The sequence below is a fragment of the Schistocerca serialis genome, chromosome 1 (assembly GCF_023864345.2).
Source record: "Schistocerca serialis cubense isolate TAMUIC-IGC-003099 chromosome 1, iqSchSeri2.2, whole genome shotgun sequence".
Taxonomy (NCBI): Eukaryota; Metazoa; Arthropoda; class Insecta; order Orthoptera; family Acrididae; genus Schistocerca; species Schistocerca serialis.
The window spans coordinates 160,876,923-161,165,280 of NC_064638.1; positions in this window are offsets into that span (position 1 = coordinate 160,876,923).

The window sequence follows — 288,358 nt, forward strand, 5'->3', positions numbered from 1 at the left end:
AAAGGACCTGGAAGAGCAGTTGAACGGAATGGACAGTGTCTAGGTAGGAGAATATAAGATTAACATCAACAAAAGCAAAACGAGGATAATGGAATTTGTCAGTCAAGTCGGGTGATGTTGAGGGAATTAGATTAGGGAATGAGACATTTAAAGTAGTAGATGAGTTTTGCTATTTGGGTAGCAAAATAACTGATGATGGTTGAAGTAAAGAGGATGTAAAATGTAGACTGGCAATGATAAGGATAGCGTATGTGAAGAAAAGAAATTTGTTAACATCGAGTATAGATTTAAGTGCAAGTAAGTCGTTTCTGAAAGTATTTGTATGGAGTGTAGCCATGTATGGAAGTGAAACATGGGCGATAATTAGTTTGGACAAGAAGAGAATACAAGCTTTCGAAATGTAGTGCTACAGAAGAATGCTGAATATTAGATGGGAGATCATATAACCAGTGAGGAGGTATTGTATAGAATTTGGGAGAAGAGAAATTTGTGGCACAACTTGACTAGGAGAAGGGATCGGTTGGTAGGACATGGTCTGAGGTATCAAGGGATCACGAATTTAGTATTGGAGGGCAGCGTGGAGGGTAAAAATCGTAGAGGGAGACCAAGAGATGAATACACTAAGCAGATTCAGAAGGATGTAGGTTGCAGTAGGTACTGGGAGATGAAGAAGCTTGCACAGGATAGAGTAGCATGGAGAGCTACATCAAACCAGTCTCTGGACTGAATGACAACGAAATGTATTGGACTTGAACGAGGCAAGAATAATAGCTGGTACTGATCTATGGGACCATTGGGGGAAGAGACAAAGGAAACAGGTTTCGCGTCTAGTAGATGAAGTGGTGCGGATAAATTCATGCCCACGACGTGGAAAGGGCTTCTTCCAAAGTTGACAAATCTTCCATTTCTAAGGTTGTAGCAAGTAAGTGCAAATGTTTTCTGCAGGACCCGCTGCAATCGTTGTTGACGATTAAGATGCCAGATACCATACCACGTGGACTATATTTATCTAATAAAAAACATATGCATCCACCCAGTATCGACCATAGACCACTTACATGCTAACTCAGAACTGTATGCACTGCAGCAACCTTTTTTTTCCGATATTGTTCGTGGTCTCGCGGTAGCGTTCTCGATTCCCGGCGGGGTCAGGGATTTTTCCTGCCTCGTGATGACTCGGTGTTGTTGTGTCGTCTTCATCATGATCATTCATCTCCCTTACGGTCGGAAGAAGGCAATGGCAAACCACCTCCACTAGGACCTTGCCCAGTACAGCGGTGCGGCTCTCCTGTATCGTCCCCTGCGCTCCTCAGAGTATCGGACCTCATCATCATCATAGTTCGTTGCATTTGATCTTGGCGGACGTCATCAGACATCCGTGCATGTTGGTCGTCGATTCCTTGACTCATTTTATTTTATTACAGAGAGCACGCAGCCCTCTGACCGAACACGCTGAGTTACCGTGCCCGCTGTACAGCACGAGCAACGTGTGCTGACAGACGCAATTATCATACATGTGGTTACAGGCGTTGCCAGATTACCAGTCTTTAACGTCCATTTTCTGCCGGGTGTATTAGCCGAGCGAAATTTTGTGACACACATTTTTTTTACTGGTGGCATGTGATGAGTCGCGGTGCCAGGCCCGAGTGCGCGAATTTCGCTTCACCCTGTATAGTAGCAGATATTAACAATAAAATCTTCTTTGTATATTCTGTAAGGATTGTTTCAGAACCTGCGGATATCTAATTGAATATTTGTGCAGATCTATAAGGACCATCTAGCCAGAACACGGAAACAATTTAGAAGAAGCCGAGTTGTGTATTACAGCTGCACGTACTGTATACTGCATCAGTATTCAGACCCATATAGGAGGTACGTACTGACATACATTCAGGAGTCGAGCGTTCCGTATTCTGCGGAGTAGTACATGGGAATGTAGTCAGTTAATTGAGCTTTTGATCTTCCTCTGGCATTCTGAGATTAGCAGCACTGGGAGTTATATCTTCATGTTGACACTGTTGATGAACTCGTACAGTAGCTGGATGCTAACAAGCTTTGGAGGCTGCTTGGGAGCTGATGACCAAGAGTCTGAAGATTGCTTGCAAGTACGATTATGAGATAAGTATTCCGGGGACACTGTAGAAATATGCAGTTTGGATCTTCTTCTTCTCCGCAAACACGTAAATGTGTGGCGCTTACATTGAGCCAATAGAGGTGTTTGTCCAACTTACAATGATTAAATTTCACCCGTGTTATTATTTTTCTGAAGCCCCTTGATGCTTGTTTCTTATAATACCATGCTACTCTTTGAATCATGGGAATGGGGGCTTAGCTCCATTCAGAGATGTCTACTTTACTAGGGAATCTACTTGTTCATTTACAGGTAGCCAGAGTGGCCTTTCATCCACACACATGGTTGCGAGAGTTCCTCTGCACCCGAAACACAACGTCGTCAATTGCTGCAACTATAGGTTGGTACAGCTATTATGATAGTAGAGCCGACATACTATCAGAAATAATGACTGTTGTGTCTGCTGTGATAGTCTGTGCGAATAGTAGGGCTTCCAAATTGGCAATCATCTCGGCAGTCATAATAGTGGAGTGAGGATCCAGCTTGTATGGGCTCTATTGTTTGCTTCGGAATACCCGATAATCACTATCAGCGCCTTCATTAAACTTGGATCCATCTGTACACGCCACGCACGCGTCGTGATAGTGAGACAGAAATTCTACTGCCGTTGCGTTACTTGGGTTCTGGTTTTGACACGTTAAACTGGCCCTGGCGTCGTTCTGCGTAGTCGACGTTTCGTTTGGCCTCTTGTAGTACGGTAGAAGAGGATTTTTACATATCTGTTGTCTTAATGCCTGCACCTCATATACTCAACAGTGACGGGTGGAAAGTGTTCATTTATCCAATATCTCTCCCATATGCAGTAGGTCGTTATATCCCAGATTCTGTCGTCAAGAAGCTCATATCCGTCGAAGTAGAGACGCAGGAGGAATTTCTTGCAGAGGAATATTCGTCACAACTTTAACGGTGCGCTTCAACCAGCAGTGCGTTGGTTAGGGTTGACATGAACGCACCAGTAAGTATACGCAATGTTTTGTACTGCACTGCGTATAGTATTTGAAGTGTGTTGAACAGTGATCCGTATCATAGGTGTCCGCAACCAAAGTGTGTCCTTAGTAGGGACTGGTATAAAGACTTCGCTGTCCTCCGATTAGCCCAACATACTCCAGTCGTAGCAGACTTCTCAGCGACACCGTTCACGACGGCGTCTTGCTATAGGCATTTGCCACCATGCAGTAGTAGCAGATTAACTGTGCACTGCTTCTAACACAACACAGCACGACCCATGCATGTGCCAATGTTAACGCCATCGGCAACTACAACCGAAATGCGGACGTAACCATCGGCACCGAACGTTGGGGCAGTGGCAGGGCGTTGAATGTTCTGATGAGTGGCGACACATTCTTTATCAGGCCGATGGGAGGACGCGAATACGTCGGCGGCGGCTCCGTTATACTCTGGGGAACATTCAGCTTGCCGTCGATGGGCTCAGTAGAGCTCGTGAAGGGCACCATGACGGTCAAAGAGTGTCGTACACTGGTTGCAGACCACGTACACCCCTTCGTGATGATCATGTTTCCCGACGGCATTGACATTTTCCTACAAGATAATGCTCCATGTCAAAACGCCAGCAGTGTGATGGAGTGGTTCGACAAACACAGTGACGAGTTCTAATTGAAGCGTTGGCCCCCCGTCTCTCGACACATATGCGAAGTGATTTAATGTGGCGTCAGAGCTCATCGCCCCCATCCCCAAAATTTACATGAGTTTGGTGACTCGTGCGTTCACATGTGATGCCAACTCCCTCCAGCAACCTACCAACGCCTCACTGCGTCACCGCTGTTATCCGTGCCAAAGATGCACATAACGGCTTTTAGGTAGGTGGTCATAATGTTGCGGCTGACCAGTGTATATAAACTCTGCGTCGCGTTGTCATTGTGTAACATCAGCGAAAGGTACCCTTTCTTATTAGCGTTGAGGAATCCTACCACTTCTCCCCAGCCAAAAGTAACGTTGCTGACACCTTGTAACCTGTTAATATTTACCGTGCCCACAAAGTAGTCATTGTCGTTTACATTGTCTGGGACTGAAGGAGCTGTGGGAGACAGCTGAATGTGCTGGCGCCTCTGCCTCTCTGCCTACTTAACATATAGTTCCAGAATAATTATTTAAGTAACAAAACATTACACAGTTAGGTTTTTCTCATGCATGGAAATGGAAATGTGCGTTTGGCGTCATTGGCCGGGAGGCCCCTTGCGGAGCAGGTACGACCGCCTTGGTGCAGGTCTTATTACATTCGACGCCACATTGGGCGACCTGCGCGCCGTCTGGGGATGAAATGATGATGAAGACAACACAACACCCAGTCCCTGAGAGGAGAAAATCGCCGACCCAGCCGGGAATCGAACCCGGGCCCGTGGGACGGCAATCCGTCACGTTGACCACTTTTCTTTAAAATCTCGTTTTGATATATACTGTTCGTTGAATTTGTTCGGGGCGGACGTCCGATGACACTCGTTGAGGTTCGACATTGATCCATTCACTCAGTTTTTTGTTACAGAGGGTAGCTAACCCTCTGACCGAAGACGTTAGCTACGGTGCCGGCTACCACTCAGCTACCGGGGCGGACTTCTCATGCATAGCACGTAGATTTCAGGACTTTATCCCCATTTGCAAACACAGCCGTTTGCAGTCATATTGTATGCATGTGTTGTTCTGCATCTGCTGCTCTGCAATCCTATTTTTATGGCTTTAAGGTAGCGTGCTTTCTTCATTGCGTAGATATTCACAAGCACATGAAAACCATCACTCACATTGGTTTTTTTTTCGTGAAATTTCTGACGTGATGTGTGAGAACTAACATTATCACGACGAAGAATGAAACGATCTTTTGGTTGTTTTACTGTTTCCATTGACGACTTGTAGCCAAAATATGTGTAGTGTACCTGCTTATCGAGCCTCTACAGTAAAACAATGTTCGCAACACGTCCACTGCAACTAGACAAAGCAACGACCACTTTCTTGAGAGTCGTTCGAGAAGGAACCACTTTTGTCAATTTCCTTTCAAATTGTAACACAAAGATAGGTCATTGATGTTTACTGCTACTTTCCAGCTCGTGCGACTATATCCAAGTCACGATGTTGTGTTGCGGGTTTTGCATCTCCTTGACAGAATTTTTTTGAGCATGTTTATGAGCTTCGATGTGCGGTATCTATCGTGAACAGATCTTCCATTATACTTAGACGTTCACACAAAATCGAATGTTCTGCAACTTCGATATGCCTAAGTATGGATCAGCGCACGGTGCTTGCAGTGCAGACCATTTTCAGTCACGCCCACGGTGACGATGTTTTTAGAACAACAGATTCTTGTCGATATTCATGAAATACATCGCTAATGAAACGATTATCGCGAAAATATTAAGCAAACCAGTTTAAACAGTCTTTTTGTGGGTGAATAACTACGAAAAATTAACGAAGCGCTTAGATATGTTATTGGTTAGTTAGGGCCTTACAAAATCGTAAAACTTGGTACAACAGAAAACTTCACGTGAAGCTTCAGTTTGTTCACAACACTGTTGCTTTAAATGCTTACTGTCACTAAACTATTCGATCATTTCCTGAGCTCCCATTTTTTAACAACAGGGAATAACAAAACTTTAAAACAATAGTAACATTACGTAATAGGCGAACCTCGGATCTGATTTTGCTGACCCTCACGTATGAGTAATTTTCCACTCAAATTTCAAAAGTGTCTGGATTCGATTCATAAAGCTTCATCTCACCAACCACTAAGATATCAAACCACAATGGCTGAGCTATGTCGATCATCAACAGTTGCGTTATCTACGCCTGTTCTGACGTTAGACATTCGTTGGACTGACGCAAATTAACACGTAAATTCCTTTTCCTTGTAGGTATAACTCTACGGATCCGTTACTTTTACATTTATACTCTATAAAGTCGTACAGGGTGCGACTGTAAATTTTGGTGAACTGTCACAGAAATAAAAGAAAACTTGGTTTCTAAACAAATTATGTTTACTGAAGTTCAAAGTAATCACCATTACCTGCTATCTACGTCGGCAAACGCTTGTGGCGGAATCGTTGGAAGCAACTTGGTTAGGTGCAACGTATGCGAAGCCTAAGCCTTTCAGAGCTAATTTAAGGATAATTTAAGGAGGGGAAACAAAAGGAAGTTCGCCAGCGGCGAGTCTGGAGAATAAGAAGGATGTTGAAGAACAGTACCTTGCTTGAACGAAAATGTTATGCGCGCTGACCTTGCGGACATTCAAGAACGTGCGATCACGGTAGTTCGAACGATTCCACAAGAAGCAATCGCTGACAGTTTCCAAGAGCTTGACAACTGACGCCAGAAATGTATTTCAGCTAATGCTGACTGGAGGCCAATAAAGGTACTTTTGTTTCCTTTATTTCCTGAGACCATTCAGCAAACTTTTCAAACGCATCATATAAAGTTGATTTTTCCACCGTGTACAAACTCTAGGGATTGATCGATGAGCGGATACGGAACAAAAAAGGTCTAATGAACTTAACCACTTATTCAATCGCACCTTGTTACAGAGACTCCTGTCTAATACGCGCTGAACCATGCAGCCATAGTTCCAGTATATATGGTTTCCTCTTAGAGGGAGGCACCGTTCCTCATACGTCATGCTCTAGCGCCCTCTCCTGCCACAGTAATCGGTAACTTTTGTCTCATTCATTTCTCTTGCTGACTCACCTTGTAGTGGATGTGAGACAGCGTTGTGTACAATGGTATCGTATTCGAGTCGAGAGCTTCCCGACATGGTGTGTACTTATAGAAAAGGCAAATGACAACAGGCGGTGGGCATCAAGGTTGTACCAGGAGACCTATCACCGTCGATAACAACCACAGCATTCAATGTTTGCAACGGTGTTTCGCCGTTTGTCTGAGACAGGGTCCTTTCAGGAAGCAGGAAATCATGAAGGGCGTACCCGAAATGTTCGGGCATCAGACTTGGAGGAAAACGTGATTAACACTGTGAAAGGCGACCGTCGACGTCAGCACGAGGCATCTGGCCCGCCAGTACAGGGTAAGCTAGACGACCGTGTGGAATATTCTCCATGACAACTGTTACTATCCTTACCAATTACAACGTGTGCAGGGCTTACTAGCGACAGACTTTCCACATCGTGAGCAGTTTTGTCACTGGTTTCTTCACGAGGCAACCACGGTTCCGGAATTTGTGCCATCCATCATATTCACAGATGAGACCACCTTTACGTGGAGTGGAATCTTCGACTTTGATAACAGTCATCTGTGGGATAGTATGCAGAACCCCCACGGTACGGTGACAACGAATCATTAGCATTGATGCAGCCGGAATGTGTGGGCCGGGATAATTGGTGGCCTTATTTTGGGACCAGTCTTCCTTCCACGTCGCCTAACAGGTCGGAACTATCGGCGTTTCTTGAGGATGGATTTTCTTGCCATGCTTGAAGAAGTACCACTGATGATTCGAAGTGTTATGTGGCTGCTACATGATGGTGCTCCAGCCCACTTCGCCGTTAACGTCTGCATGCATCTCAATCGTGTCCTCCCTGGTCGATGGATCAAACGAGGGGACCAGTAGCATGTCCTGCTTGTTCACTTCGTGCGATTTCTGATTACGGAACTATCTCATAAGTATCACGCATGCAGAGCCCTTTCCAGATGTGGAGGCACTGGAGCAGCGTATTCATGCTGCCCTTGACACTGTTCGGTTGCAGCCTGGTCGATGTGAAAGTGCGTGACCGAAGATGCTACGGCGCGTACATGCATGCGCTGAGGCACATGGGAACCACCTTCAACATATACTGTAACTGTGGCTGCATGATACCGCGCCTATTAGACTGCAGCCCCTGTAATCAATGTGTGATTGAATAAATGGTCTCTAGCATGGGAACCATGCATTTCCGGAAAAAAAGTTCATTAGACCGTTTTTGCTCCGTATCCTCTCATTGATCAATCCCTAGAGTTTGTATACGGTGGAAATAATCACCCTGTATATCCGAAGAAGTCATAACGCAAATAGTTTGAAGAACGAGCTCAGTTTATTGTACAGTGTCGACACACGTTATGTGATCAAAAGTATCCGGACACATATTTGGGGTCAATAATATGGGGTGCGGTCACACTTCGTCTTTACGGTGTCTTTAGCTTCGCTGGAGATATTTTCGTTGAGGTGTCTGAATGTATGTGTGTTGCAATGGCAGCTAATTCTTCAAGAACCGAGACGAGAGGTCGTGATGTGGGCCGCTGCGTTCTGCAGGGAAGCCGTCGTTTTAACTCATCCCAAAGGTGCTCCGTTCATTTGACTCAGGAACTTTGAAGAGGCCAGTCCATTTCAGGAATATTACTGTTCACAAACTGTTGCCTCACGGATGTTGCTCTATGACAGGATGTATTTTCATGCCGACACAAACAATCATCGTCCCCGATGGGTCTCTAGTGTACACAGTGCTGTGAAATGGGTTCCTGACTTTCCACATTTAGTATTTTCTTAAGCGCAATAAAGCTACCAAACCCCAACAACACACCCAAAACCTAAACGAATTTCCTCCGTTCTTCCTCGTCGGTACTGTACGTGATGGCAAAATGAATCCCTTCCATCCGTTAGCTACGGGGACTTCGTGTTTCAGCATTTCATGACACTCTTCCAGTCATTCGCTGCCCAGTGGCGTGCCTCTTCACACCTCCTCAACTGCCGTTTGTACTGTCTACAGAAATGTGTGACTTAGGAGGAGCTGCCCGACAATTGTACGACATTCCTTTACCTTCCTGCTCACATATACTGTACTAGCTGGACTGCTGGTATCACTTTGAAACTCACGAGTGATTCCTTTCGCTGATTGGGCGCAATTTTTTACCCCCCCCCCCCTCCTTCCAACGCTCTACGGTCCCCGTCCGTCGAACATCAGGTATGCCTAATGATGTTGGTTGATCTGTGCTTCTTCCTTCGCGCTATACTCCCCGACAGCTTTTATACTGGCGGATGCGCCTGTTGGACATCTAGTGGTCAATTCCTGTTTCATAGTGGTGTTCGGATAGTGTAGGTACAGTACGAACAAGTAATGAAACTTGACTTGTAGACGAAATAGCATGTCAAAAGAAACTCAATAGAAATTCAGGAGAAAACTCCAGGAGATTGGCGTGTTCAACCATAGATACTACATCTGGTTTCATATCCACACGCTACTACCTCGTATACAGGGTGTTTACACCGACAGACTGCGCGGATGTTGAAGGTGTCTTGAGGAGAAAATTCAGGATAGGAACGCATGTCCGGAAACGTCATCCAACATTGCTACACAGCGTTGGAAGTTATAGGCGCCAGCGCCTGTCTTTGTATGTGCAGGTTGAAAATTAATAAAACCGCCAAGGGACGGATTCCTCACTGTAAATGGAGGAACGGTCCTGTGGACATGTGTTAGGAAATGGACGGTGTGCGCGCAACGACAACAATTCGCCTCGGAACACAGTAAAGAACTGCATCGCATCCATCTCACAACACACGTTCAAAGTGGCCTTAAAGCGATTCCAAGAAAGCGGTCAGTAGCGGTTGTTATGCAGGATACACATAGCCGTACTTTGGCTTACATCGTGTTCCGGACCACTTGCCGGGATCTTGTGCTAGGGTACATCTCAGTATCCTGTAGAACTTGGTCCTCGCAATCTGATGCATGCACAGCCCGCTCCTCCCTGTACGTTTGTTTGTCTGAAAGGATCCACGATTACGTAAACGTCCAAAAAGGGCTTGAAATGTTGTGTGATGTGGTTGGTGTCTGTGAGGATACTTGTTTTGGTATGGCCGTGCTGCCTCTCCACAGTTTCCATCTGCTTGGCCATACGCAAACACCTTCTCTGCGTGTTCCCGACATCAACACCGGACCGTTCTGCTGCTTACATACGCTGCGTCAATCAGGCAGCCCGCAACACACAAGGAACACGCGGCACGTGGTCAGAGGAACTGTCATTGTCAGCGCCATCTGCCGTGGCAACGATGCGTTTACAGACACATGCTCATGGACTTTTTTCTCCATTTCCAGTCATGCAGTTTGTCGGTTTCATTCCGTGGTGTTACAAACTTTCATGGATGATGGAGAAGAGTAAATGTATGAATTTGAGGTAAGGGATCCTTGTCCCGAAACTAACGAGTCGAAAATGAAAAGCGAAAATTGTTCTGGCACATCTGACGGTTGAATATATGTACCAGTACTGTTGTTGCTAAGATTCCGCTCTTCTTCCCCACCTCTTCCCCTCCCGCCTTTCTTCCAGTCTCCCTCATCTCCTAGCGCCTGGCAGATCCTCTGTTTTGATCATCGTCAGTGTGCCACATCAGTGTTGTGTTCAGTGCTGTTTCTCCTGTGCGTCAAGAGGTGTGATTTTAATTGTGTACTGCCTTGAGGTTCGCCGTCAGTGTTTGTTATGTGCTACGCCATTCGTCGATACCCTTTATGCTCCAGGCATACTGTGCCTTGTCTACTTTTAATTGTCGCAGTGTGTGGCTTTTTGTGTGTGCTACTTTTAAACAGTTTTTTATCTTAATTTTACAGTCACCCCGTTTTTTGTCTATTGCCTTCCATGATGTTCCCCCTTTTTCTATATCTATGTTCACCATATTCTCTCCTTTGTTATTTTTAAATGTCTTCTATTGTTTGTTCTACGTCTTTCGACTGAAGAGCAGCGCATATGCTGCTGCCAGCCCGCCCCGATGGGGAATTGAACTACAATAAAGAAAAAAAAATTGCTAATATTGTAGGGTAGGGAACTATCAGAGGTGGTAGTATGGACCAAAACAAGAAAAAAATGTCCAGTATGCATAAGCTTTAAAATGTATGATGATGATGATGAAGTCCCATACTCCTTGACAGAGCGTAGGGGAACGATGCGAGAGACTCGCACTGCCGTACAATGCAAGGTCTTACTGGAGGTGGTTTGCCATTGCCTTCCGCCGACAGTAATGGTTCAAATGGCTCTGAGCACTATGGGACTTAACTGCTGAGGTCATCAGTCCCCTAGAACTTAGAACTACTTAAACCTAACTAACCTAACGACATCACACACATCCATGCCCGAGGCAGGATTCGAACCTGCGACCGTAACGGTCGCGCGGTTCCAGACTGTAGAGCCTAGAACCGCTCGGCCACTCCGGCCGGCGCCGACAGTAATGGGGATGAATGATGATGATGAAGACGACACAACAATACCCACTCATCTCGAGGCAGGTGAAAATCCCTGTCCCCGCGCTTGGGTAGCGAGAACGCTACCGCGAGACCACGAGCTGCGGACGAGGAGCTAGGAGCACCTATTAAACTGAGTAGGTGCGTTTCACAGTAGTGAAGATGAACAAGTGGTCATAGCTCCTCAGGTATACGTTTTAGAGCCCATGTGTACGGGCCCGCATCTCGTGGTCGTGCGGTAGCGTTCTCGCTTCCCACGCCCTGCTTCCCGGGTTCGATTCCCGGCGGGGTCAGGAATTTTCCCTGCCTCGTGATGGCTGGGTGTTGTGTGATGTCCTTAGGTTAGTTAGGTTAAAGTAGTTCTAAGTTATAGGGGACTGATGACTATAGATGTTAAGTCCCATAGTGCTCAGAGACATTAATTAATCCATGTGTTCGGGGCATTGTTTCATGGTTTTGGTCCAGCTGCCTACATTACAATCTTACCAACAACAGCACCGGCATATATATGCTGAAGAGTCAAAGAAATTGTAGGGCCCCATGAGCATGCAGAAGATGACGTGGCATGGACTTGACTAATGTCTAAAGTAGTGCTGGATAAAAATGACACCGTGAATCCTGCAGGACTGTCCATAAATCCGTAAGAGTATAACGGTGTGGAGATCTCTTCTGAACGGCACGTTGCTAGGCATCCCAGGTATGTTCAATAATGTTCATGTCTGTGGAGTTTGGTGGCTTGTGGAAGTGTTTAAACTGAGAAGAGTGTTTATGGAGCCACTCTGTAGCAATTCTGGACGTGTGGGATGTAGCATTGTCTTCCTGGAAAAGTCCGTCGGAATGCACAACAGACACGAATGGATGCAGGTGATCAGAAAGGATGCATATGTATGTGTAACCGATCATGTGTCCCATATTACTCCAACTGCTCACGTCCCACACCAGCTTCAACAGTCGCAAATTGACATGCAGGCTCCATGGATTCATGAGGTTGTCTCCATACCCGTACACGTCCCTCTGGTCAATACAATTTGAAACGAGATTCGTCTGACCAGGCAACATATTTCGACAGTCCCATGTCAGTGTTGACGGTTCCAGACGAGGCGTAAAGCTTTGTGTAGTGCAATCATCGAGGTTACACAAGTGGGCCTTTCACTCCGAAAGCCCATATCGATGATGTTTCGGTGAATGGTTCGCACGCTGACATTTTATGATGGCGCAGCATTGAAATTTGTAGCAATTTGCGGAAGGGTTGCACTTCTGTCACGTTGAACGATTCTCTTCGGTCGTCATTGGTCCCGTTCTTACAGCATCTTCTTGCGGCCGCAGCGATGTCGGAGATTTGATGTTTTACCGGATTCCTGATACCCACGGTACACTCGTGAAATCTCGTGACATGGTCGTACTGGAAAATCCCCACATCGCTACCTCGGAGGCGCTGTGTCCAATCGCTCGTGCGCCGACTATAACACCAATTTCAAACTCACTTAAATCTTAATAACTTGCCATTTAGCAGTAGTAACCGATCTAACAACGGCGCCACACTTTTGTCTTATACAGGCGTTGCCGACCGCAGCGCCGTATTCTGCCTGTTTACATATCTCTGTATTTGAATACGCATGCCTGTATCAGTTTCTTTGGCGGAGAGAGAGAGACAGAGAGAGAGGGATGCCAGCATGTATAATTTTGACGTACTGTAGAGTCGTTGTATGACGTTTCCGGACACGAGTTCCTATCTTCATTTTGTTCCTCAAGAGACCTTCTGCATCCCCTTGAAGTTTGTCGCCACAATTTTCAAACACCCTGTGTACCTAAAACATTCTGTGTGTATTTTAGGGCTGCACGGAGTGACCGCACGGTCTAAAGCGCCATGTCAAGGATGGCGCGGCTCCTCCCGCCGGAAGTCCAAGTCCTCCATCGGGCGTGGGTGTATGTGTTGTTCTTAGCATAAGTTCATTAAAGTGGGTTTAAGCAGTGTGTAAGCCTTGGGACCGATGACCTCAGCAGCTTGGTCCCTTAGGAATTCACACATTTTGTATATATGAGGCTTATCATGACACATCACGAGTACTTGTTGGAAGGTGCACCTTCAGTTTTACAAGTTTCTGCAATAAGCAATTTTTCCGTGCTTCGAAAAGAATCACGGGTAAACAGAGAGTGGTTGGCACCTCCTTGTTCTTTCCCCTGACTGCCGTCGAAAGGTTTATCCTATCCGATGTAAGTTGGATGGAGCTGATCCGTGGTCGGTACGCATTCATAACAATGTATACACTTCTGATATCGTCAGCGTAGGTGCGATCTGAAGTATTATGAACGCTGAATAAATACTCAACTGCCAAGATTGCTAAAATGATTTATTGATATAGATGAGCGGTTTTGGAAATTCCGAAGATGGCAACAGAAAATTGCCGAAACCGGTCATCTACGTGAATAAATGATTTTAGCGATCTTGGCAGTTGAGAATTTACTCAGTGTCTGTAACAGCGCAGTTATCAGCTTCCTGCTCGCCTGAAGTTTCCAGAATCATGGCGAATCCGTTATCGTTTGACTCGGTGCCCCACTGCAGACTCCTAACTAAGGTACGAGCATATGGAATTGGTTTCCAAGTATGTGAGTGGGTCGAAGGCTTCTTAAGTGATAGAACCCAGTACGTTGTCCTCGATGGTGAGTGTTCATCGGAGGTGAGGGTATCATCTGGAGTGCCCCAGGGAAGTGTGGTAGGTCCGCTATCTACATAAATGATCTTTTGGATAGGGTGGATAGCAATGCGAGGCTGTTTGCTGACGATGCTGTGGTGTACGGGAAAGTGTCATCGTTGAGTCACTGTAGGAGGATACAAGATGACTTGGACAGGATTTGTGATTGGTGTAAAGAATGGCAGCTAACTCTAAATATAGATAAATGTAAATTAATGCAGATGGATAGGAAAAAGAATCCTGTAATGTTTGAATACTCCATTAGTAGTGTAGCGCTTGACACAGTCACGTCGATTAAATATTTGGGCGTAACATTGCAGAGCGATATGAAGTGGGACAAGCATGTAATGGCAGTTGTGGGGAAGGCGGATGGTCGTCTTCGGTTCATTGGTAGAATTTTGGGAAGATGTGGTTCATCTGTATAGGAGACCGCTTATAAAACACTAATACGACCTATTCTTGAGTACTGCTCGAGCGTTTGGGATCCCTGTCAGGTCAGATTGAGAGAGGACATAGAAGCAATTCAGAGGCGGGCTGCTAGATTTGTTACTGGTAGGTATGATCATCACGCGAGTGTTACGGAAATGCTTCAGGAACTCGGGTGGGAATCTCTAGAGGAAAGGAGGCGTTCTTTTCGTGAATCGCTACTGAGGAAATTTAGAGAACCAGCATCTGAGGCAGACTGCAGTATAATTTTACCGCCGCCAACTTACATTTCGCGGAAAGACCACAAAGATAAGATAGATTAGGGCTCGTACAGAGGCATATAGGCAGTCATTTTTCCCTCGTTCTGTTTGGGAGTGGAACAGGGAGAGAAAAAATGGTTCAAATGGCTCTGAGCACTATGGGACTCAACTGCTGAGGTCATTAGTCCCCTAGAACTTAGAACTAGTTAAACCTAACTAACCTAAAGACATCACAAACATCCATGCCCGAGGCAGGATTCGAACCTGCGACCGTAGCGGTCTTGCGGTTCCAGACTGCAGCGCCTTTAACCGCACGGCCACTTCGGCCGGCAACAGGGAGAGAAGATGCTAGTTGTGGTGCGAGGTACCCTCCGCCACGCACCGTATGGTGGATTGCGGAGTGTGTATGTAGATGTAGATGTAGATGTAGATGTAGATGTAGATGTAGATGCAGATGCAGATGAATGACACTTAGTGGTTCAAATGGCTCTGAGCACTATGGGACTCAACTGCTGATGTCATAAGTCCCCTAGAACTTAGAACTACTTAAACCTAACTACCTAAGGACAACAGACACATCCATGCCCGAGGCAGGATTCGAACCTGCGACCATAGCGGTCGCGCGGTTCCAGACTGTAGCGCCAGAACCGCTCGGCCACCAGCGGCCGGCAAAGACACTTATTGACGAGCAGCGCAAGGATTGAGGCAGATTCGGTGCCACACTTCGGAGAAATCGTCTCCCGAGGTGAGAACAGTTTGGAGAAGGGGTCGCCGGCGCACCCGGGCTGGACCCGCCGTACAAAATGCAGGCGGGCGGCCGGAGCACAGAAGCTGCGCTGCCGGAGCTCACAAGCGAACCTCCCCATCGCACCCTCCTCAGATTTAGTTATAAGTTGGCACAGTGGACAGGCCTTGAAAGACTGAACGCAGATCAAACGAGAAAACAGGAAGAAGTTGTGTGGAACTATGAAAAAATTAGCAAAATATACAAACTGAGTAGTCCATGTGCTAGATAGGCAACATTAAGGAGAACGTGAGCTCAGGAGCGCCGTGGTCTTGTGGTTAGCGTGAGCAGCTGCGGAACGAGAGGTGCGTGGTTCAAGTCTTCCCTCGCGTGAAAAGTTTAGTTTTTCATTTTCAGGCAATTATTATCTGTCCGTCCGCCCATCCGATGCGATCACTTTTTTGGGAGTGATTATCACATCCACAAGAAAACCTAAATCGGGCAAGATAGAAGAATATTTTTACCCATTCGCCAAGTGTACAAGTTAGGTGGGTCGACAACATATTCCTGTCATGTGACGCACATACCGTCATCAGTGTCGTCTAGAATGTATCAGACGTGTTTTCCTGTGGAGGAATCGGTTGACGTATGACCTTGCGATCAAATGTTTTCGGTTCCCGTTGGAGAGGCACGTCCTTCCGTCTACTAATCGCACAGTTTTGCGGTGCGGTCGCAAAACACAGACACTAAACTTATAACAGTGAACAGAGACGCCAATGAACGAACGGACAGATCACAACTTTGCAAAAATAAAGAAAGTAAACTGTTCACTCGAGGGAAGACTTGAACTAAGGACCTCTCGTTCCACAGCTGCTCACGCTAACCACGGGACCACGGGGGTCCTGAGCTCACATTATCCTTTATGTTGCCTATCTAGCACATGGACTACTCAGTTTGTATATTTTGCTTATTTTTTCATAGTTCCACACAACTTCTTCCTGTTTTCTCGATTGATCTGTGTTCAGTTTTTCAAGGCCTATACACTGTGCCAACTTATAACTAAATCTGAGGGGGGTGCGATGGGGAGGTTCCCTTGTCGGTAGCTGCAGCGGCCGCGGTGCCGGCGCTCCGGACACTGCAGCCGCTGTCTGTCGCCGGCCGTGCAATATTAACCGGCCGGCTTTCACGGGCGATCCCGCTGTGTCAACAAGTCCGCCGCTGGAAGAGGGGCCGTAGCGCGCGGCCCGCCCGGTACCTGCGCTGCTCTCCTCGGCCGCGTATCACACCTCACTGCCCCCACCCCCATCCCCTCCCCTCCCACTCCTCTCTTTTTTTAGTCTGCCGCTCACGGCCTCATAAACAGTGGATGCGGCTGAAACATGGATGGCGCGGTGCGACGCCCGCCCGCGCTCTCACTATTATTTAACGGCCGGCGCGATGTCGCCGCCGCCAGACACCTGCAATCTGGCCGGCGGCCGTCTTCTTCGCGCGTCACTGTGCGGGAAGTGTGGCCGTCTGGTGTGATGACCTCTCTGGGCAGCCTCTGCTCTCAGGCACTCATTAGGAAGGCTATTTTAGGTAGTATGCAATTCGTTTATTAGGTGAATTTCAGGAAGTTAATTAGATCGCTTATGAATTTTAGCATGTTACCTAGTTTGGGTCCGCAGCTCGTGGTCTCGCGGTAGCGTTCTCGCTTCCCGAGCATGGGGTCCCGGGTTCGATTCCCGGCGGGGTGAGGGATTTTCACCTGCCTCGAGATGACTGTGTGTTGTTGTGTCGTCTTCATCATCATCATTCATCCCCATTACGGTCAGAGGAAGGCAATGGCAAGCCACCTCCATTAGGACCTTGCCTAGTACGGCGGTGCGGGTCTCCCGCATCGTTCCCTATGCTCTGTCAAGGAGTATGGGACTTTATCATCATCTCCTAGTTTGGGAAACTCACGCTCGTTTATTATGTTTTTCAGTTGCTAACGATTCACTTGAACACAGCTTTTGCAATCAGTGAAAAATAATAGGGTTAGAAGCACCAGATGCTGGAATATAATTAAATTCATTATGTTACTTCTTATTCTGATATGACTGTGCTATTTTAAGCCACAGATAAACTGACTGTGCCAGCTGGGGTGGCCGGGCGGTTCTAGGCGCTACAGTATGGAACCGCGCGACCGCTACGGTCGCAGGTTCGAATCCTGCCTCAGGATGTATGTGTGTGATGTCCTTAGGTTAGTTAGGTTTAAGTAGTTCTAAGTTCTAGGGGACTGATGACCTCAGAAGTTAAGTCCCATAGTGCTCAGAGCCATTTGAACCATTTTTTGAAACTGACTGTAATCAACCTTTACAAGGTTAATTAATTACTTACTCTGAAACAATATAGGCCTATACGTTCAACGCCCCTATTAACATTAAAAGATAACATTAATAAGCATATTGTTATCAGTTATTACAAATTGATTATTCTGTCATTTTACATTCTTATTTAAGGACACAAAAATTATGTAACTAGATATATAGGCCTCTTAATCAGTCCACGCATCATTGTGACTTCAAATGCAGGTCACTGGGTCCACCCTGAAAACATTCGTAACAAACAGCACCCAGTCGTGGCCTATGCAGTTAGCACAGCACGCCTGTAGTTGCACATCGGATATAAATTATATGTTGTCGTGCTGGAAGTCAGATCTCGAAGTTGGAGAGATCTGTACAGATTGAATAACAGTCCCTAACCGTTCTTTCCACCAACCTGTCGTCTTCTAAAGTTGTGTCCCCAGCGCAGAATTTTATAACTTAATATCTAGGCCTCTTAACCAGTCCACACATCATGGTGACTTTAAATGCAGGTCACTGAGTCCACCCTGAAAACTTTCGTAATAAATACCGCCCAGTCATGTCCTGTGTAGTTAGCACGACACACCTGTAGTTGCACATCAGGTATAAATTATATTTTGTCGTGTTGGAAGTCGGATCTAGAAGCTGGAGAGATCTGTAGAGATTGGTCCCTAACCGTTCTTTATATCAATCTGTCGTCTTATAAAGTTGTTCCACCAGCGCAGAAGGCAACTCGTCGGTCGTGGGATCTTCTTCGGTTCAGGCCGCTGTGCTGTCACGTCAAACTTGAACCTGTGGGTGCCACTTCACCAGGTTACTCTCTGTATCTACAGACGGCAAGATCTGTAGGACTGACAATGATGGTAGGAGACACCTCTCATTAATGTATCCTGTTCGTTTATATTTAAATAATCACATCTTACAATGTCTTCTACAACAATAGACAGAGCCGGCCGCTGTGGACGACCGGTTCTAGGAGCTTCAGTCCGGAACCGCGCTGCTGCTACGGTCGCAGGTTCGAATCCTTCCTCGGCCATGGATGTGTGTGATGTCCTTAGGTTAGTTAGGTTTAAGTAGTTCTAAGTCTATGGGACTAATGACCTCAGATGTTAAGTCCCAAGGTGCTTAGACCCATTTGAAACATTTTAAACAATTGACATACATTTCTTAGTAGTAAGGTAACTTTTCTGACAACTTCCGATATAGAGTACGAGATGTCCGTCCGAAACAGAGATACATGTCCAGCTCTGAAAAACACCCGAAACATAGTTGCGTGACCGGACCTTCAGAACGCCCGAAACAGTCTGACTAGCGCAGCCGGAGTACTTCGTCTCCTTAGGCGCGCCAAAGCGATCCGAAGGTGTCCAAAGCACTTAGGTTGCAATATCGTTACTCTTACGTTTCTCAAAACTAGTGAAATTTAATCAACCAAAACGGTAGACTCGTAGGGTGACATGAGAGACTGTCATGCTGAAAAGTGAGTTAAATGAAAAATATACAAATAATTAATAAGAGAAGTTGGTCGTTTTGGCGCCTGACACCCGAATGCGCCGACCAATGAGAAGCAAGTTCACTACAATTGGCGGACTCTCCCACGGGAATGGTATATATTGTACCATCTGGTGCTTGTACCTTACCCCACTTTTGTACCATATGCTACTTCACGTGCATCAAGGTGCATCAAGGCGAACCTCTAGCAAGATAAAATACTGGCGGTCACAGCCAGGAATATCACACAAGGCATCCTTAAATCAGTCCGAAGGAACTTTGCATCGTAATACGGAATAACACAGGCACTGGAATAGTGTATTTATCCGCTTACACTAGGCAAACGACTTTCGAGTAAAATGTCACCCCTGTATGGCAATGTACATACTGGTTGTAGGATTACATGTGGCAGACACATGGTTGACGGCATAGGGAAGATTGGGTCTAGCCGTGAGTCGTGCTTGGATATCCAAATAGTATGGCGGTCCTTCGCGGTAAGCGGATAATGCGGGTTCGAGTCCCGGTCCGGCACAAATTTTCACTGTCGTCACTCCGTTATACATTTGATGGTTGTCCATATGTGGAACTGCTAATACATTTCGTGCATTTCATAACGGCTGTAGTCGCCACAGCGCCTGTTTCTTCGGACATGCATGCAGGTCTGAACGAACATTTCATCGTTATTCAGAAAAACACAGGCACTGCAATATCATACTGTCACATAGAAGAAGTTGTAATTAGATGAATGACGAACACTAACTTCGCTTAACGAAGGTTCATTCAGCACTTGCACCTACAAGAGCGCGGAGCGAACTGCCTCAGGCCAGAAAACATACGGTATATATACAGTTACAGAAAATTCCAGTACAATAATTTTGACATCTGTGGATACTTCTAGAATGTACACTGCCCGCATATAGAAGTTAAAATTTTACAGTTCAGGGATGTTCTGAACTCAACGACACTCCATGCTACATTCTTGTATCATAACTACTACACCACGGTGCTACTCAGCTTCTTCTGCGACATTGCTCCCTCCTTAAGAGAACAGCGTCTCGGTCTTAGGTCCTTCTAGTCCGGAAACGAGTCATCGGTCCTGCATACTCCGACTCCCGATGACTGATGTTCGCCCTGGCAGTGATCTTCTTAGAACTTCCTTTCCCGCTACGCTCTTCGTCACCTTTCCTCTTGTTTCCTGTCGCTGGACCTTCGAATTTACCCTGGGTTGCAGGCTCCTTATAGCGCTTCATTCGAAGGACGTGGACCGTATCTCTGACCTTTCGTCGTCTTGTGTCGGGATCGAAATCTTCAACTTCATAAGTAACATCAGACAACTGTCTTACAACCTCATAAAGTCCAAAGTAGCGCCTGAGGGCCTTCTCAGAGAGTCAAACCTTCCGAACAGGAGTGAAGATCCAGACGAGGTCACCGGGCTGGGAGACAACAGGGTGCTGGCGCGCGTCATACCTTCGTTGATCGTTTTCTTGAGTCTGCAGCGTGCGGAGTCGAGCTAACTGCCGAGCGTCCTCAGCTCTGGTTAACACCTGGCCGATGTGGTCGTCGTCCACGACATCAGGATGTAACGGAAACACAGTGTCCATCGTCGTAGTCGCCTCACGCCCATGCATCAGTTTGGCGGTCTTGTAGACAAACGTCACCCAGTCTCAGTTGCTCTGCTCAACATTGACGAACATTGCTAGCATGTCGGCCAAAGTCTTATTAAAGCCGTTCAGTAAGCCCGTTAGTTTGCGGATGGTAGGCAGTCGTCATGTGATGAGTAATGTTGCACCGACGGTTTATCTCTGTCACAAGATTCGATTGAAAAACTTCCCCTCGATGCGTAATTAACGACCTTGGGTTCAATGGCTCTGAGCACTATGGGACTTAACTTCTAAGGTCATCAGTCCCCTAGAACTCAGAACTACTTAAACCTAACCAATCTAAGGACATCACACACATCCATGCCCGAGGCAGGTTCCGAACCTGCGACCGTCTGGACTGTAGCGCCTAGAACCGCTCGGCCTCCGGAGGGCTAACGACCTTGGGGCAATGTGTTAACAATGTCTTCCACGATGAATTTGTCTACCTCGAATACTTCGGCTGTTTTCACGGCTTTTGTAATGGCATAGCGTCTCAGATAATCAGTACGAACTATAATCCATCTATTGCCACTAGCAGACGTTGGAACTCGTCCGAGGAGGTCAATCCCAACACGCTGGAAAGGTGTTTCGGATGATGGAATTGATATGAGTCGGCCAGGTGGTTACTGAGGAACTGCCTTTCTCCTTTGGCACTCTCGACAGTGCGACAGATGGTGACAGACATTCCTAAGTAAACCTGGCCAGAAAAATCTCCTGTGGATCCTATCCTATGTCTTAATAAATCCTAAATGTCCGGCCGCATGTGTGTCATGGAATTTCTGTAGACCATCTAAGTGCATGTGTTTAGGAATCACTGGTAGCCACCTCTTTCCAAACGGATCAAAGTTTTTCTTGCAAAGTAATCCTTTAACTACCTTAAATTGTCCTTCCACATCCCCCGACCGATTTAAGGCAAGCATAATTTGAGATATCTTGGCGTCCTTCTTCTGCTCAGCAGAGAGATCCTGGAGTGCAGTCAGACAATCACTATCTTCATCAAAGTTTTGATGGTCGTGCACAGGGTTTTTTGAGAAACAGTCGGCATCTTGGTGTTTTCTTCCACTTTTGTACACTATTGTAATGTCATACTCTTGAAGGCGTAGTGCCCACCTGGCGAGCCGTCCTGTTGGCTTCTTAAAACCTGTCAACCAACAAAGTGAATGATGGTCTGTAAAAACTGTGAATGGCCTTCCATAGAGATACTGTCGAAATCTGCACATGGCTCAGATCACAGCAAGACATTCTCTTTCTGTAGTTGAGTAGTTTCTCTCGGATTTTGTAAGTGTCCTATAAGCACAGGCTATAACCTTCTCTTTTCCATCCCTAATTTGCACCCGTACAGCACCAATCCCATACCCACTGGCATCTGTGTGTAGTTCTGTAGGTGCTCTCTCATTATACAGACCAAGTACAGGGTCAGTCGTCAGAGCTTTCGGCAGCTCATTGATAGAGTCTTGTTGAGCACCACCCCAGATAAATTTAGCATCGGCTTTTAGCAACGCTTGGTGTGGCCTGGCTTTGATACAAAAGTCTTTGATAAAATGACGGTAATAAGAACATAATCGGGGGAAACTTCTCAAATCTCTAATACTTTTAGGAATAGGAAATTCCGTTATAGACCTCACCTTTTCTGGGTCTGGCCGCACACCTTCGTTTGTCACAAGGTGTCCAAGTATTTTGATTTCTTTTGCTCCAAAGAGACACTTCTTGGATTAAGTTTCAGCCCGTCTTGTTGGAGACGCTTAAGAACAGCCCTCAGTCTCTTTATGTGTTCATCAAATGTCTCTGAGAACACTATAATGTCATCTAAATAACAAAGACACATCGTCCACTTCAGGTGACTTAGAAGATTATGCATCATCTGTTCAAAAGTTACTGGTGCATTACACAAACCAAACGGCATTACCTTAAACTCGCACAGGCCCCCAGGGGTGATGAATGCAGTTTTCTCACGATCAGCCTCATCTACTTCGATTTGCCAGTATCCCGAGTATATGTCCATGGTTGAGAAAAAGTTAGGACCCTTCAGACAATCTAATGTATCGTCAGTTAGTGGAAGAGGGTAAACATCCTTTTTAGTTATCTTATTAAGCTACCTGTAGTCAACACAAAAGCGCCAACTGCCATCCTTCTTCCTGACGAGGACCACTGGTGACGACCATGGGCTCTGCGAAGGCTGAATTATGTCATTCTTCATCATTTTCTCTACCTCGTCGTGAATTATTCGACGTTCCATTGCTCTCTGGCTTATTGGTTGATGGTCTCCAGTGCTAATCCAGTGCTTCACTGTCGATTTTTCTAATTTGCTCTTCACCTGTGGATTGAAGGAAGCATCCAGAGAACTCTTGAAGAATGGCAAGTAGCTTCTTCTGTTGTTCCTTAGTGAGAGCTGGTGATAGTCGAGCTAGAAGATCTTGTCTCGTAATGGTAGCGCTTGTGTCGCCCACAGATTCGCCATGGGATGTTTGTATGACGCTCAGCTGTTCTTCAATTAACGGAGCAGCATTTGATACGCACATGCGTCTTGGAAGGATCTGCGGTTCTCGACGAGAGTTAACTATCCACAATTCACAGAATCCGTTCTTAAACGAGAAGACAGAGGCTGGGATGACCAAGTTATTCTTCAGTGGTAGGCTTCTCTTACATTCCACTACAAGATCCATGGGTTGATGCTTGGCATGACACAATACCTTCCTAGCGCTGACTGCCGGAATGATCACTTCATCCAGCACACATAGTCTCCACACTCTCGGATGCGGATCTTCCTGTCCACAGTATCTCATCTCTTCTAGCATAATCTTCGAGCGACCACAATCTATAATTGCCTGAGATGCTTTCAAAAAGTTCCATCCGAGAATGACGTCATGACCACACTATTGTAAGACTATAAATTTTAAGGGCTGTATATGGTCACTAATACCCACACAAATGACACATCTTCCCGTAGGTTTTACATATTTCCTATTAGCCACCTTCAGCATAGATGTTTTGCTGTCGACGAATACGGTTTTCAAGAACTGGGGATGGTACTTCTCCGAAGTGACTGAATATGATGCTCCAGAGTCAACAAGAGCTTGGGCTGTCGTCCCTACATGAGGATATGGACTTAGTTTGCTATCATTTTTATAGCGATCGACGGCGGAGGATTTTTCTCTTCGACGGCCTCACCTTCAAGGCTATGCCAAGTCCCAATACCCAGCGCTTCCAGCAGAATAATGTCACGTAGAGGAAGGTGACTGACGAACACTAACTTCACTTAACGAAGGTTTATTCAGCTCTTGCACATACTAGAGCGCGGAGCAAACTGCCTCCGGCCAGAACACATACGGTGTATATACAGTTAGAGAACATTCCAGTACAATGATTCTTGACATTTGTGGATACTTCTAGAATGTACTCTAACCGAATATAGAAATTAAAACTGTACGCTCCAGGTGAGGTTTGAACTCACGACCCTCCATGAAACAACCTAGTATCACAAGCACTACGCCACTCGAATGTACTAATCAGCTTCTTCTGCGACAGTATTTACCACGTTATGTTGTCACGCATTTCAGCAACACTTCGTGCATGCGTTGTTATGCTAGCATTTATCGCTCAGTCAGACGTAGGGGATAGCAGAGAAGCATTATTATTTAATTACTTGTCACCACCACCAACAGTTTGGCCAATCTCTGCATACCTTTCGTCTTCTTCCAAGTCACTCTGATGTTTACAGCACTATGCGTAACATATATCAATATGGTACAATCACTCAGTTGTGTTGGTTCTTTTTGTGTACAGGAGTACCTAGCAAACAGCATGTTGTTCTTAGCAACATGGAAAATTTGCTCTGTATGTCCACGAGCCCAAGTGCTGGTGGACACCGATTTATCCTATGTTCCTTCTGATCCACTTCTATGTTGTCACCACAAGACCGAAATGTAGAATATCAGACCAGATTTGTAACAGTGGCGGCCCCAGTGCGGTGATCATAGAGGCTTTGGCCCTCAGCATCGGATGCCGCTCTGAACAATGGAACGTCAGACAAGTGTAAAATTAGAGTAGCCATGTATTTGGGGCACACTACCCACACCCTGGTGACAAACAACGGTTAAATGATTTGGCGCTGACCCGAGCTGACTCGTAGGTAAAGGCAAACCCCTCTAGCAATGCGTTGTGTGCTCTGCTACAGTTGGGTACCAGGACCTGTCAGCAGTTGGACAGTTGCTGTACAGAATGGAGGAGTGTGACACGGTGCAGCACAGCCTCTGGTTGTGGTGGTGGTGGTGGTGGTGGTGGTGGTGGTAATGGCAGCGGCGGCGGTGTCGATGGCCTCACCCTGGCTGTCTGTGGTGGTTGGGGGAGTGGTGGTGGTTGGACTTGGGGACGTGGAGCCTCCTCGTCCCACAGGGACTACAACCACTCTGCCCAGAACTGTCGCAGATGGAAACGGACCTACCTAGAGCGATATCTGCTTAAACAAAGATGCAAGTGCATACCTCTCCTATTCCTATACCTATAACAGAAAGTTTCAACAACAATATTAATGTTGTTACGATGAGGCGCACATACAGTCAATGTATACAGTGTCTATATGCATTTTACCACAAAGGACTGTGGTGAGACTCGAAGGGTGACTCTGAGTCAAATTTCAGTTGGTAATCACCAGGGGTTCTCAGAGATACAAAATGTGGTGTCAGCTCGAACTTACGTAGTCAAATATATTTAGGTTTTCTAGTTTATTTAAATAATTTTTCATTGAGATAGAAGGTACAAACATGTGCTTTGTAGAAGGTATTACACTCTTCTCCATCCACTAATGTGTTATATAAACAGACAACGTCCGCGCCAAGGTGGATACAGCGGTTCCCATTACAACACAAAAGTCAAGCGCTGTCGGGCATGGCCAGTACTTCGATGGGTGACCACCTGGGTGCGCCGCGTGTTGCTGGCCTATTTTCCCTTCGCCTTTACAGCAGATTGGACAGTAGGGGTGGTGGTTCAAATGGCTCTGAGCACTATGCGACTTAACTTCTGAGGTCATCAGTCGCCTAGAACTTAGAACTAATTAAACCTAACTAACCTAAGGACATCACACACATCCATGCCCGAGGCAGGATTCGAACCTGGGACCGTAGCGTTCACGCGGTTCCAGATTGAAGCGCCTTTAACCGCACGGCCACACCGGCCGGCTAGGGGTGGTGGCGTAAAGTCCCTGATCACCAGGCTTTGCGCCAATGTTCTGGATTACATTCCAAACCTCTCAGCAATGTCTCGTGAAGTGAGGGCAGCCGACATTTCCAGGCGCGGTGGACAGGAAAGACATTAGCTGTTAGGCGGCTGTACCTGCCCTTCATGGTTTCCCAGCCATTGATGCCGTACCCGTTCAATTATGGTTTTCTTTATTGTTGCGCTAATAGCTCTATTCACACAAGTACTTGAAACGTTACAAGGTTTCAGACAGATATTAAAGAAACTTACGGTTTTATTTTGCGAAAAGTTCTGTGAGCAGATACTACTGGCGCAGTAGTCTGAAGCGCTAAATGATGCTGGGTCTTTTCCCAACTCTTCTTTCTAATTGGACTGTTTTGACTAACACTGATACGCCAGTATTTCCCATAGGTTCTAATTTTTTGAAACTCTCCTCAAAAGTCATGCCGTAATCGAGAATCACACCACTGTTTGGACATTACGAATAGTCAGTCCTAAAGGGTGAAAACAGGTTGAAGAAATTTGTTTATCGTGTTAGTTTGTCCGTTTTCAATGGTTGGATCCGCGGCTCGTGGTCTCGCGGTCGCGTTCTCGCTTCCCGAGCACGGGGTCCCGGGTTCGATTCCAGGCGGGGTCAGGGATTTTCACCTGCCTCGAGATGACTGGGTGTTTGTGTTGTCCTCATCATTTCATCATCGTTCATGAAAGTGGCGAGATTGGGCTGAGTAAAGGTTGCGAATTTGTACGGGCGCTGATAACCGCGCAGTTGAGCGCCCCACAAACCAAACTTCATCATCATCTTCAATGGTTACAAGCAGAGAAAGACATGTTGTGTAGACACAGGCAGCAGATCGGCTACTTTGTATTTTTATCGCAAACTATGAGTGAAATGTCAAGTTTCAATTTTTCTCCCCATATGATGTCGCAAGTTTGTTGCAGCTCCTCCTGTTTTTAATCTCTTAAAGGAAATGGAGCATTGTACTTCAGTGATACCGAATTTGTAAAATATTTGTAGACTAGAAATGTGTCGTTCTGTAATACAACATATGTCCAATAACGACATCGGCATTCTACCATATGGAACAGCTGGGGCAAGTTTTGGACTACCATCTGATAGGTCACACCACGTGGTAACAGGTACTTTATAGCCTCAGCAACGACGTACCAATTCTTATGTCGTGCATTTGTTGACCGTTTCTGTCGGCATTTTTAATAAAATAGCACTGAACGGTTTTCCCACGTTCTATTACAACGCAATATTTCAAATGAATGGAAACTGCAAGAATAAAAATTACTCGTTTTTTCAAAAAGGTTTATTTAAAAACCAAAAACTGGTATTTTTTTACCAGTTGTAACTACGTTCTTCTGTAGTTAGGTTGTCCGATGAAAAATCATTCTGTAAATAGCCTGGTTCATTATTATTATTTAAATTGGGGTTTTATTACAGAAAATATCTCGGCTCGCCACAACTTAATTGCCCTGAACATTTGATTCGAAAGAAAGAAAAACTATTAGTCGATAGACCTCAGTTCAGGAAAAATTAATGAAATTTTGATATTCCCTGACAATTCTTGATTAATTCTGTAGGACAATCAGCTTGGGAAACGCCCAAAAATATACTAAAGGCATACATGTGCGAGCTAAACTGGTCAGAAAGAGGCTCGACAGGGAACTAGATAAATAGAGGGTGAGCTATTGAACATCAGGAATGCCTTTTACTGGATATTTATATCGTGATTAAATCTCTAAAAGGGAAGCACATGAACAAAGGTATGTTAAACAGAAAATCATAACCTACCGTGGTAAAAGGCTCTGGAAGGCATGCATAAACAATACGATCACTTGAAATTAGGATTGGCGTGGGAAGGATGGTTTACACACGTACACCTTCAGACTAACCATTCATCACAGAGAAAGAAATCGTTCAATAATTTAATAAGGGAAACAAACTGTAAATTTGGTTACAGAGAGAGACAAGTCTGGATGGTCGAATACTTAAACAGAAAATTATGCCCAAATTTATAAAAAAAGTTACGAGAAATTGCAATTAACGAAAATGAATACGAACTACGTCCTGCGAACAATTCTTCCAAAAGGTATGTGCCATCGAAAATCATTAATAATCACGTGGCTTCCCACTAAAAAGATAAACGGATAAGATATAACTAAAATTCACGACAAGAAAGATCACGAAATCAACAACGAAGCTCGATAATTTACTGAAGCAAGGAAAGTGGTTCACTTGCTAGCGAAGAATACTAAAGCACAGTCTCACGAACGAAACAAGTGGTGACGGCTACCAAACATGCGTAAAGAAAACTCACTCAAAACTGCATTAAACACAGTGGCCTTCATCTTAATATAATTACTGAATGTTAAAACCATACGCACTGCTAGTAATCAGTTACACGATTTATTCAGGAATCTAGTCACACCAATAGATCCGAGTGGCCTAATGCCCAATAATTCCAAAGTCATAGAGCAAGAATAAAAAGCTGCCATAAATTCCAAAAATCGCAAAATTATTCTCAATTCCTGCTGCGCAAGGTATCCTGAGTTGTTCTATAGCAGTTGAAACCAAGTAAAAAATGATTTAATGACTCTCTTAAGCTAAAACTTAGATATTCACAAAATTGCAAAATTAAGGGCTAAAACTAGAAGATACATGTTCGACGATTCCCAGTTTAGTGAGGCGGCTCTCTACTCAACTACAGTCCCTACCAAGGACCGGAATCCAACGCACAGGCAATATGCACTTTCTACGTGTGCCACCTTAACAAACATGATGGACCATCACTCACTGGTGTCTCTCCGACACAGAAGAATTTCCCTGTGCTATACACTAAAGTTAGCTAAGCTGTCCCTACATTAAGAGGAACTTAGCCCAAGTCTAAAGACATATAGGCACTCAGACAAAAAACGCTCTTCCAAGCAGACAACCGGATGGTTGGAACAAAGAAAACACAGGGTGACAATTCAGATATATGACGATTACTTTTCTGTTTCAAATTAAACTCTTAGAGTTCGCGCAGAATTCGGTGTCCGATGCGTCCAAAGCGGTGGGCGAATCATTCATTTGTTCGGAAGGGACAGCTAACATTATCTTCCACCTTTCGGTCGGTTGGAAATGACAGAATCGAGGCGCACGCGCTGCAGTATTTCTCAAACGATTTTACAGCAACTTTTCTATAAAAAAAATTCGTTTTTGCTTTACTTATAGTTTTATATGTCAGGTATATGATGATGTGCCCATTATTTCGTTAATGGTCACAGTTCTTATGATATTAACGTGAAAATAAGACACTGAATGAAATCCGGAAAAGTTTCCAATGCGAAACAGGGTTCGCTATTATTTTGCATTTGGTGCATATTACATAATATATTGCTGCGTATAAAATTTAGCTAACACATCGAAGTTTCTTTAGACTTGGGTAGAAGTGTCAATCTGTTAGCAATCTCGAGAAAATTGATGTGACGTAGCAAACTCATTTGCGATAGCGCCACGCCAGCGATAAACCAAAAATATCCACCACATTCCTCACATTTCATATACAGTTTGAGATACCGAAATGAGATTTTGGCAAATGACAGCATACAAAGAGAAGAGTATTTTGCCATCTTGTTATTATGCGAATCTTCATTAGCTACCGTGTTATTCCACTAACTACAGATTTTTTCGTTGAAAGAATGTGATTTTTAGGGGCCATCGATAGCTGGTGAAACAAGAACAATGTAAGTGAAGAGATTACAAGTCTTTTTGTACTGAGGATGTGCTTTGTCTGAAGCTATTTGCCTTGTTTTTCCTCGTTCCCGATTAATAGATTTAATAAGCCTCAGTTTCAGAATTCTCTAGCAGCTGTGTCTGCATTACACGTTAGTTAGGTGAGATTGTGTAAACTCACCTGTGTTTTGTCAAAAGAAGCGAATTTTAACATGGCAACCAGAGGAAGTGTATGTTTTCATCACTTGTGAGGCTTCTCTGAAAGCTACAAACGTTTAACAAGCAAGGCGAAAATAAATCGCTTCATTTCGGCGGAATTCTTTTCAGATACTAACCAAAGCAGAGGTGAAAGATGTTTTTGAATGGTCAAAATGCAAGTGTGGGCTTGGAGGGGCCTCACTTAATATTTACAAAAGATGTCAGTGTAAGCATCAGTTTAGAACGGCACTTCTTCTCCAGTGCTCTGCATTTCCCCTACTGCGCTCTGAGCGACCCCCCCACCACTATCGCTCTCCCCTTACGCGCCTGTCCTCTGCACATCTACCGGCCACGGCATTCTGCGCGCATTCTAATATGTATCTAACTAATGTGGAAAATGATTTAGATGTTGCTGTCGTTGTTGTGGTCTTCAGTCCTGAGAGTGGTTTGATGCAGCTCTCCATGCTACTCTATCCTGTGCAAGCTTCTTCATCTCCCAGTACCTACTGCAACCTACATCCTTCTGAATCTGCTTAGTGTATTCATCTCTTGGTCTCCCTCTACGATTTGTACCCTCTACGCTGCCCTCCAATACTAAATTGGTGATCCCTTGATGCCTCAGAACATGTCCTACCAACCGATCCCTTCTTCTTGTCAAGTTGTGCCACAAACTCCTCTTCTCCCCAGTTCTATTCAATACCTCCTCATAAGTTATGTCATATACCCACCTAATCTTCAGCATAATTCTGTAGCACCACATTTCGAAAGCTTCTATTCTCTTCTTGTCCAAACTGTTTATCGTCCATGTTTCACTTCCACACATGGCTACACTCCATACAAATACTTTCTGAAACGACTTCCTGACACAAAAATCTATACTCGATGTTAACAAATTTCTTTTCTTCAGAAACTTTCCTTGCCATTGCCAGTCTACATTTTATATCCTCTCTACTTCGACCATCATCAGTTATTTTGCTCCCCAAATAGCAAAACTTAATTTCTACTTTCCTAATCTAATTCCCTCAGCATCACCCGACTTAATTCGACTACATTCCATTATCCTCGTTTAGCTTTTGTTGATGTTCATCTTATATCCTCCTTTCAAGACAGTATCCATTCCGTTCAACTGGTCTTCCAAGTCCTTTGCTGTCTCTGACAGAATTACAATGTCATCGGCGAACCTCAAAGTTTTTTATTTCTTCTCCAAGGATTTTTATACCTACTCCGAATTTTTCTTTTGTTTTCTTTACTGCTTGTTCAATATATATTGAATAGCATCGGGGAGAGGCTACAACCCTGTCTCACTCCCTTCCCAACCACTGCTTCCCTTTCATGTCCCTCGACTCTTATAACTGCCATCTAGTTTCTGTACAAATTGTAAATAACCGTTCGCTCCCTGTATTTTACCCCTGCCACCTTCAGATATGAAATATAATTTAGATGCGGTAATTAAGTATTGAATTATCACCATGGCTGTTTGGCTGCCATATACAGCACCTAGCTGATCATCTTTCCCTCAGTTTGAATTTATAGAAGCACCGACACCGAAGTGATGCTGTTCAGAAATGTAAAAGTGGATATCAACCCTGAAGGTCAATCAAGAGAGTTATATGGAGAGGAAATAAAAATTATCCGTTATAACTGAGGCCACAGAACTGCCGAAAAATACCAGTTATTCAGAACTAAAATACCGGTATCGGTTTTAACCGGTCGCTTTTTACCGTCCCTAACAGCGGATGAAAACTGCAAATAATTGAGGATGATGGGTGCAAGTGCTAGCATGAGACGAAGAAGCTAGTGGGGTGCATCAAACCAATGAGAAGAAGACTGGTGCTCAAACAAAAAAAGAAAGAAAAGAAAAAGGCGGTGGCAGTACGGTACTTGGCTTTACACCTTTCGCGACATTAACATCGGTGTCGTCGTATTTTCACGCCGACAGCGAAAAGGGCGCAGGGTGAATTCGTTCTGCACAGTGGAAAGCATGTCACCTGCCAGCCTCTTTCACAGACACATACACATACACGTAGCAAAAGAACGAGATTTTAGAGAGAGAGAGAGAGTGAGAGAGAGATTGAGCACTGCGAATAAACGAGACGCATTACGACTCTGCAGAAAAGCCATCACAGCAAATGAGAGGGCGACACGACGCCCCGCCCCCGCCCGCGCTGACGCCCCCGCCCAGATCCAGAGGGCGGTAGGTAGGCAGGCAGGCAGGCAGGCAAGTGTTCGTCGACCAGAGCCGTGTCAAGGCCGCGTCCATTACCTCCGCCGCCCGCCCCGTGTCATCGCGACTAATTCGCCGGGACGCCGGCGGGAGGCGCGCCCCGTAATCCCTGGCCATGATTCATTCGGCCGAGCTGTGTAATTTATCCCGGCTAAGTCCCTTCAATATTTCAGCAGCGTCGGCCCGCGGCGTCGTGCCGGCATCGATCAGCGCAGTCGACTCGCAAACAATTACAATCACTTTGCCTGGCGCCGCGATGTGACGTAGACGGGCGACCTGCAGCGCCGCCGCCGCCGCCTACCGCTCAGCACTCGCCGCTCGCCGCTCGCCGGTCCGGCCCCGGTGCGATTGAAAAACCGAGTCGACTGTGCGCGAGTGCCTTCCCGCCGCTTTCCTCACAGTAGACTGCCGCTGCTTCTCCCGTTATTACTTTTCATTCCACTCTTTCGTTCACCGCGCTTTTATCTGCCTCTTATCCCAGTAGGTACAGTGCACACAAAATAACTCGGGCCGTAGCTCCGAAGGCAGGGTAGGGGAGGGAACGGCGGTAGTGGAGGTGACTCCGATACGAAAGGCCACAGCGCAGTATGGGAGGTGAATTTCGACAGCTGAAGCCCACACACAAATGTATCATATATCCAGCAACCTAGAGCAAACGATCGTAACAGACAACGTCACCACAGCAATAATTCGACAAAAATAAATACTTACAGTCCACAGCGGGTTCGAGAACATTTTCCGACGCAACTGACATATCATACTGCATACTCACATCCGCAATTCCTCGTATCAGACATTAGTTGCCATCCTTCGGCATTTACTCATTGGCCGGCTGGGGCGGCCGAGCGGTTCTGGAAGCTACAGTGTGGAACCGCGCGACCACTACGGTCGCGGGTTCGAATCCTGCCTCGGGCATGGATGTGTGTCATATCCTTAGGTTGGTTAGGTTTAAGTAGTTCTACGTTCTAGGGGACTGATGACCTTAAAAATTAAGTCCCATAGTGCTCAGAACCATTTACTCATCTTACTAACGTCATAAATACATTATAACACAAAATAACGACGTGCCAAGAAGCTATTATCTGATTAGGGCGAAAATCGGTAGATGTGATGAACATGTAGAGAAACAAATGAGTACAATTTCAGAAAAAAATTGATGATTTGTTTAAGAGAAGGAGCTACACAAATTGAGCAAGTAAATGACGCATTGGTCTACCTCTGGCCCTTATTCAAGCAGTCATTCGGCTTGGCATTGATTGATAGAGTTGTTGGGTGTCCTCGTGTGGGATATCGTACCAAATTTTGTCCAGTTGGCACATTAGACCGTCGAACTCCCGAGCTGGTTCGAGACCCTGCGTACAGTGCTCCAAACGGTGTCAACTGCGAAGTGACCTCCTGTTTGGGTAAGTTAGGGTTTGGCAGGCACTAAGGCAAGAAGTAGAGATTCTCGCCGTGTGTGAGAGTGCATTATCTTGCTCAAATGTAACCCCAGGATGATTTACCATGAAGGGCAGCGAAATGGGGAGTAAAATATCGTCTACGTGCCGTCGTGCTGTTCGGATGACAACCAAAGGGGTCCTGCTTGGGCCGGCACGAGATATAAGGGAGTGCCGACCTTGAGTAGGGGGGGGGGGGGGGGGGGAGACAACGCTTTGAGAACGGAACGCGGCGCTGGGCGAGTCGGCAGTCGGCGGGCGCTGTGCATTCTCCGGCAACCTCGTGAGCTGTGGATGTGCCCGCTTCCTTGGAGGGACACGCTGTTATGGTCTTGCGAAGTGATAGTCTGACATCTTCGCAAAATCACCCTAGCATCAAGACACCCAGTTACAGCAAGACGTGTGATGTTATGTTTCTTCGATTTCATTTTAGGCTAAGCGTGTGCTCTGCTACCTCATAATATTGATTTGCATATGTGTGTCATTAAGTTCTCGTGAGTGTCGGTTCTCGTGAGCCAGTTCATTTCCCACTCTTAGTATTTGTTTATCAAGTACTGTTACACTTTAAAAGGACTTGCGAGTGAAATTAATTGTTGTTTAGCCTTAATTTTATAGAGTTAATTTACTGGTCAATCTTAAATGTTAAAGTTAAGAGAAGTTTTTCTGCCTCCTGTTGTCGGGCGTGGTCTGTGTTTCAGTGAACTGAGGCAGTGGGCAACCGAAACACTGGGCTTCCATTTCGTTACAATTTCGGCTTACGGGCGGTGGACTTCGGCTGAGCTTGTGTGTTCCTCTTCGGTAGCGTTTGCTTGGTTCACGTTTTTGTGGCCTACTCGACGTGGTGTTGCAAACGGAGCAACGGCTTGGTTCGAAGTTAAGTACTACTTCCCACAGTCGGTTCCACTGTTCGTGGTTAAACGTCGACCTTACAAGCTTGGGCCTTGCTTCTGTTGTTACACATTTATGACTGTACAAAGTTGTAACTTTCTATGCCCAAAAAGTCCATCTTACAAGTAAATGGGCATTTGAATAATTTCGTGGTTCGCTCTGCAAGATTGCCCAAGTTATGTTTAATAAATATGTTTTAAGTATTCGTGTTAAAGTTGAGGCTGTGTCCCAACTGTTCTTTTACATGTAATATTAAAGTTTGGTATTGAAAGGATCTTAAATAATTTGTCTTAACTAGAGTTGTTTTGTTAAAGTCATGGTTAAATTCAGCCTTAGCGACTTCTGTCAACTTTGGTGGCAGATCGAAAGCTAATGCTTATTAACTTGTTTATGATTTTATGTAATGAGAGTTTCTTAAATATTTTGCCTGAGTGGTAGTTCTCAATGTTTATGGGAGATGATATATTAACTTGTTTATGATTTTATGTAATGAGAGTTTCTTAAATATTTTGCCTGAGTGGTAGTTCTCAGTGTTTATGGGAGATGATTTATTAACTTGCTTATGATTTTATGTAATTAGAGTTTCTTAAATATTTTGCCTGAGTGGTGGTTCTCAATGTTTATGGGAGATGATTGATTAACTTGCTTATGATTTTACGTAATGAATGTCCCTTAAATAATCTTGCCCGACTGGCACCTGTCAAGATTTATGTGATATTGTTTTGAGTAGTTAATAAACCTGAGAGGCACCCACATGCCTTGCTCATACTGTGGCATCAAGCTGTCAGGCCTGCAAGATGAGTGGTCTGCCAAGCGAGTGGATTCATTCTTATTTATCGAGTAACATGAACTCTCATACTTACAATTAAGTTACAAATTATCCTCCTATATGAATAATACGCAACGGAAACGCACATCTGACTATCAGTAATTTACAGAACTCTGATTGTTCACTACGCACTGGCAATACCACATTTTCTTTTTTTTATTTAACGGCTTTTATCAACACCTGGCCATCGCACTGAATATGAGTGGCGCACACATTATAAATTCTGTATATCATGACAACATACAATTCGAAGGAAAAGGCCACCAATCTTTTTCTTTTCACTATCTTATTTATTCCGATAAATTCTATAACCTAAACACACAAATTCTATAACCTACAACAATAACACATGAGAAATTCCGCCCAGTGGGCATGGCTTTACATTGGTGATTCTCTATCTTATGGTCTCGTAATTATTTAACGTTACAGTGCACTTTCTGGATAGGATGGTGGATCTTTTATTATATCTCACACTTCGACTCTCACAATCATCATCTCGAAACTTTCCTCCAGACCGAGCGGTACAAAAGGAATACGCATAACCCACTTACCTCTGAAACTACCTTGCTACTCTCCCATGCAAACCACACATACTTAAATTACATGACATACACCACACTACAACGTGAAACACAACACAGGGAATAGTCACAACATTATCACTTTCAGCTTTCCCACTTCAATTAATATTTATCGCAGTTTCACATGACACTGCCCCACTTCGTAATTCTACTTTCCTACTATGAACTCTGGAGATATACGCACGTCTTCCTGTGCAATGCAAGCCAAGTGGCGTTGCTGGATAGACGGCTGACTCACCTTGCTTCTCTCTCAGAGTATTATAGTTTGAATCAAGCGTCACACGGAAACACATCACGCAAAGTAATATCAAGAACATATTCATCACACACACGAGTCCTCAACTGATACCATGGACGAGTACTTCTCTTTATCTTTTGTCTCATACACAGATTGAGACTCACACAGTACTCACCACGTGGAAGTACTCGCCTCTAATTTCAAGTCCTGCACACGCTATTTCTTAAATATTTCAACTTATAGTACACACGCTAGTAATTCAGCTTAACTTAAGCACATTGAAGTATTTCAACTTATTGCTACACGTGGTTTCATTGTGACCGTTGGTCACTTCCGAAGATTACTACGATCCCATTAATATTACCTGCGTGACATTTAATTCTCCCCACAAAAGTTCCTGAAATAGAGAAATTATTATTTCAAACTACTCTTAAATATTCCACATGCATACCATGTCTCCACTCTTTTGTCTTTACGGAGCACAACTAAGACAGGTCTTAACAGCACAAGATCCAGCGGCAGAGTCCTGAAACATGGCCGTTCTTCAGGTCCTCTCGCACCTCTGTCGAAGTGGGGGAGCACCTTGCTACCGTATTGGTCAGCCACATTTCAGGCGCTGAAAGCTCAGGTAAATTTCATCTCTTTGGTCCCACCAAAGGTGGCCAAAGGATCGTCTCAAAGATGATCATATATTCACACTCACTATCTGCGGTTAGCAGATGACCATACATTCATTCATTTCACAGATCTCACCAAACTGGATGTAGGGATTTATTTTGAAGGAGTGCACATGTGATCAATTAAATAAATAAATTGTCATTCTTTCCCACACTGGTATCCGGCTTCGCTGTATTAATTGAAATTGAGTTATTTTACAAAAAAATGTGTTGTTCTGACAAAAATAATGAAGTATGTTGTACCTATTTTCAATGTCGGGCGGCACTGTACCCTTTCAAACCCACTCGAATTCAAATGTTCACTTTATCGGGTCAGCCCTTCCACCCATTTTAGATTTAAAGGTTAAACAAAACAGGCGTTAAGTGAAAGCGTTCCAACCATACTTGCACACATTACACAGCCACGCGATTTGAACTATATTCACAAAAACTGCACTGGGCGTGAAATGTTTTAAAGAGCATTTGCATAGTGGTGGTTGCACGAGCTGCGTGATTTAAATTTCTGGTCAACATACTGGAAACTGATCCATTACAACCTCTATTGCAGAGAGGAGCAGATCTTCGCCCCGCAGGCAAGAATTAATATTCTGTGCTACAACAAAACATTGTTCGGTGCATGTTGGGTGACAGTGGACATTTATCTGGATGACATTTCCTATTAGACTCAGAACATTCTTTTTCTAGAAAGTTCTGTATCGATCTGTATTGAGATTAGTGCACAGGAGTATGTTTTAAACGAAAGTAATATATTAGAAATTTAAGTACAAACATTAGAAGAGCAAACAAAACGTTACAATCTGAGTGATATGAAATTTATCTTTTATTTAACTATGGACGTTATAATAAAAAGTTTGCTATAACGTATACTGGATGGGTCACAGTTATGAGGGATAACTGACACGTGTGAAAGGATATGATAATAGAAGCTAAAACATTCCAACTGGCTTGCACAAAAGCCGCTTGAGAGACTATTTCGAATGTGTGGTTACAGACCGCCACTAAGTTAGCGTGCGGCTTTCGTAATATTACGGCACTTGCAGGAGATGGGAATGTGTGGCGGACGTAATATTACATTACGCCAATTATGATGGCTTTCCGCAGTGTCAGGTGTATAAACCAGTCAGAAGGCTGATGATAAAAAAAAAGAATGGTATATATTTAAGGCTTCTGCAAATGTCTGTCAGGTCAGCAAGCTTCGTAGTTTCTGCATGATAGCATTAGCTGTACCACTGCAAAAATTCGTCGTTTTCGAAACATTTGTTATCGTCTCCTGCTTCGTTGGCTTTAGTTCTCTCTATTTCGTGCCTTTTGTGTGACTTTGTGTTGGTTTTGTGTTCCAAATGTGCAGTGAAGAGAAGACATGTCTGGAGCAAATGATATGCAAAATCCTTGAGGAGTCTGCAGATGATGAAAAGAAAATATTTGATGACCATTCAGATTACACTTTGATCGTAGTATTTTCGCATATAGTGTTGTGATGATGGTTCTTCCTGCAGACAAATCAAGCAGTAAGTCCAAGCATATGATTCAAGTGAGTGTAATATCTCTCCATGATTCAATTTGTATCGCAATGTACTCCATATAAACGCTAAATTTTGCTTTGGTCTTCTGTGTGTTTCTTTAGACTTAAGTCGGTTGTAAAGTTCAAACAGAAAGATCACTTGAATAACGGGATATGTATTTGAGTACCACAACTCCTTTTAATTTTTTTCTGTATTAATTACTATTAAACTGAAGTTTTATTTGTGCATCTATATTTAACAATACCATTGCAAAAATAAGTACGTTTAAAGAAAAAATCCAATAAACTTAAAAAATTGAAACTGCAACTACATATTTATATAGACGATTTATAGCTTCTATGTAACCACATACATCAGCCCTTACGCAGGTAATAGCACATACGTAAAAGACCAGCACCGTAAGTGTTAAATACGAAGTACAAATGCATTTGAAACGAAAACTTTTCGATTACAACCCCATCTGCCATCCACATTGTACCATGCGTCACGCAACAGTGAGGAATGTGGTTCAAGATTGGTGGGGCACACAGGTACGATACAAGATGGACAAAGAGAGGAGGGACTGTAACTGAAGCCCCGAGGTCACCTGACCTCAGCCCGCTGGATGTTTTGTCTGGAGTCATCTCAAAAGTGAAGTGTACAGCAATCGCATTATTATAGTTCAGGAACTGTGGCAGAGACCTGTACTGCCTAGTCGAAATTTATTAGATGATCCGAGGGCGTTTGGAAGGTTTCGTATCTCACTGCAGAGACATGTGCAGGAATACATCCCTTTTCCAGAACGACTCATACAATGCCGGCCTTTACAGGTAAGATTCTACTGTAAATAAGAACATGTAACGTGCTGAAGCCCTATTGTATTTCTTGTTACGGAAACCTTTGCGTGAAATTTGAACCCAGTTACAAGGCGAAACAATCTCTAAGCTCACATTTAGAATACATTTATATTAACAGGGGAAATACTTCATAGTGAAGTCAGCGACGGCTCGTATTCACACATCCGCATTTATTTCTCAGTTGGCTCATTTGTAGAGTCATCTTTATTGTATCCTTTTTGCTTCAATTACCATATAATTCCTCCCATGACCGTTTTCGATACTTGGGCACATCTGGCACCGCTCTCAGCTTGGCATCCACAAGTGGTGGTTTGAGCCGCTTAGATCTTAAGTTGGCCCTGTCAAAGTCACTAGTTTCTCACTAGACTATCAAATGGTTCAAATTCCTCTGAGCACTATGGGACTTAACTTCTGAGGTCATCAGTTCCCTAGAACTTAGAACTACTTAAACCTAGCTAACCTAAGGACATCACACACATCCATGTCCGAGGCCGGATTCGAACACGCGACCGTAGTGGTCTCGCGGTTCCAGACTGTAGCGCCTAGAACCGCTCGGCCACTCCTGCCGGCACACTAGAGTATCGACAGTGGAATATCCATATAAACTATGGATCAACCGAAGCACAACGAGCACATTCTGCCAAAATGAAGTCTCATAGAACAAAAAAAAATTGGGTAAGAAACAAAACGTAACAGACAATACCACTTATCTCTACACCAACCATAAAGTCAAGTGAAAATTGTGTGCCAGTCACGGCAATATTACCTAAAAATAAACTTTTCTTGTCTTCATTTGCACCTTTCCTTGGGAAGTACTTGTGTCTAAGCCCCCTCCTTCTCAGACATAGTTTTTATAATTCTTTCGGTTCCTCATTTTCTTCTTTTAACAAAAATTTAATGCCATGGCGTATAATCACGTATTCGTCATTGCGAAGAAATGCATCAGTACTGCAGTCTGATGCTGTGTACCAAATAGATACGAGCGAGAATACTTGGCGTGTGCCAGTCGGAAGGCAACGATCGACTGAGGCGGCTATCCCCTGGAATGACAGAGAGAGTCGCCCAAGACGACATTTTCACGTTTTCTACATTTAGAGCTAGTTGCCACACTAACTAGGAATTTTTTCGAAGTCATCTTCCATCCTGCTACACTCACTCAAAACAACACCTCCCCGTACATCACAGTATTATCAGCAAACAGCCGCAGTTTGCTACCCACTGGGTGCGTCAGCTCATTCATGTATATAGAAATAACTTCCACGGGGGACTCGTGACGACACCCCTGTATCTGATCTACACTGGGCCCTGAGAACATACTGAGCTCTATACGTTAAGAAGTCTCCGATCCATTCACTATGAGGAGGCATTTCTGAGCCGCGGCCGCGTTCTTAGTGCGAGCTCAGCTTCAAAAGTTTCTAAATGTTTTCTTTTTCATTCAGCTCGCTCTTCGAATTCCCTTCACAACACTTCTGTTACCGAAAATCCACTGCATACCCTCCGTCCTCTCATCACCAGATTTCCAGATTACGAGGGTGTGCTGGAAAGTAATTTCTCCGAATTTTTAAAGTGAAAACACTTAAAATACTTTTAAATAAAGCACAATTTGTTAACATTCTACGTTTTTATGCTGTATGCCCAAACATTCTCAGGCCTCTGCCGCTAGAGGGCTTCAAATTGTAGCGCGTAGCATGGCGTTGTGTAATAAAACTATGTCAAAGCATGAGAAACAGCTTGCTGAAATGAAATGTCATATGGCTAGGGTCTCCCGTCCGGCAGACCAGTCGCCTGATGCAAGTTTTCTGAGTTGACACCACCTCGGCAACTTCCGTGTCGGAGGGAATGAGGTGATGATGATGACAACGGAACACACAGTCCCTGAGCGGAAAAAAAAATCTCCGACCCAACCGGGAACTGAAACCGCGGCCCTTGGCATTACAGTCCGTCGCGCTGAACACTTTTTTTAAATATGAACCAATAATGCTGCTTTAATATTTTGTGTTTTGACACTATTAGACACATAATCTGACTGTCACATAAGTTCCGTACATTAGCTTATAAAATTTCAAAACCTACTCTCTGAAGTAGAAAAAGCACACACCAAAAATACAGTAAAATTTTAAATAATATCCTTAAGGTAACTACAGCACTGTCAACACAGTCTTCTTTTTATTATTAACCAATGCTCATTTTTTTCAAATATAATTTTTAACATATTACCGAACTTTTTATTGTGATTCGAATACCTTCTAATTTTGTGGATTTCACACAGCATGTGTATCTTGAACTCTATCCAGATTTGTTAAGGACGTAATTACCCAAATTTCCAGCAACCAGTACACAGCGTTATTTTTTGCCTCTGGGAAATAGCGTGCTTCAGGCCTGTGTATCAATGACAGCGATATATACTCAGGGGAAGTCCTTGTAATCCACTTCCAACTATTCATGTGACCACTGCAAGTATATCTATGAATTATTATGTCGACTAGATGGAATTGTTGACAAAAATTTGTTTCACAGAGTCCGATTGCGTACAGTCTTTCATTGCTGCTAACTATGTTGTTAACTGTCTTGTTCAAAATGGCTTTGAGCGCTATGGGACTTAACTTCTAAGGTCATCAGTCCTCTAGAACTTAGAACTACTTAAACCTAACTAACCTAAGGACATCACACACATCCATACCCGAGGCAGGATTCGAACCTGCGACCGTAGCGGTCCCGCGGTTCCAGACTGTAGCGCCTAGAACCGCTCGCCACCCCGGCCGGCAACTGTCTTGTACCATGACGTTTTTATGTTAGGCTTGAGCACATTAGAACTAATGTTTTTTTTCCAAATCTTAGTCCACTCAATGTTTGGAAACTGTCGTTCTATTTTATACCTTCCTTCGCTTTTCTTTCGTTCCCGCATTATTGCTCTTGATGTTAAGTGTCGTGACTGCCTGAGTTCGACACTTACATAACTAAAATCAGCGTAGATAATCCTCACATGCTGTAAACGACTGTTGATACTCTGCACGTCAAGCTTCGAGGTTTAATGATCTCGAAAAGATGGCCGGTTATGCTTTCTCGCAAGTCTCTTATTAAATTAACTTGCCTTTTGATAAAAAGTGCAGAGGCTTTATCCGTTATATCAGTTAGTCCTAGTCCACCATTTTTAGGATCTAAGGTGACTACTTTAACAGGTATTCTGAACACTTCACCTCTCCACAAAAAGTTGGTAATTTTGGATATTATTCTCCTCGCTATCATTCTCGATATTGGAAACAGCTGGGCAGTATAATAAGCTTTAGCAAGGATGCATGAGTTGATATAATTTTTGTCTTTGAACTTGGTTCATATATCGAGTTAAATTCTCTGTAATGGCTCCTTGCACTTTATCTGCTGCAACTTTCCAATTTAAAACCGTCATTTTCATGGGGCATGCTGTCAGGGTTATCCCAAGTGTTTTATGTTGTCGGACTAATTTCGCCCACTCGACGTTGATATTATCAAAACCTCTGAGATTTAATATCTTACTTTTTTGTTTGCATTGGCGCCAGATGCTCTACAGTACGAATCAACCACGTTGCTAGCGTGGTTACCTCGTCATTATTCCTTATAATGACCCCTATATCGTCAGCATAGGCTCTTATAACAGTTTTATTTCCTGATAATGTTAAGCCTTTTAATCTAGCATGGACATGTCGGAGCAAAGGTTCCAGCGAAATGGTGAAGGACTTCCTTGAGGAACACCTCCTTGTATTTGCATCTGCCTGGATTGTTGACAGTTCACCGCTATTTTAACATTTATTCCAGTTGCTATGTTCTTAATTAACTGTATGACCTTATCGTTGAAACCAATTTTCTTCAATGTCTTTAGAAGATATTTATGATTTACTACATCGAAAGCTTTATAAAAATATAAAAAAATGAAGCACACTTCATGTCTGTTACAGAAGTTATTGAAATGATATCCCTGAATTCTGCTACATTTTGAAAAATAGTTCTGCCCTGCGCGCTGTTCTGATGTCGACTAATAATTTTATCTGTAAGGCATGAAATTCTCTTGTTTACTGTTCTAACTATTAACTTATAATCAGAATTCAGCAGTGAAACTGGACGAAAATTATTTAAATCTTTGTTTCCATTATATTTTGGCACCACAACAATTTTACTCTCCTTAAAGTAAGCCGGAATCATTTTACCCTGAATAACCTCATTTACAATGTCTTTGATTTTCGCATCTACTATTGGCCAGTAACGGATGTAAAACTCTGCTGGCAGACAATCCGGTCCTGGGGATTTTTTTGGTGGTCAGGCGCACAGAGTCTCACACACGTCCTCTTCACTGACAACCTCTAGAAAATTTTCGTTGTTATCTTCCGTCAGCTGTGGGGATAGGATGTCAAGAATTTCTTCCAAGGAAGCATCACTACTATGATGTACAGAACATAGCTCGCAATGATAGCGATAAATCTCGTCCATGATACCCTGCTGGGTTTAAACAATCGTATCGTGTTTTGTTCGAATTCGAACTACAAAAGTACTTCTCCCGTTTTTCGTATGCTTCCCTAAATGATACAGGAAAGTAGCTGCATCTTCTGTTGCCGAATTTGCCTTAGATTTTATTTTCAACTCTTCCGTTTGACTTCCCTTGATGTTAAGTAACTTGGCTTTGACTTTTTTGATGTCTGCTATCCGAAGTAAGGTACCTGCTGAGACTTGATCATATAGATCTCTCAAAACTGAATAGTAATATTCTATAGTGCATTTCATTTCTCTTGCGTTCTGGGCACTGTACTGAATAAGAACCTTACTCAACTTTGGCTTCGCCATTTTAACCCACCAGTCGATAGCAGTGGCATATCTACTACGAGCACGCAGGCATATTGCCCATGTTTCTTTAACCAGATCTACTAAATCATGATTTAGTAATAAAGAAGTGTTCAAATTCCACTGTTTCTTGAATCGGCGAACTGTATGTGTTGTTAGATTTATGCAAGCTAAGACACTTGAATGGTCTGAAAAGTACGTAGGAATGCTTTTTACTTTTGTTACGGAAGTTTCAAGATTTTTAGAAATATATAATCTATCAATCTTGCTACGTGATGTTGCAGTGACATAGGCGAACTCAACAATGGAACGGTATTTGATTTCCCATGTATATTTTAATTCTAAACCAGTAACTAGTTACTTTAGTTCACTTGAGAAATTAAAATTAGGTAACCGAACTATTCGATTTAAAACATAATTAAAATCACGTCCAAGTAATAACTGTCTTGGAGTTTTTCGTAACAAGTATATCAGATCATCTTCGAAGAAACGTGTCCTGTCAGTTCGGTGAGAACTTCCCGAAGGGGCATACAAGTTGATGATAGTCACATCATAGAAATTTAGTCCTATTCCCCTTCCGGATTCCAGTCGTTCCACCTCGTTTACTGTAATCCCTTCTCTCACCAAAGCAGCTGTTCCAACACTTGTTTCTGGAGACACTTTATGTAGCTGACAAAACCGGGAATTACTAAATCCCAACTTAGAACCTCTTTTGTAACACGGAAATAGTCGCAGATTCATACAAACAATCCTTAAGGGCCGATGATTTAAAACCGGACGTAATTTTATTTACGTTTATGGTGGTGACAGAATAAGATTGCGTCATTACACTGTCACTATGTAGTTGTTTCAACGAACTAATTTAATTTCCTGTGGTTCAGGGTTCATTTAAGCTATAACAGTTTTCTCGGAAGGCTGAACATGGAATAACACTTCAAATAGTTTATAGATACTGTCCCGTTTTCTTCTACTTCTGATGTGTTCTCTTGTACCGCAAGCAGACTGATTTCCAGGTAAACTTTCTGAATTTTCCTCCAGTGATTCGTATAGGACCGCTTCGGACCGAACATTCTTTGGGCTTGGGTCGCCCTTACCGGATTTTCCCTTCCCTTGGTTACGAGCTACATTCTTATTTGGTTGCGTCGGTATTTTACTTCGCGGCTTATCTGGAGCAGCAGCAGACGCTTTCGCAATTTCGGGTGCCGGCGCCTGCCCCGAGGTGTTGACCGTGATTTCAGTTTGGCCACCACTTCCTCGTTGTTTATTAATATTCCTTACTACCTGATGGAGGGAAACAAATGGAGACTGCAGTTTTGCAACCTCTCTCTGAATTTGTTTATTAACAGTTAGCTGCTGATCTTTGCAATCGGCTACTGCACCTGTTGTTTCTTGCAAATTAATACTGATTACACCCCCTTCATTTTCTGGTACTGTATGTGTATTATCTTTGTGTTCATAAGTTTCCATTCGCATTTTGCTTTCCAGTTCCTCTGCCTCCTCATCGCACTGTTTTTCTTGCGAAGTGATGGAGTTGGGCAGGACAGCGCGTCCTCTGAACAACTATCACTTGTCTCCAGTGGTCGTTTTTTCGGTTGCATTTCAGTTTCACGAGTAGTGGTAACAGAGTTTTCCTTTGTTGTTAACGGGGGAAATTGGCGGTTATCGCTCGCTTGAGTGGCCGTGCGGTTCTAGGCGCTACAGTCTGGAGCCGAGCGACCGCTCCGGTCGCAGGTTCGAATCCTGCCTCGGGAATGGATGTGTGTAGTGTCCTTAGGTTAGTTGGGGTTAATTAGTTCTAAGTTCTAGGCGACTGATGACCTCAGAAGTAAAGTCACATAGTGCTCAGAGCCATTTGAACCATATTTTTGACGGTTATCGTGAAAGGAGACATCAGCTTGGCCCGCTGCGTTAACATCCTCAACCAGTTGATCCGGGCTATTCTATGGTAACAGATCATTTAAGGTAAGTGTGGCGTGCGTACTGTAAGACCTTCGGTATACACACCATCAGATCATTTGACTTGTCGCTCTAGCGAAGTAGGCGAGTGTCAGCAATATGTCTCGTGGTCTTATCGTGGCATGTTTATCTTCTGCCGTTAGGTCAGACGATAGAAATGCCACTTGCACGCTTAGCGTAGCAGATTGACGGTGACCAACTTAAACAGAACTTGATTAATTTTCACACACATTTATTAAAATAATAAAAAGTATAAACCTTACTTAACTTGATTCTGGATGCTATTTACAATTGGCAATCTGAAGTTCCTTTGGTCTTGTTACGTTAATGTTATTCTCACATATCTCTGATACTTGACAAAGTGTTTATACATTTATCTTCATGGCTATGTACAGGAATATGATAATCTTATTAGGTGCAGACTGAAACTTGACTATAGACTGGTACAGACTAATGCAGACTGGTACAGACTGGTGCAGACAAATGCAGACTGACTAATCGGAGGTCTGTAGACTCGTTATAATACCTCGCACGTTCATGTATCACTGCGCGAGTGTGATCCGGGAGGAGAAAAGGTTCTACGTTAGCAGCAATCTCACTGGCTGCGTTACATATTAATACGCGGATCGGCGGAAGCAGTATTTGGTCCGTCTCGCAGTGCGGAGACGGACGAGCGCTGCGCCTGCGCTGTTGTGCTTAGCGGGGCGCGCTCTAGTGGGAAAGTTGTGTACGCGCTGACTACGCGGAACTATGTACACAACAGTAAGCTTCTGACGCTGTATCAAATTACTTTGAAGAACAACAGTTCGGCTCAGACATTCCTGTCTGAAGTGGCCGGTTTAGTTACATATATGACATGTAGCTTCCTGACCTGTATAAAAAAATTTTGTGCCTTATACCCACGAACAGTTATGTGAGACGGAATATTCGTCTTAACGTCCATCTCTACACAGCAGACCCCGTTGAAACACTGCAGTTTAAAGCGAGGAGACCATCTTTCATTTGAAATTGATTCAACGTCCCCGTAGTTTGAAAGAGCTTCCTTAATGTTATCATTTTCAATTTCAATGCGAAGACTCAAGAGACGAACGGTTTTCTAATGAATGTCCGCTCTATAGATGGAAACCTTACTTTTATAACTTTTTCTATGCACAAAATCTACTTCAGAGCCCCACTTTCGTAACACTTTATCAACAGTCGCAGCACTGATTAACTTGACAAAAACACATTATTTTTCCTGATCCAGTTGCCAGGTATGGACGGTTTCAGAGCTGAGACCAACTACCTGTGTACTCCAGTCATCTGTTTCCAGGGATTTCGGCTGAACAGGACGAGATTCCTTGTCAAAAGCAAATACCGGAGTATTCTTCCTGAGTTCTGTAGCCATGACGGTTAATCCAGCGACGCAATTTCGGGTAAACAACCGAAATTCCAATTAGCAGCAGCAAGCCTAGAAAGAGCGATCAGATCACAAGGAACAGGAACGAACACGGAAATTAACGGACGGACAGCACTCGGCGAAGCACAAGTAGAGCGATGTGAACACGGAAGTGCAGCGCAGCAGTCAACAGTGGCCACTCGCCAGCACGCCTGAAACGGGACCGCCACTTAGCTATCCGAGCGGACAATAGCGTGCTGTAATCGTGTTTCGAAATCGAAGAGTTCGGCAGCATACGCAGCGCCCTCTCCGACATCGCGACAATGCCGTAGCACACAAGAGCGCCGTGGCGTCTGCAACAATCCGACGCCTTGGGTTCGCTGCCATCAGTCATTCTCCATACAGTTCCGAATTGGCACCATCCGATTTTCGTCGACTTCCAAAATTTGAAGAACAATTTCAAGAACTTCACTTTGATAGTGACGAAGCAGTGCAAGCAGAGGTGCGGTTCTGGCTCCAACAACGAAAACATTCTACAGTGACGTTATCAACGAACTGGTCTGTCTTTGGCAGAAATGTGTTCGTCGCCAGGATGACTATGTTGAGAAGTAAATAGCCGGCCGGAGTGGCCGAGCGGTTAAAGGCGCTACAGTCTACAACCGCGCTACCGCTACGGTCGCAGGTTCGAATCCTGCCTCGGGCATGGATGTGTGTGATGTCCTTAGGTTAGTTATGTTTAAGTAGTTCTAAGTTCTAGGGGACTTATGACCACAGCAGTTGAGTCCCATAGTGCTCAGAGCCATTTGAACCATTTTTTTGAGAAGTAAATATGTAGGTAAAAGAGAACAAAGGTGTGGAAAATAGCGTTGAAGATGGAGAACAGCGAGAATAAATGACTCGCTATGTCTAACGTTGCTGGAGCTTTCCAGGTGGAGTTCAGAACACAGATGGTGTGCATGTGCTGCTTATAGACACCTTTCGGACTTTGAGAAAAAGGGAATAATTAGTATGAAGGACTATGGAGCATCGTGGCGACAAATCACACAAACTGTTGGCTGCAGTGCCATGGCTTTAGAACAAATGGTGACGAGATGGGTCGGGACAACGGTGGGCCAAGATCCTTCCAGAAGGACATCGTAGTGTTGTTCAACTGGCTATGACGAGTACATCAATTACAGCAGCTGAAATCCAGGCATAGTGCAGAGAGTGACCACTAACCGTAGGAAACAAGTTAGTGGAAGCTGGGCTGAGAAGTTGCATGGGAGCTTAATTAAAAAGAAAGGACAAATGCAATAATTTAGTAGCTGTGTGTACGGTTGCGAAGTCTCGTAACCGGTTGGCCCTGACTAGTGTTAGTACGCAATCTGACTGCATAAAATAAAAATAAACAATCACAAGAAATTTCCATTAACACAATTGATTAATTAAGTACCCTGCAACTATAAAAGCTACGAAACAACAAAGCACAAGTGTAACTGTTCTATGTGTGGTAGTGTGACTCAACGTACATGTATCTGGCTCGGTTCTTCCTCAATACGACAAGATATTTTAAACACCATTTACAATGAACTAAATGAAAAACCAGAAATACTATAACTGCACATAGAAACTAGAATTACAGGTCTAATACATGAACACGAGCCAGATGCTTTGTTGACTGTACCTGTGACCAAGAGGCATTGTCATTAAAGAAATCTGTAATACTTTTTTTTTACCTCAATACATATATTGACGAAAAATACACTGTGATAATTGCAACATCTTCCATCTATACATTACACCAACCGAACAGCATCTACTCTCTCGCCCAACAGAACAACAACTGCCCTCGACAACCTTGAACTACCACTGCACCAGTGGAGACGGCGGAATAATAATCTTTGGCGCAATCTCTGGCGCTTTGACTCAGTGTAGCCACCTTTCAAAGTCGAATTAGTATCTGTCCTTTGCCACTGATACCATGCTACAGACAAAAGAGCCTTGCATGGCGTGGAGCCACAGTCGCCTGGGAACATGTGTGACATCAGTGGGGAAAGGTCAAAGGATGCATTGTTTCTCGAGAGCCATACTTAGTCAACTCCTAGAATTATGGAGTGGGGAGCTATTGCATATGACTACAGGACTGATTCAGTTCACGGTGGTTGGAGGCCGAATGCTCGCCAATATGTAGCAAGGATGGAAAACTCTGTTGTCATTTCATTCGCAGCCAGTGTTCCAAATGACATATTCCAGCAGGATATGTAGGAACCAATATTACATTTCACACGACAAACGCTGTCGGCAGTGAACTTGTCCTTGAGTGGTCTATATATGTCACCCATACAGCATGTCTGAGATGCGATGGAAAGACGTATACTTTCATACCAGCCTGTAGCTAACATGTTCCATGGTTTGGCAAGAATGTGTTTTAGGCATGGCAAGAATTTCCTCCAGATGACATTTGGGCGCTGTTAGCTGCCATACCACGCGAAATTCGAGAGGTTATACCAGGTTGTGCTAGTTAAATCTCATGCCGATGTTGACTGATGAATATCATTTTCGAATGGAATAAGAGTGTAGTCATTTAATACTGATTATATGTTAAATATTTCCAGGAAAATCTGTAAATATGAAGCTGGCACTTCATGGTGTAACACTTTCCATTTCTGTCAACGTACATGGGCAGCGTATCTGCTGAGTAGAAGAAGGAGTTTCGCGACATATTTCATAATTAGAAACGATTCAGGTGATAACAGTGAAAGTGATAGCAAAGTTTGGATGCATATAATGATAAAATAGACAGTTACGTATGCAGACCATGCTGTCTCGGTGCCAGTACGCAAGATATCAACGACCAGGTACAACAGTTGTGGGCCAACTTGCGCTCGGAAGAGGGTACAGGGGCCTGATGAGACACTTTCCAATCGAATCAGTGCATGCATCCAGGCGTGTAACATCATACGGACCGGACGACTCATACTCCCAAGTTCTTTGTAAATTTCACTCGATATTGCAATCATTGCAGTAACATCACATGCCCTCTCAACTGGTGAAGTTGATTTCAGTTCCTATTCCCCTTCTAAAAACTTCGTTTTGTATGTCAGGCACCGTCCTTGTTGGGATTAATCGATATCCTCAGACGTCATCCAAACCAAAATAGCATTTACAGGTTTTCATCCGCCAGGGAATTTCAGTACAGTGCACACACCGCCACAGGGTGAAAAACTTGTTCTGGCTCCCGGAAGATATTGTTTTATAAAGGAAACGAATGTACATTGAATTACAAACATGTACCCTACCAGACAAATACCTCAACAGCATTCAGGTAACAGAAATGCGATTCATTAGAACTTGAACCACACAACTAGAAAGGATAAAATCAGGAATGAGGTGAATAGTAAAGTAGTTGGTACTGAGATTACCGTTACCAGTGTCATAAAAAAACTCAGGCTTCAGCGTTATGGGCACATAAAGTCAATGAACAGCGAAAGACCTGCCAAAAGGTATTGCGACTTAAACCTCGTAGGAAGAAGACCACAGGGAATACCTAGAAAACGCCGAATAGAGACTGTAAGATCAAATGTGGAGGAGAAAGGACACAAATGGGGAGCTGTCCCGGAACAGAAGATACATGACAGAAGGAGATGGCAAGCGCTTGTACACCACACCAGATAAACTGGGCATGGAAAACGATGATGATGATGTACACAGGAGTGGAAAAGAAAATTTGGTATCTCTTAGATCAGGGGTAGCCAACCTTTTAGCTTATCTGGGCCACACTGGAAGAAGACGAGTGGTTTACGGTCACATATAATACACTGAGAGCTAACGAAGTAACCACTGAGCAAGGGTCATATGACAAATGGTTGGACACCTCTGCCATAGATTATCATGAACTCGGCTTTAGAAAAGGTAAAGGTACCAGAGAGGCAGTTCTGACGCAGCACTTGAGAATGGAAGCAAGACGTAAGGGAAATGAACATCATAGTATTTCTCAACCAAAAAAAAAGTTCAGCAATATAAAATTGTGCAATAAGAGAGGACTAAGTTATACAGAAAGACTGCTGAAATAGGGTATAGATACCAAGAGGAAGGAATAAGTATCGAAGAATAAGAACGAAGTGCTCAAGTTAAGAGGGTATAAATCGGGGATGTAGTCTTTCGACCCCAGTGTTCAAGCTACACAGGGTGTTTGCTTTAACTTGAGACAACTAAATATCTCGAAAACGAGGCATTGTACGAAAAATAAGAAACGAAAAAATATTCTGGGTGAGAAGCTGATCTGTCTGTGCTACAAACGGCCACCTGCCAACCACCCGTCCTTCGTGGGTGCGGTCAACTTCGTATTTTCAAACGGGGTAACCCACCATTTTTATTGCATAGTCCGATTTTACGCCAAAAATACGTACGGTTCACTTAAACCATTGTTTCCCATTCGTGGCAGATGGAATAGCAATCGATAAATACCAAGAGTACCTGTTTTTCCAGTTAAGAATCTACGCATGTCGTTCTACATATATGATGCAAAAGTAAAAAACTTTTGTGTTCTTACGGTTGATTTTTATGTTAGAATTTACTTTCGTGTTGCAAATTTGATTGTACAGTACAATATTGTTATCGGTTTCAATGTGTGTTCGGAAACTACATTTAGCATGACCCAGAAACAACGAAGTTGATGTAATAGTTTTCTGTTCCTATCGGAATGCTTGATTTCGTTGAGTCTCCTTGCCTCTCACCACTGGGGTGCTCGATTTCGGTGAGTATCCAAGGCAGATGCGTCTGTCAGTATCACTTCATGGACATTTCATCTCATTACAACGGTTGTGATCTGCATCTCGCCGGTAGCCGCAGAGTGACCAGCGCGAGAGCTATGACGGCTGAAAACACACACCGAAATCAATCACTATGATGGTGGGGTTCGTGGGCGGCCGCCGAAATTAAGCATTGTGATGGTCTGAGGACTCAAGGCAATCAACCCCATAGGGAATAGAAAACTGTTACCATTCAAGTAGCTTGTTTGGCAGAAATATCAATGTCTAGCCATATTATTTATGCTGTACAATAATATTTGCAGCACTAAAGTAAATTTCTAACGTAAATATCGACTGTTAGAAACAAAGGTTTACATTTACATCGTAAATGAAGTGCATCGATTCTTAAATGCATAAACGAGTACACTTGATGTTTGTTGACTACAGCGCGTCTGCCACGAATGGGAAACAATGATTGTAGTAAATCTTACGTGTTGTTTGGCGTAGAGTCCGAATATGTCATAAAATGAGGATTTCCCATTTCAGAACACAAAGATAACCCCGCCCACACATGGCGGATTGATGGGAGGTGGTCGTTGTAGTATAGTCAGATGTTTCCTTTATAAATACTAACTTTTTACCTAGAATATTTTTTTCGTACGAGTTGTCGTTTTCGAGCTATTTAGTGGTCGTAAGAACAAACAGCCTATACAGGGTTGCCCATTGATTGTGACGGGGCCAATAATCTCACGAAACAAACATCACACGAAAAAACTACAAAGAACGGAACTCGTCTAGCTTGATGGGGGAAACCAGATGGCGCTATGGTTGGCCCGCTAGATGGCGGATATCAACTGTGTTTTTTTTAAATAGGAACCCCATTTTATTACATATTCGTGTCGTACGTAAAGAAACATGAATGTTTTAGTTGGACCACTTTTTTCACTTTGTAATAGATGGCGCTCTTAACAGTCACAAACGTATGAGTACGTGGTATCACGTAACATTCCGCCAGTGCGGACGATATTTGCTTCGTGATACATTACCCGTATTAAAGTGGACCGTTTACCAATTGCGAAAAAGGTCGATGTTGTGTTGATGTATGGCTATTGTGGTCAAAATGCCCAACGGGCGTGTGGTATGTATGCTGCTCGGTATCCTGGACGACGTCATCCAAGTGTCCGGACCGTTCCCCGGATAGTTACGTTATTTAAGGAAACAGGAAGTGTTCAGCCACATGTGAAACTTCAACCACGACCTGCAACAACTGATGATGCCCAAGTAGGTATTTTAGCTGCTGTCGCGGCTAATCCGCACATCAGTAGCAGACAAATTGCGTGAGAATCGGGAATCTCAAAAACATCGGTGTTCAGAATGCTACATCAATATCGACTGCACACGTACCATATTTCTCTGCACCAGGAATTGCATGGCGACGACTCTGAATGTCGTGTACAGTTCTGCCACTGGGCACAAGAGAAATTACGGGACGATGACAGATTTTTTGCACGCGTTCTGTTTGGCGACGAAGCGTCATTCACCAACAGGGGTAACGTAAAACCGGCATAATAAGCACTATTGGGCAACAGAAAATCCACAATGGCTGCGACAAGTGGAACAGTAACGACCTTAGCGGGTTAGTGTATGGTGCGGCATTATGGGAAGGAGGATAATTGGCCCCTGTTTTATCGATGGCAGTCTAAATGGTGCAATGTATGCTTTTAATATTTTTTGTGTGGGATAAAAAATTTGAAAACCTCTCTCACACCGGCCTGATTTGGCTTCACTGATAAGGATAATAAAAACATGTGTATGTTAAGGGAATTTTCATGCACAAAGCAGGCTTATCGCATTCACACAGTTCAATACTGTTCTATCCTGATTAAATTGAACTTAACTTAAATTCCATAAGGCAGTGAAGCAATTTCGAAGTCTCGGTGCGACGAAAATTGTCAGTCGATCTCCTGAAAACATTTGTAATAATTATTAACTTTCGGTGACCACATGGGGAAGACCGGAGACCTGCTGGTAAGACCGTGTTAGCCCATTTATTTGAAGTAACTGGAGATCTTGAGCATACAAAACGGCAGGTTCATGCAGTGTGAATCAGACGTTCCCCACTGATCCCGTGCAACACAGCGTAGTAAACAGACACTGTCAATAAATATCAGTTAAATAATACGCGAACACACTTACTTTAGTGTAGTTCATGTATTAAATTCCTTCTCATACAGAATCTCATCAAGATGGCGACTAGCTCAACAGTACATACATATACATCCTCCTTCTTTCACGGCTAATCGGCAAGCATTGCTTTCATTCTTTTCCTAAGAGAAAACATAGATAGCAGAGAAGCTATTCCATGGAGTAAATGGACGCTCCAAGGAATAATAGGGCTTGAAACTACTTTTCATTGATAATCATCGTATATTAAAGTTCGGGAATCGGTAAGATAAGAAGAGATATTTCGAGATATGTATTGAGTTATGTAATTTATAAAATTTCTGAAAATATCGCCGAGAGACCGCTGCAAGAGACATTACATGCTGATTTCCTACGTAATGTTCTACCGATGTTACTACAAGATGTTTCACTGCATGAGAGAATGACGATGTACTTCCAACATGATGGAAGTCCGCGTCGCGTGTCGTTGAAGCGGTATTGATTAGCATATTTCATGACAGGTGGATTGGTCGTCGAAGCATCATACCATAGCCCGCACATTCACCGATTCTGAAGACCCCGTATTTCTTTCTGTGGGAAAAGTTGAAGGATGTTTGCTATCGTGATCCTCCCACAACGCCTGACAACATGCGTCAGCGCATTGTCAATGCATGTGCGAACATTACGGAAGGCGAACTACTCCCTGTTGAGCAGAGCACATCTAATGCAAAAACAACCAACCGATTTGCTTTATTTGCCTAAGCTGGAGGAAGTGTGTAATATTCTAACCTTCACGCCGCGCTGGAGGATATTTACGGTAAGACGATCCTTCTGACGGGTACAAAAAAATGGTTCAAATGGCTCTGAGCACTATGGGACTTAACTTCTGAGGTCATCAGTTCCCCAGAACTTAGAACTACTTAAACCTAACTAACCTAAGGACATCACACTCATGCATGCCCGAGGCAGCATTCGAACCTGCGACCTTAGCGGTCGCGCGGTTCCAGACTGAAGCGCCTAGAGCCGCTCGGCCACCCCGGCCGGCCTGACGGGTACACAAATGGTCCATAGATCAAGGGCTATCTAAAACACTTGACCCTATCCTTCTATCACCATTGGAGCCCGAGGTGTGAGTCCCGAAAAAATCCTGTTTTGTTAAGAAGAAGGAGAAGAATTACAGGACATGTGTCGAGACATCAAAGAAGAACGTCCACGGAACTTGAGGGAACTGTAGAGGGAAAAAGCTGCAGGGGAGGACAGAGATCGGAGTATATTCGACAAAAAACTGGGACGTTGGGAACAAAAGCTATTTTGAGGTGTAGAGGTTGGCAAAGGAGGGGAATCCGTGATCCGTGGGAGGTAGTCGCGAACCAGTTAGAGGCCGATTAACTCAAAAAATTATAAGTCGTGCCACAACACAATTTCTCTAAGCGCGGCTTACGTCTTGTGGTAACATCGATGGTCTTGACTGCTGATAATGCCACATTTGAGCCGCAACGTTACGGAGCGGAAGCTTACGAGCCGAGTCTGGTCTCCCTCATGTAGGCGGCGGCGGCGGCGGCGCCTTCGAGAAGTGGGGCGGAAGCCTTTGCCACAAATCCCGGCGAGATGGGGCGGCTGGCCAGTAGCGAGCTGTGTAATTCCACGGCGGCGGCGCCCCAGTAGGCCGTATACCGTTTCTTACCGGCACCGCCCTGCCTGCAGCTAACGTGCCGCCCGCGGCTACAGGCCGGTAAAGGGGGCGAAATGTGATGTGGTGGCCTTTGCTGCCTTGCTGCTCGGCAGTTAAGGGCCAGGGCAAGGGCCTTTCTCGCGTGCCACTGACGCGACGTCTAAGCCACACAATTTTCACCCTCTTTTTAGAGAAACAGAATTTATTACAGGCCCGAAAACAAAACAAGTTTACAATTACTGCGGTTCAAAAAGAAAACGACTTTCTCACGCTTCGTATTAAGTTCTGTACATATAGGATGTTTCAGAATTGATGGTCAGTATTCAGTTATGAACACTTCATCATTAGAAGAGTTGTGTTTCGAAGTAGCGAAGATGAACAAGTGGTGATAGGTCTGAGGGTGTGCATTCTAGAGTACATGCTTACTGGACATATTTTTCTTGTTTTGGTCCATACTACCGCTTCCCAAAATATCGAAAGCAAAGAGCTTGCGGGAAAAGAGAGTTCTTTCACAGTATCGAAGATCAAGAATTGGTCTTAGCCTTAAGGTTGCGTTTTAGAGCCATGTTACTTGAGTTTTTCTTTCGAATAACCATTCCTGTCATTACCGTGAATATTGTACATGCTTTCTAAAACAGCCTATATATATATACAGGGTGCTCCATTGATAGCGACCGGGCCAAATATCTCACGAAATAAACATCAAACGAAAAAACTACAAAGAACGAAACTAGTCTAGCTTGAAGGGGGAAACCAGATGGCGCTATGGTTGGCCCGCATCCATAGGTCAAACGGATATCAACTGCGTTTTTTAAAATATGAACCCGCATTTTTTATTACATATTCGTGTAGTACGTAAATAAATATGAATGTTTTAGTTGCACCACTTTTTTCGCTTTGTGATAGATGGCGCTGTAATAGTCACAAACGTATAAGTACGTGATATCACGTAACATTCTGCCAGTGCGGACGGTATTTGCTTCGTGATACATACCCGTGTTAAAATGGACCGTTTACCAATTGCGGAAAAGATCGATATCGTGTTGATGTATGGCTATTGTGATCAAAATGCCCAACGGGCGTGTGTTGTGTATGCTGCTCGGTATCCTGGACGACATTATCCAAGTGCCCGGGCCGTTCGCCGGATAGTTACGTTATTTTCCGAAATAGGAAGTGTTCAGCCACATGTGAAACGTCAACCACGACCTCCAACAAATTATGATGCCCAACTAGATCTTTTAGGTGCTGTCGCGGCTAATCCGCACATCAGTAGCAGGCAAATTGCGCGAGAATCGGGAATTTCAAAAAATGCTACATCAACATCGATTGCAGCCGTACCATATTTTTGTGCACCAGGAATTGCATGGCTACGACTTTCAACGTTGTGTACAGTTCTGCCACTGGGCACAAGAGAAATTACGGGACGATGACAGATTTTTTGCACGCGTTTTATTTAGCGACGAAGCGTCACTCACCAATAGCGGTAACGTAAACCGGCATAATATGCACTATTGGGCAACCGAAAATACACGTGGCTGCGACAAGTGGAACATCAGCGACCATGGCGGGTTAATGTATGTTGCGTCATTATGGGAGGAAGAATAATTGGCCACCGTTTTATCGATGTCAACCTAATTGTGCAATGTATGCTGATTTCATACGTAATGTTCTACCGATGTCACTACAAGATGTTTCACTGCATGACAGAATGGCGATGCACTTCCACCATTATGGATGTCCGGCACATAGCTCGCGTGCGGTTGAAACGGTATTGAATAGCATATTTCATGACAGGTGGATTGGTCGTCGAAGCACCATACCATGGCCCGCACGTTCACCGGATCTGACGTCCCCGGATTTCCTTCTGCGGGGAAAGTTGAAGGATGTTTGCTATCGTGATCCTCCGACAACGCCTGACAACATGCGTCAGCGCATTGTCAATGCATGTGCGAACATTACGGAAGGCGAACTACTCGCTGTTGAGAGGAATGTCGTTACACGTATTGCCAGATGCACTGAGGTTGACGGATATCATTTTGAGCATTTATTGTATTAATGTGGTATTCACAGGTAATCACGCTGTAACAGCATGCGTTCTCAGAAATGATAAGTTCACAAAGGTACATGTATCACATTGGAACAACCGCAACAAAATGTTCAAACATACCTACGCTCTGTATTTTAATTTAAAAAACCTACTTGTTACCAAATGTTCGTCTAAAATTGTGAGCCACATGTTTGTGACTATTACAGCACCATCTATCAGAAAGCGAAAAAAGTGGTCCAACTAAAACATTCATATTTCTTTACGTACTACACGAATATGTAATAAAAATGGGGGTTCCTATTTAAAAAGACGCTGTTGATATCCGCTTGACCTATGGCAGCGCCATCTAGCGGGCCAACCATAGCGCCATCTGGTTTCCGTCTTGAAGCTAGACAAGTTTCGTTCTTTGTAGTTTTTTCGTTTGACGTTTATTTCGGTAAATATTTGGTCCGGTCACGATCAATGGACCACCTTGTATATGCGTTTCACCTTATTTAGTTAATTACAAGACATCTTCAGTGAGAAGAATTATGAACTTGGAGATACCACACGTTTCTTTCGTTTTTTCATTTGCACATACAGGGTGTTCTAGGTGCTTCAGTCCGGAACGGCGCTGCTGCTACGGTCGCAGGTTCGATCCTGCCTCGGACATGGATGTGTGTGGTGTCCTTACGTTAGTTAGGTTTAAGTAGTTCTAAGTTCTATGGGACTGATGACCTCAGATGTTAAGACCCATAGTCCTCAGTGCCATTTGAACCATTTGTTGCTGCTTCTTATTTTATTTTTTTCATTTTATTTTATTTACTTTTTTTTCAGGAATATGTACCTCAAAGGAAGCCCACCTGTGTCAATAACGACGAATATGAGGTCATGAGTCAAAACATTACATATGGCCGCTGTTAACCGTTCTACTGGATGACGCCTCGTGTCGTTGCGGACACCTCACACGATAAGGAACGTATATTAGCGGTGAGTTTTTTATGCTGAGACATCAAGATACCTCAAAACTACGCATCGTATTAAAAAACGGAAATATACGTGTTCAGTATTTTAAAAAATGCTATCCAGTGATACCAGTCTTGACCCCTTGTCCCACCCTAAGTGGGCAGGTTGGGTGGCGCCTTTGAAACATTAAGTAGGAGCATCCAAATTTTATTATACAATCGGATTCTATGGGAAAAAGTCCGTAACTTTTGTATGTGACAACTTTGCCATTTTGCGATAGATGACGCTGTAATCGACAAACAAAATAGCTGAATTCTAAAAACGGTATCATATCGAAAAAAAGACGCTGGATCGAAAAATAAAAGCAGACGTGTTCATCAAGTGTGAAAAAAGCTTGTTTGAGTTGTGTTCTCTTTTCTCCCACAACCGAGTGCTTGCTTGTAACAATTATTCACAGTAAGTGCTCAACTTCGGTGTACTTACTCATCCGCACATGGAATGATTCTATCCAACTGAGAAGTGTTTCCAGTGCTGACATGTATTGGTCATACGCTGAATCGTGTTCTCGCGCATTGCTGGCACTTCAGTATAAACTCCACCCTTCAACCAACCACACAAACAAAAGTCACACAAACTACGATCTGGCGTTCTTGCAGGCCAAGACACTGAAATATATCTGAGGCATCGACGTCTGTACAAGCGACCTAATACTTCCCGTGCTAATACAGAATAAGGTACTGGACAATCATTATGTTGAAACCACATTATTCGTCGCAGGTCCAAGGGAAGGTCTGCAAGCAAAACCAGAAGATCGTCCTCCAAGAACGTTCGATATTTATTACTTTGTAAGGTGCCATCGATAAAGATTGGATAAATGAGTTCGTCGCCAATTATTCCACACCTGACATCCACATTTGCTTATGTTCCACTTGTCGTGACCAATGTGAGTTTTCCACATTCTAACAACGCATTTGGGTCGATTAATCGTACTGTGCTTCGTGAAGGTTGACTCGTCAGAAAAAAATACTCGAGGAGAGAAACTGGTTGAGCCGTGCACGGCTCGTATTCATGTCGTGTATTGTTTGTCATCTTCTGTTACGGTACTGCCGCCTCGTTTTCTTATTCCATTTACTGGCGTCACTAACTTCCTGCCTTACTTGCCCGTGAGCGGCAGCAGCAGCGCGTATCGATAAGTGCGCAGTCGTACCACCTCTTGAGCGACAGATATTATTTCCAGGTCGTCGTGTGTCTGGCAGTCAGTTGGAGACCGACCAGCAGTGCAGTCGGGACGCAGCATCATCGAGGACAGCCAGTGCTGGCCGACCGCTGGCGACACACACGAACTGTCCGATGGAGAGAGATTGGAGCGGGACGACCGTTGGTTGGTCGTTCGGTTGGTCGTCTCATCGGCCGACGTGTATTTGGTCCTTTCATCATTTCCGGGCCTGACTGTCGGTCGACTGGCGTGGAGCAGCGAGGAATCCTTCGCGGGACGTAGTCTGGCCGGGGCCGCTGGCGGTCTCTACGCGGTGTCGGAGTGTATGGGGCTGATCCCATTGTTACGAGGTCTGTGGCTCACCGACACGGACACGATAGTTCAGTTTTGATTTAATCTATCAGCAAGTCAAGACTGTTCACATTTTGTCGTTTGGAGTTCGTTGTCGTCTGTTGGGATATTCCCGTGAACAACAACGTCGTTTTCAAGTTGGAAAATTCTAGCCACCCTCCGGTAGAGTTTCAGCGTATTTGATTATTTGAATTGCAGTGCACCAGCGGAATCTTCTGCCTTGTGGCCGTTAACATTCCGGTTACCTGCCCTGGCCTTTGACGTAAATTTCAGACAGTGTAGTTGCCTCATCGTGTTGTTGGTGTCAAGAACGGAGTGTAGTTTGACAGCTCCATGTATGATTCGTTGTTCAAATGCTTCAAATGGCTCTGAGCACTATGGGACTTAACATCTGAGATCATCAGTCCCCTAGAACTTAGAACTACTTAAACATAACTAACCTAAGGACATCACACACATCCATGCCCGAGGCAGGATTAGAACTTGCGACCGTAGCAGTCGCGCAGTTCCGAACTGAAGCGCCTAGAACCGCTCGGCCACCGTGGCCGGCATAATTGGTTGCGGGAGTCAATATGTTCTACATTGTTCCGTTGAACTCCCTGCTGTGCCGTGGTTGGGTGAAATGGAAGTTATTTTGTCGGTGGGTCCGTAGACTGTCGGTCGGTTGGGTTGTCGTCGGATCGTGAATGGTTGGCCCGACTGCCTGTATCACCTAAGCGAGCGTTAGTGTTTGAATTCCAGGCCGACCCTCAAACATCTGAGCCTTTTTTATTTGTTCTTGTTGTTTGTACTTCTAGCCGATTTTTTATTTAAATTAAGGTTGTTTTGTCCATGAGGCGTAACATTCTTTAGGCCTTCAGCCTAATTTAAAGAACTGTTTCACGTAAGGCCTTTAGAATTTTAAAAAAATTAATGTTATGGAGTTTTTAGTGTTAGGCCTTCAGTCGATTTGAATTTATCTTGTCTGCTCTTGAAGTGTCTGATTTTTTTGGGCCTTCAGCCTAAATAAGGAACTTTTGGAAGACAAGGCTTGCCTTTTAAATTTCTGATTATGGTTGCATTATAAGTTATGTTCAGCAAAGACTTTACGAACAATATTAGGTCAGGGTGGAAGAGTATTTCGCAAGTCTTTATCAAACCAATGGGCATTAAAATGTAATACTTTCCTTAACGCACAACATCGCCAACAAATCAAATAGTTATGGGGGAGCACAAGAAACATCATCACTTCAATGCTATTCAACCCACGTGGCCAAGTTTCGATAGCCAACAGAAATCCGGAAAAATACAAACACACAAGATTTTTCCTTCCCTATTGAACACTCGCCCACTATTGTATGATTATTCATAGAGTGCAATACATTTTCAGACCGAAACAACAATTTGTCAATGTGGTGGTTGCTCCAACCGACCACGTGGAGCGAAAGCAAGTTCAAAAAGAAAACATACGGAAAATAAATAAAAATCCCCCAAAATATTACTGTAAATGAAAGAACAGATTAAAATACATTGAACGAGCGAATTTCCGGTAAGTACAGCGCAATAATATGACCGTGAGCTTAAGGCCCATGGCGCGTGCCCTGACCAAGGCACAAACGCAAGTTCTACTGAAATTCGAATAAATTATGAAAATGAATTCCCTGATGGGGTTTAGTGGTAAACTCGCACCTGATTTCAACTTCTGGACCACATTACTGAGCAGATTTCAAACAATCTAATACCTTCGTTAACATTACCAAAACGAGAGCTGCGTCTCCATGTCTGTCCAGCGCCGCGACCCATTAACAAGTGTCCGACCAGACACCTCCCCTAACCGTTTTTCGTTCAAAAGGTGGTGGAGGGGATGGTTCACCAACCTAACAGAGCCACTACTCGGGCCTTCGCGATCTCTCTGATCTGACTTACTCACCATCTTTGCTAAACTTGTTCACGTTTATGGGGTTGGTACTGTCCTACCACAGAACGACTCTACACATGCAATGCTACGACCTCTGACCAGAGCTTTCAGCTGCATCACATACTATCTCACTCATACAGTCCACGCTCGCATACGGGAAAGGATACAAGGAAACGTGGCACACATGAAATACCAGGGTCACTTCAAAAGGATTGCACACTATTTTTGTAAAAATACAGTTTTCATTCTGCATGTGTGGATATTTCACAGTGTGTAGATACATCCTTCCCGCTTGTTTTCAAACTTAGTTCAACCCGTTCCCGTGAGTGGCGCCGTCACAGTATGTCTTCAAGATGGCTGCTACACTTGACGGTCGTCAGAAGCAACGTGCTGTCATAGAATTCCTGTGCTGTGAAAACGAGACAGTGGGAAGCACCCACAAGAGGTTGAAAAAGGTGTATGGAGATGCTGCTGTCGATCGCAGTACAGTTAGTCGCTGAGCAAGCAGGTTACGTGATGAAAGCGGGCACGCCAGTATTGAGGATTGTCCTCGCAGAGGCAGGCCTCGTACTGCACACACTCCAGACAATGTGCAGAGAGTTAACGAATTGGTGACTGCTGACAGACGCATCACAGTGAACGAATTGTCACGCTACGTTGGGATAGGGGAAGGAAGTGTTTGCAGAATACTGAAAGTGTTGGCGTTAAAAAAGGTTTGTGCCAGATGGGTTCCCAGGATGTTGACAGAGTCTCACAAAGAAACAAGAAAAACGGTATGCAGCGAACTTTTGGAACAGTACGAGAGTGGTGGAGATGAATTTCTTGGAAGAATTGTGACAGGTGATGAAAAATGGCTCCATCATTTTTCACCAGAGACGAAGAGGCAATAAATGGAGTTGCATCACGCAAATTCACCAAAGAAAAAAAAACTCAAAACCACACTTTCTGCTGGAAAAGTTATGGCTAAGGTGTATTTCGATTCTGAAGGACTCTTGCTTGTGGACATCATGCCAAGTGGAACCACCATAAATTCTGATACAGGTGTGACGACACTGAAGAAACTTCAAGCTCGACTGAGTCGTGTTCGACCACATCGTCAAAAGCAGGAGGTTTTGGTGTTGCACGACAATGCACGGCCATATGTCAGTCAAAAAACCATGGGAGCGATCACAAAACTCGGATGGACAACAATGGAACACCCACCTAAGAGTCGTGACCTGGCTCCATGTGACTATCATCTCTTTGGGAAACTGAAATACTGTCTTCGTGGAACAAGGTTTGAAGATGATGACTCCCTTGTGCACGCTGCCAAACAGTGGCTCCAACAGGTTGGTCCAGAATTTTACCGTGCGGGTATACAGGCGCTGGTTCCAAGATGGCGTAAGGCAGTTCAGAGGGATGGAAATTATGTGGAGAAACGAAAATATTGTTCCTAAAGGATGTATCTACACCCTGTAAAACTTTCAAACATGTAGAATAAAAGATGCATTTTTAAAAAAAATAGTGTGCATTTCTTTTGGAGTGACCCTCATAAAATGAATAAATAAACACCACTTGGTCCATTCTCTTCTGTTTGTTATACACGGAATTCACTTTTGCACAGTCAAAGACTCTGGCTGTACCGGAATATATTGGAAAAAAATATGGAACTGGACAACAACTTCCGTTTCAGTATCTGCATTCCACTGAAAATAGTACACAGCAAATTAAATGTCGCAGGTATGTGCTGTGTGTATTCTTTTGGAAGCGAACTTGTTCCACTGAGTTACGGTCCTTGCTGCTGAAAACAGTAACGCCAATTTCACTTGTCGCGCTCAGGCTTGCGTTCAATACTGACTGCTCCGCTCTGCCTCGAGTTTGTCAGGCAGCGTCACGTGTACGCTAACAGTGACTCACAGCGGCGTGGACGGGTTTATTGATGAACGGTAGCCGTGTACGGATTTACGAAATGTAATTCGAATGCGGCGCAACGGCGCCAGCCTGACCCGTTCCGTAGCGCCAACAAAACACACCGCAGCGTCTTTGCATCTGTTCGTAGGCTGGAAGTCTAATGTCATACTTCTAAACTCGTGTTTGTATTTATTGAAATTCGTGTTTATACGTCTCAATTTGACGTCCGAAGAAATTTGTGCAGACTTATTTTGCTATCGAAATACGTAATACGTATATCTCAGTGCAGGGCGACAGAACAGTGAAACTTTAATTCTGAACGGAAATACGCGAAACTCACGCTACACGATGCGAAATGCACACTAGCCAGTAAATCAAACAATTCGCCTGCGAGAAAACAAACAGTTCTCAATGAAATTTACACATGCTATCCAACTACGAGGGCTATCCTCAAAGTACATTACGTTTTGGAATTAAAAATTAATGAAGTATTGGAATTTTTTTATTATATGCAGATGAAAGCCACACTTAAATACTACTTTTCTACATAGTTGCCATTTAAATTAAGGCACTTATCGTAGCGATGGACGAGCTTGGAAATTCCTTCGTCGCAAAATTCGCCCGCCTGCGCCTTCAACCACGTGGTTACCTCTTCTTGAAGCTGTGCGTCGTTATCAAAACGCTGCATAGCCAACCACCTCTTCATTATTGGGAATAAGTGGAAGTCGCTCGGTGCCAGGTCGAGACTGTACGGCGGATGAGGAAACAACTCCCACTTAAAAAGATTCGAGAACTTCACGAGTGGCATTTGCCGTGTGGGCCCGGGCGTTGTCGTGAATCAGCAAGATCTTTGAGCCCAACTTTCCCCTGCGCTTGTTTTGTATTGCTCTTCTGAGGTTGTGCAGAGTTTGGCAATACCTTTGAGAGTTTATTGTAGTACCTCTTTCCAGGAAATCCACAAAAATCACACCTTTTCTGTCCCAAAAGACAGTCGCCATCACCTTCCTTGCCGACATTGTCTGCATGCATTTCTTGGGTTTTTGGGGGGAATTTGTGTGCCCCCACTGCATTCCTTTGTCTCGCAGTTCACTTGCTTAACCCATATTTCGTCACCAGTAACGATGCGATCGAGTAATGAGTCGCCATCTTTCTCGTAAGCGTCCAAAAACATTAACGCTGCAGCCATTCGCTGATTTTTGTGAATCTCTGTCAAGATTTTTGGTATCCATCTTGAACAAAACTTGTGGTAACCAAGCTTTTCGGTAATGATTTCGTGCAACAAACTTCGTGAAATTTGTGGAAAACTCATAGAGAGTTCCGTTATTGTGAAATTACGGTTTTCACGGACCGCGGCATCGAGTTTTACGACAAGTTCGGCAGTCACTATGCTGGGTCTTCCACTTCGCTCTTCGTCGTGAACGTTAGTTCGGCCATTTTTAAATTTTATGACCCATTGACGCACTCCACCTTCAGTGATTATGTTGTCCCCATACACTTTACTAAGCTGCCGATAGATTTCTATCGGTGTACAGTTTTTTGCAGTCAGAAACCTTATTACAGCACGCACTTCACGCTTCGCGGCATTTTCAATTAACGCTGACATTTCAAACTGTCACAGTAACTCAACGGAGTACAGTACGAACCTCTCACTAACACGGCAGGATGCCGACTGAGCGGCAGAATGCCATGACACCAAGACGGCCGCGCTAGCCCCGCCCCTCACGGACACGAACGAAAACGTAATGTACTTTGTGGATAGCCCTCGTATAAAACAAAATGATACACATTAAATTGTTGCCCCTAAATATAGCTAATCTTTATCCTAAGGTTTACGAGCAATCACTGTACCGGAACTGTTATTGTAATTACAGAACAAACGGACATATAAATCAACGCATCTGACTCTTTGATAAACTGCTTGAAAACTTACAAGGTAGCACTTCCCGGAAATATTTTACTGGTATTAAGTCTCTGAACTGATACTGATATTACTTTCACAAAAACACTATGACAATCACTGGGCCTTACAGTAAACATGAACCGTAATGCTAATTAAATTTATTGGCCTGTCTGTGCGCACGGAACGCTCGCCTGTTCTGCAACATGTTACTATCATGAATATTGATCTGACTGTCCAAAACCTAATTTCATTTGCCGTACTTGCAATGTGCAGTGCAATACGGTATCTTACCAATTTTCAGAAAATGTTACAGCAGCACTCAACTCGCGATGTGCAATGCGAGTATACATACTGTTGTTGTTGTGGTCTTCAGTCCTGAGACTGGTTTGATGCAGCTCTCCATGCTACTCTATCCTGTGCAAGCTTCTTCATCTCCCAGTACCTACTGCAACCTACATCCTTCTGAATCTGCTTAGTGTATTCATCTCTTGGTCTCCCCCTACGATTTTTACCCTCCACGCTGCCCTCCAATACTAAATTGGTGATCCCTTGATGCCTCAGAACATGTCCTACCAACCGATCCCTTCTTCTGGTCAAGTTGTGCCACAAACTCCTCTTCTCCCCAATCCTATTCAGTACCTCCTCATTAGTTATGTGATCTACCCACCTTATCTTCAGCATTCTTCTGTAGCACCACATTTCGAAAGCTTCTATTCTCTTCTTGTCCAAACTACTTACCGTCCATATTTCACTTCCATACATGGCTACACTCCATACAAACACTTTCAGAAATGACTTCCTGACACTTAAATCTATACTCGATGTTAACAAATTTCTCTTCTTCAGAAACGCTTTCCTTGCCATTGCCAGTCTACATTTTATATCCTCTCTACTTCGTCCATCATCAGTTATTTTGCTCCCCAAATAGCAAAACTCCTTTACTACTTTAAGTGTCTCATTTCCTAATCTAATACCCTCAGCATCACCCGACTTAACTCGACTACATTCCATTATCCTCGTTTTGCTTTTGTTGATGTTCATCTTATATCCTCCCTTCAAGACACCATCCATTCCGTTCAACTGCTCTTCCAAGTCCTTTGCTGTCTCTGACAGAATTACAATGTCATCGGCGAACCTCAAAGTTTTTATTTCTTCTCCATGGATTTTAATACCTACTCCAAATTTTTCTTTTGTTTCCTTTACTGCTCGCTAAATATACAGATTGAATAACATCGGGGAGAGGCTACAACCCTGTCTTACTCCCTTCCCAACCACTGCTTCCCTTTCATGTCCCTCGACTCTTATAACTGCCATCTGGTTTCTGTACAAATTGTAAATAGCCTTTCGCTCCCTGTATTTTACCCCTGCCACCTTTAGAATTTGAAAGAGAGTATTCCAGTCAACATTGTCAAAAGCTTTCTCTAAGTCTACAAATGCTAGAAACGTAGGTTTGCCTTTCCTTAATCTTTCTTCTAAGATAAGTCGTAAGGTCAGTATTGCCTCACGTGTTCCAGTATTTCTACGGAATCCAAACTGATCTTCCCCGACGTCGGCTTCTACTAGTTTTTCCATTCGTCTGTAAAGAATTCGTGTTAGTATTTTGCAGCTGTGGCTTATTAAACTGATTGATCGGTAATTCTCACATCTGTCAACCCCTGATTTCTTTGGGATTGGAATTATTATATTCTTCTTGAAGTCTGAGGGTATTTCGCCTGTCTCGTACATCTTGCTCACCAGATGGTAGAGCTTTGTCAGGACTGGCTCTCCCAAGGCCGTCAGTAGTTCCAATGGAATGTTGTCTACTCCGGGAGCCTTGTTTCGACTCAGGTCTTTCAGTGCTCTGTCAAACTCTTCACGCAGTATCGTATCTCCCATTTCATCTTCATCTACATCCTCTTCCATTTCCATAATATTGTCCTCCAGTACATCGCCCTTGTATAGACCCTCTATATACTCCTTCCACCTTTCTGCTTTCCCTTCTTTGCTTAGAACTGGGTTTCCATCTGAGCTCTTGATGTTCATACAAGTGGTTCTCTTATCTCCAAAGGTCTCTCTAATTTTCCTGTAGGCAGTATCTATCTTACCCCTAGTGAGATAAGCCTCTACATCCTTACATTTGTCCTCTAGCCATCCCTGCTTAGCAATTTTGCACTTCCTGTCGATCTCATTTTTGAGACGTTTGTATTCCTTTTTGCCTGCTTCATTTACTGCATTTTTATATTTTCTCCTTTCATCAATTAAATTCAATATTTCTTCTGTTACCCAAGGATTTCTACTAGCCCTCGTCTTTTTACCTACTTGATCCTCTGCTGCCTTCACTACTTCATCCCTCAAAGCTACCCATTCTTCTTCTACTGTATTTCTTTCCCCCATTCCTGTCAATCTTTCCCTTATGCTCTCCCTGAAACTCAGTACAACCTCTGGTTCTTTCAGGTTATCCAGGTCCCATATACGCATTCATAAAGGTAAAGAATGAAAAATGAGGAACTAAATTTAACGAGTCATAAATGAGAACAAAGACTCCATGTTTGCTTCACTAAGCCATGACAACAATATACATTTTCATTACGTTCACACACCTAGACACGGGAGGACGACGGTTCAATCCCGTCTCCAGCCATCCTGATTTAGGTTTTACGTGATTTCCCTAAATCGTTTCAGGCAAATGCCGGGATGGTTCCTTTGAAAGGGCACGGCCGATTTCCTTCCCAATCCTTCCCTAAGCCGAGCTTGCGCTCCAATGACCTCGTTGCCGACGGGACGTTAAACACTAACCACCACCACCACACACCTAGACAAGTTAGCCAAATATTTCGTAATAACTCTGCTGCGTGCAGTTGCCTTCCTTAACACTTGTTTAGACTATAAGGCATCATATGTTGTACTATAAAATTTTTACTCCAAACTTCGCAATGTCCTAACAATGAGAAACTATACAGTTACAAATATAAGAAAGCTGTATTACCTTAACACTTGAGTTTGTAATTCTTCCATTAATATACCTCAGTATCTTCAGTATTGTTACAAAATCTTTTTTAAATAATGCTGCCTGCACTACACTACAGGCCAGTTTCCATCCTTTTCAAAGCGAGTTCATTGCCAGACTGTCCGACACTCACCGACTGCTACTCTGACAAAGTAAAGAACTAACCTCTCTGACCAAGATCTGTCTCAGGAACAGACTTACCAAGAATATGATTATGTCGATACTACAAATGTTGAGTACATTTCTCAGATTCACAACTTTATTCACAATTATGCCCAAAACTTCTTGAAAATCGACATGGAAAGTAGGACAGTCCCCTTTCAAGGACTCCTATGTGCTTAGTAACGAACGTTTTGGTTATTACATATTATTATCGCACAATCAGCTTAACAGCTCATGCATCGAAGCTGCTTACAAGAATAATATACAGAAGAATGGAAAAGAAAATTGAGAATGCGCTAGGTGACGATCAGTTTGGCTTTAGCAAAAGTAAAGGGACGAGAGAGGCAATTCTGACGTTACGGCTAATAATTGAAGCAAGGTTAAAGAAAAATCAAGACACTTTCATAGGATTTGTCGACCTGGAAAAAGAGTTCGACAATATAAAATGGTGCAAGCTGTTCGAGATTCTGAAAAAAAGTAGGGGTAAGCTATAGGGAGAGACGGGTCATATACAATATGTACAACAACCAAGAGGGAATAATAAGAGTGGACGATCAAGAACGAAGTGCTCGTATTAAGGCTGTAGCCTTTCGCCCCTACTCTTCAATCTGTGCATCGAGGAAGCAGTAATGGAAATAAAAGAAAGGTTCAGGAGTGGAATTAAAATACAAGGTGAAAGGATATCAATGATACGATTCGCTGATGACATTGCTATCCTGAGTGAAAGTGAAGAAGAATTAAATGATCTGCTGAACGGAATGAACAGTCTAATGAGTACACAGTATGGTTTGAGAGTAAATCGGAGAAAGACGAAGGTAATGAGAAGTAGTAGAAATGAGAACAGCGAGAAACTTAACATCAGGATTGATGGTCACGAAGTCAATGAAGTTAAGGAATTCTGCTACCTAGGCACTAAAATAACCAATGACGGACGGAGCAAGGAGGACATCAAAAGCAGACTCGCTATGGCAAAAAAGGCATTTCTGGCCAAGAGGTCTACTAATATCAAATACCGGCCATAATTTGAGGAAGAAATTTCTGATGATGTACGTCTGGAGTACAGCATTGTATGGTAGTGAAACATGGACTGTGGGAAAACCGGAACAGAAGAGAACCGGAACAGAAGGAATATGTGGAAAACACTGATAAGGAGAAGGGACAGGATGATAGGACATCTGCTAAGACATGAGGGAATGACTTCCATGGTACTAGAGGGAGCTTTAGAGGGCAAAAACTGTAGAGGAAGACAGAGATTGGAATACGTCAAGCAAATAATTGAGGACGTAGGTTGCAAGTGCTACTCTGAGATGAAGAGGTTAGCACAGGAAAGGAATTCGTGGCGGGCCTCATCAAACCAGTCAGTAGACTGATACTGATGACAAAAAAAAAAAAAAAAAAAAAAGGCCTCTTCACTGTCGTGAAGGGGCATCTCCACAAGAATGGTAACAAAGCGAATACATCATAATTACATTATTACTCTGTAACGAATCACTGTAGTCCATTGGTATCTTACATCAAAATACTCAGAATGGATTTTACCAAGTTTTCCGTACTTGACTCCTTCACAGACGAGCTCCTGTTTCCTAGAATTCTCCCCGTAAACCGGAGTCGACCTCGTCCTCGTTTCACTTCGAGTTATCTCTGTAATGTTATGCGTAGATGTTTTATGGACGTTTCATTTCGAGTTATCTCTGTAATGTTATGCGTAGATGTTTTATGAATGTCACTGTGACCGGCAGTACACCAATAATACATTATTCGAACATAAGAGGATTCCGTTTCTTGTCATCTTCATTTATCACATTTTCCCATATTTAGAACAGGCTGCCATTCATCACACCAAACAGTATCCTGAAAGTAAATAAATTTAATTTATTGTGCATACATAGGAAAAAAATCCACCACTGTACAACTACACTACTGATGACAAACTGCTGCGAAGAGAATTTTTGCAGTGAATAGTATCTGCTGTACAATATCTAGGAGTTACTGTCCAGAATGACCTGACGTCGAACGACGACAAAAAGCAAATAGTAGGCAAAGCAGACTGAGATTGAAAAGAAGAATCCACGAAGGAACTGGCTTATAAGCCGCTTGTTCGATCGATTGTCGACTATTTTTCATCAATTTGGGAGTCTTAGCAGGTAGTACTGGTAGAAGCGACCGAGAAGATCCAACGAATATTTGCGCTTTTCGTCACGAGATTGTTTAGTCGACGCGAGAGCGTTACAGAGATACTCAACAAACTCTAGTGGCAGTCGCTACAGGAGAAACGTTATGCACTGCCGAGAGATTTGTATTGAAATTTGAAGAGAGCACTATCCGGGAAGAGTCGAACAACACATTACTTCCTCCCACATACATCTCGCGACATGACCACGACGAGAAAGTTGGTTCAAATGGCTCTGAGCACTATGGGACTTAACATCTATGGTCATCAGTCCCCTAGAACTTAGAACTACTTAAACCTAACTAACCTAAGGACATCACACAACACCCAGTCATCACGAGGCAGAGAAAATCCCTGACCCCGCCGGGAATCGAACCCGGGAACCCGGGCGTGGGAAGCGAGAACGCTACCGCACGACCACGAGCTGCGGACACGAGAAAGTTCCAGAAATTAGAGCTAATACAGAGGCTAACCGACAGCCATTCTTCCCACGCGTCATTCGCCAGTGGAACAGGGAAAGAGGAATCAGTTAGTGGTGTCAGAAATGTTTAAAGTTATTTGCTGTGACTCGACCTTTCGTTCGTTCATGCACATTAAAATGTTTGTGTTGTGACTTAGCAAGACAGCCAAGTCACAACGAGACGAAGCCGAAAGGCACGCGTTAAGCTCACGCAGATTGGCGTGAGGTCTGGAACAGTTAAAAGGAAATGAGAACTTAGAAAATGGACGCAGTTGCTGTAATACTTAGCTTTAATCCACATTTGTAGAACATCGCTCTTGATGATACATGCTTCACAATATTAATTATCAAAGCTATGGCGCCTTGCTAGGTCGTAGCCAATGACTTAGCTGAAGGCTATGCTAACTATCGTCTCGGCAAATGAGAGCGTATTTGTCAGTGAACCATTGCTATGAACGTCGGCTGTACAACTGGGGCGAGTGCCAGTACGTCTCTCTAGACCTGCCGTGTGGTGGCGCTCGGTCTGCATCACTGACAGTGGCGACACGCGGGTCCGACTTATACTAACGGACCGTGGCCGATTTAAAGGCTACCACCTAGCAAGTGTGGTGTCTGGCGGTGACACCACAGTTTGCCTGTTTTTTGTTTTTATTCCTCTAAGAACTGAATGTACTGTCTTCTATTACGAAAAGGTTGCACTGAAATTATTATTGCGAACAGCGTCTCAGTGCACACATTTAGATAAAGACAAAACGAACTGGCGTTACCTGTCCAGGGAATTAAATCAAAACTGTTATCCAAAAACTAATACCAAATTCAAACTGTGTACTGCCCAAAACATTGAAACACTGAAATTTTATAGCAAAATTATGAAAACACACTGTTCACTGGCCCATTAAAAATCGGAATTGCAAAGAAAATGCTTAGAATTTGCGAGCTGGAAACGTGAAACGAGAAACGAAAGAATCAACCAAATATGAAAAGAATCACCTGAAAAATTACAGCTTAATCAGCAGCAACAGTACAGCATGATAAAATCGCGCCAGCTAAAATATAGGGTGAGCACAAAGTCTTGCCCTGATTATAAAATTTTATAACAGAATAACTGTTTGACATAATAAGTTACATTTTATGTCGTTACATAGGTTACTGTTACTAGTTGTTGTGACCAACAGACGGCGATAGTGCTCCACAACACCGACGCGGCGTGTTAGGTCACGTTAGTTGCTGGCGAAATGGCGTCGAAGCAGGAGAAAGCGTAATGTGTACTTTCGTTTCACGAAACGAAATCGCCCATCAGTGTTCAGAGTAAATTTCGGGCTTCTCATGGACGCAGCCCTCCTGACGTTAAATCAATAAAGCGATGGTATGCAATGTTACCGAAACAGAACAGGCAGCGTTGAAGATCGTGGCAGGCCTCGTGTGAGTGATACAACTGTTGATCGTGTTCGGCAATCGTTTCAACGAAGTTCGTCTAAATCAACTCGTCAACATCAAGTGAACCTCAAATACCGCAAGAAGGTGTGGTGAAGACTCTTCATGAAAGGCTTAGGTTGTATGCTTACGAAGTGCAAATCGTGCAGGCCTTGCAACCGAATGATTTGCCGACACGTGCCGAATTTGCAACTGAGATTCTCAACAGGATTGATGGCGCTAACGATTACTTAAATCGCATATGCTTTACCGATGAGTCCACCTTCAATGTCAGTGGAATGGTAAATAAGCATAATGTCCGTATATGGGGTTAAGAGTCTCCACATGCTACTGTACAGATACAGCGAGACAGCGAAAAAGTGAATGTTTGGTGCGGCCTCATGCATAACAAGGTTTTTGGACCGTTTTTCTTCGCGGAAAAATCCATTACTGCTAACATTTGCTTAGACGTTTTGCAACAGTTCATTGCCCCACAGTTAGAAGAATATTAACTATGGATAATTTTCCAGCAAGATGGAGCATCCCCCCTTCCCTCTCCCCCTCCCCAAGCCGGCCAGAGTGGCCGTGCGGTTCTAGGCGCTACAGTCTGGAGTCGAGCGACCGCTACGGTCCCAGGTTCGAGTCCTGCCTCGGGCATGGATGTGTGTGATGTCCTTAGGTTAGTTAGGTTTAATTAGTTCTAAGTTCTAGGCGACTGATGACCTGAGAAGTTAAGTCGCATAGTACTCAGAGCCATTTGAACCATCTGAACCCCGTCCCCAACTGGGCTTTGATAGTGCATGATTTCCGGGATGAAACATTTCCAGATCGGTGGATTGGAAGGAACGGTCCAACACCCTGGCCACCCCGCTCTCCACACATTACGCCCCTTGACTTTTTTTTGGGGCTATACTCCTCGTCACATCAGTTGCTGACGTCGACGAACTGAAGGCTAGGATACAGGCTGCTGTGGCTACTGTGACAGAACACATGTTACGAAACACCTGGCGGGAACTAGAATACCGCCTCGACATTGTCTGAGCTAGCAAGGGAGCACACGTTGACGTTTACCAACGTAAGTGGTCATAAAAAAACTAGTAACACCAATCTATGAACGGCATCAAATGAAAATTATTATGTCAAACGGTTATTCTTCAATAACTTGTAGTAATCAGGGCAAGACTTTGTGCTCACCCTGTACTTTAAAGTAAAACTAAACTACTGGGAGAAAAACTGGGATGATTTTATCATACTATAACAACTTCTTACTTGAAATGAAGTTACTAATCCGTTAATTATAATGAAAAAGCTGTAAACAAAATTCTTAAAAGGTAATGGTTTTGTGATCATGTAAATTGAAATGAACTTAACTGAAATGACCTAAACTGAGGTGGGAAGGTGGACTCTTCTATTGGAAGAATCACTAGCATTGTCAGTACGTGCCAGCAAAAATTATTATCTTAAAACGTATCATAATGCAAATCCATTTCCTCTGTTCCTTAAATGCTGCACCTGTAAGTCCTTCCATCAGATTAATAGTTCCTAACAATTTTCTTCAGCAAAATCCTCCTCCAGTATGCACTACGGTAAAAGTTCTGCCAGCTTACACCATATACAACAAATATTCAAATGTGTGTGAATTCCTAAGGGACCAAACTGCTGAGGTCATTAGTCCCTAGCCTTACACACCACTTAAAATAAATTAAACTAACTTACGCTAAGGACAACACACACACCCATGCCTGAGGGAGGACTCGAACATCCCGCGGGAGGGGCCGTGCGATTCGTGACATGGCGCCTTTAACCGCGCGGCCACTCCGCGCGACCATGTCCAACACTCTACAACGCTCTACAAATGAGCCAAAGAAAAGCAAGTTCAAAGATGCTACTGTCACTGCCGTAAGTCGACTATTCCGCACATGTTACATTCGACTGCTTCACTCTCGTAACATGAAATTTCCACTCATTCTGAAACTACGCGGAAAAAAAGTCCAGCCTACTTATACAGGGTAGTCCAACGATCGTGACCGCGCCAAATACCTCACGAAATAGGAATCAAACGAAAAAACTACAAAGAACGAAACTTGTCTAGCTTGAAGGGGGTAACCAGATGGCGCTATGGTTGGCTCGCTAGATGGCGCTGCCTTAGGTCAAACGGATATCAACTGCATTTTCTTAAAAATAGGAACCCCTATTTTTTATTATATATTCATGTAGTACGTAAAGAAATATGAATGTTTTAGTTGGACCACTTTTTTCGCTTTGTGATAGGTGGCGCTGTAATAGTCACAAACGTATAAGTACGTGGTATCACGTAACGATCTGCCAGTGCGGACGGTGTTTGCTTCGTGATACATTACCTGTGTTAAAATGGACCGTTTACTAATTGCGGAGTAGGTCGATATCGTGTTGATGTAATGTTATTGTAATGTTATGTATAACATGTAATGTTATTGTAATCAAAATGCCCAAGGGGCGTGTGCTATGTATGCTGCTCGGTATCCTGGACGACATCATCCAAGTGTCCGGACCGTTCGCCGAATACCTACTTTATTTATGGAAACAGGAAGTGTTCAGCCACACGTGAAACGTCAACCACGACCTGCAACAAATGATGATGCCCAAGCAGGTATTTTAGCTGATCCGCACATCAGTAGCAGATAAATTGCGCGAGAATCGGGAATCTCAAAAACGTCTGTGTCGAGAATGCTACATCAACATCGATTGCACCCGTACCATATTTCTATGCACCAGGAATTGCATGGCGATGACTTTGATCGCCGTGTACAGTTCTGCCACTGGGCACAAGAGAAATTGCGGGACGATGACAGATTTCATAATATGCACTATTGGACAACTGAAAATCCACGATGGCTGCGACAAGTGGAACATCAGCGGCCTTGGCGGGTTAATGTATGATGCAGCATTATGGGAGGAAGGATAATTGGCCCCCATTTTATCGATGGCAATCTAAATGGTGCAATGTATGATGATTTCCTACGTAATGTTCTACTGATGTTACTATAAGATGTTTCGCTGCGTGACAGAATGGCGATGTACTACCAATATTATGGATGTCCGGCACATAGCTCGTGTGCGATTGAAGAGGTATTGAATAGCATATTTCATGACAGGTGCATTGGTCGTCGAAGCAGCATACTATGGCCCTCACGATCACCGGATCTGACGTCCCTGGTTTTGTCTCTGTGGTGAAAATTGAAGGATATTTGCTAAAAAATGGTTCAAATGGCTTTGAGCACTATGGGACTTAACTGCTGAGGTCATCAGTCCCCTAGAACTTAGAACTACTTAAACCTAACTAACCTAAGGACATCACACACATCCATGCCCGAGGCAGGATTCGAACCTGCGACCGTAACGGTCGCGCGGTTCCAGACTGTAGCGCCTAGGACCGCTGGGCCACCCCGGCCGGCGATGTTTGCCATCTTGATCCACCAACAACGTCTGACAACATGCGTCAGGGCATTGTCAATGCATGTGCGTACATTACGGAAGGCGAACTACTCGCTGTTGACAGGAATGTCGTTACACGTATTGCCAAATGGCATGAGGTTGCCGGCCGGAGTGGCCGAGCGGTTCTAGGCGCTCCAGTCTGGAACCGCGCGACCGCTACGGTCGCAGGTTCGAATCCTGCCTCGGGCATGGATGTGTGTGATGTCCTTAGGTTAGTTAGGTTTAAGTAGTTCTAAGTTCTAGGGGACTGATGACCTCAGCAGTTAAGTCCTATAGTGCTCAGAGCCATTTGAGCCAGCCAGCCATGAGGTTGACGGACATCATTTTGAGCATTTATTGCATTAATGTGGTATTTACAGGTAATCACGCTGTAACAGCATGCGTTCTCAGAAATGATAAGGTCACAAAGGTACATGTATCACATTTGAACAACCGAAATAAAATATTCAAACGTACCTACGTTCTGTATTTTAAATTAAAAAACCTACCTTTTATCAACTGTTCGTCTAAAATTGTGAGCCAAATGTTTGTGACTATTACAGCGCCATCTATCACAAAGCGAAAAACGTGGTCCAACTAAAACATTCATATTTCTTCGCGCACTACACGAATATGTAATAAGAAATGGGGGTTCCTATTTTAAAAAACGCAGTTGATATCCGTTTGACCTATGGCAGCGCCATTTGGCGGGTCAACCATACCGCCATCTGCTTTCCCCCTTCAAGTTAGACAAGTTTCGTTCTTTGTAATTTTTTCGTTTGACGGTTATTTCGTGAGATATTTGGCCCGGAAACTTTGAGGTTCGCCGATGACATTGTAATTCTGTCAGAGACAGCAAAGGACTTGGAAGAGCAGTTGAACGGAATGGACAGTGTCTTGAAAGGAGGATATAAGATGGACATCAACAAAAGCAAAACGAGGATAATGGAATGTAGTCAAATTAAATCGGGTGATGCTGAGGGAATTTGATTACGAAATGATACACTTAAAGTAGTAAAGGAGTTTTGCTATTTGGGGAGAAAAATAACTTATGATGGTCGAAGTAGAGAGGATTTAAAATGTAGACTGGCAATGGAAAGGAAAGCGTTTCTGAAGAAGAGAAATTTGTTAACATCCAGTATAGATTTAAGTGTCAGGAAGTCATGACTGAAAGTATTTGTATGGAGTGTAGCCATGTATGGAAGTGAAACATGGACGATAAATAGTTTGGACAAGAAGAGAATAGAAGCTTTCGAAATGTGGTGCTACAGAAGAATGCTGAAGATTAGATGGGTAGATCACATAACTAATGAGGAAGTATTGAATAGGATTGGGGAGAAGAGAAGCTTGTGGCACAACTTGACCAGAAGAAGGGATCGGTTGGTAGGACATGTTCTGAGGCATCAAGGGATCACCAATTTAGTATTGGAGGGCAGCGTGGAGAGTAAAAATCGTAGAGGGAGACCAAGAGATGAATACACTAAGCAGATTCAGAAGGATGTAGGTTGCAGTAGGTACTGGGAGATGAAGAGGCTTGCACAGGATAGAGTAGCATGGAGAGCTGCATCAAACCAGTCTCAGGACTGAAGACCACAACAACAACAACAACAACAACAACAACGATCAATGGACCACCCTGTATATGTCCACCTGTCAGTGCTCTCCGCCGCACACCGTTAGAGGTTAGCGTACTATGCTGTAGATTTAGACAGAAATGCAATGCGAATTATTCTGTACCCTCCTAGGGTCACTCACTAAACAATCGGAGACAGCATTTCACCCTGTATGTCAGATCGTTTGTGCGTATCGAGGAGAAGAGCGGTCCGATCACACTTCCCTGGCAATGACTCTTTCTCCGATGAACTCCAGCCTTCCAGGGCATCGCACTTATTTCTGCCAACATCACGCTACTGCGCCGGGCAGCGCGTCCACGTGGTGTGGCTGGCGGACGTAGCCAGGCCTGGGTGGGTTATCGGCCGCTGCCGTGACGGCGATCGCCCCTTTTTTTTTGCCCCGGCGGTGGCTTTTACTTCTTTTTTCGTAAATTACCTGTGATATAATGTAGGGGCCGTGAATAAATTACCCGCACGGCGAGAGGGCGCGGATTAGGCGGACGCAGATTACGGCTGCGTGCCGCCGCCGACGCTACTGTGCGTGGCGAGGCGAGGCTAGGCGAGGCCAACCACGGGGATATGGGGGGGCGGGCTGCCCCTGCCTAGCAAGACCAACAGCCGGCTGTGCGTGGGCAGAGCCGCAGCAGGTGCCTGAAATTTTTTGTAAATATTTTTTATGTGCTGAAGGCAACACAGTTGCTCAGTGTTTTATAAAATTTGTAGACTTTTAGGGTGTTACAGGGGAAATTTTCGCTTATAGGGTTCCATGCCTCAGTCAATAAAAACGGAATCCTTATAGCATCACTTTGTTGTCCGTCAGTCCACCTGCTAAGAGCCGATTATCTCAGGAACGAGTAAACGCATAAAGTTGAAATTTATGTCTAACACTAAAATCCACAGTCCATTACCGGTGTAAATAATGTAAGCTTCTAAGTCAATGCAAGCAAAAGATACAGCCGTTTATGTTACCTGTCAAAACATATAGGTTAACCTAGAATCACGAAATTTGGCAATAAGCAGGTTTCCACAGTGCAAATAAGAGGAATAGAAACGAAAATTATTGATTTGTAATTACACAGAAGCGCCAAAGAAATTTGCATAGCTGTGCATATTCAAATACAGAGAGATGTAAACAGGCAGAGGCTGGCCGCTGTGGCCGAGTGGTTGTAGGCGCTTCAGTCTGGAAATTCGCGACCACTACGGTCGCAGGTTCGAATCCTGCCTCGCGCATGGATGTGTGAGATGTCCTTACGTTAGTTAAGTTTAAGTAGTTCTAAGTTCTAGGGGATTGATGACTTCAGATGTTAAGTCCCATAGTGCTCAGAGCCATTTGAACCATTTTTTTTAAACAGGCAGAATACGGGGCTGCGGTCTGTAACACGCCTATATAGCTCAAAAAGTGCCTGGAGCAGTTGTTACATCGGTTAGTATGGCTAAAATGGCAGGGTATCAAAATTTAAGTGAGTTTCAACGTCTTGTTACAGTCGGCGCATGAACGGTGGGACGCAGCCACGAACTGGGGATTTTCCCGTACGATCATTTTACGAGTGTACTATGAATATTATGAATCCGGTAAAACGCCAGATCTCCGACATCGCTGCGGCCCGAAAAAGATCCTGCAAGAACGGGACCAACGACGACTGAAGAGTATCGTTCAACGTGACAGAAATGCAACCCTTCCGCAAAATGCTGCAGATTTCAATGCTGGGCCATCAACAAGTGTCAGCGTGCGAACCATTCAGCGAAATATCATCGATATGGGCTTTCGGAGTCGAAGGCCCACTCGTGTACCCTTGATGACGGCACGAAACAAAGTTTTAGGTATCGCCTGGGCCCGTCAACACCGATACTGGACTGTTGACGATGGAAACATGTTGCCTGGTCGGACGAGTCTCGTTCGGAATTGTATCGAGCGGATGGACGTGTACGGGTATGGAGGATGAATCCATGGACCCTGCTTGTCAGTAGCGGACTGTTCAAGCTGGTGGAGGATCTGTAATGGTGTGGGGCTTGTACAGTTGGAGTGATATGGGACCCCTGATACGTCTAGATACGACTCTGACAGGTGACACGTATATAAGCATCCTATCTTCATTATCTGCATCCATTCATCTCCATTGTGCATTCCGACGGACTTGGGCAATTCCAGCAGGACAATGCGACACCCCACACGACCGGAATTGCTACAGAGTGGCTCCAGGGACACTCTTCTGAGTTTAAACACTTCCGCGCTGGACACCACACTCCACAGACGTGAACATTATTGAGCATATCTGGGATGCTTGGCTACGTGCTGTTCAGCAGAGGACTCCACCCCGTCGTACCGTTACCGATTTATATATTGCCCTGCAGGATTCATAGTGTCAATTCCCTCCAGCACTATCAGGCATTAGTCGAATCCATGCCACGTCGTGTTGCGGCACTTCTGCGTGCTCGTTGGGGCCTTACACGATATTAGGCAGGTACACGAGTTTCTTTGCATTTTCAGTGTATCTTCTTTCTTCTTCTTTTAGTGTTCAACCCTAGATTGGTTTGCAGCAGAGCGCCATTCCTGTGTCTTCCTCTTCATTTCCACGTATGTCTTACATCCAACGTCATTCATGATCTGTTGCATGTATGATACCCTTGGTCGCCCCCGCCGATTCCTTCCCTCAATAGTTCGTACTGCTATTGTTCCGATGATGTTGTTGTGTCCTAGGATGTGCCCTACAAGTTTGTCTCTTCTTGTTTGGATGTGCCTCCACAGAGATCTGGTTTCCTGTACTCTTCTAAGCACCTCTTCATTTGTTACTTTGTCTCTCCAGCTGATCTTCATCATCCTTCTATAGCACCACATCTCCAGGGCCTCTAGCCGTCTTCTCTCTTCCAACCGTCCAAGTTTCACATCCGTATAGGGCCACACTCCAAACGAAACCTTTCATGATACATTTTCTTGTTTTCAGACTGATGTTGCTGGTGAGTAAGTTCCTTCCCCGATTAAATGCAATTTTGGCCTTTTGTGTTCTGGTCGCAATTTCTTTCCGGCTTCTACCATCTCTTGTGATTTTGCTTTCAGTGTATATCACACGAAAACAACATTTCTTTTGTCATTTGTAACCCGACACCAAATTTGAAATCAAGGCAGTCAGATGCTCTGGATTCATGTTGACTGTGTTGCTTTGATAAACGTCAAAAATCAGACAAGGAATGACCTTATCGCCCAAATGATGTATTCCCGAAATTATCCATTATCAGATAGCCAGGAGCGATTATTGCACACATAGTAGAAAAATATTACTGCAAGCAAACATAAATTGTTAGACTGCAGTCACAGTAAGTAACGGCCAGAATGGTATCCCACCGTAGTCCGAAGCGCTGCAAGACACGTCCTCGCAGATCATCGGGGCTCAGTTCGAAGCGGGACTCTTCATTGGAGACAGTTCTACTCCAGACAATGGGATTCCAGGCCGAACTGGAACCGTCTCCTGCCATACGGCCCGACACCCACGAGTGATTCTCCGGAGTGCAATTTGTTTTCATAGTACGAGGTGCAATCAAGTTCTAAGGCCTCCGATTTTTTTCTCCGGACTGGAAAGAGATAGAAACATGCGCATTGTTTTAAAATGCGGCCACGTTCATTGTCAATACGTCCCAGAGATGGCAGCACCGTACGGCAGATGGAATTTTACCGCCAGCGGCGAGAATGAGAACTGTTTTAAATACTGAAAATGGCGACGTTTTCCTTACTTGAACAGCGTGCAATCATTCGTTTTCTGAATTTGCGTGGTGTGAAAACAATTGAAATTCATCGACAGTTGAAGGAGACATGTGGTGATGGAGTTATGGATGTGTCGAAAGTGCGTTCGTGGGTGCGACAGTTTAATGAAGGCAGAACATCGTGTGACAACAAACTGAAACAACCTCGGGCTCGCACAAGCCGGTCTGACGAAATGATCGAGAAAGTGGAGAGAATTGTTTTGGGGGATCGCCGAATGACTGTTGAACAGATCGCCTCCAGAGTTGGCATTTCTGTGGGTTCTGTGGACACAATCCTGCATGACGACCTGAAAATGCGAAAAGTGTCATCCAGGTGCCACGAATGCTTACGGACGACCACATGGTCGCATGTTGCCAAGCAATGTTGACGCGCAATGACAGCATGAATGGGACTTTCTTTTCGTCGGTTGTGACAATGGATGAGACGTGGATGCCATTTTCCAATCCAGAAACAAAGCGCCAATCAGCTCAATGGAAGCACACAGATTCACCGCCACCAAAAAAATTTCGGGTAACCGCCAGTGCTGAAAAATGATGGTGTCCATGTTCTGGGACAGCGAGGGCGTAATCCTTACCCATTGCGTTCCAAAGGGCACTATGGTAACAGGTGCATCCTACGAAAATGTTTTGAAGAACAAATTCCTTCCAGCACTGCAACAAAAACGGGTGAGTAGTTAATTAGAAAAAATATCGGAGGCCTTAGAACTTGAATGCACGTCGTAGGACGCCTTTGGTTGTCATCTGCGGCACCCCTACAGCACAACGGTGTGATTTCCGCGCCACCATTTGTTACCCTTCAGGGCATGCCGTCCTGGGCTTACATTTCAGCAAGATAATGCACGCGACGACTGTTGCTACTCCTCGTCAACCCCTGTCTTGGTGAGTAAAGTCGCCGGATCTCTCCCCAACTGAGGTTGGCACGGGCCTCCAACCATCTCGGAATTTTGGCGATCCATCGCGCCAATGCGCAGAATCCGGCACGATACCCTTAGGAGGGTGTTCAACAACTCTGACAATCAATGCCAATCCGAATAATTGTTTACAAAAGGGCCAGAAGGGGCGCTTTATTAACAGGCTCAATTTATGAAGCTCTTTGTGTTGAATAAGGCATCCAATTGTTTTGAAATCGTAATCATTTGTTTCTATGGGCATGTGCATCACATCTGTCGATTTCCGTTCCATTCGGACAATTTCTTCGTGGTGCGTTAGTTTTTTTTTTTTTTTTTTTTTTTTTTTTTTTTTTTTTTTTTTTTGTCGTAGACTATAAATTGAAGTCCCCTGCTCGCTCTGGGATAGTCTCAGGAACTACTATAGAGATTTTGATACGATCCTGGAATTCCCGTGGCATGACTGATGTGGGCTACGTGAGCACTATTGTGGACCAACTGCATCCTACTCCACATGCCACAGTACGATGCTTGGCGGAGGGTGCCCTGTACCGCTACTAGTCATTTCCCTTCCTGTCCCACTCGCAAATAGAGCGAGAGCAAAACAACTATCTATATGCCTTCGTGTGAACTCTGATTTCTCGAATATTATCTTCATGATCCTTAGGCGCAACGTATCTTGGCAGCAGTCGAAGCGTTCGGCAGTCAGCTTCAAATGTCGGTTCTTTAAATTATCTCACCAGTGTTTCTAGAAAAGAACGTCGCCTTCCCTTCAGGGATTCCGCTTTGAGTTCCCGAAGCACCTCCCTAACACTTACGTGGAGTTCGAATCTAGCATTTTAGTTCTAAAGTGCCTCGACTTCTTCTTTCATTCCGACCTGGTGCAGATCCCAAACACTCGGACAGTACTCAAGAATAGATCGCACAAGCATCCTACATACGGTCTCCTTTACAGGGGAACCACTCTTTCCTAAAATTGTCCCAGTAAACCGAAGCCGACCGTTCGCCATCCCTACCACAGTTCCCACATACTCGTTCCACTTCATACCGCTTTGCATCGTTACGCCCAGATGTTGAAATGAGTTGACTTTGTCAAGCAGGATATTAGTAATACTGTAACCGAGCATTGCAGGTTTGTTTTTCTTACCCATCAGCATTAACTTACACTTTCATTCCATACAAATTTTTTCAAGTCGTCTCGTATCCTTCTCGTATCCTCCTTCTGTCACTCAGCTTCAGCACCTTACCGTACACCACAGCACCATCAGCAAACAACCACAGATTGCTGCCCACCCTTTCCGCCAAATCATTTATGTATGCAGAGAACAACAGCGGTCCTATTCAATTCCCTGGGGCACCCCTGACGATACCCTTGTCTCTGATGAACACTCGCCGTCGAGGACAACATTCTGGGCTCTTTTAGTTGAGAAGTCCTCGAGCCACTCACATATCTGTCAATTTATTCCATATACTCATACCATCGTTAACTGACTGCAATGGGGTACCGTGTCAAGTGCTTTCCGGAAATCTAAAAATATGGAATCTACCTATTACCCTTCATCCATGGTTCGCAGTCTATCATGTGAGAAAAGGGCGAACTGAGTTTCGCGCGAGCGATGCTTTCTAAAACCATGCTGATTCGTGGACGTAAGGTTCTCAGTTGTAAGAATGTTTATTACATTCGAGTGGAGAATATGTTCAAGGATTCTGCAGCAAACCAAAGACGGAGATATTGGTCTGTAATTTTGTAGGTCCGTTCTTTCATCCTTCTTATATACTGGAGTCTACTGCGCTTTTTTCCACTCTCTTGAACTTTACGCTGGGTGAGAAATTCACGATAAATACAAGCTCTTCAAAAGCGTTTTGAATCTTCAATAGCCTGAAGAACATGATAGCGAACACACGTTGATGTCTGCCTTTAAATTCGTCTTATCTAAACGGATAGGAAACTTCTATAAACCACTGGGCGACAACTCCCCGCCCACACATCACCGATGCATAGTTTACGGGAATTGCCTGACCTTTTGGTAGACATCTGGTGCCCATACCTCTGGGAACATGCCAAAGGTTTCTCGGATCCATGCCAGAATCTTTCGCGTATTGCTTTCCAGAGCTGAACCTGCAATTAAGCGCGGTCAAAATGTTTTGTTCATCAATGCATATTACGACAATCTTCACGGTTTAGCAAGTTAATTTTCAATTTGTCCTACGAATAAAAAAGTACATTTAGCGTGTTGTTCCGAAGTTAAAACACATCTTCTGTAAATTAAAAAAAATTCGCAGATCAGGTAGTTTCACACAAATTACTGACATACCACTTTAATGTCATTACAGTATTTCCATAACCGTTGTTCTACTGTGTTCTTATTTACGTAGAACTGCGAGATGATTTTAGTTCTTTATTCGAAGCTCGTTTCTATTAATTCCCTCACGTTTCGAGGGCAGGGGCAAAGATGTATTTCCCGCTTAAATGGGGTGAGCTGAAGTGCTCGTATAACAGGAGCACTATAATAAAATTCGAGACGCGACTGTTTTTCTGGTTCGCTTTATGGCGCCAGTAAGGAGAAACTCACAAAAATGCCATCACTAGTTGATGGAGATAGGTTCAACCATAAACTGTACGCTGTTCGTGGAACGGTGGACCTAAATGTGCCGCGAAACGAATTCTTTGGGATGAAGTTGGGTGTCGTAAAGAATTCCGAACTCTGTTGTCTTCATTGCATTCCGAATGAAAATGACCGCATTTCCTCTGTACTGCCCGTTTCGAAGATATCAGTTCCGTCGCGAATATGTCGATCATTTTCTCTCGGATGACTGGTAGGTCCCCAGATCCGGTGAATGAAGCTGTTGCTGTTTAAGAAAGATGTTGAGTACTGAGTCTTCGAGGAAGATCTGCGATACGAGGTGCGGCTATAAAATAACGGAACTATTGCTATAAAGAATTTTATTTCGAAAACATACATATTTAATTATGGTCACCTTCAACGTACTCTCCTCCTCTATCCCTAGAATGCTCCCTGCGAATTTTGCTTTAATGGAAACAGTGTTGAAGTATTCCTCAGTTAGCTCCTTGATCACGAGTGCCGATTTTCCTTTCATTGCTTCGGCGGACAGTAATTTTTTTCCTTTCAATTCAGATTTGACTTTGGGGTAGTGATAAGTCACATTGTGCTTTATCAGCCGAATAAGTGGGTGGTCTAACACAGGGTTGTTGTATTTCGCTAGAAACCTTTTAACAAACAGTGCAGTACAAACTGGTGCGTTGCCTTGATGGAAAAGCCATAACTTGCTCTTCCACAATTCGGGCCGATTTTTTTTTCTTACTTTCTCACGGCGTGAAGCAAGAACCTCAAGCTAGTAATGTCGATTAATAGTCTGACCTTCAAGAACCCACTGAAGATTCAAAATTCCATGAATATCTAAGTCCGCAGCTCGTGGTCGTGCGGTAGCGTTCTCGCTTCCCACGCCCGTGTTCCCGGGTTCGATTCCCGGCGGGGTCAGGGATTTTCTCTGCCTCGTGATGACTGGGTGTTGTGTGATGTCCTTAGGTTAGTTAGGTTTAAGTATTTTTAAGTTCTAGGGTACTGATGACCATAGATGTTAAGTCCCATAGTGCTCAGAGCCATGAATATCTAAAAAATTGTCATCATTTTGAATCTCTATTTACTAAGTCGAGCTCTTCCTCTCTCAGTGAAGTCGGGCCCTTCCAGTGCATGGAGTGCCGCTTAATTTTTAGAACGTAGGTGGAAGACCAAGATTTTTCTCATGTTACCACTTCCAAGATATTACGATCATTTCAGAGTGTCGTTACAAACGTCTTCACGAGCTTCTTTTTGTTCAATGGTGTGGTGAGAATTTTCCGTGACCAGTTGTAAAATTTGCAGTGACCGAGCGGTTCTAGGCGCTTCAGTCAGGAACCGCGCGACTGCTACGTTCGCGGTTTCGAATCCTGCCCCGAGCATGGATGTGTGTGATGTCCTTAGGTTGGTTAGGTTTAAGTAGTTCTGAGTTATAGGGGACTGATGACCTCCGATGTTAAGTCCCATAGTGCTCAAAGCCATTTGCACATTTTTTTTTTTTTTTTTGTAAAATCTGCTTACGCATTCTTTGTCAATTCCTACAGCAATCAATGAAATACTGAACCGATGGTCAGATCGAATCAGATTACCTATTTTTTCGATATTTTCAATGTTGAAACGCGTCCCGAGCGTGTGTCTTCTTCAACGATTTCTCGGCCATAATTCAAAGACTTGAACAACTCAAAACCTCACATATTTGATAAACAGTCTTCATCATGCAAGTCTTTTAGAAAAAGATAAGTTTCAGTGGTGATTTATCCAAGTTTCAAGTGAAACTTCACGACAATTCGTTGCTCTATTATAAAACTTACAACTCCTATGAAAGAAAAAAAAAAATAGAAGCCCTTAAACAAACGAAGACAGCGGCCGCACTGATTAGTCCACAGGCAGACGGAGAAGGCTTCACGCATCACAGCTATTGGTCGTTCATCTTTGGCGTTTGCGTACTTTTTCTGTGACAGCATCAGTACCGTTATTTTATAGCGACATCTCGCATATATGACCTAATAAGTTCTCTGTGTGGATGCTGAAGACTGTAGTGCCCAGGATGGCGGAAGCATCACGTACGTTTGCTTCCGTTGAGTTTTTCTTGCTGGAAGCAACTTTAGAATCGCGTGTGCGGTGCCAGGACGCCACTTCCCCGACCGAATCACGCGATTGCAAATCAGTTCCCACTCCTTAGGTAGGATCGTCTTACTCCAGGTATCACGAAGTCCAATTACGTTTAACGAACCGATCTTCTACCAATCGCGGACACAGTATCTCGATTCCCAGGCTGACCTACAGGTGCTTTCAACAGAGAAGGAAGACTTGGTTCTAGAATAGAACTCGGACATTTGACTCTCTCCATTATCTCCTGATGTAAAATGTCTCGGGAAAAAAGGATTCTTTCGAATCTCCTTGTCTTCTGTTATCTGAACAATTTTATCTTCATAGTCTCTAACATAGTGATACGTACTTGCTTTAAGAATATTCGTGGACCTCACCCTCAATATAGCTTTCTAGTATTCTCCGTGGGATTTTTTGAAATATTAGACGACTTTCTTTCAACATATCCAGTTAAACTCTTTCACTATATACGAGGTCTATTCAGAAAGTAGAGAACGTTTTGGCATTAAAAAAAACTAAGTACAAGAAATACATTTTATTATACAGGGTGTTACAAAAAGGTACGGCCAAACTTTCAGGAAACATTCCTCACACACAAAGAAAGAAAATATGTTATGTGGACATGTGTCCGGAAACGCTTACTTTCGATGTTAGAGCTCATTATCACTTCTCTTCAAATCACATTAATCATGGAATGTAAACACACAGCAACAGAACGTACCAGCGTGACTTCAAACACTTTGTTACAGGAAATGTTCAAAATGTTCTCCGTTAGCGAGGATCCATGCATCCACCCTCCGTCGTATGGAATCCCTGATGCGCTGATGCAGCCCTGGAGAATGGCGTATTGTATCACAGCCGTCCACAATACGAGCACGAAGAGTCTCTACATTTGGTACCGGGGTTGCGTAGACAAGAGCTTTCAAATGCCCCCATAAGTGAAAGTCAAGAGTGTTGAGGTCAGGAGAGCGTGGAGGCCATGGAATTGGTCCGCCTCTACCAATCCATCGGTCACCGAATCTGTTGTTGAGAAGCGTACGAACACTTCGACTGAAATGTGCAGGAGCTCCATCGTGCATGAACCACATGTTGTGTCGTACTTGTAAAGGCACATGTTCTAGCAGCACAGGTGGAGCAGGTAGAGTATCCCGTATGAAATCATGATAACGTGCTCCATTGAGCGTAGGTGGACGAAACTAAAATGAGCTCTAACATGGAAATTAAGCGTTTCCGGACACATGTCCTCATAACATTTTTTCTTTATTTGTGTGTGAGGAATGTTTCCTGAAAGTTTGGCCGTCCCTTTTTGTAACACCTTGTATACATCTGAGAGAGCTACAGACATACCACTTTTCCACATAGTTACCAAAAGCATTGAGGCACTTACCATAGCGGTGGACAAGCTCTGAAAGATCTTCGTCGTAAAATCCTGCCGCCTGAGACTTCAGGCAGTGAGTCACGCCCGCCTGGAGTTCCGCGTCGACATCAAAGCCCTGCGTTGAAAGTCGTTTCTTCATCTTGGGAAACAAGTGGAAGTCGCTTGGTGCAAGATCGGTGCTGTAGGGCGGACGAGGGAAAATTTCCCATTTGAATGAATTAAGGAGTTCTTTAGTGCGGTTTGCCGTGTGAGGTAGGGCCTTGTCGTGCAAAAACAAAATTTTGGACGTCAGCTTTCCTCGGCATTTGTTTTGAACTGCTCTTCTAAGACTGTGCAAAGTTTTACAGTACTGGGCAGAATTTATGGTTGCCTCGCATTCGAAAAATCAATAAGAAGCACGCCTTGCCTATCCCAAAACACTATCGCCATCAACTTCCTTGCAGACAAGGTCAGGAAACATGTTCTTGCTTTTTGGGGAGACCTTGCGTGCCCCCACTCCATGGACTGTAACTTTGTCTCGCAATTGACGTCTTTCACCGTTTACGATTCGATCCAGTAATGAATCACCATGTTTGTGGCAAGCCTCCAGAAATGTCAACGTTGCCCCCATTCGCTGTTCTGTAAGTATTTTGGGCAACCATCGTGCACATAATTTGTTGTAGCCTAGCCTTTGAGTGACAATTTCAAACAACAAAGTCTGTGAAACTTGTGGAAAAGAAAGCGACAGCTCCGTTATTGTGAAGCGACGGTTTTCACGAATCGTTTCATCAACTTTAGCGACAAGATCATCAGTCGCAATGCTCGGGCGACCACTCTTCTCTTCATCATGAAAGTTGGTTCGGCCATTTTTAAACCGAATGCACCATTTCCGGACGGAACATTCACTCATTACGTTGTTTCCGTACACTTCGCACAGTTCACGATAAATTTCTATACGTTTTTCTGCCAACGAAAACCGTATCATAGACCGCACCTCACAATTGGCGGGATTTTCGCTTGCGGCGCACATTTCAAATCCGAATATCGAAAAAACCAGACGCGCAGAGACGTTCCCGCTGGCACGGATGGATGCCGACTGAGCTGCCGAGCACGCACATACCAAAATATACGCGATCGGCGGGCGCCCAGCGGCGTCAGACGGAAACGTTCCCTACTTTCTGAATAGCCTTCGTATGTTAAACTGCCGCCAAATATTTCCTGTAAGTAGTGCTACACTACTTCAGTGATTTAAAGAATGGCATCACCAAAGCACGAAAAACTGTTGTAACGTGTATTTATTTACCTACAATACTTTTCAGCGTTGCTTACGAATTAGGATAATCGACCGTAGCTTCATCAGAGATGAATGGCTTACTATATCTATGGCCCTGGTTTTGGAGTATGAATAACACCAATACAACACATGGACTGACAAATCTAACCAGTGCATGCTAAAAGCTTAGAACAGACTTTACTAGACTAAACTTTTGTAATTCTTGCTTGTAATCAATGTCAGTGCAATCGCTGATAACAAAAATTAACTGAAGAACTATATCAATAATTAACTGGTCCAGTCGTCAGATTATGATATGAATTTGGTGAGACAGTATGGCGAATCGGGCAAAGGATTATCAATTTGGGCACTTTGTGATTTACAGAAAACTGCATAAGACAACGAAGACATGTACACGAGCCGAACAAAAGTATCTGGACACCCCTATGTGAAGCCGATTGATCACTATAAATCACAAGACGTAGACTCGCCACTATAAAAGCAGATGGGGAGTAGTGCATAGTCAGTTGAGAAGCAGTAACAGCACAATGAGTAGGTCCAAACATCTCAGCTGGTCAGAACATGGACTAGTCTGTGGTTTCACCTGAGTAAGAAATCGATCAGAGACATCTCAGCGCTTGTGAAACTGCCCAACTCGATTGCTGCTTATGGAATTGTGAAGTGGAAATTCGAAGGAACGGGCACAGTTGAACCAAGACAATGCAGACATCATGTAATGAAGAACAGAAGCGTCGAGCATTCCAGAGGGTCGTAGTAAAAGAAAATCGCGTCACATCAGAGGAATGAATCACTCGTGAGTACCAAAGCGCGACCAGCACTCCATCTAGTGTCACTACTGTGAGTAGGGTGTTCAAAAGAATGGAGAACAGCGCTGAAGCAGATCCTAAAAAGCTAGTGTAAAGAACAATGCCACTGGAGAGTGAATGATTGGAAGCGAGTCATGAATCACGCTATATCCACTCATGCTCATAAATTAAGGATAATTGCAGAATGTGGTGCCACACAACGTGGCACTACACAACACTGGCGCTGATAGCACAGGCACGTAGGGAACACACACGACACAGATCTGTAACTCCACTGTATTGGGGATAAGTTACGAAAACCGTCCCGAAGCACGTGTTCTACATAACGCCACACTTTCCCACGCATATACCCCGACATCAGTATTGGATATGATCACCATGCACACGTACACAGGCCGAAAAACGGATTGGCATACTCTGGATCAGGTGGTCGAGCAGCTGCTGGGGTATAGCCTCTCATTCTTGCACCAGTGCCTGTCGGACCTCGTGAAGTGTCCTGGGAGTTTGAAGACGTTCAGCGATAAGTCGACCGACAGTGTCCCAGACGTGCTCGATGGGGTTTAGGTCTGGAGAACACTTAGGCCACTCCATTCGCCTGATATCTTCTGTTTCAAGGTACTCCTCCACGATGGCAGCTCGGTGGGGCCGTGTGTTATCATCCATCAGGAGGAAGGTGGGACCCACTGCACCCCTGAAACGGCGGACATACTGGTGCAAAATGACATCCCGATACATCTGACCTGTTACAGTTCCTGTGTCAAAGACATGCAGGGGTGTACGTGCACCAATCATGATCCACCCCACACCATCAAAACCACGACCTCCATACAGGTCCCTTTCAGGGACATTAAGGGACTGGTATCTGGTTCCTGGTTCACGCCAGATGAAAACCCGGCGAGAATCACTGTTCAGACTATACCTGGACTCGTCCGTGAACATAACCTGGGACAACTGTTCCAATGACCATGTACTGTGTTCTTGACACCAGTCTTTACGAACCCTCCTGTGGCCAGGGGTCAGTGGAATGCACCTTTCAGGTCTCTGGGCCAATAAACCATGTCTGTTGAGTCGTCTGTAGATTGTGTGTCTGGACACAACTGTTCCAGTGGCTGCGGTAAGGTCCCGAGCAAGGCTACCTGCAGCACTTCGTGGCCATCTGTGGGCACTGATGGTGAGACATCGGTCTTCTTGTGGTGTTGTACACTGTGGACGTCCCGGACTGTAACGCCTGGACACGTTTCCTGTCTGCTGGAACCGTTGTCATAATCGTGAGATCACAATTTGTGGCACACGGAGGGCCTGTGCTACTACCTGCTGTGTTTGACCAACCTCCAGTCGCCCGAGTATTCTACCCCTCATAACGTCATCAGTATGTGTTTTAACACACACTCGCCATTAGCACGTCCGAAAACGTCTGCACGCTTACTACATTTACTCACTGCACTGTACTCTGACATGCATCAACACACCTCTGCGTATGTGGACTGCTGCCAGCGCCACCGTGCGACGACCGCAGGTCAAATGCACCGCATGGTCATACCCCGAGGTGATTTAAACCCGCAAACCGCCCACGAGAGCGTTGTTCCACCATGTATCAGCATTATCCGTAATTTATAGGCATGAGTGTCCCTTGGCAGTCCGATGGAAGCGTATGGGTTTGGCGAATGCCTGAAAAACGCTTCCTGCCATCATGTTTAGTTCCAAAACTGCAGTACGTAGGAGGTAGTGACACGGTATAGGGGCGTTTTTCGTGGTTAATGTGTGGTCCCTTATTGGTCTTAAGAAACTGCTGAATGTGGAAGGATATTGATACATGGTACTTACTGGAATTAAGGAAAATGTATAAATGAGGACCCACCAATATAACTTTCTTTTCACACTACCTGTTTATTTAACAAAATATAAACAGTGTTTCACAGGTAATAGACGCATTTAACCATAAAATTTTCCTTAACAAAATGACCAAATTTGCAAAATTCTTTTGACCTTAAGCTCAAGTTGAATAAGCTTTTAATCTCTGCAAAAGAAATCTGAAGTGCTGTAGTGTAAAACAGCAAACAAAGTGGCAATGATTACAAGACGGCCAGACCTGCAGCTCGCCCGTTATCGGGTGGAACAGCGGTGTTTACTACCGCGCTGGACACAGTCTGTCTTATTAAATGCCCTTCTGTGACACATGTAAGTGATGACTGGGTGTTGTGTGATGTCCTTAGGTTAGTTAGGTTTAAGTAGTTCTAAGTCCTAGGGGACTAATGACCGTAGATGTTAAGTCCCATAGTGCTCAGAGCCATTTGAACCATTTTTGACACATGAAAACTATTTAAGCACTATTGATGACAAGACTGATTCAATTACTCAAAACAGAGGACTTAACCTTTAATTTGAAAGCTGCATGTCGAAAGATTCGGGGTTAAGATGCGCACCTGTGCTTAAAGGTTAAACAGATTAGCAAACAATATGACAACGATAAGGCTTACTTCAAAGCAACCATCCTCTTAATTTCAATCGGCAACCGAGGCGCGACTGGATCCCAAGCCGTCCCTTCTGACACTTTATTTTGACTGAAGCCCTGGTGACAGTTGCCTGTTAATATTTTCAAAGTTAAACTGATTGTCAGTTATTAAGATCGCTCTGAAGGAACGTCTTAAAACATTACATGTGAACACTTATTACAAGAGAACTCACTCGGAGAAACCACAAGATCCAGCTGAAATACACCAATAATGGCCTGGTCTTTCAAACCACAGAAACGAACAGCTTAGTACAACAGGTTGTTCAGATAAAAACTAATTACTGAGAAATGCAATGAGAATAGAACTGAACCGGTTAACAGCTAAATCTAACCAACAAGGTCCCGCTTTTGTTTAACGGCAATCTGTCCCTTAATACAATTGTTCCGGCTGTATTTACAACCAAGAGCTAATTAATTACAACATCAATGATCGGGTACATACATGTTAGCGGACAAATTTTCAAACGACAACTAGTGCCTTAGTACAATACTATTGCCTGTATTTACGACCGAAGAGCCGACCGAGTGAAAAACTCTGAGTGTCAGGTACAAACCACAAAATAATAAGGAGAGCAAGTAGACAATGAAACAAATCACCACGAGGATTACAGAATGTAACTCACCTTCATCAGTAATCAGTTCCACAGGGTACCAGGGTGCGTCGCATAGGTTACTGAGTGGTGACGATGATAGCCAGGAAGAAGAGGAAGCCAGGTTACGAGCGGATGTTCGACACGAATGTCGCCAACCGACCGACGGGATGTCGCCCTGCTGCTTGTAGTCGACGCTGCCCCCGGTGAAGTGCTCCGGTATCTTCGCTCTGCGCAGGTCCTCCTTGCGCAGCTCGTGGCTCCGGTCGCTCGGACCTCGTGACCACCTCTTGTCGCGACGCTACTCCAAATCCCCAAACTTCTTGCCTCCCTCTCGGGCCAGCGAACCCTGGATATAGATCGGTAAGCAAAGACCTTCTAAGGACACAACCCACAGATACCAACTCTTCCTCGTAGATACTGGCAATGGGGCCGCAAGAGGGATAGTCGACACTCCAGCTGAGCCAGTGGCGCCAGACGGAACAGTCTACTAACTCAGTGGCGCCACGGCTCAGACTTGAATATGTTTTACAGCATTGTGTGCTGTGTACAGCAGAAGAACAGTTCGGAGTCGATGACTTTTCGTATCAGTTCGACAACGCATACTACGATGAGTGGGATAATGGTTTGTGGACAATAACATTTCTGAAATGGACTGCTCTGCCTGGAGTCCAGGGCTGAATCCAATGGAACACCTTTGGAATGAGTCACAATTTCTGCTTCGCTCCAGACCCCAGGGTACAACATCAACACTTTCTCTGGTTTCGGCTCTTCATTAACAATGGGCTGTCATCTATCCACAGACATTCAAAGTATCTTCAATAGAATTCAAAGGCGGGGAGCGGAATCAGCCCATGTTAATGTCCACGAATAGGTGTCTGGATGGTTTTGGTCAGTTAGTATACGAATGACAGGTAGTCATGTCAGATTCGTGTGTATCTATAACGTGTATGCATAAGTATACTGTATGTAAGTATTTACATATATTATATTTTTACCCACTTGATTTACACGACAAAAGTAACTTACTTGACGTCAAAGAAACTTGCTTTTACTACGCGTAAAGGTATCCGCGAGTATCTACTATACTCCATAGTTCACTTTAACTAATTTAATACATACTAGCCGGCCGGAGTGGCCAAGCGGTTCTGGGCGGTATAGTCTGGAACCGCGCGACCGCTACGATCGCAGGTTCGAATCCTGCCTCGGGCATGCCCCATGAGACATTGCGCGAAGTTTGCAATTCAGTCGATAACAATGGCGCAAACACTGCCGTTCAGTAACCTTACGCCACCGACTTTCTCCCCCTTGTCTTGTCGGCTAAATACCGGAACCAAAGATTTTCCACCACAAAGATTCGAACTGGCGTATCACCGAATCGAGCGGACAAGTGTACGTTAGCGACCTCCGTTTCTAAGGCGAGTAAATTAGGTATTCGTAACCTGTAAACTGACACTAAAACTAATTACATTAAAATAGGTTATCTGAAAATCTGTGTGATTTAAATTCAGACTACAGTGTGTCACACTTATTTTGATGCACAGTAGCCTTTACTACACTACTTTTGAATATGAACATAACTGTGTAAATTACTTTTGATATATGTGGTGTCAATTACCCTAAAGTGAATGTGACGACCAGAAATGAAATTGAACACAGGCATACGTTCAGTCAGGTGCTGGAAGGTTTCATGGGGAATGGCAGCCCAATCTTCACGGAGTGCTTCACTGAGGAGAGGTATCGCTGATGGTCGGTGAGGCCTGGCACGAAGTCGGCGAACCAAAACATTCCAAAGGTCATAGGATTCAGGTCAGGACTCTGTGCGGGCCAGTCAATTACAGGGATGTTACTGTCGTGTGACCACTCCACCCACCACAGGCCGCGCACTATGAACAGGTGCTCGATCGTGTTGAAAGACGCAGTTGCCATCCCCGAATTGCTCTTCAACAGTGGGATTCAAGAAGGTGCTTAGAACATCAATGTAGGCCTCTGCTGTGATAGTGCCACGCATAACAACAAGGGGTGCAAGCCCCCTCCATGAAACCACGACCACACCATAATACCAAAGACTCTGAATTTTGCTGTTGGCACTACACACGCTGGCAGATGACGTTCACCAGGAATTCGCCATACCCACACCCTGCCATCGGATCGCCAAATAGTGCACCGTGATTCGTCACTTCACACAATGTATTTCAACTGTTCAGTAGTCCAGTGTTTACGCTCCTTACACCAAGCGAGGCGTCGTTTGGCATTTGCCAGCGTGATGTGTGCCTTATGAGCAGCCGCTCCACCATGAAACCCAAGTTTTCTCACTTCCCGCCTAGTTATCATTGTACTTGCAGTGCATCCTGATGCAGTTTGGAACTCCTGTGTGATGGTCTGGATAGATGTCTGCCTATTACACGTTACGACCCTCTTCAACTGTCGTTGGTGTCAGTCAACAGGCGAGGTTAGCCTGTACGCTTTTGTGCTGTACGTGTCTCTTCACGTTTCTACTTCACTATCACATCGGAAACAGTGGACCTGGCGATGTTTAGGAGTATGGAAATCTCGCGTACAGACGTGTGACACAAGTGACACCTAATTACCTGACCACGTTCGAAGTCAGTGAGTTCCGCGGAGCGCCCCATTCTGCTCTCACACGATGTCTAATGACTACTGAGGTCGCTGATATGGAGTACCTGACAGCAAGTGGCAGCACAATGCACCTAATATGAAAAACGTATGTTTTTGGGAGTGTCCGGATACTTTTGATCACATAGTGTAGCTACGTTACTGACCACCACGTTAAATGCTAAATTCAGAGCCCTCTAGCAGCACAGGGTTGCAACTGAGGTCAACGGAACGAAGAAGTCGATCAGTTAGTATGCATGACATGTAATACCTCAACCTGTATTGAGAACAAAATAAAAAATTCGGAGGCAGTACTTCTCAGCAGGTCCACGTTATTGGTGGCTTATGGAAAGCATGACTTCAAGTGTAAAAAACAGATCAAGACGTTTCAAGACAGACTATCGGATTTAGTGGTCAAGAAAAGATAGATGCTCAATGTCGCAGATTCGTGCACTAATATTTCATTTTGCAGCCAGATTAAATCGCACAAAATTAAAACTGTTGCGTACAAACTAAAAGTAAAGATTACATTTGCCGAATCATCAACATTAATAGACAGCTCTTATACAACAAAATAAATATTCAAAAGTGATGCAGATGATCACATGACATTATTGGCCGCTCCTTGCTCCTCTTTATGATGAAGATGTGATGAAATAATGGGAACAACACAAACACACAATTCCTGAGCAATGAAAATCTCCGTCTCAGCCAGGAATGAAGCCTGAGACCTTGCGTTCTAGACGCAGCGACTCTACTCACCAGATCAGGAGCTGGGGCTGTAATATAATCAATAAATTGTACACGAATTGCAATAACAAGACACATAACTGCCGACGTTCTATAATATTCCTGTAACGAAAGCTCTGTCTATGATTCTACGAAGGTGAACTGAAAAGTAATGTCTCCACCTTCGTAACTCTTAAACAGTTGCCAGCATTGGTATGCAGCAGGCAATGGCTTGTTCCGTAGCCTCTTCTCTGCAGCTCCAGTTGGCGAGAAACCTTAGCATTGAACGGCTGTGTTGTTACAGTGTCAAGTATGGAACCCTGCGCAGAGGGTCGGTCAATGCGATTTAAGCAACGTGCAGTCACTGAATTCTTGACAGCAGAAGGTGTCACCCCAAAGGAGATTCATCAGAGAATGAAAGCAGTTTATGGCGATTGTGTTGATGTGAGTACTGTCGTTGGGCGAGTAAATTTAAAGATGTTGAGGCGGGAACATCTGACGTGCGAGATAAACAAAGAGTTGAACGACCTGTGACAGCAACCACCGAGTTTCACAAGCAAAATGTTGACAGACTGATTCAGGACGATAGTCGTATCACTCAGAGAGAAATTTCAAGCACAGTCGGCATTTCACAAGAACTGTGGGTCACATTATTGCTTTGCTTGGCTATTGGAACACATGTGGACAATGGGTACCGCGGATGCTAACTCCTGAAATGAAAGCGCATAGACTTGAAATTTGCCAGAAACTCCTCTCGCGTTACGAGGAAGAAGGTGACGCCTTTTTCCATTGAATTGTGACAGGAAAGTAAACGTGGGTACACAATTACGACCCGGAGACGAAACGCGAGGCTTTGCAATATCGACACAAAGACTCGCCCCAGAAAAAGAAATTCAAGACGCAGCCTTCAGCTGGAAAAATCTTGGCCACAGTGTTCTGAGACGCAGATGGTGTTATCCATGGTGATTTCGTTCAAATGGCTGTGAGCACTATGGGACTTAACTCCTGAGGTCATCAGTCCCCTAGAACTTAGAACTACTTAAACCTAGCCGGCCGAAGTGGCCGTGCGGTTAAAGGCGCTGCAGTCTGGAACCGCAAGACCGCTACGGTCGCAGGTTCGAATCCTGCCTCGGGCATGGATGTTTGTGATGTCCTTAGGTTCGTTAGGTTTAACTAGTTCTAAGTTCTAGGGGACTAATGACCTCAGCAGTTGAGTCCCATAGTGCTCAGAGCCATTTGAACCATTTGAACTTAAACCTAACTAACCTAAGGACATCACACACACCCATGCCCGAGGCAGGATTCGAACCTGCGACCGTAGCGGTCGCGCGGTTCCAGACTGTACCGCCTAGAACCGCTCAGCCACTCCGGCCGGCCATGTTGATTTCCTTGATCGTGGAACAACAATAAATTCAGAGCGTTACATCACAACGCTGCGAATTCTGAAACGACGGCTACCAAGGGTCCGAAAGGAAAAGGGAAATGTTTTCCTGCAGCATGACAGTGCCAAACCACACACTTCACCTGCCACCACACCAGAACTTCAGAGACTGAATCTCACCACCGTGCGGCGTCCTCCATAAAGTCCAGATTTGAACTGTCTGACTCCATCTGTTACCGATAATGCTTCTGATGAAGACGTTGGGAGAACTGGCTGTGGTAACAGAGTGCCGACTTCTATTGTGACGGCTTCAGAAAACTTGTTCATCGTTGGCAGAAATGTATTCAATTGACTGGCGATTATGTGGAAAAGTGAATATTGGTAATTAAAGATCACATTCTAAGGATTATTTCTGCGTTTGATTTATTAAAATATTCCCATCCAAACACAATTAACGATGGTGGAGGCATTACTCTTCATTCAACCCTCGTATGTTTCTATTTCCTCATGTCCATTTGACCTCTGAACTACAGGCTATACTGTCAAGCCCCAGTCTTACCGCACTTAGGATATCTGTACTAAATTTGCGGTGAACGCACAGAGATGACTGACAACGTATTGATTATCTGTAGGGTAGAGTGGTATCACAGTACTAAACTTATGAAATAGCATTATTTTCCAGGTGGTTATTTTAAAAAAAGATAGGAAAGTATCCTTATATTTCTCCAGATTTAAATCTCTAACTGGAATATGGTGAGAAACCACGGGTCTGTGCTTTTACTATTTATGACTAATGTGTGTGCACCCTCGTTTTCTACGAGGAAAGTAAATGATGACTACTGACTGGAACTGAGGGAGCATGAACAGTAGGGACGGGCAGTGCAACATTAGGTCAGTGATTCAGCATATTTTACGCTGGTGTATCAGTCTGACAGAGGTATCTGGGGCTCTTCGACACATTCTAAGGTAGGAAACCTACGAAAACTTAATTCCTCTCCAAAGCGATTTGGGAAGATTGTTTGTTACTGAAGCGTAGATCTTTATTGTTACCCATTGCTGTCATTTTCAGAGTTTCTTCATCATGCCATGTCGGGAAAGAGTCTTCAAAAAACTGAGTCGTCTTCAACGTGGAGAACGTATAGACTTATTCTAAGGGAACTGCATGTGTCTCACGGATGCGATGGGTTTGTTTGCTATGCCTGCAGAACTCCTGCGGAGTGGTAAAGAGCTCACAAGAGCGATTGTGAGAGAAGAACTCAAAAGTAACTATAGTACGATGAACAACTGAAATAAATATGCTCTAGAGTAAGACAGCGAATGAGTGAAACTGAAGAAACATTCGTATTTGGCGAGCAGAGGCAGCACGTTTGCGGGCAAAACGTTTCTGATCGCGAGGCTCTCCGCCTGTGCCATACTTAAAATCCAAATCTGCTATGTGGTTTGCAGGATTCCCCCCCTCACACCCACCCCAATCCATGGTATATTTGTAGGATATTACTTTTCGTAAATTTAATTTACGCTACGCCAGGTGGATCATACCGATGAGCTGCCTGTTTCGTCCCCTAACCCCAAACCGTCCAATTTTATATACTCTCTACTTCGGGAATAGTTAAGTTACTTTGCTTTTGTAATCACTAGTTTCCAATATTTTTCTGGGCATTAAGTAGCTATTTAACGCCTGTTAGTGCTTTGTATATGGGTTAGTTTTCGAGAGCAGGGGAACGAGAGTTTCTTGCGGGAGGGTGAGTCGGATATAAAATGTCGAAAGTAAAAATCAGATTTCAGCGTCGTTTGTAGCGAACTGTTTTTAAACTAGAAAGTAATCCAAAGCCGTAAATGTGTTTCACAGCAGACTGCTGATGATGTATTACATCAATAAAACGAAACGCGCGATTACGCATTTTAGATATCGTTAATAATTGTAAAGCAACGGTGGACACGCTAATGAAGAAAGAAATAGTGAAAAGCTTTCTCTGCATCAGTGGTTTCCAGCCTTGCGGTAATTACCCCTTCAGGGATAAATGAAGTTTCCTGATGAGAAAAAAACCAAATTCCTTTTGAAAGATGGTTATTATTATCAGTATTTCATAAGACTGTAATACTGGTTACATACGTTAGTAATAATTACTTTTGTTCAAATGCAGTACTAGCCCTAATGCGTGACATGATGGCTGTTGTACAGGAGCCGGCCGGTGTGGCCGTGCGGTTCTAGGCACTTCAGTCTGCAACCGCGTGACCGCTACGGTCGCAGGTTCGAATCCTGCCTCGGGCATGGATGTGTGTGATGTCCTTAGGTTAGTTAGGTTTAAGTAGTTCTAAGTTCTAGGGGACTGATGACCACAGATGTTAAGTCCCATAGTGCTCAGAGCCATTTGAACCATTGTTTGTTGTACAGGAGAATGAATGTTCAGTAACACTTTTGCAGATAATCCTTCCATTACACAAATTTTGTACCGTACATTTAAGGCTGCAAGAGTGCCAGATATGCTTAACATCTGACGAAAACGCCTTCTCCAGATTCTAGGCAGTTCCCACAATGGACCAGAATGGTTTTGATTATTCACTTTGCAGCAAATAAACAAGCTATTTGATAGCAGAACTCAATAGTAGCTACCAAACTACATTGCTGTAGAGCCTAAAAATATTATTGTTATTATTATTACTGCGAGTGGTTAGGCACAATGTGTAGGCTACCTGGAGTCTTGCAATTTCTGCCAGTTCAGAAATAAGGAATCCTTCAATGAAGCAATTTACAAACCAGACACACGGAAAAAAATCGCAACACCAAAAAATAATTAATATAGAGAATGAAGTTGCGAGAATATATTTGTCTAGGTAACACATTTGGGAGATAAACATTGCAAAATCACAGGTTAATGTAAGCACGAGATAAGTCATTGCAAATGTGAAATGCTGCCACATTAATAACCAGTGTAACGTCCAGAATATTGAATGCAAGCATGGAAACGTACATGTATTGTGTTGTACGGGTGCCGGAAGTCGGTCTGTGGGATGGAGTTCCACGCCTATTGCACTTGACCGGTCAGTACAGGGACGGTTAATGCTGTTCCTGGATGCCCCTGGAGTTGTCATCCGCTGATATCCTATATGTGCTCGATGGGCGACAGATTTGATGATCGATAAGGCCAAGGCAAGATATCGATACTTTGAGAGTATGTTTGGTTACTACAGTGGTATGTTATCGAGCGTTACGAACCACCAGATTGATGTACAAATCTGCAGTCAGGGTGTGTAGAGTGACAACGAGAAGACTCCTGCTGTCATACGAAATCGCACAGCGCCACAACGCCCGGTGTTGGTCCAGTGTGTCTAGCATGTAGACAGGTTGTTTGCAGGCCCTCAGCTGGCCTCCTTCTGGCCAACAAGCGGCCTTCACTAGCACCAGTTTACACCAGAAAACGCAGAAGACCTCCACTGTGCCCTCCAATGAGCTCTCGATAGACACCAGTGAATCGCAAATGGCGGTGATTTGTGCTCAGTGGAATGCAAGCCACAGGGCATGCGGCTCAGAGCTGTCATTGAAGTAATCATTTTGTAACAGTTAGTTGTGTCACTGTGGTGCCAATTGCTGCTCAGATTGCTACTAAAGATGCAGTACGATGCGTCAGAGCCATGCGCCCAACACGATGGTCTTCCGAGACGAAAGTGCCACGTGACCGTTCGGAGACCGGTCTTCCTGCGACCGTGCATTCTCGTGACAACCGCTGCCAGCAGTCATGAAAAGTGGCTAGATTCCTGCCAAGTCTTTCTGCAGTATCGCAGAAGGAACATCAAGCTTCTGTTACCCCTGCTATACGACCCTGTTCAAACTCAGTGAGGTTTCGATAACGGCGTCTTTGTCGCCTTAGAGATATTCTTAATTAACAGCAACTCACCACGTCCGGTCTCAAAAGTAACTATTACTCACAAAAGTCACAGCGTGTATTTAAAGCAAATCTGATTTGTATCCTCTTAGTGGAGCTACTAATGCCACTCCTATGCGATTGGAGCGAAATTACATATCAAATTCAGATGCAGAAACACCCCTGCCAACTTTCGTTTATGTTCCACAACGCCTTCGTGGAGTTGCGATTTTTTTTCCGTTAGCGAGTCAGTATAGTGCAGACATTTTTATTTGGTTTATTTGAAATAGGGGTACAGGGTGTGGGCGAAACAAGTGCTGCAGTGGGTGGAGAGGAACCATGTTTTGTGGCAAGTGTCTATCCACCGGGTTTTGGTTAGCTTTCTTTTCTGACAAAGAGCTGTAGGTGACACTCGTGATGCACCAGGAATTATTTCATTATTGTATAATAAAGGTTGTTAAAAGAAGCAGTACCAGTTGTACTATATACGTGCGGTATCTGTTCTGTTGGACATGTCCAACAGAACAGACACCACTCTTTTTGATACGGCAATGGTAAGTATCAATACTTCGCGAGAGATACCGACGTCAGCCGCAACTAGGAATCGAAATAATTAATTTGCGAACGCAGAGAATTGGTGGCCGTATCGGGACTCGGTCCCGGCTATCCCACCGTACCTCAGAGGTCACCTCAACCAAAATCTCAAGTTATCGCACGCTACTAAGTAGCGTCCTTGTCCATATTCCTCATGTCAGACAGAACAAAAAAGAGCTCTGAGCACTATGGGACTTAACATCTGAGGTCATCAGTCCCCTAGACTTAGAAGTACTTAAACCTGACTAACCTATGGACATCATACAGATACATGTCCGAGGCAGGATTCGAACCTGCGACCGTAGCAGCAGCGCGGTTCCGGGCTGAAGCGCCTAGAACCGCTCGGCCACAGCGGCCGGCCCGAAAGAACAAGCACCACGCATCTATAGTTCATCTGTAAGCGTGACTAATATGATGTCCCCATTGCGGATGCACAACAGAGTGCGAACTTATTACTGGTATACAGGAAATGCTGTAATCAAAGAAGTAAGCGAACAGGGACTCTACTTAATAGTGTTACGATTTTAACTTGAAATTTGGTTCAGACCGAAAGCGGGCTCCGATGGCCAAAGCAGTTAAGTTGAGTGCTCGCTTGAAATACGGGTTCGAGTGCCGGTTTGGCACAAATTTTCAACTTTGGGCACTGAATTATTTCAATAACCAATTGCGGCTGACGTCGGCACCTCTCTCAAAATATTAGTAACAACTGTCTCATTGACTCATCAGTTCGTGATTTAATGACGCACCTACAAATACTAAATATCACATATCTTTCGCTATTTTAAAAACAAAAGTTTTGGAAAAAAATGTTATTCGTTCGTAATTTTAGTTAGGCGTTACTGTTTCTTGAAGGTGCGAGTGGGGGAGAAATGGGTACTAGATAATATCTAACTGCAGTCGAGTGTAATGGTCTCAGAAAGGTTGCGAACCACTGGTCTGAAGTTCTCTGAAATGATATAAACATATGTTTTACCTTTGTTCAGTTAATCTAAGATAGCTGGATAGTCAGGACCGTCACCTAAACTAAGCTACTCTGAGGTAGACTTCCACTAGTTATTCGAGTCTTCCATTTTCAGAAAGACTGTAATCACCTTACAGCCAGGGCACGGCCTCTTCCCGTTTAGTAGGAACAGAGTGCCATTTGCCGGGGCGTTCCGTTGACTGCACGGAATCTGTCTGCGATTTCAGTCACTACTAGAAGTCGCCAATTTCAGTCACTACTAGAAGTCGCAAATAGCATTTAAGTTAACATTCAACGCCGAATGCCGACTGTTGGTCGAAGTTAGTGCTTCTTTTTTATAACCTTCTGTCATGCTATTGAGTCTGGCTGTGATTTAAGTGACAAGTCTCAAGTAGAAGTTGCAAATAACAGCGGAGAGTACCATTTAACATTCAACACCAAGTGCCACCTGTTCACCGATGTTTGTGCTTCATCCCAAGAAGCTTGTGTCATCCTAAGGAAGTACAATCAACTTGTGATCGAGGAAATAAACCAAGAAGCTAATTAGCGCTCAGAAAAACTTTACATTTAATGTTTTATCTGGCAACAGCATTGATATTTTTGGTTAGAGTGTGACACTGGACACCTCTCCCTCCCTTCCCCTACCCATCCCAGGTCTACAAGGAGGTTGCATTGAAAGGAGATGATTCTGTTGACAGCTGCTGAAGCCAACGAATGTGAACGCCAAATAAAGGTTGTGCTAACAGCAATATCTATACCGTAGCGTAATGTTTACACTCGTGCCACATTTAAAAACTAAAACTGCGACGAGTCATGGACTGTGCGGCTGATCCCGGCGGAGGTTCGAGTCCCCCCTCGGGCATGGGTGTGTGTGTTTGTCCATAGGATAATTTAGGTTAAGTAGTGTGTAAGCTTAGGGACTGATGACCTTAGCAGTTAAGTCCCATAAGATTTACCATACATTTGAACATTTAAAACTGCGACGTATTTTCAGAAAATATATTTTAGACAATGGACAAGACTCCAACGAATATTTCGGCGCATATTATACACATACACCGAAAAGCCAATGAAACGGCCTAATATCGTGTAGGGCCCCCGCGAGCACGCAGAAGTGCCGCAACACGACTGGCTTTGACTCGACTAACGTCTGAGGTAGTGGTGGAGGGAACTGACACAATGAATCCTGCAGGGCTGTCCATAAATCAGTGAGAGTACGAGGAGGTAAAGATCTCTTCTGAACAGCACGTTGCAAGGCATGCTCAATAATGTCCATGTCTGGTTAGTTTGGTGGCCACCAGAAGTGTTTAAACCCATAAGAGCGTTACTGGGCCACTTTGTAGATTTCTGGACGTGTGTAGTGTCGAATTGTCCTGCTGGATTTGCCCAAGACAGTCGGAATGCACAATGAACGTGAATGGATGCAGGGGACCAGACAGGTTGCTTATGTACGTGTCACCTGTCAGAGTCGCATCTAGACGTATCAGGGGTCGCATATCACGCCAACTGCACACATGACTCACAATTACAGAGCCTCCACCAGCTTGAACAGTCCCCTGCTGACATGTAGGCTCCATTGATTCATGAGGTTGTCTCCATACACGTATACGTCCATCCGCTCGATACAATTTGAATCGAGATTCGTCCGACCAGGCAACATGTTTTCAGTCATCAACAGTCCAATGTCGGTGTTGACGGGCCCAGACGAGGCCTAAAACTTTGTGTCGTGCAGTCATCGAGGGTACACGAGTGGGCCTTCGGCTCCGAAAGCCTACACCGATGATATTTCGTTGAATGGTTCGCTCGCTGACACTTGTTGATGGCCCAGCATTGAAATCTGCAGCAGTTTGCGGAAGGGTTGCACTTCAGTCATGCTGAACGATTCTCTTCAGTCGTCGTTGGTCCTGTTCTTGCAGGATCTTTTTACGACCGCAGTGATGTCGGATATTTGATGCTTTACCGATTTCCTGACATTCACGGTACACTCGTGAAATGGTCGTACAGGAAAATCCCCACTTCACCTCATAGATGCGGTGTCCCATTACTCGTGAGCCGACTATAACACCAATTTTAAACTCACTTAAATGTTGATAACCTGCCATTTTAACAGTAGTAACCGATCTAACAACTGCACCAGACGCTTCTTGTCTTATATAGGAGTTTCTGACTGCAGCGCCGTATTCTGCCTGTTTACATATCATTGTACGTGAATATGCATGCCTATAGAAGTATCTTTGGCCCTTTAGCGTATATATTACATAAACCAATAAAAGTGCAAGGAGGCATCCACTATGTTACTTTTACCGAAGGTTTAGCAACAGTGTTTTCACAAGACAGGTAGTTTTTTTTCGACACTACAACAAGCAGATAAACTTTCATGTATATTTTCAATTAGTGCAGCTAACTTCAAACTGAAAGATCAATACTATCCACTTTTTTCACTTCCATCCCTAAAACACTCAGCTTTCCAACCTGATTTAGGCTTTGGGCTACCCTACAGGTCAGAGTGTCACCATTACAAAGATTTAATCTTCTATCACACTCTAGTCACTATTTATAATCACACGGGAGAAAATTTTGAGGTATGGGACTGTTTAAAAAAGGGGAGAAGAGAATTTCCATTATTGACTCTCAGTGTATTCGAGATTTATTTACCATCACTTTCAAATCTTATTAGACTTCAATCACATACTCCTCCAATACTCATTTTGCACACTTATATTGCCAATTGTGGCTCCTTTAAGTTGCGAGTTATTCAGTATTTGCTTTCAATCTTCACAAGATGTGGGTGGATGTGTAGAGCAACTAGTAACCGAAATAGGAACTGCGCCTAGAAAATCACGAGGATTATTAAACTTTTCTCCTGTCACTAGCTGCTAGCAATATAATTCATAGTCTATAGCTACGAGGGGCGTAACGAAACACATACTTTCGTTGAAAAAAATGCGAAATGTGTTGTGGGACACCGTGAAATATTCGCTCTTCAGGCCCTATAGTTTCATGAAGTTCCGATAGATGGGGGCGGTATACATAGTCTTCAAAATAGCGTCTGTTACGGAAGTCCGTTCCATGTTGAGAACTGTCACTGAGTTTCTTTTGGCGGAAAACCAAAGCATCGCAGATATTCATAGGTGTTTGCAGAATGTCTATGGAAACCTAGCAGTGAACAAAAGCACGGTGAGTCGTTGGATAAGGTGTCTGTCATCATCGCAACGAGTAGCATAAACCTGAGCGATCTAGAGCGTGCCGGCCGGCCTCACGCAGCTCGTGGGCTAGTGGTTAGCGTTGCTGCCTCTGGATCACGGGGTCCCGGGTTCGATTCCCGGCCGGGTTAGGGATTTTCGCTGCCCGGGGTTCAAATGGTTCAAATGACTCTGAGCACTATGGGACTTAACTTCTAAGGTCATCAGTCCCCTAGAACTTAGAACTACTTAAACCTAACTAACCTAAGGACATCACACACATCCATGCCCGCGGCAGGATTCGAACCTGCGACCGGAGCGGTCGCGCGGTTCTAGGCTGTAGCGCCTATAACCGCTCGGCCACCCTGGCCGCACTGCCCGGGGACTTGTATTAGTGTTGTTCTCATCATTTCATCATCATCATCATCATCATCATCATTATTCGTGACAGTGGATTGTGTAAAAAGTGGGACAGTGTAAAAATTGGGCAATGGTACGATTGCTGATGGCCGCGCAGTTGAGCGCCCCACAATCCACTCATCACCATCACTCTCGAGCAAAACTATCGCCTCTGGGAGTAGCTGTATATAAGAAGCACCCATCTGTTCTTTCCCAGAAGAACGTATCAGGAAGCTCTCATAGCAGCAGTCTGCCACGGTCGCCGCTGTGATGGCCTTAAAACGGTGCGCACTCTTGCGCCGTTTACTGGCTGTGCTTCGTGCTGCCGAGGTGACCCTGAGCTCTTTATAGGCGATAACTCACGGCCGTGGAAGCACCGCCGCCTTTATGCCGATGGCTTGGGTCGCGATCTGACGGTTCCAGACGCGGCCGCTTCCGGGGGTCGTTAACCGCCGGACCTCCCATCTCCTACTCAGGAGAAATTAAAAGCCACTGCTGGCACCCTCCCCCCTTCTCTCCCCTCTCTACACCACACCCTCCCCCACCCCGGTTGTTAGTAGAACGTCGCAGCCACAGTGGGAAGCCGGAGGCGTTGTTGTACAGCTGCCTGGTGGCTAGACAGAAGGTAGGGTTGGGCTAAACTGCGACTTTCCGATATCAGTGAACAGCTGCGTGTCTGGTGTTGGCCACATACATATTTACTCTGTTCATCTCTTCCTTACCCCTCTCTCCTTCTGTCTCCTTCTCTCCCCCACATTATCCATCTCCTTCTCTTCTCTCTCTGTCTCTGTATGCTAACCACATGCCCCTCCACATACGCATCCAGTGACGCATCCAGTGATTCTCTGCGTATTCTTCCTCTGTCCATCTCCTCCTCCATCCCCCTATATATCATTATCGTCCTCGTCCTCTATCTCCTTATCATCCATTCTATCTCCTCCTCCTCACTTTGTCCATCTCCTGTTCCTCATCTCTTTGCCCATCTGCTCCTTCCCACTCTCTCTATCCATCTCGTCCTCCTCTCCCTCTCCATCTCCCCTTTTTCTGTTCACTACCTTCTCTCCCCCCTCCCCCCCTTGCCTATCTTCTCAACTTTCTTGCTGTGTACTTCTGCTCCCCCCTCTTTCAATCCACTCCTTTCTTCTCTTTTCACTTACTCCTCCCCCCCTACATCTATCTCCTCCTTCCCCTCTCACTATCCCTTCCTCCTCCCTGCCTATCTCCTCCTCTTCCCCTTCCATCCATTTCCCCCTCCCACTCTGTCTGTTAATCCCCTCCTCTCCTCTATCTGTGTCCACCACCACCTCCACCCTCTGTCTCTCCATCTTCTCCTACCCATTCTCTCCCCAAGTTATCACTCCAACCCAAAAGTAAGTTGTTCTTTCCCACACAGTATTTCTTTCCAGACAGTAAGTAGTATGTGCACCAAGTTTAGTTGAAACCGATCCATCATTTCCGCAGAAGCTTTTTATGTGTGGCTTTGCTCGTGTGCGCAGACGTTACGTATATTTAACATATTTCACACGTATTTGTACACATAGTTCACCTGTACTGTAACGAATTTCACTCTGCGGTTTCGCTTTCGCGCAGCTCATTGTTTATTGCATCGTTTCTTCTCAACTATGTACTGCACAGTGATATAATTTTGCAGTGGTATGTGTGAACACTGTCTGAAAAACGTGTCGCGAACATACTTAATAGTAAACAAGTTATAAATTACACGTCATGCCTGATGCGGCACTTTTGCTGCATGAACAGCTAAAATATAGTAAGCGATAAACTTTTTACTTTTCATCAATTTGTGTGGGTTGTCAGTGAGAAAAAGTTTCGTAAAGCTTTAAACATATGTCTAAAGCTACTAAGAGCTCTCATTCTCAAATAGCGGATAAATGAAGTCTGAGTTGTCCAGCGTCGTAGGCTAAACTTCTTTTTCACCCCCACTGCTTTGATACGCAGGTGCTTCTTACCCCCACAGCGATTCTTTCCACTTAGTAAGTGATACGTATATCAAATTTGGTTAAAGTCGCCACAAATATGGGTACTCATATTTCATATCATGTATGGATTTCTGTGAAGGCTATTTTTCGGTAACTGCGATTTTTAGTTCTCAATTTTTTGCAGTTTAAAACCACAGCTTGTACCCCACTGCACTTAACTAATGCTAATTCTGCCACTTCTGCTGTTTCTGTCACTGTAGAGTAGTCGTAAGTAACAACTAAGAAGCACCAGGAATTACAGTAGTGATAACTGTTATCTCTGGCCAGATCAACTGTGCCAATGTAATCAAGTGGTACGTTTTCACCTGCAAAGACCATTACTCGTCTTGACCGAAGGTTAGAGTTTTCAGTAATCCATCTGGCAAAATGTTACGTGAGATCGTGAGATAGTATTGTTGGTAATTGCCAGTGTTATTTCTTAGTTATTACGTGTTAAACGAAAGTTCCGTTTGTGCACATACAGTTAACATTTCTTCTTCTTCTTCTTCCTATGGCTTTAATATAGTATTAATAGAACAAGTGTGAAAATATTAATAGTGCGATTTTGAGAATCAGAACATGAATTGTCACACAGTAAAGCAAGAGTTCATCTTTAGAATACGGATTCTAACCGTTTTGTTACTGTCAGTTGCCGTCAACATACAAACTTTATTTATCAACACACAATATTACAACAAGGATGCAAAACATTCAAAACCTTAATCTACCTCTTTTGATTAACTTTAGATCGGCTGAAGGCCACACTCAAAATCCAAGACACAAGGCCTAAGCAAGAAATTGAAATACACGGTTCTTCTGGAGGTTTCACCCAAAAATATTTTCTAAATCTTCAATCTAAGCAGGCTGAAGGCCTTAGCAATTTAATTTTAATGGAACTTTGCTGGTGGTCGCATATTAAGCAATAAGAAGAGTTTCAATATAAAAGCAGAAGGCCTTATCTTAAAACATTTCGTGCAAAATTCGGCTGAAGGCCCTGTACAAAAGCATAACAATCTTATGCCTTAAGGGCAAGATAAGAACATTAATTTAAGAGATATTGATACTTGGCTGAAGGCCACACATCAACAAAATAACTAAAACCTAAACAGGAAAATTACTTTAACACGCAAGGAACAGCGCTCAGATGTTTCTAAGAGTCGGCCTGGGGTTGTAACACTAACAACCGTTTACGTGAGACAGCCTGTCCAACGACCTCTTAATCTGGAGACAACCCAACCGACAGACCGCCGACCGACCAATCAACAAAATCAGTTCCGCTCCACGCAACCAGTAAAACGACCACAAGATTTCAATACAACGACACACAGAATTTGGTCGCCCACAACGACCAACAACACCTCAGCTGTCGAACTACACACCATGCTGGACAGCAACAACACGACGAGGAAAATACATTGCCGAAAATTACGTCAACGATCAGGGCAGGTAACCGGAACGTAAATGGCCACAAGGCAGAAGATACCGCTGGTCAACTTCAGTAACAGGGAACAAATTAAGTTAAACTCCCCAGGAAGACGGCTGGATTCCTAGCAGACTTGAATACACACACGTTGTCGCTCGCGGGAATGTCCCAAAAGCGACAACCAGGATCAAAAGAAGAATTGTAAACAGTTGAGACTCGATAGTAGGTTAAATGAGGACTCAACTTTCATGTCCAAGATCAGTGGGCGACGAACTTCGTAGCACGCACACTCCTACCGTGCGTGCACACTGCCAGCGGCCCCAGCCAGAGGATGCTTGACGGAGACTTCCTCGCTGTTCCACGTCAACCGACCGACTGCCCAGGCCCAGAAACGGTGAAAGGACCAAATATACGTCCGCCGATGAGACGACGAACCGAACGACCAACTAATGGTCGTCCCGCTCCAATCTCCTTCAGTCAGACAGTTCATGTGCGTCGCCAGTGGTCGGCGAGCACTGGCTGTCCGCGCCTCACCGGCGCTCCGTCCCCCGACTTCACTGCTGCTGCGTCCCGGCTGCACTGCTGGCTCGTCTCCAACTGGCTGCCAGACACACGACGACCCGGAAATACTATCGGTCGCTCCAGAGATGATACGACAGTGCACTTGTCGATACGCGCTGCTGCTGCCGCTTACGGGCAAGTCAGGCAGGAAGTTAGTGACGCCAGTAAGTGGAATAAGAAAACGAGGCGGCAGTACCATAATAGAAAATAACAAACAATAAATGGTATGAACAAGAGCCGTGCACAGCTCACGTACATTGTCAGTTGCACAATATAGTGATGATCCAAAATATTGACAGCAGAGCTGAAGAACTTGCCACACCGGCTTTAGGTCGCCTTCGTCAGAAGAAAGGTTAGTTTCTAAGATTGTAAATGAACTCAGTGAGATGGCTTACAACCAAGTGTGAAACCTCATCTATTCACTTGATTTCATTGCGAAAATATATGAGTGGCGTTCAATAAGTAATGCAATACATTTTTTTTTTCTAAAAGCAGGCTGGTTTTATTCAGGATTCCACTACACTATATTATTTTTCACTTTTTTTGGTAAAAAACCCTATATTTTAACATACTCTTCATTCAACGCGACGGGCTTACGCGACTGTCCTGGGAGGGGCCGTGTGCTGCATGGTATCACTCAAAAGGTCGACGTCGAAGCCAACATCTTGCTGCATCAATAACTTCTCCGTCATCCACGCTGGAAGTGCGAAATCGATGCTGTAGGGTGGATGAGGAAGAACAGTCAAATTAACTTTTTCGATCTCCTTCCGGGTGGGCAGACTTGCATGACGGTTGCGTTGTTCAAATGGTTGAAATGGCTCTGAGCACTATGGGACTTAACATCTGAGGTCATCAGTCCCCTAGAACTTAGAACTACTTAAACCTAACTAACCTAAGGACATCACACAGATCCATGCCCGAGGCAGGGTTCGAACCTGCTGGGACTGGGTTTTGCGATTAATGTATTGGATCCCAAGTTGCTCTGAGCAGAGAAGAAGACCCGAAAAGTGGATAAGACGATATAGGAGATGAGTTGCGGAAGGTAGGCGTCTGTGGAAGACGAAGCAGATTGCGTTGTCAAGGAGAAATTAGTTTGCACTATTACTATTATTATTATTACTATTATACAAATTTGGCCGTTAAAGACCGTGAAAACAGCTATTTCTTGCGCTTCTGGGAAGTCTTCTTTCTCTCAGTGCACACTTCTTTCATTCTTGCGCTGAAGGCGGCTTTTCTCTCTTCAGACCATTTAGTTCCACAAGTCTTCTTAATTTTCACACCGAAACCCGTGAACGAATTCAGTTTTTTTCTAAAAAGGTTTCTGTTAAATATTGTTTCCTAATCTATGTCCATTTCTTTTAGATCTCTTTCTGTGTTGATAAACCATAAATTTTTATTTTTTAGATTTGCGATGTACGAAAATATTTGTTTTGTAAGCCTATTCGGGTTCATCCTCATGATGTGAGCATAAAAGGAGCATCTTCTTTTTCTAATTTCGTGTGTAATTTTGCTGCATTTCGTATACACTTCTTTGTTGCTTTTTAGTCTGTATACAGGCTTGCCTTGATCATCTGTTATTTTCCTGTGTCCAAGAATTGTCCTCACAATTCTTCTTTCACGATTTTCTATCTGTTCTGCGTATGTAAAATTTGCCAGTGTTTCTGATGCATATAGTATCTGCTGTCTAATGACAGTCTGGTAGTGTCTGAGTTTAATGTTTTTGGATATACATTTTTTTGAATACATTTGTCTGCAGTAGTGAGTTGCTGTCTCTAGTTTTTGTATTCTAGCCCTGCAGGCTGGATGACCTTTTGCCACAGGCTGAATTAGTTCACCAAGATATTTAAAATGTTTAGATACCTGTATTTTCCCGTATTTCGTAGTTATTTTCTTTGGTGGATTTTTGATATTTGTAATGATTTCTGTCTTTTCAAATGATATTTGCAAGCCTGCTTTTTCAGCAGTTTCTTTAAGTAATTCTATTTGTTTTATTGTGTCTTTTTGTGTGTAAGTTAAACAGGCGAGATCGTCAGCGAAGGCAAAACAGTTGGTTTCAATGGCTTTGTAGCACTTCCCTCCAATTTGGACTTTCTCAACTCCGTGTTTTTGCGTGAGTTTTCTCCATTCTGCTATGACTTTATCCAGAACACAGTTGAAGAGTACCGAGGACAGCGCATCTCCTTGTCTGACGCCGGTTTTGACCTCGAAAGGCAGTGAAATTTCTCCTTGGAATTTTACTTTTGATGTTGTATTTGTTAATGTTTCTTTGATTATGGTGATTGTTGTTTCATCTATTTCATATTCTCGAAGTGTTTTGATGAGTGTGTCCCTATCGATTAAGTCATAAGCTTTTTTGAAATCAATGAATGTTATGAAATATTTCTTGCTCCTTGTAGATAAATAGTTCATTGTTGTTTTGAGGTTAAAAATTTGTTCGGCGCAGGATCTTCCTGGTCTGAAGCCAGCTTGATATTCTCCAAGTTTTCCCTCTATAATTGGTGATACACGATTGAGCAGGGCTTTTGATAGAATTTTGTATGGGACTGGGAGAAGCGATATTCCACGATAGTTGTTAACATCCCTTTTGTCACCTTTTATAAACAAAGGGTGAATTAGGGCAATTTTCCAGTGACTTGAGATTTTCTTGGTTTCCCATACTTGTTCAAGTTCTTTGTGTAGTGCTTCTACTGATGTTTCTCCCCCAAGCTTGAGCATTTCTGCTGTAATTGTGTCTTCTCCACAGGCTTTCCTGTTTTTGAGATTTTTGATTATGTTTGTGATTTCCTCTCGTGTCGGAGGTGTTGAATGTGTTGGTAATGTTTCTGGTTGCGTAAAACTGAGAGTCTGGATGGGTGTTTGGCAGTTTAGGAGTGTCTCAAAATATTCAGCCAGGATTTCACAGTTTTCAGTATTGTTGGTGGCGAGAGTCCTATTATTTCTCATAAGGTTTAGGCAAGGGGACTGGTATCCTCGGAGTTTCTGGTTGAATGTTTTGTACCAAACTGCCGTGTTGCATTTCTTGAAATTCTCTTCGATTGAGTCCAGTTGTTGTTTTTCATATTGTCTCTTGGTGTTGCGAATAGTTTTCGAGGCATTCTTTCTGGCTTGCTTAAATTCATCAAAGTTGTTTTCAGTTTTATGTGAGTTCCACTTTTTCCAGGCTTTAAGTCTTTCATGCAGAACTTCATTACAGTTGCTGTCCCACCACGGGTGTCTCGGTTTGCTCTTTCTTGGAAAGGTTGTTTCTGTTGCCTCAATAAAGTTGTTCTGAAATTCTTGGAGGTTTTGTGAAGGGGAGAATGTCTTTAGTTTTTTCGGAAAATCCTTGAGGTTAGAGTTGGACTTAAGGTTGTAATTTCTCAGGGTTGTAAGATCAAAATTTATTTTATTTCTGTTTTTATATTCACCGTTTCTGCTTTTCTGTTTGTTTTGTGCGATCAGTTTAGTTTTTATTTTCGTGAGATAGTGATCAGAGTCGAGGTTTAGAGATTTTCGGACACGTGTGTTCAATATTTCTTTTTCACATTTGGAGGAGATGGCAACGTGATCTATCTGAAATTCTCCGATACTCTTTATCGGAGATACCCAGGTTTTTTGTTTTCTGGGAAGATGTTTAAAACGTGTTGACATTAGCCTGAGTTTAAACTGCTTACAGAGCATAATTAACCTTTCTCCATTTTTGTTGGTTCGTTTGTGTGCGGGAAAGTTGCCGACAATATCGCGGAATTTCTTTTCTTTTCCAATCTGAGCGTTAAAATCTCCTAGAAGTATTTTTGCATTGTTTTCTGGGATTTCCGATATATGATCCTTAAGGATTTCCCAGAATTCATCTGTTTCTTCCCTATTTTTAGCATTATTTTTGTCATTTGTGGGAGCGTGAACATTGATTAATGTGTATTTTTTATTTGCACATCGAAAAGTGAGGAAAGATGTTCTCGTTGATGTTGACCAAAAATGTTCGACAGAGTTCAGAATTTTTGCGTTTACAGCAAAAGCTGTGCCAAGCTGAGGGCATTTCTTCATTACAATTTTTCCAGGTTTTCCTTTAAATATTCTGAATTTGTTTGATTCAAATGTGTTTTCATCAGTGAAGCGAGTTCCTTGTAGCGCCACAATTTGTATGTCTTCCGTGTGTAACTGGTCTGTAAGGTGCTTAAGTTTTCCCACTTTGAGAAGGGAGTTTATGTTGAGAGTTGCTATGTTGAAGATTTTTCTGGGTTTAATCTTGTTGGATTTGCATGGTGTTGCAGACTCCCCAGAATCCATGGGTCTGCTTGCGTCGTTGCCGACGGTGGATTGGCCACCTGGGGTAGTTTCGTTATTGAAAGACATTTCCATCATGCGTTAAGATTGTAACTGTTGAAATTCTTCAAAGTTGGGGAGATTACTTGCGTAACCTACCAGGAATACGACTAACGTTGTTAGCGTTAGAAGGTTTTCTTGAAACAGCCGCCTCTAACATGAGGAACAGACGCTGCCCACAAGCCGCCCAATCTGGGTACAGACGATTGCAGTTATAGATTTTTGGTTCCTCCGCTCTCTCAGCCGTTGGGAGTTAAAAATTCCTCATCCGCCTATGAGACCGTTGACCGGTTTTCACCCGTAACCCTAGGCAGGGAACCTCACAGGGTGCTACCATCCGGAGCCAGAGGGACCCAGGTTTTTTTACGAGGTTGTTACTCCTCCCCCTCTTCCTCCCTCATCACTTGTAAGATGAGGATCCGGGCTTGGGACCGGCAATGGCGGAGTTATTATTATTATTATTAATTTTTTTTTTTGCGACGAACATGATGAAGTCGATTCTTCGGTTTCCTGAGGGAAGTACAGTACACTTCAGAGTTGATCGTTGCTCCAAGACGGAGGACATACAACAGAAGAACCCCCGAAGAACCCATGAAGACCGTCGCCTTGACTATACAGGTGCTTGGAAATTTTCTTTGGATGAGAGGTGGGGTGACGCCACTCCATGGATTGCCATTTTGTTTCCGTTTCGAAGTGATGAACCCATGCTTCATCGCCTGTAATGGCGTTCGTAACGTGCAAGCAGATGCCGACAGATGCTTCTCCATTGCATACAGAGTCACAGCTCCGTGGCATACGGCTATGGACCTTACTCTCAATTAAACTCTCCGTCCGAACAGGCCTCGGAAGGCCTAATGGTACCGACCGACTGTCGTGCCATCCCATCCTCACCCATTAGGTGTCACTGTATGCGGATGTGGAGGGACATGTGGTTAGCACACTGATCTCCCGGCCATTGTCAGCTTCTCAATCAAGTGGCTCCTCAATTGGCTTCACAAGGGCTTGTCAACAGCGCTCGGCAGACCCAGACGGTCTCCCATCCAAGCGTTAGCCAGGCCCGACAGAGCTTAACATCAGTGGTCTGACGGGAACCGGCGTTACCAATGTGGAAAGGCCGCTGGCTCTCACTTAAATGTGTGGTAATAATGTGCGTCGTTACTTATGATTGGAATAACTCTGCAACGGCATCCTGAGGCATAAATCTGACTCCTGATACCGATATTGTTGTTACTACGATCATCAGTTGATTGTGACACCTGAGCTTCTGTCGACTTGTTCAGATAACTTATCGGAATGCAGCTGGGTTACGTTGTCGAAATACGCCGATATTTCGACAGCAGCACACCTTGTCATTTTCAAGGATAAACTGCAGCAACTAAGCGCTGTGCAAGGTAATTGAAAACCTAGGTTTGCAGAGAAATTCCGGAAAGATAACAAACACTTGGAGCCATCACTCCACCAAAGATGGCCGACGTCAGAAATTATCGGTACTGAAAATTAACAACCAACGGGTGAGGTAGCATTAACTCAGTCCATCTGTTTTCTGACAACTGATAGAGCAGGACTCCGCGCAGAATTATTACAAACGCCTTCATCTCTGTTTATAAAGGTGCTTCGCAGTCTAATTTCGACTGCTTCCTTAATAACACAACCCCAATAGCTTTAAGTGCATTCCAGAATCTCCGTCTTGTTATATTCGATAGGATGGCTGGTGTCACCACAAGATTCAACAACAGCGCATTTGCTGTTGTAAATATTGTAAGCGTATGTGTCCTCCATAGTCTTGACAGTCTGACCAACATATGCGACGCACCAGCTTCAAGGAATATGGTACACATTTACGATACGGAAAGTAAGATCATCATTTAGGGAACCTGAACAGACTCTGATCTTAAATGGTGGTCAAGAAACACATTTCACGTCATATTTCCGCGAAATACGATCAGTCATGTTGGAAACGCTCCCTCCGTAAGGCAGAAAGACCGTAGATTTCGGTGTAACATCGGTATTATCATCACTCACACGGTACACAGTTCGTCGATAGCGCAACGCACATATGATCTGTCTATCATTATAACCATTCTGACGAAAAGTGACCTCAAGATGGGCTAAACAGCTGACAAAATCTCAGGATCCGAGATGACGTGGTCCCTGTTAACCAAGATACGCTGAGCCGGGTCGTGACGACTGTTAGCCTGTAGATACAAGTCAATGTGGGTAAGCTTCCTATAAACGGATGTCCAAAAATTCCACCATCCTGACTAACATATCAAGGAAGGAGATTTCCCACCTCCATTGTGAAACAAATACTTAGACAGATTGAATTCAGATGTTCGAAAAAGTCGTTCAAATTCCCTCTGTCATGCAGACAAACAACAGCAGCATCATCCACATATCTGAGAAAACATGCAGGTTTTTCTGAAGGCAGCTGTGTATTGTATTCCTTGCAGTTGCGGCGTGTTATCATTACTCAGACTATCAGGGCTGTGGAGGACTTGTTTACTGAGCGAAAGCGTCACACACGCTTACAACGTCCGAGCAAACCCGCTATTGCAGAACATTCGCTTGGAACCGGTCATCCTATCTTGATATGGCAACACGGCGATTCTGGCATGTATTTCCAGCTGTTGGGATAGAGTTATTGAGGAAACGTTGAAATCAAATTAGAGAGTGCTCTTATAAATACACTCCTGGAAATTGAAATAAGAACACCGTGAATTCATTGTCCCAGGAAGGGGAAACTTTATTGACACATTCCTGGGGTCAGATACATCACATGATCACACTGACAGAACCACAGGCACATAGACACAGGCAACAGAGCATGCACAATGTCTGCACTAGTACAGTGTATATCCACCTTTCGCAGCAATGCAGGCTGCTATTCTCCCATGGAGACGATCGTAGAGATGCTGGATGTAGTCCTGTGGAACGGCTTGCCATGCCATTTCCACCTGGCGCCTCAGTTGGAACAGCGTTCGTGCTGGACGTGCAGACGGCGTGAGACGACGCTTCATCCAGTCCCAAACATGCTCAATGGGGGACAGATCCGGAGATCTTGCTGGCCAGGGTAGTTGACTTACACCTTCTAGAGCACGTTGGGTGACACGGGATACATGCGGACGTGCATTGTCCTGTTGGAACAGCAAGTTCCCTTGCCGGTCTAGGAATGGTAGAACGATGGGTTCGATGACGGTTTGGATGTACCGTGCACTATTCAGTGTCCCCTCGACGATCACCAGTGGTGTACGGCCAGTGTAGGAGATCGCTCCCCACACCATGATGCCGGGTGTTGGCCCTGTGTGCCTCGGTCGTATGCAGTCCTGATTGTGGCGCTCACCTGCACGGCGCCAAACACGCATACGACCATCATTGGCACCAAGGCAGAAGCGACTCTCATCGCTGAAGACGACACGTCTCCATTCGTCCCTCCATTCACGCCTGTCGCGACACCACTGGAGGCGGGCTGCACGATGTTGGGGCGTGAGCGGAAGACGGCCTAACGGTGTGCGGGACCGTAGCCCAGCTTCATGGAGACGGTTGCGAATGGTCCTCGCCGATACCCCAGGAGCAACAGTGTCCCTAATTTGCTGGGAAGTGGCGGTGCGGTCCCCTACGGCACTGCGTAGGATCCTACGGTCTTGGCGTGCATCCGTGCGTCGCTGCGGTCCGGTCCCAGGTCGACGGGCACGTGCACCTTCCGCCGACCACTGGCGACAACATCGATGTACTGTGGAGACCTCACGCCCCACGTGTTGAGCAATTCGGCGGTACGTCCACCCGGCCTCCCGCATGCCCACTATACGCCCTCGCTCAAAGTCCGTCAACTGCACATACGGTTCACGTCCACGCTGTCGCGGCATGCTACCAGTGTTAAAGACTGCGATGGAGCTCCGTATGCCACGGCAAACTGGCTGACACTGACGGCGGCGGTGCACAAATGCTGCGCAGCTAGCGCCATTCGACGGCCAACACCGCGGTTCCTGGTGTGTCCGCTGTGCCGTGCGTGTGATCATTGCTTGTACAGCCCTCTCGCAGTGTCCGGAGCAAGTATGGTGGTCTGACACACCGGTGTCAATGTGTTCTTTTTTCCATTTCCAGGAGTGTAAATGGAGATCGAGGTTTCTGTTTATATTTGAGTGGAAACCTGCTGTATCCCGTGTCAGAAATCACAGTGACGGAGGTAAGGCTATCTCACCTGTTGGTTATTAATTCTCATCGACAACTTCTGGTGTCGGTCATCTAGCATTTACAGTGTGTGAGTGTGTATCATATTTCCGGAATTTCTCTGCAAATCGAAGTTTTAGTTTCCATTGCATAGAGCTTACTTGCTGCAGTTTTGCCGATAAAATTACAAGGTGTACTGCTTTCGATATATTGGTGTTTTTCGACGATGTCACCCGGCTGCATTCCCGTAATTTATTTGATCAGTCCAATGACTGTGTTTCCTGAAGTATTATCGAAGTATACAATATCAGACCATGTTTGAGGGGTGTATCCCCGACAGCAATACTCTACCTTTCACATTTCGGCTGCTAGCTGACAGCTGTCTGCAAGTCGCGTGTGTGACTCACTTTGGATGACTGTACTTTTTTTTTTTGAGTCATCTGTACAGAGTGATTCCATGCAGCTCGTCACGACGCCATGTCCTGTGCCAGCCTCTTCGCCTCAAGAGTAACACTCGCAGCCTCGTCCTCAATTATTTGTTGGATGTATTCCAGTCTCTGTCTTCCCTACAAGTTTTACCTTCTACAGTTCCTGAAGTACAATTGGAAGCTAATTCCCGGTCCCTTAACACACGTCCCGTTATACAGTCACTGCTTCATGTCAGTGTGCTCCATATGTTCCTTTCCTCGCTGATTCTGCGGAAAAATTCCTCATTTCTTCTCTTACCAGTTACTTAATTTTCAACATCTTTGTATAACTCCACATCTCAAATGCATAGAATCTCTCCTTCTCTCGTGTTCCCACAGTCCATGAGTCACTATTACACAACTCTGTGCTCCAAGTGTGCATTGTCAGAAATTTCTTCTTCAAATTAAGGGCGATGCTCTTTTGCCAAGAATGCCCTCCTCGCCTGTCGCGGCCTACTTTTTATGCCTTCCTTGCTTCATCCATCATACGTTAAATTGCTTCCAAATTAATAGAATTCCGTCACTTTGCCTATCTCATGGTCAACAATTGTGATATTAAGTTTATCCCTAATTGAAGTCTGATGTTCCGAAGTGCGGCTTAACCAAAATCGTGAAAGGACTAGGCCAGGGTCTTAAGTATGCATCATTCACCATTTAACAATCTTTATTACCATTTTAAAAAACAATTTCTGAGATCAGCAACAAATACATTAAACTGCAAGTGGAAAACAAAGGGAACAACAGTTTGAATACCACCAAGAGTTATAAAATGAAACAGGCCATTTTATCAGTTTATAACTCTTTATACATAAGCCCATAAAACTGGAAACCTCTAACGTCAAATTACGACCAAACGTCATCAACATTTAAACTACAGACTGCATATATTTTAAAAAAGGACACAGCTTGAGAGAACAGTAACGGGAGCAAATAAGTCAAAATTTTCCATACCCTTTGACAAGAACGTTACAAACTTGTCCACTGAGCTGACCCAACATTTAAACAACCATGAAACTAAGGCGCAACTACCCGAATTTTGCAATTTAAAAAACAAATAACAGATATGGAATGTCAGGACTAGGCGCTGCCTCTGTATCTCCAGCGAGTAACAAATTGGGGCGCCTTAGCTAACCTTAGAATTCAGGGAGCGAAAAACAAATTTAATGCTTGGCTCTGCGGCCTTTTGTCTGCCCGCTTTAAAAAAATAAAGTAAAATAGAAGTTCAGTATCAAAGAACTCTACCCTACGCAAGATCGTTCATATTTAACAACGCGCAGCCAGAAGATTCAGCAGAGTTAAGTTTCATCTTACGAGATTTGGCTCATAACACTAAACACAATAAACAGAACCCAACAGGGCGATGAACTGACAAAATAAGGAGTAACTAAAAACAATGTGTTTGCATCTAGTCTCTGTGCCTACGGAATGCTGTCAAATATGACCAAACCAAGCGTGAGCAGCCAAAAGCTGTGCCGTTGCAGCCCCCCGACATTAAAAGAAAGGGTGGGGAGGGCTGTAACGTTAAACAAATTACTAAACCAAAAGAATCAGCTGTTTACAACAGTGATAGCTCACCATTAAAAAATAGCGAGGCTTAAAGACATATTACACTGTTAAAGCAAGAGGTATCAAAGTGGCATAGAACAGCACTTATATGAAACAGTAAGTAATCAAAAAAAGTTTTGCATCACCTCGGTACTCAGAGTTCCGGAACCTGTACAGATAATAGGATTAGAGATCAACATAAACATCATTTCCGATCTTTTTATTGTTCAAGAAAACCACAAATTGCATGTTGTACCGCCAGACAGCGAGACCTTCAGAGATGGTGGTCCAGATTGCTGTACACACCAGTACCTCTAATACCCAGTAGCACGTCCTCTTGCATTGATGCATGCCTGTATCCGTCGTAGCATACTGTCCACAAGTTCATCAAGGGGCTGTTAGTTGATGATGATGATGTTTTGTTTGTGGGGCGTTCAGCTGCGCGGTTATCTGTGCCCGTACAAATTCCCAACCTTTGCTCAGTCCAATCTCACCACTTTCATGAATGGTGATGAAATGATGAGGAAAACACAAACACCCAGTCATCTCGAAGCAGGTGAAAATCCCTGACTCCGCCGGGAATCGAACCCAGGACACCGTGTGGGGAAGCGAGAGCGCGACTGCGAGACCACTAGCTGCGGACAAGGCACTGTTTGTCCAGATTGTCCCACTCCTCAACGACGGTTCGGGGTAGATCCCTCAGAGTGATTAGTTGGTCACGTCGTCCATAAACAGCCCTTTTCAATCTATCTCAGGCATGTTCGATATGGTTCATGTCTGGAGAACATGCTGGCCACTCTAGTCGAGCGATATCGTTATCCTGAAGGAAGTCATTCACAAGATGTGCACGATGGGGGTGCGAATTGTCGTCCATGGAGACGGATGTCTCGCCAATATGCTGCCGATGTGGTTGCACTATCAGTCGGATGATGGCATTCACGTACCATACAGCCGTTACGGTGTCTTCGATGACCACCAGCGGCGTACGTAGGCCGCACATAGTGCCACCCCAAAACAGCAGGGAACCTCCACTTTGCTGCACTCACTGGGCAGTGTATCTAAGGCATTCAGTCGGCCGTGGTGGCCGAGCGGTTCTAGGCGCTGAAGTCTGGAACCGCGCGATCGCTACGGTCGCAGGTTCGAGTCCTGCCTCGGGCATGGATGTGTGTGATGACTTTAGGTTAGTTGGGTTTAAGTAGTTCTAAGTTCTAGGGCACTGATGGCCTCAGAAGTTAAGTCCCATAGTGCTCAGAGCCATTAGGCATTCAGTCTGACCGGGTTGCCTCCAAACACGTCTCCAACGATTGTCTGGTTGAAGGCATATGCGACACTCATCGGTGAATAGAACATGATGCCAATACTGAGCTGTCCATTGGGCATGTTGTTGGGCCCATCTGTACCGCACTGAATGGTGTCGTGGATGCAAAGATGGACCTCGCCATGGACGTCGGGAGTGAAGTTGCGCATCATGCAGCCTATTGCTCACAGTTGTAGTCGTAACACGATGTCCTGTTTATGCACGCAAAGCATTATTCAATATGGTGGCGTTACTGTCAGAGTTCCTCCGAGCCATAATCCGTAGGTAGCGGTCATCCGCTACAGTAATAGCCCTCGGGCGGCCTGAGCGAGGCATTTCATCGGCAGTTCCTGTCTCTCTGTATCTCGTCCATATCTGAACAACATCGCTTTGGTGCACTCCGAGACGCCTGCACACTTCCCTTGTTGAGAGCCCTTCCTGACACAGAGTAACAATGCGGGCGCGATCAAATCGCGGTATTGACGAGTCGTGTACCTACTTCCTGATGGAATGACTGGAACTGGTCTGCTGTCGGACCCACTCCGTCTAATAGGCGCTCCTCAAGCTTGGTTGTTTACACCTTTGGGCTCATTTAGTGATATCTCTGAACAAATGGTTCAAATGGCTCTGAGCACTATGGGACTCAACTGCTGAGGTCGTCAGTCCCCTAGAACTTAGAACTACTTAAACCTGACTAATCTAAGTACATCACACACATCAATGCCCGAGGCAGGATTCGAACCTGCGACTGTAGGGGTCGCGCGGTTCCAGACTGAAGCGCCTAGAACCGCTCGGCCACTCCGGACGGCCATCTCTGAACAGTCAAAGGGGACTGTGTGTGTGATACAATATCCACAGTCAACGTCTATCTTCAGGAGTTCTGGGAACCGGGGTCATGCGAAACTATTTTTGATGTGTGTAGATTACAGTTACACACATAACTTAGAGAGCAGCTACCTCCTCGACGAAGATGGTTCTTGCCGGCATAGCGTGTAGGAGCACAGCTGCGAAGACACTACGGTACAAGAACCCCATAAGGCGGCGTACCACACTGTCCGTGACGCTGATTGGCGCGTCTAAGACCGGACCACTACTGCACCCTCAAGACTGCCGCACTTACACCACTCAGCGAGATAGATAAAGCTGAGTAAGCATACACACACACTGTGGGTATGACAAAACAAGGTGTTAGAATAGAAAAATAATTCTAGAAGTACTGCCGAGCATGGACTAAAAAACCTAAACAGCCAGAAATTTGCATCTCAACTCGACTCATCTTCGAGTTACAAAGTGGGTTTCTCGCGGCCACAAATCAACTACCATGCACAACTAGAGTACCATACGGGAAGTTAATCAATTCAGGAACGCTTGAGTGAGCTCTACATTAAGAAAGGGCCTGACCCAAACAGCCGTTGTATACACACTAACTTCGCAATGCCCAAATTCGAGCCACGTGACCTCCTTGACACCGAAAGATGAAGTCGTCGCCGCCCAAACACCGCCAGTCCCAGATAACTACTGTCCGGCGTAACGCCTCGCTTCCCCGATCGCGGGCCGGCCGTTGTGGTTGAGCGGTTCTAGGCGCTTCAGTCTGGAACCGCGAGACCGCTACGGTTGCAGGTTCGAATCCTGCCCTGGGCATGGATGTCTGTGATGTCCTTGGGTTAGTTAGGTTTAAGTACTTCTAAGTTCTAGGGGACTGATGACCTCAGGTGTTAAGTCGCATAGTGCTCAGAGCCATTTGAACCATTTTGAACCCCGATCGTGACACCACCACCATGTTCCCTAGCTGAACAGCGCATTCTACACTGACCAGCCAGAACGTCATGACCACTGACGTGTTGTCAATACAAATCCGTCCAGCCGTTAGCAACGTGACCTGGTGAAGATTGACCGCCAGTCAGACACTCGCACTCTGCAAGCAGTATCAGTGAACGTGCTGTCCGGGTTTACAATAGAGAAGGCTTGAGTTTGACCGAGGGCAGATTGTGATGGCTCAGAGGATCAGCACGAGCATTTATGAAACTGCACGACTTTTCGACTGTTCGAGGAGTACCGTGGTGACTGTCTTCGACACGTAGCGAAACCAAGATGGGGTCTGGCGGCCACACCTCATTACAGATGACGGTCGTCGTACGCTGAGCACAGGCTGCGAACTGTGGTGCAACTGACATCAGACTTTAATGCTCGGCAGAGTACAAGTGCGTCTGAACACACGGCGCACCGAACATTCCTAACGATGCTCGTCTGCAGCTGACGACCGATACATTTGCCAATGTTAAAATCACGACATCGGCAACGACGACTGAAGTGGGCACGTGACCATCGACACTGGACGTTGGCTCAGTGGCAGAGAGTTGCATGGTCTGTTGAATCCCGATACCTTCTTCATCATGCATTAATCCATAGTCTTCCCGAGGAACAGCTACTTGACACCTGTACTGCAGGGCGGAGGCAAGCTGGCGGCGTCTCAGAGTCTCCATTATGCTCTGGGAAACATTCAGGTGGGAATCCATGGGTTCAGTGGAGCTCGTGCTCAATCATGGCCTAGGAGAATCGTACACTGGTTGTAGACCACGCACAACCCTTCATGACGATCACATTTCCCGAGAGCAGTGGCATTGTTCAGCCAGATAACGCGCCACATCACGAGGCCAGATGTGTGATCAAGTGGTTCGAGAAACACAGCGGCGAATTCCAGTTGATATTCTGGCCCCCCAGCTCGCCAGATCTGAACCTGGTCGAACACATCTGGGATGTGATTGAACGGGATGTCAGAGGTCCTTGTGCTCTCCCCAGACTTTATGGGAATTAGTTGACTTGTGTGTGCAGATGTGGTTCCAACTTTCTTCAGCGACCTACCAAGTCCTCATTGCTTCCATGCCACGACGCGTCGCCGCTGTCATCCGTGCCACAGTTGGGTAGGTTGGTCATAATGTTCTGGTTGATCAGTGTATACCGCGGCCTCGAACTCATGCGGACGAGGCGGTCAATTTGTAAAAGGAAACGGAGCCGCCGCGGCTCACTAATCTCATTTCGTCTTTCGTCTCAAACCACATTCTGCACTCTGTAAACTGCTCATTCCATTCAACAGGTTCCGTAATTCTTTTTCAGATTCACTGACGACAGCAATCGCTATCAGCAATTCTTTTGACTGATAGGCTCCGACCGTGAAATTCTGTTCCACAGCCTAAACTTTTTGTCATTTTCGTCATTGCGTTCTCACTGCATAGATTAAACAGTAGGGAAGAAAGACTGCGCCTCTATATTACAGAATTTCGTTCTTCTTCTTCCATTCTTCTTTATTCCTCTTGGTTTTCGTTTGCATTGCGTATTATCCATCGTTCTCTATAGCTTACATCCTTTTCCTGAGAATTTCGCACGTTTAGCACATGTGTAACAGTTTTCCTAGTAATTATATGTACGAGTCTTGACTTTCCTAAGTTCCTGCTTCCATTATCAATCGCATCGTCACAATTGTCTCTAGTGCCTTCACGTTTCCTAAAGCGAACTGTTTGTCATTTAACAGATCCTCAATTTTATTTTCATTTTTCTTCTTCTTCTTCTTCTTCTGCTTTTACGGCCTCATTGGACCACTTCAGTCAATCATTTCTGGTCCTCTTCTTTGGTATTTTCCCCTTCCAAGTGGCCCAGTATCTCTTCATTCGTTCCGATGCTTTTCGTCGTTCCTTATCTGTAAATACCCTTTTCATTGTATGTCGTTTGTCAATTTTTGGTTTAAATCTTATTTTTGTGTCCCTCAACTTCTTTAAATTTGGCGTTTTGTTCTGCAAATCATCCAGAGTTATTTCCAGTTCTTCCATATCCTCTCTTATTTCCTTAAGCCATCCTCCTTGTTGTTTCAAATTCCAGAGTTTCTCAATAATTTTCCTTGATAATCTGGTTTCTGGTGTCCTCAGAATGTGACCACAAAAAGACATCCTTTTCTTTCGTATAGTATCAGTGATGGGCTCCAGTTCTCTGTATACCACTTCATTTGGAACTATCCGCCATTGCCCAGCTTTTTGATATTTCTTATTTATGCATGTTCTAGCAATTCTTCTCTCTACTTTTAAAATTTTGTCAATTCTGTTTTTCTGGGTGACTTTAAAAAGAGTTTCACTTCCGTATGTACCCTCTGGTTGAACCACCGTCTTGTAATGTTTTAATTTTGTTTTAATTGATAGACATTTTTTATTGTACGTAGACCATGTTAGTTTTTGAGCTTTTATCATTTTATTAGTTCTTGCTCGCCATGCAGGTTTCTTGTCCAATTTATGTGTTATAATTTCACCCAGGTATTTAAATTGTTTCAGTATTTTAATTTCCCTATTGCTCACTGTGATGTGATCTATTACAAGTGGATCCGTTACCATTATTTCAGTCTTTTCAAATGATATCTGGAGTCCTAATTTTTGTGCTATATTTTGTAAGCTTGCTATTTGTTTCGTGGCTTCCTGAATATTATTAGCTAGTAATGCTAGGTCATCAGCAAATCCCAAGCAATTTAGGTTTATTTTATCTTTCTTAGTTCCAATTTTAATATTCATAGGATTTTCCTTGTACCATTCTCTGATTACATATTCAAGAGCACAATTGAATAGCAATGGTGATAAACAATCTCCCTGTCTCAACCCTGTTTTAATCGTAAATGGTTCAGATATTTCTCCTCTAAATTTTACTTTGGATTTGGTGTTTGTTGAGGTTAACTGTATCATTTTTATTAATTTAGGATGAAGTCCAAAATTCCTTAATATTTTCATCATTGAAGAACTATGGATGCAGTCATACGCCTTTTTGAAATCTACAAAGGTTATGACTAGTTGTTTTTGCCTTCTTTTGTAGACATCCATAACTAACTTCAAGGTGATTATCTGTTCTGGGCAACTTCTCCAGGATCTAAATCCTCCTTGATATTCTCCCAGTTCCAGTTCTAATTGATCTTTACAGCGGTTGTATAGTATTCTTGACATGATCTCATACGTGCAGTCCAAAAGGGAAATTCCTCTATAGTTGTCTGGATTTGATTTTTCTCCTTTCTTATGTAATGGATGTATTATAGCAGTAGTCCAATTTTCTGGTAATTTCTCTTCATTCCAGATTTTTACTATGCATTGGTGTAATGCTATCTTTACTGGTTCTGCTGCATATTTCCAAAGTTCAGCAAACGTTTGATCTTCTCCACTTGCTTTGTAGTTTTTGAGTTCTTTCAAAGCTCTGTAGACCTCATTAATTGTAGGTGCATTTATATTTTCTGCTGGTGTTTTAATTGGGGTTTCTGTGTTTATCTGAAGAAGTTCTGGGGGATCTTCACAATTTAGTAACTTGTTTCTGCTGGAATTTCTGTATTTTTACTATTGATATGGGCTAGGTTATTATCTTTATCTTTTATCATTAATGTTGGAGGATCATATCTTTGTAATTGTCTGCCAAATATTTTGTAATAGTCTCTTGAGTTCGTTTTTTCACTATTTGTTTCTATCATTAGAAGTATATCTTTTTGGTACTGACGTTTAACTCTCCTTATTATTTTTTGTGTTGTCTTCATTTTTCTATATATTAATCTTGTCAGAAAATTGGATGCATGAACTGTTAAGCCGATTGCGCGATAGTTCTGACACTTGCCTGTCTTTGTTATCTTCAGGACTGTGTAGATGGTACGTCGCCAGTCTCATAGATTTTATACTTGAAAAGTCGTTATGTTCTCACGTCCACCTATGATTTCAAAAATTTCGATTATTTGATTGCAAGTCATACATAAAATTAAATTCTAATACTGGATCACCTTTGTCTTCCAAATAATCTCCCATTTCCTGTTCTGTGGAGTAATCAGGCAACCTCTTTCCCTCTGTTCTCTGCGTTTAATAGTGCAATTTCAGCTACAGTCATGATGTTGATGTCTTCGTTTTTAATTTCACCGAAGGTTGTTTTGACTGTTCTACATGCTATACAGTGAATATCTGAAATAACAGAAAAGTTTTTGGGAAAGACTCAGTGTCAGACCATGGCAGAAAGTTGTAATTAGATCTTTCTATCTCCCATCACACTCATTCGCAGATATAAATAAAAACTTGAAATAAAAAACATCAGTTCACCAGCAGGTAGCTTCTGAATTATTACCGTAAGCGTCGGAGGACATCTTAATCACCCAACAATCAATAGGGATAAATATAGTTTTGTTGGAGGTGGGCCTGGCAAGACATCCTGTGGAACATTATTAAATGACTTATCTGAAAACTTCCTAGAACACGTGGTTCCGAAACTCACTCATGATGTAAATATATCTAATAGTATCAAAGAGACCTGACCTCTTAGAGGATGTCCGTATCGAAATTGAAAACAGTGAACAACACCCCGTTGTACAACAATGATTATCAAAGTACAAAGGGCAACTAAGACAAGCAGTAAGAGTTGTGTGTTCAGTAAATTAGATGAAGAAGCACTTATGTTTTATCTCTATGACGAACCTCAAACTTTTAGCTCACGACAGGAGCTTATTGAGGAACTGTGCCTCAATTTTAAAAGACTAGTCGGCCATGAACCTAGTAGAACACTTCGTCATGGGAGGGACCCTCCATGGTATACAGCCACCGTAAAGAAAATAAACAGAGATTATTGCATAATTGGTGTAAAATAAAGCAGAGGACTATACATACAGAGTTGTTAAATGATAATCGTTTCGCTGTCAAGAGACCAGTGCGTGATGCCTTCAGACTGGTTAGCAGGATGTTGCTGAAAGGACCTTCACAAAGCCGAAACAAATTCTAGTCGTACATAAAAGCTATTAGGTGACACCTAACCTAGTGATCAGTCACTCACGGAGGGGACAGGAACTGAAATCGAGAGTACCAAAATAAAAGCAGAAATGCTTAACTCCGTTTTCAAATGTTCCCTTACAGAGGAAATCCCAGGATTATTGCCACAATTTAATCATCGTACATTGAGATGTTCAGCTAAATAGATAATAGTGTCAGTGGCGTTGAGAAACAGCTGAAAACGCTGAAACTGAACGAAGCTCCCTGGCCTGATTGATCCCTATCAGTTTCTGTACCGAATTTGCCGCTGACTTAGCCCCTCTTTTTAACTATGTTGCACCGTAGATTCCTCGAACAAAAAACACGCCCAATAGTTGGAAGGAAGTAAGCACAGGTCACACCCTTCTACAAGAAGAATAGCAGAAGTGAGCCAGAAAACTACCGGCCACTATCGATGACGTCAGTTTGTTGTAGAATCTTAGAACGTATTACGAGCTCAAACGTAATGGGTTATCGTCAACACAATGATCTCCTTTACGCCTGTCAGCAAGGATCCCAAAAACATAGATCATGTGAAAGCCAGCACGCTCTTTTGTCATATGACGTACTGAAAGTCATGGTTCAATGCAGTGAGGCTGACGCAGTATATCTCGATTTCCGAAAAGCATCTGACTCACAATCAGTACCACACCAGCGCTTATTATCCAAAGTATGATCGCATGGAGTATCAAGCGAATTTTGTGACTGCATTGAGAATTTTTCGATAGGGAGCACATACCATGTTATCTTGGATGGGCAGTCATCTACCGATGTAGAAGTAACTTCGGGTGTGCTTCCATGAAGTTCGCTGGAGGCCTTGCTGCTCATGTTGGTCGTTAAAGAGGGTTAGGACGTCAAACGGGCCGACTTGGAGCAGGACAGGCATCACGAAACATTTTAATTTACACTGTCTATACTTTTACAAATAACTTCATAAAACTTCGTCAGCATGACCAGGAATGATTCAGGATTGACACTGATAGCATTGGAAGTGCAAAAACATAACAAAGTAATTTTTTTTTTTGCATGTGAAATTTCATAATTTTTCCACTTACTGTTGGCTGCATTTGTTGCTATAGGTACACTTTTCTTCATAACTAAGAGAGATTTGTCGATGAATTTTGCACAGCACACAAACCATATTTACTGGTGTATGAAACTCTAGAATTTATTTAATTTATGAAAAAATTACTGAGCTGGTACATTTTAAACTTCATGTTTAGAAAAAAACTGTAATTTTATAGTTAACTATCTCAATTTTTACCACAGTTTTTCATAGATTTGGAAAATTCTAGAGTTTCATAACCTGTATGCATGGTTTGTATGCTGTGGAAAATTGATCGAAGAATCTCTCTTCCTTATGAAGAAAAGTATACCTACAGCAACAAATGCAGCCAATAGTAAGGGAAAAAATTATGACATTTCACATGTAAAAATAATTATTTGGTACCTATTTTACTTTCCACTGCTACGAGTGTGAATTCCTGAATCCTGCCTGCTCAGGCTGCGAAAGTTTTATGAATTTATTTGTAAAAGTACAGACGGTGGAAATTAAAATGTCCAGTGGTGCCTCTCCTGTTCCAAGTCAGCCCGTTTGACGTCCTACACCCCTTTAGCGATCTTGTGCACAGTACTAATAGTAACCTTAGAATTTTAGCATGTGATGCAGTTATCTACGAGAGCGTGTTGAGAAGTGCTGTCTCCATATGTTTTATGTGCAAATTCTTAAAACTTTTTAAATAAAACAAACGTCATTAACATTCTATATTTTTATTCTTAATATGTACATATCTGCAACCCTTCGCCGCTTAACGGCTCCGAATTGTACCGTGTAGTATGGTGGTGTGTAACGTAACTATATCGGAGCGTGAAAAACAGCGTCCACTAATCGACATTAGAATTCGAAGAGCTCATCCACATGTGGATGGAGCACCCTCTCTTTCAGCACGATAACGCAAGACCACACACGAGCGCTGCGACATCTGCAACAATCCGACGCCTTAGGTTCACAGTCATCGATCATCCTCCATACAGTCCCGACTCGGCCACATCCAATTTTCATCTGTTTCCAAAACTAGAGAACACCTTCGAGGACTTCGCTTTGGTAGTGATGAAGCGGTGCAAGAAGAGATGAGGTTGTGGCTCCGTCAACAAACTCAGACACTTTACAGTGGTGGTATCAACAAACTGGCCTCTCTTTGGGAGCAATGTGTTCGTCGCCATTACAGATTCTCCACCAGCTTGAACAGTCAAAAAATGGTTCAAATGGCTCTGAGCACTATGGGACTTAACTTCTGAGGTCATCAGTCTACTAGAACTTAGAACTACTTAAACCTAACTACTCTAAGGACATCACAGACATCCATGCCCGAGGCAGGATTCGAACCTGCGACTGTAGCGGTCGCGTGGTTCCAGACTGTAGCGCCTAGAACCGCTCAGCCAACCCGACCGGCGTTTGAACATCCCCTGCTGACATGTCTTCATACCCATACACGTCCATCCGCTCGATAGAATTTGAAACCAGACTCGTCCAACCAGGCAACATCTTTTCACTAATCAACAATCCAATGTCGCTGTTGGCGGGCCCAGTGGAGGTGTAAAGCTTTGTGTCGTAAAGTTATCAAGGGTTCGTGAGTGGGCCTTTGGCTATGAAAGCCCATATCAATGATGTTTCATTGAACGGTTCGCACGCTGACAGTTGTTCATGGCCCTGCATCGAAATCTGCAGCAATTTGCGAAAGTGTTGCACTTCTGCCACGTTGAACTATTCCCTTTGCTCGTTGTTAGAGTAAGACGTCGCGGTCTCCTGACCTTCATTGCTTACATATTCCGCCCTCACAATCATGTTCCGCACATCAAGACGCTTCATTCGAACCCAAACTTGATAAGATAAAGTCAATGTTGTATGAATTCATGTAAACGATATGCAATTGACAAGTGAGCGCACCTTGGTTGAAATACTCGAGGCTGGCGTGCACATATACATTCCAGACACGACGGTCACAGAAGCTTTTAGTTTGGGATAGAGGCTGCACAGCGGGACGCCAGGCCCTTCAGAGGACGACCCAGCCCATGTCGGCCGGTGACCGCCCGTAGCAGATAGCGTGGGCGTGAGTGAAATGGAGGAACGATCCCGTGTTTGACTTAAAAGCAAATTCCGCTACATTGTGTGGGAGTGGCCAGCCTATGCATTCTTTACACATAGCATGCAGTTTCAGAGATTTTCACAGGGAAACAGGAAACGCAAAACGCCAAAGCTACAAGTTTCCAGATTGGTCACCTTAAACGAAACGTCATTCTCCCGTTTTAGAACATAAATGCTGATTGGCAGACGATATTTCTGACGCCTTGAGCTGAAGGAATAATGGAAGAGACCGAAAGATATACCCCTTCATGTCTGGCGTGGAGAGGGGCCGTTCCATTGTCGCTCTTGGAGCGAGAACACGTAACGAGAGGGTGCGCGCTCGTACGTGGACTCGAAAGAGCGAGGAACAAGTCTCTCCTCAGTACTTCACTGGGAGAGCACCTCTGCCGAGAGCAAATCAAAGGGCCAACACACTTGTTGTGCGGTGTGAACGGACAGAGTTATAGTTAAACGCCTGCGAGCGAATTTTGAGTGGCATCGCGGTTGACTGGTTATCTGACCGGTGTACCACGCCAATAGTTAGACTAGGGGCGAATAGGAATTCTTGGCTTCATCAAGGCGCAGGGAGAGTTTGATTGGCGAAGGTCAATCCAGATAGAATGAGAGTTATCTATGAGAGTTATCTTATTTGTCAGCAGCGAGCGGCGCAGACAGCAGTCATTGCAGCTTACTGTATTGTGCACTACACCTATTGCAAGCCCCATATTTCCTCCACAACAGTACACTTCACTGCATTTCACACACGACAGCTTCGACCGTACCTAGCAACATTCTAAAGGATAATTATTCAAGTTGAGTAGGTGCGCCTCTCAGCCATTCTGCCAAGGCAACAAGCATCTTTAACTTTGTATAGAAATTTCATTGGCGAATCCTATCCTTGAAAGGTAACTTCACATTCCGAAAAGAACCAGGATATAACTTGTTCAATTCATAACTAAAAGTGTCATTGTGATTTTTCAGAATTTTTACAAAATAAATAATAACTTTCGTTAGTTTCAACGTTTTTCTTGCACTAACTAGCACTACTCCAGTACTCAAGTATCCACTAGTTACGTAAGAAATTTTGTGAATTTTTGTGTCATTTCCTTACAGCGGACGAATCCAGAAGATATTTACTGCTGAAAGTTGTTCAGGCATTTCTCTTTAGAACGTTAGGAGCGTCTGTCTGACTTCTGTAGTAGTGTGGGGGTGGAAATTGCATCTTGCAGGAGCCACAGGGTAAAGGGTACATCCCAGATTAATCCGTTGCACAGAATAACAGAATAATAGATCAACCCCACACCTCAGATTAGTACCGTTCTTGCAGGATCTTTTACCGGTTGCAACGACATTGGAGGTTTGATGTTTTACCGTACTCCTGACATTCATGCTACACTAGTGAAATGGTCGTACAGAAAATAACCATTTCACCGCTACGTCAGAGATACTGTGTCGCATCGCTCATGCGCCGACTATAACACCATGGTCAAACTCACTTAAATCTTTATATGAAACTTCCTGGCAGATTAAAACTGTGTGCCCGACCGAGACTCGAACTCGGGACCTTTCCCTTTCGCGGCCAAGTGCTCTACCAACTGAGCTACCGAAGTACGACTCACGCCCGGTGCTCACAGCTTTACTTCTGCCAGTACCTCGTCTCCTACCTTCCAAACTTTACAGAAGCTCTCCTGCGAACCTTGCAGAACTAGCACTCCTGAAAGAAAGGATATTGCGGAGACATGGCTTAGCCACAGCCTGGGGGATGTTTCCAGAATGAGATTTTCACTCTGCAGCGGAGTGTGAGCTGATATGAAACTTCCTGGCAGATTAAAACTGTGTGCCCGACCGAGACTCGAACTCCGGACCTTTGCTTTTCGCGGGCAAGTGCTCTACCAACTGGGCTACCGAAGCACGACTCACGCCCGGTACTCACAGCTTTACTTCTGCCAGTACCTCGCCTCCTACCTTCCAAATCTCATTCTGGAAACATCCCCCAGTCTGTGGCTAAGCCATGTCTCCGCAATATCCTTTCTTTCAGGAGTGCTAGTGTAAGTAGACTGTTTATGTTTTCTTATTGGCAACGTTACGTAGCGGTCTGTATAAAAATCACTGGCTGTGCTGTGTGCAGTCTGTGGCTAGTTTGCATTGTTGTCTGCCATTGTAATGTTAGGCAGCTGGCTGTGAACAGCGCGTAGCGTTGCGCAGTTGGAGGTGAGCCGCCAGCAGTGGTGGATGTGGGGAGAGAGATGGCGGAGTTTTGAAATTTCTCATGAACTGCTATATTTATATATGATGATATCAAGGTAAATACAGTGTTTGTTCTCTATTAATATCTTTCATTTGCTAACTATCGCTATCAGTAGTTAGTTCCTTCCATAGTTTGAATCTTTTATTTAGCTGGCAGTAGTGGCGCTCGCTGTATTGCAGTAGCTTGAGCAGCGAAGATTTTTGTGACGTAAGTGATTTGTGAGAGGTATAGTTTAATGTTAGTCAGGGCCATTCTTTTGTAGGGAATATTGAAAGTCAGATTGCGTTGCGCTAACAAAATATTGTGTGTCAGTTTAAGGACAGTCATGCATAATTGTTCAAAGGGGACGTTTCATATGAATTTCTTTTGTAGAATAATTTGTGGTGCACCACTTTAATTACATAGACATTAAGATGTGAATATACATTTCCCTTATCTGCATTGTTGTTTTTACTGTAATATTTTTTCTGCTTGAGCTATGTCATGTTTAGGTATAAGTTACTGCTGTTTGGCAGGCATAGTGTTACTGAATTTGACTTTGTGTTACTCTGCTAAGCCAGATTAATTTTTTTGTTTGCTGCGCATTGCCTCATATTAGTTGTAATGTTGCATTGCTTGGTAATTTAGATTTACTGTAGCTTGCTTTGCGAATTTCCATTTTTTTCATTGCTGTTTATATTAATTGTTTTATGTGCTGCTGCATTGCCTCGTCCCTTAGTTTAGCATCTGAGCTCAGTAGATTTAAGTTAGCTTAAGAGGGGGTAGCCTCTAAGAGAATGAGTTGCGATGAATTGGAAGAAATGCATTCAGAAGTTATACGAAAAAAAGTACAGAAAACAGGTTTAGGTAGGATTTTCTTGGAAATAAATGTTGAGGTAAGAAATATGTGAACATATAAATACAGAAAGCATGCTTAGATAGAATTTTTTTGGTGGAAACAAAGGATGAAATAAGAGGAAAGATATATGAAGTTTTGGGTTGGACTGCAGTACCACATGTTACACTGAAAACGAACCCTGTCCTTTCCTATTGGTGTTATCCCACTATATGTTTGTGTACCCTTGTGTATTTGTTTTCTTCCTGTCTCTGTGTACTGTTTCATAGAACTTTTTTCTCTTCTAATACTAAGCTACATTCACTATGATGAGGAATACTGTTATCCTCAAATATAATTGGCATTAATAATATGTTATTTACCTTGTAAATATGCTTAGACATTCTTTATTCTGTTTTGTTTTAATGCTCATGTGTAAAGTTGATGTTCCAAAAGTTATTCTGATCTTTATGTATGTACTTATGTCATTATATTTGTAACACTGATGTATATGTTAGTTCGATTCTTTTGTAAAGCCTGTACTACAAATGTTATCTGTATTGTTATGTTTTTAATGATGTATTTTGTACCTTTGTTATTGTATTCTTATGTTATAAAATTGTAATTGTCACCAGTTCATGATATTATTAACTTGTTAGTTACATTTCACTGCACACGTTTCTGTTGGTCATAGTATATGGACAATATGTGAGAAGTTGGGACTGTTAGTGTTTGCACGTGTGTTACTAATTCAGCAAGGGACTGGATAACAGCATTGCTGGTTCTAAGGACAATTTCAAAAACTTTGTGAGTGCACAAGTGGTGGTTTATGGACTTGCTATATTATCCGCAAGACTCTTCAATGGTGATTGTGCACCTGCACAGTCACAACAGATGGCTGTTGGCTATCTCTACAAGGACTACAGTGGGTCTACATCTTTGATGATCCATCAATACCATTATTTCTACAAGGACTGCAGTGGGTCTGCACCTCTGGTGGCCCACCAATACCACGATCTCTACCAGGACTACAGTGGGTCTACTCTACCTACCAATATTCTTCAAAACATCGAATGACTCTGCTGTGGGTTTGCTCTGTTGTGGCCCATTACCTGTATGCATGTCAAGAGTCAGCACTGTCTTTCCGTTGGAAGGACAACACTACTTCTTCAAGACTGCATGGAAATCCACTACTTCTGTGTGCATTCTCTTTTACTGTTCAGACTTTGAAAAAAAAGAAAAACACTGTAATTTTACTGTGATGGATCAGGACTGTCTCTATAGACTGTGAGAAAATTTGAGCTTTTGACCAACATAGTATCAATAAGTGTGTGCATTTGATATCTTTGTTATTGTAATTATGAAAAATTTTATTAAATCATTATTGGCCACTGGCCAAAACAATTTGTAAAATTTTTTGTGGGGAGCATGGGGGCTATGTAAGTAGGCTGTTTATGTTTTCTTATTGGCAACGTTACGTAGCGGTCTGTATAAAAATCACTGGCTGTGCTGTGTGCAGTCTGTGGCTAGTTTGCATTGTTGTCTGCCATTGTAGTGTTAGGCAGCTGGCTGTGAACAGCGCGTAGCGTTGCGCAGTTGGAGGTGAGCCGCCAGCAGTGGTGGATGTGGGGAGAGAGATGGCGGAGTTTTGAAATTTGTCATGAACTGCTATATTTATATATGATGATATCAAGGTAAATACATTGTTTGTTCTCTATTAATATCTTTCATTTGCTAACTATCGCTATCAGTAGTTAGTTCCTTCCATAGTTTGAATCTTTTATTTAGCTGGCAGTAGTGGCGCTCGCTGTATTGCAGTAGCTTGAGCAGCGAAGATTTTTGTGAGGTAAGTGATTTGTGAAAGGTATAGTTTAATGTTAGTCAGGGCCATTCTTTTGTAGGGAATATTGAAAGTCAGATTGCGTTGCGCTAACAAAATATTGTGTGTCAGTTTAAGGACAGTCATGCATAATTGTTCAAAGGGGACGTTTCATACTACACTCCTGGAAATGGAAAAAAGAACACATTGACACCGGTGTGTCAGACCCACCATACTTGCTCCGGACACTGCGAGAGGGCTGTACAAGCAATGATCACACGCACGGCACAGCGGACACACCAGGAACCGCGGTGTTGGCCGTCGAATGGCGCTAGCTGCGCAGCATTTGTGCACCGCCGCCGTCAGTGTCAGCCAGTTTGCCGTGGCATACGGAGCTCCATCGCAGTCTTTAACACTGGTAGCATGCCGCGACAGCGTGGACGTGAACCGTATGTGCAGTTGACGGACTTTGAGCGAGGGCGTACAGTGGGCATGCGGGAGGCCGGGTGGACGTACCGCCGAATTGCTCAACACGTGGGGCGTGAGGTCTCCACAGTACATCGATGTTGTCGCCAGTGGTCGGCGGAAGGTGCTCGTGCCCGTCGACCTGGGACCGGACCGCAGCGACGCACGGATGCACGCCAAGACCGTAGGATCCTACGCAGTGCCGTAGGGGACCGCACCGCCACTTCCCAGCAAATTAGGGACACTGTTGCTCCTGGGGTATCGGCGAGGACCATTCGCAACCGTCTCCATGAAGCTGGGCTACGGTCCCGCACACCGTTAGGCCGTCTTCCGCTCACGCCCCAACATCGTGCAGCCCGCCTCCAGCGGTGTCGCGTCAGGCGTGAATGGAGGGACGAATGGAGACGTGTCGTCTTCAGCGATGAGAGTCGCTTCTGCCTTGGTGCCAATGATGGTCGTATGCGTGTTTGGCGCCGTGCAGGTGAGCGCCACAATCAGGACTGCATACGACCGAGGCACACAGGGCCAACACCCGGCATCATGGTGTGGGGAGCGATCTCCTACACTGGCCGTACACCACTGGTGATCGTCGAGGGGACACTGAATAGTGCACGGTACATCCAAACCGTCATCGAACCCATCGTTTTACCATTCCTAGACCGGCAAGGGAACTTGCTGTTCCAACAGGACAATGCACGTCCGCATGTATCCCGTGCCACCCAACGTGCTCTAGAAGGTGTAAGTCAACTACCCTGGCCAGCAAGATCTCCGGATCTGTCCCCCATTGAGCATGTTTGGGACTGGATGAAGCGTCGTCTCACGCCGTCTGCACGTTCAGCACGAACGCTGGTCCAACTGAGGCGCCAGGTGGAAATGGCATGGCAAGCCGTTCCACAGGACTACATCCAGCATCTCTACGATCGTCTCCATGGGAGAATAGCAGCCTGCATTGCTGCGAAAGGTGGATATACACTGTACTAGTGCCGACATTGTGCATGCTCTGTTGCCTGTGTGTATGTGCCTGTGGTTGTGTCAGTGTGATCATGTGATGTATCTGACCCCAGGAATGTGTCAATAAAGTTTCCCCTTCCTGGGACAATGAATTCACGGTGTTCTTATTTCAATTTCCAGGAGTGTAGTTCTGCAAGTTTGGCAGGAGAGCTTCTGTAAAGTTTGGAAGGTAGGAGACGAGGTACTGGCAGAAGTAAAGCTCTGAGTACCGGGCGTGAGTCGTGGTTCGGTAGCTCAGTTGGTAGAGCACTTGCCCGCGAAAGGCAAAGGTCCTGAGTTCGAGTCTCGGTCGGGCATACAGTTTTAATCTGCAGAGTGAAAATCTCATTCTAAATCTCTCTTAACTTCCCACTGTAGCAGCAGTAACCGGTCTAACAATTCCTCTAGACTCATGTCCTATACAGGCGTTGCCGACTGCAGCGCCGTATTCTGCCTGTTTACATATTTATGTATTTGAATACGCGTGGCTATACCAGTTTCTTTGGTGCTTCAGTGTATATTCTGCAGCTTTCTTCACATATCCACAACTACTACGGCCTAAATCCATTTGAACCTCTTTGCTGAAGTCAACTCTTGAACGCCTCTAATAAATTATTTTTCCTCCTCTAACCTTAACTTTCTTCCATTGTCAGCTTTACTATTCCTTGATGTGCAGAACGTGACGTATCAGTTCCGTTCTAATAGACAAGTTTCCCATGAAGCGTTTTTAAAGCATTTGTTCATTATATCCGATTTACGCATCTAATTTTCAGCATTGTACTGTACCATGACATATCGAAAGCTTGTATTCTGTTCTTGCGTATTAGCCTACACTCAAAACAATTATTTTTAGAAACTACGTTATAACCCTTCCATTTATTGTGAATGATAACAAGTGTATCCTTTTCGGGAAAGATTTTCTTGCTATTGCCAGTCTACAGCTTATATCCTCTTTATCTTTGACTTACGTACTTTTTTTTCCTGGGTAAACAGCAAAACTACTATTTGTAACGTCTCAGTTGCTTAATCTAATTCTGCTACCATCGCCTGACTTATTTTTCCCTACACTGTGTTAATCCTACTTTATTTTTATTCGTGTTCGTCTCATAGCTTCTTTTCAATTCACTATCTTTGGCTATTGTTATGCCTTCTTTGTTATGACATAATCTTTATCCGTGTTCTTGAAATGAACTTCGGTGTGAGTATTTATGGTGAGCAACCGATCATTTGCATATCCGGACAGCTGTCGCTGTGTGATGCAGGGGATAGTTTTGTTCAGCTTTATGAGATGCTCTCTAACAAACGTAACTTAAGATGGAGAAACTTCACCATGTAGTCCTGTTAACAGCATAGAGTACTTATCAGTGAATATACCGGAGTGATGCATGAAGTGCGACTCCGTTTCGTGTACTAACTTCCTGCACCACTGTACTTATCGATATAGGTCTCCACGAATTCCGTGTCTGATTTCCCCGCCAACATGGACTGCAAACGAGGGATACTGGAGAAAAGTAGCCATCTTTATTAAGTGACTGGGCTGAAAATTAAGTGTAGCGGTATAGTATGATGAAGACCAAGGATGACAATCTTAGCCGGCAGTGTTGAAAGCTGCCTGTTTGAGAAGCGTGAATAGAAGGTACTTGAATACCCGCGCCAAAGATGCTGTGATTAATCCAGCCGCTATCCAGAGCTACTCTGGAGCTGGCTGGAACAGGAGCCGGCCACGAGTCTAATTAATGTGCTCAATTAACAAGACACAAGTCAAACAGCAACTTTTCCGCTTTCGCGTAATTTGATCACGTTCCCAATTAAAGTCTCCATGGCCCCCTCGTCTGTCCTCTACAAACAGTTTTTTTTATTCTCGGGCTGTTTCTTTCATTTTTTCCATTATTCTCTTTATTTTTTTATTTTTTTTTAATGAAACAGATGCAAGTGTGCTGCTCTAGGGAAACGTGAGCCAGCGCCTGACAGCTAAGTACACTCGCCCTCTGTTTGTACAGGAAAGCGAAATTTAGACTACTACCGAGGAAGAAACGTAAACGCTGCACAGTGAATGTACGGGCAGCAGCAAGTAAAGCCAGCAGTTAACGCTCTGATAGATGTATACGAGGCTCCGTTCTGCCCTGGAAGCACGCCATCTTACATTCATTTTCCGTCCCGTTGCAGTTTAACTGGGAAACGTGTCGTCTAGCTATGCCGAATGCAAGACGACCTACCACTGTCGAACAAGTTATTACAGAGGAAACATGCATACACATACTAGGTTCATTTTCAAAACTTACAAATGGTGAGCTTATTACAGGCAACTGAAGGCGACATTAAAAGTACCGGTACACAGAAAATGAAATGTGGTAAGGACGTCCCTTAGTCACACACAGATGCCACTTACAAGGAAACCTACTCAATTGTCGATAAACGATCTAGATAAAATCTGGCGGGTGTGTAGAATGAACAACATAGTGCAATACGTACCTTTTTTTGTGTCCAGTTTCACTTGTAAGAGGTAAAACGCGACTCGAAAGGTAATTTGGCATATTGGGTTTGGAGAGAACATCTTCGAAATGGTAATATACAGAAAAAGGGTTTATCATATAAAAGTTGATGTGTAATAAACGTTCTTGAAAACTATAAATCGAATTCTGTAGTAATGTGAAATTTTGCAAAATAACTCACTTAAATTAAATAATTTTCAAAAGAGAAACTTTTGTTACAACTTAAACTAAAGAAGATTCCAAGCTACGTAAATCCATATGTAATAAAGTTGGTTCCTGAAATATAGTTTTTGGAAAAATAAGCTGTTCTCACTGTGCTGTCAGAATCCTTTCAATACATGTGATTAAAATACCGAAAATTCATTACTAGTCTAGTTATTTATTTTAGTTACATTTGATTTACATTTTAAGTTTCTGCGTTGTTGTTTTACACTTCACATTATTTTTTTAAATTTACCATTTCATGCACATGTGTTTTGTTCACTGAAAATAATAAGTAACTCATTATTATGATACAAAATCATTACATTAATGATAATCTGTAACTAAATGTTTGAAGCATGGACATGATACACTCCTGGAAATTGAAATAAGAACACCGTGAATTCATTGTCCCAGGAAGGGGAAACTTTATTGACACATTCCTGGGGTCAGATACATCACATGATCACACTGACAGAACCACAGGCACATAGACACAGGCAACAGAGCATGCACAATGTCGGCACTAGTACAGTGTATATCCACCTTTCGCAGCAATGCAGGCTGCTATTCTCCCATGGAGACGATCGTAGAGATGCTGGATGTAGTCCTGTGGAACGGCTTGCCATGCCATTTCCACCTGGCGCCTCAGTTGGACCAGCGTTCGTGCTGGACGTGCAGACCGCGTGAGACGACGCTTCATCCAGTCCCAAACATGCTCAATGGGGGACAGATCCGGAGATCTTGCTGGCCAGGGTAGTTGACTTACACCTTCTAGAGCACGTTGGGTGGCACGGGATACATGCGGACGTGCATTGTCCTGTTGGAACAGCAAGTTCCCTTGCCGGTCTAGGAATGGTAGAACGATGGGTTCGATGACGGTTTGGATCTACCGTGCACTATTCAGTGTCCCCTCGACGATCACCAGTGGTGTACGGCCAGTGTAGGAGATCGCTCCCCACACCATGATGCCGGGTGTTGGCCCTGTGTGCCTCGGTCGTATGCAGTCCTGATTGTGGCGCTCACCTGCACGGCGCCAAACACGCATACGACCATCATTGGCACCAAGGCAGAAGCGACTCTCATCGCTGAAGACGACACGTCTCCATTCGTCCCTCCATTCACGCATGTCGCGACACCACTGGAGGCGGGCTGCTCGATGTTGGGGCGTGAGCGGAAGACGGCCTAACGGTGTGCGGGACCGTAGCCCAGCTTCATGGAGACGGTTGCAAATGGTCCTCGCCGATACCCCAGGAGCAACAGTGTCCCTAATTTGCTGGGAAGTGGCGGTGCGGTCTCCTACGGCACTGCGTAGGATCCTACGGTCTTGGCGTGCATCCGTGCATCGCTGCGGTCCGGTCCCAGGTCGACGGGCACGTGCACCTTCCGCCGACCACTGGCGACAACATCGATGTACTGTGGAGACCTCACGCCCCACGTGTTGAGCAATTCGGCGGTACGTCCACCCGGCCTCCCGCATGCCCACTATACGCCCTCGCTCAAAGTCCGTCAACTGCACATACGGTTCACGTCCACGCTGTCGCGGCATGCTACCAGTGTTAAAGACTGCGATGGAGCTCCGTATGCCACGGCAAACTGGCTGACACTGACGGCGGCGGTGCACAAATGCTGCGCAGCTAGCGCCATTCGACGGCCAACACCGCGGTTCCTGGTGTGTCCGCTGTGCCGTGCGTGTGATCATTGCTTGTACAGCCCGCTCGCAGTGTCCGGAGCAAGTATGGTGGGTCTGACACACCGGTGTCAATGTGTTCTTTTTTCCATTTCCAGGAGTGTATGAACGAAATTTCTCCACAGAATGTACGTGACTGAGAGCGCAATATAAATCAAAATTCAGTGGTATTTCAAATTGACACAGTTGATACTCTAAATATCCTGGTTTATATCAGGCATATATCGGAACACTGGTGAGCCTTTGCGAAAAAGAGTGATTATATACTAAGTGGAGATTGACCGCAAAATCATTCAGCAAAACGAGGTCTGAAAATCTTCTGTCACAGTTCTTCCAGCATCGAAAGCGGTATACAGCTCGTAACTATACCTGCGCCGTGAAGCCTTTCGGGATTACCAGATGAACAAGTTTCTTGTCCTCGTGTAAGGCGATAGAAACGGTCTTTTAACACTGAACCGCTACCTTTTCATAGTTTTGAAAGAAATAAAGTGACTTTCGGCCGAGAAGTCGGGAATATCTTGTAGAAGCCTGAAACGTCCTTCTTAGAGCGCAGAAATCTGGTAAACAATCGTCTGACAAGGGCAAAAGGCATTTGAAAGATGTTTTCTATCCCAGTGAGGGAGAGAGCTCTGTGCTATTGTTAAATCTTTGGGCTCTCCGTGTGAAAGAACCATACAGAGCATTATATCCAAGGATGACGAACATCTTCGTCTGGTGAATCCAAAGGGCTCCAGGACACGGGTACAGTTGTGAGCAGTATAACGCTTTCGATGCTGGAACAACTGTGTGACAAGATATTCAGACCTAATTCTGTTGAATGATTTTGATGTCAATCCTCACTTCAGAAACAATACAATTACGCTGTAGTCACTGGTACATGATCACTTCTTTTCACCAAGGCTTACTGTAAGGTGTCAGGCAAATCCAACACCTTCCATGAAAAAACTGACATGATAAGCAAATCCAGTAGTATGTCACATAGCTCCGAATAAATCGTGACATTAAATTCACTAAAGTAATACGAGTAACGAGTGAGCAAATGGAATACCACAGATTAACACAAGAATGCCTAAATGCATGTCATACCTTCCCACCGTGAGACAGACGCAGTTCCGAGGGGAGAAACGAGAACAGAAGCCGAGAGCAGAGCCGTGTTAAGCTAGAAGGCCCTACGATAAGGGACGGACACCCACGTCGCCAGCTAACCGACAGGACCACCCCCCAGCCCATATTAAAAGCTAGAGCCCTCCAGAAGAACAGTATAGATCTTACGATAACACTAAAAGGGCCACACCAGCCGCAAGTTTTAGCGTGAGACTTTTTCGCATCTCTGTTACGTTGCAAACGTTAAAAACATTACCCCACCACGAAAAGTAACCGACAGGACCACACCCCAGCCCATGTTAAAAGATAGAGCCCTCCAGAAGAACAGTATAGATCTTACGATAACACTAAAAGTACCACACCAGTTGCAAGTTTTAGCGTGAGACTTTTTAGCGTCTCTGTTACGTCGCAAACTTTAAAAACATTGCCCCACCACGAAAAGTATAACGTTTCTCATTGGATAGACAGAATTTTGTAGGTGGAACTTAAGGTTAACATTGAGACCCTGATTGGTCAGATGAAAACACAGCCAGATAGTTTTTTTTAAACCAACTTCGGTAAATTGTAGTAAGGAGAAGTTAGAAAAGAGTTGCTTCGGAGACGGCGAGCTGGATGGCGCTGCGCCGGCCGCCGCCCCCTGACGATCATCGATAAGGTAATGAACGCACGCGATGCCGCATTTTTGAGCGCATAAGGCGTCACTCAGAACTGCAGAAGTCTCATCTGTTACATCCCCTTTTTACGTAATACTAGTGTCGATCGTCAATTAAATCTCATGGCATTCACATTTGCTACGTAAGTTAAAATCTGAAACGCGATGATTTTTCTGTTATATAATTATTGAGAAGCCACATCAGCCACTGTAATTTACGACAAGTTAGATAAGTAATTAAAGATAACTGAGGGTCACTGTAAACCATTTTGATAGTTTTCTCTTTTGTGAAACTTAAATTTAAACCTATATTATAGATGTGATATGGCATAGGTCATCCTCCGATCCATTGTAGAACTTGGAAACCCACTCAGGGAATATTCGTTCACATTTTTGTTGAACGCAGTTGGTTTTTATCATTCTGTATTGAAACATTTCCTTCTAACAATAGTGCAATTTATAAACAATGTTTTGTGAGTAGAATAAAATTTCCAATGGTAAACTTAACTGCTTTTTCCACGTTATCTTACCAGCTAACTAAAAATAGGAAAGCCTTGAACCCCTTCCACTAAATTTAGTTAGTATTAAGATTCTTTTACAGGGAGTGCAGTGGAGCTGACGCTGATATCATTAAGTATTTGGTTATATCATCGCTAGTCTCACTGAACTCTTCTGAACTCTACATGTCATGGGTGGTCTGGCGTCTCCTTACCAGCAACAGGTCCCAGGTTCAAACTAGTCAATTCCCTAAAAAACACGCTCAGAGCGTCGTTGCGCGAAAGTGGTAGGGAGACACGACATAGAACAACAGAAACCACGCAGAATGTTAGAGAATGGCGACCCTGCCAGGATGGTAAAATACCATGATTGAAGGTCGACCACATGCCTAACCAGGTCAGAAAAATATCCTGTTAAAAATTTTCGTAATAATTTTTTTTTGAAAGGCATAAATAGTTGAAAACAGTAGCTGCAGCGATAGATAGTAATAAAGTATTCAATAGATAGTGAGACATTCTAGCAGAGACAATAGCATAATTAAGTTATGAATTTTAATATCGTTAGAATTAAGTTTTCTCCTCAATGCAAGCGCACAGGTGGCGGATACATCGTTGACAAGTTGGTTCTGACCCAACAAGTAAATGAATGGATTGTCAGTCTTGGGTATAATAAGTGTCAAGTGGTATGAGCAAAAAGTTTATGAAACGCGTGAGATCGTATGAACGTATGTTTACGCGAAGTGGGGCGCGTGAATTGCTTTTAAAACAGAAAATAAGGGATTCGGAAAGATTAGCAATGGCAGATCGAGACATTGACCGAATTGAGGTAGCGACCTAGCATGAAAATGGACAGAGAATAGAGGACAGTACAACAGACGATGCAGTATCGCGAGAAAGAGGACAGATAACGCACCATAACGAGGATAATGTACGCCAATGCATAGAAAACGTAAGGCAGCATACGACAGAGGAGCAGGAAAGTAGAGAGACAGTCGATGAGGATTCTAACTTGCGTCTTGAGTACGTAGAACTCATAGTACAAGTAATCTGAGCTCCCTCACCACAGAGTACAAGGAATGCGAGCAGAAACGTGTCACAGCACAGTTCAATGCAGTCGGTTGCGAACCAACACTTGGGCGAAAACGCAGAGCGAAGGACGTTGGAAGAAAACGCAATAGGACCCACCAATCTGGCAGAATTATTACAACAAATTACAGAAACCATGACAAGGCAAAATAAAGACAGCGAACCCCAATTCAAATTCAGAATGCAGAAACCACGAGACAAATGCGTGAGATTAGAGAACTAAACAACAAAAAAATCAGTTACACCTAAGTCATATTGAAGACGAGGCAAAAGAATCTCGAGAAGTGATAGGAAACTTAATAACAGGTCACAATCAATTGAGAACAGACATTGACAAGGTACAAGTGGACGTACAAACATTGCGTAATGACATTCAGGATATCAAAACATTACGTAACAACACCCAGGGAGAAGTCAAGAAACTAGAGAAACAGATAAAAGAAATTACTAGACAAGCAGCAGGTACAGCGCGTGAAATTGTTGAAGACAGTGTGTTGCACAAACGTATCACAAAAGCAGCGCTGAAAAGATATGATAACCGCATACGAAGCGACAATTTCAGAAATTGCAAACAGAGTTGTTGCAAACCATTGAAGAGCGTAGTGAACAGGATCGAACAAGCACTGAGTCTGCAACCACATCCGTATCTGTAACAGCACCGGAAAAACAAGCAATTAACGAAGACATCATGCATTTGCGATTCCAATCACAGGCAGAAAGTAACATACGTGAAATCAGACAGCCTGCACCACGGGTACGCGAAAGTTACAGTGGACAATATCCAATGGATCTACCACAACCGGAAAGAACGACGGGAGAAATGATCAGAAACAAAAGTGGCGAAGAATCGCGAATTTCATATGGAACTATGACGAAGTACGACAACGATCATTTCCTCACAGTCAGAAAATTTCAACACTTTCGAGAAGGAAACTCATTACATCCACGAACTTTTATTGATCAATTCCGAGTAGGATTACCAGAACACTGGACGCTAGCACACAAATTAGACTTTGTATGTGCGCACATGTCAGGAACAGTCGCAGAAACCAAGCAGAATGTTGCAGCGACATGCAGATCGTACGAAGATTTCAGAGAGAAGTTTCTCTCACGATATTGGTCCAGCGAAGCACAGAACAGAGTGAAGAACGAATTATTACAGTGAAAATTCAGGGGAGAAGAGCCCCGTGAAATTTTTCGAATTAATGGCAAAGAAAAATCAATGCTTAGATGTACCATACAGTGACGGAGAGTTGATTAAATTATGCGCGATGAAGTTACCATTGAAATACCAGCAATCATTAGTAGGTCGCGGAGGTAATGACGTCGAAGCATTTAAAGGTATTCTAAGGGAACTAGAGTTCATATTTTCGGAAGATGACGCATGAAAAAGAAGCGCACGTGAAAACGAAAGCAAAAAGCAGTGGAATCCACAAGACACAGTACGAAGAAACAATAATTACGAACCACGTGATAACTTCGCACCAAGAAACGACAATAGATTTCAACAAAGAGCCGATTATGGATTTAGAAGAGAATATGGCAATAACTATAATTCACCCAGAAACGGCAACAACTATTACCGAGGGAATAACGGCAACAACTATTACCGAGGGAATAACGGCAACCGGAACGTGTACTGGAGAACCAATAGACCGACAAGTTATCAAAAAAGGAACCACTATCAACAGGATGAACAAGAAAAAAGAATACAGATAGAGGAGGTGGAGGTAAGACCACCAAACCCCGATGAACGTTCGAATTGACAGCTAAGCGCCCATGCCAAAGAGAATGACGCACCGACCCAGGACAATTGCAGCATCTTGAACAGAGAAGTAAATACCTTATCACGAGAAGAGAAGAAGGAAGAAACAAATCCGCAGGGGCCAGATGAAAACGAAGACAGGAAAATAACAATATCGTGTTGGCACGAAATTAATTGGGAGAATACTGACGAGGAAGATGAATTACCATAGGCATGCACAACGAATGTAGGAGGAAAGGACGAAGTAATGAGAATTGCAGAGCTATTTGAGATGGAAACCAGGGAAAGCGAATTCAATGAGGATAATGCGCAGTCGACAGAAGTTGAAAATAAGTTACTAGTGGGCACACAACCCAATGTATATAATGAAGGAAGTTATGAAGCGATAATTAGAGCATTTAGATGCGATTATGTGGAAGTAGCGACGAAGAAGAAGATAGACGATCATGAGGAAAAAGTAGAGGATGTTGAAGAAAGCGTAAATGAAGGAAGAAATAGAAAAGAGGAAATTAACGAGAGGGAAGTAGCAGTCGAAGCTTATCCTACAGAAAGGTCGAATTCACAAGGGAAATTCCTGAAAAGACTCATGTATGATTCAGTGGATGATTCGTTGATGCAAGAAGAAGAAGAAGAACAGAACCAACCCTTTCAAATTCAACCAATTGTGAAGGCCATGGTAAAGCATATCCCAGTCACTATTGTAATTGATAGCGGAAGTGAACTGACTGCGATCTCAGAAAATTTGTTCATGCAGTGTAATGCCAATGAGGAATTGCCAGTTATGAAAACACGTAAGATTAAAGTAAGAGGTCATATTAGAAACAATGCTGCGGAAGTAACGAGACAAACAAGGTTAACTCTTTCATGTCAAGGTCAAAAGATCGAAGCCAACTTCGTGATTATACCTAAACTAACTGTAGATTTGATTATAGGTGCAGATTTTTAAAATGAGAGGCAGCGATAATAGATATGGGGAAAGGTAGCGTAACATTCAGGAATGACACACTTCTCTTTGATCAAAAGCTAAAATTAGAAGAAAAACCAGTTATAAACAAACAATTAAGAATGATGCGAGCTAAAGAGGATGAAGATTTAGAATGGTATGCACAAAAGGGGGATTCGCCTCAACTCACGTTAGAAGTTCATAAAGAAATCGACGAAAAATTACAAGAAGTTCAAGTAAATAATCAGCACATTATTTCAAGATTATGTTGCAGATAAGATCGCCAGGAGAAGGAAGATTGAAGAGAGAGGAAGGTGGGAAAAAGAAAGTAGTCTCAATAAAAACAAAAACAAAAGTAACACCAATAGTACCATAGATTAAGGTGAAGGGATAAAGCGTAGATACATGAAATACAAAATGCTATACACCACGACACTACACAAAAATAAAAAACGAATTTGAGGATTCTTGTAGAAGTTAAGACTCAAAATATCTTAGAATTGTAACATGGAAAGGGCACCGAAATTTGTAAAGCTTTTTAAGAAGGCGTAAAACAATGTAGGTACTAGACATATGTTAGATGATTATAAGTAAAACTTTTTGTAAGAACCATTGTAAAAACTCCAGCAAGGATGAGATGCAATGACCCACAAGTTGCAACGAGAGAAGTATCAAGAAAGAAAAGGAAATAATTTGCAAGACATGATTCCTACAAGGCAGAAGCGTCGAGAGAAGGGAAAGGACAGCGAGACCAACAGAAGGCCCTTGTATCAAAAGTGGGAAGTAAATCTGCCCGCTAAGCGGAACCCTGCTGGGACAGAACATGGAACCACATGGTAGCGGAACCCTGCAGAGACACGACAGGATACCGAACGCCAGAAGGGTCTCGGAACGCCCCGACTCAGTGGAGTGAGCAAAAAACGGCCCGATGAGAAGACCGCTTGGGCAAGCTACCACTGGCAAAAAAATATTTGTAAAAGTCACACTTTTTTTTTGGTCATCAGTCTACTGACTGGTTTGATGCGGCCTGCCACGAATTCCTTTCCTGTGCTAACCTCTTCATCTCAGAGTAGCACTTGCAACCTACGTCCTCAATTATTTGCTTGACGTATTCCAATCTCTGTCTTCCTCTACAGTTTTTGCCCTCTACAGCTCCTTCTAGTACCATGAAAGTCATTCCCTCATGTCTTAGCAGATGTCCTATCATCCTGTCCCTTCTCCTTATTAGTGTTTTCCACATATTCCTTTCCTCTCTGATTCTGCATAGAACCTCCTCATTCCTTACCTTATCAGTCCACCTAATTTTCAACATTCGTCTATAGCACCACATCTCAAATGCTTCAATTCTCTTCTGTTCTGGTTTTCCCACAGCCCATGTTTCACTACCACACAATGCTATACTCCAGACGTACATCCTCAGAAATTTCTTCTTCAAATTGAGGCCGGTATTTGATATTAGTACACTTCTCTTGGCCAGAAATGCCTTTTTTGCCATAGCGAGTCTGCTTTTGATGTCCTCCTTGCTCCATCCGTCATTGGTTATTTTAGTGCCTAGGTAGCAGAATTCCTTAACTTCATTGATTTCGTGACCATCAATCCTGATGTTTAGTTTCTCGCTGTTCTCATTTCTACTACTTCTCATTACCTTCGTCTTTCTCCGATTTATTCTCAAACCATACTATGTACTCATTAGACTGTTCATTCCATTCAGCAGATCATTTAATTCTTCTTCACTTTCACTCAGGATAGCAATGTCATCAGCGAATTGTATCATTGATATCCTTTCACCTTGTATTTTAATTCCACTCCTGAACCTTTCGTTTATTTCCATCATTGCTTCCTCGATGTACAGATTGAAGAGTAGGGGCGAAAGGCTACAGCCTTGTCTTACACCCTTCTTAATACGAGTGCTTCGTTTTTGATTGTCCACTCTTATTATTCCCTCTTTGTTGTTGTACACATTGTATATGACCCATCTCTCCCTATAGCTTACACCTACTTTTTTCAGAATCTCGAACAGCTTGCACCACTTTATATTGTTGAACGCTTTTTCCAGGTCGACAAATCCTATGAAAGTGTCTTGATTTTTCTTTAGCCTTGCTTCCATTACTAGCCGTAACGTCACAATTGCCTCTCTCATCCCTTTACTTTTCCTAAAGCCAAACTGATCGTCACCTAGCGCATTCTGCTATTAAACAGCACGCTGATGCACGAAACTGAAGAAAACGTCCACAAAGTAGAAATGACATGTCCAAACAATTTATCAAACTGTTACTAAGAGGAGAACTTCAAAGCGACTATTTAACAATAAATATTTCCATATCCTGCCCAGAAAAGAACCAAGAAGCAAGTAAGAAGCAGAGAAAAAGCAGGAAGAACAGAAGTTGAATATTCGCAAGTTTGAAACCAAGAAAGAAGATGGGTGAAGAATAGACGACATACCTTCCCAAATTCCTATCCTATTGTAAACTAGTCATCTGCGAAGTATTACAACGAAAAAGACCGCTTTCAGCGACACGTAACGATGACTTTCACACTTACAAATCCAGTAAACAACGAGATTCTCCACTCATAGCTCCATTCCATTATGGGACCTCTACAACAGCAACACACTGTTACAAAGCCAACAAGGAATGACGAATGAAGCTGTACATTAAATACTTGCCCACATCCATCTCGCTCAAGTCCATCACCTTCGTGCAAAAACATTCGCCATGAGTGCTTAAACATTCATAGGATTGTGTGAATGTGTGAAATCAAATTATGTGATGTAGGAATTGTGCAAAAGAAATGTGTGAAAAACCAAATAAGTTAAGCACACCAGACAGCTAATGAACTACAAAATAACAGTCATTGACTATGGACTTAAGTAAAAAATACACTATGGATAAAAATAAGTCATTAGTTCTTAAATAGACAGTATATAAAGAACAAAAGTAAGGCATAATAAACACTAAAACTACATGCCACTTATTTTCTCCTCGTAAAAATAAAGGAATAACTATATTTTACTTATATTCTCCTTATAAAAACAAAGAATAAAAAATTATCTTGTTGGATGTTTCCCTTTTTTTGTAAACATTTGTACCATTTGTTACGATAATATCTCAATACTTGTGTATGTATATTTCATTGTCAAAGCAATTATTGGAAATATTGCTTATTTGTTAGTATAATAATGTTGAAATGAGTGTCCAGAAACAAAAACATTTTACTTGTACATGATATTTAGAAAATATGTTGGGAATATATTTTACTTAATTACTACATTTATTAAAAAAAATATTTCTAAGAAAATCGATGTGAAAGACTCCTCACTTTCGATAACAAACTTCTTAAAAAACAAGCTTCATACTTAAATAAAGAAAGAAAATAATTAAAAATTAATAATAATAATAATAATAATATAAAAATATTCTTCTCTTGTCAATATAAACATATTTTTGAGAATAATGTGGAAGAATATAAAAATATAAATTAGTAATACAAACTAGTATGGAACCAGAATAATGTGGCTGAACAGTAGGCAACAAAATTTAGATAAAGGAATAATTTTTGACTGGCTTAGACAACGATTCAATCATTGCCTAACTTCAGTGCAAAAATTAAGTTTGAAGGGTGGTGATATGTAAGGTGTCAGGCAAATCCAACACCTTCCATGAAAACCCTGACATGATAAGCAAATCCAGTAGTATGTAACATAGCTCCAAATAAATCGTGACATTAAATTAACCAAAGTAATACGAGTAACGAGTGAGCAAATGGAATATCACAGACTAACATCCCACGCCCGGGTTCCCGGGTTCGATTCCCGGCGGGGTCAGGGATTTTCTCTGCCTCGTGATGGCTGGGTGTTGTGTGCTGTCCTTAGGTTAGTTAGGTTTAAGTAGTTCTAAGTTCTAGGGGACTTATGACCACAGCAGTTGAGTCCCATAGTGCTCAGAGCCATTTGAACCATTTTTGAACAGACTAACACAAGAATGCCTAAATGCATGTCATACCTTCCCACCGTGAGACAGACGCAGTTCCGAGGGGAGAAACGAGAACAGAAGTCGAGAGCAGAGCCGTGTTAAGCTAGAAGGCCCTACGATAAGGGACGGACACCCACATCGCCAGCTAACCGACAGGACCACCCCCCAGCCCATATTAAAAGCTAGAGCCCTCCAGAAGAACAGTATAGATCTTACGATAACACTAAAAGGGCCACACCAGCTGCAAGTTTTAGCGTGAGACTTTTTCGCATCTCTGTTACATTGCAAACGTTAAAAACATTGTCCCACCACGAAAAGTAACCGACAGGACTAACTTCGGTAAATTGTAGTAGGGAGAAGTTAGGAAAGAGTTGCTTCGGAGACGGTGAGCTGGATGGAGCTGCGCCTGCCGCCGCCTCCTAACGAACACCAACAAGGTAATGAATGCACACAATGCCGCATATTTGAGTGCGTAAGGCTTCACTCAGAACTGCAGAAGTCTCATCTGTTACATCCCCTTTTTACGTAATACTACTGTCGATCGTCAATTAAATGTCATTGCATTCACATTTGCTACGTAAGTTAAAATCTGAAACGTGATGATTTTTCTGTTATGTAATTATTGAGAAGTCACATCAGCCACTGTAATTTACGACAAGTTAGATTAGTAACTAAAGATAATTGAGGGTCACTGTAGACCATTTTGATAGTGTTCTCTTTTGCGAAACTTAATTTAAACCTGGATTAGAGATGTGATATGGCATAGGTCATCCTTCGATCCATTGTAGAACTTGGAAACCCACTCAGGGAATATTCGTTCACATTTTTGTTGAACGCAGTTGGTTTTTATCATCCTGTATTAAAACATTTCCTTCTATCAATAGTGCAATTTATAAACAACGTTTTGTGAGTAGAATAAAATTTCCAATGGTAAACTTAACTGTTTTTTCGACGTTATTTTACCAGCTAACTAAAAATAGGAAAGCCTTGAACCCCTTCCACTAAATTTAGTTATTATTAAGATTCTCTTACAGGGAGTGCAGTGGAGCTGACGCTGAAATCAGTAAGTATTTGGTTATATCATCGCTAGTTTCACTGAACTCTTCTGAACTCTACATGTCGTATGTGGTCTGGCGTCTCCTTACCAGCAACAGGTCCCAGGTTCAAACTAGTCAGTTCCCTAAAAAAACACGCTCAGAGCGTCATCGCGCGAAAGTGGTAGGGAGACACGACATAGAACGACAGAAACCACGCAGAATGTTAGATTACCAATGTACTGAAATATGGCTGATATAAACTAGGATATTTGGAGGATCACATGCGACAATTTGAATTGCCGCTGAGTTTTATTTTTTGTTGTGTTCTCCATCAGGTGTATTACGTGGAGAAATTATGTTCATAGTATGTACAGTGTGTAAGAAAACGTTACGTTTCAAACATTTATTTACAGAATGACATTATTGTGTTGATTTTGTTATCATAATAATGAGTTACTTTTTATTTTCAGTTAACAAAATACACATATATCAAATGATGAACTACTATAATAAAAAAAACAAATGAATGTCAAACGTAAAATAATAGTTCAAAACAAATACAACTGAAATAAACAATTAGATTAATAACGAATGTTTAGATATTTTAATTACATGTGTTGAAAATACTCCAACAGAATATTGTATACAGCTCATTTTCCAAAAATGGTATTCCAGAAACCAGCTTTAGTACACATACTTGTATATAGCCTCAAATCTTCTTTAATTTATGTTGTAACAAAAGCTTTCATTTTTCAGAATTAATCAATGGTGGTGCAGTATTTTTCGAAATTTCGCAGTATTACAAAATTGGATTATAAAGTTTACAAGAATGTTGACTACCTATCAACTTTTAAATGAGAAACCATTTTTATATAGTATCGTTTCGAAGATATTCCCTCCAAACATAATTCTCCAAATTTTCTTTTGGGATGTGTTTTACCCCTTACAATTGAAATTGGGCACAAACCAAAAAACATTTATTGCATTATTTTGTCCCGTGTACACCCTCGCCAAGTTTCATAAAGATCGTTTATTGACACTTTGGAGTGTTTCCTCGTTATTCTCCTCTGGCACGGTCCACAGAATATCCAGAGCCACTACCACTGTCATGATTATCTTGCATTTCCTCTCATAGTAGATCGTCTTCACTCCCATCTAATTCATTTCTTACACAGCACTTCTTAGAGATCTTCACTGCTGATGGTCGGGATATCTACGTTGGAGCAATTTGAAGATAGTGAAGGCTTCATCAAGTTCCCAGTAGGCGTCACAACTTGACCGCCTTGAAGTAGCCAAGTTGCTATGTAACTACATCAGATGGTCACCAAGTGGCGTATTCACCACAACATACAATACTTTTAGTTGCGAAGTCATGCCTTGTGTAATGATGACAAAATCTGTCTTTAATTTCAGGATTACTGCATTCACTGTTGGTGTCAGATGGCCCTTGAAAGCACCAAGAATCAACATCCCACGATTCTGCAGAAGAGCACCTGGCCTCCTGTTCCAGACTGAACAGAGCCAATCTGCAACCAACCCACTGGTAATCCATCCTTCTCCTTTGCAAGAAAATATGACGCCAGGCGGCAGCTATTCTTTTGGCATAGTATTATGATTGAGGATGTCGTAGCACCCTTCGTTCCATTGGCAGGCACACACATCATCACAGTGATTCGCAATTTCTGATTGCCCGTATTCTCAACCGATACACTTTTGACGCCTTTCTCTTCAGTTGTTGTACTGAAAGTCATGCCAAAGCAAACAGAAGTGTCGTCAGCACTTTCCGATTTACCCTAGGAGGTAAACATGTTCCTTTCTCAGTCTTCCAGCGTGTCATTGATACTCGACCAACATCTCCAAATACGATCCTGGAAGGCGCTGAGCAATGGATATCCGACATCGCAACACACGTCGATTGCGTCGCATTATCCTTGTACATGGCGTAGATCTGGCTTTAAACTGAACGCCGTCTTCCTGTGCTAATTCAAGTGCTTCACTTCGTGTGAAATCGAAGGAAATTGCCATTCCTTCCTTACGTTTATCGAGCGTAAATTCCTCCACTTCCACTTCAGTATTTTCGAAACGTTCACTCTGTGTCACTGAAAGCATTCCTAATCGGCTTCGCATTTTTCAGAGATCCTTTGTCCTTTCGCCATCTCCGAGCACTAGCTACTGTGACTCTATACTTCCTCTAAGCCTCACAATTGTCTTGCTTGTGCATACCGACAACCATTATTTGGAAATTTGCATTATAATAACGCTTGTGTCCTGCTGAAAAAATTGATGTTGGACCACGTTGTTTCATACCACGACCCATTACACACATTACCACGCACTTTAGAAGTGGGATTTCCAATTTGAAACAACAAATGACAAAATAATGCAGCAAACACTTCCTGTTATCGTACAACAATGCTTAAAGCTCATGAGTACGTTCAAGGTCAAAGCGGTGGGCGTGGTACAGAGTGGACCGTCAGCTTAATGGAAGCTCGATGTTCCATTCGGTAAAGAAAAGAAAAACCCAATATCACGTGCCGCGAATGCACGTCGACCCACTACGTCTGGGCACGAAATTTCGGACAGAAAAATGTCATCTAGGATTCGGAGATATACGGTATAACATGTTCCGTATAATGGAAAAGAAACTCGAGGGGTGGTTACATTACAATCAGGTAAAGCCATGACAGGTAGTTCTATTGTTGCGCTTGGTACCGAGGCGAGAACTGAGAAAATTCAAGACACGTTCATTGAATTTATCGACCTAGCAAAGGCATCTGACAACGCAAAATCTTGCAATGAGTTTGAAATTCGGAGAAAAATGGGAGTGAGCCGTAGGGAAAGGCTAGTGGTAAACAACAAGTACAGGGTGGGGCAAATAAAAGTGTCCCGGATGTGTGGATATGATTGGATGTGCCAGCATCAACGGAGGAGGAAAACACATACAGTTAGTTCCAGAAGGATGGAGCAAGTGCCCATACAGCCGGCCGAACCTTGGAGCACGTTTACAAAATCTTCTCGCCTGAGAGAGCTGTTAGCAGTGCTCAGTCTGGTAGCGGCCCTAGCCGTCCACACAGGTCACGTGATCTGTCAGTGTGCCTTTGCTTTGTGTGGGAAGCCGTCAAGTCCAAGGTGTATCACAACAACCCTCATAATCTTCATGAACTGCAGCAGAACAGTTCGGATGAGACTGCAGCAATTCCAACAGTCAAGCTTCGGTCCGCCTTCAGCAACTTGCTGACCAGGGCCCAAAAGAGTCACCTTCAGCATCTGCTATAGTCAGATTAGTTCTGCATTTCGTTTTCTGTACTGTATTGCTTTGTACCCTGGAACTCTCCTCTCTGGGCCACTTTTATTTGCCCCACCGTGTACAAGAGACAAGATGGAACGAAAAGAGCGAAGTACTTAGGTCAAAAAGGCTCTAAGGTAGGAATGCAGTCTTTCATCCTTACTGTTCAGTCTATACATCGATGAAACAATGTCAGAAATAAAAGAAACGTTCGAGAGTGGAATTAAGATACAGGGTGAAAGGTTATCAACGAAATGATTTGCTGAAGATATTACTATCGGTGGTGAAAGCGATAAATAATTTCAGGACATACTGAATGGAAAGAACAGTCTACTACGCACGTAATATGGACTGAGGATGAACTCTATAGCCTGATGTACGCAGCATACCATATAACCAGTACTTGCTGCTCGCCAAGCTTTCACCAGGCGGTTGATGGAATGTTTATATGACTGTCACTTCCAAATTTTGACTCAGAATTATACAGAACGACTACACCTCTGTGTTACGATATCGGAAAAACCACGCAACCCGATTATTTTCTAGCGAACGAAATCGGTCATGACCGAGTGAATGTGTTTAAATACACCTGTGGTGTTTCGGATCAATCATTAATATCGGTTTATTAAGGCACCATCAGCGGTATGCAGCACTTTCAGCTTACATATTCTGCTATTTTAGTCTGTACATAAGCTACAAATATTTCTGACCCACGCACCTTTTCTTAATAGACTTACAATTACTTACAATGCTTGCTGATATTGCTCTACCATGTTATCCTGCTGTACTGTTGGCGAGGAAACCCTACACAGAGTCCATCACTTCATTAAAGCACAGATAAGAAGAATTTCTTAACTTCGTGTAATCCATTTCCACAGGAATGTCAGTAGTATTCACAACAGTCTCTGATATTAACGTATCACTTGATACAAACAAAATACAAGTCTCTCTCTCAGAGTCGTGTCTAATACACTGATCACATTGCTGGTTTACTGGATGAGGTTCCTGCGCTCGGCCGTAGGTGGAAGAGTGGTTGGGTCGCTGCAGCAAAACGTTTGTGGGCGTGGCTCCGGTGGTGTCGCTCATTGTTCGATGTTACTTGCAGTGAATACCTTGACTTATTGTGGGAAAATAAAACGCCTGCAGCCGTCGTTACGATTTTATTTTATTTTGTTTTTTTGTAGCTATCAGATTTGGCGTTTCAATGCGCCGTCTTTAGGCTGTAGTTGATGCCGAATGGATTGATACGATCCCTATGTATACCGCATCAGTGGTCAACATAACTGGTTACACAGACTATCTGAAAACTTTGGTGTCAGCACTCCAACCATCAAGTTGGAGGTGGAGTGCTGACTCCAAAGTTTTCAGATAGTCTGCGTAGCCAGTTATGTTGGCTACTGATGCGGTATAATTAGGGATCGTGTCAACCCCTTCAGTATCAAGTTGAGCCTGAAGATGGCGCATTGGAGAGCAGGATATGGTAGCTACAAAATAAATAAAATCATAAGGACAGGTTTAAGCGTCTCATTTTCTCAAAACAGTAAACTGCCCCAAGACCTTCTGTCAAAAGGATGGACATACAAAAACCGTGCCAAGTGTTTGCTTTTAGAGTTGGTCCCTTACTCTTCCGGCGTCACCACGACATGTGGTGCCAGCCTAGATTGTTCAGTGACGAAGGATACTGAAAGTCCGTATCCTCATTGTCTTTGGCGTGAGACATGTTCAATGCGTCGGAAAGGCGTTTTCCTTTTTTAGAAAGAATGCTGTGTAAAGTTCGGTTGCAGAAGGAGCTATTCCTGGATTTCAAATGAAATGTATCCAGCAAAAGACTCAGGAGGTTCCAAATTCAATGGAGCAAAGAAATTTAGATCATAATTTTTTTATTGCAATGCTAAAGTCTATCTTTGATATTACTATGTATAATATTTTACTTTGATTATTTTTATTTATAATTAGATCAATTATAGAACGCTGCATCTGTCAAACACTTCTTTTAACTTCATTAATTTAGTTGTTTTCATGAGCGTGTTTGTATTCATTGTTTCTGCTTAGGTCTGATAGGTGATGTCAAGAGAGATACGGTTCTTCCCATACGATATTTTAGGCTCCACAGAATTTTATACCTATTGGATAATACGTTTTAAATCTTCACTAGTCACTATGTGAAGTATTGACAAAATCTTTTTCTTTATCACAATTTGACGTTTCTTTCTGAATTTGCATGTCCACGTACACATCCTTCCACGAGTAACTCTTGATGGTGACGTTTGAGAATTCTGGAAACTCAGGAACCAAGAGCGAGCCGTTTATGTTCTTTATTGAACTACAAGTAGCTTCACTAAAAGTAAGACATTAAGACATTTATCATGTTATGCCAAAAATAGTCAGGCACTGTATTATGTGAAGCACATCTTATGAAACGAAACGACATTCGAATTTGTTAAATTGTCTGTTACCGAATCTCCTACTATACATTCAACTAGTTAAAAGGCGTTCGAAAAAATGGTTCAAATGGCTCTGAGCACTATGGGACTTAACAGCGGAGGTCGTCAGTCCCCCAGAACTTAGAACTACTTAAACCGAACAAACCTAAGGACATCACACACATCCATGCCCGAGGCAGGATTCGAACCTGCGACCGTAGCAGTCGCGCGGTTCCGGACTGAAGCGCCTAAAACCGTTCGTCCACTGCGGACGGCCAAAAGGCGTTCCTTACGGAAACATAGTCATAGGTATTTCAGGATACAAGTTTCGTGAAGAATAGATTGCTTCGATAATATTAAGGAGTCTAATATGAAACCGTAACTTCTGAGAGAGATATTTTAGTCTTATTTCGAAAGTTTCATACCTAACATTGGAGGCAGATTAGTTATTAAATGCAAGTTTCCCTTCTAACCGTTTACACGCATTTACCCTCAAAGGAAAATAAAATGATGTTTCCTTATAACACTTGTCCCTGTTACCTCTTACATTATACACTTTTCATTTTAGTTGACACAGCTGATCTGTAGAGATAGCGAGACGTTTTTACCAAACCATCATAGAATTTTTATCGTAGAAGGTGAACAAGGTCTTGTTATTTTTACCTTTAGTGTGTAGAACGAGTCGTTAATTCAAGGGTAAGTAGTCTATAACATTACGATTTGGGATTTATAACTCAGATACGGTTTTCACTTTACACGTCTGTGAGCCTACAGCACGGTAACTTTGAGTCATTTGCCTTCTGACTGGTCTGATGAGGCCCGCTACCAATTCCGTTTCCGTGGCAACCTTTTCGTCTCAGAACACCTGCAACCGACGTCCCTGGATGTATTTCAAACTTTTCCTATACTATCATGGAAGTGTGAGCCTGCATCATGATTAGTTCTGAATCAGTTAACTTTATTCATACCCACGTGGGGTTTTGCATGATAATGAAATGCACCAACACTCCCAGGTAATAGTGCACCTGCCACATGCTTTGTGTCTCACGGAAAAAACTAACACACAGAGACGTCACCACAAGATAACTATTAGCACGAAGGGTGCACTACTACCTTTCCTAATCTACCTGATGAACATATCTTGTTATAGAATTAATTCTGTAAAGAGGTTGAAAACCAACCGTGATCTTCAAAAATTAAGCTAAATATGCAATTAAAGTATCGGAACTAGTTTTATCATAATATTCAACCAGTTTTCAAACATGAATCCGTGATAACGCAGTCTCACTTGCAAATTTTAATAACGGTAGTGTTTTCTCAAGCATATGGGAATTCCATTTAAAAAGCCTATGAAGGAAAAAAATTAATAAAACTGAATACTGTCCCATTAATGAAGTGATGTGCTGAGTCTCACCTTATAGATGAAACTCGTGCGATGTAAGTGTATTTTCCATCTGTACCACCTGAACCTAAGCACATAGGGCAAAAACCTTTCAATTCTGATAAAAAATGAGGGAATTTACGTCGTGAGACCAACCTGATGTCGTCACTGTTCTATGCTCTGCACATCAACATATTTCATCACTGACGAACACGTAAATCACTTAATATAAGCAAGTCGTCTGACCCAGACTGTATACCAATTAGGTTCCTTTCACAGTGTGCAGATGCAATAGCTCCGTACTTACCAATCATATGCAATCGCTAGCTCGACGAAAGATCCGTAGTGAAAGACTGGAAAGTTGCGCAGATGACATCAGCACTCAAGAAAGGTAGTATGAGTAATGCACTAAATTAGAGGCTCGTATTATTAACGTCGATATGCAGTAGGATTTTGGAACATATATTGTGTTCGGACATTATGCGTTACCTGGAAGAGAACGGTCTATCGATGTACATTCAACACGGAATTAGAAAACATCGTTCTTGTGAAATACAATTAGCTCTTTACACACACGAAGTGTTGAGTGCTGTTGACAAGGGATTCCGTATTTCTACATTTTCGAAAGGCTTTGGACATTGAATCACACAAGCAGGTCGTAGAGAAATTGCGTGCTTGCGGAATATCGTCTCAGTTATGTGACTGGATTCATGATTTCCTGTCAGAGGGGTCACAGTTCGTAGTAATTGACGGAAAGTCACCGAGTAAAACAGAAGTGATTTCTGACGTTCGCCGAGGTAGTGTTATAGGCCTTTTGCTGTTTCTTACGTATAAAAACGATTTAGGAGACAATCTGAGTAGCCGTCTTAGGTTATTTGCAGATGATGCTGTTGCAGGCCGGGGTGGCCGAGCGGTTCTAGGCGCTACAGTCCGGAACCGCGCGAACGCAACGGTCGCAGGTTAGAATCCTGCATCGGTCATGGATGTGTGTGATGTCCTTAGGTTAGTTAGGTTTAAGTAGTTCTAATTTCTAGGGGACTGATGATCTCAGCAGTTAAGTCCCATAGTGCTCAGAGCCATTTTTGAAGATTATGCTGTCGTTTATCGTCTAGTAAACTCATCAGAAGATAAAAAATAAATTGAAAAACAATTTAGAAAAGGTATCTGAATGGTACGAAAATAGGCAATTGAACCTAAATAATTGAAAGTGAGAGGTCATCCACGTGAGTGCTAAAAGGAATACGTTAAACTTCGGTTACACGATAAATCAGTCAAAGGCCGTAAATTCAACTAAATACCGAGGAATTGCAATTACGGACAATTTAAATTGGAAAGGACTCATAGAAAATGTTGTGCCGAAGGCAAACCAAAGACTGTATTTTATTGGTAGAACACTTAGAAAACATAACAGAACTACTAAAGAGACTGCCTGCACTACGCTTGTCCGTCCTCTTTTGGAGTACTGCTGCGCGACATGGTATCCTTACCAGGTCGGATTAACGGAGGTATACATCGAGAGAGTTCAAAGAAGAGCAGCACGTTTTGGATTATCCCGAAATAGGGGAGAGAGTCTCATAGACATAATAGAGGATTTGGGATGGACACCATTAAAACAAAGACGTTTTTCGTTGCGGTGGAATCTTCTTACGAAATTTCAATCACTAACTTTCTCTCCCGAATGCGAAAATATTTTGTTCAAGCCGACCTACATAGGGAGAGAACATGTTCATAATAAAATAAGGGAAATCACAGCTCGCACGGAAAGATACAGGTATTCGTTTTTTTCGCGCGGAGAGGAATAATAGAGACTTATCATGAAGGTGATTCGATGAACCCTCTGCCAGCCACTTGAGTGTGATTTGCAGAGTTTTGATGTAGGTGTAGACGTACCTGATAGTTGCAAAGACAGCTGAAGAATTCATATCACAGTAAGGCAAGTACCCGGCCGGAGTGGCCGTGCGGTTCTAGGCGCTTCAGTGTGGAACCGCGCTGCTGCTACGGTCGCAGGTTCGAATCCTGCCTCGGGCATAGATGTGTGTGATGTCCTTAGGTTAGTTAGGTTTAAGTAGTTCTAAGTTCTAGGGGACTGATGACCTCAGACGTTAAGTCCCCTAGTGCTCAGAGCCATTTTTAAAGCAAGTACATTTCTTTTTTAAACAGACCCGATGAATGGGAAAAGGTTCCGTGAGAAAACCCAGTGTTGCTGCAAATATGTAAAGCCACTTCGTTGTTTGGCCAAAAAAGGAAACCTTATAAATGAAACGAAAAGACAAAAACAGGTAGTGCAAGAAAGATGATTTAATGATCAAAACGATTAATTACAGAATAGGCATCATCACGCGGACGATTACAGTTCGTCTGAAGTCCCACACAAAGCCATCAGTTGTGTGGTTATTTAAGGAACCAAAGAATAATACAATGAAAGTGTTCTTCGCACTTTCAGTTGAGAGAGAGAGAGAGAGAGAGAGAGAGAGAGAGAGAGAATGCTAACGACGCTCATTGATGTTTTAATCACAGCTACATGGACACATGGCTCCAAACTGATGGCAAAGAAGTGCATATATACATTACGAATGGAACAAATACATCACATGAGAGTTTACTCTCTATAAATATGAATCGAAAGCAACACAAGCTGCAAGAAACGGAAGCAATGCATGAGGAAAATGCACAGATTAAGCCACGAGTATGCAATGACCTCACCAAAATGTGTGGTGCAGCATGTTGAAATCGCAGATTTGCGTCCTCGTCCGTTCAATATGAAAACCATCATCAGAGAGATGGTTTTCATGCGTTCACAGAGTGACAGGCTCAGCCATGTTTTCTGTCACTGGTCCGCCTCTCACATTTGCCTACACCATTATTTTAGCTCTTATGTCGTTTTACTTGTGTTTTAATCCCTGGAGCAGCACGCTTCGCCCTTTCTCCATTGTGTTCAGGCGCGTGAGATAGGGTGGTTGTGTGAGTCAGTGCCAGTGAGGTGATAGTGAGTGGGTGAGTGACGTTTTGTAGGTTTCATCCTCTCATTGTGTAAGAATTTTAGCGATTTTATCCACATTCGTTCCCTTTAAAATGTATCAGGGCGCTGATTACCTCGCCGCTGAGCGCTCATAAAGTCAAAACACACACACACACACACACACACACACACACACACACACACGAGAACAAGCAGCGGAGTGGCTTCGTATTACCAGAATCTAATACATACAGTCACGACACTCTCTGGTGAGAAAGTTATCGTTTGACAGCTGGAGCGATACTAGCGCTCGAAGCGGTGAGAGAGCAAATAGCCACATGATTCGTAAGGATAATCTCTGTTTTTAATTATTTTCTACTTAATTAACAGAATAGTTGTTATATTTTTGAGTTCAATTCGTTAGTAAGTTACCAAGAGACGTGCACATTGTGAAATACATGTAAAAACAGCCCACTCACACTGATTCAGTGACGTCAGCTTCAACTCTTTCATAAAGAAATGCTTTCGAACAGATCTATATTTACAGCTTATTCCGCTGAAAGTAAGAGAATACAAATACATTTTTTGCAGTGAACACATAGTGCGTAGTGGGGCGATCACTCTGTTGTAGAAATAATTCAAAAGCCAAGATCGCTTAAATACTGTTTACTGGATAACCGGTTTCAATACACCAAAGGTGCCATCATCGGATCTGTGAAGATATAACACGTTTGAGGGAGGGCTTACATGAGTTACACTACATACATTGCTATTGGTACTGTACCGCATACCTGAATGTAGCTTAACATTTATAAACCATTTGGATATAACGATACATGAGTCAGACCAGCTGGTATAAAATCATTGTCACAAAAAAATAAAAAATAAAAAACAACTGCTCTCTACGTCGCACTGGAATGCAATTACATTCCTTTGAAGAAAATAATCATTTAATTATATTACTCAGTATCTCTCTTAGCGTGGTTGGTGACTGAAGCTGCCAATAATCCACTACCTGGTTGAGATTTGTAAAGATCAGACATTCCTTTTCTTTTTCATTCCTGAGATAGGAATTTCTAATCCGCAGCGTCCAGGATTATTGGTTGTCTGCAGGCATAGTACTGGCGTGATTCAGAATTACACGAATTTTCAATTGCATCTTCGGGACATGCTTCTGAAGTTGGTTCTCATGTGAGTAAGTTTAGGGTTTTGTTCAGATCGCGTCTTACTTTGAATGTGCGAGAAACAATATCTATTTTTAACTGAATCATCCGGCGATGCAGAACTTCTTTCACGCTACTTTCGTACTTTATAAACAGGACTGCCGGGATTGTAAACTATGTAGAGTTACTCTCTACTTTTTGTGAATGTGTGATACTGTACACTCATGAGATCTGTCATAGGACATTTGTATATACTGTTAATGAGTACCTGTGTTAACAGCGAAAGTTAATTAAAAGTAGCTCATGAATTATTTTTGCCTCGAAGTTATTTTTCAATCCTACTATCTTTTATACTCTTGTGCACATATGCTCGGTAATCTTTGTTCATGCTAGTGCCACGTACTAGAAAAACATATTTAAATACTGCCTTTATCATAACTAATATTACGATAAACTACCCACAGCAGACACTAACATATTCGTTTTTTATTTAGAGATTTTCAGCCGAACAACTTAAGTGTCAGCTGCAGACAACTTAGGGACACGTATGCAGCAACAATTGCTTCGAAGCTTTGCATTTGTGTCATTTATTTTCCTGTGGGTAAATATTAGCACATACTGTGCGCAATTATATCTCCATAGCACACGTCTCTCCTACAACGCTGGAGGCATTTACACTGACGGTTGGTATTAGGACAGCTGAATATCTTAGTTGATATGTGTCTTCCTTTCTTTTATGCGTTTCAGTATTAAAGTTTGCTTACAACCTCGTAACTCATTAACACTAATGAGATCGCGCTGTTCTTAATTCATGTGTCTAATTGCTTACAGAGGGGAATATTTGTAGGCAGTAATAGCATTCAACAAATAAGACAGAAGCAACTTTCAGTGCGTCTAATCAATTCATTTCATATTGGAGGCTGCTGTCAAGTACAAATTTTTGTAGAGAATATACAATGAGGAGCCGAAGAAACTGGTACACCTGCCTAATATCGCGTAGGACCCTTGTGATCACGCGGAAGTGCCGCAACACGACGTGGCATGGACTCGACTAATATCTGAAGTAGTGCTGGAGGGAACTGACACCTTGAATCCTGCACGGCTGCCCATAAATCCGTAAGAGTACGAGGGGGTGGAAATCTCTTCTGAACAGCACCATGCAAGGCATCCCAGACATGCTCAATAATGTTCATGTCTGGGGAGTCTGGTGGCCGGTGTGTAACACCATAGCTCTGATACTCTACTGATTTATTTTGCCTTTTGTTTTATTAAATGTTACATCGCTGAGTTTCTGTAAATGTTGTTTAATTGAATCGATAACAGATAATTGTATACTCCTTTCTCTGTGAAAAAAACTTTGATGTCATGGTTTGATTCTATGCAATGTAGTATATCTGTCGTCTAAATTCTTTGTCTCAATTGGAGGGAGACAAAACTTACTGTATATATTTGTAATTTTTTTAAAATAATTTTGTGTAGAACTGCCAATATGTGCAAATGTTCTGTTTAATTTGATATGTTTGGTTGCTGTTATGTAAATTGCTGACTTTAACTCAGGGTTCCTAGTTATTTTGTATGTATAAAGTTGTGGTTCCCCTCGGGAACGGAACTGTATAGAGCGCGCAAAATGTGGTTGGCCTAGGTAGAAAAGGTGGAATTGAGAGTCAGTCGGGGACGAGCTTCCAAACTGTCAGCTGCTCATGTGAAAGTTGTATATTGTGCTGGTGCCAAGAGAGGCTTTCCGTGCCGCTTTCCAATTCCTCGGATGGATGGATAAAGAGCTGGAACTATTCTGGAATTGATATCTATCATCGCCACCAAGAAATGACAGAGTCCAGCAATTCTACCTGCAAATCCACCTACCAACATGCAATCGCCATCACATTGGGCAATCACTGTAATGGAACACTATAGTAATGTACAGTGAAGGATCAGCTCATAGGATGTTATAGTGTATCCAAATATAATGTAAAATTTGAATGAACTCTTGTACCTACCTTGATTTATCCTCAGTCACATATCGACTCAGGGTCCCTCCCACTCTAAAGTGTTTACCGAGTGTCCTTTATTGAAGGCATATTAAAATTAATATAGCATTAGAGTGTGCTAAAATTAATATTGTTTGTTGAAAGGATCTTACAAATATCTCAAATTTGTGTTTAACTGCAGTAAAAGTTCAGAACTGAAACTGTTGAGAGTTATATGTTCATGCTTGCTAAGTAGTTGTTTCTCTAGTGTATTGAAAGTATGTTTAGTTTGCTCTGCTACAGTGGTTAAGATTAAGGGCCCCCCTCCATTGAAAGTAGTTCAAATGCACAAAGTTTCTTAATTATAGAAAGTTTTAATTACGCTTGATATTCAGTTCAAATTCTGACAATATTGGGTTCCTCTTTTGTATTGAAGGTGCAAATGAATAATGTAATAGGATCCACGGTTTATCCTTTATGCTCAGGATAAATAACAATTAATAGAAAGACCACTATCTATGAAAACAATAACTTCCTTTATTCAAACTTCAGTGAGAAATTTTTTGTTAGTGAAATACATTTAACTTTCATTCTAAATAGAAAAGTATTTAGCTGAGAGAGAGACTTAACCTATGACTAGTTCACAATTTTGCAGTGAACTACGTTTACAATTTTTTTGTCAGATAGGAAAATGTTGGAAAAGTAATATTGAACCTATGCCTATTTCATGGTTCTACAGTGAATATTGATAGTAATATTATTGAGACAATTCAGTTTGAACAAGCCTTGAAGGCAGAAGTATATGCCGTTTTCTGTTACCATTATGCAAATAGCCACGTTCTCCTATAACTGTTAGCACTTTCTTTAACGTGAACATATGCAGGTGTCAGAGTTCATTGCACACTCGTGTGACAAAGTATAGGTTGTGTTTGTCCGTTAAAGTTACTCATACTTATTTTCTTGAACTAGAATGTCAATTATTCTCTTGCCTAATTAGGCTGGCGACCTCTTTATTCTTTGAACAGTGTAGATAGGTAAAGTTTTGTTTGGTACTGTTTAAATATTTACGTAATTTTGACTTTCACTTCCGATAAGCCACCTCCGTTAGGTACAACACCGACAATATAACGAAATTCCTCTCAGAGGGTAACACTGCTCTGTTTCTTTATACTATAATTGCTTGAATAAAAAAATAATTTCATTATGCGAACTGCCGCCAGCTTTAAGGTTATAGCGGACAGGAGTGTTATACGTGGCGACCGTGACAGGACGTTGTTCAAATTGCACCTACAGACGGGAAGTAGTGTTATAAGCGGAAGTGTTTAAACTCACAAGAGTGTCCCTGCTGCCACTCTGTACCAATTCAGGATGTATGGGGTGTCGCATTGTCCTGCTGGAGTTGCCTTAGTCCTTTTGAATGCACAATGGACACAAATGGATGAAGGTCAAATGGGTCAAATGGCTCTGAGCACTATGGGACTCAACTGCTGAGGTCATTAGTCCCCTAGAACTTAGAACTAGTTAAACCTAACTAACCTAAGGACATCACAAACATCCATGCCCGAGGCAGGATTCGAACCTGCGACTGTAGCGGTCTTGCGGTTCCCGACTGCAGCGCCTTTAATCGCACGGCCACTTCGGCCGGCTGGATGCAGGTGATAAGAGAAGATGCTTACGTACGTGTCACCTGTCAGAGTTGTATCTAGACATAAGAGGGGTCCCATATCGCTCCGATTGCACACGCCTCACACCAATACAGAGCCTCGAGCAGCTTGAATAGTCCCCTGCTGACATGCAGGGTCCTTGGATTCATGAGGTTATATCCATACCTGTACACGTCCGTCCCCTCGGTACAATTTGAAACGAGACACGTCCGACCAGGCAAGAGTTCAATGTCAGTGTTGACGTACCCAGGCAAGGCGTAAGGCTTTTTGTCGTGCAGTCACCAAGCGTACACGAGTGGGTCTTCGGCTCCGAAAGCCCACGCCGATGATGTTTCGTTGATTGGTTCTCACGGTGACACTTGTTCATGCCCAAACACTGAAATCTGCAGTAATTTGAGGAAGTGTTGCACTTCTGTCACGTTGAACGATTCTCTTCAGCAGTCATTGGTCCCAGTCTTGCATGATCTTTTTCCAGCGATGTCGAGATTAGATGTTTCACCGGATTCCTGATATTCAAGGTACACCGCTGAAACGGTCGTACAGGAAAATCCCCACTTAGTCGCTACCTCGAAAATACTGTATCGCATCGCTCCTGCGCCGACTGTATTACTACGCTCAAACTCACTTAAATAACCTGCCATTGTAGCAGCAGTAACCGATATAACAACTGTGCCATGCACTTGTCGTCTTATATAGGCATTGCCGGCCGCAGCGCCGTATTCTGCCTGTTTTCAGATCTCTGTATTTGAATGCGCGTGTCTATACTAGTTTCTTTAGCGCTTCAGTGTACATTAGTCACTCAAGCTTAGTAACGAGGCATCATTACTCAATCAGTTTCTGGAATGGTCCTAACAGATTACACACAACATAAATGGCACCAAGTGCGAGGCTTAGAAAGAATCATCACTATATGAAGTACGCATAGGGCCCAAACAACATAATTACTAGAAAGTAAAGCAGTCATGTTCAGTTTTTATGCAGTGCAATTACGTGACAAGAAGCGTAGGTTCTTAGAGCTATCATCCAGGGTGGTGCCGCTTGCATCGCGTATACTATACGTGCAGCGTGTGCCTCGTGTTCCCTAGAACGTCCTTTCTGGTGTATCGTAGCCCAATAGAGCGCTTTTACTGCTTCACAAGCAGGTATCCGTTATAAACATTCCGGCACGAAACTTTGTTAGAAAACTCATTTTACGACGAAGATGTTTCTTCATAATGGCGCAGTAAACTGAGTTATCGTTGCTCCGGCGTTAGGCACGTAAAGGTAATGTTCGGAAGCACTGCAACAAGCAGAGTGAGATGTAACTACTGGAGCAGTTGCGGGACCGTTACCGTGAAATATGGCCATTAGCGCAGGCGTACCATGTGCGCCGCATCGAGGCTACTTCAGAACGCGCGATATTCAGTACAGACCAACTGTTGGAGCTGAACTGGAAATATGCACGTCTTACGTACAAAGTCTGGATTATGAATGTTTGCAAAATTTTAATATACTGTCTTCAGAGAAAATCAGCAACACTTGCACATCATATTTTACTGTCCGTCTAGACTGATTTCCTGTTTAAAATGCGCCGTTTCGGATCCACATGAACTATTTTCACGTCCGAATGTTTCGGGGACAAAAAATAACCGCCTAAAGTGCCAGCAAACTTTACATAGTACGTCATTAGGTAATAGTATCCAGTGACGTAGCACGGAAATTTTGCCGATAAAATGGACAGGTTCCCCTTGTGATAGATACAATCAGACCTGAAGATGGTTCAAGTAGACCCAAAAACTGTCAATTTAAAAGTGAAAACAATCTAGACGGGGAATAAAATCCGCTTTGTGAATGTAACGAGCGTAGAGTGTTATTCATAAGTACCTTCCGAAAACTACAAGACATACAGAAAAATTACACATATTAGTGGATAGAGGATTTCTCTAAGTTTTTCAGTCACCAGTACAGTATTCAAACTCTGGAACACACCCGTCCCAACGTATGGTCGATATCTGTGACCCTATAAGAAGAAATCATACTGAATTAAATCAGGTGATGTCCACCTCGGTAGCTGTGGGTTTCCCGCGGCAAACTGCTAACCATCGTGGACTGAGTTCGATTCGCGGCGGGGTCGTTTATTTTCTCCTCTCGGGGACGGGGTGTGGCGTTCTCCTTAACTTCGTAACTGACACGAAAATCGTTTGCGTGGTGTAACATGACAATTCTAAGCCCATGTAACTTCGAACCAGGGTACTGACTAATCCTAATAAATTTTCTGAATTGTCGTAAAACGCTGTAGTACCCTCTTTCCACTGTTGAGATGGCTATAGGGGTGTATCCAAAAACTCAATAATTAAAATTAATAGTCATCTGGCCGTGGGGGCCGCTGAAGAAGAGGAGAATCGCGATGAGAAGCACGTCCAACACCACGCTGAGACCCTTCGACGTTGAGGTAATCACGACCGTCTGAAATAAAGTATGTTGGGGAACAGTTTTATTGTTGAATGAAGTCTCCACTGTCTTGCTATAATTGTTGCATACCAGATTGCTGCAGCATGTCCAGATACACGAAACCATCCCCATTTTCTTGCAAACAAGTGGTCCAAAAAGTTTCGAAGAGGGCATGGCACGAAAGACGTTAACTTCAGGTGAGTCACGAATGTGCTCTACGATATCTTGTAGGACGATTAACCTTTCTAGGCACATGGGTTCGTCACTGAAAAAGAATTTCTGTGAAAAATCGTCCCTCCAGTAGCTACTGCAAGTCACTGTAGAAGTCGGAACGCAGTTGACTGTTCCAAGTAGATGGCTCGCAGTTGGCTGGCATTTGTACCAGCTACAATGGTAAAAGGATTTCATAAATGTGGGATTGTTGCTTTGTGCTCACGTGTATTTTCACGTACAGATTCTGTTGCCGCAGACGTCGGCTCACCGGACGTTGGCACCATCTCGTTTTGACAAGTTGAATGACAATAGAAGAGATACAGTAAACGAGAAGTTAATGGACCCATTGGAGAAGATGAACTGGATGCAGTGCAGCAAAGATACAGAACAGGCACCAGATAGACATGCGATGAAAGTTTCGCATAAATCAGAAGTGAGAGGCAAGGACAATAATGTATTACCTTTAGTCACTCATGTAAATGAGATGGGAAAAGCGCTGATATGTCTTGCAGTAAGTCGAAGAGACGTCATATACTAGCCGAAATTGAAATGAGGTCAACAACAACAAAAACAAAAGCCAAGAAAAGGGCAAGACAACGATAATAACGATGAGTTCTCAGGAAACATCGTTCTTTTGAAATACAATTGTCTCTTTACACACATGAAGCGTTGAGCACTATTGACAAAGGATTTCAAATTGTTTCCGTATTTCTAGATTTCCAAAAAGCTTTTGACACTGTACCGCACAAGCGGCTTGTACTGAAATTGCGTGCTTATGGGACATCATCTGAGCTATGTGACTGGATTCGTGATTTACTTTCAGGAAGGTCACATTTCGTAGTAACTGACGGGAAGTCATCAAGTGAAACAGAACTCATTTCTGGCGTTCCCCAAAGTAGTTTTGTAGGTCCTCTGATGTTCCTTACGTATATAAACGATTTAGGAGACGATCCGAGTAGCCGACTTAGATTGTTTACAGATGATGCTGTCATTTATCGTCTAGTAAACTCACCACAAGATCAAAACAAATTGCAAAAACAATTTATAAAAGGTATCTCAACGGTGCAAAAATTGGCAATTGACCCTGAATAATGGAAAGTGAGGTCATCCACATGAGTGGTAAAAGGAATCCGTTAAACTTCGGTTACACGATAAATGAGTGTAATCTAAAGGCGGTAAATTCAACCAAATACCTAGGAATTGCAATTACGATCAATTTAAATTGGGAAGAACACATAGAAAATGTTGTGGGGAAGCAAACCAAAGACTGCATTTTATTGGCAGAACACTTAGAAAAAATTACATTTCCACTAAAGAGACCGCCTACACTACAGTTGTCCGGCCTCTCGCCTCTTTTGGAGTACTGCTGCGCGGTCTGGGATCCTTACCAGATAGGACTGACGGAGTACGTCGAGAAAGTTCAAAGAAGAGCAGCACGACCTGTATTATCGCGAAATAGGGGACAGAGTGTAACTGACATGATACTATATTTGGAGTGGACGCCGCTACAACAAAGACGTTTTTCATTGCGGCGGAATCTTCTCACGAAATTTCAATAACCAACTTTCTCCTCGAAAATGTTTTGTTGACACCGAGCTACATAGGGAGAAACGATTATCATAATAAAATACTGGAAATCAGAGCTTGCACTGAAAGATATAGGTGTTCGTTTCTTCCGCGCAATGTCCACGATTGGAGTAATAGAGTATTATCGTGAAGGTGGTTCGATGAACCCTCTGCCAGGCACTTAAGTGTGATTTGCAGAGTATCCACGTAGATGTAAATGTCAATTGAAAAAAAATCAGGCAGATCAACAAGAGAAGATGGAAGCCAGAAGAAACGGAAGAAAAAGCAGAAATGTCCAAACCTGCTGAACTGAATAATTAGAATAATTAGAAAATAAAGACGCAATAAAGAAAGGATTCAGTTAAGTGCCAGAAGCTGTTCTTTGGCGAACACAGTGAAGAAATCAAGGACACTGAATGTTCGTATTGCAATGAAATTTTTTTCTAAGGTTGGATTAGCTGCACTAATTGCAAGAATTGTGCTGATTGTGACATATTTATCTGTAAATGCTATATTAACTTTTGTACCAAATTTGACTCTGAACCCAGGTAGCTCCAGGGAATTGGTGTCAGAGATACGCTAACTTGTTCATGCATCTGGGCGCCAAAAGATGATTTAAATCACCTGTTCGTTTCGTTTATCCACTATTGCTAATAGTGAATCTTTTCGTGCAAGAGATACCAGCCCACCAGGGCAATCAACAAAATCAGTTCGTCGGTCTTCTCCCCAAGGAAACAGCATCCTACATGCATGGGTTTATTCTCAAATTTAACAAATCTTTCCCTCTAGTTATTATCACTATCCTTGGATCATGAAATAAAACAATTTGTAGAACGATCATAGTGTAACCTCTACGTGTTATCAAGTGACATCATTCAAAAATTAAGTTCTTCATAGAGAATCCCATGATTCACAGATTAATGTGGAAAGAAAAACATGTAAAGGCCTTCATAATGAAAATTTTGCTGCAGGACCATGCATGAAAAAAGTTGTTTATGCATTCCCTCGAGGGGGATAGGGTAAAATACTCAGATACCAGGGAGCAAAAGTAAAGAATGATGCAGCTGAGAGGGGATATTCGTTGTAACAAGGTGTGTGTCAGAGATGAATTTGGTTCTAAGCATACTCCAATTAAGATAAAACTCAACTGCTGCAAAACGCTAAGAAACATTGTGAAGTTACGGGGCTTTAAGAGGAAACAAGAGACCATCCTAGATTGTACAAATAAAACATCACTTCTGTTTAAGTTGTGCCGGCACCTGCTGTGGCTGTACTGAATTCAGATTAAAGACTCATTTACACGCAAAAATGTTAGGGCTTAATGTACTATCGACCATGAGGTTATTAGAGATTGAGCACAAACTCGGATTTGAGAAGATTTGGGAAGGAAAACGGCCTTGCCCTTTCAAAGGGAACATCTTGAGATTCGCCTTCACTTACTTGCGGAGGTTACGGAAAATGTTAATTCCGCTGTCCCCGTGGGAATTCGAACCACTGTTCATCAGAATGCGAACGCAGCGTGTTACCAGTACACTAACTGATGCGTTTTGTTCCATCGATACTCATATGTGAATGTTGACATGTTGTGAGCGATTTGTGTGCTGTCGCTAGACGATACTACAGGGGGTGAAATTAGCCGACCGGTAATGAAATGAAATAAAGAGCCTATCTGAAATGAAAAACAGTCTCAGGCAGCAGAACGATTTCTTGCAAAAATTTATGTCTATTTTGGAGCCAACCATAAAAATACTATGGACTATTTACTGCTAAATACCATACATGGTCTTCCGAAGCTCTTCGTTCAAATTAGTACGGAGGTAAAGAATATCAAGAGAAATATACTCGTATTCAGTTATGGTAAATATGGTCCCTGATGGCAATTTCTAATGCTAGGGATGATTTACACAGAAGGTAGTTCAGTATCCCAATTATAGCACTGTCATTCACAGGAACTGCTCAAAAGTGCGACCGCACACGGTACATCGTCGGACCGTTAATTGTCGTGTCCATTCGAAGATTCCTGGCAACTCTAGCGACAGGGTCCTTCCGTTTTGCTTCTTCATACACCGCCAGGGGAAGAAACCCAAACACGCGAGGTCAGGCGACGCAAGTGGCCAGGTCACAGGGCTACTTCGGCAGACCCATCGATTCCCGAAGCTGGCTCTCAGATAATTCCTGACACTACTGCTGAAATGGTCTGGTCCCCGATCATGCTGGAAGTACGTCCTTTGCCTAACATTCAGAGGTAACATTCTCCAGAAGTTCTGGCAGCACCTGTTGCACGAAGATGCGATATCTCCATCCGTTGAGGCGGAATGTAAGAATGTATGGTCCAGGCTACGTGTCACCGAAAATTCCGGCCCACACATTAACACTGAATCCCAGTTACTGAGCACGAGGTCGAGTACCTGAGTACCTCTTGGATTCGCATGTGTCCAAACATGTGAATCGTGTGCACAGAGCAATTTCAAATGTCAGTGCACATTCCCAGTCAGCGACACAGACACTACGGGTTACGTCAGCGTCACTAACAAAATGTCCCTAATATTACAAGTTGACTTCAGAGGCCCTATGTTCCTTGTCGAACTATATTTGTTTTAATGTTTTCTACCTCCTGTATTAAACTGAACGAATAGTTTTGGGACACCTATATGCTGCTTAGAATGTCTTATTACACTGCCCGTGATAATAACACACTGGGCAGGTTTTCGCTCAGCTGTCTTTTACTTAAGATATCGATATTACATGAAATATTTTGGAATTTTACAGTCTCATTCCCAGATGCCCATCAGTTGCTATCATCAATGAAAATCCGCATACGTCATCCGCACCCAAATGGAATTCACAGGCTTCAAATATGGCGTAAAATCTATGGATATCATGCGATTAATAGTCTGCTTTTAAGAAGGGAAACTTCCCATTGCACTGCCCTCATATTTAGTTGGAAAATGGCCCAGTGGATAGCCAATCAGAAACTGATCAAGCATGAAAACGGGAAGAAGTTGTACTGAACCTTGAAAAAAAGTAGCAAAATAGAAAAAGTGAACGGTCCAGACTGAAGATGTGCAATATCCAGAGAATCGGAAGAATCACGGCATAGTGGCTGTGTGACCACGGTGTTGGACAGAAAAGTGGGAAATCCGTGTTCAGATCTCCCTAATTATGAACTGTCCGTCCGGTCATTGAGTGTCTGTTCCCCCTCTGTAGTCTTGGTAATTGTCATACTATACATTGGTTATAGAATATGACTCACGTGGTAATTCGTAATTCGTTACCGTCGCAAGTATTCGAGGTGAATAGTGAGAGCAGGCGAGATGCCGGATAGACCTGTCACAGAAATGAAAACGATAAATAAACGGGCGTGAACTATGTTACAACGAAGGAATTCAAGAGTCAAAACCTCGAATACGGAACGCAAGATTCATAAGATGTGGTACTTGTGTAGAACAAATAAGAGATATCTACGTCTGGAAGTCGCTTCCTTACACCTTGCTGTTGCAGAACACGACACAGACACAAATCTGAATATAGCGAACAGACACGTCAATGACGGGACGGACAGTTTATAACTTCGTGAAAAAATATGTGGGGCACGAGCGAGAGTTGAACACGGATCTCCACAATCGCTGTCCAACACCGTGACCACAAATAAGCACGACACAATGGCTATTCGCATCTGCTGGATGAGGTACATCTTAAGCTTGGACTGTTCAATGTTTCGATCTTACTTCTTTTCTCTCAGTTAGGTACATCTTCTTCCTGTTTTCCTGCTTGATCTGTGTTCAGTTTTTGACAGGCCATACTCTGCGCCATCTGACCACTAATTCTGACACGGGTGCGTAGAGGAGTTTCCCTTCTAAGTGTTCTATACTGGTCTCCATAGCTCCACTGACTATCCAGTCACAACTAATTGTAGGGGCGACTGCCCACGTCATTTACATCACAAGAGTTCTAAGGACACTAACTGTATAGCATGGCATTGCACAGCTGGCTGACTGAGTTGGCATGCATTAGATGAGGAGACTTCAAAAAGTAAGTTACACATTAATATGGTAGGCCAAGTAACTTTTACTGAATCCTGCACTAGACATCAAACTGACGCTGAGACATGATGTCATTTTTCAATGCAGCTGCGAACTCTCTGTGAACAACAGTCTGCAACATCTCAGTAATCATTCCATCCACTTCGTGGTCATGGAGTCATTCGAGAACTGTTGCGTGATCCTCCTCGACGTTAGAAAATCTCTGTCCCTCGCCTCCGCAAGGTGTTCTCTCAGCCTGCCCAGAAGAAATGGTTCAAATGGCTCTGAGCACTATGGGACTTAACATCTATGGTCATCAGTCCCCTAGAACTTAGAACTACTTAAACCTAACTAACCTAAGGACATCACACAACACCCAGTCATCACGAGGCAGAGAAAATCCCTGACCCCGCCGGGAATCGGACACGGGAACCCGGTCTGCCCAGAAGACTGCCTGTCGTCTGTGGACATTGTCGTATATGGTCCACGTCATTTGGTCATTGTCATGTGCAGTCCATGTCATGTGTGGTCCATGTCATGTGTGGTCCATGTCATGTGTAGTCCATGTCATGTGTGGCCCATGGCATGTGTGGCCCATGGCATGTATGGTCCATGGAATGTGTGGTCCATGGCATTTGTGGTCCATGACATTTGTGGTACATGTCATGTGTGGTCCATGTCATGAGTGGTCCATGGCATGAGTGGTCCATGGCATGAGTGGTTCATGCAGGTATGGTCCATGTCGTGTGGTGATCATTATATGTGGTCCATGTCATCTGTGGTCCATGTCATCTGTGGACATTGTCGTCTGTGGACATTGTCGTCTGTGGTCATTGTCCTCTGTAACCACTGATGTCTGTGGTCACTGTCGTCTGTGGTCGATGTTATCTGTGGTCGATGTTATCTGTGGTTATTGTCGTCTGTGTACATTGTCATCTATGGTCATTGTCATCTGTGGACATTTCCATCTGCGGTAATTGTCGTTTGTGGCTATTGTCGTCTGTGGTCATCTTCGTCTGTGGTCATTGACGTCTGTGGTCCATGTTATCTGTGGTTCATGTTATCTGTGGCTATTGTTGTCTGTGGACATTGTCATCTGTGGCCAACGTTGCCTGTGGCCATTGTCGTCTGTGGTCATTGTGGTCTGTAGCCATTGTCATCTGTGGTCATTGTTGTCTGTGGTCGATATTATCTGTGGTTATTGTCGTCTGTGGTCATTGTCGTCTGTGAACATTGTCAGCTGTGGTCATTGTCATCTGTAGTAATTGTCATCTGTGGTCATTGTCGTCTGTGGTCATTGTCGTCTGTGGTTGATATTATCTGTGGTCTTGTTATCTGTGGTTATTGTCGCCACTGGACATTGTCATCTGTGGTCATTGTCGTCTGTGGTCATTGTCATCTGTGGTCGATGTTATCTGTGGTTATTGTCGTCTGTAGACATTGTCATCTGTGGTCATTGTCGTCTGTGGTCATTGTCGTCTGTGGTCATTGTCGTCTGTGGTCATTGTCATCTGTGGTCGATGTTATCTAAGGTCGATGTTACCTGTGGTCGATGTTATCTGTGGTCATTGTCGTCTTTGGTCCATGTCGTCTGTGGTCCATGTTATCTGTGTTCCATGTCAACTGTGTTCCATGTCGTCTGTGGCCATGTCATCTGTGGCCAGGTCGTCTGTGGCCATGTCGTCTGTGGCTACGTCCTCTGTGGTGGTGTTGTCTGGGGTCCATGTCATCTGTGATCATTGTCATCTGTGGTCCATGTCATCTGTGTTGACTGTTGTCTGTGGTCCATGTTGCCTGTGGTCATTGACGCCTGTGGTTCACATCGATGGCCTTCCCACTCGATCAACATCACCCAGATCTGTGAGAAAAATGGCTCTGAGCACTATGCGACTTAACTTCGGAGGTCATCAATCGCCTAGTACTTAGAACTAATTAAACCTAACTAACCTAGGGACATCACACACATCCATGCCCAAGGCAGGATTTGAACCTGCGATCGTAGCGGTCGCTCGGCTCCAGACTGTAGCGCCTAGAACTGCACGGCCACTCTGGCCAACAGATCTGTGAGGTCTAGCTCAAATTATTGTCACCATCTCACAATAGTTGCACTTGACATTGCATTTGGCCTACATGTGTGCTAAAAAGGAATGCCTAGATCTGCCTCAGCGACACAGATAGCCGTAGCGTAGGTGCAACCACAACGGAGGAGTATCTGTTGAGAGGCCAGACAAATGTATGGTTCCTGAAGAGGGGCAGCAGCCTTTTCAGTAGTTACAGGGGCAACAGTCTGGACGATTGACTGATCTGGCCTTGTAACACTAACCAAAACGGCCTTGCTGTGCTGGTACTGCGAAAGGCTGAAAGCAAGGGGAAACTACGGCCGTAATTTTTTCCCGAGGGCATGCAGCTTTACTGTATGGATAAATGATGATGGCGTCCTCTTGGGTAAAATATTCCGGAGGTAAAATAGTCCCCCATTTGGATCTCCGAGCGGGGACTACTCAAGAGGACGTCGTTATCAGGAGAAAGAAAACTGGCGTTCTACGGATCGGAGCGTGGAATGTCACATCCCTTAATCGGGCAGGTAGGTTAGAAAATTTAAAAAGGGAAATGGATTGGTTAAAGTTGGATATAGTGGGAATTAGCGAAGTTCGGCTGCAGGAGGAACAAGACTTTTGGTCAGGTGAATACAGGGTTATAAATACAAAATCAAATAGGGGTAATGCAGGAGTAGGTTTAATAATGAATAAAGCAATAGGACGCGGGTAAGCTACTACAAACAGCACAGTGAACGCATTGTTGTGGCCAAGATAGACACGAAGCCCACGCCTACGACAGTAGTACAAGTCTATATGCCTACTAGCTCTGCAGATGACGCAGAAATTGAAGAAAAGTACGATGACATAAAAGAAATTATTCAGATTGTGAAGGGAGACGAAAATTTAATAGTCATGGGTGACTGGAATTCGACAGTAGGAAAAGGAAGAGAAGGAAACGTAGTAGGTGAATTTGGATTGGGGCTAAGAAATGAAAGAGGAAGCCGCCTGATAGAATTTAGCACAGAGCACAACTTAATCATAGCTAACATTTGGTTCAAGAATCATGAAAGAAGGTTGTATACATGGAAGAACCCTGGAGATACTAAAAGGTTTCAGATAGGTTATATAATGGTAAGACAGAGATTTAGGAACCAGGTTTTAATTGTAAGACATTTCCAGGGGCAGATGTGGACTCTGACCACAATCTATTGGTTATGAACTGCAGATTAAAACTGAAGAAACTGCAAAAAGGTGGGAATTTAAGGAGATGGGACCTGGATAAACTGACTAAACCAGAGGTTGTACAGAGTTTCAGGGAGAGCATAAGGGAACAATTGACAAGAATGAGGGAAAGAAATACAGTAGAAGAAGAATGGGTAGCTTTGAGGGATTAAGTAGTGAAGGCAGCAGAGGATCAAGTAGGTAAAACGACGAGGGCTAGTAGAAATCCTTGGGTGACAGAAGAAATATTGAATTTAATTGACGAAAGGAGAAAATATAAATACGCAGTAAATGAAGCAGGCATTAAGGAATACAAACGTCTCAAAAATGAGATCAACAGGAAGTGCAAAATGGCTAAACAGGCATGGCTAAAGGACAAATGTAACGATGTAGAGGCTTATCTCACGAGGGGTGAGATAGATACTGCCTACAGGAAAATTAAAAAGACCTTTGGAGAAAGGAGAACCACTTGTATGAATATCAAGAGCTCAGATGGAAACCCAGTTCTAAGCAATGAATGGAAAGCAGAAAGGTGGAAGGAGTATATAGAGGGTCTATACAAGGGCGATGTACTTGAGAGCAATGTTATAGAAATGAAAGAGGATGTAGATGAAGATGAAATGGGAGATACCATACTGCATGAAGAGTTTGTTAGAGCACTGAAAGACCTAAGTCGAAACAAGGCCCCGGGAGTAGACAACATTCCATTAGAACTACTGAGAGCCTTAGGAGAGCCAGTCCTGACAAAACTCTACCATCTGGTGAGCAAAATGTATGAGACAGGTGAAATACCCTCCGACTTCAAGAAGAATATAATAATTCCAATTCCAAAGAAAGCAGGCGTTGACAGATGTGAAAAGTCCCGGCTGCAAAATACTAATGCGAATTCTTTACAGACGAATGGAAAATCTGGTAGAAGCCGACCTCGGGGAAGATCAGTTTGGATTCCGTAGAAATATGGGAACACGTGAGGCAATACTGACGACTTATTTTAGAAGCTAGATTAAGAAAAGGCAAACCTACGTTTCTAGCATTTGTAGACTTGGAGAAGCTTTTGACAATGTTGACTGGAATACTCTCTTTCAAATTCTGAAGGTGGCAGGTGTAAAATACAGGGAGCGAAAGGCTATTTACAATTTGTACAGAAACCAGATGGCAGTTATAAAAGTCGAGGGACATGAAAGGGTAACAGCAGTTGGGAAGGGAGTGAGACAGGGTTGTAGCCTCTCCCCGATGTTGTTCAATCTGTATATTGAACCATCAGTAAAGGAAACAAAAGAAAAATTCGGAGTAGGTATTAAAATCCATGGAGAAGAAATAAAAACTTTGAGGTTCGCCGATGACATTGTAATACTGTCAGAGACAGCAAAGGACTTGGAAGAGCAGTTGAACGGAATGGACAGTGTCTTGAAAGGAGGGTATAAGATGAACATCAACAAAAGCAAAACGAGGATCATGGAATGTAGTCGAATTAAGTTGGGTGATTATGAGGGAATTAGATTAGCAAATGAGACACTTAAAGTAGTAAAGGAGTTTTGCTATTTGGGGAGAAAAATAACTGATGATGGTCGAAGTAGAGAGGATATAAAATGTAGACTGGCAATGGCAAGGAAAGAGTTTCTGAAGAAGAGAAATTTGTTAACATCGAGTATTGCTTTAGGTGTCAGGAAGACGTTTCTGAAAGTATTTGTATGGAGTGTAGCCATGTACGAAAGTGAAACGTGGACGATAAATAGTTTGGACAAGAAGAGAATAGAAGCTTTCGAAATGTGGTGCTACAGAAGAATGCTGAAGATTAGATGGATAGATCACATAACTAATGAGGAGGTATTGAATAGAACTGGGGAGAAGAGGAGTTTGTGGCAGAACTTGACTAGAAGAAGGGATCGGTTGGTAGGACATGTTCTGAGGCATCAAGGGATCACCAATTTAGTATTGGAGGGCAGAGTGGAGAGTAAAAATCGTAGAGGGAGACCAAGAGATGAATACACTAAGCAGATTCAGAAGGATGTAGGCTGCAGTAAGTACTGGGAGATGAAGAAGCTTGCACAGGTTAGAGCAGCATGGAGAGCTGCATCAAACCAGTCTCAGGACTGAAGACCACAACAACAACAACAACAACAGATCCAGTAACCCCATTATTTTTTCCACTGTCATGACCAACTGTGATATGATAGGACCTCCCACCGTCCCTACACCTATACACGTACCGTTTCCTACACCGGCACAGCTTCAACCGACTCCTTCTCCCAGACAATGAAATCTGTCTTGCCTATCAACTATGACGGCGTACTGAGAAGCAACGCCTCTGAATTTTTTATGTGAAAACTCTTTGAAGGTTTCGAATAAAACAAACATTATTAACATTCTACATCTTTATTCATCTTGTCTACATATCTGCAGCCCTCTCCTAGCTATAGTATGTGACATGGCGGTGTGCAACGTAACTACGTCAGTGCGCCAGCAACAGCATACTGTAGTGGACGGTCGATTTGGAAGAGTTCGTCCACACTTGGAGGAAGCACCCTTCCTCTCCTTCAGCATGACAACGCCACACTACACACGAAGGCTGCGGCATCTGCAACAATCCGACACCTTGACTTCGCTGTCGTCGATCATCCTCAGTACAGTTCCGACATGACTCCATCCGATTTTCATTTGTTTAAAGAACTTAAAAAACATCTTCGAGGACTTCACTTTGGGCCGGCCGGAGTGGCCATGCGGTTCTAGCTGCTACAGTCTCGAGCCGAGCGACCGCTACGGTCGCAGGTTCGAATCCTGCCTCGGGCATGGATGTGTGTGATGTCCTGAGGTTAGTTAGGTTTAATTAGTTCTAAGTTCTAGGCGACTGATGACCTTAGAAGTTAAGTCGCATAGTGCTCAGAGGCATTTGAACCATTTGAACTTAACTTTGATAGCGACGAAGAGGTGCAAGTAGACGTGAGTTGTTGGCTCCGTCACCAACGTCCAACGTTCTACAGTGACAGTATCAATAAATTGGTCCCTCATCGGGAGACATGTGTTTGTTGCTAGTGCGGCTATGCTGAGAAATATGTACGTAGACATGAAGAATAAAAATGCACAATGTTAATGTTTATTGTATTTAAAAAGCTTTAAGAGTTTTTACATTCCGCAGGCATTATTCTTCAGCACTCCGTCTTATAAACTCCTAGAATATCACAGTGAATCTGTGTGCAGTTTAGCCCAGAAAAGTCGAACTGACCAAAGTACTTCAACTTTGTATTACATTTCTAGTTGCCGCGCTATTTTACTCGCACACTGTGACGCTCCTGTTTTCCGTACAGCAGCTAAACGGTGTCTGCAGGGAAGCTGGAACATGTACTCTGCCCTGAGAGTGCGCCAGTCTTGTTGCAAAAGGATCTTAGCGTAGGACGGTACGTGGAACTTTCTTTCTGAAATCCGTGCGTAACAGGCTACCGTCTTGTGTCCCACAGTGGACTTCTCAACAGCTGTCGATGGAGCAGCAACTGTGAGATTAGATGAAGTCTACGAAACGCATTTCTGGCAGCAACGGCCGTTTTGACCGGTTTTGGCTGCCCTTACGAAACTCCCTGCACACGCCTGCTGCTTCCGGAATATCCAGCGTTAAGTCAAGCGTGAAGAATGTTCGTGTAAGGAATTTATAGGAGTAGAGGAGGCTCCTCAATCTCAAAGGGCGAGTGCCGCCACTGGTACTGTGTCAACTTTCGCTTCATATTGCTAGCTTAGAAAAATAAATAGGAGATAAAAACAAAATCGCACACATTCATGGCAACCTAGTCTCCTTGAGGCTAACTATTCGTCAAGTACTCCAGCCACAGAGGCTGTGATACAGTATGTGCCACAAATTATATAAAGAAAATGGAGATGACTGGCGATCGAAACCATTGATCCAGAGTCGTACGTAATTTAAAAGCATCAATTACGACATTGGGAACGTGATCAACGAAAACACTCCTGTTAATCGTATGAAACAATTGTTACACAGACCTTTTCAAGCCTCAAACATTTGTGATATGCAGACTGAAGCGACAGTAAAAAACTTGTACCAAGTCCAGGATTCTACCCAAGTCACCCGCTCTCTCGGCACATGCACTAACCACTACGCCACCCCGGCGCAGTGGTTTTCACAAATGCGCGGGCTATCCTAGCACGCTTCCCCCTTCCGTGCAGATTGACATTCACGCCTTAGCCCACTTGATATTCCCCCGAAAACTCTATTAGCGCTGCACAGGCTCTCCAGCTGTGTTGGAAAAGCATCTCAGCATCGAGCTAAACCAAGGATCCTGCCTGAATCCCAGATACAGGTGTGTTAGTCCAATCAACGAGATACCGCCACTTTAGAATGTTTGACGTTGTCAACGGAGCCACAGCCTCACCTCTGCTTGCACCATTTCATCACTATCAAACTGAAGTCCGCGAAGATGTTCCTTAAGTGCTGGAAACAGATGAAAATCGGATGGGGCGAAACCGGGAATGTACGAAGGTCGATCGATGACGATGAACCAAAGGAGTTGGATTGTTGCAGATGTCGCAGAACTCGTGTGCGCTCTTCCATTGTCATGCTGAAGAAGAAAGTGCTCCCTCTGTGTGAGGAACAACTCTTCGAATTCGAATGTCGATTACCAGAGAGCTGCAAATATGTAGACCGAAGAACAAAGATGCACAATGTTAATAACATTTGTTTTATTTACAGAGTTTTAAGAGTTTTCACAGTGCCATCGACAGAGGAAGTCTAATTGATTCCATATCTTTAGATTTCCAGAAGGCTTTCGACACCGTTCCTCACAAGCGTCTTCTAACCAAACTGCGTGCCTATGGAGTATCGCCTCAGTTGTACGACTGGATTCGCGATTTCCTGTCAGAAAGGTCACAGTTCGTAGTAATAGACGGAAAGTCATTGAGTAAAACAGAAGTAATATCCGGCGTTTCCCAAGGAAGTGTTATAGGCCCTCTATTGTTCCTGATCTGTATTAAAGACAGGAGGTAATCTGAGTAGCCCTCTTAGATTGTTTGCAGATGATGCTGTCATTTACCGTCTTGTAAAGTCATCACATGATCAAAACGACTTGCAAAATGATTTAGATAAGATATCTGTACGGCGCGAAAAGTGGCAATTGACCCTGAATAAGAAAAAGTGTGAAGTTATTCACATGAGTACTAAAAGAAACCAGCTAAATTTCGATTACGCGATAATTTACACAAATCTGAAGGCCGTAAATTCAACTAAATACTTAGGGATTACAATCACAAATAACCTAAATTGGAACGATCACATAGATAATATTGTGGGTAGAGCAAACCAAAGACTGTGATTCATTGGCAGAACACTTAGAAGATGCAACAGGTCTACTACTAAAGACTACTAAAGAGACTGCTTACACCACGCTTGTCCGCCTTATTCTGGAGTATTGCTGTGCGGTGTGGGATCCGCATCAGATGGGACTGACAAATGACATCGAGAAAGTACAAAGAAGGGCAACTCGTTCTGTATTATCGGGAAATAGGGGAGATAGTGCCACAGACATGATACGTGAAGTGGAGTGGCAGTCATTAAAACAAAGGCGTTTTTCGTTGCGACGGGATCTTCTCATGAAATTTCAATCACCAGTTTTCTGCTCCGATTGCTAAAACATTCTGTTGGCACCCACCTACATAGGGAGAAATAATCATCACGATAAAATACGAGAATTCGGGGCTAGCACGGAAAAATTTAAGTGCTCGTTTTTCTCGCGTGCCGTTCGAGAGTGAAACGGTGGAGAGACAGCTTGAAGGTGGTTCATTGAACCCTCTGGCAGCACTTTACTGTGAATAGCTGAGTAATCACGTAGATGTAGATAAAACAATTCTGAGGCACTAGTATTCAGCAAGCCCTCGTAGATTGTAGGACGTATAAATATTGGCGCGGATTTCGTTGTCTGGGAGACGAAGTGAATGGAAGTTGCATTAGTGTATTATGCAGTTTGTGTGTAGGTGTAAGATGTAGGATACCTTTGTGAAGGAACGGCATCATACCAGGGTTGCTGATCAGAGAAGAGAGAATGGGTTTATTGGAATTTAGTGTGCGGGAAGCACAGGATATCTAGACGTGATTGATGTGGCTGAGGAGGGGTTGGAATTTGCTGAGATGGTAGAAGATACACGTGGTGGAATGTAAACGGGTGAGGAAATCGAGGCAGAGTGTATGGCGTTCGATAATTTGGAACGAATTATAGAACTTTGATGGATAGATAGCCATGCAACATCTGCGTAGGAGAGGATGTGTCGGTGCGGAGGATGGTGGAAGGATATAGTCCCTATAGCCAGTTAGTAGTTTCACTATTTTAGTCCATTGTGGGGTTTCTGTTGGATGCATATTAGTAGAGGTTTCTTCGTTAACTGCAGGTCGCGCGTTAGTCCAAGGTATTTTGGTGTATCAATTAAGTGGATGGGACAGTCGTGAATGGTAAAGTAATAGAGACGGAAGTTGTGGGTGATTCGTCCCATAATTACTGCCTGGATTTTGGAGGGGTTGACCTTGAGGAGCCATTGGTTGCACCAGGAGGTAAACTGGCTGAGGTGCGTTCGGAGGTATTGTTGAGGTTTCTGGGGTGTGGGGTAGAGGGCGAGGAATGAGGCGTCATCAGCATACTGAAGGAAGTGAACTGTTGGGGGAAATAAGACGGAGCCTTTTAGTGTACAACCTTCTGGGTCCACTCATGTTCTTTATACTCGTTGGTGGTAGCATAAGCCAAGGAAACAAGAGCTAGAACCTTGACAGTGTGCTCTGGCGGATGCGATTAATCTCCCCGGCGATACACACGGCTCATTTTCGACCAGAAAACGAGAAATAGTCGCGATGTATGAATGCATGTGTGTGTGTGTGTGTGTGTGTGTGTGTGTGTGTGTGTGTGTAGCGCGGAGCATATGGTGTCAGTTGGTTGCACTTGTGTCGTTATAAGTTTCAAGAGTTGGCAGAAACAGAATATGGTGAGTTGGTAGTAGTGTCCGATATATCGATCGAATGTAGCCAGTGGCGACCAATTTAACAGAGAGACGATGAGGTCTTGTCAATTGTTGAACACTTGTTGCCTTCGAAAGGAACTTGGGAGGAGAAAGGACCATTGAAACAAACGAGAGAGTTCCAGGATGTGAGACGGGGAACAACACACCAGAGCTGGAGCAGCGATTCTCGGTTCTCGTACAAGAATACCAGCCGCTAACCGCTCGTCGCATTGGTCGTGCCAGACAATCGTTATCGGCGTCCCGTCCAAAAGAAGCCATATTTATGAACCATCTAGTTTTGTTAATAAAACAAATACGTATTTATCTGACCAGCCATCAACAGACAACATAAAATACTTATCACAGCCTGTGTACCATCGTCAAGAGTAAAAAGTATTTTTCCGCTTCTATACTTATCTGAAATCCATTGCCTATTTCTTTGTTGCTTTTTTTATTTATTGGCTTTCGTTCGTGTGCTTACAGCCACCTCAACAGTGGAAAAACGATACGACAGTGTCTGTTTTGACATGGCGGAATATACAGTAGTTTGAAGTCGTATACTGGTACGAAGTTACATATGCTGAAGACTTGTCATGCGCCGCCAGCTAGGCGACTTCTTCGTGGCCGGCCGCTGTGGCCGAGCGGTTCTAGGCGCTTCAGTCCGGAACCGCGCCGCTGCTACGGTCGCAGGTTCGAATCCTGCCTCGGGCAAGGATGTGAGTGATGTCCTTAGGTTAGTTCGGCTTAAGTCTAGGAGACTGATGACCTCAGATGTTAATTCCCATAGTGCTTAGAACCATTTGAGCCATTTGAACTTCTTCGCCTCAGTAATGACGGTACGAAGGTAAGGGCAACACAATACACGGTCCCAGAGCGGAGAAAATCTACCACCCGACTGTGAAACGAACCTGAGCCCCCTCGGTTAGCAATACATCACGCTGATCTCGTACCTACCGAGGCGCGCCTCCCATATTGCTAGTGGAGGGTGAGTCGAAAAAATTAACATGGTTTCGCATTCATTTTTCACTATTTGTTGACTTCGACGAAAAAGGCATTTCCTTTTGCTATATTTGCGTAGCTAATAAGTGGGAAAATCTCGAAAGATCAATGTGTAATCATGTTTTCTTCGATTTCAGTATCCGCTAACAACGAGAGAAAAAGCAGTGGGCTGCAGAACGTCTGAAGAAAGGGAAAAAACATTGCAAATTAAGTATACGCCAAATTACTGAAAGAAAATTTTGTTAATGTACAAATAGAAAAATGCGAAACATTATGTGTACTACAATCCAAGAATGGCCACTCAAGCTGCTTAGTGAATAGGAACGAAACGTTTGCGGTGAAAAACACTTTAGCTATAAAAAACAATGCGTAGCTAAACAAGGGTCGGCAACAAGCCACAATGAGGAAATTGAGCCGTGCAGTCATCTAACATATTTCCAAAGTTTTCCACAGTTACAAGCGGCTGCTAACTAAAATGCGTGTCTCTCGAATTTCGTTACAACCACGCTACTGTTTTCGTGATTTCATTTCATAAAAGTCAAAGTTGGTAGAAACCGACGGTAACTAATATAGCTAAACCGAATTAATTGTTTCATAGCTGCACCAGAAGATGCTCATGTAAACAGACATGTGAATTCGGTTGAACTATGTGAGTTACCGACGGTATGTACGTATTTGCCCCCTATGACAGGAAATTACGAATCTAGTCAAGTAGTTGTGATGGAATTCGACAGGCACGCATTTTGATTAGTAAGCGCCTCTGACTAACTGTCTTCAAAGCCTTCGAAATACGTCAGCTGACTGACTGCACGGCTCGAGTTTCGCCTCGTGTTTCTCCACTGCGGCTTGTCGTCCTACTCTTGAGCAGCCACGCATCCTACGCTGGCGTCTCACGTCAGTGACGTATGATGCTCTCCGGCTCGCATGTAGGCTGTCTGCTGCGGTGCCATCCACCTGCTCACAATACATTTTCGCCGCTGCCGCACGCAAACCTCTTAGGACGGTGCTGTTTCGAAAATAACCCACACTTTTCGCCGCGGAAGATAACAGTCCCTTATTTTGAAACTCTGAAAAATTGCACGTTTTACGCGTGACAGCAACGAATGGAGTGCGTGCAGACGAACTTCGTTGCACATCACATTCCTACGTCATCAGGGCAGAACTCACCGAACGATAACTGGTATTCGCAGTGCCACCTCAGAAACTGATTACAGTAATACTGCCCTGTTGTGACTAAATGTATCGTTGTTGTTTTTGTAGACTACATACCATGAAGGGACTGCCATATAGTACAGAATATTCATAACTTATATTTACAACTTTATATTTTTACTGCCAAACTATAGCAAAAAATAAATAACAACTGGTTTTCATCATGTGACAAAATATTCGTTTAGCGCATAAGATCGTAGCGTTTTTGTCTCACATGTGCTATTGCGGTTCCTAGGAGTTTATTTATCGACTGCCATTTATTTGTTTGTAGCCCCTATTGCTATTTGAGCCGGCTGGTGTGGCCGAACAGTTCTAGGTGCTTCAGTCTGGAACCGCGCCACCGCTACGGTCGCAGGTTCGTATTGTGCCTCGGGCATGGGTGTGTGTGATGTCCATAGGTTAGTTAGGTTTAAGTACACTACTGGTCATTAAAATTGCTACACCAAGAAGAAATGCAGATGATAAACGGGTATTCATTGGACAAATATATTATACTAGAACTGCCATGTGATTACATTTTCACCCAATTAGGGTGCATAGATCCTGAGAAATCAGGACCCAAAACAACCACCTCTGGCCGTAATAACGGCCTTGATACGCCTGGGCATTGAGTCAAACACAGCTTGGATCGCGTGTACAGGTACAGCTGCCCATGCAGCTTCAACACGATACCACAGTTCATCAAGAGTAGTGACTGGCGTATTGTGCCGAGCCAGTTGTTCGGCCACCATTGACCAGACGTTTTCAATTGGTGAGAGATCTGGAGGATGTGCTGGCCAGGGCAGCAGTCGAACATTTTCTGTATCCAGTAAGAGCCGTTCAGGAACTGCAACATGCGGTCGTGCATTATCCTGCTGAAATCTAGGGTTTTGCAGGGATCGAATGAAGGGTAGAGCCACGTGTTGTAACACATCTGAAATGTAACGTCCGCTATTCAAAGTGCCGTCAATGCGAACAAGAGGTGACCGAGACGTGTAACCAATGGCACCCCATACCATCACGCCAGGTGATACGCCAGTATGGCGACGACGAATACACGCTTCCAATGTGCGTTCACCCCGATGTCGCCAAACACGGATGCGACCATCATGATGCTGTAAAGAGAACCTGGATTCATCAGAGAAAAATGACGTTTTGCCATTCGTGCACCCAGGTTCGTCGTTGAGTACACCATCGCAGGCGCTCCTGTCTGTGATGCAGCGTCAACGGTAACCGCAGCCATGGTCTCCGAGCTGATAGTCCATGCTGCTGCTAACGTCGTCGAACTTTTCGTGCAGATGTTTGTTGTCTTGCAAACGTCCCCATCTGTCGACTCAGGGATCGATACGTGGCTGCACGATCCGTTACAGCCATGCGGATAAGATGCCTGTCATCTCGACTGCTAGTGATACGAGGCTGTTGGGGTCCAGCACGGCGTTCCATATTACATTCCTGAAGCCACCGATTCCATATTCTGCTAACAGGCATTGGATCTCGACCTACGCGGGCAGGAATGTCGCGATATGATAAACCGCAATCGCGATAGGCTACAATCCGACCTTTATCAGAGTCGGAAACGTGATGGTACGCATTTCTCCTCCTTACAAGAGGCATCACAATAACGTTTCACCAGGCCACGCCGGTCAACTGCTGTTTGTGTATGAGAAATCGGTTGGAAACTTTCCTCATGTCAGCACGTTGTAGGTGTCGCCACTGGCGCCAACCTTGTGTGAATGCTCTGAAAAGCTAATCATTTGAGTATCACAGCATCTTCTTCCTGTCTGTTAAATTTCGCGCCTGTAGCACGTAATCTTCGTGGTGTAGCAGTTTTAATGGCCTGTAGGGTAGTTCTAAGTTATATGGCCCTGATGAGCTCAGATGTTTAGTCTCATAGTGCTCAAAGCCATTTGAACCATTTGAGTTTACATATTGTCATTTTGGCGTTTGGAGAAAGTGAGTGGAGCTGTGGACGCAAGAAAATGGAGTGCGAAGTGGAGAAATCGGAACGTTTGAGACACATTCTTCTGTTCGAGTTCAACAAAGGGGTGACAGGAGCAGAGGCAGGCAAAAACATCGGCGCCGTGTACGGGGAGAATGCCACTGGACAGAGCGCAGGAAGGAAATGGTTTTCTGGTTTTAAGAAGGGTCGTTTTGACATCGCCTAAACACATTAATCCTCAATGATACACGTCATTGCACTTGAGAACTGACATGTACCATTAACTATGATCATTCCACTAACATGTGACATCTGCGTACAATGGAAGAGGTTCAAAAGCCGGGTGTCAGTACTGGTAACGAGAAATGGTGTCCTTATGCTATTATAAAGAAAAGAAAGGAATCGTTGAGCCTAAGCAAAGCAATAAAAATGTGGACAGACATTCTAGCAAACGAATTTAAGCGTCAACAGATTTGACTTACGTACTACGAATAAATGTTGCTTCAAAACACCAGTACAATGAGGATCACTCGAAAACGTGTCGGTACTGGTACTATTTTTTGTAAAAAAATAACGAAAAACGTCATGTTGGTAGTTAAAGATGAACGTTAACTGAAGACATTCTTGTTTGGCACAGAAGTGGCCTAGAAGAGCGAGCTTGTAACTTTTCTTTTAAACTTTACAGGTACCCAAGACTAGATAAACTGTTAATTGTTTTGCAAATGTGTCAGTCTTTCCTAAACGTTCTATTCTGATTGGTAGTCTCTATTACCTGTTGACGAACGTGTTTGGAATATTTACTCGCATTCGATTGTTTTATCTATATTGGCAATGAGAGAGCAATCTCTTATATGTATGTACCATCGAATAATGCAGAACATACTTCTGTAAATTAATGAGGAAGTCACAGAATCTTTTAGAATGGGGGACACAAAAATCTGGAGCTAGCAAACCGTGAATTCGCAACCAGCGATCCCCCACTACACGATTACACGTTCATGATCACAACACCACAATTAGATTACAGAAATTTAATCTCTGTACTGAAACTTAAACCCCATCAAAGTCTAACATTCTGCGTGGTGTCTGTTGTTCTATGCCGTGTCTCCCTACCACTTTCGCGCAACGACGCTCTGAGCGTGATTTTTAGGGCATTGACTAGTTTGAACCTGGGACCTGTTGCTGCTAAGGAGACGCCAGACCACACATGACATGTAGAGTTCAGAAGAGTCCAGTGAGACTAGCGATGATATAACCAAATACTTAATGATTTCAGCGTCAGTTCCACTGCACTCCCTGTAAAAGAATCTTAATACTAACTAAATTTAGTGGAAGGGGTTCAAGGCTTTCCTATTTTTAGTTAGCTTGTAAAATAACGTCGAAAAAGCAGTTAAGTTTACCATTGGAAATTTTATTCTACTCACAAAACATTGTTTATAAATTGCACAATTGATAAAAGGAAATATTTTAATACAGGATGATAAAAACCAACTGCGTTCAACAAAAATGTGAACGAATATTCCCTGAATGGGTTTCCAAGTTCTACAATGGATCGAAGGATGACCTATGCCATATCACATCTATAATCTAGGTTTAAATTAAGTTTCACAAAAGAGAGAACTATCAAAATGGTCTACAGTGACCCTCAATTACCTTTAATAACTTATCTAACTTGTCGTAAATTACAGTGGCTGATGTGGCTTCTCAATAATTATATAACAGAAAAATCATCGCGTTTCAGATTTTAACTTACGTAGCAAATGTGAATACCATGAGCTTCAATTGACGATCGACACTAGTATTACGCAAAACGGGGATGTAACAGATGAGACTTCTGCAGTTCTGAGTGAAGCCTTATGCGCTCAAAAATTCAGCATCGCGTGCGTTCATAACCTTGGTTATGCAGCGTCAGAGGGCGGCGGGCGACGCAGCTCCAAACAGCTCGCCGTCTCTGAAGCAACTCTTTTCTAACTTCTCCTTACTACAATTTACCGAACTTGGTTTAGAAAAAAAACTATCTGGCTGTGTTTTCATCTGACCAATCAGGCTCTCAATGTTAACCTTAAGCTTCGCCTACAAAAATTCTGTCCATCCAATGAGAAACGTTATACTTTTCGTGGTGGGGCAATGTTTTTAAAGTTTGCAACGTAACAGAGACGCGAAAAAGTCTCACGCTAAAACTTATGGCTGGTGTGGCCCTTTTAGTGTTATCGTAAGATCTATACTGTTCTTCTGGAGGGCTCTAGCTTTTAACATGGGCTGGGGGTGGTCCTGGTGGTTAGCTGGCGACGTGGGTGTCCGTCCCTTATCGTAGGGCCTTCTAGCTTAACACGGTTCTGCTCTCGGCTTCTGTTCTCGTTTCTCCCCTCGGAACTGCGTCTGTCTCACGGTGGGAAGGTATGACATGCATTTAGGCATTCTTGTGTTAGTCTGTGGTATTCCATTTGCTCACTCGTTACTCGTATTGGTTAATTTAATGTCACGATTTATTCGGAGCTATGTGACATACTACTGGATTTGCTTATCATGTCAGGGTTTTCATGGAAGGTGTTGGATTTGGCTGACACCTTACAGTAAGCCTTGGTGAAAAGAAGTGATCATGTACCAGTGACTGCAGCGTAATTGTATGGTTTCTGAAGTGAGGATTGACATCAAAATCATTCAACAGAATTAGGTCTGAATATCTCGTCACACAGTTGTTCCAGCATCGAAAGCGTTATACTGCTCACAACTGTACCCGTGTCCTGGAGCCCTTTGGATTCACCAGACGAAGATGTTCGTCATCCTTGGATATAATGCTCTGTATGGTTCTTTCACACCTTACAAAAGCTTTAACAGCCGGTAAGTCTTGATGTGACGTTTAATAGTAGTAATAATTATAATAAATCGTTCCGAGGAGGACGTGTTTTTAAAACTCTTCTCTACCGTGTGGCCGGCCGTGGTGGCCAAGCGGTTAAAGGCGCTACAGTCTGGAACCGCGCGGCCGCTACGGTCGCAGGTTCGAATCCTGCCTCGGGCATGGATGTGTGTGATGTCCTTAGGTTAGTTAGGTTTAAGTAGTTATAAGTTCTAGGGTACTGATGCCCTTAGAAGTTAAGTCCCATAGTGCTCAGAGCCATTTCTTTTCTACGGTGTGTGGCGTCAAAATGACGTCGCGTGTGCACGAAGTCTTGTGAGCAGTTACCCGAGTGAGAAAGGCCAGCATTGAACGCTGACGAAAGTCGATAGCAGTTACTGTCGTTGTCCTACTGATTGTGACGTCAAAATGACGTCAAGTTTGCAGCAAGTCTTGTGAAATAATTGATACCCAAACAGACAGCGTGCACTCGTTGCGCACAGTCCGTGACTGCCTTCGCGTGTTCCGCGGTCGCAGCCACAACTTCAGCGCACAATCCGTCCGCTACCCGAGGCACTGCAGCGAACCATTTGTTTCCTTCCACGTTCGTACGCTGCCTCGCCACATAGACCGCGCACCAGCTAACGCCGCTAGACTCGCGGCCACAAATTACTAGCGTCGCAGTGGGCACGCTGCAAACTTCTCAAAGTTCTCTGATGCCGATTGGCAAAGACGTGCTGGCACGGCTCAATAGTATTTGGGATATGGATTCCATTAATTGCCAGGATGACCATCTCAAACTCGGGATGACATGCACATGTACAGGGTTGCATCACACCAGCAACTCGACAATTGTGGACTCACAGGAGCTTATGGTTCAAATGGCTCTGAGCACTCTCCAACTTAGAACTACTTAAACCTAACTAACCTAAAGACATCACACACATCCATGCCCGAGGCAGGATTCGAACCTGCGACCGTAGCGGTCGCGCGGTGCCAGACTTTAGCGCCTAGAACCGCTCTGCCACCCCGGCCGGCCTCACAGGAGCTTTCTTTATTCAGTAAGGTGTTCGATGTCATGCGTTGACTCCCAGGCAGCAGTGGGTAGCTCCGCACAGCAAAAGCCAGTGCGTTCCCGAGAGACAATCTCCACTCATTCCGAATTAATAATGTAAGTGTAGACCAGATGTGGTTTGAATTCAAAGAAATAGTATCGGCAGGAAATGAGAGATTAATACCAAATAAATTAACAAACGACGGAGCTGATCCTCCTTGCTACACAAAACGGGTCAGAACACCGTTGCAGACACATCGAAACTAACATGCCAAATTTAAAAAGACGCAAAATCCCCAAGATTGGCGATCTTTTACAGAAGCTCGAAATTTACCGCGGACTTCAATGCGAGATGCTAATAACAGTTTCCACAACCAAATTTTGTCTCGAAACCTGGCAGAAAATCCATAGAGATTCTCGTCGTATGTGAAGTATTTTAGCGACAAGAAACAATCAATGCCTTCTCTGTGCGATAGCAATGGAGATAGTATCCATATTATGGTCACGTGTCCATTTCAGTCGTAGTTGCCAATGTCGTGGTGTAAACATTGGCAGATGCATGAGTCGTCGGCTTCAGAGGCCCATAGTAACGAGTATTAGGCGCGCTGTGTATTCAGACACAGTTGTACTATGCGCAGCATTAAAATCTGATGATACTGCCACCACAGTTCGCTGCCTGTCCTGTTTTACTAGTCTGCCCAACCTACGACGTTCGACATCTGTAATGAGTGATAGTCGCCCAACCCACGACGTCTGAACGTGGTTTCCCCTTGGTTTCGCCACGTGTTTAAGACACTCAAGACAGCACTCCTCGAACACACGATAAGTCGTGCAGTTTCCGTCATGCCGAGCCTTCAGGCCATTACAATCAACCATCAGTCAGATACGGATATCACGGTCACTGATACTACATGCACCATGCATGTGCCTGACTAGCATCATTCCTCGCCAGGTGATGCTGCTATCGCCTGGATGGGTTTATATCGACAGTTGGTCGGTAGTCAGAATGTTCTGTCTGGTCAGTGTATCATGTGAAAGTTACTTACGACCTTAAGTTTTGCACACTATTGTATGACATTTTGTCCGATACACAAGCCGACAACTATTATCCTTTTGTATTTAGTCAACTGCGCCACCTCTGCAAAGGATGGTGGTGGTAGTGGTTAGTGTTTAACGTCCCGTCGACAACGAGGTCCTTAGAGACGGAGCGCAAGCTCGGGTTAGGGAAGGACTGGGAAGGAAATCGGCCGTGCCCTTTCAAAGGAACCATCCCGGCATTTGACTGAAACGATTTAGGGAAATCACGGAAAACCTAAATCAGGATGGCTGGAGACGGGATTGAACCGTTGTCCTCCCGAATGCGACTCCAGTGTGCTAACCACTGCGCCACCTCGCTCGGTCTCTGCAAAGGAGTTCTGCACATTAAAGACTGCACCAGCGAAACAGTCCCTTCACTTGGTTTTCAGCACCTCATCTACGGAGGCGAACGATCTTGCGCATTACGGCTCACTGAATTCAGACGTGATGATGACGTTGAGTTAATTTGAGAGATGTTTCCGCGTCAGTGCCACTTCCGGGCCTCTCCAGCCACAATAGATGCTCCCTGGGGCGTGGACGGGAGCTACTGTATTGGCTCACGTAACTCCCCCCTAGCATGTCGAACCAGAAGGTCAGCATCGGGCCGAAGCCGGGCAAAGTTTACGCAGCCGCAGAGCGGGATTACCGTAAAGCAGAAACAATGAGATTCTCCACGGGGGCTGCGGCCCGATCCGGCCGCTCGTCCATCCAGCCAGCAGGCGGGCCCTCGCAGAGAAGGACGCGGCGCGGCGGTGGAGGGCGCCAGCCTGCGGCCGTATTTATCGGCGTCGCGCTGGCGGCGTTGCGACCCTTCCCCCCACCCCCATCCCGGGGCGCTCTTCCGCCGGAAGTCCGCCCAATTATTCCAGCATTAGCGAGTCGGTGCGCGGCAGCAGCGTAGCTTATCGCCGTCCGCATTTCACGGCTGGAATTTGGCGGCCGGGCGGAAGGCGGAAAGGGGTTGGCCAGTCGCCGGGGACCGCCGGCGCGATGCTGACTGCCGAGGCCGGAAGCGGGAGGGTGTCAGCAGCAGTCAGCGGTAGAACTCCGTGCGGGGAAAGCGTGGCTGGCTCGGTGATGGCTGCCACTTTGCGCCCATAGACCGTTTTTAACAAAGTAGTTCCGGGTTGCCAGCAGACGTATACTGGAAAGGATCGTACTAAGCTCTCCTCCAGTGATTAAGAAATGTGAAGTGCTATCTCCAGATCTTCTTAGAAGCTTTCAGACGTCGAAAAGTATGTATGAAAGTGCCTTAACAATGATGTATGAATGACCTTTCCGCCCCTGCACGGCTTCCGCTTCAGTGTTCCACTGTGACTTTGTTGTAAGCACAGTCAGGAGCCTGAACTTGGTAGCCAGCAGGTATCTCCGTGAAAAATAGAGCGAATCTCTGTGAATACGGTGTCGTCAGAAACAGTATGGAAACCTTGTAAGGGTACGTAAATGGTTAAAATGGCTCTGAGCATTACGGTACTTAACTTCTGAGGTCATCAGTCCCCTAGAAAGAACTACTTGAACTTAACTAACCTAAGGACATCATACAAATCCATGCCCGAGGCAGGATCCGAACCTGCGACCGTAGTGGTCGCACGGTTCCAGACTGCAGTGCATAGAACAATTCGGCCACCCCGGCCGGCAAGGGTAAGTAAATTGAAGGTGGCGAGGGGAGTAAAATAAAGAAAAGGGAGGGTATCACTGCTGTCAGTCGCATCGGGACATTACGTGGAATCAGCGGCAACGAGTATAAATATGTACAGGATCGGGATACGAACCCGTGACCTCCTGCTTACAATGTAAGTGCGTTAACGACTGCGCCATCTTTTTTCTTCCTCATCGGGAGCGTTATCCATACCATCTTTTTTTTTTCGCCCCTGGACAGGAAAGAGAAACTACAAAAAAACTCTACTTGCCACCGCTACTTGTGTCCTAAAAAAAAAAAAAATAAATAAAAAGGAAATGCGTCTCTTCAGGCGTTGGCGCCTATCTACACCTTTCCCAAAACAACTACTGACCTATTACTACAAGGGTGTAGGAAAGGAAGAAAGTAGGGGGGAAGAATATACAGGATGGTCAGAAAATGTCTGACACGCTTGTCGTGATGTTGTAGGGCAGATTGTACTGAGACATAAATGTTAAGAAAAAAATTCGATACGTTGCGCCGTTTCTGGGTTATTTAGCATTGAAGTTAGGCAATCAGATCGTCGCGTGCGTAAATTCAAGTTTCAGCTAACGAGACAAAGCACTCGTTGGGCAACACCGCCCCTGGCAGGCCGCTTGAGTGGGTGAGCGCGCGACGCCCCGATTGGCTAAATTCTACGCTAAATAACTCGGAAACGGAGCAACGTATAGAATTTTTTTCTTAAAATTTATGTCTCAGTACAACCTGCCCTGTAACATCCCTACAAGCATTTCACACTGTTGTGGCGTAGTAAGACAGCCACGCCACTCGGAAGTAGCCGAAAGGCACGCGTTACGCTCACGCAGATTGGCGTGAGGTCTGAAACAGGATACGTAATGAATGCTATAAAGAAAAGTACGTAGCTGCTGGAATACTTAACTTTAATCTGTCATTGTGGTACATCGTTCTTGATCAGACATGCTTCATACGATAACTATCAATTGCTATGGCGCCTTGCTAGGTCGTAGCCATTGACTTAGCTGAAGGCTATTCTAACTATCTGCTCTGCAAATGAGCGAGGCTTCGTCAGTGTGCATCGCTAGCTACGTCGTCCGTACAACTGCGGCGAGTGCTAGTAAGTCTCTCGAGACCTGCCGTGTGGTGGCGCTCGGTCTGCGATCACTGACAGTGGCGACACGCGGGTCCGACATGTACTAATGGACCGCGGCCGATTTAAAGCTACCACCTACCAAGTGTGGTGTCTGGCGGTGACACCACACACACATTTTCTGACCACCCTGTATAGAGTAGCGATGATAATGGAAGTAGCTGCGTACGAGCATTTTTTTTAGTTTATTTTATTTAATTTTTGGTTTTGTTGTATACTTTGGATGTATATTTTCATTTTCTTTTATTTTTCTTATTTTATTTATTTATTTATTTTTTATTAAATTATTCTACGTACCAGTATTCCAGGAGTCACTAACGCCTTCCGTTTGGCGGAACATCCAAACATGTCTTCTCGAAATTTTAATGGATATTCCGTTTGTAGTGCGTTCAGAACATAATATATCGCCAAAAAAGCACCAGCATCTCATCGCTAGGACGTTCCAGCTGGAAGGCGGGTCATGATAGACGCTCCATCGAAAATTGGAAAAGAACTGCTTGTATCTGGGGTTGCGAACACGTGCACAGTGTCGATCGTTAAGGTACATCCAATAACCTAATTCTGATTTTTCGACAGGGCCAAAGAGATAGCGGACCGTATGACCGCGTATCCAATCACTGCGTTAGTTTTTGTTGTGGGGTAATGAATCACATCTGGGAATAACAGCGTCAGGAAAGTGATCTGAGCAGGTGTCTGTCGGGCAAGTAAAGCCAAGATAAGGTGCGCGAGCCCCCAGACGTCAAACGACGGACCACATGAGAATCGGTGTGCGTCTGTGTCCTCCACGCCACAGTGAACACAGAGGGGCGTGTCAGCGAGACGGATGCGGTGCAAACGAAACTGGTTGATCTGTTTGCTATTGACGGTGATGTATCAACTGGACTGGACGCTGGTGTCGAGATAATCTGCATGCACCGCTTTCCACACACGACGCAATATGACCTGGGAAAATTGTGTTCGACGGGGTTGGAGGTTCGACACATTTGTAATGTGTCGTGTACAGTCTTTGTCTGGAGTATACGTGGAAGGAATAATGTAACCTAATCCAATAAAGAAGTGCCGACAGTGATAAAGGGGAGGGGAGGGGGGGTTGGAATGTATGATAACGTGACTGGGGGTAACGTGCTGACTGGCGCGTATTCACGCAAAAACAGCCCTGTCAGGCTCGCCGGACAGCGCCGCCAGGCTTTCAGTAGGGAGTTAACTAATAGTGCCGTAACTCTGTCTGGCACATGGAATAAACCCACTCCACCTCGCTCGCTTGGGAGGGCAAGGGAGGAATATTGAACTTTAAATAACATCCCGCTATAGACGAAGGACCCCATCGCCATCAACATACGACGTGCGAGGCTAATCGGAACCGGGAACACTCGTGCCACATGGGGAACGCGTGAGGCGTGGTAAACATTCACTTATCCGCACGCTGTACAATGTCGAGGGATCTAAGCCGGTGGTCCACAAGGCCAGTCCTGATCGTTTGGAGGAGACGTCTACTGTTTGTTGCCGCTGAACGATGGAGATCATTCACAAAATCAATGCCCAAAGAGCGGACGCGGGTGGCCACACTTAGAGGAGCGATATATCTCTCAGGTAGACTGTTGTGGACTGGCACGACAGCCAATCCACTATGCGAGGAAGCCGAAAGGCACGCGTTTAAGCTCACGCAGGCTGGCGCGAGGTCTGGAAAATGACAAGGAATTGAGACTAGCAAAAAAGGTACGTAGCTTCTGGAATACTTACCTTTAATCCATAATTGGTGAACATCGGTCTGACGGTACATGCATCACAAGATAAATAGCAAATGATAATGGCGCCTTGCTAGGTCGTAGCAAATGACGTAGCTGAAGGTTATGCTAACTATCGTCTCGGCAAATGAGAGCGTAATTTGTCAGTGAACCATCGCTAGCAAAGTCGGCTGCACAACTGGGGCGAGTGCTAGGAAGTCTCTCTAGACCTGCCGTGTGGTGGCTCTCGGTCTGCAATCACTGACAGTGGCGACACGCGGGTACGACGTATACTACCGGACCGCGGCCGATTTAAAGGCTACCACCTAGCAAGTGTGGTGTCTGGCGGTGACACCACATAGACACTCAGCAATCAGCAGAACCTTCGATTTGGCAATGTTAAGAGAACTGCCCGATGTCTCCCCATATGTTACCACCCAAGTAAGAGCCACGCAAACATCGTCTTCATTGCGGAGGTAGAGGAATAGGTCGTCAGCGTAGGCTGTACAATAGAAACGGTTTCCATGAAATGTCAGGCCCACCAGGCGTTGGTGAAGCCCCTGGAGAAGGGACTCTAATGTCAAAACATACAGTATGGTGGAAAGTGGGCAACCCTGTCGTACAGAGCGCTCGAACGCTAAAGGCGCGGTGAGGCGACCATTACAGAGTATTTTCTTGAAGTTACGCCGCTCAAGATCCTGTTACTATATGAGCCGGAATACCCATGTGTTGGAGGAACGATTTCAGAAAGGTATGGTCGACACGGTCGAATGACTGACTGAAGTCAAGCGATGCAAATGCGCCAGGTAGATGTTCCGACCGCATGTCCCTGTAACGGCAAAGGGCTGTGTGGATGTTGTTGTCAGCATGCAGCGAAGTCTAACCAAGGGAGGTGACCTATCTTGCTGCCTTCTTGAGACGTGAGGCCAACAAACGAGTAAAAATTTTCATGTCACTGTTGAGTAGAGTTATGGGCCGGTAATCACAGATCCGTGATCGTCCACGTGGATTAGGGACCAGGATGATAACACCATCAAGGACGGCGGGTGGGTGACATCAGTTCACGACAGATGGATGTCCAAGTAGGTACCAAAAACAGCTAAAACACTTGTAAAATCTGGGGGGAGGGGGAGGGGGTGGAGGAGACAGGTCCAGAGGGGACTTGTTGGCAGCTTCCACATTGATAGCATCTAGGACTTCGTCGGAGGTCACTTTATCCTGAAGTTTTTGAGCCACATCCTCTGGCACGGCGTTGACAGTGAGTGCTACTACCTCCTCAATTATAAATGTCGGGGGATGTGGGACGGCAGCACACAGCCGGCGGAAATGAGAATAGAAAGCGTGGCCAATGGCGCATTGCGTAGTGTATCGTCGTCCTTCCGCATCGGTGAGGTCGTGCATGAGAGCTCGAGGAGTTGGTACTTCGATGGAGTTTCGTGAGGCATATAGTCACGGGTGCAGGATCTGACAAGCACCCTTCCATGCGTCGTCGCATGAGTGAGGTTATCTGCACTGCAGCGCGATGCACTATCGTCTGACGCACAGGAGAGAATGCTATCGAAGTGCAGTCACATAGCACCGCATTATAAACGTCCATGGTGCTCGCTTACCAGGCTTTGAAGTCTTTGTCAATCCCATCAGTGCCGGACGCGGTGGCCGTGCGGTTCTAGCGCTGCAGTCCGGAACCGCGGGGCTGCTCCGGTCGCAGGTTCGAATCCTGCCTCGGGCATGGCTGTGTGTGATGTGCTTAGGTTAGTTAGGTTTAAGTAGTTCTAATTTCTAGGTGACTGATGACCTAAGATGTTAAGTCCCATAGTGCTCAGAGCCAGAGTCAATCCCATCAGTGTCCTGCGTAGAGCTGGTTCCGCACAGGATAGCCACCAGGATAAGGTGGATGTGTATGCAGGGCGACGTCGACGACAGAGGGTACACGCATCCTCAACGACTCGTCAGCAATCAGGGACAGTCAGGTGGGAAACGTTTAACTGCCACAGGCCGCAATTATGACACACCTGTTGCCGGGCGAGGACGACATTGCAGATGTAGGCTTCGTGGCCAGAGAAAGCCAGAGGCCATACTTCAGCATGTCGAGTGTCGGCAGCAACGGAACGTGTGAGGTATATACGGTCGAGGCGACTGAACGAATGCGCCGTATGGTATGTGAAACCTGCACGAGTGCCATGAACCTTTGTCCAGGTGTCAACAACCCGAAGTCTGTCGATGATGACTGAGAGGGACGCACACGGGGAATAACGTGGAAGTTGGTCATCAGGCCCTTGTGTGGAGTTTTAAATCGCCACTGAGGACCAATTCAGCCAAAGGACCCTCAAAATGCGGCGTTACCTCGTCAGCAAAGAAGGTGTGTCCGCCACGACGTCGACGGAGGCGGACGGCGTAAATACATTGAGGATGCGGGCGCCAACAGCGTGAGAACCACACCTCTAGCAACAGGGAGGTACACTACACCTTCAGCAGAGTCCAGAGCAGAGGAGGATGGCGACTCCACTGCCGTTGTCAGAAGCATGGGAGATGTGTGCCGTGTAGCCTCTGGGAGCGTAGAAATCAGCGACGATCACTTCTTGGAGGAGGGCAATGTCGACATCAGCAGGATCGGTTTGACGGAGGAGATAGAGAAGATCCAAAGAAGAGCGGCGCGTTTCGTCACAGGGTTATTTGGTAACCGTGATAGCGTTACGGAGATGTTTAATAAACTCAAGTGGCAGACTCTGCAAGAGAGGCGCTCTGCATCGCGGTGTAGCTTGCTCGCCAGGTTTCGAGAGGGTGCGTTTCTGGATGAGGTATCGAATATATTGCTTCCCCCTACTTATACCTCCCGAGGAGATCACGAATGTAAAATTAGAGAGATTAGAGCGCGCACGGAGGCTTTCAGACAGTCGTTCTTCCCGCGAACCATACGCGACTGGAACAGGAAAGGGAGGTAATGACAGTGGCACGTAAAGTGCCCTCCGCCACACACCGTTGGGTGGCTTGTGGAGTATAAATGTGGATGTGGATGTAGATAAATCGTCTCTCAGAATTTTTCCGCGATGTTGCCCACAACTTTGCCGTACGGTCGGAAAGATTCGGGGACCACGTCTTGTGGCACTTCGAAACGGAGCTCAAAGACCCGAATTGTTCGAAGACCAAAACCAGCGAGATCTACCGTTACCTCTCCAATATGCCCATCAGAATGCCTAAACTTGAGTCCGTGTGCGTGTTGTCGAACTAGCTCAGCACATGCTTCCTCCGTCGTCATTTTAATATAGACGATACTGCCAGTAATAGAGAAGTGAATACCTATCACTTCCTGGGGGGTCCAGACGTAGCCCTTCGCGAATGAATTGTTCAATTTCATAAGCGCGTGGTCGGCCTGGAATGTTACTTTGTGTAGCTCGCTCGGCGGTAACAGTGCGCCATGAGACGCAGTAGTAGCGGACACTACAAAACGCGAAATACCGCGACGCGGAAGTAAACAACTGCGGTGGGCTGTCCGGCGCTCGGAGCCGGTCCGCACGTGACCACGGCCGAAAGCCGACTCGCCATCCGGGGCACAGCACTATCACACCTACGCGGACTATCTCGGCACACCTCACGATCGATCCACACTCCCATCGAGCACCACCTATTCGCAGTCCCTGTGAACTGACTCACTGTTCGCTACTGTGAGATTCCCACAGGAGGTCCGACGTATTTGTGCATCCGCACTGAAGATCCATTGCCCAGTTAGGCTAATCCAATTATATGAATGCGTGGTGTCTTTTGTTTAAGACATTTCCGAAAGAACTGACACCACTCCTTTGAACATTTCCGAAAGAACATACACCACGCATTCATATAACCTTCTAAGGGTGTTGCAAGGTAGGGTGTTGCAAGGTAGGCTGTGCTGGAAGTACTCGTCAAGAAGAAACAAAACCTCGATACAATACGCCGGTTCCGAGTTAATTAACATTGAAGTTAGCCGTCAGAAACGGTATCGCCAAAGATGTGCTCCGTTCGATCTCCTAATACCGAACAAGAAAGCGATACAAAAATTTTGCGTGGGACAGCAGTAATAATCGAACCCGAGACAAACGATAGGCAGTCTCGTACGCTATGAGAACAACTGAAACTAATTGTACCGCGTGGGCCGCTTTAATTTTCCGCACCCAACGGTCTGATTGGCTAACTCCGATGGTAACTAATTTGGAAACGCCGCAACGTATCGAATTTCTTTCCTAAAGTTATTTCCCAGCACAACCTGCCCTGAAACACACTCACAAGTTCCTCAGACTGTTTCAGGCCACTGTGTATATGCTCAAGGTGCAAGAATCGCGTTGGGTGTGCCATCTACTGTGCCTTAATGGGTCAACACGTGCAGTACTAGCTTCCACTCTCGGCCTCTTCTTCTACAGCGGAGGCAGTGGCAGTAGTGGAGGCCATCAAATACTCTTCAACTCCGGACGAGGTGAAGATTTTTACTATCTCTGATCTCATTCTCAGCGGCAAAGAAAACAGGAACTGGGAGGCACACAGTAATACGCCTATTATCAATATAGCCCACGAACTAATGGAGTATTCTCTAAGAAACACATACATAAATTTATTTTGGATGAAAGCTCGTGCGGGCATTTTACGTGACGAAACAGTTGGGCAAGGAAATTGCTATACCCGCAGCTTATCTTGATATCCACTTACCTGTCAACAACTCCGTACAACAAGTAAAGATGTAAATCAGACCTCAGTCTACAGAGAAGGAATGGGGAATATCAAATATGAGTAAAGAAAAACATTATTGATAAATTCAACCCAACATACACCGCTTACCTTCATTTCATTTCACACCAATATCTCCACAATTATTTGGATGAGAATTAATCATGGCCTGTTCTCCTATTATTTGTATTGCCTCTAACGTAAAAATTCACACGCTTGTGATTGCAATAATTCAGACACTGAGAAATTCAGTCATTTAATTTTCGCTTGTTCCAGCAACATACAGAACATTCCTCACAGAGCTGAGGAAGGCCAGGGTACAATTCCCTACAACCATTATTGAACTTTTGCAGTAGAATGGTAAGTCAGTTCTTAAATGTAGTCAGGTATTATAAAATCTGTCTACGGACCTATAGAGAAGGTGTAATCAACATTTTTAGTGGTTAACTATAAAACTGTTTGCATCTCAAACCTGTTTACGAAAATTTTTAGCAAGGAAAAATTTAATTATTACTTCTGTATTATAAGTTGAGAAAGTTTTCCTTTTTTGGTAATATTGAAGAAACGTTAACTTATTTTAAAGTTATATGCTAATTAACACATTTTTAAAAATCTGCCTTTTTCGAACTGTTAATGGCTAAATTGAGAATTGTTGAAGGTTAAATGATATCATTGTTGATGGCCAAATAGTGCACTCACTCTGAAATTAAAACAACTGCCTCATGTATTGGTAAGGTAGAATACTAACTTCAAACTAAACGTCTGCATCCACTACAATCTAAAAAAAAATAATAGGCAAAATGCCTGAAAAAATATGTGTTGTGAAGAGGTTAAGCTCCAGCTCTCGTGGTGTTGTCATTTCTTAACAGCGCAGGGATTTATTTTGCGGTTCTTGATGCGACGGTGAGCTCAGATGCCTGGCGTTGTCGCAAGTAACCTTAAGCCCGTCATACACGAGCCTGTTCGGGTTGAGTTTACTTTTCGTATGTTCCTATACTGCACGCTATGAATTCATTTCCCGAGCCAAACTCCTTATCTCAAAGTTGCACTTGCATGCAACGGACGTCGTTAATTATTTTCTGTAGTACCATGGAAGCTATTCCTTGATGTAACTCGCATCCTATCACCCTGTCCCCACTTCTCGTCGGCATTTTCCATATATTCTTGTCCTCGCCGATTTTGTGAAGAACCTCCTAATTCCTTACCTCATCATAACACCTCATTTTCAACACCACATCTCAAACGCTTCGATTCTCTTCTTTTCCAGCTTTCCTGCAGTCCGTATTCCACTAACATACAAAAAATGCTGTGCTCCAAACGCACATTCACAGAAATTTCTTTCCGAAATTAAGGCCGATTGTAGATATTATTAGGCAGTAATGCCCTCTTTGCGTGTGATAGCCAATGTCTTACATCCTACTTCATGTATTTTGCTCCAAGGTAGCGTAATTCTTTCACTTCTTCTACTTCGTGGATCTCAGTTTTGCTGTTAGGTTTATCGCTAGTCTCATTTCTGATACTCCTCATTACATCGTCTCTCTTCGATTTCCTGTCAATTCATAGTGTGTGCTCATTAGACTGTTATTTCACTCAACAAAACCTGTAATTCTCCCTCACTTTCGCTGTGGATAGCATCAGATAATCTTTTAGGCGTTTCCAACACTCAGAGGCTCAACGTTATTCCACTTCTGCACCTACGATCCGGTATGAAGAGAAATATAAATAATAAGTAAGTGCAGAAAATTGCTTATATTTTAATGGTTTTTCTCTAGGCATTTATCTACAAGACCCATTCCGGGGTTTTCAAAATCTTTACCTGTTATCGAGAAACACCCCAAAAACCTGTTTTTTCGTAGGAAAACCCAGACGCAGATTCCGACATGGATATTCGCAGCAAATGGTTATAATTTTTACGGTGTATTCCTGAGATCCTGATCTCGAAAAATCTTGGAAATTTTCTTCAGATCATTATCCATTTCCGAGATACACAGGTTCATACTCACCCTACTCGTACACGTAAAATAAGCACGTAAAATCCGGTGTGACGAGAAAACTATATTTATAAAGTGACATAGAAGGGAATATGGTGTAAAGTGTCTCCTTTATCAAATAGAAACCTCATATTGTAGCAGTGAAGCATATGCAAAACTTTTTTGCTCGCTAAATCCGGTATGAGATGTAAAATTAGTTTTGCGTTAGTTTTGTTTCACATAAGTAAACTAAATTTTACTGACCAACAGATTTCCTATCATAGTAGTCAAATAACTTCCTGCAGCAGGAAAAAGAAGGAAACCAGTGGAAAAATGTTGCTACCGGAGCAGAAAAAAATGCGAATATTTTCCTGTTTATTTAAAATATTCTGACTGAAAAGTGGCGTACCAGCTGCTCCATTCTATCTTTCTCGACACATTTAAAAATTTTCCCAAAAATTTTAGCAAGAAATATATTGGCGTTTTTTATGCTGAGAGAGGAGGACACGGTAGTAGTGGGAAAGAGACCGAAAAGTAATAAACACTGGAAGATAGTAGACAGGAGCGGTGTTAGAGAAAGAGCGTAGGGGACAATGGCAGTGTGAGAGACAAAGAGGAACACAATGGCAGTGAAACATAGTCGACAATGACAGAACAATGCCAGGAAAAGATCAGTGCTAGGGGGGAGGAATATAGAGAAAGAGAAAGTGGAACTTTTTGTGGTAAGTTCCTATGGGACCAAACTGCTGAGTTCATCGGACCCTAGGCTTACACACTTATTATTCTAACTTAAACTAAATTACACTAAGAAAAAAACACATACCCACCACACAATCTCCGACGAGGGAAGCCGTAGCAAGGCGGCCAAGACCGCGTGGCTACCCCGCGCGGCAAAGTGGAAATGAGTGAGAGCTCAAAATGGCTCTGAGCACTATGGGACTTAACATCTATGGTCATCAGTCCACTAGAACTTAGAACTACTTAAGCCTAACTAACCTAAGGAATCACACAACACCCAGTCATCACGAGGCAGAGAAAATCCCTGACCCCGCCGGGAATCGAACCCGGGATGAGTGAGAGCCACTGATAATGAGAGACAGAGTATATGACAATGAATACGGTGAGATAGTTACAGAAAGAAAAGGCAGAAGCATTAGCAAGAAAGGAATGATAGATTACTAGTAAGAGAAAGATAGAGAGAGACGGTGAGGGAGACTATAGTAGCAGGACAGAACGAAGGGAACTGTAGCTGTGACGCAGGAGACAGTGGTAGAGAGACACAAAGAGATAATGATAATAAGTTTGGCTGAATGAGTGAGTGAGAAAGGAAAACTGTGACTGGGTGGGCATTAGCGACTTACAGCGATGGGCTAGTTGCTGTGAGTGAGTGGGAGTTTGAGGTGAGTTGGCTGAAAAAAAAAAAAAAGAAAAAAGAAAAGAAAACGCTGATAGGTTCATATGCCAAAGATTTTGGGAAAAATTTTAAAGGTGCCGAGGAAGCTAGAATGATGGAATGAAGTACGCCCATTTTTAGTCAGAGTTCTAAATAAACAGAAACATATTGGCATTTTTTGTGCTTAGATAGGAACATTTTTGCGCTGTATACTTTAAAATCTGTCTGTTTTCGCTCTTAATTACGATACATCCTGTGTACATACTTTGTCTCAAGAGCTGTTGCGGACGCAGGTGAAACGTTCCACAAAGTCATGGCCGTCACTCTGCCGTCAAGACCGAATTTCATGAGTTCAAAACAGGAAGGCTATCAGTCTTCTCTACACAGACCACACAGCAACATTACGTAATGGTAAAAATAATTGCTTTTAACTACCAAGGTAAAGGCTTTCCGTAACACCTGGTGCTAGTAGTTAAGAGTCTGTAGTAATACATCTCTATTCTCTTAAGAATTGCCCAAGACGGGAACATAATGCTTATGGTAACTAACCAAGGTAGATGCCTGCCTGCTTTCAATGACTCTGTATTAAGGCGACATGGTGGAGAAATGGAAAGCAATATACAGGGTTATTCAGTGAGGATGTTACAAACTCTCAGGGATGATGCAGAAGGGTAAATGTATCAACTTGAAGTAAAGGACTCCGGCACAGAAACGACCGAGTCCAAAGCTATAAACAAAAATCTCTCTTCTGCAAGCTATTTGCTTCCCGTATTTCGGGAGGGGGCAGTGCGGACCAAAACAAGGAAAAAATATCCAGTAAACATGGGCTCTAAAATGCATACTTTAGCAGCTAGGAGCAATTGTTCACCTATGCTACTTGAAACACGTGACTTCTACCGAACAAGTGCTCACAGCTCTTAGAAGGCTCTTTCCAGAGCCCATGGTTACCGAACAAGTTATTGTTGTTTCAGTCCACACTACCTTCTCACAAAATATGGAAGGCTGAGAGTTTGCAGTAGAGAACGTCCACTGTCAGACAAATCAAAACGTTTTTCGCTCATGACTTTCGATTCGTTCGTTACCGGACCACGGCTCCTTACCTCAAATTGATACATTTGCCCTTCTCCATCATCCCTGAAGGTTTGTAAAATCATCATGGAATCACCCTGTATGCAATAGGCATTCAGTTCCAGCTGCATGAAGCCTTACTCGTTGGTGAGAATTCGGCTGTAACAGCCTATTGTGAAGATTAGTTATAGAAATCTGCTGTACAACATAGCCAAAGCAGACCACTGCAAAACTCAAAAAGAAAAAAAATCTGAGGCTTAAACTTCAAGTGAGGGGAACTGGAAGATCAAAAATATACTTTGGTGGCACAATTCTCGAAGAAATGTCAAAATTGGTAATTAACAAGGCAACATTATCACATATAAATAGCTCCTAGACACCTGAAGAGAAAAGTGAGCCGGCCGGGGTGGCCGACCGGTTCTAGGCGCTTCAGTCCGGAACCGAGCGACTTCTACGGTCGCATGGATGTGTGCGACGTCCTTAGGTTGGTTAGGTTTAAGTAGTTCAAAGTCCTAGGGGACTGATGACCTCACATGTTAAGTCCCATAGTGCTCAGAGCCACTTGAGAAAAATGAGCTTGTTTCTCATTGACATGTGGCAAAAGCAGAACACTGTCCAAAATACTACGTCACAAAGATCAAGATTGAACACACAATGGTGGCCACAAAAATTCTTCTGTATTGCAGCCAAGTACGGATCGTCTAAGGCAGGGCCGCACAAACACGGAAAACCGCACGCGTGCAAAGCGAGGTGCAGCGAGTGCCTGCACAGTGCATCGGTTCAACTCGGCATACTCCGCCTCAACTCGGCTTGCTAGGTGAGGCCGACGCTGTGCGCTGCCAGACGGCTTAGTCAACATTGGAATACGTAAGCGCAAGACAATTACCGGAATAATGGAACCATGTGCTCCAAAAAAAGGGAAAATTGCCGAAAGTCAATTTAAACCGGAATGGGGACTCTCCTACTTTTTTGTGCGTTGTGACGATAAAGCCAAATGTATAATCTGCGGTACACTAATTACGTGTGTCAGAAAATCGTCTATTGAAAGGCACTACGGCAAATTGCATTCAGAAAAGTATAGTGATATAACAGGGGATACCAGAGAGGAAGAATTACGGAAGTTGCAAACTCTTGCAGAAGAGAATTCTGTATCTACAAACGAGGTTTGTTGCAAGTACTTTAGCATGTATATTTTGGTTAAAGGTCATGCGAAACGAAATAACATTTGTTTGGATTCCTTAATTTTCGTTTTCACATAAATTATTTCTAACATATCTTTTTTTCTCTACTTTAGGGTGAACAAGATGAGGGGTGTTGCGAAAGGACTCTCAGAGCTAGTTACAAAGTTGCTCTACGTTTAGCAAGAGCTGGGAGGCCATTTGTGGACGGGCCATTAATAAAAAACATTATGTTGGACGTAGTAGAGACAATGAATCCCACATTAGCTCCCGCGTACAGCAGAATACCACTTTCCAGAATGACAATACATCGGAGAATCAACGACATTGCTGAGAATTTGCATGAACAACTGGCAGCCAAAATTGAAAACTTCCTAGCGTACTCCATCGCACTTGATGAGTCCACGGATATTAACGACACGGCTCAGTTAGCAATATTTTTGCGTGGCATTGACGACGACCTACATGTAACGGAAGAAATGTTTCAAATGGCTCTGAGCACTATGCGACTTAACTTCTGAGGTCATCAGTCGCCTAGAACTTCCCCGGCCGGCGTAACGGAAGAGCTACTGGATATGATTTCGTTGAAGGACACTGTTACAGGGGCGGATATTTTAGCAGCTGTTGAAATGGCAGCTGAAAGAATAGGACTCCCTTGGGAAAAGCTGTTTTCCGTAACCACAGACGTGGCACCAGCAACGTGCGGTAAAGCAAAAGGGCTTATTGGCCTACTGCGGAAAAAACTTAACATGTCGAATTTACCTTCCGTTCATTGTTTTGCACACCAAGAGGCTCTTTGTGCGAAAGTTATCGGTCTTCAAGATGTGATGAAGGTAGTGATGCGTATCGTGAACTACATTCGTTCTCATGGACTCACTCATCGTCAGTTCAAAGAATTTTTGATTTCCTTTGAAGAGGAGTGTCCAGATATTCCCTACCACGCTGAGGTGCGCTGGCTGAGCAAAGAGAAAGTGATTTCCCGAATTTTTCGACTACGCCTCACTGTGGCTCAGTTTTTGGAGAGCAAAGGGCGTCCGGACCACTTTTTCATGACCCTCAATGGGTAGCTGATTTAGGATTTTTAGCAGACATTATGGCTCTCCTAAATGATTTAAGTCTGAAACTCCAAAAAGAAAACAATCTCATCAACGATATGATCAGCAAAACAAACGCTTTCCGGTATAAACTGAAGCTCCTCAAAAACAACCTTTCAGAGAAATATACGCAACACTTTCCTGAACTAGGTAAGCGAGATATAAATTGTACCTTTATTAAAACAGCCTGATTTTTATAACTGCTCTAATCAAAACGGTATTATGTTTTTGTTTGACAGCATCTGTGCAGCAAGGAACGCGCTTTGAAAAATACGTCGAGGTGCTACAATCCCGTGAAAATGCGTTTAACGACCCATTCCAGGTAATGTGTCGGTATATGACATACAGCTAAATAAAGGAGACTGCGTTACATATGCAAGTGTAACATTAAATTAAAACCAATAGTACACATTACATGTTTATTAAAATCTATCGCATTTTAGTACTTCTAAACAACGGCTTACATTACTTTCATTTATTAACATTGGCTTTGTTATTGTTTCAGGAAATTACCTACCTGCAGCCAGTTCTCGATGTTTTTGTGAAACCTTTTTCGATGGATATTGAAAGTGCGCCTTCAGATTTACATTTGGAACTAATTTATTTGCAAAGCGATGTTCACCGAAAGGATGTGTTTTACAATACAAAAGGTTTGCTCCAATTCTACCAGAATTTGCCGAAGGAAGAATTTTCCAAGTTACACAGAGAATCAGCGAAGATTATTTCTATGTTTGGTTCCACTTGTGTGTGTGAAACTTTTTTTTCTGTTTTGTCTTGTACAAAAACTAGACTGGGTGCGAGTATTTCTAATTGTAATTTAAAAAATTCTCTCAGAATTGCTGTCAGCCAATCTCTTGTTCCAGATCTTAGTAGCATAATTGGAAATAAAATAAAGAGCAGATAGGAAGATACATTTGTGTTGAAACCAAATTTAAAATTGTTACCATTACAGTTATTGTATAAATGTCTTTTGTACCGGTACACCAAACTAAGCCCTCCACCTAGTGTATATTAGTATTTGGCAATGACAAAGACAACAGGGTATAAGCTTTGAAACAGGTCGAGACAGGCGGCGCGAGCAACACAAGCTAAGGAAGTGAGTGGCATCGCTGTTGTGCAAAGCCTGGGGGGGGGGGGGGGGGGGGGGTCTGCACCGTCGTCAACATAGCGCCGCCGTCGTCTGCACTCTGCACTGTGCGATGCACCGGTGCATGCACCTTGTGCGGCCCTGGTCTAAGGCAACATGAGTCACAACTTCATGCCAAAGGCATCAAGTCTGAAAGAAATCAATGATTGTAACAGACACGATTACGTTCGTAATGAGGACAACCGAAGAGAGTTGATGATCTTGTCGATACTAGAAAAAAATTGGAGAATTTAGTCGCAAACTGCTGAACCACATCCTTCACACGGTCACTGAAAGTAAAGGAAAACTAGCCATTGAATACAGAGCCGCCGGCAGAAAATCTCTGAGAAGACCCTTTGTCTCATGTTCTAGAACAGACCTGAAGAACGAACCCATGAGGTAGATGATACCGACGTGAACGATGTTTTAAATACTCCTGGCAGCCTCCAAGGTTGTTTTATACTACGAAACGATGGCCAACATCCTCTTTAGCCACTCTTATTTTTCGCAATCTGATAAATAAAGAACTAAACATATGCTAAACTTTTGTAATACTAGCTGAGCTTCCTCTTTATTGAACCGGTATAAACGGTAATTGTAGCTGGAAGCATACAGTTGTGTTTCGAATTTCGTTCGCCCTCGAATCTGCTGTGCTCACGTGCGTTCCGCAATTACATTTTATGAACTTATTTGCCGGGATACAATCACAAAAGGTACCATCGGGAATTCAATTATCTGTCTGTCTGCAACAAGAAAGCGATTGATGTGTAATTAGAGCCATTCACAGTGTGAGAGAGACGTGCGACCTTCCCTACAGTCAAGCGAAGCCCAATTAACTAGAGCGTTGCAGCTTTAACAGCTTGGGGAGCTACTCCCTTTGGTGTACTGGTAGTAGCTGATTTTCCTGTTTTGCAGCACACTCTGATTCTCGTTGCACAACTTTAATAACTTGTGACTACTTTGAGTGTTTATTTCTGACGTCACATAGGCTGCTAATCTTGATACGGTGGTCACGATAACGATGAATACTGCATCTCTTGTTACCACTGTGTATGGCACGTTGAAACCTGGAACAATGAAGCAAAAACAATTTAGAGAGATCCGCAAAACAATCTGTAAATAGTAAAAACACTAGTTTTCAAAAGAAGTAGAAGGGATTGTGTATTACAGGATGTCTATATTCTGAGATACGACAGTAACACCTATTTGAAGCCAAAACGTCATGTGCGCACATGCCCTGTTCCGAATGGTTTCCGAGACAAAATACATTTGAAGTACATATGTTTTTGGGCTAATGGATAGCGTATGTGCCTTATCTACCCATCCACCTTAATGTGTTTTTCTAGGCCGTAAGTACCTCATTGCTTCCAATCTCTTTGCTCGGGATATCTTTCTGCGGTTAAAACTAGACTTTTGAACGCTCAGCTGCTCATGGTGTTTTGTGAGTGAAGTAGTGCGAGACATTCAGAGTGTATCGGAGAGAAACATCGATTGACTATGTATGTACACGCGCTACCTAAAATGCCACACATCTACACTACTGAAGAATGTGCATTGTGGTGTATGTTTACGGCTTCTGCGATGGTAGTAGTCCTGCTGTTGTCGAAGATTGTTTTCGGCGCTATCTGACACGTCGAATTCCTGCTCGTAGAGCGTTTCCATAATTTTCACAGCACATTGCGTGAAACACATATTCTTCCAAGTTACCATTATTCTTCTGAACGTATAGTTCAAGAACTTGTGCAGAAACAGCAACACGTTGATGAAATGATGCAGCCTAGTCCAGACGCCAGCACAGGGTTTCTCGTTGCACGTGTCAATGTCCCACGAACACGTGTATGGTGAACGTCACATGCGGAAAACCCGTCTCACATACAGCGTGTCCACAATCTTCACATCGGCGCGACTGTGCCATACGACTTAAATTTTGTCACTGGTTAAATGACAATCATCTTTTGTTTTCATTAACACTATTCACTGATGAGGCAACGATTACACGGAATGGAGTCAGAGACATGTGTAACAATCATCAAAGGAAAATCCACACGCAACAGTGGATCATCGTTTTTCATATTAGTTTTTCGATCCATGTCTGGTGCGGCATTATCGGTAACGTGTTGAAAGCTCCAGTCATTTTAGAAGATGGAATGACAGACATAATTACTGGCATTTTTGTGGACAATTTGTTTGTTCAACATCTTGAGGACGTTCCTTGGCCAGCGGACTGCAAGGAACTTCCAGCATGAAGGAGAGCTTCCACATTTTACCAGACGTGTGAGGGAACATCTTAACCGCTTTTACCCTAATCGTTGGACTGGTCGTGGTAGTACACTTAACTGGCCACCAAGATCGCCAGACCTTACACCATCACATTCTTTTTAGGGGGTTGGAGTAAATGTGAGCTGTACAAACGGAAGGTGAATACGCAAGATGAACTGCTTGGTCACATCATGGACGCTGCTCCCCTCATTAGGGAATGTGCAGAGGCAAGCAGACAAGCAACGCTATATGTTCTGCCAAGAGTGCACAAACGCACTGAAGTTGACGGTGGGATATTAAAAAATCCTTGAGAGGAAATGATGACGTAATCGGCGCTCGCAGCTACTAGCAGAAACAGTAATGATTAACTCTACTACGCAATTTTGACACTACGACTCCTAGGCCGCTGGTGTTTGCAGAAATGAAAAAACAGGGGGCATGAAGTGTTCCAGGCAAATCCGATATGTGAGAAAACCAAACGACGTACCCTCCGGACACCTTTTATTGTGCCAGGTACCTGCAGTTATCATCGTTAGCACAATGGTTAATGCGGAGCGTGAATTTGCATCGTTTTCCTTTCAATTCTTGCTCTAAGAAAGATAAACAGGCTGCTTGTTGGCTGATGCACAGAATATCTAATAATACATCAATACTTAAGTATACAGCTCTAAAACTGACAGTGTACTTACAACGTGCAGCCGATTTTCTTTTTTTGGCCGGTACGTCGATATTTTTTCCATCGATACGTCGGTACATCGATAACGTTTTTGGATGTATCGGAGGCCGATGATAATACTTTAAATATCGATATATCGTTTCCCCGATATTTTTAAAAATATCTACAGTCCCAGTTCAAACCAGCGTCCGGCCATCCTGATTCAGATTTTCCGTGATTTTCCTAGATCGCTTCAGACAAATGGCGGGATGGTTCCTTTGAAACGGCACGTCCGATTTTCGTCCCCATCCTTCCCCAATCCGAGCTTGTGCTCCGTTTCTAAAGACCTCTTTGTCGACGGGACGTGGAACACAAATTTCCTCCTCCTCCTCCTCCTCTAAGGTGACACATACAACAATGTGTTAAAAACAAGTATTTTTTCAATTGATAATCTATAAGTGGAACGTTGTAACATTTAGGAACTGTTGCAGATTTGTAAACCTGACAACGCATTGAATAATACAGAAAATAAATACCAACGTCCATTAAGTGTGTTCTGTCTCAGAAACAGTTCGGAGTGGGCCATATGTCTACACGGATTTAATTGTTTCAAATGAGCGTTTCTGACATATCCCTCAGTACTGACCATTCTACATGTGACACCCGTACACAGAGCAGTGGTGCAGTGTAAGCAGTTGACGTGGTCTTGAGAGTAGAGACTGGTTTGATTCTGCTCTCCACGCTATTCTGTCCTCTGCAGACCGCATAAACTCTGCATTACTGCTGCCACCTACATTCTACATGGTGTAGTCAAGCATTGGTCTCCCTCTACAATTTTTACTCCAACAATTCCATCCATCTTCAAACTGTCGACTCGGGATGTGTCTTACTAAATGATCCTTTAGACGTATGGGTCTACTTCTAAAAGTAAAAAAAGCTTCAGATATGAAGTCCTTATTGCCTTGATCCTATGTACATACACTGTGTTACTAGTTTCGGCAGGGCTGAGCTGCCATCTTCAGAGTTGCAACGTTACAAAATTTACGAAAATGTTTCGCTGCTGCAGCTGTAATCTTAAATTAACGATTTTACATAAGTTCTTTGTGACGTACCCTTAGTGTACAGGTTAAGAAATCATGCCGTGGGATAAACCGGACGTTTGTTTTTGTACCATCGCAACGGACGATGAGTTTGAAATAGAAAATAAAATTACCTTTACATAAATTATTACTCAACACATACATATTCCAATATATGTCTGAGATAAAATTACTTCATAAGAAAAAAGAGAGCAAAACAATGAAAGATATAACTGCGTCCTCGTGATAGCACAGTCTAACAGGTGTGGCACATCAAGAAGTGCCGGATTTGACTGAGTTGGATGCCAGCTGAATACTGCCGGATTTTAATTGGGCTAATAGAGTAATACAGGTCTTGGGAACATACAAAAAATCAGTATTCAAATTTCAGTACTTAACAACTAACATGTTTTTGCTATTAATTTTTAGCTTTTTTCACTCCTTCTGTTTGTTTCTCTATGCAATTTAATTATAAACAAAATATTGAGGGCCCTTGAGGGTGTTACATCAGAAGATAATAGTTTAATGCAAGACTAGCAACAACAGTGGAGTATGGCAGCTATGAACAGTTAAGAAAATTTTGTATACAGGTTACTGATTTTAGACCGACTCCTTATTTGTGCATTACAGTACGGCAGAATTGTGCATTTTTCATAATACGTCCCTCTGAGTTATCTATCAGGGCCTTCAGCTGCAACATTCCGTTACAGTAAATCTATGTAGGATGATGCCGCCTTTAAAGACAAACTTTACTTAGAACTAATTTAGCCATCTTGGCAAAAGGGTGTGTTGATAGAGCATTTAATAAAATATTTTTTTATCTAACCGCTATGATATGAGACGACAATATTCTGGATGATTTACCTAGGTGGCACTGTAACATTAACCAATAAGGCCTTACAGACAACTGTACTGTATGATTAAATAATGCTGGTATTCTCTCTCACAGCCGGCCGCGGTGGTCTAGCGGTTCTAGGCGCTCAGTCCGGAACCGCGCGACTGCTACGGTCGTAGGTTCGAATCCTGCCTCGGGCATGGATGTGTGTGATGTCCTTAGGTTAGTTAGGTTTAAGTAGTTCTAAAGTTCTAGGGGACTAATGACCTCAGCAGTTGAGTCCCATAGTGCTCAGAGCTAGCCAGCTCACTCACACCTAGTAGAAATCCTTGGATAACGTATGAGGTATTATTGAATTTAACTGATGAAAGGAGAAAATATGCTGCAAGTGAAGCAGCCAAAAGGGAATATAGGCATTACATACAACGCAAAATGAGTAGAGGAGAAATGTAAATCTGCAGAAGAGTGTATGACTAACGAAAAAATAAACGTCGCCTGTAGGAAAAATTAAAGAGATCTTCGCAAAAAAAAAGTACGAATATTAAGAGCTGAGATGGAAATCCAGTACTAAGCAAAGAATGGAATGCTAGAATGCTAAGAGAGGAAAAATGTATTGAAGGGCAGTACGACGGAAACCTAATAAGAAATATAAAAGTACATTACAATGAGATGGGTGATCTGATGTTGTGACGAGAATTTATCCCAACACCTTAAGCCGAATCAAGGCCACTGAAGTGAACGACATTCACTCAGAACTATGGCGATGGTTGCTAAGACCTTCCATTATAAAACTATACCAGTAGTGTGCAAAACACATGAGGCAGGCGACATACACTCAGACTTCTTGAGGCGTGTAATAATTTCATTTCCAAGAGAGGCAGGTGCTGACGTGTGTATTATCAAACTGTCAGTTTAATACGTAATGGCTAAAAAGTGCTGACAGTAATAACTTAAAGAAGAAGACAAACTTGACAGAAGCCAACCTCGGGAAATATCAGTGCCGGCCGCTGTGGCCGAGCGGTTATAGGTGCTTAAGTCCGGAACAGCGCTGCTGCTATCGTCGCAGCCTCGGGCATGGATGTGAGTGGTGGCTTTAGGTTAGTTAGTTTTAAGTAGTTCTAAGTCCAGGGGACTGATGACCTAAGATGATAAGTCCCATACTACTTAGAGCCATTTGAACCGTTTCGTACTAGTGTTTTGAACAGTTGGCCCTGACTCTTCTGTGCTAAACGACATGCGATTCGCATTTATTATTCGTTGGTGCAATTCTTCCATAAATTCACTGTTATTATTCAGTATGCAACCCAGGTACTCGAATTCTTGAACTCATTCAAAGGTACGTCCGTCAGCAACATTGGAAGGAGAGCTTGACGGCGTGACCACGAGATATTTGTCTTTATCATTATTCACCACCAGCTCAATTTTCTTCACACTGTGGAGAAAACGCGAAGTACGACATTAAATTATGATTTCCCATTACATCGGACGGTTCTTCCCGTTCATCGCTAGTCTCGATTAAGCAACAGGTATCGCCGGATAATACATAAACAGAATCTAATGCGTAGATAAAAAGCTGCATTGGGCGCCTGCTGAGTTTTAAAGTTCCTTAATTTCATCTCGAGTTACCTGCATGAATAAAAGGTAGTTTGGCAGTTTAGATTCTTCTGTGAACTCTTAAATCCCCTGACTTGTACCTATTTTTGGCTGCGCCATGTCGGTTAATTTCCTTTGTTATCTTTTCGGTACAGCTGGTAAATGAAATGAGTAATACTTGCAAAAGCGCTCGCACGAACAGCACAGTAAAAATGGAAGCTATGATGTAAAATTGCTAACAGCTTTTGTGGAATTAATTTCGTACCACTCAGAAAAATTGAGAGACTTTGTAATTTTATTATGAGACCGATTCACTTTATTGATTCCGCGCTCCTACTGGAGTGTTACCCACAATGTTCTCCCCTAATGCGTTCTACCACACACCACCCAGCCATCGGAAATATATCGCTGGGGAATGAGTAAATTTTTAATTTTCTAAATTTGTGTTAAATTTTTAATGTGCTTCTTTCATGAAGGTTATTTGATGCTGTCTTCGTCTCATGCTTAATCCCCAAACTGTGCATGCTGTAACAGCCAGCGTCTTCAAAACTCTGTACCACTAATAGCGTAATCTTTGTCATTACATCTGGTATGTCTGCCGCCTCACTCATTATTACGTTCGTTGTTCTGTGATGCGTTATTCTGTGCGCCATTAACAGGTACGTTCATCAGACACTAGTCTTCCGGGAACTACTTTGCAGTCCTTCTTTATTTCATGCTTTATTTGTCCACATGATTTTTTAACGTCTACTTCAGCACTAAATTTGAAATGCTTCAATGTTCCTCCTTTTTCTTTTTCTCTTTGTCTACATCGTCTGTATAAGCTAACGGACCAAAATACCTTTGTCAGAAACTGCTTCCTCTGCGTCATCTTTCCGCTTTTCCAGGAGCGTTCTACTACTTCATTCTTCTGTTGTCACCGTACCATTACTATCGTGCTCCACTGATCGCTAGGTAATACAAGCCTTATTCCCAATTTTTTATACTCTGCCTTGCTCATAGTATGGCATCAAGCAGTCAGGCCTGCAAGATGAGTGGTCTGCCAAGCGAGTGGATTTATTCTTATTTCTTGAGCAACATCAATGATTGATTATGAGCTCTAGTACCCACAATTAAGCTACAAATTATTCTCTTGTTTGAATATTACGCAACGGAAACGGATAACGTACATCTGACTATTAGTAATTTACACAACTCTGATTGTTCACTACGCTCTGGCAACACCACATTTTCTTTCTTACCCAACGGCTTTGATCAACACGTGGCCATCGCACTGAATGTGAATGGCGCACACGTTATAAATCCTGGGTATCATTATTACACACTATTCGAAGAACAAGACCACCAATCATTTTATTTTCACTATCTTTTTTATTCCGATAAATTCTATTATGATTCAAAGATAAACTAAACACACCATTACATTTTATACAACAACTGCACATGAGAAACTCCGTCCAGTGGGCATGGCTTTACATTGGTGATTCTCTATCTTATAGTCTCGCAATGATCTAACACTACAGTGCACTTTCTGGATAGGATGGTGGATCTTTTGCTATATCTCACACTTCGACTCTCACACCCATCATTACGAAAATTTCCTCCAGACCGAGCGGTACAAAAAGGAACATGCATAACCCACTGCCTCTGAACCTATCTTGCTACCTTCCCATACAAACCACACATACTTAAATTACATGAAATACACCACACTGGCAACATAGAATACAACACAAAGAATAGTCACAACGTTAGAGTCACATCGCTTTCAGCTTTCCCACTTCAATTAGTATTCATCGCAGTTTCACACGACACTGCCCCACTTCGTAGCTTTTCTTTCCTACTACGAACTCTGGAGGATATATGCAGGTCTTCCCGTGCAATGCAAGCCAAGTGGCGTTGCTGGATAGACGGCTGACTCGCCTTGCTTCACTCTCAGAATATTAGAATTTGAATCTTGCGTCACACGGAAACATAACACGCAAAGTAACGTTAAGAACGTATTCATCACACACGCGAGTCCTCAACTGATACCATGGACGAGTACTTCTCCTTATCCTTTGTCTCATACACAGATTGAGACTCACACAGTACTACCACATGGAAGTACTCGTCTCTAATTTCAAGTCCTGCACACGCCATTTCTTAATTATTTCCAACTTATAGTACACACGCCAGTAAATTAGCTTAACTTTAGCACTCGGAAGTATTTTAGCTTAGTACTAGCACTCGCAAGTATTTCAACTCATTGCTACACGTGGTTTCATTGTGACCGTTGGTCACTTCCGAAGATTACTACAATCCCCTTAATATTACCTCCCTGTCATTTAATTCTCCCCTCAAAAGTTCCTGAAATAGAGGAATTATTATTCTAAACTACTCTTAAGTATTCCACATGCATACCATTCTCTCCACTCTCTTGTCTTTACGGAGCACACCTAAGGCAGGTCTTACCAACACAAGATCCAGAGTGCTGAAACATGACCGTTCACCCCCGCCGAAGTGGGGGAGCACCATGCTACCGTATTGGTCAGCCACATTTCAGGCACTCAAAGCTCAGGTAAAATTCATCTCTTTGGTTCCACCAAAGGTGACCAAAGGACCGTCTCAAAGATGATCATATATTGCACATTCCCCATCTGCAGTTAGCAGACGACCATACATTCATTCATTCCACAGATCTCACCAAATTGGATGTAGGGATTTCTTTTGTGGGAGTGCACATGTGATCAATTAAATAAATAAATTGTTCTTCTTTCCTACACTGGTATCCGGCTTCGGGGTATTAAGTGAAATTGAGTTATTATTACAAAAAATATGTTGTTCTGACAAGAATAACCAATAATGTTGTACCTATTTTCAGTGTTGGGCTGTACTGTAACCTTTCAACTCTACAAATATTTTGCATTCGCTTTTCATTAGCTTTCACTTCATTTCCGTGCCAAATGCTGTAAACGTTACATTTAATACAATGGGTAACACAGTTAAAGGATTACTTTTTTGAAGAGCCGTAAATTTCTTCCAATGCAACGTTGTTGTTGTTGTGGTCTTCAGTCCTGAGACTGGTTTCATGCAGCTCTCCATGCTACTCTATCCTGTGCAAGCTTCTTCATCTCCCAGTACTTACTGCAACCTACATCCTTCTGAATCTGCTTAGTGTATTCATCTCTTGGTCTCCCTCTACGATTTTTACCCTCCACGGTGCCCTTTCAATGCTAAATTTGTGAGCCCTTGATGCCTCAAAACATGTCCTACCAACCGATCCCTTCTTCTAGTCAAGTTGTGCCACAAACTTCTCTTCTCCCCAATCCTATTCAATACCTCCTCATTAGTTACGTGATCTACCCACCTTATCTTCAGCATTCTTCTGTAGCACCACATTTCGAAAGCTTCTATTCTCTTCTTGTCCAAACTAGTTATCGTCCATGTTTCACTTCCATACATGGCCACACTCCTTACAAAGACTTTCAGAAAGGACTTCCTGACACTTAAATCTATACTCGATGTTAACAAATTTCTCTTCTTCAGAAACGATTTCCTTGCCATTGCCAGTCTACATTTTATATCCTCTCTACTTCGACCATCATCAGTTATTTTACTCCCGAAATAGCAAAACTCCTTTACTACTTTAAGTGTCTCATTTCCTAATCTAATTCCCTCAGGATCACGCGATTTAATTTGACTACATTCCTTTATCCTCGTTTTGCTTTTGTTGATGTTCATCTTATATCCTCCTTTCAAGACACTATCCATTCCGTTCAACTACTCTTCCAAGTCCTTTGCTGTCTCTGACAGAATTACAATGTCATCGGCGAACCTCAAAGTTTTTACTTCTTCTCCATGAATTTTAATACCTACTCCGAATTTTTCTTTTGTTTCCTTTACTGCTTGCTAAATATGCAGATTGAATAACATCGGGGAGAGGCTACAACCCTGTCTCACTCCTTTCCCAACCACTGCTTCCCTTTCATGCCCCTCGACTCTTATAACTGCCATCTGGTTTCTGTACAAATTGTAAATAGCCTTTCGCTCCCTGTATTTTACCACTGCCACCTTCAGAATTTCAAAGAGAGTATTCCAGTTAACAACATCAAAAGCTTTCTCTAAGTCTACAAATGCTAGAAACGTAGGTTTGCCTTTTCTTAATCTTTCTTCTAAGATAAGTTGTAAGGTTAGTATTGCCTCACGTGTTCCAACATTTCTACGGAATCCAAACTGATCTTCCCCAAGGTCCGCTTCTACCAGTTTTTCCATTCGTTTGTAAAGAATTCGCGTTTGTATTTTGACGCTGTGACTTATTAAACTGATAGTTCGGTAATTTTCACATCTGTCAACACCTGCTTACTTTAGGATTGGAATTATTATATTCTTCTTGAAGTCTGAGGGTATTTCGCCTGTCTCATACATCTTGCTCACCAGATGGTAGAGTTTTGTCAGGACTGGCTCTCCCAAGGCCATCAGTAGTTCTATTGGAATGTTGTCTACTCCCAGGGCCTTGTTTCGACTCAGGTCTTTCAGTGCCCTGTCAAACTCTTCACGCAGTATCTTATCTCCCATTTCGTCTTTATCTACATCCCCTTCCATTTCCATAATATTGTCCTCAAGTACATCGCCCTTGTATAAACCCTCTATATACTCCTTCCACCTTTCTGCCTTCCCTTCTTTGCGTAGAACTGGGTTGCCATCTGAGCTCTTGATATTCATACAAGTGGTTCTCTTCTCTCCAAAGGTCTCTTTAATTTTCCTGTAGGCAGTATCTATCTTACCCCTAGTGAGACAAGCCTCTACATCCTTACATTTGTCCTCTAGCCATCCCTGCTTAGCCATTTTGCACTTCCTGTCGATCTCATTTTTGAGACGTTTGTATTCCTTTTTGCCTGCTTCATTTACTGCATTTTTATATTTTCTCCTTTCATCAATTAAATTCAATATTTCTTCTGTTACCCAAGGATTTCTATTAGCCCTCGTCTTTTTACCTACTTGATCGTCTGCTGCCTTCACTACTTCATCCCTCAGAGCTACCCACTCTTCTTCTACGGTATTTCCTTCCCCGATTCCTGTCAATTGTTCCCTTATGCTTTCCCTGAAACTCTTGCGAGGTGCCGGGCTAGAAGTGTATTTAACACTAAATTCTTCTAGAATCCACATATGTAAATGATGCTCTAAGCCCCCCCTATTCTAACTCCGACTTTTGCTGTTGCACAAGGATAAAAAAAATACGTGAACTGACTCTAATCAACCCTGCCAGTGGAGTAGAAGAGAGTTTGGCACCTGCAATAATTTAATTTGATAAATAAGTTAAATAAACGCAGGTTTCATTAACATAGTAAGGAATGATAGGGTTGCTCTACCGATTAACAGAATGAAAGTTTTGTCCAAAATAACAATATGATTTATTAAGACTAAACACAAAATAATAAACAAAAACACTTGAAACCTTTACAATACATCAAATTGACTCAAAGTGGATACTCAAACAAACGCTGTGAATGTGAAGTTGTCCCTAAACTAGATTGTGAGGATTATGACGAAGTGGTATGTGGAGCCAATTCCTTGCAACTCAAATCTTAAGAGAAAACACACAGCCAACCCAACATTAATTGCTGCTACTCAAGACAGAACAAAGTTAGAAAAAGACGAACAGGCGCGCTCTGCTGAGCTCTGATTATCACCTAGGAAAATCCCTATCTGCCGGTGCTGCGGACATACATTACCAAACTGTCTTCTTAACTGCAAGAACACGATCTGGCGTACCGCAGGCGATGGCTGGTTGCTTCGACGTCCTCGACCGAAACGCGAGAGCTGACTACCCAGAGCACCCGTACAGGCCGAACACCGAATATTCCCGCCCCCACCACAGTGGCCGTGGTTAAACGTTCCAATCAGCAACTCGAAAACTGGCGGAAAATTCCACTCCATTGCCGGAGCACTATCATTCCACCAATGGAGATTCTTGGCGCCAATTTCTGCGCTGATTTTGCTACGTCACGGAGCTATGCCCTGAGCAAGCCAATCACAGTTACAATTTTGCAGAAAGCGCGGGAATTTTCCCGCCACAACTGCCTGGGTACACAAGTCATTCCCACGCCTCGCTGGTAGCCCGCCAGAAAGTGTTATCGCTAAGATTCTGCGAAGTAACGGAACCTCTAGCCCAGCCGCTACTTCAGACCCCTCCGGGCGTGTCTTTTGACAATGTCGGCGTCTGCAAAGCATTCACTCGACTTCCTCACACCCATCGGCTTAGCAGAGCCCGCCTGTCACCGGACCACCCGGGTGACGAGAGACGCTGCGTGGGAAGTCCGCGTGTGAAGGAATAGCAACTTTTCACCGCATGCAATTAGAGAGGAGAATCGTAAGATAGCAATATGAGAGGGGGCTCATGCCACCTCTCATTGCCCCTACGCCATTTTAGATTGTAATTGGTGAGCGGTTGGCTCACTTAGGAGCAAGGTAGTGAGTCAATCGCCCAAGAACAATCTTGCAAACTGACTCCACATGCCGCACTCTATAAAGAAAATCACTGCAACTGAAAAATGCAGCTCATAGAAGGAGGATTATTTATGATGTAGCCAACTTCACCTTCTTAGTATGGAACTCTAACACTCACATCACACATCCATACCCAGGGAGCCCCTTCCAAACACCGATTCACACAGATATTCACTCTCTAAATATGGCCCGGGCATGTGAGCCAAATATGGAGCAATTTATTCTTTACAATCAGAGTTGGAGTGCTCCGCAATTAACTGCCCAAGATTTTGAATTCTGAAACTAACCTGAACTCACTCACACATGATACTATTTAAGTTAACAATCTCTTTGTGAGCTTTCAGAATCTAATTACAACCTCCGATTCATTCTGTCTCCCTGCAGCAAGAATAACCTTTACAAAATGTTCCCTGAACTGATGGTCCATTCACATTGACAGTAGTGGTATCTGCTTCAGTTTATGGGGACTTCAGGCACACTGTTTGCATACACACAACAATAAATACAAAATACAAAAAAACATGGTGTGGAGAACAATACAGTAATTTGTAATAAGAATTACAGTGTAAAACACAACCACATACCAGGTATAACATACATTACAAAAACAACTCTAGAGAAAGAAATTTAAGAAAGAAAAGAAAGAAAAAAAACCAAGGTTTATGGGGCATCAAGTTGTGCATGCACATTGCACAATGTTCACGACTGTGCTGAGAATGAGGCACTAAATCACATTGTTAGAAATATTCGAAGCACTTCACAAATTACACATTACTGACATCACATAGGGCTAAACGTCGGGTGTTGTTGCTACGTTGTTGCAACGGCAATAGGGTATGCTGGAGCATCTGCAGTACTCTGTTGAGATTGGACCAAGACCCACGCATATGATGACGGCAGTATGGTAGGAAGACACAGTGATAGGCTCTCCTCATGTCGATTAATTGTCTCTGAGGTCTACTTGTTGGGATACATCACTAGACTAGGCTTCTTCTCTCGCTGGACAGTACTTTATGTTTCCCAATATTGCAGTTCGACGAGGGATGATGGCACGTGGAGTGACTCCACTAGTGTGTGAGGTCATCCTTACAGAATCGAACTAGGAGCGACGATTGCTAAAACTGCTCTCTAATAGAGAGGAGAAGTTAGAAATGAGACCATACATTTGTTAGTGTGGCACGATACTGCTTTGTGTATGCAGATCGGCCAATGCTAGTGAGTTGTAAAAATCCAAACAGGTGAGTATATAGCGTCCCTTTCTGTCCTGAGGCACATGGGGCGCAGGTTCTGACACGATATGTGATCTTCTTCGTGTACTCACGACAACGTGGTCTGCCACAGGGAATCCCTCCAAACGGCTGCCGCGTCTGGAGAGCTAGCAGGCTGTCGCGTGTGGGTCGCGCGTCAGTGTCAACGGCCAGCCTCACTTTCGCTTGTGGCCCGGCGAGGATCCCGCGTAATCCCTCAGGTATACAGCCCAGTGACTGTCAGCTTGTAGGACCGGATGATCTCGCGCCCTTCACGTCAGGTAGCGCGCTGACGCTTTCTTCTTGCAGGTAGCCGATGACCTCCGGCTGGCCTCTGCATTGCCACAATCCCCGTCATCTGCACAATTCTTACAAAAATCTTATGCCTAACTTTTCCCCATGACCTTCTATGTTATAAGAAATTTACATCACGATACATTGATGGTCTGTCATTTCAGACACTCTAATTTTAATTTTATAGTTATTTATCTGTAGCTATCATAACAAAAATCATGGAAATAATTTATCTTGATATTTGAGTAGAGACCGATCTCACTATTGTACATGGTGTGTGACGCTATATTGGATGAAGCACTAAATGTGCGGACCCGCACTAATATTACTATTAATTATATAGATCGACAGTAGACATGCTCAAGAATTAACTACCATTTGCCAACGATCTACATTCTATGTCTTTTAATTCAATTATGTTGTTATGCAGGTCTAAGTTTTACTGTGCTATAAGGAACATGCAACTATGATACTTTCGCTCGCCCGTCGTCCCTCCATCTCGGGTCTGTGGTTTGGTGACCTGAAAAATAGCATCTCAACAGGCGCGCGCCACACTTGTGGTAGAAAACCCCCACAATAATAATCTAGTTATTGTTAAATCCTACAGTTTAACTTATCCTAGTATATCGTACTTTCCCTTTTATTTATTTATTTATTTTATTTATTTATTTTTTTTTGTTTGTTTACCTTATACAATACTCTTACATAATTCCTGTTACGCTGAGATGTCTCGCTGCACGCCGCTATTGACGACAGTGATGTGCGCGCCGTACGACATGGCCTCCGAGTTCTCACTACGCCTCACTGAAACTCCAGAGACTGGGTTAGCCATGGCTATACAAGACAATAAATTTATAGTTGCAACTTCTTTTTCTATGTTATGCAGTATTCTCGATCAAAGCACACCTTTCCAGAGGCAATGTAATATGACCAAGCCAGGACTGGTTCCTGTTGAGGATTCCGTCGCCCACCACACATCAGCTACACAGTATGTCACGCGTTTCCAAGTATAATTCCTTGGTTATTCATCTGTGACAGTCACGAGCAGCACGCTTAATCCCCAACCGTCACATTGGCATGGTAGGCTTTATGCCCGCATTTCTACCGTCTAGCCCCAAGGGCACCATTGGAGTCAAACGCTCACAGGTTCACCCCGACTTGCAAGCCAACGATGCTGGCGCAGCTCTGCAAAAAACTATACTGCCCATATTCATCCTCGAAATCACGCAAAATACCACAATCTTGCAGTGCACTGACGCGTGCCTGCAAGTAAAGGTATGAACGTCTCACTAACTGGTTGTGGCCGCTATGGAGCGTATCACGACTTCTCAGAACGCTTCTAAAAGCACGTTCTTGTATGCGCTCGTTTGTGCGTCATCTCCTCACTCATCATTATCCCTCAACATGGACACCAGACAGGAAAGGACAAAAACATTGCTCATGAAAAGGTAGTGTCTCCTACTCCATCGACATTGGAAGTCGCGAACACAAGCAGCAGTAAATCTTTAGGCGAGACAACGCAGCGTGTTAATACTTTAGCAATCTTAATCTATTAGTGCAACGATTATTGTTCCCTGAAGAAAGGTTCATATATTTGCCTATTCTACTATGCACACCACTTACACTAGTACTATAGCAAGGTTCATGTATTTGCCCATTCTACTATGTACACCACTTACACTACTACTTATTCCACGAACTTCTTTGTATGAGAGATGTGGTGGAGTCGTATGGACTAGCGCCAATCCCTTGTCAGACTCCCCCTCCTCTGACGTGCATTAGGATTTGCAGGTCTATTTTCAATCTCCTGGTTCTCCTGTGGTCCTTGATTTCCCTGTCTCCAGTTACGGTCGCTTTGCCGTTCGTTATTCCTCCTGTCCCAGATTCCTTGTCTAGATTGATCCTGTTCCCTAACGTTCTCGTTTCCGTGTCTCTGGTTTCCATAATCTTGAATTGCGTAACCTTGATTTCCGTAACCCTGATTTCCTAACTGACGACCGCGATTATGCGATCTCTTGTCGTCTGCCCTTGCTGGCCCGTGGTATTTATTATTTTGCGCCTTCTTCCTGTCCTTTGCGTCTTGTTTATCGAAGACTACTTCGAGTTCGCGCAATAGACTCTTGAATGCTTCTATGTCAGATCCACACTTGCCGACAAGTGTCTGTTGATACCTAACAGGCAATTTGGAAAAACAAAATTTGATGATTTCTCCCTTGCTATATGGACTATCTAAAAATTGATTCTTCTTGAGTAAATCATCAAAAAATTTGGTTGCGCTCCTTTGCCCGGACACTTCCAGTTCAGGACAAAATATTATTTCCTCTTTAATCCTGTCTTGCGTTTCCTTTGACCAGTAGATCCCCAGGAACGCATCAACAAATTCCTGATAAGTCTGACACGTTGCTGCCACATCCCGCACCTTTTCTGCGGCTTGGCCTTCGATGTTTCCACACATGAATTCTAATTTTGCCAGGGTTGGCCATGATGACGGTAATGAGTTTGTAAACTGCATCACCCAGCTCTTGGGATGCATCGACCCTCCATTATCTCTGCACTTTTGGAATTTTAGTATCGACAGGAAGTGATTGTGATCAAAATCCTGTCCGATCCTCGCACGGGTGTTGTCACTCGTTTCCGATACTTGCACGTCTGCTGAGTGTCCTGATCTATCTTGCTGATAGCTGTGATGTGCTACCTCTGTATCACAGTGGCAGTGGCACTCAGAATTCACTCTCCTAAGTGGGCTACAATTATTGGAGCTATTACTAGGTGTTTCTGCGTGTGCATTGGTAGTTCTGCACTCTGTCACTGGGCTAGAGCACGGTGGGCTTTTCCTCGGAGACACAATTCTGTGTACTCCATCATTGGTATCCGAACGCGCAGTGCTCGTGTGCCCGTTTCGCTCTAGTTTCGCTATCCGACTCTCTACTTCTTTCATTCGTTTAGTGATGTTCGTAACCGCAATATTACCTTGGGTTTTTAAGAACGCTAGGGATTTTGAGTGGGCTTGTGTCGCACGTCGCAAGCGACCTACAAGTTGAGAAGTTACTTTTGCGATTTTCATTGCCCCTGTTGCTGCCGTTTGGGCTAGGCCTGCTACTTTTTGTGCTACCATTGACAATTGTTTTGCTTCTCCACATTCTTTCTTTATTGTTAGTAATTCCCCACGAATTTCCCCTATATGCGAAATTATAGTCTGAGTGTCCTTCTTACGCTGTTTCTCATCTTCTTCTTTCATTGATCGTAGGAAGCTCAGTATTGGGTTAATGTCATCTTTTTGATCCTCGTCACACATGGGCGATGTAACTCTGGACACCTGGGCGCTAGAGCTCTGACGTGACCGAGCTGGCCCCTGTCTGCTCTCGTTCGTTTGCTTATAAGCTTCTGCTGCCGTCTCGACCTGTGTGCCTGTGTCTGTTTCATCCTCTACCTCGCTATCATAATCACGGTCGCGACGTTGCTCTAAGATCGCGTCCAAATCACCGTCCTCATCAATGACCCTGTCGTCCTGTCCTGCTAAAAATGTGCCCATCTCACCTCCGAACCTATCCCCGTCAGTAACGTGTCCCTTATCCATTATAGTATCCACTTTTGTTTTAGCTTCGCTCACTAATAGTCGTGAATTACTTCTTGTGATCATTCATGAGAAACAAAATTTATCTAAAATACACAGTAAAAATAATCTACTCCCTGTGTTTTTACACATAGACATAAAATTTCAACAACGCTGTTCCAACGCTGTAATTATAAACACAATTTGATGTGGTACAGAAACCACACACAAATCCGACAAAGTGCGATGTGGTACGGACACCACATCAACAAACACAAAAACAATGAACAAAAAAAATATATACACTGAAAACAAAAACTGTAATCCTGCGCCGCTACTTAAAACTAATCACGCAACTACAAGAAAAAACAAGTTGGGTATTAATCATTAAAAAAAAGTAGAGTAAAAAAATTGAATGTTCCTACTAAGATCCCTGTTTGCTTATCAGAGATTCACAGGAAAGATCCGAGGCCCAGGGTCGCCATTTTATGCGAGGTGCCGGGGCTAGAAGTGTATTTAACACTAAATTCTTCTAGAATCCACATATGTAAATAATGCTCTAAGCCCCCCCTATTCTAACTCCGACTTTTGCTGTTGCACAAGGATAAAAAAAAATACGCGAACTGACTCTAATCAACCCTGCCAGTGGAGTAGAAGAGAGTTTGGCACCTGCAATAATTTAATTTGATAAATAAATTAAATAAACGAAGGTTTCATTAACATAGTGAGGAATGATAGGGTTGCTCTACCGATTAACAGAATGAAAGTTTTGTCCAAAATAACAATATGATTTATTAAGACTAAACACAAAATAATAAACAAAAACACTTGAAACCTTTACAATACATCAAATTGACTCAAAGTGGATACTCAAACAAACGCTGTGAATGTGAAGTTGTCCCTAAACTAGATTGTGAGGATTATGACGAAGTGGTATGTGGAGCCAATTCCTTGCAACTCAAATCTTAAGAGAAAACACACAGCCAACCCAACATTAATTGCTGCTACTCAAGACAGAACAAAGTTAGAAAAAGACGAACAGGCGCGCTCTGCTGAGCTCTGATTATCACCTAGGAAAATCCCTATCTGCCGGTGCTGCGGACATACATTACCAAACTGTCTTCTTAACTGCAAGAACACGATCTGGCGTACCGCAGGCGATGGCTGGTTGCTTCGACGTCCTCGACCGAAACGCGAGAGCTGACTACCCAGAGCACCCGTACAGGCCGAACACCGAATATTCCCGCCCCCACCACAGTGGCCGTGGTTAAACGTTCCAATCAGCAACTCGAAAACTGGCGGAAAATTCCACTCCATTGCCGGAGCACTATCATTCCACCAATGGAGATTCTTGGCGCCAATTTCTGCGCTGATTTTGCTACGTCACGGAGCTATGCCCTGAGCAAGCCAATCACAGTTACAATTTTGCAGAAAGCGCGGGAATTTTCCCGCCACAACTGCCTGGGTACACAAGTCATTCCCACGCCTCGCTGGTAGCCCACCAGAAAGTGTTATCGCTAAGATTCTGCGAAGTAACGGAACCTCTAGCCCAGCCGCTACTTCAGACCCCTCCGGGCGTGTCTTTTGACAATGTCGGCGTCTGCAAAGCATTCACTCGACTTCCTCACACCCATCGGCTTAGCAGAGCCCGCCTGTCACCGGACCACCCGGGTGACGAGAGACGCTGCGTGGGAAGTCCGCGTGTGAAGGAATAGCAACTTTTCACCGCATGCAATTAGAGAGGAGAATCATAAGATAGAAATATGAGAGGGGGCTCATGCCACCTCTCACTCTCTACAACCTCTCGTTCTTTCAGCTTATCCAGGTCCCATCTCCTTAAATTCCCACCTTTTTGCAGTTTCTTCAGTTTCAATCTGCAGTTCATAACCAATAGATTGTGGTCAGAATCCACATCTGCCCCTGGATATGTCCTACAATTTAAAACCTGTTTCCTAAATCTGCAACGTAGAAGTTTGAAATTCGGCTCAAAGGTAGCTGACACCTTCCTCTGCGAATGTGCAGAAGCGTGGATCCCTGTAACGTCACCCTCTGTCTCGGCGACGATTCAAACAGCAAGGCGTAGACACGTGCAAAAAAAGGCCAGAGGCCATGAGTTCATGTGTGGTGTTAGATGGATTAATGATGTTAAACGGGCACCAAATTTCGCCACAATTCTGCCCAGCGCCACCGATGACGTATCTCACAATGACAAGGTCTAACACATCTCACATTTCGCCCTTTCTTTTGACTCCTCTTGACGGAGGTCAGCACCACGACACCTAGTGTTGAAATAATGCGATTTTTTATGGGTGGCTCAGGAAAAATTTTGAACACACTGTCACACAAAATCGACAAGAAAAGGCCTTGCTGTGCGGGGGAGGGGGGGGGGCGGAGCTTTTCCTTGGAGTCTGCAGCTCGTGGACTCGCGGTCACATTCTCGCTTCCCGAGCACGGGGTCAAGGGTTCGATTCCCGGCGGGGTCAGGGATTTTCACCTGCGTCGAGATGACTGGGTGTTTGTGTTATCCTCATCATTTCATAATCAGTCATGAAAGTGGAGAGAGTGGACTGAGCAAATGTTGGGAATTTGTACGGGCACTGATAAGTGCATAGTTGAGCACCCGACAACCCAATCATCATAATCATCATCATCATCTTTGCTTGGGACGTTGATTCCCACACATTTCTCCGTCGAAAACGACGGTTCGCAGCGTGATGAGGAACAGGATGATGGCCTTGACAACTTCTGAAAGTGTTAACATCCCCCTGATGATTCAACCGTCCTCTGAGGACATCGTGCACCAGCAACCCCACTGAAAGTGATTGCACCCATTTGGAGTGCAGTGCAACCATAGTTTTTGATTTGGTTCAAAAATGGTTGAAAAGTCTCTGAGTACTATGGGACTTAACATCTGAGGTCATCAGTCCCCTAGAACTTAGAACTACTTAAACCTAACTAACGTAAAGACATCACATACATCCATGCCCGAGGCAGGGTTCGAACCTGCCACCGTAGCAGTTTTGGGCGGTTCCGAACTGAAGCGTCTAGAACTGCTCGGCCACCACGGCTGGCTTTTGATTTGGTGTACATGGTGGAACCACTGGAGACCATTCAAAACCAGTGGACGAAATATGAACGTGATCCGAAATATCAGAAGATGCTTACGCTTTTTCAGTTCTTCTGTTTCGCCCCCTCCTGTGGCGTGATCACGGAGGGGTGCGACATTGGCACACGTTTGAATAAAACGGCAAATGATCCCTCTAAGACCTCCCATTTCGGGAACAGTCTAGGTGCTACTTGCTCGTCTTAAGAAATTTACCTTATTTTAAAAATTTGCCTGTACAGATACAAACTGCGATAGAATCCTAGGTCCTTACATACAGGAACGCTTAACACTTACAAGATTCCGCATTCCTACTAGCAGGCACAAGAGTAGTAGCATAGTCTGCAGGCGTCTAGGACCCTCATTACAAAGGACACGGAGAGGTCAAATGAAGGGGTGAAATGTGAGCAAGAGTAGCTGTGACGACCTACCCATTGTGTGACACGTCCGCGGTGGCGTGGAGCAGAATTGTGGCGAAATTTGCTGCAAATTCGAAATCATTAATGCACCTTACGCCTCACCCGAAATTCCGGGGTCTGGCATTTTTTTCGCATGTTTCGACACCTTGCTGTCTGAAGCGTGCCGAGCCTGAGGGTGACGTCACAGAGTGCCACGCTTTTGCACTATTACAGAGGAACGTTGTAGGCACCTTTGACCCAAATTTCAAACTTCTACGTCGCAGTGGGAGACAATTGAAGCGTTTCGAAAAAGTGACCCGCTAACTGTGTTGCGCAGTGTAGTTAATCTACGTACGAGGGTAATCCCAAAATTAAGGTCTCCTATTTTTTTTTATACGTTCATAGCCCTGTTTATTTCTACAATGGTTTGCATCAGTTCACAGTTTGAACATTTAGCTATTTTTCGACATAATCACCATTTCTATTGATGCATTTTTGTAGACGCTGTGGCAGTTTTTGTATGCCCCTGTCATACCAGACTGCTGCCATGCTGTTCAGAGAGTTATGAACCTCTTCTTTCAACTCGTCGTCGGAGCTGAATCGCTTTCCGGCCAAATGCACTTTTAACCTAGGGAACATGTGATAGTCACTGGGAGCCAAGTCAGGACTATAGGATGGGTGATAATGTTTCACTGAAACTGTTGCAGGAGAGCAACGGTTTGCCGAGCGATGTGTGGGCGAGCGTTGTCATGGGGAATGTGTACGCCCTTGCTCAACATTCTTCTTCTCCGGTTCTGAACTGCCAGTTTGAGTTTTTTCAGACTCTCTCAGTACCTGTCAGCGTTAATTGTGGTCCTAGTGGGCATAAAGTCGACCAACAATATGCCTTTCCGATCCCAAAAAACGGTTGTCATGACTTTACCGGCAGACTGTGTTTGAATTTCCGCGGCTTGGGCGAAGAAGGATGCCGCCACTGGCGTGATTATTGCTTGGTCTCAGGTGTAAAGTGGTACGCCCAGGTTTCGTCACCCATGACGGAGTTGTCCTGTTCGGCTGCAAGGCGGTGAAGAAACGTGCGGGAAGCATCAACTCGTTACCTTCCGGTAGTTCAATGTTTCCGTTAAAATTCTGTGAGCGGTGCTTCGGGAAACCTCAGGAACCAATGTGCAGAGATCATCCAGGTTATCCGCCGATCTTCACGCATGCTTTGCTCAACCTTCAACACTGTCTCCTCAGAAACTGACGGTCTCCCGCTCCTTTGTTCGTCGTGAATTTCGGTCCGACCGGCTGCAAACTCTTACAAATATTTTTCAGATCCATGCACGACCCACCATAGGCTTCCGTCAATTGGCGATGGATTTCAATCGGCGCAGTGCCCTTTGCGTTCAAAAACCGAATAACTGCGCGTAATTCGCACTTGGCGGTTACATCCAACGGTAGCTGCATTCTCAACGTCTGAGCGCCTCAGCGCGGCGTGCGCATGTTTACACACAGCGTATGAAGCACTCTTCATAACAGTGTGACCAACTGCCAACAAACAGAGTTCTGTACTTATAAAAAAATAGGAGAGCTTACTTTTGGGATTACCCTCGTATGTTTAACATTACTGCCAATTTCATCATGGGTATCGTCTTTCCTGCTTTGAATTTTCCTGTCGCTTACAAACCAAACGATTTTGAAAATGCGGTTCATTACTGCTTCGGATCTCGTTGACACTAGCTGGCATTACATGATTTTTCGAATTTTGCAACACACATTTGTAAGTAAATATACGCTGTCTAATCGCATTCACCTGTCAAAAGCTTCCATAACGACTTTTTGCAACGAGCACCGTTGCTAAACGTGCAGGGAGAGAGTCAATGGGGCCCTGGAAGGTACCGACGATCTGGAGCCACGGAAACTCCAGAACCGTGGCCAGCTACGCTAGCTTTCTCAGCTGAGGATCCATGGCGCGAACACCCGAGGTGGTCTCACAAATTCTCGTGTTCCCCGTCGTCGTCGCGTTACTCGGCCTCACGCGGTGTGAACGCGTATCTGAACCTTGTTCCTGCTTTTCCGTACGGTGTTGGGCGTTGTGGCCTTGCTCAGTGAATCGACATCTTGTTCTGTAGGGAGTAATTGCCTCATACCGACACTGGAAGTATTTACCCCCGCACCAGGCCCGGACAAGATGTTGTCGGCCAGTGGTGTTGTTGCTGGTTCGAACCACTAACGAGCCGCCGGCCGCTGTGGCAGAGCGGTTCTAGGCGCTCCAGTCCGGAATCACGCTGCTGCTAGGGTCGCAGGTTCGAATCCTGCCTCGGGCATGGTCGTGTGCGTTATGTCTTTAGGTTAGTTAGGTTACGTAATTCTAAGTTCTAGGGGACTGATGACCTCAGATGTTAAGTCCCATAGTGCTAAGAGCCATTTGAACATTTGAACTAACGAGCCGGTCGCTTAAACTTCCCACCTTTTCATAAAACACTGGCAGAATCGACCCCCATGTAGCTTAATTGCCATACCCTCGTGGAGCTGATGGCTGGAGTACAACCCGGAAATGCGTAGTGCTGGTTTAAGCTCCCGATATTTGACCCTTTGCAGGGTAGCAATGTAGGAGTCGGCGACGAACACCTACAACACGACCACAGACTCTAATACCGGTGGAACTAGTGTCAGATATAGCGCGATGCCGTGGTGAGGAGGGAGCGTTGACTCTGGGTTGATGAAAATGATGATGATTTTGGACTGTGGAGCGCTCAGCGGCGACTACGGGTCGAAAACGGGGTATAGGGTGCGCAGACGCCCCACGCTGATCACTCGCACATGAGGCAACCATGTGAGTCTGGTGAAACACCCATCTTCCGTGTCTACTGACCCGCTTTACACACCATCCATTGCTAGTGCTGCTACCTGCCATCTGTGAGCGATTATTGCACGTTGACGTCGAACATCGGCGGTGGTCATATTAGTGTAACTGGTACCGTGTGGTAATCATTTAGAGTCCGTGTCCAACTCGTTGATAATATCACAAACATACCTTGTAACCTCCCCCTGTCCCGCTACATTTTGCTGATTTCGTTTACAATGACGCACACCCTCTGCAAATAAACTGATTAGTCACGTACTGTTGCTCTACCATTCGTCGGAAAATTTCCAAACTCATTTTTCATTAACGTGCAATAAATCGTTTAATTGGTGCGGCTCAGATGGATATGACGGTTAACAATAACTGCCGCCGCCTCGCATAAAGGTCAGTAGAGTGTGGGCATTGGTGGTCGAAACAGCAAGACAATACCTCCTACTCCGAATGTTCGACAGAGCCAGCAATGCGTAGAGGGCCCTACACACGCGTCATACGGCCGACAAATCGAACGACTGACCAATATCGTGTGCGCCGGCGTACTTCACCGACGTCCTAGTTTACTCAGCGCCGCCCTGTTGCAATCGCTGGTTGCGAATTGTTCATTGAGGTTATGCTAGACGAGATGTGCTTCAACCCTTAGCTTCTAGGTTATTTTTTTGGCACACATTGTACCAGGCGCGGTATGACGGACCGCTATATTTAGATAGCCATAAAAACTGCATTCCGCAATTTCAGTGAAACAATGTATCGTTTTATATAAAAAACTGAACTAATATCATATAAGAAATATATTCAAATAAATTTTGAAGTTTAGTTTTTCGAAGAAAACCCATTTTAACGGAAAACCACAAAATGAACATAATCTTACATGAAGACGTTAATGTGATAGAAACTCAAATACCCTGCACTCTCCATTTTACTTTTTCTCATAATTTTTGTTGTTTATTATACATGCGCGTCAACGTGCAATAATCGCTCACAGATGGCAGGTAGCAGCACTAGCAATGGATGGCATATAAAGCGGGTCAGTAGACACGGAAGATGGGTGTTTCACCAGATTCACATGGTTGCCTCATGTGCGAGCGATCAGTGGGGGGCGTCTGCGCTCTGCAGTCCAAAACATAAAAAAACCCCATAAAACAGTAAATAATTCAAATTACACTAGTACCTTTTAGGTTTTTACTTTTCTTCTCAAAGGTTTTCTTTACACTCGCTGGAAAGTTTTGTGGAGATTTCAAGTTAGATTGGCTTCTTGCAACAATGGCAAATATCAAGCGTTTCTCTCTTTTTTTTTTGGGTGACGAGTGCAGCATGTTTTGCGTTTTCCAATCGTTCTACAACGACTTCTACTCCTGGTTCAGCTACACTCAAAACATGCTGAATGGATGCACGAAGTACGTGTGTTATGTAGCAGTTGGTGACTCGCTTTATATCTGTGGCGTCACCGACGAGTTAGCGAGCTTATTCACAAAATTAAAGCGGCGCACTTGAGCATTGTCTTTGTAGGAATTGTGAAGGACAAACGTATTCACCCCACTCATGTCCAACATGCAGGAAAGTAATGCCATTGGCCTTGTTGGAAGGGAATCCGACGACCAGCGACATTCGTTTCGAACAAATATTTTTCTAACGGAGCCTTTGGTCAAAGATTCAGTCTCTACACGTCTGTCTTCATCACTTTAATCACTTGTTTCATTCAAGGATTCACAGGTGGCAAAACAAATTCGTCGTTTTTGCACGTTTCTATTCTGAATTACGTTGACTTACAACTTCGTTGCCACTATCGGATCCAACATCATTTCGTAAACTGTCCTCAAATAATTTTAAAACAGTATTCTCATATTCAGGGTCCACAACATGAACAGTAGACGAAGAACTGGCTACTGAATTCGAGGCGCAAAGCCCCAGGTGCGGTCTCAGAGACCGCCAGCATGAAAGAAGCAGTAATAGTGTAGCTTCATATTACATTCAAGTGGCTATTGACAAAGAAAACGCCGCAGCTTGGGAAAAGAAACACATAGACGACGCTGGAATCTTCTACCTCACCCTTATGCATCAGCAATAGAGGAACAATAAATGTTAGCGCTCTGTGAGACCGCAACTGACACTAAGGGTTAACAAAGAAAGAAAAACTAGAATTTTCCATGGTTGTTTTAGAGGTATGAGGGCCATAAAAAAAGTTGTGGGCAAAGAAGTGGCAAATGCAAAGGAAGAAATTCACCGACTCTTTAACTCAAGGAGCTGGGAGCCAACAGTTTTCGCAGTTATTTAAGAATGGATGAAATAAGCTTTTCGGGGCTGATGAACATCCCGAGAGAGACAGTAAAGAGGAGAGAATTAGCTATATTATGGTTTTTCGCCATTGCCAGAAGTTACGTGGAGCTCAAATTCTGTGCAGCTATATTCTGGATTCCTCAAACTTGCAACGTTATCTATAATTATCTCAGGAAATACATCACGGTAAAGCAAAATAAATAAAACAAAAGATGTCCAGGTAAGCTTTATTAACGTATTTAAGTGTATAGCATAAATACGTCTGCTGTAAATTTTAGAAACTCGTTTCACATTAGGAGGAGAAAGTCCATAAATGCTGGTGACGCACGTCATTGCCTGGTAAATACTACAAAAAGTACACAGAAAATGAAGCATTTAGTAACTGTTAGAACTTTAAGAAAAATTTACACTTTGCTCTTTATCGCAGGGGGTTCGATATAGGCCGGATTTTTAAGCATTTCTAATACTAAAGCAAGTATGTTTCAGGAACGGAAGTCCATCGACTGTCTATATCTCGGCTTTTAGGTTTTATTTCCTATACGTGTAGTAAATGTAGGGTTGCCGTATCTAGCTGGGACGACGCCATGCAAGTCAGCTTGTAGTTAAACTGGTACTGTAAGATTGATTCCATAGTCCCTGGCAGCAGTTGATTTGTTTCATCGGTCCACTGGGCCGACATGAGCGAAAATACTCTTTTCGCAGTGGCCTTTTGTGCGGGAATACAAAACAAATACTCGCTTAGTTTTAGCAGTTAGCATTTGCGTTCAGGATTTTCGGTTTCTTTATGAATGTAAATCGATATTTCTACCACGGAATGTTTTAGACTTCCTTTCTTCCGAGTCACGCTTAGTTTCTAAAAGGCTCATCAGAGACATATGTTCATGAAAACAATTGTCGCCTGAAACCTTTTCACCATTTTTAATCAGGTCTACAATAGTGTTTTCAATAATCACTTAATTCGGTGTTTCAGATACCGTCATCGAACCAAATACTTGATAGTTATTAAAACAACTAGACCATTTCTGTAAGTAAAACACAACGCTTCCTGGTCCGTGCGTCCTCTCTTGACAAAAGACCACTCTTTTGTGTAATCATACGAAAAATGACACTTTCTCTTCCCATTCTCAGCCATTTTCATGAGATATCGTAAGATAATTTTATTAGACGGTAAACAGTCGACTATAACACTTTAGTTATAGAAGTATTTGTCACTGTACACTTCACACCCTATTCCCGCGCCCGGGCTCCCGGGTTCGATTCCCGGCGGGGTCAGGGATTTTCTCTGCCTCGTGATAACTGGGTGTTGTGTGATGTCCTTAGGTTAGTTAGGTTTAAGTAGTTTTAAGTTCTAGGGGACTGCTGACCATAGATGTTAAGTCCCATAGTGCTCAGAGCCATTTTTTGAACTTCACACCCTATACACTTCAAACATAACTAACTCGCACTCGTCGTTCGTATAATGTTTAGAAAGAATCGTTTTATCAGATGGTTATTCAAATGGAAGCTGCCTGATTCTTCTGTGTGGCGCTGCTTAAGGAGTTCCAGCCCTGTATTACTGGAGAAGTCTGATATTTTCACGAATGATGGCACTAGATCATGACCTTGTTGACATAAATACAACTATCTGAGGCTGCATTTACATGTTGCGCTAACAGTTGGTGTTACCTCTGTACTTGGGCCAAGCTCCTAACACTATTCTGAAAAGTCGGGACAAAAGTCGGTCTTTTCGAGATGTAGGGACAAGAAGGTCCATAAAGCTGGTACACCGTGTAGGATGGCAACTCTAGTACATAAAATCTAAGCTCTAATCTGTCTGTATTTCGGTTTTTAGATTTCATTTCTGATAAGTATCGGAAATACACTCCTGGAAATTGAAATAAGAACACCGTGAATTCATTGTCCCAGGAAGGGGAAACTTTATTGACACATTCCTGGGGTCAGATACATCACATGATCACACTGACAGAACCACAGGCACATAGACACAGGCAACAGAGCATACACAATGTCGGCACTAGTACAGTGTATATCCACCTTTCGCAGCAATGCAGGCTGCTATTCTCCCATGGAGACGATCGTAGAGATGCTGGATGTAGTCCTGTGGAACGGCTTGCCATGCCATTTCCACCTGGCGCCTCAGTTGGACCAGCGTTCGTGCTGGACGTGCAGATCGCGTGAGACGACGCTTCATCCAGTCCCAAACATGCTCAATGGGGGACAGATCCGGAGATCTTGCTGGCCAGGGTAGTTGACTTACACCTTCTAGAGCACGTTGGGTGGCACGGGATACATGCGGACGTGCATTGTCCTGTTGGAACAGCAAGTTCCCTTGCCGGTCTAGGAATGGTAGAACGATGGGTTCGATGACGGTTTGGATGTACCGTGCACTATTCAGTGTCCCCTCGACGATCACCAGTGGCGTACGGCCAGTGTAGGAGATCGCTCCCCACACCATGATGCCGGGTGTTGGCCCTGTGTGCCTCGGTCGTATGCAGTCCTGATTGTGGCGCTCACCTGCACGGCGCCAAACACGCATACGACCATCATTGGCACCAAGGCAGAAGCGACTCTCATCGCTGAAGACGACACGTCTCCATTCGTCCCTCCATTCACGCCTGTCGCGACACCACTGGAGGCGGGCTGCACGATGTTGGGGCGTGAGCGGAAGACGGCCTAACGGTGTGCGGGACCGTAGCCCAGCTTCATGGAGACGGTTGCGAATGGTCCTCGCCGATACCCCAGGAGCAACAGTGTCCCTAATTTGCTGGGAAGTGGCGGTGCGGTCCCCCACGGCACTGCGTACGATCCTACGGTCTTAGCGTGCATCTGTGCGTCGTTGCGGTCCGGTCCCAGGTCGACGGGCACGTGCACCTTCCGCCGACCACTGGCGACAACATCGATGTACTGTGGAGACCTCACGCCCCACGTGTTGAGCAATTCGGCGGTACGTCCACCCGGCCTCCCGCATGCCCACTATACGCCCTCGCTCAAAGTCCGTCAACTGCACATACGGTTCACGTCCACGCTGTCGCGGCATGCTACCAGTCTTAAAGACTGCGATGGAGCTCCGTATGCCACGGCAAACTGGCTGACACTGACGGCGGCGGTGCACAAATGCTGCGCAGCTAGCGCCATTCGACGGCCAACACCGCGGTTCCTGGTGTGTCTGCTGTGCCGTGCGTGTGATCATTGCTTGTACAGCCCTCTCGCAGCGTCCGGAGCAAGTATGGTGGGTCTGACACACCGGTGTCAATGTGTTCTTTTTTCCATTTCCAGGAGTGTATATTGTAAAGACGGAAATACAGAAGGTCGCCAAACTTTTATTCATAAAATATTTATTATTTATTCTTTCTATGAGCCACATGAAACCATTATCGATTTGTCAAAAAAATAAAACAAGTGCTCAATTTCTCGCATCCCTGTTGCTATACTTCTTGCATCACGTGTCCTACAAACATCTGCAGTCTTTAAATTTCCCCAAAAAATCGTCATTGAAGTTTCGCCTGCTTTGCACTCTGTCGTGTATATCAGAATAGCAATTAATCCCCAGCTCATCAGAGGGAGAACTTTTATCAGGGGTTGGTATCACAGCACTACACATGACGACGCATTTGCTGGATGAAGTATTGGTGGGGTCGAGAGCTGTCGTGTGGAATCGGTTGTCGGTTGGTCGTACCCAACCGATCGCCCGATGAGAAAAGTTGGTCGGTCGGTTGGCCAAAACACCTATATACGTCAAACTCGGTGGTCAGCCGGTCGGAATGTTCGTGCGTCTGTAAGATCCTGAAACGGTAGGACTGAGTACGTCATGTTGTTTGTTGTTGTGGTCTGCAGTACAGAGACTGGTTTGATGTAGCTCTCTCTATCCTGTGTAAGCTTCTTCACCTCCGAGTAACTATTGCAACCTACATCCTTCTGAATCTGCTTTGTGTATTCATCCCTTGGCCCTCTACGATTTTTACCCTTCACGCTTCCCTCCAATACTAAACTTGTGATCCCTGCCTCAGAACATGTCTTACCAACCGATCCCTTCTTCTTGTTTAGTTGTGTCACAAATTTCTCTACTCCCCAATTCTGTTCAGTACCCCTTCATTATTTACGTGATCTACCCATCTAGTTTTCAGCATTCTTCTCTAGCACCACATTTCGAAAGACTGTATTCTCTTTCTGTCTAAACTATTCATCGTCCATGTTTTACTTCCAGACATGACTACACTCCACACAAATACTTTCAGTAAAGCCTTCCTGACACTTAAATCTATATTGATGTTAACAAATTTCTCTTCTTCAGAAATGCTTTCCTTTCCATTGCCAGTCTACATTTTATACCCTCTCTACTCCGACCATCATCAGTTAATTTTCTCCCCAAATAGGAAAACTCATTTACTACTTTAAGTGTCTCATCTCCTAATCTAATTCCATCAAAAGCACCTGATTTAACTCGACTACATTCCATCAATCTCATTTTGCTTTTGTTGATGTTCATCTTATATCCTCCTTTCAAGACATTGTCCATTCCGTTCAGCTGCTCTTCCAGGTCCTTTGCTGTCTCTGACAGAATTAGAGTGTCGTTGGCAAACCTCAAAGTTTTTATTTCTTTTCCATGGATTGTAATTCCTACTCCAAATTTTTCTTTCGTTTCCTTTTTTGCTTGTTCAATATACAGATAGAATAACATCGGGGATAGGCTAAAACTCTGTCTCACTCCCTTCCCAACCACTACTTCCCTTTTATGCCCCTCGACTCATATAACTGCCATCCATTAGGTTTCTGCACAAAAAATTGTAAACAGCCTTTCGCTCCCTGTGTTTGACTCCTGCCACCTTCAGAATTTGAAAGAGAGTATTCTATTGACAAACGCTTTTTCTAAGTCTACGAATGCTAGAAATGTAGATTTGCCTCTCCTTAATCTACCTTCTAAGATAAGTTGTACGGTCAGTATTGCCTCGCGTGTTCCAACATTTCTACGAAATCCAAACTGATCTTCCCTGAGGTTGGCTTCTACCAGTTTTTCCGTTCGTTCTTAAAGAATTCGTGTCAGTATTTTGCATCCGTGACTTATTAAACTGATATTTCCGTAATTTTCACACCTGTCAACACCCGCTTTCAACACCTGGAATTATTACATGCTTATTGAAGTCTGAAGGCATTTCGCCTGTCTGATATATCTTGTACACCAGACCGTAGAGTTTTGTCAGAACTGGCTCTCCCAGGGCTATCAGTAGTTCTAATGGGATGTTGTCTACTCCCGGGGTCTCTTTAATTTTCCTGCATGCAGCATCTATCTTAAACTTCGTAATATACGCCTCTACCTCCTTACATTTGTCCTCTAGCCATCCCTGCTCATGCAATCCCATTTTTCAGACGTTTGTATTCCCTTTTGCCTGCTTCATTTACTGCATTTTTATATTTTTTCCTCTCATCAATTAAATTCAATATCTCTTCTGTTACCGAAGGATTTCTAGAAGCCCTCGTCTTTTTGCCTACTTCATCCTCTGCCAGCATCACTATTTCATCTCTCAAAGCCACCCATTCTTCTTCTACTGTATTTCTTTCCCCCTTCTTGTCGTCACTGGTTCCAGGCGTGGGCGACGAAGTGGTCAGCACACCGCTCTCCCGGCCGTGTGTCAGTTTACGAGACAAGTGCCTCTGCTTCTCAGCCAAGTACCTCCTTAGTTTGCCTCACAAGGGCTGAATGCGCCTCGTTCGCCAGCGGCGCCGCCCAGACACGATCGGTCACATATCCAAGTGCTGGCCTAGCCCGACAGCGAGGAACTTCGGTGATCTGACGGGAACCGGTGTTACCACTGCGACAAGACTGTTGGCATGAAATGTGGGGATGTCATTTCTTTGGCCATGGGGAAGTTAAGTAATCTACTGCAAGTGTCTTTATTTGACGATACTTCGACGACTTGCACAAGACTGTATAAGCAAGTATATAATTCGACCCTGTATAGTGCAGAAGCCACTACCAACACGGTACAAAATATAGTAGAGCGTCGATTATCCGAACTAATTGGTGGACATGGGTGTTCGGAAAACCGGTTTAATAGGGTAACCGAGCTTTACACGTTTACCAATTTATCAATAAAAGCTACATATATTTATATTAACACTAGTTTTTATTACTATTAGAAAGGCTAGTACAGTAGGAATATATGGAGTATAGACTAGTGAACAAACCAAGATGTAATACATTTGCACTTTGCATGTACAGTACATACGTATAGAATTCATTAAAATAATTGGTCTACCTAAGCAAGCAATCCCGCTTACAAGCGACTAAGTCACGTACTTACTTTCAGGACAGATATCTGAATACTAGTCGCTTTCATACTGAGCTTCAAACCATCTCAAGGCAGTATTTACACATCCAAATGCTTCAGAAGAAGGCGGTATATTTTCATTTTTATTTTCTGAAAATTAGGTGATGAGATGCTGACTGCGTCATCCTTATCAGTGACGAGTTTTACACTTTCGCTATCCTGCATGATTTGGTGCCCTGGATCGTCGACAGTAACTTAATCCTGAACGTCCTCTTCATCACATTCATGGCAACCGAGTTCTTTTAGCAAGCTGAGCATTTCGGACATAGCATTCTGTTCATATTTTTTCAAATTCTGTTCTTTTACACTGTCGCATGCTGCTCTGATCCTGTAGGGCACATCTTCCAAATTAATATTTTTATGATTTCTTAACAGACTTCCTTCTCCATCCTCTTCTCTTTCTAACAATGACTTACGTATTTTTTTCTATAATACCGTTTGAAAATCTCAATATTGCCTTGATCCATGGGGTGTAACAAGGCTGTTACGTTAGGTGGAAGAAACATTACATTTATGGGCTCGTCCTTTCCGTTAAGATATCACGTGATAAATTAGTCGGTGTGTTCTCAAGCAGCAATAAAATTTTCTCCGTGTTGCCATTCGTTAACTGATGAGCTTTTGCGGAGTGTACAAAAACTTGCATACACAATTCGGTGGAAATCGTACCAACCATCTTCGCGTTCTTTGTGAGGTGGCAGCAGTAGACATCTCAGACATATGAATGTGTTTTGAAACAATGCGACTTCTTACTTTTACCAATGACGAGCGTAAGCAGTCGGTGGCTTAAGTCCGCGCAGTATACAATGGCCGACATGCAGCGACCAGTTTTCGTTAAGTGCTGAGCAAGTTCATTCTTCTGTTCAGAGCGGGAGGGCGACTGTGTTTGCAGCTTTTCGGTCGGTCGGTGATGACAGAATCGAGGCTCACGCCCTGAAATATTTCTTAAACCATTTTACAGAAACTAGTGGGTAAAAAAATTTCATTCTTGCTCTTCTTATAGCTTCCTGTGTCAGGTTCATTATGATGTGCTCATCATTTAATTACTGATCATAATTATTGTGATATTTACATGGATGTAGGACACTGCGCTAAATTCGAAAAGATTGCAGTGAAAAATCGTGGTCGCTATGATTTTGCGTTTGGTGCATATTACATAGTATGTTGCTGCATATGAAGTTTAGCTAACATATTGAATTTTTCTTTTGAGTTGAGTACAGGTCGCTGTCACCAATCTCGAGAAAACATATCTGATGTAGCACCAGTGATAAAGCCAGAGTGAAATATCCACAACATTCCTCATATTTCACAAACGGTGTGTGACATCGAAAAGAGATTTTGGCAAATGATAGCACGCAAAGAGGAGAGTATTTTGACATATGGTTATTACTCAGTAGTTCATTATCTACCGTGTTATTCCACTAACTACAGACTTTTTCGATGAAAGAATGTAATTTTTAAGCGTCATCGATGCTATGGGTTTTGGTATAACATAAGTGAAGACGTTATACGTTAATCCTGTACTGAGGATATGCTACTGACAGTAATTTTGCACAGTTCCTCATTTAATAAATCACTGTTTCAGAATTCTCTGACAACTGGGTCTGCACAATAATGTTAGTGAGGTGACATGGTGTAAACTCCGATGTGTTTTGGCAAAAGAAGCAAATTTTTAAATGGACCAAGAGAAATGTATGGGTTATACTCAAAATTCGACACTCATGAAGTTTCCCTGAAAGTTACAAATGGTTAACAAGCCAGACGAAAATAGATCGCAGAGTTTTCAGCCTAATTTTTAGTAGATACTAACCAAAGCAGAGGTGAAGATCTTTTTGACTGGTCACCAAGTGTGCATGTGTGGGTGTTGAGGGACTCCACTTTTATTTATAATAAATGTGAGTGTAGGCATTAGCTTAGAATGGCACTTCCCCACCAGCACTCGGTATTTCCTATACGGTGCCTGCCTGCAACCTCCACCACTAGCCTCTCCCCATACATGTCCTGCCGACTGTGCACCTACTGGTCATGCTATTCTGTGTGGACTCTACTATAATAATTAGCAGTGATACGATGCCTGCTTGTTTTAGAACCAGTTTTGCTAATTAACGATGTGAAGCAAGAGTTTTTCTTGGCAAAACTTTCCAATAAAGCCCAGTTTCATCAGAAGTGTAAGTTCTTCTTCCTCCAACAGGTCACTTAGACTGATTCTGAAAGAATTAATTGACCGCTTCTCTCCATGTACGTGAAACTCATGAATGTCTTGTCTTGAATTAAGGAATTTTGACCATCCTGAGCTTGTTATAAAATTCTATAGCCCTCAAAGGTTTTCATTGAATTGAAATGCCTTTCCACATGGAATGGGGCCAAAGGTAGGTTGTCCTTGTGATCCTTCTTGTGTAAACCACTTTTAAATACCATCATCTAGATCTGTGTTAGTGACGAGCTTCATAGTTTTGCGACTTGGCAATCCAATAGTAGAATCAAGTTTAAATATAAAATTTGTGATGCTCGTCTTTTTTATGTCCATTATTGTCGACTTACTAACCTTGTACTCATTAGTTAATGTATTTGCAGATTCACCTTCCTCCAACCTTTTATTGATCTCGTATTTATTACTCAAAGAAAAGCACAACACATTTACGTTTAGGCATTCTATATCGCAAGTTTACCTTATGTGACAAAGTTCGCTTAAGTGACCCGTAACAGAGCGCAAACGGTTACTATTGTCGGAAACTCAATACTGGTGCGAGGGGCTGTGGGGAGGGGGATGGCAAGGCTGAAGTGACGGGGTGATAGGGGGGGGGGGGCGGGGGCGGTACGCGAGAACGAGTAATAGTTCTGTTAAGTGGTCCTTCGGTTGACTGGCTTTCAGTTAGTCGACGCTTTATCGTAGCTAAATAGTTACGGGGGGAAGTGTTTCAACAGTCTCACTAAAAGAGTCGTACGAGAACCGAAATCATTACAGGAAGAACCCCGTATAATCGTTAAGAATCGACCCAATTTAGCGAACAGCTCCGAGCGATGTAGGATTGAGGGCACACACAGTCTGTTGTAGACGATGTGCGACGAGTGATGTGAAAAGGGCGGGAGGGGACGTAAAGGTGGGGGCAGATGGAGGCGGCTTTCCACCGGCTGACGGATTTCGCTGCGGGATTACCGGCCGCGCGGTAGGAGGGAGGCGCCGGGCTGTTTCTTGTCGTGCAGGGGGGCTGAGCGGAGGCGTCGCGGGGGCGGCAGAGCCTGCAAGCATCCGCTAGCATCCACTGCGCAGAGCTCTCTTGTCGCTGCCGGAAAAGGCCTCAGCGGCGTTCCCGCATTCCGCTTGCGTAGCGCGTGGCGCCAAGACTGTGGAGGCTGAGTGCGTTCTCACACTGGGTCGCGAAAAGCCTGATGCGAAGAGGAAAAATGTTCACCACCTGTGAATCCCTCTTTCGTCCCATCCTTCCCTACGTCACTGAAGGCTGGCCATCACTTTCCGGGCGTGCAGCAGGGACGCCAGTATTTTTCCTTCCAATATTTCGGCTGGTAACAGTATAGCCATCTTTAATATGAGTCGATGACGGAATTAGAGCAACATGATGGCATACTGTGGAGTAAATGCGCTTCCGTCAGAGATAAGGCAGTCTGCACAAGTGCGTCACTCACAGGAAAATGTTTGTGCGATTATGAGCGAAACACATTAAGTGTCGAGTCTGCAGTTCCACAGTAATTACGCCCTCCCCTTCCATGCAATAAACGAAGCTCCGTTTCCAACGGGCATCCAGAGGCTGGTTTTGGAGACACTCTTGCTGCAGTCGCCAAGATGTAAATATGTCTGTTCCATTCGAACATGGTTCAATCTAAGTCGGGGTCCTTTGCGGTGGCTAGGCTGTTGTAAGATATAAAATTTTCTGCACTTTCATGTCGAGTTAGTAATTAATAATGTTTTTCTAATAACGCTTGTGTTTGAGTATAACAAGTAAAGTAATGATCGTGTGGCACTGATGGCCGGGAGTCCCCACTCGGGGAAGTTCAGTCGCTAGTTTCAAGTCTTTGCAGTTCACGCACATTGAGTGACTTGCGTGTCGATGATGAAGACAACACAACATCCGATCCCGGACGGATAAAATCTCCAACTGGGAATCTAACCCGGCCCCACTGCATGGCAGTCAGACGTGCTGATGGGACGTACTGTAAGAAATAAATATGGGCCTAACGTAATTATTTAATATCTTTGGTTTCATGGAATCTTAATTTGGTGTGTACTCAACTTGAATAAACTTTTTCCGTGCAACGGACTTTTGTGTCTTTATCCTGTTGTCATTAAAGCATGGTGCGATTTGTTTTTCTTTCCATGTTGTACTTTCGGTAGGTTCGTGTTGCAATGACTATCACATGGATTCGAATCTTTATATTACGATTATAAATCTTTTGTATTGAAGTCAGTCAGTTCAGTGAGTATATTGAACCGCTACAACCATGATAATAATTTCCTTTAGCAGATTTCCTTGGAATTAATGTATTGTATTTTCGTACATTCGCTCTCGTGCAGCTGTTGCCTGGTACTGATTATCCTGATTATAATGAATACCTATATGCATGATAATCTTTCCCTGGATCACAATTTCTCGGAATAATTGGGTTTTACCGGGAGTGCTAGACATAACTTTTCTCCTCCTCATGTGGGTTTGATGAATATCCTTTTTTCATTAATTCCAAAGCATCATATCCTACGTGCTCCCCAGAGTTGATTCTTGCTGAATAACTTAGTCAGTTATATTCAGATGGTTCAAATGGCTCTGAGCACTATGGGACTTAACTTCTGAGGTCATCAGTCCCATAGAACTTAGAACCACTTAAACCTAACTAACCTAAGGACACCACACACATCCATGCCCGAGGCAGAATTCGAACCTGCGGCCGTAGCGGTCGCACTGTTCCAGACTGAAGCGCCTAGAACCGCTCGGCCACACCGGCCGACCGTAGCAGCGATCCGCCTTTGGTGTGACTTTGTTATAATTTTCAATATCTTCTTTTCTGTTATGATGCAACCTGAGCCTGCAGTCATTCTAAGAAGAAGTCCGACAGTTTTAACAAATCACACAGCATAAAACGCTTACCAGATTGTGATGTGCAGTTTGTATTTTCAAATGCTCCGTCGTTCCAGATCTTTAGTTGTGGTGTTCCCGGCACCAGTATTGGAGAATTACAAAGTGCATTTCACATAACTCACATAACTTACAAGGGAACCTCCCCATCGCACCCCTCTCAGATTTAGTTATAATTTGGCACAGTGGATAGGCCTTGAAAACCTGTACACAGATCAGTCGAGAAAACAGGAAGAAGTTGTGTGGAACTACGAAAAAATAAGCAAAATATGTAAACTGAGTAGTCCATGGGCAACATATGCAACATCAAGGCATATATGGGCACAGGAGTGCCGTGGTCACGTGGTTAGTGTGAGCAGCTGCGGAGTGAAAGATCCTTGGTTCAAGTCTACCCTTGAGCGAGAAGTTTACTTACTTTGTTTTTGCAAGTTGTAATCTGTCCGTTCGTTCATTGACGTCTCTGTTCACTGTAATAAGTTTAGTGTCCGTGTTTTGCGACCGCACCGCAAAACCGTGCGATTAGAAGACGAAAAGACGTGCCTCTCCAATGGGAACCGAAAACATTTGATCCAGGAAAACACGTCTGATATATTCTATGCAACACTGGCGACGGCATGTGCGTCACATGACAGGAATATGTTGTCGACCCACCTAACTTGCTTACTTGGCGAATGGGTAAAAAGATTCTTCTACTTTGCCGATTTAGTTTTTCTTGTGGATGTGATAATCAATCCCAAAAAAGTGATGAAAACAGAAGATTGTGTCACGTAAACTGCAAGAAATGAATGCAACAGTTTCGCAGTCGCACAGTTTTCTCTGTGCTCTGTCAAAACATATGTTTTTAACGTTTCCAAATTTTTCCGTGTGTAGACCGTCATATCGTGCATATGTCCGAGCAAATCTGAACACGTCCTGGAATTTTGAAGAGCGAAATTATGTGTGAGTGACTGAACTCTGATAATTGTCTGAAAATAAAAATTAAAACTTTTTACTGGAGGGAAGACTTGAACCATGGACCTCTAGTTCCGTAGCTGCTCACGCTAACCACGGGACCACGGCGCTCCTGTGCCCACAATATCGTTGATGTTGCCTATGTTGCCCACGGACTACTCAGTTTGTATATTTTGCTTATTTTTTTCGTAGTTCCACACAACTTCTTCCTGTTTTCTCGATTGATCTGTGTTCAGTTTTTCAAGGCCTATCCACTGTGCCACATTATAACATAATCTGAGGGGGTGCGATGGGGAGGTTCCCTTGTTAGATACAGGGCGAGTCGCGTAAGACGTAACAACCCCATTATTCCAGGGGTGATTGCACGTATCGACAAGCGGTGTTCGGCGAATCGTAGCCTACTATGGGGCGCATAAGTTGGTACATGCACAATAATCACAACGTTTATATTGACCGAGATAATGAGCCAAGTACATGTTTTTTAAAAGGGACGCTATACTTTTTTTACCATCATTCGAACGCTCTGGAAAAGACGCGTATAGTGATGTAACGCATGTCGCTATTGTCATTCAAACTTCGCTTAAAAGACGCTGGGAAATATTGTACGGTTGAAGGTCGAGGCGGTCGGAAGCGGCTGCAGACCGTAAACACGCCTCGCGCGACCCCCAGGCCGAGTTGCCGTGCTCTATGCAGCATGTACGGCCTACGCTACGTAGATAAATCCTCATCAGGTGGAGAGGAGGACATAGAATAGCGACAATACTCCCCAACTGCTGGTACAGCGTAAGGAAAGTCTTCACAGTTGGAACACTCTGGACAGCTTTCAGCTGCGAAGCGCCATCGACTACAAAATGAAAGCAGTATCCGTCAACATAACACCAGTAACACTGAGGCGTTTCCGTAGGAACGTCAGCAAAGCACTAAAAACAATGAGGCGTTTCCATAGAGACCTTCAAAAAATCACCTCGCCTCCTGTCGTTAGGCAAGCGGGCGAGGTAGTGGCGCCTTGCACGTTACACCGTGTTCGCCTCACGCCGCCGCGACCAAAGGACTACTCTAAGGTAGTAATAGACGGATAACTAACGCGTATTTGTTCCATCACAGAATTCCTGAGGCGGTAAAAATGTCGTTCATTGCTCGCAGCTGTACAGGTCGCACACATTACTGTACTGCAAACCACAGATATCTATAGGTCGCTTGCTGTAGGGTGTGCGCATTCCAGAATTTATACATCATAGCGCCTGGAGATGGAGTGAAAAACATACTAAACAATCACGTCTCGAGTTGTGCGTGCAGTGCTCATCGATACTATTCAAGTAACAGTAACTGAAGTAGGGCCCGTTATATTACGATTGCTTGAGTATTCTCAACAGTAGAAAAAAATCCATTTGGTATGGTGAACGAGGAGACTCCCTAGAAACGATAGTCGAATGTTACAAAAGAGTAGAAAGCAACATGGGCGATTCCCAGGTTTGGTATAAGCGAGTGAAGGCAGGTGGAAATTCTTACTTCAGAATCACTAGTATAACGGTTTGGAAATGTAACGGACCTCTTTTAATCTGTTATACTGATCTTCGCACTTCTACTTGGATGAGTACTTTGCTAAATCATTTAAAGCATTGGGAGAAACGTCCTCCGTTTATGATAACCAAATCTCGACTCCTCAATAATTAGTCCACTCAGATTGCCTGAGAGCAACCATATCCAACGTCCGTTGTTGCTGTTCCTCCTTGACCAACCGTAAGCATTCTGTTATTTTTAATCCTCTGACGAAACGTAGGCTCTAAGACACTCAGAAAAATTTGAAAAACAGTAGACTCAGGTGTCTGAAGGACTAAAGTAAACATGCAATTTTCTTGAAATAAAAAAGTACATGTTCCAGAACCTGATTTACGTAACATAATGTACATGCTGCTGAAACGCCTGGGCTAGCAGACCAGAGCAGGTTAGTTCCTGTCAGTTTCACTCAACATACCAACTTTATTATCAACACACGATATTACAACAAGAATGCAAAACACTCAAAACTTTAATCGACCGCCATGATTAACCATAGATCGGCTGAAGGCCACATTTAAAATGGAAGACACAAGGCCTAAGCAAAAATTGAAAGACAAGGTTCTTCTGGAAGTTTCACCCAAGAATATTTTCTAAATCTTCAATCTAATCAGCAGAAGGCCTTATCTTAAAACCTCTACAGTAAAATTCGGCTGAAGGTACTATATAAAAATATAAAAATCTCATACCTCAAGGGCAACACAAGAACATTAATGTGGTGTCACCGCCAGACACCACACTTGCTAGGTGGTAGCTTTAAATCGGCCGCGGTCCATTTAGTACATGTCGGACCCGCGTGTCGCCACTGTGTGATCGCAGACCGAGCGCCACCACAAGGCAGGTCTCGAGATACGGGATAGTACTCGCCCCAGTTGTACGACGACTTTGCTAGCGACTACACTGACGAAGCCTTTCTCTCATTTGCCGAGAGACAGAATAGCCTTCAGCTAAGTCCATGGCTACGACCTAGCAAGGCGCCATTAGCCTTACATAGTTTGATAGTTCTCGTATGAAATGTCTCATCAAGAATGCTGTATTCACACAAGGAATAAAAGTTAAGTATTCGAGGATCTGCATACTTTTCTTGCTACCATTCACTACTTATCCTGTTCCAGAATTCACGCCCGTCGGCGTTAGATAGCGTGCATTTCGGCCTCCTCTATCTACAAGGTGTTGGCACATTTGCCAACACATCAATTAATTTAAGAGATACTGATACTCGGCTGAAAGCCACACATCAACCAAATAAATAAAATCCAAACAGGGAAATTACTACGTAACACACACAAGGAATGGCGCTCAGAAGTTTCCAAGGATCGACCTGGGATTGTAACACCAATGCCCCTTTAGGTGAGACAGGCAGCCTGTCCAACGACTTCTAAATCTGGAGGCAACCCAATCGACAGACAGCCAACCGACCAATCAACCAAATCAATTCCGCTCCACACAACCAGTAAAACGACCACAAGGTTTGAATACACGACACACAGAATGCTGGCACCCACAGTGACCAACAACACCTCAGCTGTCGATCTATACGCTGCGCTGGGCAGCAACAACACCACGTGGAAATTACACTGTCTAAAATTACGTCAACGACGAGGGCAGGTAACCTGAACGTCAAAGGCCACAAGGCTGGTGAACTTCCATAACAGAGAATAAATTAAATTTCACAGGAAGATGGCTGGAATCTTAGTCGATTTACGTACACACACGTTGTTGCTCGCAGGAATGTCCCAAAATCGACAATCAGGATCAAACGAAGATTTGTAAACAGTTGAGGTTCGATAGTAAGTGAGAACTCAACTTCCATCTCCAACATCGGTGGGCGACGAACTTCGTACCACTCACAAGCAGCAACTCATACTCCAACAGCGTGTGCACGCCACCAGCGGCTCCAGCCCGACTCCACGCGACGGGGCCTTGCTTTCCGCACCACGCCAACCGACCGACTGGACTGCTGGTCGGTCAGCGACTGTTTCTCCGTCACGACTGCACTACTGGTGTGTCTCCCACTCACGGACTTCATTCAGACGGACGACGTCCGGGAGACACTGGCTCGGACCCAACCATGCAGAGGGAACACAACCGACATCTCTGTGCAGGAAGGAACCGAACGAAATACACGTCATCGATGAGACGACCGACCGAACGACCAACCAACGGTCGTCCCCGCTGGTACTGGCTGTGCCGACCTCACTGGGGCGCAGTACCTGATTACACTACTGCCGCTTCCAACTCCAACTGACTTAGAGACACAAATACTATCGTTTGGCCAGAGATAGTATGGCAGTGCACTTATCGATACATGCTGCTTCTGTCGCTCACGGGCAGGCAAGACAGCAATTCAGTGACACCAGAAACTGAAATTAAAATGACGAGGTGGCCGTAAGGAAAAACAAAATGTTAAATAAGGTTGACACGAACAAGAGCCATGCACGGCTCAGCTGCCACATACTAAATTAGTTACACTTTTAAGATTAATTGGTTCAAATGGCTCTGAGCACTATGGGACTAAACATCTGAGGTCATCAATCTCCTAGAGCTTAGAAATACTTAAACCTAATTAACCTAAGGACGCCACACACATCCATGCCCGAGACAGGATTCGAACCTGCGACCGTAGTGGTTGCGCCCTTCCAGACTGAAGCGCCTAGAACCGCTCGGCCACTCCGGCTAGGTAAGATTAATTCTTCATATACATACTTATTTCGTTCCATTACATACTCTGGAAGCATAAAAAATGTACGCTGTCCACCATCTATCAGAAGCCCGAATAGCCTTTGCAGCGCATGACGTGCAGGAAGAGAGTCAGTCAAGTTCAGGAAGTTACCGACAGGGATTTGGAGTCATGCTGACTCCCGTGCCGTGGACAGTTGCGCTCAGCTTCTCAGTTGAGGATCAAAGTCACGAACAGCCCAGTTGAGGCAGTTCCACAGGTTCTTGACTGAATTTAAAACCGCCGGCTTTGATGGACAGGAGAGTACGGTAAATTCTTCTTGGAGCTCTTCGAACGACATCTACATCTACATGGCTACCCTACAAATCACACTTAAGTTCCTGGCAGAGGGTTGATCGAACCAAGTACGTACACTGAGAGCTCTGTGACACGTAGCATTGTCCTGCTGGTAGATGCCACTGTGCCGAGGAAAAACAGACTGCATGTAGTCGGAAATGGTCCTCAAGGATAAATGCATACTTGCGTTGATCCGATGCGCCTTCCAAAATGACGAGATCACCCAGGGAACGCCACGAAGACATTCCTCATACTACACTAATGCTCATTCTGATACATGGTGAAACAACGCTCTGGTGGGCGGTTTGCGGGTTTAAATCACTTCGGCGTATAACCATGCGGTACATTTGACCTGCGGTCGTAGCACGGTGGTGCTGGCAGTAGTCCACATACGCAGAGGTGTGTTGGTGCATGTCAGAGTACGGTGCAGCGAGTAAGTGCGTTTTCAGACGTACTAATGGTGACTGTGTGTTGAAAATGGCTCAAAGAACACATATTGACGACGTTATGAGGGGTAGAATACTAGGGCGACTGGAGGCTGGTCAAACACAGCACGTCGTAGCACGGGCCCTCCTTGTGCCAGACGTGCTCGATGCGGTTTAGGTGTGATCTCAAAATTAGGGCAACGATTCCAGCAGAGAGGAAACGTGTCCAGGCATTACAGTACGGGACGTCCACAGTGTACAACATCACTAGAACACCTATATCTCACCATCAGTTCCCGCAGACGGGCACGGAGTACTGCAGGTAGCCTTGCTCGGGACCTTACCGCAGCCACTGGAATACGTGTCACCAAACACACAGTCTACAGACGACTGAACAGACATAGTTTATTCTCCCGGAGACCTGCAAGGTGCATTCCACTGACCCCTGGTCACAAGAGAGCCCTGGTGTCAAGAACACAATACACGGTCATTGGAACAGTGGTCCCAGGTTATGTTTACGGACGAGTCCAGGTATAGTGTGAACAGTGATTCTAGCCGGGTTTACATCTGTCGTGAACCAGGAACCAGATACCAACCCCTAAATTTCCTTGAAAGGGACCTGTATGGAGGTCGTGGTTTGATGGTGTAGGAAGGGATTATGACTGGTGCACGCACGCCCCTGCATGTCTTTGACAAATGAACTGTAACAGGTCAGGTGTATCGGGACGTCATTTTACACCAGTATGTCCGCCTTTTCAGGGGTGCATTGGGTCCCACCTTCTTCCTGACGGATGATAACGCACGGCCCAACCGAGCTGCCATCGTGGACGAGTACCTTGAAACAGAAGAAATCAGGTGAATGGAGTGGCCTGCCTGTTCTCCGGACCTAAGCTCCATCGAGCACGTCTAAGATGCTCTCGCTCGACGTACCGCTGCACGTCTTCAAACCCCTGGGACACTTCAGGAACTCCGACAGGCAATGGCGCAAGAATAGGAGGCTATACCCCAGCAGCTGCTCGACCACGTTATCCAGAGTATGCCAACCCGTTGTGCGGCCTGTGTACGTGTGCATGGTGATCATATTCCATATTGATGACGGGGTACATGCGCAGGAAACAGTGGCGTTTTGTAGCACATGTGCTATGGGACGGTTTTCTCAACTTATCGCCAATACCGTGGACTTACAGAGCTATGTCCTGTGTGTTCCCTACGTGTCTATGCTATTAGCGCCAGTTTTGTGTAGTGCCACATTGTGTGGCACCACATTCTGCAGTTATTCTTAATTTATGAACATGAGTGTATAGCGCTCTCTCCCCCCACCTGGATCTTTCATACGACTGTTGCAGAGCGTCTTCTTTCAGACGCTTACACTAACCGTCATCTGTCCACCGAAGCACAAAACGTGATTCACTCAGTGGACGCCCAGTTGCGGTACTGGAATGCAAATTTCAGCCTTCGTCGCCGATGAACAGCAGTCAGCATTGCACATGAGCCAGGCGCCTGCTGCGGAGACCCATAGCAGCAATGTTCGCCGAACAGTGGCTGAGGAGACACTATTGGTACCCCTTGGTTCATCTGGGCGGCCAGTTACCCAACATTTGCTTCTCTGTTCGCCCGTACACATCTCGGCAGCTGTCATTCAACTTTGGCCCGTTTCCCATCACAGTGTCCTTGGCACCAATTTTGGATATTGCCATTTTTCCATTTACGGTATACTTTAAAAATGATGTCATGTCAACAGTTTTCAAACTTAGCAGTTTCGGAAATGATTACAGCTATAGCCAAAAATCCAATAATCGTGTCCTTCTGGACGTCAGATATATCACTCCGTTTCCACATTACAACAACGACGAGCGCACTGTTTTCGCGCGTCACCCAAACGCTGTTTATATACCATCTACTGCTAGTGCTGCCTTGAGAGGCACCCACATGCCTAGCTCATACTATGGCATCAAGATGAGTGGTCTGCCAAGTGAGTGGATTCATTCTTATTTATCGAGTAACATGAGCTCTAGTACTCATTATTAAGTTACAAATTATTCTCCTGTTTGAATATTAACCAACAGAAACGGATAACGAACATCTGACTATTAACAATTTACACAACTCTGATTGGTCACTACGCACTGGTAATACCACATTTTCGTTCTTATTCAACGGCTTTGATCAACACGTGGACATCGCACTGAATATGAATGGCGCACACATTATAAATTCTGGGTATCGTGACAACATACTAATCCAAGGAAAAGGCCACCAATCTTTTTCTTTTCACTATCTTATTTATTCCGATAAATTCTATAACCTAAACATACAAATTCTATAACCTACAACAATAACACATGAGAAATTCCGCCCAGTGGGCATGGCTTTAGATTCGTGATTCCCTATCTTATGGTCTCGTAATTATTTAACGCTACAGTGCACTTTCTGGATAGGATGGTGGATCTTTTTCTATATCTCACACTTCGACTCTCACACCCATCGTTACGAAAATTTCCTCCAGACCAAGCGGTACAAAAAGGAACATGCATAACCCACTGCCTCTGAAACTATCTTGTTACTCCCCCATGTCAACCACACATACTTAAATTTCATGAAATACATCACACTGGCAACATACAATACAAAGAATAGTCACAATGTTATAATCACATCACTTTCAGCTTTCCCACTTCAATTAGTATTTATCCCAGTTTCACACGACACTGCCCCACTTCGTAGATTTCATTTCCTACTACGAACTCTGGAGGATATGTGCACGTCTTCCTGTGCAATGCAAGCCAAGTGGCGTTGCTGGATAGACGGCTGACTCACCTTCCTTCTCTCTCAGAGTATTATAGTTTGAATCAAGCGTCACACAGAAACATACCACGCAAAGTAATATTAAGAACATATTCATCATACACGCGAGTCCTCAACTGATACCATGGACGACTACTTCTCTTTATCCTTTGTCTCATACACAGATTGAGACTCACACAGTACTCACCACGTGGAAGTAGTCGTCTCTAATTTCAAGTCCTGCACACGCCATTTCTTAAATATTTCCAACTTATAGTACACACGCTAGTAATTCAGCTTAACTTAAGCACTCGTAAGTATTTCAACTTATTGCTACACGTGGTTTCATTGTGACCGTTGGTCACTTCCGAAGATTACTACGATCCCCTTAATATTACCTGCCTGACATTTAATTCTCCCCACAAAAGTTCCTGAAATAGAGAAATTATTACTCCAAACTACTCTTAAGTATTCCACATGCATACCATTCTATCCACGCTTTTGTCTTTACGGAGCACACCTAAGACAGGTCTTACCAACACAAGATTCAGCGCCAGAATGCTGTAACATGGCCGATCTCGCACCTCCACCAAGGTGGGGGAGCTACCGTATTCGTCAGCTACATTTCAGGCGCTCAAAGCTGAGGTAAATTTCATCTCTTTGGTTCCACCAAAGGTGACCAAAGGACCGTCTCAAATATGATCATATATTGCACATTCACTATCTGTGGTTAGCAGACGACCATACATTCATTCATTTCGCAGATCTCACCAAATTGGATGTAGGGATTTATTTTGTGGGAGTGCACATGTGATCAATTAAATAAATAAATCGTCATTCTTTCCTACACTGGTATCCGGCTTCGGTGTATTAAGTTGTAAGTAGGCTGTTTATGTTTTCTCTATGTAAGTAGGCTGTTTATGTTTTCTCTATGTAAGTAGGCTGTTTATATTTTCTTGTTGGCAACGTTAAGTAGGCTGTTTAGGTTTTTTTATGGTAACGCCACCTCTGTATGAAAATCACTGGCTGTGCTGTGGGCAGTCTGTGTCTGCTTTGCATTGTTGTAATACTCGCCATTGTAGTGTTGGGCAGCGGCAGCTGGATGTGAACAGCGCGTAGCGTTGCGCAGTTGGAGGTGAGCCGCCAGCAGTGGTGGATGTGGGGAGAGAGATGGCGGAGATTTATAATTTGTCATGAACTGATATATATATTATGACTTGTGATGATATTAAGGTAAATACATTGTTTGTTCTCTATTAATATCTTTCATTTGCTAACTATCCCTATCAGTAGTTAGTGCCTTCCATAGTTTGAATCTTTTATTTAGCTGGCAGTAGTGGTGCTCGCTGTATTGCAGTAGCTTGAGCAGTGAAGATTTTTGTGAGGTAAGTGATTTGTGAAAGGTATAGTTTAATATTAGTCAGGGCCATTCTTTTGTAGGGAATTTTGAAAGTCAGATTGCGTTGCGCTAACAAAATATTGTGTGTCAGTTTAAGGACAGTCGTGTATAATTGTAAAAAGGGGACGTTTCATATGTCGACCCTTAGCCGAGGATACTTCACTGGAATCTTCTGATTTTTTTTTCTTGTAGTTTGTGTAATTAGTGTAGCTTTTGTTTATTGCTAGCGCGTAATTGTAGAGAGAATCTCCTTTGTAGTTGCAGTCTTTCATTGTGGTACAGTAAAACAGTTGTAGCATGCATGCAGTTTTACACCAAGTATTTCTCAGCAGCGCGTGCAATTAACTAGATATTTTTTCAGTGTTATGTTAATGTGTTCTCTTATTTTTGCTCTTCAAATTGTGCTTTTCTGTGTTGTCGTGTGAAATATTGTGACAATAATGGCGTGTGAAAAACGTAATACTAGGCTCCAAAGTAAACTGAGAAATGACAGTGAAGACGAAAGCAGTGTGTTAGCGCCGCAGAGTAATGAGTTAACTGATGTTCAAAGTAGTAATTTGGTAATCGTGCATAGGGAAATGGAGCGGGCGGCAAACAATGGCATGGACAGTGAAACAATTAGTGAAGAGGGAAGCATTATCGATCGATCGGTCGGCAACAGCTCGCCTCAGGAATCCGAAATGACAGGAAACAATCTCGCAAATACTGTAGATTCAGGTTTTGCGTCCTCACCGTTTTCTCAAATGAGTCAAGACACATTTTCCGCTTGTCAAAATGTGAATGTTGCCGGTGCAAATTCACTGCCGAAAAGCACTGAGGAACATGTTTCAGACACCAGTGCATTGTTATTACAATTAATGCAACAAATGGGACAAAAGCTTGAAAAGTTAGACACAATGGAACAACATCAGAGACAAACACAGCAGCAGTTAGACACAATGGAACAAAATCAGAGACAAACACAGCAAAAGCTTCAAAAGTTAGATACAGTCGAACAAAATCTTAAAAAGTTAGACACAATGGAACAAAATCTTCAAAAGTTAGACACCACACTTGAACGAACACGTGAAGATTTAACTACTGAGTTACATAACATTGAATCGAAATGTCAAAAAGTCTGTAATGACGTAAAAACACAAATTTGTGAACATTTTCAACCTATTTTTTCGCGGCATGAAAATGCATTACAGAATCACGAAGCAGCCATAAAAGAACTGCAAACCATTGTTCATGAAAATCATGAGACCTTGTGGGCTAAAATTGACTCAGTTGCATCTACCGATTCGGTTACGCAACTTGCAATAACTCAGGAAAACTTAAAGGACACAGTAGATTCGATTTCAGCACAAATGGACACTCTGAAACTTGGTTCAGAAAAACACACTGAGGAAATGTGTTCACTATCGGAGAAAGTAGCCGAACTTTCGAATCAGGTCACTAACTTATCTACAAAGGTAGATGATGATCTGAATGACACAAGACCTGTAGCCTTCACTGACACAGAAGAGTATGAACAAATTAGAAAATTCAAACAGAATCAAAATCAAATCAATACACAGTACAAAAGAGAAATCCGGGAAGTACAAGATCAGCTGACACAGGTAATTCAAGAATTACGTATTTCAGAGGATACTCGCACCCCAATACGGGAAGAGGAACACAGAAATACGGAACAGCCACAAAATAATAACACAGGGCATTTCGGAAGTTATGAAAGAAATTGTCAATGTGCACCGAATTTTGATATGGAACGGCCGACACGACATAACAATGACCGATATGCGACTCGCCGACATGATGATTTTGACTATAAGCTGTTCATTACTACACGTAAATTCAAAACATTTAAGAATTCTGGCAACGACATTCATCCACAAGCATGGCTCCATCAATTCTCTCATTGTTTTCCTCCCAACTGGTCGTTGGAACACAGATTAGAATTTATGTGTGGCTACTTAGAGAATGAACCAGCTGTAAGAATGCGATCGGTAATTCACGATTGCCACAGTGAAGGAGAGTTTTACCATTCCTTCCTCTCAGCATATTGGTCTCAAGCCACACAAGACCGTGTAAAACATAGCATCATGATGATGAAACACTTTGAACAATCTGAATTTTCCAGTCTTGTCAAATATTTTGAAGACATGTTGCATAAGAATCAATATCTTTCAAACCCATACAGCCCCTCAGAACTCATCCGCATTTGCTTACTCAAATTACCTGAACATTTACGACATATTATTTTGGCAGGACGTTGCAAAGACGACATTGAAGCTTTTCAGGGACTGTTACAAGAACTGGAAAGTGACACTGACAATCGCGGAACGCGAAAACAAGGACACAACAATTACAGGTCACATCCGTCACAATTCCGTGACGACAGAAACAATAACCGGACACGACTGGTCTATTCTTACAACGCAAATCGTGACCAAAATAGACACCACCCATACGACAACCGTTGGCAGAGTAATAATAGTTACAGAGAAAGATCGCATTTCCGTAGTAATGACTATCACAGAGACAATCAGAGGAACAGACAATATGGGAACCAAAACAAGTATTATCAAGGGAGGCAGAATAACTTCAGACGCAACAGTTCGGCGCAGAGTTACGATTCAGGGAGAAATTCTCCACCACGTGGCCGACAAGAAAGAAACTGTGTAAACTACCGACAAAACGACAGACCTGAATTCCATCAGAACTGGCGAGCTTTAAACAGAGCTGGGCCCTCTCGGCAAGGCGAATTTGTGGAAGTTAGACCTCCTAATCCCAGTAACGACGCGCGCCAACAAAGAGACAGACAATGACTCGCACCGCAGGCAGCCGCGTGCGCCGGCTGGCTCAGAGAAAAATAACATAGACGCTAACCTTGAGAAAAATTCCAGTATTCTTTACCGACGTATACGACATGATAATTCCGTTGAAACTCTGCGTACTAGGAAGAGTAAAGGTTTACACCACATTTCACATGTAAAACCGTTTATTGAAAGATAATCTGCTTTTTAACTTAGTCTTTGTCATAAAATTTTTCGCTTCACATTTCTAGTATGCTTTGTCAGACTTAAGAATCTGTTAACATGCAACAATGTTTGAAGTAAAATATCCAGTCAAGAACCAAGAGAACTTATTCAAACAGAAATTACGAATGCACTGTTATAGTGAACAGACGACACAGTGTTGTATTTGTACATTCTTGCTTGTTAGTTGCACGATTACGTAACGACTATCAGGCTTACATACTTAGAACATTTACCAGTACTGCTAATGAGATTTTAATGCAACATTTTGGTTTACTTGAAAATACATTCTGGGTTTAAAGTACTTTCTGTGAGATACCAGACGACAGAGTGATTAGTTTATGTGACAGCTACACGATTTTATCACGACGCTACTAATGAGTGACAATTTACAATGTTGCTTTTGCGGTGTATCTGTTTTATATCTGCACAGTTTTCTGTTTTATTCTGGAAAGTAAAACATGTTTTAGTAGTAACTTTTGTGGTATAGCTACAATGAGATTGCCTTTTCCGTAGCACAACAATACGTTACAGCACAGTACTTTCCTCATCACGGCAATAAGCGTAATAACTAAGACATTTATACGCAAAGCATTTCACTTTTGTGTATTATGAGGTAAGTACATTGACTTCTGCAGAACTTAGCTTTCGGAGGACGATAACTACGACACTTCCACAGAGATTATGTTGCAACAAGACGCACATTTAGCGCTACAGGACACGCATTTGAGTGATTAATTTTGTACTTAAAACTTTTATTTTTAAAGATATTTGGAGTACAATGATACAAAGGTTTTCTGTGATACATTTCATTCCATTGCTGTAATCTGTAACACCTGAGGGTATAATTGCATAAATCCTCAGGGGGGTACACGCTTACTTTGTGTACCATGTGTGTGGCAACCACAAGGAACCCTAGCTAATATGGTATTTGCTTATACAACTTTACACATCGGTACCATATTTCTCCAACACATAATTACACAGCTATCTGATCCTTTAACTGAGACAGACAAACGTTTTTACTACATCAGTGACACATGTTTACGCAATACACAGTTGGGTAACTTCATACTTATGAAATTGTATTTTGTCTGTACTTTGTGAAATGCTCATATTTTTTCGGAACCATTGTGATACTATGAGAGCTTTGAATGACGTATTTCGTATGGGGTCATGATTTTTAAAGTACGTTTCAGGCAGATGACACTATTGACATGAGCAGAGAATTTTTTAGGTTTTGAAATTATTGGAGGAAGCTAGGACGATTTTGAGATTTGACTGAGGTGTTATGATGTTATTATTACGACGACGATGTGTATTATGTTGTTGAGGAATGTTTATTATGCTACGTATTTCTCACGATGAGATATTGAAGAAGTGTCGACAAATATGTATATGTATAATGAGGTAAGGAATAATGAGTAGTGTTTAGAGACTCTGATTTGTGGAAAAGGTTGTTGGAAACCAAGAAACGTACTTTAAGAGTTATGAAATGTGTGACTGTATCACAATGCTGACGAATATTTTTTTTGGACACTTATATTTATAGGATTTTGTTTCTACAGATTTGCAACGCTAATTCTTGACCTGTGAAATATTTTTATATGAGACTGCCACGGTAGCAGAAACTGCTGTCGTAAATATTTCCGTACGAAAGTTAAGTGACCACCTGCACATAATGCGTCGTGGGCACCCAGGTGTGTCAGACGCCTGGAGAACAAGCCATTAGTGTGAGTGCCTCGTCAGAAGCACAGGTAGAAAAAAAAGAAAGGGAAGGCCATTGTCCGCGCTACTGACATCTCCTTGTTGAAAGCATACTGTGGAGCTCGTAATTTATGATATTTACTGAAATGCCTAATGAAACGATGAGAAACATTTCACAGCTATTGCCTTGTAGTTAAGAAAAATGCCATATGGCTTGCTTTATGTATTTATTTACACATTTTGTTTAATATCAAGTTTCTAGCTGCACTGCAGCATTGGTTAAAATAAAATTTTATAGATGTACTAATATAAATATTTTCTGTCTACAGATCGAGTATATAATAATTTTTTTCAAAAAAATGAGGGAGCACAAAGCGACATTTACCTTCACAGGAACTGCATTCATAATTTTCTTTTCAAGTACTTGGTAATTTCTTTTGTAGAATAAATTGTGATGCATCACTCTAATGTTAAGATGTGACATAGGTATTAGACATGGCCATTTTAGTGTAATATTTTTTCTGCTTGCGCTATGTCATGTTTAGGTATAAGTTGCTGCTGTTTGCCAGGCATAGTGTTATTGAATTTGACTTTTGCTCATTTATGCTGCTAGCTTTGCCAATTTGCATTTTTTGCATTGCTGTTTGTGTTGATTTGATATGTGATGCTGCATTGCCTCGTCCCTTAGTTTAGCATCTGAGCTCAGTAGATTTAAGTTAGCTTAAGAGGGGGTAGACTATAGAAGAGAATGAGTTGCGATGAATTCGAAGAAATGCATTGAGAAAACAGGTTTAGGTAGGATTTTCTTGGAAATAAATGTTGAGGTAAGAAATGTGTGAACATATAAATACAGAAAGCATGCTTAGATAGAATTTTTTTGGTGGAAACAAAGGATGAAATAAGAGGAAAGATATATGAAGTTTTGGGTTGGACTGCAGTACCAAATGTTACACTGAAAACGAACCCTGTCCTTTCCTATTGGTGTTATCCCACTATGTGTTTGTGTACCCTTGTGTATTTGTTTTCTTCCTGTCTCTGTGTAGTTTCATAGAATTTTTTCTTCTTTTAATATTAAGCTACATTCACTATGATGAGGAATACTGTTATCCTCAAATATAATTGGCATTAATAATATGTTATTTACTTTGTAAAGATATTAGACATTATTCATTCTGTTTAAATGCTCATGTGTGAAGTTGATGTTTCGCAAGTTATTCTGATCTTCTATGTATGTACTCATGTCATAATTCCTGTAACACTGATGTATATGTCTATATCTATTCTTTTGTAAAGTCTGTACTACAAATGTTATCTATATTGTTATGTTTTTAATGATGTATTTTGTACCTTTGTAATTGTATTCTTATGTTATTAAATTGTAATTGTCACCAGTTCATGATATTATTAACTTGTTAGTTACATTTCACTGCACACGTTTCTGTTGGTCATAGTATATGGATAATATGTGAGAAGTTGGGACTGTGAGTGTTTGCACATGTGTTAATAACTCAGCAAGGGACTGGATAACAGCATTGCTGGATCTAAGGACAATTCCAGAAACTTTGTGAGTGCACAAGTGGTGGTTTATGGACTTGCTATATTGTCCGCAAGACTCTTCGATGGTGATTGTGCACCTGTACAGTCGCAACAGATGGCTGCTGGCCATTTCTACAAGGACTACAGTGGGTCTACACCTTTGCTGACTCACCAGTACCATTATTCCTACAAGGCCTGCAGTGGGTCTGCACCTCTGGTGGCCCACCAATACCATTATCTCTACAAGGACTACAGTGGGTCTACATCTTTGATGACCCACCATGCCATTATTTCTACAAGGACTGCAGTGAGTCTGCACCTCTGGTGGCCCACCAATACCGTAATCTCTACCAGGACTACAGTGGGTCTGTTCTGTGATGACCTACCTACCAATATTCTTCAAAACGTCGAATGACTCTGCTGTGGGTTTGCTCTGTTGTGGCCCATTACCTGTCTGCATGTCGAGAGTCAGCACTGTCTTTCCGTTGGAAGGTCAACACTACTTCTTCAAGACTGCATGGAAATCCACTACTTCCGTGTGCATTTTCTTTTACTGCTCAGACTTTGAGAAAAACACTGCTATTCTCCTGTTATGTACGATTAGGACTGTCTTTATGGACTGTGAGAAATTTTGATCTTTTGACCAACATAATATTAATAAGTGTGTGCATTTTATATCTTTGTTACTATAATTGTGAAAAATTTTTGTCAAATCTGTATTGGCCAGTGTCCAACACCATTTGTAAAAATTTTTGTGGGGAGCATGGGGGCTATGTAAGTAGGCTGTTTATGTTTTCTCTATGTAAGTAGGCTGTTTATGTTTTCTCTATGTAAGTAGGCTGTTTATATTTTCTTGTTGGCAGCGTTAAGTAGGCTGTTTAGGTTTTTTTATGGTAACGCCACCTCTGTATGAAAATCACTGGCTGTGCTGTGGGCAGTCTGTGTCTGCTTTGCATTGTTGTAATACTCGCCATTGTAGTGTTGGGCAGCGGCAGCTGGATGTGAACAGCGCGTAGCGTTGCGCAGTCGGAGGTGAGCCGCCAGCAGTGGTGGATGTGGGGAGAGAGATGGCGGAGATTTATAATTTGTCATGAACTGATATATATATTATGACTTGTGATGATATTAAGGTAAATACATTGTTTGTTCTCTATTAATATCTTTCATTTGCTAACTATCCCTATCAGTAGTTAGTGCCTTCCATAGTTTGAATCTTTTATTTAGCTGGCAGTAGTGGTGCTCGCTGTATTGCAGTAGCTTGAGCAGTGAAGATTTTTGTGAGGTAAGTGATTTGTGAAAGGTATAGTTTAATATTAGTCAGGGCCATTCTTTTGTAGGGAATTTTGAAAGTCAGATTGCGTTGCGCTAACAAAATATTGTGTGTCAGTTTAAGGACAGTCGTGTATAATTGTTAAAAAGGGGACGTTTCAAAGTGAAACTGAGTTATTATTACAAAAAATATGTTGTTCTGACAAGAATAACGAAGAATGTTGTACCTATTTTCAATGTCGGACGGTACCCTTTCAGCCTGTCTGTGAATGGTTATTACACGTTGATGTTAAAAATATTCGGTGGACACATTAATGTGACAGGGCCGCGTATATTACTAAATAAAAACTATTTCAAACGTAATTTATATTTCCCGGATATTTCAAATAGCTATAGCTGAACTTTTCTTGTCATAAGCTATATTGTGACTATTTGACAATATAGTGTTTAGCTAGACCATAAATATCCAACGTCATATTAGTGTATCAGCAAGCTCCAGTTTATGCGAGACTAAAAATTTAAAGTTTTAAGTAAATTTATACAGTGTGATTCTCACTAACGTTGAAAAACTCCATAAGTGACGTAGATGTCGCTGAGACAAGTAATTTAAGAAGAGACTCATGGGGTCGCAAATGTCGGAAAATGCCCAAAATTATGTGACAAATGTTGAACATAGCCGGCACAGCCGTTACCGCTGCTCAGATCCAAAATGCAGAGAGTATTTTCGAACGCGTGTGTGAGAGGATGATGGAACAATACAATACTTGCATTCAAGCAAATGATGCTAATTTCAAACACCTTTTGTAAACGTGATCTGTTATAAAAACAGAAGTTACAACATTATCGTCCCCTATGTAACCAACCGAGAACTGTTCTTATTTCGCGGCCCTTTCCGTTTGTCCCTTTTAGTTTCGTTGATAGACTTTATTTAGAGAAGGAAACGTAGGTCATTTACTGGCAGCGCTGTTTGGATGCTTTTGCTCATTTGTGGTGCAATAAGATAGGCTTTTGTTGTACTGTGCTTCTCAATAAACTAGCGGAGATAGCGAGACCGGTAATAATAACTGTTACGTTAATCTAACACATGACCATCTAACGCGGTATAAAAATATACTGCCTGCCAGAGCAAGACTCGAACCCAGAGTCCCGCGTGCTGAAGTCCAGCACGTAGGCTCGGGGCAACACCGACACGTATACTTGACTTCGGTTGGGATGATCAGATGCTACAGACCGACAGGCTCAACCGCTGCTTGTGTGTGCGGTCCCATGTGTCTTATGTTAAAATCCTTGCCTCAGCATCATATATGCCGCTTCGAGTGTTTTTAAAAATTAATAAGTATCATCATGTACGCAGTGCTGGTCATTAAAACTGTAGCCAAAGGAAGTATACCAGTGAACAAAATTTTGCTTATTGTACGTAAAGTATACCGCAGAAAACTAGGTTTAATATGTAGGTGATCTGGGGGCATAGAGCGTGCTAATTCAGTAGACTGGGCTTGCTCCTCTACAGAAATGGGACTCACCTGAGCAGACGACAAGGTGCGACTCGAGTGGCCATTGTTGTCGCTACCACGGCAAGGGAAGCGGCAGTACTGAAGACTGGGATACAGCCCGTAGGCTTTGACCAATGACTTCACAAGTTACCACAGATGATGTATTGCAAAGATTTAAAAGCGTACACAAATGTTGAGAAAGAAACACTTGTAGTGCAGAGAAAACAGATCGCGCACCTATGTCACGTACGTCCATATTTCTAATGTAATGTTACGTACATCACTTTTCTCACAGTGGAAAAGCCTAGTTGACGTTGAGAGGCACCCACATGCCTTGCTCATACGGTGGCATCAAGCAGTCAGGCCTGCAAGATGAGTGGTCTGCCAAGCGAGTGGATTCATTCTTATTTATCGAGTAACATGAACTCTCGTACTCACAATTAAGTTACAAGTTATCCTCCTGTATGAATATTACACAATGGAAACGCACATCTGACTATCAATAATTTACAGAACTCTGACCGTTCACTACGCACTGCCAATACCACATTTTCTTTCTTATTTAACGGTTTTGATCAACACGTGGCGATCGCACTGAATATGAATGGTGCACACATTATAAATTCTGGATATCGTGACAACATACTATTACAAGGAAAAGGCCACCAATCTTTTTCTTTTCACTGTCTTATTTATTCCGATAAATTCTATGACCTAAACACACGAATTCTATAAACTACAACAATAACACATGAGAAATTCCGCCCAGTGGGCATGGCTTTACATTGGTGATTCTCTATCCTATGGTCTCGTAATTATTTAATGCTACAGTGCGCTTTCTGGATAGGATGATGCACCTTTTTCTATATCTCACACTTCAGCTCTCACAACCATCATCACGAAACTTTCCTCCAGACCGAGCGGTACAAAAGGAACATGCATACCCACTACCTCTGAAACTACCTTGCTACTCTCCCTTGCAAACCACACATACCTAAATTACATGACATGCACCACACTGCAACATGGAATACCACTACTCGACTGTGAGTTTAACCTTATCCTTGTCCACCAGTACAAATACCTGCTGCTGAGCTAGTCACTCCATCAACTTTGATCAATACATGGAGTAAATAGTTAGCAATAAGTGCTTGAATCCACCGGTAGCTCTCGTACCTTACTCTACTGCTCATTTCTCTGTTGTTACACATTTAGACGACAAGAACTTGCATTTCGACTAGCCTTCGTTACACATTCATGTGAAATATCACCACTGTGATAATGCAAATAAGTGGCTTCAGTCAACACACCAACAAGATCATTACTGTCCACGATACCAAAATGCATCAGTTAATTACGATATTTGTTGTGCAATGCAAACTCTTGTCCCACGTGACAACCATACTGACCAATGCAACAAGAGCCGCTACGTTAGTATTACGCCACTGGCTAATAATTAATGCATCATTGTACCAAATATTCTAATAAACATGCTACGTGAACTTGATAACCCAGAACAAACAAAAAAAACACTAACTATTCTAAACACAAATGTTAATGAAATACGATTACACTTGCTGTCCCTTCAGGAATGAAACATATAAAAAAAATTTACGCAATTACAAATACACATACATTATTTCCTATCTTGCGAGTTACACGGAATCATTTCGTTCTGTGATTTTCTTGGGGTCAAAAAAGTTGCTGACAGGTTCCCTAGAAACACTGTCTCGGTGTCAAAGCTCTCCCATGGTTACCCGGACGAAAGTCTTTAGGTCACTCAAATCGGCATTTTGAACACCCACTGAACAGTAAACTGTATCTCACATTAAACACAAATGTCATAGTCACTCTCAGAGTACCATCCACACGAATCTGGTCGTCCAGAAATGGCCCTACAACTACTATTACCCACGGTTCTGTCCTTTCAGTTCATGTTGTAATTAAAAGTCGTAAGTTCCAACAAACAGCACTTATTCCCACACCAATTAAAGAAATGTCTCCTACTTCAAATGCAAATGTCAATGTCCCACTTTAGTTTCTTGCATTCATACATTAATTAGTCACCAAACGACAACTGTCCTCTTTAAGTATATCAAACGTCCCAAATGCAATTCATAAAGCACACTTAACAAGTCACTGCCAAAAGTTTATGGATCCCACCGTTCAGTGGTCAAGACAAAACGAAACAATCGTCCTGTCTGCTAAAGACAAAATCTTTTCCACCACTCACAACGTGGAAACACCAGTCCTTCACTTTCCACCTTATGGAGACATACTAGCAGTCATCTTGTTTCACGGCTCCACAGTCCAGTACCAGTTAATAGTTGCTGGTAAAAAATGCCCGCCGGACTCTGCCGCGCGTCATTCATTCTGCCGTCGCACCGCCGCCGCGCGAGCCGTTGAGCAGAAGAAACCACCCGCTGTTGCCTCCACGGGATACTGCCTCCAGTCGTAAATGTGGCGCAACTTATGAATGGCGCCCCAGGCCATTGACCTGCTGTAGCGAGCGCGTGGAGTGTACCCTGACCCACAGTGGAGTGGGGAGCGCCGCGGCTCTGTCGCCTCTCCCATGGCGACAACAGCATGGCCTCCCGCTTTGTTTTTGTGTAGGTACGGGCGCGTTCTGCGTGGGCACCTCAGCGCTACGACACCCAATCAGTCAGACCCTTCCATGCATCTCGCAACATTGCAGACAAAAGGATATTCTTACAGTATTGAAATACTCATTGATTACATGTATCATCTATTAGATACATTGGTAATAAAAGAATCTTTGTTCTAAAAAAAACTTAAAATCATACACCCTAGTTTTCTACACATACAACATCAACATCTATCCCTTTTCTATATACAGCCCACACTTGTGCTATTGATTGCACCTGTCATCCCTCATACAAAACATGAAAGTGTCAAAAAAAAAAAAAATGAATAAGAAACAATCTATACAGCTCATAATTACAATATCAGATAGTAGACTACTCTAACATCCTGTCACAGTGAAAATATTAGAAACTGTTGATTCTAAAACTACAATATACAATGAACCTTTGTGCTTGTGACAGACTGAAATTAATACCCTTTGAAAGTGTTCTAACAAAAAAAAAAAAAAGAAACAATCTACACAGCTCACAATTACCTACCACATGACGTTAAATAGCAAACTACTTTAACATCCTAGCACAAAAAACATTTTAGAAACTGATGACTCTAAATCTACAACATACCATGCACCTTTGTGCTTGTGACAGACTGAAATTAGTATCTCTTTACATATTTTACCTTTTATTATATATAACAACATTTCTAGGACATGTATGTACCATCCACATGATGTCAGATCCTGACCTGCCATCGAGGTTCATCCAAATCAAACAATAAAGCACAATAATGTTTTAGTTATGGATCTGTAGCATCCCCTTTACAGGAGAGTGCGCATTGATCACACTACTCTACGACTCTCACTCACCAGACATCACATTTTCCTTCTCATTCAATCCATTAATACACCAACAGAATAGGTCTGGAAGTCAGCTAACCTTAACACCATCACACTCACGACAACATACCATACCTTTGCTCCCTTATACTCAACCACATAACACATGAAGCTGTTTCAGATATAGCATTCCAGTCTCCGAATTCGTCCTTTCACTCTGGCACCTCTCTCCATCGGCTTACCTCTGCATGCACTTTACCGATTATTCATATCAACTTAGAACTGCGACATTTCATCTAAGAACAAAAAATACACAAATTATTCATCCTGCAAAATAACTGTACACATTCTTGGTACCGTTTTGATTAGTTATACTGGTACGAGGCTTCAACAACAACAACAAAAATTATTTTTTTCATATTGCAAATGTTATGGTAAGAATTAGATTTACACTTATATTACATCTTACGTCAGTATTCCACAACGTTCACCATCTGGATCTCATACTCCCTTTATGTCCTGTCACGTTGTGCAGTTGTCCTCATCTCTTCATTCGTATTTCGGCTCTCCGTCCGTCCATTACTCTATCATTTCCTGGTCTTCCTTCGCCATTCGCATCAATCTCGATTGCAGCATACACAGGCCTCTCTGTAATATACATCTCAGACATCTCCACATTATTAATTCTACTCACCTTTATTTACCAATGTTTCATCACGTCGAATCTCTCTTTATTAATCACACTGCTTCACGTCGCTTCTCTCCTTAAATATCACCTTTATAAACTACTATTTATCACGTCGCTTCTCTCACTATCTACCATCCTAATCCACTCATTAATCATCACGTCGTTTCTGCTTGATCCTTATTCTTATGACAAAAAATTCGTACATACACCACTTTGTCGACTCCTGTTCACGACTCATTCGACCAGTCTATTCCGTCATACTTCCTGACATCCCGCCTGAAAATTCTTATGTTCGATTTGACCCTGCACAACGTTACACACCACAAATAAATACACTGACTATCTACCATAAATTGCCTACTTTCGATCTCTCCTTAACTTTTCCATAATTTGATGTTAGAGATGTGATGAAGCCGTTTCGATTGTTTTCCCTTGATCGTCTCAATTAGTACAGCATTTTCATGGGCTATCCGCCTCACTCTAAATGGTTCCCTGTACACAGTAAATAATTTGCTAGTTAGGAATCTGTGCTTACATGAAAATTAAATGTGTGCAGAGAATATGCAAGCTGGGAGAAAGATACAGCACAAGCGTTAGAAACTTTGGTGCTAGTGGCCTCTTTCCCTAACACCAGATTCCGAACAACCATAAGCAGCATTTCATTAAAACTGTCACCACGACAATGACATACTATAGATCAGATGGCATCTAATTTAAAAACTTCGATCACAGTGTTGACTTTTTACATTATGTGTTAAGTACCTGCAATAGTCAAATCGCACTAATTAAACTGGACTCATTGGCATTATTACATAATATTTTTAGCAACTGGTTTGTTTTGAGGAAACAGTCCTTTTACTTTAGTGTTCGAAATAAAAATTTGCAAATTTTGCTCTGAGAGACCAGCCTAACAGATACCATTACTGGTGGTTTATTCTCTGATCAGAAGTATGGTATTTGCATTCCTGCATATCAATAGAGTATGTCTGCTACATAGATAATTTTCAGTGTCAGCAGCAAGTGTTTTATGACAACATGCTAAGGGCTGATATGTTGGATTAGTTTCTCCTATCCATCAATCTATTACGACAAGAAAGAAATGCCAGGATTCCACGCTCTCCTGTCATTCTGATAGTTTCTGCCGTTCCTATCCTCGACACTGTCTGACCTATGAGTCGTGTCTCCGATCACGATGTTGCTCTCATTACCCAATTCTTGTAACAAGTGCTGAAATGATGCGGAATCGTCTAAGCCTCTGCCTGCTATCACTATATCTCTGCGCAATCTCATTGGCAACTTCGTTATACAGATCCCAGTTTCGTATGGCACATCCAAATACCTACACTCCTGGAAATTGAAATAAGAACACCGTGAATTCATTGTCCCAGGAAGGGGAAACTTTATTGACACATTCCTGGGGTCAGATACATCACATGATCACACTGACAGAACCACAGGCACATAGACACAGGCAACAGAGCATGCACAATGTCGGCACTAGTACAGTGTACATCCACCTTTCGCAGCAATGCAGGCTGCTATTCACCCATGGAGACGATCGTAGAGATGCTGGATGTAGTCCTGTGGAACGGCTTGCCGTGCCATTTCCCCCTGGCGCCTCAGTTGGACCAGCGTTCGTGCTGGACGTGCAGACCGCGTGAGACGACGCTTCATCCAGTCCCAAACATGCTCAATGGGGGACAGATCCGGAGATCTTGCTGGCCAGGGTAGTTGACTTACACCTTCTAGAGCACGCTGGGTGGCACGGGATACATCCGGACGTGCATTGTCCTGTTGGAACAGCAAGTTCCCTTGCCGGTCTAGGAATGGTAGAACGATGGGTTCCATGACGGTTTGGATGTACCGTGCACTATTCAGTGTCCCCTCGACGATCACCAGTGGTGTACGGCCAGTGTAGGAGATCGCTCCCCACACCATGATGCCGGGTGTTGGCCCTGTGTGCCTCGGTCGTATGCAGTCCTGATTGTTACAATTTGGCATCATTAATATGCTTTGCTTAACCTGCTCCTGGCTGCTTTTCGACCAGAATTCATTTAAAAACTTGTCACAAAATTTCTTGTAGCTACTACAGTCTTTAATAACTTCCTGCATTTTCGCTCTAGCCTCGTCCCTCAAATGGTTACACAAAAACTTCATTTTGAGGAGCTGTCCCCACGATGAAGGTAATGAATCTTGAAATTCAGACAGCAACAGGCATGGATGTTGATAGTTATCGGGATCCGGAAAACAAGTGTACGTTTGTACCGACAGAAAGTGCCTCCTACATTCCTCTTCTACATTTATGTTTTTCGACCTTGGACTATACCCAGTTGGGTTTGCCACCTGTTTTATCCGACACAACCGTTCTTCTAACACTCGTCTTCCTCTTTCTGCCTATTTTCTTTATTTGAATTTATCTCACTCCTCCTCTGCAATCTACCTGGTGGTGTGTCACCTTCGCTACTGCACGCTAATTGCATCTGTGCTAGTTCTTCCCTATGTTTCCTATTTATTTCCAATTGCACCTCTTTAGACTGTAATAGTGATTGTATCTCCTCCTGATCGGCATAAACCTCTCGCTCCGTACTGTCAGAGCCTGTTTCGCCTCTTATACTGATCTTTTCTACATCTGCACTAATCGTATTCATTCTGACCACTACCTCTTTGATTCGCTCATCCGGCAACACTTCCCTACGTTCTGTAATATCACTCTCTATTGCAATTATTCGTACCTCCAATTTCTTGGCTTTTTCTTTCACAGCGTCACATACTTGCTTCAACACACCCAGATTCTTCTCCCCCTCATCTAATCGATTATTAACTGTGGACAGACGCTCATTGATAACTGAGTGTAGCTTCCCCATTGCCTCTTTATTTCCCTCATCCATTGCCTCCAATCTTTCCTTACTATCTTTATCTATCGCTTCCAATCTTTCCTTATTATCATTATCCATCGCTTCCAATCTTTCCGTATACGCTTCCAATATTTACTTAGTCTCCCTATCTCTCTCCTTATTATCTCTATTCATCGCTTCCAATCTTTCCTTACTGTCTCTATCCATCCTCTGTAAAAACTGCAGTAGCACATTGTCATTTGCTACTTTCGGTGCGCACACCTCGTTCGCCTGAGAAACCGTAGCTTCGCTAAGGGTAGCTACACTTTAACTGCATACCTGACCTAGTCCCGGCTGAAGACTGGGATACAGCCCATAGGCTTTGACCAATGACTTCACAAGTTACCACAGATGATACATCGCAAAGATTTAAAAGCATAAAGATATGTTGAGGAAGAAACACTTGTAGTGCAGAGAAAACAGATCGTGCAGCTATGTCACGTACGTCCATATTTCTAATGTAATGTTACGTACATCACTTTTCTCACAGTGGAAAAGCCTAGTTGACGTTGAGAGGCACCCACATGCCTTGCTCATACTGTGGCATCAAGCAGTCAGGCCTGCAAGATGAGTGGTCTGCCAAGCGAGTGGATTCATTCTTATTTATCGAGTAACATGAACTCTCGTACTCACAATTAAGTTACAAATTATCCTCCCGTATGAATATTACGCAACGGAAACACACATCTGACTATCAGTAATTTACAGAACTCTGACTGTTCACTACACACTGGCAATAGCACATTTTCTTTCTTATTCAACGGCTTTGATCAACACGTGGCCATCGCACTGAATGTGAATGGCGCACACATTATAAATTCTGGATATCGTGACAACATACTATTCCAAGGAAAAGGCCACCAATCCTTTTCTTTTCACTATCTTATTTATTCCGATAAATTCTATGACCTAAACACACAAATTCTATAAACTACAACAATAACACATGAGAAATTCCGCCCAGTGGGCATGGCTTTACATTGGTGATTCTCTATCTTATGGTCTCGTAATTATTTAATGCTACAGTGCGCTTTCTGGATAGGATGGTGGACCTTTTTCTATATCTCACACTTCAACTCTCACAACCATCATCACGAAACTTTCCTCCAGACCGAGCGGTAAAAAAGGAACATGCATACCCACTACCTCTGAAACTACCTTGCTACTCTCCCTTGCAAGCCACACATACCCAAATTACATGACATACACCACACTGAAATATGGAATACAACACAAGGAATAGTCACAACATTATCACTTTCAGCTTTCCCACTTCAATTAGTATTTATCCCAGTTTCACACGACACTGCCCCACTTCGTAGCTTTCCTACTATGAACTCTGGAGGATATATGCACGTCTTCCTGTGCAATGCAAGCCAAGTGGCGTTGCTGGATAGACGGCTGACTCACCTTGCTTCTCTCTCAGAGTATTATAGTTTGAATCAAGCGTCACACGGAAACATAACACGCAAAGTAATATTAAGAACATATTCATCACACACGCGAGTCCTCAACTGATACCATGGACGAGTACTTCTCTTTATCCTTTGTCTCATACACAGATTGAGACTCACACAGTACTCACCACGTGGAAGTACTCGTTTCTAATTTCAAGTCCTGCACACGCCATTTCTTAAATATTTCAACTTATAGTACACACGCTAGTAATTCAGCTTAACTTAAGCACACGGAAGTATTTCAACTTATTGCTACACATGGTTTCATTGTGACCGTTGGTCACTTCCAAAGATTACTATGATCCCATTAATATTACCTACCTGACATTTAATTCTCCCCACAAAAGTTCCTGGAATAGAGAAATTATTATTTCAAACTACTCTTAAGTATTCCACATGCATACGATGTCTCCACTCCTTTGTCTTTACGGAGCACACCTAAGACAGGTCTTACCAACACAAGATCCAGCGGCAGAGTGCTGAAACATGGCCGTTCTTCAGGTTCTCTCGCACCTCTGCCGAAGTGGGGGAGCACCTTGCTATCGTATTGGTCAGCCACATTTCAGGCGCTCAAAGCTCAGGTAAATTTCATCTCTTTGGTCCCACCAAAGGTGACCCAAGTACCGTCTCAAAGATGATCATATATTCACATTCACTATCTGCGGTTAGCAGACGACCATATATTCATTCATTTCACAGATCTCACCAAACTGGATGTAGGGATTTATTTTGAGGGAGTGCACATGTGATAAATTAAATAAATAAATTGTCATTCTTTCCCACACTGGTATCCGGCTTTGCTGTATTAATTGAAATTGAGTTATTATTAGAAAACATATGTTGTTCTGACAAGTATAACGAAGAATGTTGTACCTATTTTAAATGTCGGGCGGTACTGTACCCTTTCAACGTATACAGTTCAACTGAAGGATAGCAGACTAGTGCTAGCGAAGGCAAAAAAAGCGATGTAGGCAACATTGACCTGGAGTATCTGAGTTGACATATATACAAATTTTACGTACGTCGGTTTTCTCGCCTTCGCTAGTAATAGTATCGCCATCGGCCCTGCCGCGGTAGTAGCACTAGGTCCCGTCAGATCACCGAAGTTAAGGGCTGTCGGGCTGGGCTAGCACTTGGATGGGTGACGTCCGGTCTGCCGAGCGCTGTTGCCAAGCGGCGTTGCACTCAGTCCTTGTGAGACAAACTGAGCACCTACTTGATTAAGAAGTATCAGTTCCAATTCATAAACTGACATACGGCCGGAAGAGAGGTGTGCTGACCTCATGTCCCTCCGTATGCGCATACAGTGACGCCTATGGGCTGACGATGACACGGCGGCCGGTCGATAGCGTTGGGCCTTCATGGCCTGTAACGGCGCAGTCAAGTTTTTAGTAATAGTGTCAACTGACGAATAGGATACAAGCTGTAGCGAAGGCGAAAAAGCGCCTAATGTAACATTGTCTCGTGTACGTCAGGTAATCAATATAGTTCAGTTGAAGAATAGAATATTAGTGAAGGCGAAAAAAGCGACAAACGTAAGATTTGTATCCTGTACTTCTGTTGACCTATATAGGTCAACTGAAGAATAGGATACTAGTATTAACGAAGGCGAAAAAATCGACAAACGTAAAATTTGCATCCTGCACTTAAGTTGAGCTATATAGTTATATTAAGTGAACTAAAGAATAGGATACAACGTGCATAGTTCAACCGAGGTACAGGATTCCAGTGTTACGTACGTCTCTTTTCTTGCTTTCGCTAGTTGTACTGTCCTATTCTTCAGCGGACCTCAATAGTACAAGATATGAATCAGTTGCACAGCAAACAGCAATTACAACGCCTCACTATCAAATAATGGTATAATTCAAAATATGTACGCAAAGGATTTTAAATTACCGCAAGCGAAAAAAGCGAACACAATATCTGTCTCTTAATAATACATACATTTATTTTTATTTGCGATTATGACGCTTCGTCACAGGAGATAATCGAACTATTATCTATCGCTCGAAAATAAACAAATTACTATCTATTATTAAAATTGATGTCATTGGTCAAAGCCAATGAGTTGTACCCCATCTCGCAGTTGACCCAGGGAAGCTAAAGGGCTGGTCTCGGTACTGACCAACCGCGGTGCTCCACGAAACGTCATCACGCTGTTGGTCTGGAGGCTCATCTTGCTGCGAACAAGTCTCTCTCATGACTCGAAGTACGTAACGTGACTGTACAATCCTACACTGCTGACCCAACAATATGCGTGTCCTCTCGGACGATTGTGGCGTAGGTCGCTGCGGTATGCACAGGGCAGATTGCGGCTCTCCTGAAGCCATCGATTCCCTATACACATGACAGCCGTGACATCCCGACCAACGCTAACAGCAATAGCGGCGTTGATACACCGTAGTTCCAGTAGGCCATATACACAAAACGCTTGTCCTCCTTAAACGAGGAACAACGACAACTCCTCAACAAACAACCAAGATTCAAGTTTGATGTCTAAATGTGAAACCATCTGAGTAACGTGCGCAGAGTGAAACACCTAAAACTTGCGCCGTAGAGATTGAGGAAGTGGAAAGTGCTATTGATGTGCGGTTCTCGCAGAATGGGTTAGTAGTCAGGGGCTCGTATTGTTAGCCAATCAGCAGATCGTAACAATACTCAGAAAGTGTACTTTTGTGCAAACATACACTTTTTTTTAGATGGTACAATGCCTGTTCATATTAACAAACTAAAAGAAGGATAAATTAGAGTTTTTCAGTGGTGCCCGTTTCAGCATTCTAGTGAGAGTCATTTACGAAATATCGCATGCTGAAAAGTTCCCACACCGACGACTTGTTTGTGCCATTTAACCGGCGTAGTAAAAATGTTCAAATGTGTGTGAAAGCTTATGGGACTTAACTGGTAAGGTCATCAGTCCCTAAGCTTACACACTACTTAACCTAAATTATCCTAGGGACAAACACACACACCCTTGCCCGAGGGATGACTCGAACCTCCGCCGGGACCAGCCGCACAGCCCATGACTGCAGCGCCCTAGACCGCTCGGCTAACCGGCGTAGTAGCTAGGTGCGATGTTGTCATGTTTCCTTACAGTATGCGTGTGTGTTCCTTGAGTGCCTTGCGACTTACTAGTCGGTACGATTGTGACTGTCCAAGGGGTTGGTCGTTCAAATGTCCAAATGTGTGTGAATTCCTAAGGCACCAAACTGCTGAGGTCATCGGTCCCTACACTTACTATTTAAACGAACCTGAACTAACTTACGTTACACTCATGCCCGAAGAAGGACTCGAACCTCCGGCGGGAGGAGCCGCGCAATCCGTGACATGGCGCCTCAAACCGCGCAGCCACTCCGCGCGTCTGGTAGGTCATGAGTGGACGATGGGATTTCCCAGTCCACAAAAAGCCGACATCCTCATGTTTTATGGAGAGTGTACGAAAAATGCAGATCGTTCTTGTACGATGTAAGCAGCATGATATCCCAATAGACGTCAACCATATCGGCAATTATACAGAGTGATTCAAAAAGAATACCACAACTTTAAAAATGTGTATTTAATGAAAGAAACATAATATAACCTTCTGTTATACATCATTACAAAGAGTATATAAAAAGGTTTTTTTCACTCAAATACAAGTTCAGAGATGTTCAATATGGCCCCCTCCAGACACTCGAGCGATATCAACCCAATACTCCAACTCGTTCCACACTCTCTGTAGCATATCAGGCGTAACAGTTTGGATAGCTGCTGTTATTTCTCGTTTCAAATCATCAATGGTGGCTGGGAGAGGTGGCCGAAACACCATATCCTTAACATACCCCCATAAGAAAAAATCGCAGGGGGTAAGATCAGGGCTTCTTGGAGGCCAGTGATGAAGTGCTCTGTCACGGGCTGCCTGGCGGCCGATCCATCGCCTCGGGTAGTTGACGTTCAGGTAGTTACGGACAGATAAGTGCCAATGTGGTGGCGCTCCATCCTGCTGAAATATGAATTGTTGTGCTTCTTGTTCGAGCTGAGGGAACAGCCAATTCTCTAACATCTCCAGATACTGTAGTCCAGTTACAGTAGCACCTTCGAAGAAAAAGTGACCAAAAACTTTATTGGCTGAAATGGCACAGAAAACGTTCACCTTAGGCGAGTCACGTTCATACTGAGTTGTTTCCCGCGGATTCTCAGTGCCCCATATACAGACATTGTGACAGTTGACTTTCCCGTTAGTGTGGAAAGTTGCTTCATCACTAAACACAATCTTTGAAACGAAAGATTCATTTGTTTCCATTTGAGCAAGGATAAAATCACGGAAATCGATTCTTTTAATGTTATCAGCTGCAGACAGTGCTTGAACCAATTTCAGACGATAAGGTTTCATAACTAACCTTTTTCGTAGGACTCTCCATACAGTTGATTGTGGAATTTGCAGCTCTCTGCTAGCTCTGCGAGTCGATTTTCCTGGGCTGCGAACAAATGCTTTCTGGATGCGTGCTACATTTTCATCACTCGTTCTCGGCCGTCCAGAACTTTTCCCTTTGCACAAACACCTGTTCTCTGTAAACTGTTTATACCAACGTTTAATACACCACCTATCAGGAGGTGTAACACCATACTTCGTTCGAAATGCACGCTGAACAACTGTCGTCGATTCACTTCTGCCGTACTCAATAACACAAAAAGCTTTCTGTTGAGCGGTCGCCATCTTAGCATCAACTGACGCTGACGCCTAGTCAACAGCGCCTCAAGCGAACAAATGTACAACTAAATGAAACTTTATAGCTCCCTTAATTCGCCGACAGATAGTGCTTAGCTCTGCCTTTTGTCGTTGCAGAGTTTTAAATTCCTAAAGTTGTGGTATTCTTTTTGAATCACCCTGTATATCATTCTCCTCAACCATTTACGTGAAACTGGTAGTGTAACACCTAGGAAACGTGACATAAGAGAATAAATTAATGTTGTTGCTGCTGTTGCAGCTGATCCGCACGTCAGCTCCCTTGCACATGTGTCAGGCACGTGTCCTACACATTCTCTATCGACATAGGATCTATCCTTATCAGATCTCTCTCCATCAAGAACAGCATGGAAACGATAATCAGAATCGTGTTAACTTCTTTCCACGAGCATTCAGATAGAATACTCCAGATGTATCATGTATCTTGTTAAGTGGTAACGTCACATTTATCAGTCATGGCATGTTATACAACAGGCTCTAGATACCGGCTCCCAGGTTGATGCCATATTTCTCGACTTTCGAAAGGCGTTCGACTCAGTTCCACACTGTCGCTTGTTACAAAAAGTGCGCGCTTACGGTCTATCCAGTGACATATGCGGTTGGATAGAAAGTTTTCTAACAGACAGGGAGCAGTACGTCGTCCTGAACGGGGTAACTTCAACAGAAACAATAGTAACTTCAGGTGGGCCCCAGGGCAGCGTAATAGGTCCTCTGCTTTTTACGATTTACATAAACGATCTCGTTGATGGAATTGACAGCGGCCTTAGACTGTTTGCCGATGATGTTGTAGTCTAGAGGAAAGTAGTATCACACAAAAGTTGTGAACAAATCAATGAGGATTTGCAGAAAATAAATGCGTGGTGTAATGACTGGCAGTTGTCTCTCAATATTAGTAAGTGTAACCTACTGCGTATAACAACGCGAAAATCGCCATTAATGTATGAGTACAAAACAAATGATCAGTCTTTGGAAGCGGTAACATCAGTCAAGTATCTAGGTGTGACTATTCGAAATGATCTCAAATGGAATGATCAGATTACACAAGTAACGGGTAAGACGAACTCTAGATTGCGGTTTATGGGTAGAATCCTGAAGCGATGCAGTCCTTCAACAAAGGAAATAGCTTACAATATGTTAGTTCGTCCATTCTTAAAGTATTGTTTGTCTGTATGGGACCCTTACTAGTTGAGTCTGATTTAAGAAATTGAGAAGGTCCAAAGAAGAGCGGCAAGATTCGTGACTGGTACATTTAGCCATCGCGAGAGCGTTACAAATCTCATAGAAAGTTTTAAGCGGGACACACTTGCAGATAGACGACGCGCTAAACGGAAGGGGCTGCTCACTAAATTCCGAAATCCAATCTTCACCGAGAATGTAGAGCATATATTATTACCACCAACTTTCAAATCGCGTAATGATCATCATTCAAAGATAAGGGAAATAAGAGCTCGTACTGAGGCGTTCAGACAGTCATTTTTCCCTCGTGTCATCCGCGAGTGGAACAGAGGGAGGAAATACGACTTTGGCGTGAATTGTGCCCTCCGCCACACTCCGCTTGGTGGCTAGTGGAGTATATATGTAGGTATATACACTCCTGGAAATGGAAAAAAGAACACACTGACACCGGTGTGTCAGACCCACCATACTTGCTCCGGACACTGCGAGAGGGCTGTACAAGCAATGATCACACGCACGGCACAGCGGACACACCAGGAACCGCGGTGTTGGCCGTCGAATGGCGCTAGCTGCGCAGCATTTGTGCACCGCCGCCGTCAGTGTCAGCCAGTTTGCCGTGGCATACGGAGCTCCATCGCAGTCTTTAACACTGGTAGCATGCCGCGACAGCGTGGACGTGAACCGTATGTGCAGTTGACGGACTTTGAGCGAGGGCGTATAGTGGGCATGCGGGAGGCCAGGTGGACGTACCGCCGAATTGCTCAACACGTGGGGCGTGAGGTCTCCACAGTACATCGATGTTGTCGCCAGTGGTCGGCGGAAGGTGCACGTGCCCGTCGACCTGGGACCGGACCGCAGCGACGCACGGATGCACGCCAAGACCGTAGGATCCTACGCAGTGCCGTAGGGGACCGCACCGCCACTTCCCAGCAAATTAGGGACACCGTTGCTCCTGGGGTATCGGCGAGGACCATTCGCAACTGTCTCCATGAAGCTGGGCTACGGTCCCGCACACCGTTAGGCCGTCTTCCGCTCACGCCCCAACATCGTGCAGCCCGCCTCCAGTGGTGTCGTGACAGGCGTGAATGGAGGGACGAATGGAGACGTGTCGTCTTCAGCGATGAGAGTCGCTTCTGCCTTGGTGCCAATGATGGTCGTATGCGTGTTTGGCGCCGTGCAGGTGAGCGCCACAATCAGGACTGCATACGACCGAGGCACACAGGGCCAACACCCGGCATCATGGTGTGGGGAGCGATCTCCTACACTGGCCGTACACCACTGGTGATCGTCGAGGGGACACTGAATAGTGCACGGTACATCCAAACCGTCATCGAACCCATCGTTCTACCATTCCTAGACCGGCAAGGGAACTTGCTGTTCCAACAGGACAATGCACGTCCGCATGTATCCCGTGCCACCCAACGTGCTCTAGAAGGTGTAAGTCAACTACCCTGGCCAGCAAGATCTCCGGATCTGTCCCCCATTGAGCATGTTTGGGACTGGATGAAGCGTCGTCTGACGCGCTCTGCACGTCCAGCACGAACGCTGGTCCAACTGAGGCGCCAGGTGGAAATGGCATGGCAAGCCGTTCCACAGGACTACATCCATCATCTCTACGATCGTCTCCATGGGAGAATAGCAGCCTGCATTGCTGCGAAAGGTGGTTATACACTGTACTAGTGCCGACATTGTGCATGCTCTGTTGCCTGTGTCTATGTTCTGTCAGTGTGATCATGTGATGTATCTGACCCCAGGAATGTGTCAATAAAGTTTCCCCTTCCTGGGACAATGAATTCACGGTGTTCTTATTTCAATTTCCAGGAGTGTAGATGTAGAAGGTAAACCACCGCAACATGCAGTATTGGTTTGTTGACAATCCCCGTTGGTTTCGTCAGGCGAAATGTCAGCGTCCA